Source organism: Canis lupus, chromosome 23, assembly GCF_003254725.2.
Source record: "Canis lupus dingo isolate Sandy chromosome 23, ASM325472v2, whole genome shotgun sequence".
NCBI classification, from domain to species: domain Eukaryota; kingdom Metazoa; phylum Chordata; class Mammalia; order Carnivora; family Canidae; genus Canis; species Canis lupus.
In genome coordinates this window covers 48,972,762-49,261,119 of record NC_064265.1, presented here as the reverse complement: position 1 = coordinate 49,261,119, position 288,358 = coordinate 48,972,762, and the positions used below count along the sequence as shown (strand labels likewise).

The following is a 288,358-nucleotide window of genomic DNA, read 5'->3' as shown; positions in this document are numbered from 1 at the left end:
TCACGCCACCTGGCAGGATCTCTGCCTCCTTCTCCATCACGTGCGGGCGAGGAGCGCCTCCCGGAGTAGTAGCAGTGCGCGAGGCCCGCCAAAACCAAGTGCCACGGCCCGTGCAGCTTCCGTAACAGAAAGGGATTTCCTCACCGTTCTGGAGACCAGAAGTTCAAAATCAAGGTGTCTGCAGGGTTGGTCTCTTTTGAGGCCCCTCTGTGGCTCGTAGATGGCTGTTGTCTCATGGTGTCTACACACGGTGTTGCCACGTGTGTGCGCGTGTGTCTGGGTTCCAATCCCTTCCTACAAGGACACCAGTCAGGTTGGATTAGGGTCTGCGCTGATGACTTTATTTCATCGTAATTACCTCTGTAAAGACCTTATCCCGAGATACAATTACATGCACAGATCCTGAGGTTGGCAAGGATTTTGTTTGAACAAATTCTGAGGGGACGCAGTGTAGCCCACCCTCTTTCTTTGCATGGTTTTTTGGGGAAAATTCTAAAAGCGTGCAGGCTCTCTGCGATTAAGAAGTATCCATTAACGCATTCTAAGTTCCCACCAAGTCTGCCCCAGACTTCACCAAGTACCACAGGGGACTTGAGGGCAGAAGTCGGAAGGCCCTTGGAAAGGAAGATGAAAACGGGTTGGCAGACAGAAATAACTCTAATATCGTGAGACTTAAAAAGATAGTTTTATAAACTATAAACCTGTTTAAAGTTTATAAACCTGCCCGAGTGAGTGTTGGTTGTAGAAGAGGGAGAGTCATGAGAGTTGGAGTTTTCAAGGCGGGCTTTGCGGAAGACAGAGATATTAGGCAGGAGCATGGGTAACACGCGGCCTGTCGGTCACCCGCCTTCGACCAATTCGGCCTCAGTGTCCGCATCCTGTGGTGCCTTCACCAGAGCACCGAGCCTAGGCGCTGCTGGCACCTGCTCCTTCACCAAAGTGGGAGGGAAGCCTGGGGCTCCTCTCCCTTCCTTCACTTCCTCTTCCTGGTACTGGTGTTCGTCCTTCTTTCTTTTTCCTTCTGTAGAAGAACAGCACAGTGCCCGCGAACCGAACGCTCCTGTACCTCGGGTCACGTACCCGAGCGACTGTCTCCTGGTGCACCCGCAGCTTCTGTGCATGCCTCGCGTTTATGGACAGGGGTCGTGTGTGTCTGGCTTGCGTAAAACTGGTTCTTTCTCCCCGTGTGACGACGCTTGACGTCCCCCCGTGTGACGACGCCTTACCAGGCCAATTTAGGGCTCGACGATAGAGACTACTCACATTCAAGTTAGAAATAATTGTGTTCTAAAAGTTGGGCCTCCCGTATTAGCTGTAAAATTGCACTAGGCTTGGGGATGCCCGGGGGGCTCCGGCAGTGACGCGTCTGCCCTCAGCTCAGGTCGTGGTCTCAGGGTCCTGGGGTCGAGTCCCCGGTCTGGCTCCCCGCTCAGAGGGGCGTCTGCTTCTCCCTCTCCTTCTCCATCTGTGCCTGCTTTCTCTCTCTCTGTCAAATAAATAAATACAATCTTAAAGAAAAGAGAGAAAAAATTGCCCTAGGCTTTGGATGGCAGCACGGAAAATATGAACAGGAACATAACCCGGAGCCTCCCGTGAGCCAGAGGAGACATAATGGAGGGGAGGGCGTCAGCAGACTTTTCTTGCACTGACCTTAAAATGCCACCTCTGTGCTTCTAGGAGTTTCCACGACCTGAGGAAAGTTTTGCAGATCTTCCAGTTTTACTGACAGGACCTGATCTGCCTCTGCCCAAGAAGCAGTTATCGGTATTAATTTTGGTTCCTGGCTTTGGGGCTCCTGTCACAGGCGACATTCCATTCCCTGAAACACAGGAATTTTCCCGTCCGGCGTCTGTCACGTTATTCCTACCAACCAGGCCTCTAGCGCAGACGGACAAAGGAAGCAAAGGACATAATTCATGAGACACAGAGAGAGAGAGAGAGAGAGAGGAGCAGAGGCACAGGCGGAGGGAGAAGCAGGCTCCCTGCGGGGACCCGACGGGGGACTCCATCCCGGGACCTGGGGTCACGCCCTGGGCCGGAGGCATATGCTCAACAGCTGAGCCACGCAGGGGCCCCGAAAGGACACAATTTCTGCCTAGAGAAAACCACCCCAGGCAAATGCTTGCGGAGCCCCCGCTGTGCGCAGGCACTGCAGGCAGCGAAACCGGGACTAAGACGGAAACTGCAGGACCGGCTCCTCAGGAGGCCAGCTCTGCTGCGAGGGGCTCCACGCCGCGTTCCAGGGGTGCAGACGCTCAGGCCGCAGGAGCTGACCTCGGGGCTTCCCCCGGAACCGCGGCCCCGGCCAGGCCCGACCCCTGGGACCCCACGGGCCGGGAGCCCAGCAGCCGAGGCCACGCCTCACACGGGAGCCGCGCGGGGCCCGGGGCTGAGCGTCCGCCTTGGACGCCCTCACGCACCGCCCTCCCCCACCACCCCACTCACCTCCCCTCACCCACCGCCCTCACCCACCGCCCCCACCCACCGCCCCTCCCCCACCCACCGCCCCTCCCCCACCTCCCCCACTCACCTCCCCTCCCCCACCGCCCTCACCCACCGCCCCCACCCACCGCCCCTCCCCCACCGCCCCCACTCACCTCCCCTCCCCCACCTCCCTCACCCACCGCCCCCACCCACCTCCCCTCCCCCACCCACCGCCCCTCCCCCACCTCCCCCACTCACCTCCCCTCACCCACCGCCCTCACCCACCGCCCCCACCCACCGCCCCTCCCCCACCTCCCCCACTCACCTCTCCTCCCCCACCTCCCCCACCCACCGCCCCCCCCCATTCCCCCCCCCCCCCCCCCCCCCCCCCCCCCCCCCCCCCCCCACCCCCCCCCCCCCCCCCCCCCCCCCCCCCCCCCCCCCCCCCCCCACCCCCCCCCCCCCCCCCCCCCCCCCCCCCCCCCCTCCCCCCCCCCCCCCACCCCCCCCCCCCCCCCCCCCCCCCCCCCCCCCCCCCCCCCCCCCCCCACCCCCCCCCCCCCCCCCCCCCCCCACCCCCCCCCCCCCCCCCCCCCCCCCCCCCCCCCCCCCCCCCCCCCCCCCCCCCCCCCCCCCCCCCCCCCCCCCCACCCCCCCCCCCCACCCCACCCCCCCCCCCCCCCCCCCACCCCCCCACCTCCCCCCTCCCCACCTCCCCCACCTCCCTCACCCACCGCCCTCACCCACCGCCCCCACCCACCGCCCCTCCCCCACCTCCCCACTCACCTCCCCTCCCCCACCCACCGCCCCTCACCCACCGCCCCCACCCACCTCCCCTCCCCCACCTCCCCCACTCACCTCCCCTCACCCACCTCCCTCACCCACCGCCCCCACCCACCTCCCCTCACCCACCTCCCCCACCCACCGCCCCTCACCCACCGCCCCATCACCCACAGCTCCCTCACCCACCGCCCCTCACCTACCTCCCCCTGAGCCACCTGCCCTCACCCACCGGTCCTCACCCACTTCCGTCACTCGCCTCCTCACCCGCCTCGCCCTCACCCACCGCCCCTCTGCCACTCCTCCCGGCCGCCCCTCCCCCATCTCCCCTCCCCCACCGCCCCTCTCACTCACCCCTTGTCACCTCCCTCCTGTCACCCCCCTCCCCCCCGTCACCCACTTCCGGCCCCCGAGTCGGCTGTGGCCCCGCAGCTCTGAGGCGACCGTGCTGTCAGCCCCCGGGTCCCCTCCCCGGCGGCTGCGGCGGGCCTGACGCTCTGTCCCGGCTTCGAGCCGCGGCCGCCCCCCCGGAGAGCGAGCGTCGCCACCCGAGGGCCGAGGGCCGGGCCGCCGCGGAGCTGGGGGTGGGGGTGGGGGTGGGGGCCCCTGACGCCCTGACGCCCTGACGCCCTGACGCCACTTGCCACGCGCCGTCCCCGGAGCCCGACTGCCTTCCCGTCCACCTGGAAGCACGCGGCTGACCCGGCGACCCCGCTGACCCCAGTGACCCCGGCGACCCCGGTGACCCCGCAGGCTGTACCGGCCGCGCCCCCCAAGCGTCCGTCGCGGGGCCCTGCGCTCGCGCTCCTGCCCGGTAACCGGGGCCTGTGTGGGGAGGAGCGCGGAGCCCGCGTGCACGTGTGTGCGGGTGAAAGGGCCACTGCGTGACCTGGTGTCCGCCCCCGCGGCGGCGCAGAGCTGAGTGCGCGTGTGATCGTGAGCGTGTGAGGCCGCGCAAGCCCACGTAATAGGAGTAAGGGCGTGTGCGTGTGTGTGCGCGTGGCCCGGCGCTGCCCTCCCCGCTCGGCCCCCTTTGCCCCCTGCCTGGAGGTGTCTGGGGTGAGAGGCGGGCCCAGGGGTCCCTGGCGGGGGTGAGCCCGTGGGACTCCGCCTCTTGGTGGTACCCAGACGAGGAGACTGACGCCAGGGTCCCCTCCCCGCAGGCGCTTCCAGACGCTTCCAGAGATGCTCTTCCAACTCCCTCTCTTTGGTTCCAGAGTGAAGGGAACCAAAGCCTCCTCTCCGGGCCTCTTGGCTTCGAGGACTTCCCTCTGGGTTTCCATGATCTTCCTTAGGTAGGACGCAGAGGTGAGTGAAGGCCTGGGGGCTGACCTGCGTATCTTCCAGAAATCCTGGTAGAGCGGGCGCTGCAGCTGTTCTTTAGGGCTCAAGGACATCCTCGCTACCTGCTCTCGGCACTGGTACTGGAATCCTGAGACAAGAAGACAAATGCCAGGCAGCGTCCTGTCGCGAGTCTCAAGACCAAAGGCACCCACCGAACACATGAGTCGTGAAAATATTCTTAACCGACAAGTCCTCGGTGCACAACGTTTCATAAACGACTAGCACGCCCACCCGGAGAGAACACCTTCAGAAGTACTTTTGTTGAGAGAGAAACAGGAGTCGCAAATTCAAGTAGTTCCCGCAGATACTATGAGTGGGGTGTAATGGGATGCGTGGGGGACGATAGAGAATAGCGGGGATTGTGGCAAACCAGAGCACAGGAGCTGCCGACGAAGGTCAGCTGCTACCCCAGTCGCAGAGAGTTAGTTTTATGAAGAAACGTGGACCTAAAATTAGATCCAATTCTTTTTTTTTTAACTTTTTATTTATTTATGATAGTCACACACAGAGAGAGAGAGAGAGGCGAGACACAGGCAGAGGGAGAAGCAGGCTCCATGCACCGGGAGCCCGATGTGGGATTCGATCCCGGGTCTCCAGGATCGCACCTGGGCCAAAGGCAGGCGCCAAACTGCTGCGCCACCCAGGGATCCCTAGATCCAATTATTTCTTAAGAGACACTGGAAACCCATTTTTCTTTTTTTAAATGTGAAGTGCCCCCAGTTTTAACAATGGCAGCGAATTCAATCAAAAAACCTACTGAATGGGCTCAGCAGAAGCCTGACAACCGGCCAGATTTGGTATTTAGACCGGCCTCTGAGAAACTGCCAGGTAACAACTAAATGTCACGATGATGGAAAAGACGGATGGCGGTCAACCTTCTCTAAACATTTTCTGAAATGAGACTGGGCATCTCAGGGCACTAACACATGGCAACTCCATGCCGCTGTCCCGAAGCTCAGCATCGCTGCCAGGTGGGCGTTGCTGGAAGGCAGGCTCTGCGCGTCTGAGGTGGGGACGTTTAATTCCTGGGATGGTTGTCCCCTGGGGTCCCCGTGACGGGCCCGGCATCCCCGCATCAGAGGGTGGCAGGAGCTAGCCCGCTCCCTTTCCGTGCACCCTCGCGGTCCTTCCTCTTCCACTCGGGTGGTGGGAGGGGTCAGGGCCCAGGATGCCTGTGAATGACCGGGTCCCAAACGGAATCTTCCTGCAAAAATGAATGAACTGGGTGCCCCGCCGTGGTCGTATTCAAATCCACTTATTTTTATCCAGTGATTTTAAAATCCGGTCGGCCTCGTTCATGTTCAGTTCAGCGAGCCGCATGCTATGGAAATGATTTTTGTAAACATCTCTCAGGCCAAGAGGCTTTTGTTTAGGCTTCACGAAGAATCAGCAGTGCGAGGCTCTGAGAAGTTTCGCCCTCCAAGTCAGCTGATGTGACAACGCTGGAATCATTGCTCGTGCGACGGGCAGAGAAAGACATTGGAGGCGGTGGTTCCAGACCAGGGCTTTTTGTAAAATGCAAGCATCCAGCCTGTCGGCCAGCGGCTGCTACGGCTGCTTTCTGAGGCTCTTCCTTTGTCATCCTGCAATTTGACCCACTGGTGGTGGAGGCAGACTTTTCCTGAATGCATCTGCTTGCTTGCTTTTCTTTTGTTTGTTTTAAGATTTTATTTATTATTTATTCATGAGAGACACACAGAGAGAGGCAGAGACACAGCAGAGGGAGAAGCAGGCTCCCTGAGGGGAGCCCGGCGTGGGACTCAATCCCGGGACCCCAGGGTCATGCCTGGGCCAGAGGCCGACGCTCACCTGCTGAGCCCCCAGGGGCCCCTGCACCTGCTTTAGTATCCACTTCTCTAAGTGGCAAAGCGGTGGGAGGCTGTTTCTTGGGGTTTCCCTCCTCATTCCTTCTCCTCACCTACTTTTCTACTCCCCCCTTTTTTTTTCTGCTCCCCTTTCTGAACTGCTCTCTCTCTCTCTCTCTCTCACACACACACACACACGCATGCACGCACGCACACACACCCGAGCATCCACAGATTCTCAGCCTCTCATTTTACCTCCATGGTGCTGCCGAGTGAGCATCCTCTTGGGTGATGTGGGCAGTGGCCTAGGGAAGGGGACAAAAGGAGGAAGGAAAAACATCTTCTCACCAAAAACCACATTCTCCTCAGGGTGGAAGTTCATCTTTTAGAATCATTCTATTTTACTTAAAAATAACTTTCCACAGGGAGCAATGCCGTTGGCTGTGGTTCCGACTCTAGAAGAGTCTAGACGGGCTTTTCGTCCTGGCCGGCTTGTTCCCTCGGTCAGTTAACACCTCCCGACACTCTTCTACGCACCAGGCAGGGAAGTTACAGCCATTTCGGTTTATCACAATCTTATTTTAGTATTTGACTTAGTTTCATTTATTTTTATTTTTTTATTAAAAGATTTTATTTATGAGAGAGAGAAAGAGAGGCGGAGACACAGGCAGAGGGAGACGCAGGACTCGATCCCAGGACCCCGGGATCACGCCCTGAGCCGAAGTTTCATTCATTTTTAAATTTCAGATTTCGTAAAGCTCTTTTCCTCCCCGTGCAGGTCACACCTGTCTGTTCGTCCAGCCTGTGTGAGTGTGTGTGAGTGCGTGTGTGCACAGGCCCGCTGCTTGGGGCAGGGGACATGGGTGTTTCTTGGTACCTGCCCCTCCTCCTCCGAAGCCAGGCTCCGTGGTGCTTGGGGACAGAGGGGGGAGCAGTGCGGGGCAGGGACACCCGTCCCGGCCTCCCCGCTGGGTGTTCCTCCCTTGGGCGCTGCTGCTGAGGCTGACCCCTGACCCCCGCCCGTGGAGCTCCCCCCAGGGCCTCTGGGCCTCCTCCACCGCGGCCTTCGGCCTCTCGGTAGGCTGCCCACCCCCACGGGCGCCTCTGCTGGGCTCCCGACAGCCGGGGACACTGGGGTGAGGAGCTGGCGAGACCGTGGGGGCTCAGCTCCCGTGGGAGAGGCCCGCCCCAGCCGTGGGAGGCCTGGCATGCTTGCTGCGGCCTCCCCGGAAGCGAGGGCCCCCCCAGCCCTGACCTCAGTCCCCTTGCCGCTGCTGGGAGCAGATCCGCAGCCAGACACTAAGCCCACGAGTCCCCCCTTCCCTCCTTGGAGACGCCCGTCCCGGGGGAGCTCCCTTGGGGTCCCCGCACCTGACTGGAGACAGCAAGCGCTGCCTGTCCCCCCACAGCGAAGGCCCCGCTTCCCTCCATCACTGCCCTCCGTCAAGTGACAGGCTCCCCCCTTCTTCATGTTTAAGTTGGGGCGAGGGGGTGGGCTGCCTGGGAGGCCTGGCGGGTTCCGGGGCCCAGGGTGAGCCCCCAGGCCCCCGCGGCCCACTCCAGCTCTGTGAACTGAGAATCGGCTCGTGCTGCCTTGGTTCTCGGCTTCGGGCCTTGGCCACGGTTCCGAGACACCAGGAAAAAACTCGTTCTGGACTTTCCGTGTCGCACGCAGCCAGCGTGCTGTGTTCTCGCCAGAGAGTCCGAATCAGGGGCCCCCGGTGTTTCAAGGCGACAGGTGCAATTCGGAATCCCACCGATGGCTAGCGGAGGTCAGAGGTACAGATTTTAGTTTTTAATTAGCGAGTATGTCCAGTTCCCTCTACACTTTCTACTCCTATATAAAGAGCTACATTTTTATTTAATGAATCGCTTTCCTATTTTTAATTCCAAAGAGGAATTTCCAGAAAATGCGATTTTTCATGTAAGTCTCACTAGTTGTGTTTTTTTTTTTTTTTTATTGGAGTTCAATTTGAAGTCTCACTAGTTTGTGAGTAGCGGTACATGGTAAACTGATAATGTTCATTTGATTATTTTAATTCATTATGCAAAACTTCTGTAGCAGGGAAACACGTGGCCAAGGTCATCCAGCTGGGTTAGTCAGTGGCCGAGGAGGCAGGGCTCCCACCACCAGGGACTTCCCTCCACCCCACCGGGGCTCGCAGACCCCCCTACTGCCCACCCCACAGTCTGCACAAACCATCCTGACCCTCAACGCCTGAATTTGTCGGTTGAACTGCACAGTGAGTGTACCCGACGCCGTGCTTGAGAGTAAGAGACGCCTTGTTAAATGTTAAGTCACACGGCGGCCTTCTTTAAATGTTTGTGTAGTGGTGGGTCAATTATTTCAACGCAGGCATCCACCTGGGACACCTAAGCCAATTGTCAAAATATCCCTTTTGTCCAAGGGGTTTCCACAGAAAATATCCTTGCTTTTAGTAGTGGTTAAAAAGCAAAGCACGGTCACTGCTCGGAGACACAGGAGAGCATTTCCGAACTCGTACACACGGGGGGGGGGGGGGGGGGCGGTTGGGGGTTGAACCACAGCATCATTTTCTATGTGTACGTGGTTGGGGAGCTTGCAGGGATAAACACCAGCTCGTATATGTGATGTCCAGTTTTTAGAAGTGTCTTAATACCAAGGTAATGGTTTTATTAACTTGTAGCAGATGTATAAATTCATTCTTTTTTGGATTAAGCCAGGGGTGGGGGGTGGGGAGAGTCAAAACAATGGACTGGGGGGTGGGCAACAGTTTTCCTAATTGCATCTTTGTGGAGTTGAAGCGAGAATTTAGTTAAAGGATTTTTTTTTTTTTTTTCTGCAAAAAGAAAAAGACAGAAGGAGTTTAGGCATGTAGTAGACCTGCCGGGGATCAAGAGATGTCTGGTTTCGTGGTGGCTATAATTTCCCAAATCTTCAAAGGGAAGCCTGCAGAGAGCCTCTCGGCCATGGAGGTAAGAGAGTTGACCCTGAAAGAGGAGCAGGCTGGTCCAGGTCAGCCAGCCAATGGGTGAAGAACAAGAAAGAACCTAGACAGACACTTTGAAGCCAATCATTTAGGGACAGTGTGACTGGCCATCTTGATGTTTCTGAGCTCCAAAACGACTTGAATCCCTGCTTTCAATGCCCTGCTTTGTGAGGTCCCTAAATAATTCTTCCCCAGAGGGAGATGTGGCCTTATGGATGAACTGGGTAGGCTTGCTTCCAGGATCGCCTCCCTTGTTTTGCTAGGCTGATAACTCAGGAGCACAGTCATAGATTCATTCTTTGACCTAGTGTGTCCTCTTCAGCCCCCACACTGTGTGTCCTCTACTTACTGGTGGCAGGGCCTGGGCCTTCAGGACACCTGTCTTAATCTTCTCAGCCGCGCTACTAAAATACCACAGGTTGGGTGGCTTAAACAACAGCCTTTCTTTTCCGGATGTTAGAAGTCAGCCCCATACTGAACGTCTGTGTCCTCCCAAAATTCGTCCGTGGAAACCCTAATCCCAGTGTAACGACGTTTGAGGTGGGGGCCTTTGGAGCTCATTAGGTTATTAGGATGCGGCCCTCATGCATAGGATTAGTGCCCTTATAAGAAGACCCGAGAGGGGAAGCTAGCTCTCTCTCCACCATGGGAGGGTGTAAGGAGGGGTCAGCAACCAGCCCAGAGGAGGGCCCTCCCCCAACCTTGCCGGCAGCCTGATCTCAGGCCTCCAGCCTCCAGAGAGAGGTTTCTGTTACTTAACAGCCACCTAGCCTCCGGCACTGTGTTCTAACAGCCCAAACTGACTAAGATAAAGTCCAGAGTGCCAGCAAATTTGATTCCTGGTAAGAGCTCCCTTTCTGGCTTGCAGATAGATGCCTTCTTGCTGTGCGCTCTTCACATGGCCCATCCTCTGTGCATTCAGGCAGGGAAGGGCAGAAAGAAGGGGAAAAGGGAGAGAGTCCACAAGGACTCTGGTGTCTCTCTTTTTATAAGGACGGTGGTTTTATTGGATCAGGGCTCCACCCGTATGGCCTCATTTAACCTTAATCACGTCCCTATAAAAGTCCTATCTCCAAATACCATCACGCTGGGGGTTAGGGCCTCACCATATGAATATGAATAGGATCCACACCGCAGTCCCTAAGAGGACCCACGTCGAGGGTCCAAATGAACTGAGTCCCTTGTGGGCTCCAGCATTGATGTCTTCATGTCTCACCTGACTTAATCCACTCTGAGATTCATCTCCTGGACTTCTACAGTCGGTTCTAGCCACAAATCCACTTCAGCCCCTTCCCTCTCTCCATCTTACACGCGTTCTTCAGTAACCCCTCTTGGTTCCTGCCTCTGTGTCAGAGTTTCCTGCCATGGGCGTCTTGCTGCAGAGGAGGGTGCACTCATCCATATCAGTCATTTCTTCTTCTACCATATATGAGACACATCATCGGGATCTACATCAGACTCAACCTTGGAAGAAAACTCCATACAGAAATCCCCAGGGCCTGGAAATTAGCTTTGCCATTCGATAGCTATTACTGTGTGAGGCGCTCTGCTAGGACTGAGGAAGATGCAGTCTCTTTCTCACGATGGTTGGGATCCCTTTAAATACACGATGACCTGTCAATCTAACAAGAAACCCCCAGACGTAGGGATGCCTGGGTGGCTCAAAGGTTGAACATCTGCCTTTGGCTCAGGTTGTGATTCTGGGTCCTGGGATCGAGTCCCACATACTCTCTGCAGGGAGCCTGCTTCTCCCTCTGCCTGTGTCTCCATGTCTCTTGTGAATGAGTGAATAAAATCTTAAAAAAGAAAGAAAGAAAGAAAGAAAGAAAGAAAGAAAGAAAGAAAGAAAGAAAGAAAGAAAGAAACCTCTAGAGTGATTTAGTAAAAGGTAGACCTTGACAGCAAAATATTTGTGAACAAGCGTCACCCCTTTTGGAAACTACATACCGGCTCCTGCTTGTGATGATGTGTTTATCCATCCCTGTGTTCAAATTCAGCAGTCACATCTATTCATCACAGAGGGAGTGTGAGGTGCCAGTGGAGGACAGGGTAGGAGGACAGGACCAGAGCGGTAGACAGGATTTAGGTTATGAAGGCTTCGTGTCCCACACTAAAGACTGCTCTGCAGGTAATAGGAGAGGCAGAGGCTGAGAGGTTGGGTTCCTGTGACTCTGAAATTGTTGAGCCCACAGGACATGGACCATGGGGCAAGGGAGTGGTCCCTGGCTTCTGCTGGTGAGCTCGGGGGGCTTTTTTTGAGAAAGGGAATGCAGAAGTCAGGGTGGGCTTCTGATAGGGGTGATGGTTTTGCTCGTGGAGCAGGAAAGTTGGAGATGCCAAGGGGGCATCTAGGTGGGGGCTCTGAGAGTCTGTGTCTCCACTGAGCCAGGGTGCTCTGGAAAGAGACTTTTCTTCTCACTCTCTGCTTCTTTGGTACCAACTTCTTTGTTTAAAATATTTTATTTATTCATGAGACACACACACACACACACACACACACACACACACACACAGAGGCAGAGAGGAGAAGCAGGCTCCATGCAGGGAACCTGACGTAGGATTCGATTCCAGGACTCCAGGATCAGGCCCTGGGCTGAAGGCGGCGCTAAACCGCTGAGCCACCCAGGCTGCCCTGGTACCAACTTCTGTCTGAAAGCCATGCTTCCGGCTGGCTCTTTCTCAGGACATCTCTGAACTCCTTCCACTGAGTGTGTTGGACGGCTCGCCCCCTGGAATATCACTTTATCCACCAGGTCCACGTCTGGCTTTAGCCGCTGTGATTATTTTGTCACATCTATTGTCCTGCCCAAACCCGGCCTTGGCCTTCCCTTTCTGTATGGTCTGGCAAGACTCAGCTTGCCCGTCCCCAGCTGGTTCTGCTTCAGGTTGGACAGCCAGCTGCACCTCATCACTCCCTAATTACCCCTTTACTAAACCGCTGTGGAGTCCTTAGCTCTTCCAGGGACAGACCCTTCGTGGGGACATTTAGAACTTGAGGAAGCAGAGGAAAACATCAGGACATTGCCGTCACAGAGCCTTTTTGGAAAGTAGACCCAATAATATAAATACATGCATGATAAAAAAAATATCAAAACATAAGAGTTCCAGGGACACCTGGGTGGCTCAGTGGTTAAAGTGCCTGCTTTTAGCTTGGGGTGTCCCAGGATCGAGTCCCCCATCGGGCTCCCTGCATTGAACCTGCTTCTGCCTCTGCCTGTGTCTCTGCCTCTCTCTGTCTCTGTCTCTCATGAATAAATAAATAAAATCTTAAAAAAAAAAAAACAGGAAAAAAAAAAACATAAGAGCTCCAGGGTCCTTCCCTGGAGGGGAGACAGTATAGAAACAAGCTGGGTCTTGCGGGAAATGCATTTCATCCCTTCCTCATTTTGTCAAACTCAGACCCAAGAACCTCTTATTTGATGTTCTGATGGAAATACGTTCCTGAACTGCAGGAATAACCACGGTAGTCACAGCTCGTGTTTGTGCCGGGCACGGAGGGCCTCACATGTGTTATTACCTCATTCAGTCCTCACCATGATGCTATGAAGCTCTTCTCCTCCTCCTCCTCCTCCTCCTCCTCCTCCTCCTCCTCCTCCTCCTCCTCCTCCTTCTTCTTCTTCTTCCTCTTTACAAGATGAAGACATGGAGCTCAAGCAGGTTGCATGACTTGTGCATGGATCTCACAGCTTGGCAGTGGTGAACCTGGCTCAAACCCGGCTACCCATCATTGGTGTTGCCGTGTGTACCCTGGACTCAATAGCGTCTCCCCAAAACTCAGGTCTGCTGTGCGCCTCGGCACGTTGACCTTCTTAGGAAATAATGTTGCGGGTATGATTAGTTAAGATGAGGCCCGTACTGGGCCAGGGTGAGCTCTTGACTCCGTGACTGGTGTCCTAAGGGAAGGCCGTGTGAGGAAAGACACGCAGAGGAGAAGGCCAGGGGAAGAAGGCTGAGACCAGGACGGGAGGGATGTGTCCTCCAGCCGAGGAAGGCCAGGGACTGCTAGGAAAGGATCTGGGGACGGAATCTCCCTCGGAGCCCCGAGAAGGAACCAGCCCTGCTGCCTGTTGCTCTCGGCCATCTGGCCTCCACAGCGTGAACTGTGGTTCTGTGGTTTTAGGTCACTCGCCTGTGGAACGTTGTTGCAACACCTCCAGGGAACTGATAGACTCCCCTGTGGCTGAACCCATGTTTCAGATCATGTCCTAATAGTCAAATTGACAATGGTTTCCCAGGTCCTCTCTATTGGTCTCCATTTCATTTTTTTTTCAGATAAATTAGATTTTATTTTTATTCCATTTTTTAAATTGGAGTTCAATTTGCCAACATATAGCATGACACCCAGTGCTCATCCCATCAAGTGCCCCTCTCAGTGCCCGTCACCCAGTCACCCCCACCCCCTGCCCACTTCCCTTTCCACCACTCCTAGTTCGTTTTCCAGAGTTAGGAGTCTTTCATGTTCTGTCTCCCTTTCTGATATTTCCCACTCATTTTTTTTCTCCTTTCCCCTTTATTACCTTTCACTATTTTTTATATTCTCCAAATGAATGAGACCATATAATGTTTATCCTTCTCTGATTGACTTATTTCACTCAGCATCATACCCTCCAGTTCCATCCACGTCGAAGCAAATGGTGGGTATTGGTCTCCATTTCAAATGTCATAGATGTGTTCATTCTCCACAAAGCGTCTTGTAACCCAGATTCCTTTCCTCCTTTAAACCAATTTCCTGGTTTGGTTGGGTATCGTGTGCCATCTGGTGGCGTGGGGTGAGCAAGTGCATGTTGTTTTTAGAAACCGGCTCACTCTGATCTTCCTGTCTGGCCTGCTTGCTCCCTGAAGAATGTCAGAAAGAAAATCCTGCAGTAAATATGTGTCTGAGGGGCATGAGATCATTCAGATAATTTTACAAAATCATATCTAAGTTGTAAAAGACGGGTAACGTTAAAACATTCATTTTTAAGCCCGACTTAAGGCAAAACTGAACTTTTCCTTGGCAGTATCGTTACATGTCAGAGATTATGAGGAAGTTTGTGTTAAAAATATATGAATCCTTACAGAGGATCATAGGGGAAGAGAGGAAAAAAAAATCAGATGAAATCAGAGAGGGAGACAAACCCCAAAGAGACTCTTCATCCTAAGGAATACACTGAGGGTCGCTGGAGGGGAGCGCGGTGGGGGGACGGGGTCACTGGGTGATGGACATTAAGGAGGGCACGTGGTGTATGAGCACTGGGTGTCAGGTAAGACTGATGACTCACTGACTTCTACCTCTGAAGTTAATAATATGTTAATTAATTGAATTTAAGTGAAAAAATCTCTTAAAATATATGAATCTTGTGGGAATACTTCTAGTCTGATTGTGAATTAAACTAATTTTAGCAATTGAATCAGCTTTGTCTCTATCCACAGATCTATCCATCTACTCTCTCTCTATATGCCTGTTTTCTAAGATTTGATGTTCTTATAGGGTGGTCATGGCACGCACAGGATTAACAGGTTTGGCTGCAACCTAAGCAAATAGGATAATTTTGCCAACCAGAGACAGAATGACAGCAGATAGCATTACCTTCAACGCTGCCTTTTTGTAATGATGCATGGAGTAGTTGTCAAAATGATCTGTGGGCCAGTCCTCCTGCCAGCTCCCCCGTCACCTCACACCCGAACCCCCCAATTCTCACCGTGCTCTCCTCCACCTCGCAGAGCGCAGAGCGCTGCTCTCCTAAGCCTTGCAAGACTCCGCCTGCTTTCTCCCGCTGTGCTACTGGATCTGTTTTTTCTATTTCCTTTCCAAGTGTTCTCCAATAGGGCCCTGGACTAAGGGGATGATGGTGCCACCAGCCCTCATCTCTCATCTTAGATCGTTCAAAATAAGGCATCCCTTCTCCCTAAAAAGACATAGATTACATCTCCATAGAAATGCAAATAGCCCCTTCTTAGGATTTCGGTTTGCAAAATTCTCGATCCGCTTGGCAGAGTTCAAGAGGTCTCTGTAGTGGGGCCTCTGCTTTTGCTCAAGCCCTAGGCAAATAATTTGCTTCTTAGATCATGCACCCTCGCTGCCAAGTCGATTTTCTTCAGTACCTCATTCACAACCCTCTTCCTCCCTGCTCTCCTCCCCACTCAGCCTCATCCCACCCTGACCAGTATTCCTTCTGGTCTCCATGACAAACTTGTGTTTGACTCTCGCCTGACATGGTACCACTTCTCTCCCATGAGCTGAAAAACCAGCAGTTTTCTAAAGCCCACACCAAATCATGCCTCCTCCGAGGGCAGGACCGTTGTTTTACCCCCTGCCAGGATCTACCTGTGTTCTGTTCTTCTTCATCAATAGCTGAAACTTTGGAAAACCTAGGTGGCTTTGCGTTACATCAAGATCTCTTTCTAGATAGTTCCTTTTAGACATCTTGTGATCTGAAAGTCATAATCATTGGAAACATTGCTTGGCAGAAACCCAATACAAAAATCCAGAAAGATTTTCTTTTACAACTCTCCCTAGACGGTGAACGGCTTGATTGAGCAATATTTTTTAGGTTGCTAGCACTTGGCAGAGCTTTCTGTGAGGAGTATTGTTGACTCATGTAACAATGAATAATTTTTATATTGAAATTCACTTCTAACTTACCTGATGTTTCTATTTGCCTCGAGACGTTAGCAAACATAAAAATGAAAAAAAATATTGGCATATAACAAGGGAATATTTTTAATCTAGCGTTTTTACTAGAAACACGTTATTGCTTTTTTTAAAATGGAAACACCAATTATTTTATGTTCGCAACAGAATCATTCAAATCATAAAGCATCAAGAAAAAAAAAAGCATTTAAGAGAATAAGAATGATTGACTCATAGGACTCTGACTGCCCTGACACTATACATTCCAGCTTGGGAATTTTCTGATTTTGTAGAAAGGCCATTTTTTTCTTTCATTACTTCTTTCCACAGACCTAGGACATTTTTGGTGGGGAGAGGACGGTTACTGATGCTTAGGAAATTTTGATGTGATATTCCTGCCCTTCTAGTAATGACTGGATTTTCAGTTTCTGCCATGGGCATGTTACGGGATGCCAGGAATTCATCATTAGTTGTTGCCGTGAAAAGGGAGAGAAAGGAAACAATAATAAATATATAACCTATCTATGTATTATATTTAATAATAAATATTTAGTACATAAAAAATACAATGAGCTCTTGTTGTTGGTGCTTGTTATAGTGAAAATGGTAGGCCCTGAACCATTTGACACTGGACGTGCCAGTTAACTCATTGCCGTGTGCTACAAAAATCTCTAGTCTAATGTAGCTTCTGCAGACAATGTGAAAACAGCATGTCCTATTACCTCCAGCTTTAAATCTATGGACAGAGATGTGTCCACAGCACGGGGTAATCAGCCACTAGAAAGGGAAGCCGCGTACCCAACATGACCACCGTAAGCTTTATCATTTGTGTCTTGATCAAATCCAGGCGATGGTAATTAGACATTCAATTGGAATTAAAGGTCAGGGCTGTGTTATGGCCAAACGAGGGAGCTGTTGGGTACCTAATGCATGTGAGAACCGGGCTCTCCCTTGTAAGCAATGGGAGGCAGTCGACGGCGTTTAAGGATCGGCTGAACCTGTTGCATGAGCAAGATTTAAAAACCGGAGGACGCCTGCAGTCTCTGTCCTTAGGGGAGGTGGCAACTGCTCAATCCCTAAGGGTCCTGCATCCCACTGGGGAGAGAGGATTCAGCTTACTTGGTGATGCCTAAAAATCTAACATAATGTTGCCTCTTTTGTGCTCGTGTGTCTGCCTCAAGTGACCTTGTCAGGAAACCTTAAAGGGATCCAGGGAGCTGGACCTCTCTGAGCTTACACATAGTTTATAAGGGCTGTCTTTGCTGCTTGCTAATGAATGTTTGGTCAACACCTACCTGCATGCATGTTACCCTGGCTTTTGTTATAACCTGATAGCAAGAGTGTGGGGCTGCAGCTCATGCTCCTCTAGAGGGTGCTCTATAGGCTACCGCTATGATCACGCCAGCTGAGGTTAGTGAGCCACAGTACGTAGACTTGTCCTTGTCAAATGCCTTCGCTGAGGGAACACATGCCAACATCTCATCCGTCAGCACTGCTGGTTTGTTAGACTGGATTGCACTTTGGCAGAACCAAACTATATAGCATGCTAGAGGATGCAAGTCTGATGGGGGCAAAAAAAAAAAAAAAAAAAAAAAAAAAAAAAAGAAAAGAAAAAATAGAGCAAGATAAGAAGAAGCAGTGTGGGGGCAGGCAGTTGGGTCCTCTGGGGTCTTGGCCATTTTAAGCACCTTGAGTTTTCCTCTGAGAGAACTAGGGAGTCGTTGGAGGGTTCTGAGCAGGGGACTGACATAATTCTGACTGTTGGACTGAGAGAGGCGTTGGGGAGCTGGGTTGGAAGCTGGTTTTACTACTTAGGATGCTTCTCCGGGGAATCCAGGAGATGACAGGTCCTCGGGCGTCAAATACTGGAACTCCCTCCCCCCACAAAATGTAAAATTCACCATATCCAGCATCTAATCCAGATCACCAGGGGTATCTGTTTCCTGGGGCTGCTATAGCCACGGCGCGCCAACTGGGTGGCTCGAAACAACAGAAATGGGCCCCGTCACCATTCTGGGGGGCAGAGCAATGAAGGTGAGGTGTCCTTTCCCTCGGAGACTCTGGGTGGCCGCCTCCCTGCCTCACCTTGGCTTCCAGGGGCGACTGTCGGTCCCGGGGCCCCTGGGCCGTAGCCGAGTCACGCTAGCTTCTGCTCCTGTCATTGCGTGGCTTTCCCCCGTGTGCCTCTGTCCTTCCCTCTTCGTGTGACACCGGTCGTCCTGGGCGGAGGGTCTACCGCTCCGGGGCGACCTTATGCACGGCAACAACCCTGATCACGCCCGCCTGTCCCTGCAACACCAGCATCTCTCACTGAGGCAGCAGGGGAAGGACGTGGACCGGACTTGGCGGGTGTGGGCCGGGCGAGGGCACTCAGCCCCGGAGACCCGGCATGCGGGAGGCAAGAGACGGCGTCTGTAACCCGGCGACCAGTCGAGCGGTAGAAGCCGAGGACAATCTAGTGACACATGGAAGTCACTGCCGCGGATGCTGCTGCCACTACGGTCAGGATTCTCCATAGGCTCCACTTTGGATAGTTTTCTTTTTCATTTTCTTTTTTAATCACTATGTGTTCTTCTGGATTAGTTATCTTTACATAATTCCACTTCATCCCACAGTAGCCGAGGGGACACAGGTAAGAACTGGAGCTCATAACGTGTCCCCTAAAAAATCCTTGGTGAGTGGGAGTCGTGGGGATTTTCAGAACTCCTTCCTCACCCCTCGACTTGGAATAATAATACGTCACACACAAGTTGTGATGAGCAAATGACATTTTTATAAACCACCTGGCATAGCACGGACCCTTAAGAAAGGGTAGCAAGGGGGATCCCTGGTGGGGGGAGCTCAGTGGCGGAGCCCCTGCCTTCGGCCCAGGGTGTGACCCTGGGGTCCCAGGATCGAGTCCCACGTCGGGCTCCCTGCATGGAGCCTGCTTCTCCCTTGGCCTATGTCTCTGCCTCTCTCTCTCTCTCTCTCCTGAATAAATAAATAACATCTTAAAAAAAAAAAAAAAAGAGTAGCAAGGATTCCTGTGGATCACGGCGGAGGCGAGGAGCGAGGGCCTCACCGGTGGGTGACGAGGGAGCTGGCCGCACTCAGGGGATCCGATGGTTGGGACCTACTGCCCTTGGTGCGAACTCCCCGATGGCAGACACGTGGGGGGGCCCAAGTCAGGCTTGAGTGAGCAGTTCTCATCACAGGAGGTCTTTGAAGAAACGGTTTTTGATGACCGTCCGCTCCCTGCAGTAATTAGACCCGGGTCAGCCCCGCGTGTGTCCTCGGGGCCTGGCGTCAGCGGTCGCGTACCGTGACCTCCCGGCAGCATGACAAGGCTCTCCGTTGTCCTAGACACTGTCTTTGCACAGGCCTTTGTTTCCTTCAGCAACAGCAGAAGTCCCACTGGGGTGACGTGACCCGCAGCGACCGCGTGACGGTTTCTTCTAGAGCCAGGCACCTGCCACAGGGCACCTGCCGGGGTTAGGGCGCCGGCCAGCACCTGCCCTCTGGGGAGCCCTCCCGGGAGCTCGCCTCTGGGCACCGTCCTTCCCGTTGTCCCTCCACCTGTGTTGGTGGCTGCTTCCTGCCATTAGAAACTTCCAGATAATTTCAGCCTGCAATTTTTTTTCCTCTTTCAGTGCTTCAACAGCCATATAAGTAAGTCCTGAATTAAATCCCTTCTGTTTTGGGGGCACCCGGAGGGGTTTAGTGAGCCCAGGGCGTGACCCTGGGGTCCCGGGATCGAGTCCCACATCGGGCTCCCTGCAGGGAGCCTGCTTCTCCCTCTGCCTGTGTCTCTGCCCCTCTCTCTCTCTCTGTCTCTCCCATGAATAAATAAATAAAATCTTAAAAAAAAATCCCTCTGTTTTAAATACCCAGGGTAACTATTGTCTTGACTAGACCCCAGCGGAGAGCATGTACCAGGGCAAACAGCTGGAGCCAACCAGAGAGATGACAACAGTGGAGCGGAGGGTGGGTAACAGGAAAAGTACAGAGCTAAAAAAATAAATAAATAAAAAGATTAAAAAAAAAAAAAAAAAAAGAGCAGGGCCGGGGGTGCCGGGGGCGCAGTATCCAGGAGGAGGACTTCTGGGGCAATCCCGCCCGACCAGCCACCGAGGGGACTCCCTTCAGGCCCGGCGGCCTTGCCCAGGTGGCACCCCTGCTCCCCGCCCGGCTCCCAGTTTGCAGGCCGTGAGGACGAGCGCAGGGGGCCCCTGAGCCTCTCTCCATGTGTGGCTTCCCCTTGAGCGGTTCACAGGTTTGCCCAGGGCCAGCTTGGGGGGACTGACCACGCAGAGGAGGAAGGTGGGGGGGCCGGGAAGATTCTGTGCACCTGCTCAGGTGGGCCCGGTGGCCAGCGGGGGTCAGCCCAGGAGGGTGGCAGCCACATGACGTGGCGAGCAGAGCCGAGCGCGGCCGGGCCGGGGTGTAGGTGTCACGGGGGTCACCCAGCCAGGGTGCGGTGTCACAGGGGTCACCCAGCCACCGCACCAGCCCTGGGGGGAAGGGCCCCGTCTTTCCCTAGTGAGCTTTACCAGAACGGGTCCAGTCTGTTTACCACGTTTTAAAGAACCGGACCTCTTTTCATGTGTCGCCTACTGTCGCGAGGTCGCCTGGATCTGCACACGGTCAGCGTGGGCCCATGAAGCTCCCAGGGAAGTGCACGTGCATCCTCGGCTTTCGGGCAAAACCTGCTTCGTATCGTGATGCCAAGTGAGTGGATGGCAGCGCCTTGTACCCTGGGCAGGTGGCCACGACCACCACGACACGGGAAACTGAAGAGACCTTTCGCAAGTAGTTTGAGGGTGACTCGGCTGCCTGGCCTTCGGGTTCAGCCAACATGAGAAAGTACCAGCTGGGCACGGAACACCTGGACAGGGATAGGATCCTGGGGACTGATCATCGGATAAATCAATCATTTCAGTGTGGCTCAGAGGCCGCCGGTGTCTGTCGTCCTTGGGCCGCACCGTGCATGGTCCCCACGTAAGCGCAGGCAGGCCTGGAACCCTTCTGTGTGGCCGCAGGAAGGCGGGGGCAACAGGCGCCGTCCGCTTTCAGCTGTGGTGTGGCCTGTGCAGCTGACCCTCCCCAGACCACAATTGGCCGCCCGGAGAAGGGTCCCCCGCACCCGGCTGGGACTCTGAGCTGAAGGAATGAGCTTGCTCCTGCTCGACCCCGGACACACTCTTTCCATCTTGTGACGAATTGCTGCGGGGCCCACGGACACTGGGACCGGGCGGGTCCGACGGGCCCAAGCTCATGCTGAACAGTCGTGGACGCGGGACAGCTGGGTGGCCCCATGACCAAGCCCTCGGTCTCACACGGAGCTCAGGAGCAATTGGGAAGGTGTTTTGCAAAAGGTGTGTAATTCCTTCCTGCGCAGGGCATGGCCTCGTCCCGACCCCAGGGCCCGCGTTGCCGTCCTCCACGGCGCTCACACTGCCCGCAGCGTCTCTTCCCCGCACCAGGATCTCTAACACTGCGGGGTCCGCGGGCCCAGAGACCCAGGCGGCCGGGCCCCTCGAGCTGCTGTGGTCAGACCTGCTGCAGACCTCTCCTTCCCCAGGCCCCTGTCAAGCCTGGTGGTCCTTGTGTCACCTGTACGGACACTGAGGGGCACGCCCAGGTGTGACGTAAGCTGCCTTTAGAAGCTCGATGCATTGAGCAAACTTTTTCAAGGGAGAAGGTGTGAGATACAATAATTTGTCTTTATCTTTAGACGGGATCTACCGGCAAGCCTCTTGCCATTGGACCCTAGTTTTTTTTTTTTTTTTTTTTATGTTTTAACGTAGTCCCTTGAATCTTTGTAAGGCTCATCTTCCACGTTCCAGAGAACATGGGTCTCCCCAGGCCTTCAGCACGCCAGACCTCTCCCTTCTCCAGCCCAGGCAGCATAATGCCACACAAGGAACGAATCCGTGTGATTCTCTGTGGGCCTATCCAGATGGTCCACATGTCGGATTAGCAGGGGGAGGAGAGTTGACCTGGCTCTGGGGCAAATGATGACCGTGTAGTCCGGCCTGTTCCACACGAATGCAAACTGTTTTGGATCTTCTTTTCTGGCCACCTCCCCCATGGCCTCTGAGCCCCCAGCCCCCAGCCGGGACTTAGCTCTGACAGGCAGTAGCAGAAAATTAGCAAACGCTCAGAAGAGGAGCGATTGGTGTGGAGGAGAGCGGGGTGGGAATGGGCAGGAAGATTCTGAGTGGGTCATGGTTTCAGCTCAAGTGCCGCCTCCCCCCTGAAGTCCTCCGTGATGACAGCGCCACTCCCTCCTCACAACCCTCCCTCATTTGCACCTTTCACAGGAGCCACTTGTCACGTCCTGCTCCCTTGTCACATCCTGCCCACACGCAGATGACGAGGACTCCTCTAACAATCTAGGCGCAGCGAGGGGGCTGGGTGGTGGATTTCCAATTTTCAAAAAAAAAAAAAAGAATTCATCTTTGTTTCCCACCCCTCACAAAGGGCACCGTGGGACCTGCTTCTAGTAGGGTCACAGCAGATGCGAGCCCAGCCAACAGAAGCAGGAGGTGAGAGCTGGGTTTCAGCCTGGGGCTTGTAGCTCACAAAGATCAAATCCCAGTTTTCAGGAAATGAGAGTGTGTAGACGCGCTGGTTGGGACCTTCCTGGGTGGTGAAGGGACTTATCCTGTGGATGTGCCCAGAAAGGTCTCCATCAGCAGTAAAGCCCCCGTCGGAGAGCAGTGGGTTAAACATTTAGGAAGCGAGTGGGGTGCAAATTACCAATCAGGGCACACATTTAGACGCTCATTGATCTATCTGATGCATCCGATGAGGGTTTTCACAATAAACCGAAAGCCTTGGTGTCGGTGCAACAGGAGGCAGCCCGAAATGGCATAAAAGACCGACATCATCCAGTTTCTGAATAAATACCAGCTCTCGGGAGCTGGTCATGGGCCTTGCCGAGCCCCCGGCCTCCGGAACCGGCTGCAAGCGAGCTCTTGCTGCGGACCCAGGGGCAGGAGGTGCCCGAGGCAGGTGGGCCCCGCAGCCACCGCAGCCACCGCAGCCACCCCGCTGTCCCTGGGGCTGTGATGAGTCTGCAACTCCCGCCCAGTTGCCCGTGAGAGCGGGGCCGGGGAAGCCACGGATACACGTGGCCTGGCTTGGCCTGGACGGAAAGCGGCGGCGGGGCTCGGTCAGGGCCGCTGCTGGGCCCGGGGGACCCTCTGCCTGTAGGTGCGGCTGCACGCGGGAGCCACGCTTTGCCGGCTGCTCACTAGAGGGTGGTAGACGCTCAGAGCTGCCTGCGTGAGGCCCGAGCTCCGTGCAAGCTCCGTGCAAGCTCCATGCAAGCTCCGTGCAAACTCCGTGCAAGCTCTGTGCAAGCTCTGTGCAAGCTCAAGTGTGTCCCCGGACTGGGAGGCTGGAGGCCAGGCGTCCTGGGGCAGAACATCTCACCGGTTTTAAGGAAGAATTCTTTACCCGTGTAGTGAGTGAATGGATCAGAATAGCCTTCCGACTGGTTTTCTGATGTTACCACACGTGTCCACCGGCGGACGACGGAAGAGTGAGGGAGACACCCGAAGAGAGGAGGACGTTTTAATTACAAGGTCCACGTGGAGAACCAAACCCGGCGAACAACAGGTTCAAGGCACAGGCTTGCTGGGAGCTAAAGGTTCTTAAGCAACACAAGCCGCAGTTTCATATGGTTTAACTCCGTGTTTTGGGGTCGCCTTTGTGCGTGTGTGTGTGTTTCCCTGGGGACATAAGGTGTTACTAATTTGTTTTTTCACTTGATATTATGCAGAGACAGTTAACGTTCACGTGTGAATAGAGATTCCGTACAGCTTGAGCGCAGGCTTCGCATCCTGTGCGGATCAGAGACGGTTCGCTAAGTTTTGAAAGAGAATTTTTAAGGAACTGAATTATCGGTCCGAATTTTATCTGAAATCACTGTTTCCCTTAACTGTGTTTTTTTTTTTTTTTTTTTTTTTTTTTAGCTACTCAAGAGCAATAAGAAAGGCAAGAGGGAGGGGCAGCCCAGGTGGCTCAGCGGTTTAGCGCCTGCCTTCAGCCCAGGTCGTGACCCCGGGTCCCGGGATCGAGTCCCACCCACGTCGGGCTCCCTGCATGGGGCCTGCTTTCCCTCTGAGGCCTGTGTCTCTGCGCCCCCCCGCTGTGTCTCTCGTGAATAAATAAATAAAATCCTTAAAAAAGAAGAAAGGCAACAGGGAATCGGTGTCAACAGCACTGGTGCTTGATTAATGCCAAGGACGTGTAATCTAGTTGTGGAAATGACACTGATGGTGGCGCAGGGATGGAAGACAATGGGACAAGCATGCCGGCGCCAGTCCAATATTCCTATAGCGCTGAGGTATAGACCCTAACTGCTAAAGAAGCTCAGAGAAGGAATCAGGCTTAGGTGAAGGTTTCTAAGAGGCCTAAAGAGGGAGCATAATTTGGAATACAGGGGGTTTGTTTGTTTAGTTTTTTTTTTTTTTAATGTCTCTTCCTTTTCTTCTTATTTATTTATTTATTTATTTTTTAATTTTTTAATTTTTTTCTTTTCTTCTTATTTAAATTCGATTTGCCAGCATAGAACACCCAGTGCTCATCCCATCATGTCCCCTCCTCAGAGCTTGTCACCCAGTACCCCCGTCCCCCCACCCACCTCCCCTTCAGCGACCTTCCGACCTTCCGTATGTTTCCCAGGGTCAAGAGCCTCCCATGGTTTGTTTTCCTCTCTAATTTGTCCCCATTCATTTTCCCCTCCTTCCTGGAATAGTTTTGAGAAGGTAAGGACTGTGCCTAACTTCTCAGGACTGCATCCCCAGGGCCCTGGGGTGAGGCCTGGAATGCAGTTTTTTTTTTTTTTTTTTTTTTTAAATGTCAACACCTCTGCTCTTTTTTTTTTTTTTTTTTTAATTTTTATTTATTTATGATAGTTACAGAGAGAGAGAGAGAGGCAGAGACACAGGCAGAGGGAGAAGCAGGCTCCATGCACCGGGAGCCCGACGTGGGATTCGATCCCGGGTCTCCAGGATCGCGCCCTGGGCCAAAGGCAGGCGCCAAACCGCTGCGCCACCCAGGGATCCCTCACCTCTGCTCTTTTTATGTAAAAATGGTGATATTGGCCTCCAGGGGAGGATGTATCATTGACGATATTTTCCAGGAGTGTGAGGAGGCCATCCACGCATGCATGGATCGGGTTTTCCTAATATCTTTTATTAGAGAAGTAGGTAGGTTCTGGAATCCTGTCTAGGTCCACAAGTCAGAGAGCAGGTCATTAGCTCTTGTTGCAAGGGAACTTTCAACCTTGGCTTCATAGGCCTGGAATGAGCTAATTAAACTGCCACAGGTGATATGTAAAATACGCTCAGCAAAAATATATCGTTTTTCTTTTCTTGAACGATCCAGAATAAAAGTGAAAAGCAGTAAGAGAAGTTTTAGGGTTTGGGAAGATGTGTGGTTATGGGGTTTTTTTTTTCTTCCCTTTTTCTCCCCCCTCTAGTCTCTTTAAAAATTCTAACACGAAATCCTGTTCTGAATAAATACGCAGGCTAGGACGAAAATGGCAATGCGGGGTTAGCCAGACGTGCAAAATGCCTTACAGATTTTGAGACTATATTCTGGTTTTAATTTTTTCATGCTATATGATCCATGCTGGCTTCAGGCCATGCGTCCATCCTCTTAGGTTGGAAACCTCTTGCCAGGCGGAATGTGGCTGGAAGCTATTAGAGACGCCAGTTCCATCCACTCTGCTACTTTGCACGGGCCTAGGGCCTCGGTTAAAGAACTTAGAGTAGATGCATTTGAATTTTGTGAGTCACTAAACGCATTTCCCCCTTTAAGGGCCATACAACAGCCATAACCAGGTTTATTCAAGGTACAAAATGTGGCTGCAGTTTCCTGTATTGTGCACAAAATGCTAACATAGCTTAAACATTTAAACATTGGGGTTACCTACAGGATAGGGAACCACAATCTCCTCACTAGATTAAATGTTAATGAATTGCAGTGAGGGTAGAAAATGAGAACACGCGGAAACTTCCTGAAATGTTAGTGGAGCTATTCCTGCAGGAGGGACACTGCTCTGAGACTGGGGTTCCCTGGCGTCGCTGGCTACTAATTAGCCGTGTGTCCTTTGGGGAGTGTCTTCCCAATTCTGGCCTCACTGTCCATATCTGTAAAGTGGCTAGCCGGAACCAGACAACCTAAGGTCCCTCCTTGCTCTGCGGCTGTACGCTTCACGTATAATAAATAGCTCACTCGATGTATTTTAGGTGTCGAACTGATTCCAGAACGATTTGCATGTATTCACCTTGAAAAAGGGATGGGCTTCTGGGTGAGAAAAAATGCAAGACAGACTTCATCAGTACTTCCATCCCCAAATTGTGCCGCTAACACCAGGGCCAATTTTTGATATGCTGTACCTTCAGCTTAAAAATAATTAAAAATCGTCAACGATTTCCTGCTTTTCAGGGTGGTTTTCGTGTTTGTAACGGAGAGCCTCGCGTGTACTTGCCTGAATTATACTCTGTTATAAATGGAAAAGAATTACAGTGAATTTGGTGGGGAGGTTCGTATGAGCCTTTTAATTTTGAGATGCGGTGAAGACAGAGAAATAGAAAATCGGGGGTTGACATTTTGCGTTTTATTGGGATTAGATGTCTGGAACCAGAACTGGGTCCGCAGCCAAAGCCCTGCCATAGGGGAAGTAAGTGTCCCTGCTAAGTCAGTGTCCCCGTGCGCTCGTGGGCCTATGTGCGAGCACCTGCTTGAGCTCTGGTGTGCGTTTGCCGCATGCTCCCCTCTACGGCCGCTCATCAGGGTGATGTCAGGCGGCTCTGACCAGGGGCTATCGCTAGACGGAAGGTTCCTGACTCCAGGATCGTGGTGCATCTGGCACATGCATGTGCGTGAGGGGGAGAGGATCGAAATACCCAGGATCCAACTTCAGCCGATGTCCCTCATCTCAGAAATCTCAGAAGTGCATCTTTTTTTTTTTTTTTAAGATTTTATTTATTTATTCATGAGAAACACAGAAAGAGAGAGAGAGGCAGAGACAGGCAGAGGGAGAAACAGGCCCCATGCAGGGAGACTGATGGGGGACTCGATCCCAGGACCCCGGGGGTCACAACCTGAGCCGAAGGTGGCACTAAACTGCTGAGCCACCCAGGCTGCCCTCAGAAGTGCATCTTATCTATTTCTGTTCTTACCAAACTTACACTCTAGCTTTTATTATTTTATTTTATTTTATTATTTTATTTTTTATTTTATTTCATTTATTTTATTTTATTTTATTTCATTTCATTTCATTTCATTTCATTTCATTTTATTTTATTTTATTTTATTTTATTATTTTTTATTTATTTTATTTCATTTATTTTATTTTATTTCATTTCATTTATTTCATTTAATTTTTATTTTATTTTATTTTATTTTATTTTATTTTATTTTATTTTATTTTATTTTATTTTATTTTATTTTTTGTCCCGGTGCCTTTTCTTCTTTGGATTTTCCCTGAGTAGACAAGCATGAAATGAATTTCTCATTGCATTTTACTAATGTCAGGAATTCCTGGAGCTCAATATGCCCCATTGGTAATGGTCGGCAGCCCGGGGATGGGGAGTGGCTGCTTTGTGTGATGCCTGGGACCCCCTCATCCCACCAGCTGCCCCCAGTGTTGCAGCCAGGCCCCTCCCCAGGCATTGCTCTTGGCCGAAGGAGGTGACCTTGCCCTGCTGCCATCTCGTCCCTGGGGTGCCCACATCCCCAAACTGGCCCGTGTGGAGGTCCTGAGGGAGTCCCCATGCTCAATCCTAGGAAGATAAACCCTTCTGGAAAAGTTAATAGGGCCTGTCTGGAATCTTAACACGTTGAAGTCAGTGCTTGTGTTGTTCACTTTAGTGTCCAGCATAAAATTTAAATTAAGTAAAATAAATGGATGCAATTTTATGATTCGGGAGTAAAAAAGACTCCTTTTTTTTACTGCAAATATTCTTAAAACTTCATTCCCTCTTTGGATATATTGGAGCATTTTTTTAAAAAATTGCCAGATACTGCTCAGTATGGTAATCATTATGTCTCTTACTGGTGTCTTTATAAGATTTATCCGCTAGCCTTTTTCATCTTCATTAGAATGAAAAATTAAAATGCTTCATGTTATTCATGAGAAATACTTAGTGGAGCTGAACACATATATAACTGGATTTTTTTTTCTTACGATTAATTATTTATTTCTTCACTGTTATGACTCAAATCACAAACATAAATGACAATGAAAATCTCAAAGAAACAGCCTAATCTGTTTTGCACCAGTTTATAGGTCCATGCCCTGTACTTTGTATGCAACATCTATTTTAATTTAATTTTAATTTTTAATTTTTAAAAAGATTTTATTTATTTATTTAGGAGACACACACACACACACACAGAGAGAGAGAGAGAGAGGGAGGGAGAGACACAGGCAGAGGGAGAAGCAGGCTCCCTGCAGGGAGCCTGATGTGGGATTTGATCCCAGAACCCTGGGATCGCAACCTGAGCCAAAGGCAGATGCTTGACCACCGAGCCACCCAGCTGCTCCTATTTTTATAAATATATAGGTTTTTTGGGAGGGGGAGTCATGACTGAACTTTGTAACTTTTGTCCACCTTTTAACCATGCCATATGAGATATTTAACGGAAATTGTTGGTATTTGCCTGTTAAAGAAAATGTTGGGCTTTTATTATGATGATCTCTTGCTAGATTTAGAAATGAACAGATGAAACAAAGTGCACTCTATATCAAAATGGCACGTAGAAATTTCAATTGCTCTGTGTATCAAGAATATGGATAAACAGCATATAGAAATTTTATTTTTCTAGTAAATGGAGGAATTTATAACTTTGTAGTATCTTTTGTGAAACAAAATCAGGCCCTTCGGTAGTAAAATCAAGGTGCATTTAAAAATTTATCCTAGGCTGAAGCTCCCAAATATTTTGTGCGTGGAATGCAATATTGGGCATTTTTCAGCTTTGTTTAGTCCAAGCCCAAGGTGTTCATAGCCCAATACGGTTTACCTAATGGATGCTTTCCCTTATCAAATGACAGCTGTATGTATGGTTTGATATTATGAAAGTCATGGAGTTGTTCAGGCTGGGGCAGGGAATCTTGTATCGTTAGCATTCACTATGCAGGTTACATAAAGCATTTCCAGTTAAAGCCTGAAGCTGCCATCATGGAGCTAGCAGAGGCGTCAAGGCCATGGGCGTGGGGAACACGGCCTAATGTTCAAATAGCCTGTGAAAACACATGCTATTTACGGCGTTGAGAGAACAGTCTGGTAAAAGAATCACACTGGGCTTCCATAGCCTGGCTTGGAAGCCTGTTCTAATCCATCCATGTCTCTTCTTGGGTGTCAAAGAGAACTCTGGGTAGAAGTTTCAGAAAATAATTTCTATTTCTTATTTTAACTGGGTTGTTCAACCCTTTTCTCAGGTGCTATTTTTGGCTCTTCCAAATTTCACTTGTGTCTCCCAAAGCCAGTGGGGGGCGGGGGGAAACAAATATAAAAACAAATTGCACAGATGCTGATATTTGAGGGAATAAAATGCCCTTTGAAAGATCTGGATAGGAATTAAATATGTAAATGGAGACTCATGTGTTTGTCAGACTTATGAGGCATAACAAATTCATTATTAGTATTTGGGGCAAGGGATGTGGCCTATGTCTCCCGTCCTGATAAAATCTGCTGTTTCCAAATTGTGTTGGTCATCGTTGTTTTGGCATCTTTTACCTTCTTTGCTTTGGGAAAGGCCACAAAAAAGGTGGTGATTGCTTACAGCTAAATTAATTTGGGAAATTCTTGGTTAAATCGATTTTTTAATTTCTTGGAGGCTTTTACATGAAAACATACTGAGTCTTTAGGAAAGGGTTATCATAGTGGCATTTAGCTACTTATTTGATGGCAAAATCTTTTTTTTATGTGTGCACCATTCATTAATAGAGTATGTGTTAGAAATTCTGGGATTTCTGGATCAGTTTTGGAAATGCCGACCTTGCTTATAATATTGTAGGAAGTTTTTTTCTTAGCTTTGAAAGCTTTAGGTTTTCTCTCCCAACGCTTTCAAAGTCACTACAAAAATGCAATGATTGTTCATCTTTTAATTTCTTCTTGTGTAAGATGGGCCAGACAACAGAAGTCATCCCACATTTGAAGATCCATGAGAATTATTTTTTGAGCAGGACAACTTTATTTTTCTCTTTTTTGTTAAAACATAACTTTCTTAAGCAACATAACTTTTTTCTGTGTTGGACTTCTTAACCAGCAAATGAGCAACTGAAGGAATGAGAAGAGATGAAGATTAATGATGGTGTGAATAGCTTGGACTTTTTGGACCCTCCCTTGTTCCTCATGAAGGCATGCTGAACTTTAGCGGTCTGAGCAGTGCATGTGAGGACGGGCATCTGTGAGGTTGGATTCTTCAGCTGACTGCCTGATATCACCTCTTCTGCTGGGGAAGTGTGGGTGTGTGTCTATCAGTTCTCAGGGACTTGTATTAAAAACATGCATTTCTATTTCATTTAAAGCATGTTACTCAGACCCATCTTCTGGATCCCAGATTAAAAAAGTAATTTAGTACCACTTTGCACCACCGAGGAATCTAACATTTACAAAATATTTTATAGATAACCTAGTTTTTAATTTTTTTTTTTTTTTTTACTGTGCTGTTGTACCTACTCAAGTTTTAATAAAACAGGCTTGGCTGTGGTTTTACTACAATGTGGTTATTGATCTATGTTTTTTCCTACTTTGGGGTAAGTTTTGAAAACCCAATGCAGTTGAAATACATTTAGTCAAAATACGCCTGCTCAGAGTGCTACATCAGCAAACCCATTTTTCATGTTTCTGTAAATGTGCTACTTGACCAGAAACACAGTGTATCCCATCAGCCAATTCCCAAATACCGATTTCCTCATTCCTTGATCTTTCTAAATGAGGTCAGATACGCAGCGCCAGCCAGTCGTGCCCCGCTGCCCCGTTGCCATTTCTCATGATCTACAGCATTCCCTCTTGCCCAAAATCCCTCAGAAAGACTGTTCCGTTGCGTGTGAGACATTGTACTCCCCCAATCCGTGGATTGTTTTCCCTTGAAAAAAGAACATCAAGCTTGTTACTAACTTGTTTTGGTTTTGTCACTTGACCTTGCTTTGCAAAAAGTATGTATTTCACCATTTTTAAAAAATCCTACTTCTCAGCAGATCATGAGCAACAGATGTCATGTGTTTTCCATCTCTATCAACCCCGTGTCACTAGCACAGCGTTACGCAAGGTAGATATTCACAAAATGTGGTGAGATCATGTCTGCAGATCAGTGTTGTCATTCTTTATAGTAGTATCCTACACGTGTTTGTGTGAGATCCCCGTGTAATGAGAAATGTATATTTGGTCTTCACTGGTTCCTGGCACAGAGCTCCTAAAAATCCTTGGAATTTCCTGAATGATAGGGATGAAGGGAGCATCTTTTGTTACTCATAACAAGCCTCTTTTGACTAAACCAGAGTTGGTGCTAATGGAGGAAGGGGGCTGGTTGCCAGAGGAACCAACCGTGTGATTAGAGGTTTGGAACTTTCAGCTCTACCCTCTGATCTCCAGGAGGGGAGAGGGGCTGAAGATGGAGTTAGTCACCAACGGCCAATGCTTTAATCCATCATTCCTGCATAATGAAGTAATAAAGGCTCCATAAGAATCCTAAACAACCGAGTTCAGAGAGCTTCTGGGTTGGTGAATTCATGAATATGCTGAGAGAATGGCACATCCAGAGAGGCTTGGAAGCCCTCCGCGTTTCCTACATTTGGCTGTTCCTGGATTATATGCTTTAGAATAAACCAGTCATAGTAAGTAAACTATTTTCCTGAATTTTGTGAGCCATTCTAGAAAATGATTAAACCTGAGGAGGGGGTCATGCGAACCCTCCATTTATAGCCAGCAGGTCAGAAGTACAGGAAGGAAGCCTGGACCTGAAACTGATGTGTGAAAAGTGGGGCCAGTTTTGTGAGACTAAAACTCTTAACTCCGGGTGGACACTAATTTCGAGTAGTGTCAGACATGAATTGTAGGACATGAGGGTTGGAGAATGGGTTGGTGGTGTGGGATATCACCTCCCCCCCCACATAGTTAGTGTCAAAGGTATTCTGTGAGTTGAAACAGATCAGAGTGTTAGCTACTAATATCATTTATGGACTGTCAGATATTTTGCTAATGCTCACCATATATTTTTTCTGATTCAAACGATCTTTTAAGATAATATTCTTGGCACCATTTTGCCAGTGAGAAAACCAAGAGAATTACTCAGCCAAGTTTATATTTTGAATAAACTGAGTTTTCAGTTTTTCTCAACTGCCAACCCCCACCTACCCCCACCCCATACATGCCTCTATAACCATATAAAATTGACCAAACCCAATTTATTCAATGAATATATACTGAGTGCCTCCTGTGGGCCCAATATTCTGCAGGATGCTTTGTGTGAGAACATACAGAAGGAAAATAATAATAGGAGGAGAAAACACGTATTTAATTCTCAAAAAATAGATATTTTTCTTGTCTTCCTCTGTGAGATGCAGTGAGGCACAGGATTGCTACGTAATTTGTCCAAGGTCACACAGCTAAGTATCAGAGCCATTACTGAAACACAGGACATCTGACCCCAAAGCCTAAATGCCTCTTCTAAATATACCAACCCTTATATCAATATGTTTTTAGCCTAATTTGAAAACAAAACAGATATACATGGTACAGCTATAGAACTATGATTTCATAGTGTCCATACAAATTTGTTTAGTACATGCACTGCCGAAGCGAGCACGTGTCCGTACAAATTTGAAAGAACATGCTATAACCTTCAGTTCAAGATAGAAAAATACTTTCATGGATCTCACATGCAATTTTCATGAGCTGCTATATGATTCAATAATAGAGATCAGTTCAATTACTTGGTTTAATTACGAATTTTTGTTCGGTAAACTTTTTATGTAATCTTTTGACTGAAATTCTCTAAAAGAATCTCCCACCATGACTATTTCTGCCATTACTATTCTCAAAAAGACAAAGACCAAGAAGATCACATTTAAGCCTCTGAATAGAATATAATATCTTTGGTGAAATGCAGTTGGCTCATTTAGACATAGTTCTGCTCAAAATAACCTAGATGGGCTGGATGGAATTTATTGCATTACTAATGTTCTAAAGGCAGATTTCCCAGCAATAACTCACCCATAAAACTCCACTTTAACAAAAGGCTACTTGATAGCATAGAATAAACTGGAATGCTTTTTATAGCCAGGGATTTCCAAACCATAAATATTCCCAACCCTGTAAGCAAATGGGTCAGAAATATTTATGAGGCACCTTGCATTTTTATCACCCCTGCAATGGAATACAGCGAAATTTCATCATGACCACATTCTATCTTACTCTAGTCTGGTGATGGACTCCTTGGCATATCATAAGCAATCCATTAGTGAGAGGAACTTTGGCATTCAGAAAGGAATGAAGGGAAAAATAGAGAAGTTGTTGAAACTGGTTATTTTCGAGCAATATGCTATCAATTGCTAAACTAAGTCTAATAGTTAATTTCAGAACAATGTCAATGTAATTAAGCACACATGAACCAAGTATTTTGTTAGGCACAAAGATAAATAAGACAGGATGGTAGAGACTAGGTAGGTACTTGGACACACAACTAGACCACAGTTCTTAGCCTGCTTTTGTATTAGACTGTGACTGAATTCTGGCCAGTGGAACGTGGGTAGGTTGACACACACCTTCAAGGAGAGCTTAAAAGATCTCCCATGCATTTCTATAAAGGCCTTTAGTTTTTTGCCTCTCATAAAGATCTAGTGGAAGATTTTGAAGCCATAGGGGCTAATGGGTCCACTAGTTCCCTGAAAACCTAGAAGGAGCAGAGCCCTCTACCTCCAACCCACACTGGATTATGACAGGGGCCAGTAAACCTTTGGTGTGTTAAATCACACAGACGGTAGAGTTGTTGGTGTTTTACAGCTCTTTTCCTACCCTAATCCAAGGTTTCTTAATCTTGCACTATTGATTTATTGGGCTAGATAAACCTTTGTTGTGGAGGCTGTGCATTGTATTATATTTAGCAGCACACCTAGTCTCTACTCACTGCATGCCAGTGGCACCCCCCCTCCCCCAATCATGACAATCAAAAATGTCTTCAGACCTAACAAATGTCCCCTTGGAGGCAAAACTGCTCCTGATTGACGGCCACTGGCCTCATATAGTAATATTTCTTGTTTTTTAAAAGTTTTACAGAGTCCCCTCCTTTTTTATATGTTTCTGAACCATTTGTTTGAAGTCAAATGTCTGAAAGGTGAACAACACCTTTACAGGTTACGAAGAGCTTTGTTATACAAGATAACTAAAAAGAAGATTAGAATCGTAAATGACCATTGCATTTAGGAGCACGTTATAAAGACGTTGCAGCAATTTTTACATGTTTTTCAACTATGTAGTTTTCCTTCACAATCGAACCCACCCTCACCCGGCTTAAATCCAGTGAACCGTAGATGGACACTAAAGAGTTATCACTTGAGGCCCATAGGATGTCTTTCATCTGTGTAACAATTTTATAAGATCTGGGCTTTTTATTTCTATAAATAAGGTACAGGGCAGTTTTCTACTTTCCTCTCATTTTTATGAAATAGGAAAAATTGTTCAAATCGTTGAAAAATACCTCTGTCTGTATAGACAAAGATGGCAACATAGTCAAAATGGAACTGGTGACATCGAAGAGGCTTCACCATGGGAATTGAATGAGATCTATGGTTGTGTGGGAATGTACAAAAGTCTGATTTTACTTTGACACTTTTCAGTCTTAACCCACTTTCCCTATGCCTAGTTTCTCCCCTGCCCTGTCCATTCCCACTTTCCCATCTCCACCTCTGGACTGGGCATAATGGGGTTTGGACTATTTATCTGGCTTCAACCTTGCTATCTTCAGGGCTCTGTACCCAGCCTCTGATCTTTCACACCAGCCAGCCCAGATGTGTAGGGCAGTTTGGTCTCACTCTCCGTCCCAGGAGAACATTTGCCTGGTACCCCTCCCTTGGCCCCTGCTTGTTACAGAGGAACATTACAGACAGCTGGATGCTTGGTAATAAAAAGGATAAAGAAGATAGAGTCCTTGCTCTCTTAGGAGCTTATAATCCAGCAGCAGAGGCAGAGGTAGACGCAAACAATACTTAGAAGGATTCCGTGGAAAGAAGGAGACACTGGAGTGACCCTAAGTTCAAAGTCAAAATACTGGGGTTGGAATGTTCTAATCCTAGTGCATTCCGGTGAGGATAGTTAAAAGAATATCTTGACCCGAGCCAGCAGCGTGTACCTGATGGAAGTCGTCTTTTAAAATTCAACTGTAGGGACGCCTGGGTGGCTCAGCAGTTTTAGTGCCTGCCTTCAGCTCAGGGCGTGATGCTGGAGTCCCGGGATCGAGTCCCACATCGGGCTCCCTGCATGGAGCCTGCTTCTCCCTTGCCTGCGTCTCTGCCTCTCTCTCTTTCTGTGTCTCTCATGAATAAATGAATAAAATCTTTAAAAAAAATCCAACTGTGGGCATGGTCCCCCTTCATCATTCCTGCAACTGGGGCACAGGAGAATGTTGCAATTAAAATCTATTTGTCCTAACTGGTGGGAATGGTTAGTTTGCTGAATTGGTGGATGCAATAGCTTGTCTGTTAAATCACCTTCTGGTGTTTGTAGAGCAGAGTGATTAAAAACCAAAGACTATTGGGTCAGAACACCTGTGTTAGGATTCCAGCTGTACCACATACCCCATTGTGACTTTCACCATCTAACTTAACCTCCTTTGTGTCAGTTTTTTTATCTGTAAAAATGGAGTAAGAAACTGTTTGATAGTGTGTTGTGAGAATTAAATGAGTTAATACATATATCTATACCAATATCTGGCACCTAGTAAAGTTCTCTATAATTGTTATTTTTATTAATATTTATTTGTTATACCTTATAGAATTAATTTATTCAAGTAATGTACTATAGGCCTCAATGATTTTATCTTTATAAAAATTACTTTTTTAAAAAATATTTTATTTATTTATTCATGAGGAGGGGTGGGCAGAAGGAGAAGCAGGCTCCATGCAGGGAGCCTGATGTGGGACTCAATCCTGGGACTCCAGGATCACGCCCCAGGTCTAAGGCAGGTACTAAACCACTGAGCCACCCAGGTATCCCCCAAATTACTTTTCTAATTACAGTATTTTCTTTTGCACAGTAACTTGATCCCAACGAATCCCTCCATTTTTTTGTTCTGTAGTAAACATGTGACTAGATTTCTGCCATTATTCTACGATTTCTAGAGATGCCTGATATCATTCTGGAGCTCTGAAAAGGGAAGAGATTTGGTTGGATTATCTTTCTTTCCTTTACTAAAACAAAATTTACTCTGTTATTATAGACTCTAAGGGTTTATTTTATTTCCTTTCCATGCTATTAAATACATTTTCCTGATTTCTAAAAATAAAAATAAGTGCACTTCACACAAATCACTATAAAACTCAAATTTTTCTGCTGCTTACATACGTTTTTCATATTTTCCTTAGTCATTTGCAATTTTGATTTTCCTCAGCACCTCTGACGTGTGGGAGATAAGATGGCAAATGTCTTGCATTTTAGGACCTGGATTACAAAGCCTCAGGAGGCGTGAACAGACTTGTCGACACCATAAAACAACTGTATTTCAAAACAACTGTATTGACCCTCACCACCTCACTATGCAGTAGCTCCTGAGTGGTCAACACAACTTAACAACTTTATATGGGCCACACAAACATCGTCCTTCTCTGGCAAAAAAAATAACCGCTTTTTTAGAAAAATATTTTTGCAAAAAAAGTAGGATTTAGAGATTAGGATTATTAGTAATCATCTGGAGGATGATTACTATGGAAGGCCTCAAGTTCATGAGGAGTTACTATGTAGAGAAAAGGGACCAGGTGTTCTCTATCTCTAAAGAATCCTAAAGAAATAGCTAACCCTCAGCATGAAGTAGTTAGGTCGGGAATGAGAAGGGTTGCCCATGGTGAGGGTGAAACATTGAAAGGCACCTCTTTGAGGAACACCTTAAAATCGGAAAGAACTCCAAAAGCAGAATAATTATCCTGGAGCACTCTCAACATTTGAAATCTAGAAAAGCTTTATACTTTCACAAAATGTGCAATTATTTATCTACGTTCCTCAATAGGCATCCCTAACATCCTCAGTGATTGCATGTTTATGGTCATGTGTTTGGTATATATTTCCTATAGATGGTAAATAATTTGTATTTTGTTTCCTCACATGGTCCTAGTGTGCAGTCCAGAGAGGTAGACTTGGGTCGGCTGTGGAATCAGCCAGACCTGGGCAGGTGTCCTGCTCTATTTTTTGGATTCCAAGATCTACTGGTGTTTGACAAATTGCTTAATCTCCCTGAGACTTCGTTTTCTATAGTAAAAGCAGAAAATTAAGGCATAAATCAATGTATTTGGGTCACAAATACAATGCTAACAGTTAAATATGCAGAGTAGTTAAAGATGTATTTAAGGACACATACTGTATATACATATGCGTACCTTAAATATGAGTATTTTGTAGAAAAATGTCCAACCTATAGGAAACAAAACTCTCTGAACAGATGCATAAATACCTAATATCTTATATTAAAATCTTTGTCCTACAAAAAGTGTCACTCAAATGATTCATTTCAAAAGCAAAATATTGCTTGGAAATTTAAAAATTCAATTCCTCGGTCAAAGAGAAAAAGTAAAACGTCAGAATATCTAGAAAATATTACTGGTTAAAACATGACACATTTGAACCCATGGGATACAGTTAAAATTATGCTCAGAGGAAAAATACACAACCTTACGTGTTTCTGCAGATGAGCAACAATCAATGATTTCAGCATCATATTTTAAAAATTCAAGAGAAAAATTAAATCTGCTGGAATAATAAAAATAATTCTGAAAATAAGAACAATGAAGGGGGACAAGACATGCAGATTTTATTTTTTTTAATTTTTAAATTTTTTAAAAAAATTTTTTGACATGTAGATTTTAAAACATACTTTCAAGCTAGGATATTTAAAACTGATTGTTACTCGTATGTGAGTACACAGGTCATTGATAAAGCAGGTCAAGAACCAGACTCAGATCGGCATCTTGATAAGAGTGTGGGTTGCAGACGTGTATGCATTTGTCAAATACTGAATGTACAGTTAAGATCTGTACATTTCACTGTATGTAAAGTTTATTTATTTATTTTTTTGTAGATTTTTTGTTTTTTTTTATATAAATTTATTTTTTATTGGTGTTCAATTTGCCAACATATAGAATAACACCCAGTGCTCATCCCATCAAGTGCCCCCCTCAGTGCCCGTCACCCAGTCACCCCCACCCCCTGCCCACCTCCGTTTCCCCCACCCCTAGTTCGTTTCCCAGAGTTAGGAGTCTCTCATGTGCTGTCTCCCTCCCTGATACTTCCCACTCATTATGTAAAGTTTATTTTGAAAGAAAACTCTGCAAACATATATTGGACTCTTGTTCAATGACTTGCATACTAAAACATTCGGAGGGAAGTGAGCTGCTATCTGCCATTTATTTTGAAAAAAAAATCAGAAAATCAGATGGACTGCTGACAGAGGGTTGCATATTTGAGAAATTTGGTAATTACGTGAAACTGTCTCAAACAATTGCCATACGCTTTAAAATGTCATAAGAAAGTGTTGGAGCATAGATTTAAATGTTTAGAGATTTAGAATACAATACAGATGGAAGTGCGAATCTTCCGGTGATGACTTTAATTATAGAACGAAAGTCACAATTAAAGAAAGTTATGGAACGAAAGTTCTATAATTCAAGTCTCCTGCTGTAATAGTTTTAGGAACTGGACTGCTGGCTGGTGAGGAGGGCTGGGTCTGGGGAACAGTTGCTCCTGGGGTGACTCTCCCAGATCCTGTAGAGTTCCCTGGTGTCCTGGCGGGGGAGGCTGTGTGGAAGCTGGCACCACTTCCCACGAGGGGGGTCTGTGGGGCACAGGCTTTCCTGCTGGGAGCCCCGAGGCTAGTGAGGGGGACACCGGGTCCTTGGGGCCAGCAGCAGTCTTGCAAAGAGCTTGGAGGAAAATGCAGTCACTGCTCCAGAGCCAATGTGCAGGCCAAGGGCGGCTCTTTTCTTCAAGCTTGAGGATCATTCACTCCTTTGAGTTTTGTGCTAAGTTGCTCTTTGAGAGCTAAAAAAGCCTCAGGATTTAGAACAATTCATTCAGGAGTTCAGGGCAGTTCATAAAGTGCGGTTATCTGTCTCCTGTGGTTTTGTGCAGCTCAACCCTGTATTTACGGTTCTCAAGCCCGTGCAGGATGGGTGTTGGGAGACGAGCCCCCAGCACGGGTAACGTTGCCACCGCGTGGAGACAACCAGCCAGGCCTCTTCACCCTTAAAGATGCCCTTTGACTCTGATGGGTCCTTTCACTTGAGGCGTGGGTGTGGGAGAGGGTGTACATGTTTTGGTGGTAAAAGGAAACTATCAGAAAGTTGATTCCATAGTTTTCGGAGTCCTCAGGGAGGGGAGAGTGTTAAGGAAACAGTTTACAGAACATGTTTGCAACCGAATAGGCTTCCTCAGCAGATCCTTCACTGACCATGCCATCCTGATGCCACCCTTTTTTGGCCTTGAAGAATTTCCATTTGAAATATGGAAGGGCCAGTGCATAGTTTCTGAGAAAAACCTTCTTTGTCTTTTGGTTTAAATCGACTTGGTTGACACTATCTGGGCTTTGAAAACCCCACACCTGCCCGGGCGCTGTTGGAAACGAGCACTGGAAAGCTTTCAGTGATGAAGGTCACCCAGCTCTCACACAGAGTTCCCACTGGACAGTGTTTCCATGAGGTATGAAGTATATAATTAGCAAAGGGACAGCAAATAAGATTTTCAGGAATGTGATTATAGAAGCAGAAAATCATTTCAGGCAAGAATGTAAAATGTTTAGGAAAGGACCAGAAGCTGACCAGTGATGACCTGGTCCGCTTCCCCAGTTGCAGCTGCTTTATGTTCTCTTCACAAACTCACGTGCAACGCTCCAGTCGGTGCTAAGTGCCTCGTGTACCTTGCAACTTAGTTCTCATGATAACAAGAGGCATAAAGCAGGTCTGATTATCTCTGTTTTACAGATAACGAAACTGAGGCCAAGAGAGTAAAGTCAGGGTAAAGCACACTTTTCAAAAAGATACAATCAGAACTCTCAGACAAATACAGAAAGGACCTGTATATCAAATATTTCATTGAATTTATTCACTAAGGACGGGAAGAGCTGTTTTGATCATTTCAAGGAGCATTAAGAGTGTCTTTATCGGCAACCTAACAAAGAAATGCTAGGATGAGATTGCCGAGCTAGATAGAGAACCAGTGAAGGTCCAGCAGCCCGCCGAGATTTGGGGTTATCTGCTCCACTGGACAGAAATCATTTGCATCTCTCTGCTGGACAAAAATTTATACGTTAGCAAGTAAATTCCCTAAGGGTGGGAGCTTTAATCAATGGTAAAAATGAGACGAACAATGCAGAGGTCTCGGCCTTTGTCCCTGAGTGATACTGAAAGGATCTACCCCCACCTGTCTACCTCACTTCCAGGCCCGGAGAATATTTCGGACAGTCACCTGCTCCCAGGTCCCACAGACTATTCGTGGAGCAGAGAGTCAAAGCCCTAGCACCGTGACGGCACCGTCTGTGTATTCAACCCTTTGGCATGACCCAGCAATGAGGTTTTTTATTTTTATTTATTTTTATTTTTTAAGAATGTTGGACCCCATCGCATCTGTGCAGATAATTCCCTCTTACAGCCAATACATCTTTGAAACACGAAGATCCCTTGGGTGGTGACACTCTCCAACGTGGCCAAGGATAGCACCTTTTGTTCCTGTGTTAGTAGATATTGCTGAGGCCACAGACCCCAGGAACAGGAGTACGATTGTAAGAAGGACTCTGAAACAGCATTTTATTTTTACCTCTGTCTTTATCTATATCAAAACGTTCAAGAAATAGAAAGATCCAGGCTGAAAGCCTATTCCATACACTGCGTTGCAAGATGGAGGTACTGGTGGCAATGGCTTGAAGTTCAGGGAATATGTCTTGGAATAAGAAATGTACTCACATTTGGGTCTCCTTCGATCCCCCTTTTCCTTTAACTTCTTTTCCACTTTAAAGTAGGCCGATCGGGGGCTCTCATCTATGATCACTGAACACTCCATGTCAAGAATCATATAAAATCGCCAAACAGGTCATATCACCATGATGAGGCCATGGATACCGGGAAAGCAGCAGAGAGGTAAGAGGTTGGGAGTCAGAAGGCTGCCTCTATAGTTAGAAAAGTCTCTCCACCTTTCCATGCATGTCTGCAGCCCTCACGACCTCCATCCTGCGTAGCTCTCAGCCTGGCAGGAGACCTGGACCATTACGATGCGCACACACTGTCTCCAGTATCGCCTCTGCTCTTGTGCACACTCCATTGTCCTATCAACTCTGGTGAAACCCAAGTTCAAAGATAAAACCAGGCTTACTCGGTGGGGCGGGGGGCGGGTATGGGGATCATGATTCAAGGGTTCTGGGATAGAGCCCCATATCCCGCTCCCTGCTCAGCGGGGAGCCAGCTTCTCCCTCTCCTCCCTGCTGGTGCTTATTTCTCTCTCTCTCTCTCTCTCTCTCTCCCAAATAATTTAATGAAATAAATCTTTAAAAATGATAAAATGATTAAGAATTTCAAGACACCGACATCAGAGCATTAAATCAAGCATGGGGGCCTTCTTAGCAAGGAGTCCTCAATGACTGTGCAGGTTGCGTGCCAAGAAGCTGACCCTGGAAAGAAATCTCAGGGCTCTGGAAATGCACATGACTTAGTGATTTCACTTACTTGCTCTCTCCAAATCGTCTTCTCATATCGTGAAAGTTCTGTTCTGATATATTTACCGAGGAACAAATATTTAATGTTTAGGTAGATGAGGGTAAACCTACGAGACTAAGAATAAACCATTAAAAATGGGAAAAGTCAGGGGTGCCTGGATGACTTAGTGGGTTAAGTGACCCACTTTTGATTTCGGCTGATCTCAGGGTGGAGAGTTCAAGCTCTGGGCTAGCCATGGAGCCTACTTTAAAAATAAAAAATAATTTTTTTTTTTTACATGGGAAAAGTCAAAAGACTCTGATGCCTTGGAAGGCAAGAGAAGAGAGACTTTCAAGAAGGATAAAGTCACCAATTGGAGTCAAGTGACACCAAGAGATCATCAGCAAGTAAGATTAGGACTGAAAAATTTCTATTGACTTCAGCAACATGGGATTCACATGACATTAGATCGTAGGAACAAGTTGTTTTAATGGAAAAATGCAGGCAGAAATGAAGTCAGAAGTGCACTGCAGAATGAACGGGGGCTGACAAATGGTGTCCTGCAACCCCACTTACATCGTGGCCCGAGGATTAGGATTGTGGCTGTATGTGGGCACACGTACCAGGGCACATCTAGTCCTTTCTCTCCCTCAGTCTCTCTCTCTCTCTCTCTTTTTTAAAGGTTTATTTATTTATTTGGGAGAGAGAGTACGAGATTGGGGAGGGTCAGAGAGAGAAGCAGACTTCCCACTGAGCGGGGAGACCGATGCGGGACTTGATCTCGGGACTCCGGGATCATGACCTGAGCCACCCAGGCTCCCGGACGTCTAGTTCTTTGTACATGTTGCTTCTCCTTCCTCTTTATCTCTGCTTATTGGGGTTTAATGATAGCAAATACCAGGTACTGGGGACCTACTACGTGTTAGGCTGATGCTAAGCACACGTACCTCTAAGTCTGCAATAGCCTCGCATTTTCCAAATGAAGAAATAGCCTCAGAGTACATGTGACTTGTTGGAGTTGACACAGCGATGACCAGGGCCGGCGCTCACACCGGATCCCAAGCCCCTCCGTCTCCACTCTCGTGGTGACCTTTCTGTGACATGCAAGGAGGCTCAGGGGAGAAGGTGATCTGTAATCCTTTGTTGCCTCTTAGTCATTAATCTCCATAGATTTTCCTATTTTGGAGGCCTCCGCTTGGATAAATCTTGCTCACTACATTCTATTGCAATTTGCTGAGCCTTTTGATTGGACTTTGAACACACACAATTGGGTGGGCCCAAGTATGGGGAAGTCCCGGCCAACCTCTCGAAGCCACATTAGACCTGCTGTAAATGCACCACCTCGAGGAGTTCTTCACACCACTCTGGTCTGAGGCTCTGTCATTTCTTGTCTTCTCTGCGGCTACCCTTGCTCCCATCCCAGCAGCCAGAATGATCCTTCAAAAAATATACGTCGGATCATGTAGTTTTTCTCTTCAAAACCTTCCATGGGTTCCCTCTTTCACTCAGGGGGAGAAAACAGCATTCTAGCATAGCTGGTGAGGCCTCCTTCCCACCTGGCTGAACTCTCCCCTTCCTGCTGTCCCCTTGCTCCCTGTGCTGAAGCCACACTACCTCCCCCCGGTTCCTTCAGTCCCGTCAGGAAAAGCCAGGCTCACGATCAGCCTAATTATTGAGCTTAGTCAGCCTTACGTTTTCTTTTTTCACAGCGCTTACTGCCTTTCTGAATGTAACCCCCGTAGGGCAGGGACTGTGTTCCTTGGTGTATCCCATGTGCCTAGAAGGTTGTCCGGTACATAGTAGGTGTTCAGCAAATACTTCTTTTAAAAATGAAAAATTTCCACTTTGTTACTATTTTGCCACGTGTTTCTCCCAACCCTATTTCACTTCTCTCCTTCTTCTTCTTCTTCTTCTTCTTCTTCTTCTTCTTCTTCTTCTTCTTCTTCTTCTTCTTCTTCTTCTTCTTCTTTTCTTCTTCTTCCCCTTCTCCTTCTTTCCTTCTTCTTCCTTCTTCTTCCTTCTTCTTCCTTCTTCTTCCTTCTTCTCCTTCTTCTCCTTCTTCTTCTCCTTCTCCTCCTTCTCCTCCTTCTCCTTCTTCTCCTTCTCCTCCTTCTCTTTCTTCTTCTCCTTCTCCTCCTTTCTCCTTCTCCTTTTTCGTCTTCATCTCCTCCTCCTTCTTTTTTTTTTTTTTTGTGTTGGGGAGGTCTGAGGTTCTTGTCTAAAACTTTCTTGTTTTAAGAACTAATTTGAACTTTGAAAAAACTGAAGTATATTAATTCATGTGCCATAAAATTCCCTCTTTGAAAGTGTGCGATTCAGTGGTTTGAACATATTCACAAAGTTGTGCAACCAGTACGACTATGTAATTCCAGGACAAGAAAGTCCATGCCCTTTAGCAGTCACTCCCCATTCGATCTTCCCCCCAGGCCCGAGCAACCACTAATCTACTTTCTGTCTCTATGGTCTTGCCTGTGGTGGACACTTCATACAATTGAATCATACAATACAGTACGACTTTTTACACAGCATGATATTTTCAAGGTTCAACCATGTTGTAGGATGTACCAAAACATTTTTTTAAATGGTTGAATAATATTACACTGTGTGGCTGTATCACATTTAGTTGATCTATTTATCAGTTTATGGGCATTTGGTTTGTTTCTACTTTTTGACTCTCATGAATTACTAATGCTGCTGTGAACAGCATTGTTTTAAAACCTGTTTTCAGTTCTGTTCAGCGTATACCAAGGAATGGAATTGCTAGATCATAAGGGAGTTCTGTATTTAACATTTTGAGGAATTACAAAGCTATTTTTCAAAGCGGCCAAAACACTTTACATTTCCACCAACACTGTACAAGGATTCTAATTTCTCCACATCTTTGTCAACACTTGTTATTGTCTAGCTTTTTTATTTTAGTCATCTTAGTCAGGGTGAAGTGTTTTTTTTTTTTTTAAAGATTTTATTTATTCATGAGAGACACACACACAAACAGAGGCAGAGACACAGGCAGAGGGAGAAGTAGGCTCCCTGCAGAGAGCCCAATGGGGGACTTGATCCCAGGACCCCGGATCACCACCTGAGCCGAAGGCAGATGCTCAACTGCTGAGTCACCCAGGCGTTCCTGTCATTGTGGTTTTGATTTGCATTTCTCTAATAATTAATGATTGAGTATATTTTCATGTGCTTATTGGCTATTTGTTTATTTCCTTTGGATAAAAATTTATTCAAAGCCATTGCCCATTTTTTAAAAATTGAGTTGTCTTTTTATTGTTGATTTGTAAAGTTTTTTTTTTTAATATATTTTGGATAACCAACCATTTTCAGATATATGATTTGCAAATATTTTTCCATTCCACAGATTATCTTTCCCTTTCTTGATGGTATTCTTTGATGTACAAAAGTTTTAAATTTTGAAGAAGGACACATCATCTATATTTTTGAATGCTTGTACTTTATGTGTTATATCTGTGAAAGTCGCCTGGTTTACCTCTATGATTTCTTCTGATTTATAGTTTTAGCTCTTACATTTAACCTTTGATTCATTTTGACTTAATTTCATATATGGTATGAGGTAGGGGTTCGCTTTCATTCTTTTGCAGGTGGAAAGCTAGTTGTCCCAGAACCATTTGTTGAAAAGACTCTTCTTTGGCACTCCTATTGCAAATCAATTGACCATTAGTGTGTGGATTTATTTCTGGATGCTCAATTCTATTCCATTCATCTGTGTGTTTGTCTTTATGCCTGTACCATATATTCTTGATTACTGTAGCTCTGTTGTATGTTTTGAAACCAGTAAGTATAAGTCCCTTGTATTTCCTCTTTGAGATTGTTTTGATTATTCAGGATCCCTTGCAATGCCATATGAATTTTAAGATTAGATTTTCCATTTCTGCAAAAAATGCCACTGTTATTTTCATAGGAATACTCTGGACCTGTAGATTGTTTTGAGTAGTATTGCCATCTTTAACAATATTGTTTCACTTTGTGAACACAGAATGTCTTTCCATTTATCCAGATCTTCTTTAATTTCCTTCAGCAATATTTTGTTAGTCTTTGTTAGTCAAGTTACAAGGCTTGTACATCTTTGATTAAATTTATCCCTAAGTATTTTATTCTTTTAATGCTGTTGTAAATGTCATTTTTTCTTAATTTATTTTTCAAACTGTTCATTGCTCCTGTGTAGAAATACAACTGATTTTTCCATGTTAATCATGTATCTTGCAACCTGGCTAAATTTGATTATTTGTTCTAGCAGGGTTTTTTTGTTTTGTTTTGTTTTTGCATGTGGAGGGGGTTCCTTAGGATTTTTTTATATATATAAGATCATGTCATATTGCAAATAAAGATAGCTTAATTCTTCTTTCCTAATATGGATGACTTTTATGTTATCTTCTTTCCATTCTCCTGGCTACAACCTCCAGTACAATACTGAACCAAAGTATAAGAGTAAATGTTCTATTTTTTTCATGATGTTGTGGGGGAAACATTCACTCTTTTACCATTGAGTATGATGCTAGCTGTGAGTTTTTTTGGAGATAAGCTTTATGAAATTGAGGGAGTTCCCTTTTATTCCCAATTTGTTGAGTGTTTTGTCTTGAATCAGTGTTGGATTTTGTCACATGCTTTTTCTGCACCCACTGAGGCGATCATGGGGTGTTTGGTTTTTAAAAATTTTATTGATATGGTGTGTTACATTGGTTGGTGTTTGAACAGTGTGCTGACATTTCATTCCTGGGTTAAATCAACTTGGTCGTGGTATGTAATTTTTGGTGTATATTGCTGGATTTGGTTTGTTAGTTTATTGTTGAGACTTTTTGCACCTATATTTATTAGAGAGATTGGTCTATAGTTTCTTTCTTATCATATCTTCGGTTTTGGTTTTGAGGTAATACTGGGCTCATAGAATGAGTTGGGAAGTCTTCCCTCCTCTTCTCTTTGTGGGAAGAGTTTTTGGAGTATTGGTGTTAACTCAAAATGTTCAGTAGAATTCGCCAGTGAAGCTACCTGTTCCAAAGCTTTCCTTTGTGAAACATTTTTGATTATGACTTCAACTGCTTTACTTGCTATAAGCATATTCAAATTTTCTATTTCTTTTTGAGTCAGTTAGGGTAAGTTTATATCTTAAGAGGAATTTGTCCATTTAATCTATTGTGTACAGGTTTATCTACTATAATTCCAGACACTAATAGTTAAAAAAAAGAAAAATGAAGAATGCTGGTTTATGTTGAATAAAGAGCCAAATATTTGACTTTTTTAGTTTAAGTACCCTAAAAGAATCTAACATTGCTTTGATAATAAGGGATTTGAGAACTAACTCTTGAAGTAAGTATGCAAAGTAGAAGTATAAAATGTTCCTAAATGATATGCCCTAAAAGGAAAATTAACAATGCTGAAATATAAACCCTTGCATTTGTGAGTTCAAAGTGGATTCGTCTGTTAACGAATAAAGCATTTTTTCCTGAATAAATATCATATATATACATATATATATACATATATACATATATATATACATACACATATATATTTAATTTACTGAAGAGATACCAAAGAGATATTTTAGATTGAAGACTTTTCTAAGATCTAGGAATTCATATTCAATGAATTAATTTTTCTCCTTTTTTTCTCTTACTTTCTGTAGAAAACAAAGAAAAATAAATAATTTGTAAAGTAATTCCTCCTCAAAATTCAAATTGATAACAATTTATTGATCATTGATAACAATGATTTTAATAATAATCAATTTTATATAAAAATAAAGCTTAATATTGTAATATAGAGATGTTTTATACATTCTATTTTCACCCACTTTAGGCAATTGTTTTACACTAGTTTGTTCTTTAGAGGGTAGAACTGCTTCTGCCTTTTTTGTTTTTTTTTTCACTGCTTCTTTTTAATATCTTTTTTGTTTGTGTTTCTAAGATAGGGTATTCATTTGTATCTATTTAGTTAAAAAAAATCAGTATTTAAGTGAGATCAATCAGTCATCATTTTTTCCCACTCTGTCTCTGTTTATCTTGCCTCAGTTAAACTTTTTTATAATGTATAATTATTTAGTATTGAAAAAATACTGGACTTTAGCAATAATTTTGTTACACAGATAGAACATAGTCTCTCTTCTTATCTGGAACTGCCAGGCATTTAAAAAATATTAAATTGTATATATATAGAGAGATGGCAACTTGGTTTAAATGACATAACATAAACATATTGCATGATCATGCAGTAAACTTAGCAGAGGGTTGACCGCACAATCTAATCCGTAGGTATATGACTTGAGGTAGAAAATCACATGCTCTCCTTGCGCACGTGGGTAGTGGCATCCTAATTCATATGCCGCAAGGGATTCAGTGTGGCTGAGGCATCACTGCAAATGGGAAAGTAGAAAGATGAGGCGTTTTAGGTTTCTTAATGAGGAGTTCAGATTTTTATTTTCTAGGAAATGGAGAACCATTAGCGGATTCTAATCAGTGATGAGATGTGGACATTTGCAGGGAAACATCCCTCCTGGAGCTCTGTGGAGATGGATTTGATCAGGAAAGTCTTGTCTTTTAGAGGAGGACACCTTTAATGTTGTGATGGACTTTTGGGGTAGTTGGTCACAGGGTCATTTTGCAAAAACTTTTCCATTCAGACCCCAAAATTAAAGTTATTCTAGTGAGAACTTAGAGCACAGTCTAGGTCATGTTATATAAACCAGGTTGGACTTTGAAAAATGGAATGTCCTATTTTTATACATTGCTAATAAAAACAAGCTTATGACTGCTCTCTGAAAATTCTAGGCAATACCCCAGCCTTTTGTTGTTTTAGTTTCTAGTACATCTGTGTTAAAATGTTCTGTTTTTAGAATGGTTCAGAGCAAGGGGCACCACTTAATTTATTTTATCTTTTGCATCCTGTAATGTAATAAACATCTGTATTTCACACAGCCTTTTTATTTCATCTTTATGACACCTCTACTGGAAATAGAGCTCATTATCCTCATTTTAAAGTTAAAGAGGCTGATGCCCAGGTTAAGCAACTTGGCCTTCATTACAGAAATAGCAGAGTTGGAATTTGAAGCCAGTCTCTCCAACTCCAAAATGTTTTTTTCCCCCAATAGATCACCCTCACTCTTGGATAGAACTTGTCTCATTGCAATGCCATTTTTCCTACCTTAAACATTTTCTCCATGTTGTCTGAAGGCATTGGGTAAATTCAAAATCTGCCCATCTCAGCTTTAGGATAGCTCAGCTTTTTCAATTGTTTAGCTTTATCTTCCATAATAGCAGGCTAAAGAAGAGCCAGAGGAGTTCTGTTCTCCAACGCCTTACATCACTCTGCAGACAATTGGCAGTCAGGAGAGGGGCAGCTGCCACACTCTTCAGATATCTCTCTATTTAAAGTTCAAAGAGACACTGGATGACAACAACAAAGAGGTGAGCGTGGCCCTGACCAACCCACCCAGCAACAGGAAGAATGGCTGAAAAAGGTAAGAGTTAAGGCATCAGACCCTCTTGGCAAAAAAAAAAAAAAAAAAAAGGTCCAAGCTCCCTGGTGTATTTTACGTTCCCCAGTATTTAGTATTTCTGTTATTCTGAAGAATGTGGTATCACTGCTAAAGGGGCATAAACCATATATGTTAGCATGGCTACAAAAAATGCATTTGATGTACAATTTATGGTCCATGTCTGTATGCTATGTATACTTTTACAAGGATCAAACAAAAGTGCTTAATTTGTTCATCATGCTTTTTTCAAAAGATGAGTTAGAAGCCAGTTATTCTCCAGTGTCGTACCAGGTTGGAGGTATTGTGGTGTGCTGGACCAGAATGAAGGACATTTGATTTCTTTGTCAGGTCTGCTACTAAACAGCTGTGTGAGTCGGGGGAAGTCCCTCTACCCCTCTGGACCTGTTTTCTGACTCTAAAATGAAAATAAATAAAATGGGCTTAGTCATCTCTAATATGCTTCATGTCTGAATTTCTTTTTTTTTCCTGGTTTTTAAATGTGTATTATAATGGACAATAATCCCATGAGACATACAGTTTTATTGTCATCATTTCCGTTTCACAGATAAGGAAACTGAGGCATAGCCAAGTATAGTCACTTGCCTGTGATCACATACCAGAAAGTGGTGGTGCCATGTTCTGAACACAGACACTCCTGTTTCAGAGCACAGTGCCCTTAAGGATACTTCTAGGTATAACCATTTGGGCATGCTCAGGATTAGAAAGAGAGAAGCATTTTGAATTCACTCTTCATATTTTAAAAGGAGTTTTGTGCTTGTTTGCACTATAATGTAAGTGCCCTATACAAAATGTGTTGTGTTCTTACATATTCTTGTTTCTGTTTTTTTAAAGATTTTTTATTTAAAATAAAAATATTTTATTTTATTTATTTGATATGTTAAAATAAATGTTTTATTTTATTTTATTTATTTGAGAGAAAGAGAGACAGCTAGCAAGGGGGGAGTGCAGAGAGGCCAGGAGAAGGAGAGGAAGGAATCTCAAGCAGACTCCACACTGGGGATGGAGCCCAAAGTGGGGTTCAATCTCACGACCTTGAGATCATGACCTGAGAGGACACCAAGAGTTGGATACTTAACCAACTGAGCCACTCAGGCACCCCATATATATCCATTTCAAAATGATGCTACAGATTCTGATAAAACTTAAAATATTTGTGTTGAAAGAACACAGATGCAGGTATACTTTGAGTGTTAAAATACACAGTCAATTGGGACACCTGGGTTGCTCAGTGGGTTAAGCATCAGACTCTTGATTTTAGCTCAGGTCATGGTCTCAGGATCATGATTTCAGAATCATGAGATTGAGTCTCAGGGGGAGCCCCTAGTTGAGACCTGAGTCCTATTCCACCCTGGGTGTGGACTCTGCTTAGGATTGTCTCTCTCCGTCTCCCTCTGCTCCCCTCCCTGGTCTCTCTCTCTCTCTTAAAAAAAGAAAAAAAAATGCCTAATCAATTGTATTGTTTTACAAAGAGTAATAAATAAAGAGGTGTATACTTTTAGGGCTTTATTATATATTAATTTTAGAATTGTATTAAAATATGCTTGTATAAGATATTTATAAAGCTCCATTAAAATATTGGTACTGATTTTTAGGTTTTTTGAAATTGGGAAAAATACTAAATTGTGTATATATGAATAGTTAAAAAAATTAATGCTATGTACTTCCACTATAATGGCACCTTAATTCATTAAAAGTCTTTCATCCAAATGAGAGTAAAGGGCATTTCATAATGTTCATGTTATCTTTAAAGCAATACCACATGGCAGGTAAGGAGAAAGGTTTTTTCCATTTAGTGGTTAAAGCTTTGTGCAAGGTCACAGTGAGATGGAGAAGCAAAGAAAACCCATTGAATTTGCAAGAGTTAAGAGAGATTCCAACATTTTTGGAAACATAGATTTAAACCATTCAAATTCATTTTACCTGCACAAAGTTTGCTTTTATAAGAGTGTCTCCTAATTTTAGCAGTGTCTCTTTTCCTGATAGTTTTGTTTTAACAGCACTTAAAAAAAAAAACTTCACATTTTAAAGTGATGGAAATTGTAATAGGCATGCAATTGCTAAGAATACGCGTTCTCTTTGTGAGCTGATGGCATACAATCTAATTGTGCTTTTCAATTAAGAATATATCTGAGCCCTTAACACGGAGACCTTCATGCTATATGATGTCTTTCTGTGCACTTTAAAAATCTTTTTGCATGATGTGTGTGTGTGTGCAATGAATATTTTAAAAATGATAATTTTATGAATTGCTTTTCTCAGATACGGGTACAAATAGAAGACGCAGGAGGAACCGTTGTTCTAATGTCTTTTGTGTGTGTTGGATCAGTGTTGGTTGTTCTACTGAACATATTAACAAAATAGAATCTCTTTTCTCTAGTTGAGAATGGTCATATAAGGTATAATGCTTTTCTCTTCCTATGATGCTGAGGGTTAAAGTCAACTATCAAGAGTAAAAACATTTTTCTACACCTTTCCCTACGTTATGATTACTTAGTTCGGGAACACTTGCCTCAAGAGTCATTTTTGATTGTTTCTATGTAAACAGCCGCTCTCTGTGTTGTTGAACAAATGTAGGAGTGTGTTCTGTATATGCTAAACACACACACACACAGTTTAGTTTATAAAGCCCTTGCACACACGCAATATCATTTGATCCTCACCAACAGCTCAAGAAGGTCGATATCACAAGTTTCATTAGCTCTACAAATAGGGAAGACCAAGCTCAGAATTGCCCAAGGTCACATAACTGTAAAAGGAAGACCTACGGTTTGAACATAGGTCTTCCATTTCAAATAGCCAGCTGAGCCCCAAGTACCCTTTGTAGAACAGAAGATAATAATCATGTCGGGGAATGACGTGAGAGTGTATTTTTTTCTCTTGGTATTATCAGTTTCCTTTTATTCTCTTGATTCAAAAAAATATGATGCCAAAATGACCTACCTAATCTGGGGTGTTTTTTTCTTTTGTTGTTTATTTTTAAGCTGCTTTATCAAACCTTCTGGTCCCTATTCTTCTCTTGATTGCCTGGATTGTGGGCTGTATCATAATGGTTTATGTTGTCTTCTCCTAGAAAGGTAAAGTTTTTCAATAATTGAATATATTTATTCAGAAAGACCATACATTACTCCAGAAATAATCTTTTCTGTTTTACTAATGGAACATTTTATCATGCAGGCAAGAAGACTTCAGACTGACATCATTTAGAAGAACTAAGAAAAGCATGAACGTGACAGATTATTAAACGTTTCTCATGTAAATAACTGCAATGTTTGACATCACTTTGTAAGCCTTTATAAACTTGGATTTGTAAACTGGTATTTTAGTGTGCAGTAGACTCTCTTTCAGACTTTTAAAGATTCCATCTACAAATAAGAACTATAATGAACCTGGGAGGTAGGAAGAAAGTTCCAAATTATGACTAAAAATGCATAACCAATAGGGAAAAATTGGTAAATTAAATTACATTAAACAATTTTCAGGTGGGGCACTTGGGTGGCTCAGTGGTTGAGCATCTGCCTTTGGCTCAGGGCATGACCCCGGGGTCCTGGGATCGAGTCCCACGTCAGGCTTCCTGCATGGAGCCTGCTTCTCCCTCTGCCTGTGTCTCTGCCTCTCTCCCTGTCTCATGAATAAATAAATAAAATCTTTAAAAAATAATAAAAAAATTTTAGGCTACCCCCCAAAAAATAAACAAAAAAGGAGCTAGAGTTAAGAAGAGATAGTTCATAGAAAACAAGATGAAATATAAACTTGCCCTTCACCTCTTGCTCATAAGAGAAGAACTGTAATTAAAACTGCCCTAGAGAACCATTGCTCACCTCTCAGCTGGGAAAAAAGAAAGATATTTGGTTATATATATATATATATATATACATATATATATACATGTATATACATACATGTATATACATACATATATATATATGTAAGCTGTGGGGAATAAAGCACGCTCATATACTGTCTTTAGAAATTAAAAAATGGTACAACCTTTTTAGGGGTGTTTGACAGTCAGTATCTATCAGAATTAAATATGTATTTGACTTGTGACCCAGCTATCCCTCCTCTAAGAATATTGCAATTTCCACAAATACGCACTAGTAAAAGTGCAAAATGGCACATGCGCAGGCCTACTCATTAAGGCGTAATGTATTATAGCAAAAGCCTGGAAACAAGCCAAGTGTCCATTAACAAGAGACTGATTGAATAAACTGAGTTCTAGCTACATAATGTGCTACTTGGGCAGCTCTGAAAAGAAAGGAAGGGGGTCTCTATATACTGATGTGATGTCATCTCTTGGTCGAAGTGTTGAGTGAGAAAAGCCAGGTACAGAACTGCGCGTGCTACCTTTGTGTAAGATGGAAGGCCTATATCAATATGTACTTTCTCGTTTCAAGGCAATATTCTTTTCTCCAGCACTTTGAAACAGAAGGTAATGTTTTTAAGCAGCAATAGAAATGAATTTTTCTGTAATAAGTATTTTATTTCCATGTTTCCGCAACCAACCCGGTCATTTTCTCAGAGAACAAAGAAAGCTTAGTGCAGTAAAGAGAACACAGTTTTTGGAAGTCAGATGGTTTTATCCTAACTTGGGGAGTCCTTTAAATAGTTAATCTCTATAACCTTAGTTTGTTCAACTGGAAGAGAGGGATAATAATACTCTCATGGGATTGTTGTGAGGACCGCAGTGTTTTCTAAAGCTGCTTGCTCTGAATCGATGGAGTCATTTATTAAAAATACAGATTCTTAAGCTCCTCCTCTAAGAGCTTATTTTGATAGGTCTGGAGAAAACCCATTAAAAAGAATCAATTCTCCAGGTTGTTTTTATGATCACAGAAGTTTGGAAAACACACTTATAACATATGTGTATGTAGGCATTGCTCCCTGATACATATAGACACTGACCCATAATAGCTTATACCGGTAAGTTCCAACCACTTTTCTGTTTATTGCTGCAGCAAAAAATTAGCACTTTATTATATAATATTACATTGTATTTTTAGTTACATGAAGTATAATGATACCTAATATTATTTGTACACTAGTGTTTTCATATATGTGAATTTTATTTTATCAGATTTAAGCCCTTTCTAGGTAAATCCAGTTCCTATCTTTCTGACTTACAGATTGTAGTTCAAAATAGACAACTAATAAATATGCATCAAATGGCTAATTAATTATTTTCCCCCTACAATATCCATGAATACACAATGTCGATGTTCTAAGTTGGAACTTTAAAGATGTTGCTGAAGCAATTGAAGCTGGATTGGAGTTCTCAAAGATGTGACTAGTGATCTGCGAGTAATAGGTTGAAGTAGGTGATTGCATGTAGATTTTACAAGGCATGGGATCTTATATGTTTCTAAATTTCCAAAGTCTTCTGTTTACAGTCTATCAAAGTGCAAATATAATTCTTTGAGAAGAAGAGCATAAGGAGTTAACTGTTCCTTAACATTGTTGATGGCATGAAAGCTCGGCCACATCCACACTCTATGCTTCCCCGACCCCAAGACCTATACTGATGTCAGAGCGAAGAAATACTGCTTTCCTAATACCTAGTAGGACATAAGATATAAAAACCTTTAATGAAAGCTGTTTATTACCCTCTGTGTCTGGGAAGAGTGATAAATTCCATTGAGTTTTGAAATGTCTAAGGAGACTCCTCCTGAGCTACCAAGCCTGGTAGGGCTGAGAATACTCCGAGGATAAATCCTAGAGGAGAGATGTCTGTGCTCAAACCGATATAACGTTTTCAAGTAATAGCCATCTATGAATCTTGTAATAAAATAAACTTTAATCTCTTTTTTTTGAGGAAATTATGTCCTAGTTTAATTATTTATTATATTTATTTATTTGCTTTATTTAATATCCTTCATTTTTGCCTATTGCAGTTTCTCGGACATCCCCTTCCACCTTTTCTTTCTTTCCTCTTCTTTTTTGGACAGGCAGGATAAGTCTCTTAAAACATAAATATACATTTGCCTAAGAGTCCCTTGGAGGAAAGAAATGAACACCAAAAACAGAAGAATAATATTTTGAGTTGGTAATTTCCCAGAGAATGAGATGGATGGATGTTTTACCTTTATTCCATTCTTCTTTGAAAGTGCTTTCTTGTTTTGCGCAGTGAGATGGGTATGCAATTTCTTATAAATCATCTGGACAAAACACGCATGGGTACAGAGTGGTGGTTTTTTGGGAAGGACAGAAATATTCTAGGGCTTTGGATTCTGGCCATTACCCGAGATTTAAGGCATTTTCAGTAATTTCCTTGGGCTGGGCATACATGCCCTTATAAATTCAAAATTTCAAGTGACACAAATATATATCTGATAAAGTTATTTTTAGAGCTTATGCCTATGAATGTTAAAGGAAATAGGATATTGATTAGAATCTTGATGCTGAATGAAATGGGGTCATGGAGAAATTGTTTTGAGTTATAGGTTATCTGCTCTGTAAAATTGGTCCAGAAATGGAGAATAAATGGAAACAGGCTTTTAAGTGGTTTGCATATTGATGTGCTCAAAGCCTCTAAACCGGTGCCTTATTTGCTTTCTCCCACTCTGCCGTGTGAGGTAGACTCAGGATGGGATGCATTCAGATTTAGTAAATTCAGGCGAATTACCCATTAGGTGAATAAACATGGTGATCTCATCAGATGTTACAGACATTAAGCATATTCCTTAATTTTGCTAAAGCTAGAAACTCGAGTTGGAGCCCGTTGGCAATAGATGGAGGGATTGCTCTGGAGTCAGAGTACGATCACCTCCTCACACATATGGCCACATTCATCCAATTTTGTTTTCCCGCTTGCTTTCTGCTCTCCCTCCCTTCCTATTCCCCCGCTGTATGTAACCAGCACCTCTTTCCTGGTCTCAGTAGCCTGTGCGCAGCAATGAGGTCACTTTAACATCACTAATTCCAACTCCTGGGATCCCTGGGTGGCGCAGCGGTTTGGCGCCTGCCTTTGGCCCAGGGCGCGATCCTGGAGACCCGGGATCGAATCCCACATCGGGCTCTCGGTGCATGGAGCCTGCTTCTCCCTCTGCCTATGTCTCTGCCTCTCTCTCTTTCTCTCTCTGTGACTATCATAAATAAATAAAAAAAAATTAAAAAAAAAAAAAAAACTAATTCCAACTCCTTTGGCTCTTGCATCCTTCTGATGAGGAGGCTGGAGGGTCTCACGTGGGCTTATACATATGTCTGCCCTGCTAGTCATCACTTCTCCTCTGCAGGATCTAGCAGTTTCTCGCAGGCACTATGGGTGGTTTCCCATTCCCTCCATCTCTCCCATGGCAGCCCTCACTGGACCTGTATGTTGGTCTGTGGGCGAGTTGCTGTTTGTGGAGCCCTCAAGCAGTGCTGTCTATGTCACAACCTGCCTCGGAGCCTAATTAATTCATTCTTTTTCATTTTTATTTTCAACCTATCCTCTCACTTCCTAGGACCCCGGCATAGATCCAGGGCAGGGCCAGACAGACTCAAGTGGCACCTGCCACGCTGAATTCACAATCACTGTGTCAAGTTCCTTAAGTCTGGATTCTTCTTCGATAAAGAAGAGTTCTCCCAGGAGTCTCCTTAGGTTATGCAAGCAGGCCCTAGTTTATTTGCCACATCATGATGCCAAATGTGCCGAGAGCTGTTTGGCTCTCACAGACACTCAAGCAACGTGTCTGGATTCTCAGTCTTCTGACACAAATGAGTAGGGTCAGTGATAATTTAAAACAAAATACTGGTCTCAACTCACCAAACTGATTTTAAAACCAGTGGATTGAGCAACAGTGTGAAGAGCACTACTTTAGAATTGAGTGTTTTTAGACATTATCATCTTGGTAAGAATTTATTGGACCACCTATACCTCCAAACACACACACACACACACACACACACACGCACATAGGGTTCTTTGTTCTTACTGACACCTTTTTCCCTTTGCATCCCCTACTAAGTGGTAAGCTCTCTCTCTTTTTTTTTTTTTTAAATTGATGTATAGTTGGCGTATAGTATTATATTAGGTTCAGGTGTACAACAAGGCGATTCAACATCTATATTGGTTATGAAATGTTCACCATAGGTGTAATAAACTCTTTCAATGTAGGATGTGTGACAATGTAGGATTCACTACATATGACAGGAGGATGTCCAATGGATGTATATCAAGTGAATAAATGAATAAATGAATGAATGCCAAACAACCTCATGAGATATATCAAGAGTGTGAAGCTCTTAGCACAGTGCCCGACACTTACTACATACTCAGCTAATGTAAGAAATTATTTTAGTCATTATTAATATCAAAATTTTCTTCATTACCTTTTACATACGCTCTTATTTATTACACTTGAGGATTCTGTGAAGTAGAAACTACCGTCAACTCCGTGCTGAAGATAAGCAAACTGGGGTACAGAGATGTTGAGACTCATTCATGATTATATAGCCAGTGACTGGTACAAACCTGAACCTGTATCTTCTCATTTCCAGTTATAAATTATTTTCAGCTCTACTATATGATCACTAAATCACTAGATTCCTTTTGAACTGTACTGTAAGATGTACCAAATTTCAGAGGAAAGAAATCTCTAACCTATGTTTAAAGAATTGACAACTACATTTGTCTTTTCTGGGTAACATTTTATTTTCATGTCTCTTGGTTCCCACATTTAAGTCCCGTGGCCTGACCTCTGTCATCTCCTTCAGTTTTCTATTATTTCAGTCCTTTTCTATGTAATGTCGTCAGGTTCTTAGATTTCTGTTGTCAGACCCTTGACATAAAGGGATCTTTGTACCGTAGAACTTAAGGTCCTTAGCCAGATAGATCTGGGCTGCCTACTTTCACTTCTAGCTCTAAGCCAACTTTGCATACTCTGTTCTGGAAAGGAACTGCTCTTGGCCCTAGCATACTCCACCCCCTTTCTCAACACCTAAATTTATGTAACCACCTTCTTCTAGACTTTAAATTTTGGCTCAATGTGAGCCTCCTCCAAGAACCAAAAGTACACGGAACTTTAAAGCTTTCTCTATACCTACAGATGGAGAGAGTGACTTGAGGGTTTTCAGGTTGCACGTGCTGTAGCAAATATCACATAAGCACTTGTAAATAAACCTGTAATCCCTTGATGTCAAGGGTTTTTGATATTTGCCAGTTCTAGTAACAGTGACACATGAAGAAGACTATTATGAAAAGAGACATCTATGATAAATGACCTCTTCTTCCCCCAAACCTCAGACAACACAGAAGAAAGTAAAAAGCTCACTCAGATTCCCTTCACCTACCTTCAGTGCTGCCTCCCTTCCTCAGAGGTAACTGCTATTAGCAATTTAATGGATATCCATCCAAAATCATTTCAATGTGTTCACAAAATGGTTTACACGATATGGTTGTAGGAGTGCTTTCTTATACATTGTTTCACTTGATTCTCATGAAAGGGAGGTATCCAGATGTATGAAATGAGACAGATGAAGGCAAATCTGTTCACAGTTGCACAGCTGGTCACCAACTCAAGCAGAACTCGATCCAAGGCTGTTGTATAGTCTTTCTGCCGTAACAGATGCCAACTCACAGTATGGATTGACAGAAAGGGAGAGAGCATTGGCCTCCTACAGTAAATGACTCTGTCTTATTTAAGGTGTGGCATGTATGTATATTGTTTATATTTTTATATCCCATTAGCCTATATCTTCATGTAGTTAAAGCACTGAGCAGCTGTGCTTGTTGTGAGGTGCTCAAAAGTCTCTCCATCTCTTCCTTCTTCTTCACTAAGGCTGAGGCTGATGTATTCATTTTCCTACCAACCTTGGTGGTATACAGTGAAGGCGATGTAGAGTGAAGATGATGTGGGAGCTCTGAAAGTCCAATTATCTGGTCGTCTGGTGCATGTCTCTAGATTTAAAAATTTTCAAGTTTATAGACTTTGCTTCATAGTCCTGGGACTTAGATATGATACAGAATACCCACAAAAGTAATCCTTCATGCACAAAAATTAATAAAATACCTAGGAAAAAAACGTGACTAAAAAAGTGAAAAAGGCAACTCTGAAATATTGATGGAAGAAATTGGTGCAGCCACTGTGGAAAACAGTATGCAGTTTCTTCAGAAAGTTAAAAATAAAACTAACATATGATCCAGCAATCGCACTACTGGCTATTTGCCCAAAGAATGTAAAAACACTAAAACAAAGGGATACGTGCACCTCAATGTCGTTAGTAGCATTATCTACAATAGCCCAATTATGGAAGCAGCCCAAGTGTCCACTGATAGATGAATGGATAAAGAAGAGGTAGCGTATATGTACCATGGAGTATTATTCAGCCATAAAAAGCTAAGATCTTGCCATTTGCAATGTTGTGGATGGAGCTAGAGAGTATTATGCTAAGTGAAATAAGTCAGAGAAAGACAAATACCGTATGATTTCACTCATATGTGGAATCTAAAAAACAAAACAAATTAGCAAAGGAAAAAAGAGGCAAACTAAGAAACAGTTTCTTAACTACAGAGAGCAAATTGATGGTTACCGGAGGGGAGGTGGGTGGCAGGAAGGATGGATAGGTGATGAGGATTAAGGAGTGTACTTGTGATGAGCACTGAGTGTTGTATGGAAATGCTAAATCACTATATTTACACTTGAAATTAATAGAACTTTGTTAACTATACTGAAATTAAAATAAAAAAATTAATAAAAAAGTAGTCCTTTAGAAGACTTTTTAAAAATATCTACGCTTACATAAATTCAATTTAGAGAAAAGAGAAAAAATAAATCGATGGCATTCTGGTGATGACTCCCATCGAGGAATCCAAAGAGTTTTAAAGACCAGCATCAACAGCTCATTACTCTTAGTACCTTATCTGTAGATCGTGACAAGGAAAACTTCTGAGAAGAAAAGGGTTTTGGTGTACAAACATGTCAGGTAAGAGAAGCCAAGTGGAGTCCAAGCAGAAAGTGAGGCTTTACGACACATTAGCTCGAGGAAAGCAGACCAGGGTCAAGCGTGGAGCAGAATGCAGTGTTATGTTTTCAAACCATGTCTGACTTCTCTTTGACGTCACATTAAACATTTAGCCACCAAGAAACATTTGAAATCCATTGCCTGAAATCATTTCGCCTAACAGTTGTTTTTTTTAGGAAAAGGTCCTATTCCAGGGAGTGAAAGCATTGTGCCCTTCTGATTACTCATCTTAGTCTAAGAAAACAGTGAAGAGAAAGTCCAACTGAATACTGAGCCCTGGAAAGACTTGGAATTCCTCTGCCCTTGAGATCGATGGTGCATGCATTGGTGACTGTAGAAGAACTTGAAGAACAATGAAACCTTAAAGGCTCAGTAATCATCAATCATATTGCAATTAATTGGACGGATTTCCAACAAGACTACTTGATGTTGTGCTTTTTTTCTTTTTTTAATGTCTGGCCCATCCATTGTTTGATAAAAGATCATAACAGAGATTTGGTTTATTTTCTAGTAGATTAATACTTTTTTTTAAACTACCAGACCAAAGACCCGTAGGGTATGAATCATCTTGGCAAATAAGTGTCCAGAACCACATTGTCCTTCAGTGTTGTTGAGATAGAGATTTGTTTCTCTCAAGTCAACGTACACTGTATTTATAAAGTACACTCCTTCAAACTAGCTTTCCAACCCTTCTTACATCCTTCCAAAAATTATTTATTGCTTTCCAATAATTCACTACTATCATTATTAATCCCACTAAGTTCTATCTGAAGGAATTTTAACTATTTAGTAAAGAAAAATTTCTACGCCTACATAAATTCAATTTATTCAAGTCTATGTGGATATAGGTGTATGTGTAACCTGAAAATTAAATTTGATAAAGAAGTTTCCTTCCTCTAAAAACTATTTCAACTCTTTGGGTGTTTCTTATCCGGTAGTTCTCAAAATTTTGTCCTTGGACAAGTAACATCACCTGGAAACATGTTAGTAATGCACATACTTGGACTCCAGGGCTGTTCGATCAGGAACATTGGGAGTGGGGCCCAGCCATGGTGTTTTAAGTCCTCTAGCTGATTCTGATGCACACCTGCTCATGCTGGAAAACTGTCTGCAAGCTGTCTCTCTAACTTCTCCTAAAACATCATCTTAGCTTGGGCTTGTAACAACCTGACACAGTCTTTTTCTTGAAATGTATGAATTTCTTTTTAAAATAAATGTTACAGGGGTGCTTGGCTGGCTCTGACAGTAGAGCATGTGACTTTCAATCTCAGAGTCATGAGTTCAAGCCTCACATTAGGCATGGAGCCTACTTAAGAAAAATAAGTAAAGGGACGCCTGGGTGGCTCAGAGATTGGGAGCCTGCCTTTGGCCCAGGGCGTCATGATCCTGGAGACCCGGGATCGAGTCCCACATCGGGCTTCCTGCATGGAGCCTGCTTCTCCCTCTGCCTGTGTGTCTCTGTCTCTGTCTCTCTCTCTGTCATAAATAAATAAAATCTTAAAAAAAAAAGAGAGAGAGAGAAAATAAAAATAAGTAAAAGTTACAGAACAGAGTTTTTGCTCTGTTACTGAATCTGGCTCTGGGTTTACTTGCAGTGAATATTACATTAGTCTATTCATAGGTAATTCAGGGGTTACAAACTCACACGCTTTGGGGGACAGCAAGATAGCATAGATGAGAGACAAAAGTAATGCAAAATAGAGAATAGTGACAGCTGTGTGAGTGAATGGAGCATTCACTCCTTTCTGCTCACATCCACTGAAATTCGTATTTAAAATAATACTATCTGATAAAACAGACGACATCGTAGTCGGTAAGACTTTAAAAATCTGTTTTAAGTATATTGTCAAGAAAAGACACAAATAGTGGTTTTCATTCCAATTGCTGTTGAAATTATGTATATTTAGATATATATGAACCCCAGAGTAAACAAAAGAAAATAACAGTGTATAGTACAGGGAGATTCTCTGCTCTGTGTCAGGCTTTAGGAAATCAAAGTAGAGTCTACAAGTAGGCTTAAGGACTTGTGCAGACTTTGAGATCTTTTCACAATGACTTGATTTTATTTCCTCATCTGATTTCACTTAGCATTAAGTTAAGAAATATATGCAAGAGCAAATTCAAGACAGCTGCCACTTGAAAAGAAATCAAAGCATGGAGAAGCAGAGAAACTAACATAAAATATACTTTTTTGATCTAAGATCACTACTATACAGGACTCTCAGGCTTTTGGATAAAAAGTTAATGTAAGTGAAGCAAGTGTTACTGATTTCCTTTCATCTAATGAAGTTTTGGAAAAGGAAATGACATTTCTGTTTTTCCTCCCTTCCAAGAGAAGATATTAGCTTTCTAGTTAGCATATACTTCAACTCAAAACTTGAAGAATAGGTATTTATTCCCTTTTGGCATAATGAACGTATTTGTTTTGTTGGGCTTCTGGAAACTATATGATAAAAAGGAAATAAAATTTAAATACAGCCTTTCTTTCATTGTTTTCCTCCAAACAAGATCATCTCTGTGTTTTAAAACTCATTTTATGTCCTTTAAAAAAAACACTCATGTTTATGTTCTATTGACAGTGAGATTCTTTATATCCTGGTATTCCAAATATGAAGCAGAGAAAATTCTGAAAGTTTACTAAGAAATTGGCCACTTGTAGAGTTGAAATTTGAATCACTCGTTTCTGAAGCATGTGTTCTTTCTGCTGTTCCCCCTTTCAACAAAAGCATGGGTTGTAAACTGGAACTTCCGCAGGGACCAGGTGAAGGAAAGAGTCAAGTGAAGATTATGATGATTTGGAAACAAATGCCCCATCTGAAACACAAAGCTGCTACTAAACCAGAACAGGTTTTTTGGCAACTAAGAACTTAGGAAATTACCAGATCTTCCCATTTTTCACAAGAAGCTAAAAATATCTACTTTTTAAATGTGACATCTCTGTATTTAAAATACTGTCTATTATTAGTTTTTTTTTAAATAGCATTTGGGTCAGACACAATGCTCTATAGTTATGTCCTCAGAGCCAACATTTAATCACTCCTTTCTCTAGTGGCTACACAGATGATGGGTGCAGGATGGGGCCTTTCTCTGAAGGATTGGTCCATGATATAGAGTTCCTAGGGATATTTTTTTTTTTCTGGATTTACTGTCTAGATGCCCACTGTCAGAGGCTCTTGCACAGAAGACCTGGCTATTAATGGAAATATAAGCTGGTGCAGTCACCATAGAAAATGGTATGGAGCTCCCTCAAAACATTAGAAATAGAACTACCATATGATCTAGCAATCCCGCTTCTGGCTATTTATCCAAAGGAAATGAAATCACTATCCCCAAGAGATATCTGCACTCCCATAGCTAGCATCACAATAGCCAAGACACAGAAGCAACCTATATATCCAAGGACAGATGAATGGATAAAGAAGACGTGGAGTACACATACACTTGAGTATTATCCAGTCCTTAAAAAGAAGGAAATCTAGCCACTCATGACAGCACGGATGAACTAAAGGACATTATGCTGAAAGAAATGTCAGACATAGGACAAATACTATATAGAACACTTGGATGAAGAATCTAAAATAAACTCATAGAAGCAGAGAGTAGGATGATATTTGCCAGGGGCCAAGGGAAGGGGGAAACAGGGAAGTATTAATTTGGTCAAAGGGCACAAAGTTTCAGTTATGCAAGATGAATAAGTCCTAGAAACACACTGTATCACACATTTCCTATAGTTAACAAAACTTTATTGCCTACTTAAAAATTTGCTAAGAGGGTACATCTTATGTTAAATGTTTTTATCACTCAGTAGTGATAATAAAGAGGACAGAAGAAGCAATGGATGTCCTTACGGCATAGATTGTGGCAAAGGTTTTATGGGTGTACGCTTATCACCAAACTCATCAAATTGTGTATGTTAAATATGTGCAGTTTTTTGGACGTCAACCATACCTCAAAAAAGCCGTTTAAAAATCATTGGAATTGAGTTATAATTATTAGTAGTAAGCAGCTGATAAAAAATCCTAGAATTATTAACTTAAATTACATGAAGTTGAAATGTTTGCTTATTTGACCTAGAAAAACGGCCATTTAATATGGTAACATATTATAAATTTTGAAAATAATTCTTAAACCTAAATCATAAAGTTTTATTTAATATATATACATTGACTTGAACAGAAAAAAAATTATATGAAAGCTTCTAGGGATGCTGACACCATTTGAAGATCGATCCATACTCTAGAGATCTGAATACATCATGTAGAATTCCATTTAACAGCAATTTATTGTGCCTCTACCATGTGCCAGATATTGTTCTAGGTACTTGGGATGCATCAGTGGATAAAATGTCTTTTTTTACTTTAAGATTCCTGCTGTCATGGAGGACAACTTATATTGTGATAGGGAGAAACAAACTGTTTGGATTTTATGGGTTTTTCTACTAGTATCTTTTTTTTCTGCTCCAGAATCCAATCCAGGAAACCACATGGAAACCAGCTGTCATGTCTCCTTGGTCTTCTCCGATCTGTGCTTTGTCTTTCATGACCTTGCCACTTTTGAGGAAGAGTGGTTGGGTAATTTTGTAGATTCTGTCTCAATTTGAGTTCATCTCTTTTCCGGAAACTGTGCTAAGAGTGTAGGTTTGGGGGACGACCAACACAGAGATGATGGCCTTTCTTGTTTTATCCCACCAGGGTACGTGATCTCAGAATGATTTATTACCCGTGATGTGACTGTGATCACTTGGGCGAGGGGAATATCTTCCAGGTTTCTTCTATCCCCTAGAAGTGAGACACTAGGTCCAGCCTACACTCCAGGGGTGGGAATTAAGCTTCCCCTCCTAGAAGGAGAAATATAAAATCACTATAGTCATTGATATATTTCGGGGGAGATACTTTGAGGCTATGCACATATTCTATTTTTTTTTTTTAAGTTTAGCATTAATCATTGGATCTCGCCTGCAGATATTACTGCTGTGGAGTTCTGATGGTGATTTTCTGTTTCCCTCATTCCTTCCACATTCATTAATTGCAATTATTGTGAGGAGGATTTGTCTCTTCTCACCAATGTGTTTATATTTTATTATTTATCTATATTACCACGGATTATTTCTCCTTTGAGTTATAGTCCAATACTACTATTATTTTCTTGCTCAAATTGCTCCAACATTGGCCATTGGGAAGTCTTTCAGTTTTGTTCCTCTTTGAAGTATCCCCATTTTCTACAGAGCTTCCTTACTTTCTGGGTGCTATAAATTGCTCCAAACTTATCTTGCATTTTCTCTATCCCAGCCCTACAATCAGTCATTTCTCCAAGGAGCCTTGGTACCCTATGCTGGAGAATGATATTTAGAAACCAGGCTCTGGGCACTTGATGGACTCATTATTCCCGGAATGCCATTGCTCTTGACCCTCCTTGCAGATAGAGTTAGGAAATAGATATATATTACTAACCTAAGTTTCCTGTGCTGCTGTAACAAATTACTGCAAACTCAGTGACTTGAACAACACCATTTCATCCTATACTTCTGGAGGTCAAAGTCTAAAATTGATTTCAGTAGGCTAAAATCAAGACGTCGGCAGGCTCATGTTACTTCTGGAGGCAACAGGAGAGACCTTGTTCCCTCACCTTTTCCATCTTCTAACCCATCACCTTTCCATCTTCCAACAGGAGAGACCTTGTTCCCTCACCTTTTCCATCTTCTAAACCCATCTGCAGGAATGGGTTTCCTGCATTCCTTGGCTCATGGCCCTTTCTTCCATCTTCGAAGTCAGCATCATAGCATCTTCAAATCCACATTGCATCATTGTGACACTCTACTTTTGTTGTCACATCTCCTCTGACTCTTGTAAGGACTGTTGTGACTACACTGGACCCATCCAGGTAATCCAAAGTTACTCCCCCATCTCAGGATTCCAAATGTAATCACATCTGCGAATTCCCTTTTGCCATGGAAGGTAGCACAGTCACAGGTTCCAAGGATTAGGATGTGGATATCTTTGCAGAGGGATCGTTCTTCTACCTACCACCTCATATACTAATAGGACTAGATGTATGTATGTATTTACCTGTCTGTACATATACAAAAATAAACATAAGTTCATACTGATGAACTGGATCTATTTTGATAATAGCAACAACTTGATTTCCAGTTAGGTTGATGTGAGGTATGAAAGAAAGAGAGGAGGGAGTCCAGGGTGACTTACTTAAGCTTTTGACCTGAGCAACAGGAAGAACAAAGCTGCTATCAACCACGAAAAGAAAGGCTATGGGCAGAGCAGCTTTCGCAGGAAAGATCAAAAGTTTAGTTTTGGGAAGGATGTATTTTAGATTTTATTAAAAATGCAAGTGGAGCAGTTTGGATATAAGAGTTTAGAATTTTGGAGGAAGGTTTGAGCTGGAGAAAAAAATTTTGGAGCCATCAGGATATCGACTGCATTTCATGCATGGATGAGATCACCAAAGAAGTGAGTGTAGATAGAGAGAAGGCCCGAGGACTGAGCCTTGACATTTCCCAACAGTAGGAGATTGTGGGGAAGGTAAAATAAAAGAGAGGGTAAGTTTAAAAAGGTAGATTTTAGCTGCCTTGGTAATAGGATAAACCAGAATAGTTCTGGCTTGGAAAGATTGTTTTATGATGGATATGTAATTTTAAAATACCGGTAGGAAGGATACTGGGTATTAAAAAAATATAGGGATAGCATCTTAAAATTGTTAGATCCAATAACATATTTTTCTCAATCTCAACAGAGATCAGTACTTCTATACTTGCCTCTTGTAGGAGAAAATTGAGTGAAAACGTCTCCCCAGACTTGTATTCATCATTTAGCCAGATAGCCAACCTCCTGGTTCTGCTGAGCTTCATCCTAATCCATTAGAACCGAAAGCATGAGTTATTGCTGAAGCACTAGACTTCGACCTGGCCTTAGCGTCACACATCATCTCGCTCTTTTGTTCGACTTTCTGGGTTGCAAGGAGCCTTAGAAAAACTAAGATACAAGGCAGCCAGTTCTTCAATTTACTAGACCTATAAAGCAATCAACGTTGATTTCGGCTATTGTATGAGGCAGATAGTTAGGGAGAAATCACTCTTCAAAGACAATTGCTTCAAGTTCTATAAATTCTTTGAAACTCAGCACATTTTCTGCGCAACTGTAGAGATCTTAGTCCTTATTAACAATCTTATTATCCTCGGATTCTCACAGCGCCAATTATGCGTATGGAAACATACGAAAAAAGTATTAAGGGCAAGATTACAACAAATAATCCTTTCCACTCCAGACTAAAAATATCCATTCCAGGGTGGAGATCAGCAAAGTCAAAAGAATTGCTGATTACAAAATGAGTCATAACATCGGTCCATTGATTGGAGATGTGGATGCAATTGCCTCTTAAACTACCGCCGGATTGCAATCTAGCAGTACTCGATTATGACAATTGGGTGAGTTTACGTGAGTTTCTGTTTAGTTTAGCAGCTATTTCCAGAGGTACGGACTATGGGGAATCCACATAAATACAGATTGCAGCAGAGGAAGCTACGGTGGACTCTTGCAGGTAAGGCTCCTAAAATTACTAATTCAGATGCTGTTTGGCGGGTATATTTCAAGGCCAAGGCGATGTCAAATGCCTTCCAGGCCTTGGTGAGATGGGGCACGTGCCTGCGTGTGCATGTGTGTGCCTGCGTGTGCACGTAGTGTTTGCCTCTGTGTGTGAAACATGCTCATCCTAAGGGAACTCAGATGATTCCTTAATGTTGGCTGGTGTAGACGTGATTCGACCAGAGATTATTCCACCACGAGGGATGAAATGAGTGGCATCAGCGCACCTAACAGAGGTGCCACGCTCGGCAAAAGTGAATGCCGCCTTTCCAGGTCTCCAGGTCTTTTGGCCTTGAGCCAGAAGATTATATAAATACTTAAGATCATAAGGCTTTCTGTACCGCCTGACAGCGTAATAGTTCCAATTCACATCAGTGACACGACAAGGCTACAGGGATGGATGAGTAGGGTTTAAAATAAGATGAAGCTTTTATAAAGCTCTGTAAGGTATTAAGCTGCCTTTCCTTTCATTTAAAGACAGATTTGGGATCCCTGGGTGGCTCAGCAGTTTAGCGTCTGCCTTCGGCCCAGGGCCTGATCCTGGAGTCCCGGGATCGAGTCCCACGTCGGGCTCCCCGCATGGAGCCTGCTTCTCCCTCTGCCTGGGTCTCTGCCTCTCTCTCTCTCTCTGTCTCTTGTGAATAAATAAATAAAATATTTAAAAAAAAACAGATAAGACAAAGATTCGTGGCTTAAGCGACACGTACTCTTAACGAGCCATTAAAGGTCCACAGACATAGCTTTGCTGTGTGGGACACCAACTCTTTGTTTCATACCAAAAAATGCCTGTAAGTAAGTGCTGAAAACAGTTCTCTTCAAGGCAGTCCTTATACATGCAATGCTATGGCTATCAGCCTCTGGAAAAAGTAGGCCGATGCTGTATTAGTTTGCAAATGTCTGAAAATGCAGAGGCCATGGTTGGTTCTGTGCCCTGCAGCACATCTGCCCAGAGGTAACCGGGGGATTTCATTGCTACTTTGAGGAACTGGTTGAGGGAGTGAAACTGTGGGAGTTTTATTTAAGCACCTATTTTTATTTGTTGTCTATATTTCTAGCTTGAATCAACTAGAATAAAACACTGAACTAGTAGACAAAATAGAATAATTACAGGTCCAAATGAGGCTCTTATACAGAACTCCCATAATTTAGTTTCATGGATGTTAGTAATTGTTGCATGGCAAAAAAAAGAAAAAAAAAAAAGGCTTCATGGTCAAATAAGTTTGGGAAAAGCTGAGCTTAGTAAAGTAGAATAGATTTCTTTACTGAAAGACTATGATATTTTATATGATAATGTACATTTTGAATCTCTAAGAAAGGGATGTATAACATATACCTATCTTTATCTACATACATAGATTTTTATAGATATGTGTGTGTTTTTAGACATATATTTATATCAATATATACATGCAAATAAATATACACAATACACACAAATAGATAAATTTTATATATAGTTTATATTATATAAAATCTATATATTTATGTATGTATATATGTGTATATATATATATTTTATATATATATAAACTGTAGAGATATTAGTCCTTATTATCAATCTTATGGCGCTTGAATTCTCATAGCGCCAATTATGCGTATGGAAACATACGATAAAAGTATTAAGGGCAAGATTACAACAAATGATCCTTTTTAAAAAATAGCACCTGAAGAAAGCTGTGCACCCCACATCTGGCACTAAGTCATCAGCTGGCTGTGTGATTTTATTTGAGTCACTCAGCCTCTCTGGACCTTATTTTCTTCCTCTTTAGATTAAGAGAGTGAACGAGATGACCTTTCAGGTCTTTGGAAGCTCTAAGAGCTACGCCTCCGTTTTGGGGAAAGCTATCATTAACCGTGTCGATGTCAACCACAAAATCTATACTCAACATCATCAGCTTTTCTTGATGGTACATCATGGAGCCATGTATTTTTCTAAACCCTTCATTTAGCTGTGAATCAGCATTTTAAAATAACAGATGCTTACTAAGCTGACTTCTTCCACTCCTTGGCTCAAAACAATTGGTATGTGTGAACTGGCATTTCCTACTTCTTATTTCCAGCGTTTGGGGGAAGCCTGTGTCAAGAACCCCACTTTGTTTTCAGCTGCCCCCGCAAAGCAGCCCTCTTCTAATATTGGAGCACCAGAGGGTGGGGGGGCTATCTTCGATTATCTGGAAGTCAGTTCTCTGCGGTCCTCAGGAGCACTCAGCACCCAGAGCCATTTCCCAAAGTAGGCGGACATCCTTGGTGGGTGTCTCCAAATTACCTTCCCAGGCATATCTGCTTCTAGGGCACAGACCACACAGTGTCATCTCTTCTGGGGCCCCAGGACAGCTTGGCACTGGATTCAGGTAGGTTTGGGCGGTGTGGACCAGTGGCTCCCATGACAACGGGAAGCTCCCTGTTTGGACGCAGACAGAGCCATGGGATCTCTCCTTCAAGCAGGAGCCTGTGTCAAGGGCCCACACAGCAGTTAAAGGTTCTGCAGGAACCGCCTAGTGTTGCGGACCCGCTTCTGCTGACCGTCTAGACCTGAAGACGAGCAGAACCAGAGGAGGTAGGCCGGGTTCCCAAGGCCTATTAAATATTTTATTTGATTTATTTGGTTTTATTATTTTTTCTTCCTAAGAAGAGGTTTTTATTGCCCTTGGTCCATAGTGGACCCTGCACATTATCTCTTGGTCCCAGGGCTCCAGGATGGGGGCCAGTCCCAGGGAGGCCTCCGGGTGGGGACCTGAGCAGGACTTGGCCACCAAGGGGACACGGACAGGCAGGTGGGGGTGGGCAGCTGCCTCACCTGCTCAGAACTCTCTTGCCTGCCTGGGCCTCAGTTTCTCCACGACCCCTGGGGGGAGTCCCAGGTGGCAGCCTGAGGGAGCCAGGACATTGCCTTCCTCACCCGACCTCGGACACTTGGGACTGCGGCCAGCGTCTCCCAGGGGACCCCTCCTTCCTCCCCAGCATCCCCTTCCACCCCCCCCTCACTGCCTTGAAAACCAATTTTTTTTTTTTCATTCAAACTGCCTGAAACGTGTGTGGGTACAGAAAGCCCACCTGGTCGGCAGGGCGAAGGGTGGAGGAGGGGAGGCAGCGGAAACTATTCAGGGCTGCCCCCCCCCACCCCGCCCCGGGTCCTCCCCCCACCCCGGCCCTGGATCCTTCCCTCGCCCTGCCCCACCCCTCTCCTTCCCCGGCCACCCCGCCCCAGGTCTTAACCCCTCTCCCCACCCCTTGCCCGGGGTCCTCCACCCACCCCTCCCCCCCTGCCCCAGGTCCTTTTCCCACCCCTCTCACCCCCACCCCACCCCGGGTCATTCCCCCTGCCCCACCCCCACCCTGGGTCATTCCCCCTCCCCTCCCCGCCATGGCCCGGGTCCTTCCCCCTCCCCTCCCCACCCCCAGTGCCCTGGATCCTTCACCCACAGCTCTCACCCCCACCCCACCCTCTTGCCCCAGGTCCTTACCCCCGTCCCCCCACCCCGGGCCCTCCCCCCCCCACCCCCCCGCCGTGCCCCTGGTCCTTCCTCCACCGCTCTCACCCCCTCCCCACCCCAGGTCTTTCCCCCTCCCTCCCCCCCGTGCCCCGGGTCCTTCCCCCACCCCTCTCACCCCCACCCCTACCCCGACCCCCTTGCCCCAGGTCCTTCCCCCGCCCCCCCACCCCAGGTCCTTCCCCCACCCCCACCACATCCCCACCCCACCCCCTTGCCCTGGGTCCTTCCCCCTCCCCCCCCCAGCCCCGGGCCTTTCCCCCACCCCTCTCACCCCCACCCCACCCCGGGCCCTTCCCCCTCCTCCCCCCCCCCCGTGCCCCCTCCCACGGCCCTAACAGGAGCCCTTGGGGACCCGCCTGGGGCTCACGGCTGGCTGGGGGGGCTCCTAGATCCCTTTAAAAGGGGGCATTTTTGCAGCAAGCGGTGCGACTCCTCAGGCCCGAGCGCCTGCCCCAGGACAGAGCCCGCCTCCCCCGCGGTTGGAGCTCAGCGTGCGGAGCCTCTGCGTCTGCGCGGGGCGGGGCGCGTGCTGCGGGATGGAGAGCAGGTGGCGGCGGTTCAAGGCTCCCGGGCAGCGAGGGCCCCTGGAGCTCCGGGTTTAGGGGCTTTACGAGCTCTTTTGAGGAACCATCTTAAGCGGTGGGGGGGCAAGTCCTTCCAATCAGAGCTGGGCGGGATGATCCCCAGGGCTCTGGGTGCAGGCCCAGTCGGGGCTGTGGTCCGGTACCTGCCCACCTCAGCTCAAGGTCCACGGCTGATGTTCTTTTCTGCTGACATCTGGGAGCTTAGGTCCTACCCGCCGCTTGCCCGTGATGCTGGCACATGCTCTGTGGTCATTTGCCTTGTTTCAGGGCGTCTGGCGGGAGTCATTTCTGCAGAGGCTACAGAGCAGCAAGCTTAGGCTGTCCTGACTCCGCGTGTTCTTGTTGGGGACCCCGGCCCTGACCACCTACCTGTGCAACTCAGTCCCAACCATGAGCCGTAGGTGCCCAGAGCTGACCCGAACCAGACCCAGGCCTTATCCCAACTGGGCGCCCACAGGCCGACTTCAAGTTGGGTTCGTTCACCTCCTACACCCTTGGGTCATCTTGCTTGTTGTGCGTTTGTCTTCTGTCCTGCTCTGTGCGCAGTGTCAGGAGCCAAGTTTAGTCACAGGGTGAGATGTCATGGATCTGGAATCCTGAACCTGCCTTATAATGGTGATTAACTTCATTTTGTGACCAGATACAGCTGACAACGTGCAAAGTCACAACTTGTGCAAAGACACAACTTGTGTGTGCGCCTTCACAGCGACAGCTCCCTTCTGGGGGCAGAAATGTGTGTTTTGTCGTTCTTCCATCAGTGCAGCCACCAGATGGCATTCTTTTTGTACGTTTCCCCCTTTTGCTTCCCCATTTCCTGGGACGGGAGTATCTTTGAGGTACTCTCCGGTCTTCACAGTTTCTGGAAACAACAAATCTAGATGAAACAGATGGATATTTCTTTGCCAATATCAAGTAAAATGGATGAGCTGTTTTAGTTGGGGGAACATTTATCCACAAAGCATAATGTTTTCATTTATTTACAGAAATTTCCTCAAAAACAAAGCTCAGAAGACTCTCGCAGTAAAAACCTCAGCTTCTCGAAGCAGAAAGAATAGGCAAGAGTTGAAAACGATTCTCCAAACTATTGTGTGTCTGGGGAAGCTTCACATTTTCAAGGAAACTGGCATGAATAAAACAATGGTATTGATTCACCTCTTTTGGAAAAACATGCGTATATTTAGGATTTGAAGAGTGCCAGTTTGTGGGAGACCAAGGAGCATGGATGTTTAGCAGATGACTGTGATATTGATCCAAACATTCTGCTTCCTTCAAAGTGAGAGCCAAGAATATGGTCTAGTTTACAACTTCTGGTCCTTTTTAAAAAACTATTCACCCCCACCCATCCCCAAGGAGCACAACAATACGTATAATCAAAAGAAAAAATATTTCTTCTTCTGTTCTTTGTTGGGCCAAGCCATGATGATGAGAAGAGAATTGCCAGTGGTATTCTTACAAAAAGAAAATTATGTTAATAAAATGCTTTCTTCCAGCATTGCCCGCACACTGATTAAATTGCCTGGGCCAATTTGTGGGGTAATCATGACTTTCTAGGGTTCTCAGAATAGCCCACGAATGTTCCCTTTTGTCCCAGAACAGTATCCTAATCTGCTGGCAGGCTGGCTTGCGATTTCATCAAGAAGGCATGCCTGGCTTTTTTTATAGGATTGACCACAACGATCCCCTTCCTGGGAGTAATGACCCCCAAATGCGTGCTGAACTGAATGGCGGGGCGTTTCTTGGAACCAATCCATCATTCTTTGTCCCTATATCATGTTCAGTCATCTGTGGTCTCCTGGTTTACTCCTCTCCCTGGATCTCCCCTGATTTGTCTGAGAGACGGCCATCCGGCCATCCGGGGTCTTCTGACCCGAGTGGAATGGAAGGAGTAGGTTTGTATGGAAGGAAACAAGCTGCAAGAGAGCCCGGGGGCAAAGCGGATTTGGGGCAAAGCTATTTAGCTGAATGCGGGAAGAGGAGGAGGACAGCAGAAGGGGTTTTTAAAATTCTTTTCTAGAATTTCCTGCTGCCACTTCCTCCAACTTGCAAGAAACACACACACACACACACACACACACACACACACACACACACCAAACCCACTCCATTGCTTGCTCTCTTTTTGCCTCTCGGTGCTCTCTCCTGAATCTTCTTTTTTATCCTCTACGATCAATCCTTTTTAAGGTTTTATTGTTTTCCCTGTGACACCTACTGTGGACAACAGCAGTCGGTCAGAATGCTTCCCCTCAGTGTTATCTGCATCTTCTGCAGAACTAAATATCGGAAGTCTTAAGAACTCTGCAGAAGCCGAGGAAAAGGAGGTTAGTAGAATTATCAGTATCGGTGTCAGGGTTTGTGATGAGAGGCCCAGACTGGGTTAATAGGTCACTATTAAAAGTAAATCATTGTATACTGAAGTGGCCATCAAACAAACTTGCTGCGACGAATTTTATCTCGCATTTTCTATCAATATTGCTTTTTGACCTGGAAATAGTGGGCGAATAATTTTATTAGGCAATGACCTAAATAGAAATGTCCACTTTCCTATCCTCTAATACTATATACATGCAAATACTTTCCTTTTTTAAAGATTTTATTTATTTATTCACAAGAGAGAGACACACACACACAGAGGCAGAGACACAGGCAGAGGGAGAAGCAGGCTCCATGCAGGGAGCCCGATGTGGGACTCGATCCCAGGACCCTGGGATCATGACCTGAGCCGAAGGCAGGCGCCCCACCACTGAGCCACCCAGGCGCCCCGTGGGGATGCTTTTTGCTTTGAAAATTCCTTTGGGGAATATCAGACTGCCTTCAAAATCAGCATCTTATTTTGGGGGCATCTAAAGATTTTATTTATTTGAGAGAGAAAGAGAGAGCACGTGGGGAGGGGGAGAGGGAGAAGGACAAGCAGACCCCCAGCTGAGCAGGGACTCGATCAGGGCTCGATCCCAGGACCCTGAGATGGTGACCTGGGCCTAAGGCTTCACCGACTGAGCCACGCGGGCACCACTGAGGGCATTTAGCTGAGGGGTGTGAAGAGTCCAAATCTGCGGTATTGAGAGACCAGTTGTGACTTTTCGGACTCTTAATTGCCTTCTAAGAACCATGGCTTAGATGGTCTTAGATGGCTCAGACCTTTGCCTCATTGGCTAAGACTTGATGTTCCGTGAGGCCGAACGAGCTCTTTCCTTACCCCAAACCTGTTGATAGGCCCGGTTCCCACAGGGCGGGGGCTGCGGCACCCTCTGCGGCACCCTCTGTCATTGCCGTGTGCCGGGCGCAGGAACAGCCAGTGCCTCAGTCCAGAGGACACTGTGCCTGTCTCCACAGAGAGGCTGGAAAGGGCCCAGGGAGAGGCAAACGCAAGATCAGGGCTTCGGGAGACTTTCATGGAAGGTGGAAGGTGGGCTAAGCATGAGGTCTGGAATGACCGAACTCCAGGGCATTGGAAGGAGCCTGTAGAGGTCGCCAGGGCCAGAGAAGTTAGTGTATCGAATCCCTGAATGGAGGGAGGCCAGGGGGGCTGGACCTTGAAAAATTAAGGAAGTCACGTCCAGCTAAGTTAAAGAGAGAGAATGAGCCTTCATCCTCACTCGATCTGCCGCTGATCCCCTCGGAGTCCGGGGAGCGTCCGGAACACCTTGTGGCTGTCCTCCTTCGGAGCCGGTCGCCTTACGTTAAAAGTAGACACCAGGAGAGTGATTTAAGGCTGTGTGGCCTAAGAAAAGAATTCAGACCCCCGCAGTGAAGACTCCACGCTGGTTCCAGGGAGGAATATTAGTTTTCTAGTTGAGAAACATGGCCTTTTGGCAGCCGAAGCCAGTGCTCATGAGCTGATAAAAATGACCCCAGTGCATGCTCGGTCGCCTCCCCAGGTGACATGAACAGCTGTTGCAAAATCCCAGACCCTGATTCCTGCCAGACCACAGGCTCCTGAGCCCAGAAAACAAAACCATGACTCATGGTGAACATTCCCGGGCCCTGAGGTGGACGTGGTCACACACACGCACAGCCCAGGCTCACGCACGCACACGCACGGTGCCAGGGGAACTTGGACTCCGTTACCTGGCCGTCATGTCCTGGTAAGGACTCCAGCTTTCTCTGTTCTTGACGGAATCCAAAGACCTTTCGGGAGCCCCTCCCTCCTCCCGACACCGGGACAAGGAGGATGCGTCGTCTCATAAAGAAAGCACACGCTCTGAGGGGACCTGTTTTAGCCTCCTTTGGTTTTCTCTTTCCTCAGGGCTCCTGGGACTCCCCGTCTGGGGGAAGAGACATGGTAGGGGTCTGGTTCTTTCCCCGAGAGCAAGGCAGGCAGTCTCGGGGCTCTTTCTGTCCCTGGGGTTGTGTGGCAGCCTTCAGGATGCGGTGGCCGTTCGTTGTCAGAAAAGTACGTCCGCCCCAGCTCCAGGGGTCTCTGCTCCAGGACCTGGGCAGAGAAAGGTGCCATTTTTGGATCTAATACTAGTATCCTGAGATTTAAAAAAAAGAAAATTGGAAGTTAGTGTCACATGTTGGAAAATGACACAAATGGTTCCATGTCAGCTGGAGCTGGAGACATAGGTTCAAATACTCGCCAGGCCCAGGCGGTCACCGTGGACAAGAGAAGCAGGCCACAGCCCGGCTGGCGGGGCGGATGGGAAGTGGGGAGGACCAGGGCAGGCCGTGGGGACGGGGGCAGGCCATGGGGATGGGGCAGGCCATGGGGATGGGGCAGGCCATGGGGATGGGGGCAGGCCATGGGGACAGGGCAGGCCGTGGGGACTGGGGCAGGCCGTGGGGACTGTGGCAGGCCATCGGGACCAGGGCAGGCTGTAAGGATGGGGCAGGCCGTGGGGATGGGACAGACCGTGGGGACAGGGGCAGGCCATGGGGACGGAGCAGGCCGTGGGGGTGAGGGCAGGCCGTAGGGATGAGGCAGGCCGTGGGGACGGGACAGGCTGTGGGGACAGGGACAGGCCATGGGGACAGGGGCAGGCCTTGGGGACGGGGTAGGCCGTGGGGGTGAGGGCAGGCCATAGGGATGAGGCAGGCCGTGGGGACGGGGCAGGCCATGGGAATGAGGGCAGGCCGTGGGGACGGGGCAGGCCAGGGGGACAGGGCAGGCCGTCGGGACCAGGGCAGGCTGTAGGGATGGGGCAGGCCGTGGGGACGGGACAGACCGTGGGGACAGGGGCACGCTGTGGGGACGGGGCAGGCCGTGGGGACGGGGCAGGCCGTGGGGACGGAGCAGGCCGTGGGGACGGGGCAGGCCATGGGAATGAGGACAGGCTATGGGGACGGGGCAGGCCATGGGGACGGGTCCTGTCTGAGGCCGGGGAAGCTGAAGCTCCGTGTGGCTGACCGCTTGCTCTCAGGTGCTTTCAGGAGAAGCCCGCGGTCCCACGTACTCCGTGACGCCCCTGAGACTGAAACATCAGCTGCCAATTCAAGCTGTAAAAAACCCCAAATTGCTTTGCTGTTCAGATACGACAAATGCAGATTAGTTATGAGCCATCAATTTTTGACTGTGGTTGCAGGAAGACTTTACCATATGAACATTTTTATTAACGTTTTCGGTAGGATTTTCTGAAACTCTGAGCTCCTACCAACCGGGAAGAGGGAGCACCTACACCCTCCTCTGGGGCCCTGGGGCTCTGGACCGATGCCAGGGCCAGCGTGAATAGTCTTTGAGGGAATCATTCTTTTTTCCTTAAAAACCCAGGCTAATTGCGCGTTTTTCCCCGTAATACATTTGCGTTGACCTTAATCCACGATTTTGGTTTTAATTGCTTACCTTGGCGCCTAGACTCTAGTCTTCAATAAATATCTGTAACGTGAGTGGCTGGAGTCCAGTTGGGAGTTCTAGTAGCTACCGCCTGTTGGTTCTGTTGCTTCCTGCACTCCTGTGTGAGCGACGCGTCCTAGGATAGGAAGTGACGGGGTTACTCAGTTGGTAGGTGACAGAGTCGGTGGCATTGCGTCTTCAGGCAGCGTTACACGACTTGGAACTCTTCACCAAATTCAGCCCCTGAAAGATTTTAGTGGGGTCCTGAGGTTCGAGCTCCCATCATTTGGGCTCGTTTCCCAGACTCCGCATCCCCCCACTCCCTTTCCCCGCCACACCCCCCCCACTTTGATGAAGCACCTACTACTATCTTCTAGATAGGGAGGTGGAAAAATAAATAGACACGTTATAATTCAACATAGAAAGTGAAATCAGAGGTGCAGGGGTGGAATCCGAGGCCCTGGACATGCGAAGGGATGCGTCTGACTTACATATTCCTTCTTTTTCCCTTTTCACAGATTCCTGTAGATGTTACCCTTGTGTTGCTCATCTATCGGTCATAGACTCTTTTTTTTTTTAAAGATTTTATTTTTAAGTAAGCTCTACATCCAACGTGGGGCTCGAACCTGCAACTCCAAGATCGGGAGTCACTTGCTCCACCGACTGAGCCAGCCGGGCGCCCCTATTGGTATATAGTGAACAATAACCATAACCTGTTATTATTATGTCTCTTGATTCTGGGAGCCGACCAGCCACGGTGGCTCGAGGGCTCTGCTCTTGCGGTCGGACAGTGCGTGGGTCTAGGCTTCTCTCTCCGTTTTCCTCTCCCTGATGACTCCTTCTAGAGGACTTTAAGTTCTTCTGGCCTTCTGACTCTCCCACCAAGCAAACGTTTTGGTGCCATTCCAGGGGAAGTCCTCTCCCGCACGCTAAAATCAGAGAGTGCCCTGAAAACCCAAACTACTTCCCCTGCCAGTCTTACTTGTCCTGATCACAAGGAAGCATGTGAAAAAGTCGCTAGTATTTTTAAAATCTCAGACTCCTGGCTTTTAGTTAGAAATCTTCACTCTGGATTTCAAGAGAGTTATCTCAGAGGCTTCCCCAGCGATGCCCGTGGTGTAGACATCTCAAAGCCCGTCTCACGTAGGTGTCTGGCAATGGACAGCGGCTGTGGCAAGAGTCTTAGTGGAGGCTGTTGGCCTGAATATCTACAGGCTTGGGCTTCCTCACACCCTGGAGCTGGGGTGCTGAGGTCAGACATCCTGGGAGGGAGGGAGCAGGTTTCTATCTGCCTCTTTGCCTTTTCCTACTTGACCTCAGAAGCCCAATGGTTTCACCTCCTCTGCCTTCCTAGCCAATGCGGGGTGGCCACAAAGGTCTTGTTTCAAGGCAACAGGACATGGAATCCGCCTCTTGATGGGAGGACTGTCAAGAAGTTTACAGATATGCTTTAAAATCACTGAAACTGAAAAAAAAAATCACTGAAACTTCAGTTCTTCCTCTGTGTGGCTCTCAAGGGTCATCCAAAGGGAAGGCAGCTGCCTCTTGATCGCATAGTTAAGCTCTCAGCAGGGTTGACATTGCCCTCCTCCTAGCTCAGGTCTCAGGCGACAGACGATGAGGACAGAGGAGCTATGGTGACTGCCTTAGAACTGGGTGTCCGGAGGCATCCTGGACCTAGTCCCACAAGTGGGCTACATGTGTTATGTGAATCATTGGAATCATGGACTACTTGAAGCCAAAGTAAAAATGGCAGAACTTCCTGGAGCATCCAGGAACTCAACCACTTGAGAAGAAAAAAAAAAAATAATAATTTCATTCACAGGACTTGTAAAAGAATCAGCTTTATATTAAAGCCAACCACCTGAATTTTAAATAATGAAAACGACACTCAAGGAAGCGTTCCCTCGCATGGGGTCCCCTGTGAAGTCCTCAGTGGGCACGTTCACTCTCCTCTTCTGTAGCGTTCGGCATTCTTTCTGGAAGAGTTGAGGAAGCACCACGAGCTCTCTCACCTTCCTGTTGAAAGCCCAGGTGAGACTGTCGGTTCTCAGCAGAGGATTGGAGCTGAGGTCTCACTGATTCTAAGATGTGCTTTATTCTTCTTAATTCTGTCTTCCAGGACATTGGAGCAGGAACACCCTACCTGTTGCTGCTGCGGAGTCTTGATTATCGGGGCCCGAAGTCGAGTCCTACACATCCTGGGCTCCGCAGGCTCCTTCTCCCTGCCCACCTCTCAGCATTTCCACGGGTGCAAATGGTGGCGGCTGCTGTTTACCGTGTTGTTTGCTTGTTAACTGGATTTTTCAAGCCTTCTTTTCTATGTCCTCATATCGCAAAGGAATTTTCCTTTGGGGGCAGTATTGCCGGCTTTCGTGTGCTCTTGGCTGTGCCATCAGGCACGCGCCCACCTCCTGGCCCTCGCTCGGTCAACTCCGACCCCTTCCTTGACCACAGACCCAAACATGTCAACTAAACGGACCCAAATCAGGAGACCACTTGCATCAATTTCTTTCACTGCTGTAACAAATTAGCACAAACCCAGTGGCTTAAAACAACAGAAATGCATTCTCACAGTCCAAAACTGGCATTGGCACAGCTGGTTCCATCTGGAGGCTCCAGGGGACAATCTGCTTCTCGCCTTTTCCAGCTTCTGTAGACCACCTGTGTCCCTTGTCCGGGGCTCCTTCCATCTTCAAATCACATCCATCCACTCTCTGCTTCCAGAATCGCAGTGCCTTCTCTCGGACTCTGATTCTTTCTGCCTCCTTCTTCTGCGTGTCCTTGTGATGACATTGGGACCCCCTGGGTAATCCAGGGTAACCTCCCCCGGGGCAGGGCCCTTAATTTAATCACATTTACAACATCCTTCTGCCTCATAAAGTAACATATTCACAGGCCACAGAGTTTAGAATGTGGAAATCTTTTGGGAGGGGCATTTTTTTATTATTTTTTAAATTTTTTTTGCTTTTTTTTTTTTTTTTTTTGCATACTACACTGCTCTTCTGGGAAAGCAATCCGTTCAAAGGTGGACATATAACTGAAACAGGAAAATTAAATCTTTCCCTGGGATTATTATTAGGATGGGAGGAGAAGTTATTTTTCCTGGGAGTGGCCAATCTTGAAGACAATTATGGTGGGGCTGCTGGAAACTCTCTTTCCAGTTACTGGATGAAGCTCATCTGCAGGAGGGAATGAAGCCAAGTGATTGAGAATTGTAGCCAAGGGCAGTGATGATAATATTTGAGCACCTGTATCCAGCTATACGTGACACCAGACCTACCCATGATTTCCTAGGCTTAGGAACCAATACATTCTTTTGGCTTTGAACTGAATTTCTATACTAATAAATCTATATTTTTCTCAAACAATGAGAAGGAAAAGGAGGTGAGAGTCAATTCAATTATTTTTCTGTTCTTTTTCAGGGATATGATAACTGTGGTTGAATATAAATGAAGTTGAAGCTGTCAAAATAAGTCTTTATAAACATCATTGGGTTTTGTTTTCTTAGGTCTTTCCCAAACTACAACAGAGAATTAGAAGCCAACTCTATTAAAAAATATGGATGTGACTGCAACTGGTAAGTTATTGGTATAATAAATTTCTTGACTTTTTGCCGCTTCCTCATTTCCAAAAGGAAAGAATGTCTCTCTTTAACAAGAAGCTAATTCTTATAGGTTCCCTTGTCTAGAGGGAGGCAGGTGGATAGTGTTAGCAACTTGTCATCTTTCAGGCCTGGGAATGTTTGTTCTGAACAGTTTTGTCCACTAAGAAATTATTCTTGGCCTGTTCCAACAGGATATAGTCGCAGAAGCTGATGTGTGAAGAAAGAGTGGCCCATCCTCAAAGGGAGGGCATGGAATGGTGGGCTACTCTTGCCACATTCCGTCAGGAGGTGAAGGTTCTTTCCCTTCCCTTGAAGCTGGGCTGGACTTCCGGCTTGTGTTGACCACCAGAATGTGGAGGAAGTGATGCCTTGCTAGCGTCAGTGCCAGCTCCTTAGAGGTCAGCTTCTCCTTACTCCTTCTTGAAATACTGCCTCTTAGGATCCAGACACCAGGGAATAAGCGTGGACTAGACCACTAAGTGATAAGAGGCCACAAGGAAAGACCCTGGGGGGAGAGAGAGGACCGGTTTGGACCTTCCACTGCCAGTAGTGCTCACAGATGAAAGCAGTTGCATGGGGTGTCTAGGTGGCTCAGTGGGTTAAGCACCTGCCTTCGGATCAGGTCAGGATCCCATGGTTCTGCGATTGAGCCCTGCTCAGCAGGGAGTCTGCTTCTCCTTCTCCCTCTGCCCCTCCCTCACTTGTGTGCCCGTGCTCTCTCTCTCTCTAACAAATAAATAAAATCTTTAAGGAAAAAAAGAAAAAAAGCAATTGCATGAATGTTCCCAGCCAATACTGCTTGGAACAAAGATGAGATTTTCTCAAGTCTACCCAAATTGAAGGATCATGGGTTATATCTGATTGTATTTCAAGCTATTAAGCTTTGGGGTTATTTGTTATGCTGCCTAAGGTCACTGAAGTGGGTGGACTGCCTAAGATTGGCAATAAGGGGTTGCAGTGGGTGACATGGTAGCGGAGACTTTCGTGTTGTTTCGTGTACATCATGCATTTTGCTTTAATGCATCCTGTAAGTGTAGAACCTCATACTGGAGAAGGGTTATTAGGAAACTGAGTGCCAGGGGTCAGTTGGCAGGAACCACTGAGGTTTCCACGGCCACACTTGGCTCAGACGGTGGAGGATTCCAACAGGTTGGACCTTTGGGAAAGGTTTTTAACAGGATGTGTTTCTTCACCTTTGCTCCTTCCTGCTTTTCTGGCAGATGTCATGAGTAGAACCCTAGGGGTCACCTGGGACCATGAGACAATTTGTGCATGAAAATCCTGCACTAAAAATGGCAGAGCAGAAAATTGGAAGGATCTAAGAATTAGACGATTTGGTGGGGTTGCCGGGTCTGGAGTCCTTACTTCCAGATTTCTTTCGCTTGATGAAATAACTGTCATTTCTTTAGGCCACTTTAAATCTCAGTTACATTCAGCCGAAGGCGTTTCCTGATGGATACACTCAGCAAAACGACCAAAGCTGTGGGTCATTAAGTGGGCTATGAAATGAATCATATTTAACATGATTTACAAAAGTAAAGAAATATGTTTCCCCAACCTTTGTTGCAGAACTTGTAGTAACAGGTCTTTGGAAAATAGTAGCATAAGAACATTATCACCAACGAGGTTTCTCTCACACACTGAAGATGTGGGAACAGCTTGAGATTTAAGTGGATGTAAATCTGGGTTTGAATTCTAGTTCCTTCTCTTCCGAGAGGTGACTTAATCTCCTTGAACTTCATATTCCTTATGTAAAAAATGGAGGTAAGAAGACATCCTACTGAGTTTCTGGGATAATTTAATAAAGTACCTCATTAAATACAAATTATACTCTCGGGCCCATAGGGAGCCCTCAGTAAATGACAGTGGTATAGGTTGTGCATGGTGGGGAAAAGGGGTAATTCTATGGAAAAGAACAAAGTGAGGGCAGAGAGACACGAGTTGATGCAAAGAGGAGAAGGCTCCGATGTTATGATCATGATTTTCAAAGCTCTCCCTTCTGCAGACCTTCATCTCCTCAAGGAGCAGAGACACCTTTTAGAGGAAGGAGATACTACAGTTAGTGGGTTGTAAAGCCAGATATTAAACCAAACACCCAGCTACATGCTCAGAATTGGAAAACAGAATGAAACCTCAAACCTGGGCAGTTATGAAGAAAAGAAGCCAGTTATGAATGAAAAACTCACTTCTGGTTTTTTCTTTAGCAAATATTGACTACTTCCAGGGTTTCTTGCGCTGAGGATAGTGGAGAACAGGACAGGCCAAGTCCCTGCTCTGGGGGAGCTTTTGTTCTGTACCAAGGGGAGGCTATGGGTACGTAGACGGGAGCATGCCCTGTCAGGACCCGTGGAATTTGTTGAGGAAAGATCAAGCAGGTGAAGAGGCAGAGAGGGATGAGGTGTAAGGGATGCTTTTGAGACTAGGCTTCTTGGGCCCAAAATAATATCCAAAGAACATAAATTAAGTATATAAAGATCAAAATGGCTTGGTTACTTTATCTTCAGATCATCATGGGTTTTGTCTGAGGGTCCTAGAGAGAGATGCTGGTCCATCATTTTTTTCTCTCCAGAAAGATTTCACAATGCAGCTCCCGAATACACTTTCTGAGTATCCTTAATCTGCTGATATAATTTCCCCAAGCCTCAGTTTTCTTAACAGTCATATTAGATTCGTAATACCCGCTTCACAGGGTTTATGGGAAGCCAAGGGAAAGGTTAAGGTTTGCGAAGTGCCTGGCACGCTTTCAGAGCCCCTGGAATATTCATTCCTTTCTCTTTTCCTGGAGTAGGATTTAACAAAAGGAAAATGCTCCAAACTAAAGCCAGAGACATTATTTGTGGAAAGACAAGAATTCTTGATTGTTGGGGTGATGACTTTGAACTTGAGCTTCTGATGGAGTTTGTGGATTACTGAGACATTGGAGAGATGAGGCCCATGTGTATCCTTTAATTAGAATGAAGACAATGGGTTGGATCCAATCATGCCTTCCCATTTTTTTTCCAGCTCTGTGGTTTCTGACCTTGGTTTCTGCCCTTTCTTTTTCAGGCTAGAAGTCGAAATTTCCTAGATGCAAATTCACGGACGTATGCGGGTCTGCCTACATTACAATAATCTGAGAAAGTGTTGTAAAAATAGATGCCCTCATCCCAGTCTGCACTTTTTATTTTTTTCACCCCCAGCTCTAGAGATTTTGATTCAGCATGTCAAGAGTGGGGTCTGGAAATGTTACTGAGACAGAATTGTATCAAATTCCATTTTAGGTTGTTCATTCAGTTATAATAAAAATGGTTATTCTCCTTTGAGCCTCGTGTAATCTTTGCTAGTCATTTGCCTTAAATTTATAAAATAATAATTAAAAACTACAGCAATATTTCCTTAACATAACTTAATATTTTCCTTATACAACTGTCTACGTCCATTTCAATCTAGTTACTATTGATTCAAAGACAGAATCTCAAAAACAAATTAAATTTTCACTTCCATCTTTAGGTGGATTTTGCACAAACTAGTGATTACTTTCCTAAACCCCTTTTCTCTTATGAATTTTAGCTTAAAAAATAATGAAACTACTACATTCAGCCAGATATCTAAAATCCAAATTTAAAGACTCTTAAAAAAATGAACTTTTCAGTAACTGCCATTGGTACGATTGGGTTAATAACTGAAAAAAAAAAAAAAAAAGTTGAATCTCTACCTCACGCTGTAAACTGGTATGAATTCCGAATCAAATATTTTAATGTAAAAACATAAAACCATACAACTAGAAAAGAATACATGGATAAATTTCTTTTTTTAAAAAAAGATTATTTATTTATTTATTGGAGAGAGATGGCGCGAGAGAGCACAAGCGAGGGGGGAGCGGGGGGCAGAGGGAGAGGAGGAAGCAGACTTCCCATTGAGCAGGGAGTCCTGTGTGGAGCTTGATCCCAGACCCCCAAGATCACCACCTGAGCTGAAAGCAGATGCTTAACCGATTGTGCCACCCAGGTGCCCCTGCATGGATAAATTTCTTTAAGATTTGAGTAATGAAGGTCTTCCTATGACTCAAATTTCAGGTGCCATAAAAGATTAGGTAAAGACCCAAAATTCTGCATGGCAAAAAAACCCCCCAAAAACAAAAAAACAAAAACAAACAAACAAACAAACAAAACCCAGCCCCACCGGAACTATGTGAAAAGACAATAAGCTGGGGGGAAAAAATCTTCAGCTCATATAAATAAGAATTAATATTCCTAATATATATAGAATGTCTTTTTCTCTTTTTTTTTTGAATGTCTTTTTCTTTAAAGAAAAAAATGTCTTTAAAGGAAAGGTTTGTATAATTTTTGAAAGTTGGCAAGGCATAGGAGCAGACACAGAAAAGAGAATGTGAATGGTCTCTAAAATTTATGAAGCGATGTTCCAAATTCCTCATAATAAGAGCGTAAAGCTATATCGAGACACCATTTCTCAGCTAGCGGATTGGTAACATCTCACTCTGCGGGAATGCAGATTGGCCCAGCTCCTGCAGAGCGTGAGCTGACGCTAACTATCAAAGTTACAACTGCACTTACCCATTGAGACAAGCCCACTGCTGGGGGGGGGGTGCTCCTACAGACACCCCTTTCCTGGTGCACGAGGAAGTGAGCTTGAGGATTTTTTCATCCCAGCTCTGTTTGTCCAAATAGTCCTAGTGTCCAACGAGGGAGGATTAGCTAAATAGCTCATGGACATTCAAACAGCGGAATACTTGGCCACTGTAAACACCTGGATACCATTCACAGCTATTGACGGCCCCCGAGATACGTGGTGCCACAAAGATTAATCCATCTAGAGCAACCTGTCAGGTAACTTTTGTGCAGGAAGGGCAGGAGAAGGGTGCATGGCTATATTGTTTTGTATTTGAACTAAGACTCTTTGTTACAGATAAACTAACAAGGTAGTTGAGGATGAAGGAAGCAAAGTGGATTCAAGGACAAGCAGGCACTTCTTTTGCTTTGCAATTACCATGTGGCTAATATTTTTATTTGAAAGAAAAATGACAATAGTTTTTCGCATGGGTTTTACGGATGAGGCAGGAGACATTTCATTGTATCCCTTTTTATGCTGTTCTGTTTTACACACCAGAACATGGTGTCACCTAACTAAGATAGAAAATTTAAAGTCTTCTGTGATTGGGGCACCTGAGTGGCTCAGTCGGTTAAGCAACCTGGCTCTTGGTTTTGGCTCAGATCTTGGTGATCTCAGGGTCGTGGACAAGTGGAGCCCTGTGTCAGGCTCTGCGCTCACCTCGGAGTCTGCTTGAGACTCTCTTTCCCTCTCCCTCTGCCCTCCTCATCCCCTGTATGTCCTCTGTTTCTCTCTCTCTCTCTCTCAAATAAATAAAGAAATCTTAAAATAAGTAAATAAATAAAGGCCTCTGTGGAAAAGCAAGAATGAGCAGATCTCACATGGATAATTGTGTTTTTTTTTTTATAATTGTGTTTTAAATAAAAATATCATTTTGGTCAGAGGAAAGTGAAGGATAGACCATCCCACGCCAACCACAAGAGGAAACCTCCCTAAGAACACGGTGTGAAAAAACAGACTGCAGGGGCCTTCGGATAATTTTTCCCAAGTGCGAATGGACTGGCCATGAACCATGTGTGTTTAAAGATTTTTGTTTTCCATGAAAGAGAAATCCATCCAGTAAAATGTTATTTTAAATAACCTAAAAACCACGAAGAAAAAAATGCGTTATTAGTCCTCAACTGTGTATTTTGGCTGCAAGTAACAAAGGAACCTTTTCACAGTGCCAAAATCAGGAGAAAGTGGGCCTCTGACATGGGTTCGGAGACTTAATAATGTCACAAAATTGCTTCGAAAGCCCCAGACATAAGCATGTGTGTTCAAGGAGGATGAAAGGAAGGAATTGCTTTTATAAGAAAAAAAGAAAAAAAACCAGTAACTTTGCCTAAATCCCCTAGCACACTTTTCTCCCGCCTCTCATTGGCCCGACTGTGTCACATGGCCATTCTTAAATGCAAGGGGCAGGGTTGCAAAAGTGCGTATTTAGTCTTGCCAGTTTCTGTGGCGGGAGCCGAAGTGGGAGAGTGTGAGGGGGTGAGCCCACGATGTCTGCCCTGCTGCAAGTGCCAGGGGGCACACCCACCCACCACCTCTGCAGGTGCCTCTGCTCAGTACGATCCCAGGGTGGGTAATCCGATCCCCAACTGGAGGCTTATTCGAGGCTGATTTCCCCAGTGTTAAAGGAGGATGGAATAAGAGGTTTCTTTCAACTTACTAGGCCTCTGCCCTTTTGGAACTGCCCACCTGTTCTCTGGAGCTGTGAAAGTGTAGTGCCCTTGAAAATAACACTAGTCAACCCCTATGCTCACGTTAATTGTTATTATATCTTTTAGCCTTAAGAATTATTATTATTAAATTAATTTAATAATAATTAAATTATTATTAACAAGCACTTAAATGACTTTAGAGAAAAATCTATTCACTGCATATTCTAATGGTCAGAGTGGCTCTTTCTTTAAGAAACCCCATGACTGTAAGTCTGTCTGGCTTGAGTTACTTAGATTATCTCAGCACTTGGGATAGAAGCTTTGGGAGCTTAGAAGGCCGTTCCCAACACTTGATCATTAAAGATCTGCATGACCTTTCAGCCCAATCAAATTAGTGCTAGGCCAAGTCTTGTAAAATGAAAGTAAATACTCTTAATTGGGAAATACAATTTTAGTGAGTGTTTGTCTGCCGTTACACTAGAACGTGTCTTCTCTTCAACAGGTTTATATTGCACTACAGAACGATTTAAATATTTCTGTTATTAAAACCCAATGTTAATTTTTTGATGGTCCCCTTTTTCAAGAAATACACTGTGCTTGACATTGCACAGCCATTCAGCAAATTGGTGTTTTTAAAATAATCTGGTGAAGGTGGCATTTTAATGTCACTAATTGCTGTGAGAGACTCTTATGCTTGAGGATTTCTTGCTAAAGTTCCTTCCAGCTCCATCTCAAGTTCTGTGATTCTGTGGTTGTTCATATTTAAATATAAGCCATGGTTTACCGAAATTCTGAACTTGCTATTTCTTTGGATCTTAAATTCAGGTCTATAAGTTTGATTTCAGGGTGAGAAAGTGATGCCCCCGCCCCCATCCCCCCCAAATATTTATTCCACCCGATGCTCCATATTTCCTCGAGAGGGAACAGATTTTTTAATGCCATCATTAGAGAATCTTTTGAATATAGATTCCCCTGGAGGAGGTAATACCTAACCTTGATTGGAAATAGCCTTGCTCACATTATTAGCAGTAGCCCAAATATGCAAAGAGCCCAGATGCCCATCGACTGATGAATGGGCATGGGAATGGATATGCATACAATGGAATATTACTCAGCCACCAAAAAGAATGAAATCTTACCATGGGAAACAACATGGATGGAGCTGAAGTGTATTATGCTAAGTGAAGTAAGTCAGTCAAGGAAGACAGATACCATTTGATTTCACTCATATGTGGAATTGAAGAAACAAAACAGATGAAAATATGAGAAGGGGGGAAAAGAGAGGGAAATAAACCATAGGGGACTCTTAATGAGAGAGAACAAACTGAGGGGTGATGGAGGTAGGTAGGTGGGGGATGAGCTGGATGGGTGATGGGTATTAAGGAGGACACTTCTGATGAGCACTGAGTGTTGTATGTAAGTGATGAATCACTGAATTCTACTCCTGAAACCAATACTGCACGGTATGTTAACTAACTAGAATTTAAATAAAAATTAAAAAAAAGAAATAGTTTTAATAATACATTTTAAAAAAAAAGAGATAGCCTCACTCATCCTGGTGGTGGAGTAGAAGTTAGGTCCGTAACGGAGATTAACAAAACGGTGGACAGTGGTCTTGCTCGAGGTGGGTATTCTTCACTCACTCAAACATGCATGTCTTATGGGAAGAACAATCATCCATCCTAGAATTCACACCATCTGTCTACTCATTTACTCACTTGACAAATGTTTATTGAGCAAATGCTGTATGAAAGACATTGATACAAAAAGAAGGGTCTATGTCGGGGATGAAAATATAGAAAAAGTTGAGAGGCAATGGTTTTTACAATGTTTTTAGAGCCAAGGAAGCCCATAATTTAGTATCATTTACGGAGATCCCTCATACCTAAGGTAGATATAGGCGGAACTGAGCATGTGTGGTGAACTCACATCCATGAGCCCCGCTGCTTTGCTCTCTCCCTGAAGTCTCCCCAGGGGGTAACATGAGCATTTTTTAAAAAGTATTTACTTTTTAATTAATTAATTTATTTACAAACAGACAGAGGGTGTGTATGGAGGGAGGAGCAGAGAGAGAGGGAGAGAGAGAATCCCTAGCAGACTCCTCACTGAACGCAGAGGTAATGTGAACGGTTTTGCTCAACGGATGACAGGAGCCCCCTCAGGAACGGCATCCTTCTGAAGAGCTGCCACCTATACCTATATCAAGTCCTCCAATGCTCACCTAGTAGCCTGATCATGGATGTGGACCTGCCACCTCCAGGATTCTGGCAGTGGCCATGATGCCCCATAGAGGTGGACGGGACAGGGTGGGAGACATACTGTCTGGCACCAGGGCTGCCAACCGAAATGTTCACTAGAGCAACGCTGGCCAAGTGCTTATGTGAACTGACACAGCGGGGCCCAGGGGCGCAGCGCTGCACATGCCCCACTGAGAGGAGACCAGGGGGCTGCAGGTCCGGCCCACCGCCACCCAGCTGTCTGCATTTAAAAAAGAAGCCAGCTCTCTCTATTTTTATGATATTAACAAATTCAAAGCTTTAATACGTGGGGAACCAAACAAAACACGTCAGTGTGCTGCTGGCTGTCAGTTTGAAATTTCTGATCCAGTGCTCTGATTTTAGACCTTCCCTAGTATCTTATTCATTGACCAAGGTTATTATTTTTTTTTTTTTTACATTCATTCCATAGAACTGAGAGCCATAGGTGCAACAGAGAAGTTGAGAGATAAATAATAAGGGAATCCAAACAAACACCACCTTATACATATAAGATGCACTAGTTATCATAATAGTAGCATTAAAAATATACATGATGTTACATCCATTTGTTTTTTTTTTGTTGTTTTTTTTGTTTTTTTTTTGTTGTTTTTTTTTTTTGTTTTTTTGTTTGTTTTTTTTTAAAGGGACTTGACTAAGTCCCTTTAAAAAAGATTTTTTTTAAGATTTTTATTTATTTACTCATTAGAGACAGAGAGAGAGAGAGGCAGAGACACAGGCAGAGGGAGAAGCAGGCTCCATGCAGGGAGCCCGACGTGGGACTCGATCCCGGGAGCCAAGGGTCACACCCTGGGCTGAAGGCAATGCTCAACCTCTGAGCCACCCAGGCGTCCCATTACATTCATCTATGATGAGGTCAGTCACTCACTATATCACCTCTCATAAGTGACTTACACTCTGTTTCAGTTTCCTCATAGGTCAAATGGAGATATGTTAGTATTTACCTCAAAAAGTTGTTGCGAAGACTAAATTAGATCATGTGATATAATTACTTGCAGAATTCATGCTGTGAGAGGTTATGAGGGGGAGCCAAAACAACACCCCAATGAAATTTGTTATATTACAATATAATAAAGTTATTCCACAGAGAATGAAATATCACCATTATCAATGGTAAGGGTGCAAGTCACATTAGTTTGACCAATGAAATGGGCTTGTTGACTACCTACCTCACATGGTTGACCTTGAGACAATCTACCAGAGAGAAATTTTGCTTTCAGAGGAACACACTCTTCACCCAGGGTACTAGCTGAAGTACTTTACTAACCAGAAGAGAATTAGTGCCTTTGTTGGCTCCCACCTCTGGCGCATTAGTTCTATCTAACTGGGAAACATTGACCAAAGGCCGTCAGTTAATGAGAGTGCTCCCCGTCCAAGTAGAGGGGTGGGACGAGAAGCCTGGGACATTGATCGGAAATCCTCTCCAAGGACACAAAGGTAAGGAATAAGGAAGAAGCGCTTTCCCTAAGATTTAGTAAGTGTTTGATAAGTGGCACCTACTATAATTTTCATTAATATTCAGCGTGGCTAGTCTTTAGGTGACTTGCAAGGTGCGCCCTGCCCAAATGTAATCAATGTATCCCCAAACTGGAATTCTGCAAACTGTGTTCTGTAGGATCTAAAAGAAAAGCTGGGGGAAATGGACTCCAGGCTTAAATAATTTTGAGAAAATGCAGATTACAGAATAGATTTCTACTGCAAAATAGATTTCTCTACCACAGGACATCCTAGAGTTTTTTATATGCTAATTTGCACTTGACATGGTGATAAATATGTATAATATGTATAAAGAATGCCTCTATTTCAAACTCATTTGTGCCAGGACACTTTTTTCCTAGCATGTTTATCAACATTCCAGCAAAATGTTCTGTGCATGATGGCTAGGGAAATGCTAATTTAGATTAATTTTAAATCAACCAATTTATCCCAACACTTAGGAAAAATGTTAACTACTGCATGTTGTATGTGTCAATTTACTACAGACTCTCATGAGGAAAAAAACAAACACCGAAAGCAAAGTTAAGTGCACTTATTAAATGCTCCTGCCATTAAAAACATTGTAGGTTTTTTGTGTGTGTGTGTGTTTTGACCCAGACAGACAAAAATAAAAGTGGTTGAACTAATTCTCTTAGGTGAAGATTTAGTCTTTTGTTCAGTTTGGGTTGTCAGCGGCTTTGTCATTACGAGCTAGGCCCTCTTTACTGCAGATGAGCTGGTTTCTGCATATGGGGCATCAATGATGTACATTGTTCGGAAGGAGGGAGGATTCGAATTTGGGGGGCTCATCAAATTTAGATTTCTAATTAAAGCAAAAGATTCTTTAAGAAAACACACACACGCACACACACACAAACCCTAGTTTTGACATGGCAATTCATTGCTTTCCTCCTAAAGTTTTCTTTATAATAATTTTTAAAAATGGAAGCCATATGCTTCCAATCCCTTTATAATTCTTGTTCCAAATGCTGCATTAAAAATTATTTGTTCAAACATTAACTTCTGAATGTTTTTGGCTTTATTCAGTCAGTTTATCCCAACTTTGCACTTGGCAGTAGAGAGGTCTAACCAGTTTCTAAAACTATGGATAACTGTTCTTTGCAATTTCCTTGCAAGACACTATGTTTCAACCTGGGTGTTCTGGTTAATTAGAAATATAGCAACTGGGAGCCTGGGTGGCTCTTTCGGTTAAGCATCTGCTTTCTGTTCAGGTCATGACCCCAGGGTCCTGAGATCGAGTCCTGCATTGGGCTCCCTGCAGGGAGTCTGCTTCTCCCTCTGCCTGTGTCTCTGCCTCTCCCTCTGTGTCTCTCATGAATAAAAAAATAAAGGAGAGAAAAAGAAATACAGCAACTAATATTTGCAGAGTGTACGCCAAGCACATTATTTCATTGTATGTTCACAAACATCTTCTGAAATAGATGTGATTATTTTTCCCATCTCACAGATGGGGATTGGGGCTTCTAGAGAGGCCAAGTAATTCCTGAGGCTACCTAGCTTGTACAAAGCAGTGGTTTGATGGGAACTCAGGCTGTCTGCACCACATTCTGTCCCTGAATCACATGTCCAGTCCAAGAGTACTTGGAGACACTGTTCTTAAAACCCATCTGGTTCTTCAAGATCTTTGCAGAGTCATAAATTTGTATGAATCCAAACATACTTTGTTTACTGTTCACATGAATGGATCTATATTTGGTAACTCCCGGGGCACTCTCAATAATTTAAAAACCACAATGTTCAAACCGTCCTGGGAGGAAAGGATTAATAGGAACAAAGAGTTAGCTGATGCTGTTTAATTGGGCAACATGAGAGGCTGAATGAAAAGAGAAAGACTAGCTCAGTTATGGACAGGAGTGCAGATTGTACGCTCGAAACTTTAAGTGGAAACGGATGGGACGCATGCCATGTAGGAACATCAAGGACACTTCACAACTGAGGCCGTCATGAAATAAAAGCAGCAGAAATACGAAAGCCTCAGATATCTGAAAACCATTTTCGAAGTATTTGCCACAAACTGAGACTTACTGTACACGGGGAACTTTGCAGATGTGCCAGGATTTATGCTTTATCTGACTGGAATTCTGAAAGGGCCCATGATCACAAATGAGGATAAGTTACCTAGTTAAATGCAGAGAGGTTCCTTCTTTCATTTAGATACGTTGGGGTTTTGTTTTCCTTTCTTTCTGTTGTTACAGTTTGAGAAATGTTCTATCATGTGAAACAGATTATGCTCTGTGAAGTCATCTGAAAGAATATTAAAGCCACATTGCAGCTTTGCATGGCATGTTACTTAATTTGGGGGTGTGAGAGGGAATTATAGTTCATGATCTTAATAATCAAATACGCAGGGGTGAGTATCAAATTTGATCTTTCAGGCAGAAGATCAAATGATGCTCTCCTGTTCTTTCTTCCTTTCCACCCTTGCCCCATTGAGAATAAAGGTCTTTAAGTAACCTTTCCTTGGACCTTTATCAAAGCTACTATGTGAGATACCAACGTGCCTGAAATGGAGTTCCTGCCTCCACAGACACACAGTCGCGTGGAGTATCCGCACACCCATCAAGTAGCTAACAGGTGAAAGAGGACTATAGCCAAAGCTCCAATGGAGAAATGAAGCTTGGTAGAACCCAGAGTAGGCAAAGCTTAAGTTGACCTGAGGGTATTAGAGAAGATGTCATAGAGGAAGGGACATCTGAGTTTGTGTTAAAGGATAAGCAAGATTTTGACTAGTAGAGAAAAGTAGTAGGTAGGAATTTCAAGTTTAAAAGAAGCTTCACTCAACAAGGAGTAGTGGGATTTGCAGGTGATTAAAGGTTATATCTCCAGCTGAAGGATGCAAATCTAATTGAAAGGCAAAACAAAACACAAACACATTTGTTTCAGATTCAGCCTATGCGTTGCTAGTTTTCAACCCTTAGGTTACAGATCAAAGGGCATGAGCCCATGGTCAACAAATCCCGGCTTCAACTCAGGTTTTTCTCTTAAAAGGTGAACAGATAATTAGGTTACCTGAGGAAACAGCATAAAAGACAAAGGCTAAAAAACACACAAAAAATAGACAACTTGAGGAAACCAAAACCATGCAGAAACATGAGAACATTGAAAGGAAAACTATCGTTAGTAGCCTTAGCGAGATTAGAAAAGACATCTATCCCGTATTTGAAGCATGAGCAAGATGCTATTATAAATGGAACATTAAAAATCCTAACTCTTAGAAATTAAAAAGATACTCTTAGAAATTAAAAAAATATATAGCAGATATAAGATAATTTTAAGATTAATGTGGTAGAGTGGAGAAAAGCTCCTAGAAAGCAGACTTCGTTTGCCAGGGCTGCCATAGCAAGTACCACAGTCTGGGTGGCTTTAACAACCGAAATTTATTTTCCCACACTTCAGGTGTCCCAAGGTTGAAGATCAAGGTGTCAGTGGGATTGGTTTCTTCTGTGGCCTCTTTCCTCAGCTTGTAGATAACCACTTCATCTTCACATAGCATTCTCCCTCTGGGTGTGTCTGTATCCACATTTCCTTTTCTCATAAATACTAGTCACACTGGATTAAATCCCACCCTAATGACCTCATTTTAACTGACTTATCTCTTTAAAGACTCTATCTTCACATACAGTCACATCCTGAGGTGCCAGCCAGGAGGACTTCAACGTATGAATATCTGGGGACCACAATCAGCCCATCACATAGACCAAAAAGCCTTAGAAATGGAAAACTGGAGAGAGAAGTAAAGAATAGTAGAGAACTAGGAGAGAAGATCCAATATCTGAAAAATATGAGCTCCAGAATAAGAGAACAGAATAATAATAATAATAATAATAATAAGTCATTAATGAAGAAATTTAGGAAACATTTTAAGACCCAAGTTGCAAGATTAAAAGGTGTTTTATAGCAAGACAATGGATGAAAATAGACTCACACCGAAGCAATTACCAACAAATTTTAGAATACCAAAGGCAAAGGGAAGACCCCATACAAATGTAGAGGGAAAAGCACAGATCATATATGAAAGACTGGGAATCAAAACCCTTTCAGATTTCTCAAAAGCAACACCGAGAGCTAGAAAATAGTGAAGCAATGAAGCAGCACCTTCAAAAATTTGGAGAAAAAAAATATTTCCTAGTATGAATTCTACATAGGCAAGTTATAATTTGAACAAGCAGAATATAAGCACGTTTAGATAAGTGAAGTCTCAACTTTTTATCTTTTAAGTACTCTTGCCCAGAGCTTCTGGAGGATTTGTGCCACCAAAATTGGAAGGCAAACAGAAAACTACAGTTGGAGCAATTGTTCTCATTCTTGACTGGAATTAAGTGGAACGCTTGATTGGTTTTTGTGTTCCACCTCCAAAAGTTCTGAATTAATTGGCCTTAGACAGGCCCCAGGCATCAGGATTTCCTAAAGTTCTCCAGACAATTTTTATGTACACTCAAGGTAGACATAGAAGAAACAAGAGACAGGAAGGGAATCCCCATGGTAAGAAATCAAGATTTAATGGTTAAAAAAAATTTAACCATTTTAGCCATACAAGTGTGCTATTTAGAAAGCCAAAATTTTGACAGCGTTTGCTTCTGGGGAATGGGAAGTAGGTTGGGAGGGTGGAGGATGGTTGTTTCTCATAACAAGTTTCATAAAAATATTTGACTCAGAAGCCATGTACATTTTTTTGCCGTGTACATTTTTGACTTTTATTAATATAAAAATGAAAATCTACACACACCAGAAGGACAAGAAAAGGACAAAGTAAACTACTGAGAGATGACAGAGACAAACATGAGAACAGACAGAAACTCAATCCTGCCTTGATTTAAACATTGGTAGTGGAGAGATCAACTAGATCTTTCTACAGAGAGCTCTTTGAGTTGAGATACCAATATGAAGGACTTATTTCATTATTTTAGGATGAAAGAACTGGAACTTCTTTCAGGGAATAGATCTGTTCCAGATTTCCTTTAAGGTCAGGGAATTTTATCAGAGAGTAGAGCTATCTATGACTTTTTATTTCGATTTTACATATAAGCGAAACCATGGAGTATTTTTCTTTCTCTGGCTTATTTCACTTAAGTATAACACCCTCAAGGTCCATCTGCATTGTTGGAAGCTACAGGATTTCCTTCTTTCTCACGGCTAAATAATATTCAATTGTGTATGTGTATCACATCTTTATTCATTCATCCACTGATGGGCACTTAGGTTGTTTTTATATCATCTGTACTTTACCCAGAGAGAAACAGGGAGACATTAAGAATTGTATACAGAACTGCTATGTATGGAATGGATTAGAAAGGACAAGGATGGATCAAGAAAGGTTTTTGGAACAGTCATGTAACAGAGGCTTCAACTAGGGAAGAGGGAGAGAAATGGTGAGTTGTAGATGGCTATAGGACATATTGGAAGGAAAAAATCCATGGGACTTAGGACTTCATGAGTGATTGGATGTGGGCAGTAAGGGAAAAGGAGGGGGGGGGTAAACGTGGTACAGTGTGGGTACAGCAAGCTGAATGGCAGCACCATTCTCAAAGATATGAAGAGGAACAGATTCCAAGGAAAAATTTTAGTTCCATTTTGGGCGCATTGAGTTCCCTGTGAAAGTATAATAGCCAAGTGAAAATGTATGCTCAAAACATTTTTAAACCTTTTTAAAAAGATTTTATTTATTTATTCATGAGGGAGAGAGAGAGAGAGAGAGAGAGGCAGAGACACAGGCAGAGGGAGGAGCAGGCTCCATGCAGGGAGCCCGACGTGGGACTCGATCCTGGGTCTCCAGGATCACGCCCTGGGCTGAAGGCGGCGCTAAACCGCTGCACCACCCCGGCTGCCCTGTATGCTCAAATTTATGTGATTAGACCTCTAGAGAGAGAAGTGTATAGGTGACATAAAACTGAGAGTCTTAGATGATAGTTGGAAGCATAAATGTCAAAAAGGTTGTGAAAGGAAGGTATAGAGAGTAAGAAGAAAAGGCACTTAGAACCATGAGGATCACCACTTAAGAAATAGAAAATTAGGTGGCTGGAAAAAGAAATGGAAAGAAGTAGCCCAATAGACAGGAAGAAAACTAGAAGTATTAAGGAAGGACCCAATTAAGAGGGACAGAGAAAATATAGAAGAGTGGGAATGATTAATAGAACAATGTACTTGAGGAAATGAGAAGTGGGCTTCAGATAGAGGAGGAGGCATGCTAGCTCCTCCAATTCAATACGAGAGAAGAAGAAAAGGGTAGATGCAAATACGTATAAGCTTTTGTTTAAGATGGCAGTAAGTAGACTTGAGTCCGAATCCGGTCCTTTCTTGTCTTTAAGTAGGAACCTGGTCATCTGCTGAGAGTGAAAGAACATAGTAGGTTTGGAGGTCTGAGGAAAAGAGAGAAAGTTTGAAATTCCCTTGGTGGAAAATGAGAAATAAAGCTTATTAAGAAAATGTCAAAGGATTCCAGATACCTTTGAGGGCTCTGGTGCTATTGGAAACTTGGCAGTCTGTGCTACATGATTTTCTCCAGCGGCCTAAATCTAGCATTTGAATCTACCAGGCTTTAAAAAGAAAGAAAGAAAGAAAGAAAGAAAGAAAGAAAGAAAGAAAGAAAGAAAGAAAGAAAGAAAGAGAAAAAAAAGGAAAGAAGAAGAAGAAAAAGAGAAAAAAATATATAAATAAATATATAAATCTACCAGGCCTCACAACATGCTGCCTTTAATTTCCTTGTCATTCTCAATCCACACTGTCACTTCCAAAGCATGCGCCATTTCTATCCATTGCTTTACTACAAAAAGTCCTGCCCCCTTCTATAGCCAGGGCTGGGGCGGAGGTGGGTGTTTACTCTGGATTTGCCTGAGGGATTTCTTCTTGTAGATGGAAAGGGAGGCTCTGGTAACTAGAAATAGTCGGTGGCTAAATTTTATTCTAAATGACACATATACATAAAGTTTAGAAAGTTGGGAATGATAACTCAGACCTCCTATGACAACAAGACTATCAAAACCTAAGTCAACACGATTTTATTGTTTGTTCCAGAAAAACTTTGTCTTGCAAAGATAAACCAATATTTAACTTTACTATTTGTTTCAGAAAATTCCTACAAATTAATTAAGTGGAGACAGTCCTGTCTGCTCAGCTGGGCAACTCTTACTTACAAGCAACTGTTTATGTATTAAGGCTTACTTCAAGACCGTTGCCTCATAGGGCTCACCGATTCTAAATTACTGTGTTATAAACTTTGTTGAATTTCAATCTTTTCCCTATCTTGAAAGATCTTCCTTAAACCACTTGACCTCAGACCCCAAAGCCTTATAAGTATCCCACTTCTGACTTTCCCATTGCTAAGATTCTGTTCATATTTGGAGGTGTTTAACTAGGGAAAACGTAGAGATATAGCAGAAGACAAATCATGGAAATTTAGAACTTCTCAGCACTTCTTAGTCATAAAATATGTCCTCTAAGGACCAGGTTAAACTACTTGCCATTCTCCAAACTCATATCTACTCCTCTTTGATGGAAGCTTGTTATAGAAGTTTCTCCCATCTAAACAATCTTCCTGCCAAATTCATTGTTCTCTATCTTCACCTCCCACAAAAACTTGATTACAAACATCTGTTAGTTTTACCTCATAAATTGCTCCCAAGTTCATGTGCTGTTCACCATCACCACAGCCACACTCTCATTCAGCTACCCTGGGCCTCTGCGACTGTGTCCTGATCCTCTGTCAGGGTTTCCCACTATTGCCACAGAATGGGACCCACAGTACACTGATATCAAGGGAGAAGGTGCTTATGGCTGGAGACAGTTGAACAGATATTCTGGTTATCCTAGTTTCCTCCTAGTTGCTCCCAAGGCTGAAGAGATCAATATTTTGATTTGAACAGAATAATTATGAGCAATGAAATTGAATAAGTAATCAATAGGCTCCCCAAAAACCAAAAAATTTAGGATGCGATGGCTTCACAGGTGATTTCTACCAAACGTTTAAAGAAGAGGTAATACTTATTCTTCTCAAACTATTCCAAAAAATAGAAAAGAAGGAAAGCTTTCAAATTCATGCTATGAGGCCAGCATTACCCTGATACCAAACCCAGAGAAGTACACTACAAAAAAGAGAACTATAGGTCAATATCTCTGAACATAAATGCGAAAATCGTCAACAAAATATTAGCAAACTGAATTCAACAATACATTGAAAAAAATCATTTGACCATAATCCAATGGGATATATTTTCAGGATGCAAGGGTGGCACAATATTTGCAAATCAATTGAGATGATGAATCACATTTTCAAGAGAAAAGATTAAAAGTATATGGCCAAAAAAAAAAAAAAAGTATATGGCCATTTCAATGGATACAGAAAAAGCATTTGACAAAATACAGTGTCCATTCATGATCACAACTCTCAACAAAGTAGGTTTAGAAGGAACATAATAAAGGCTATGTATTAAAAACCCACAGCTAACATCATCCTCAATGGGGAAAAACTGACAACTTTTTCTCAGAAACGAGACAAGCATGTCTACTCTCACCACTTTTATTCAGCATAGTACTGGAAGCCCTAGCCACAGTAATCAGATAAGAGAAAGGAATAAGAGGCATCCAAATTTGTAAGGAAGAGGTAAAACTTTCACTATTTGCAGATGACATGATACTGCATATAGAAAACACTAAAGAGGGATGCCTGGGTGGCTCAGTGGTTGAGTGCTTGCCTTTGGCCCAGTGCGTGATCCTGGAGTCCCAGGATCGAGTCCGGCATTGGGCTCCCTGCATGGAGCCTGCTTCTCCCTTTGCCTATGTCTCTGCCTCTCTCTCTGTGTGTCTTTCATGAACAAATAAACAAAATCTTAAAAAAAAGAAAACCCTAAAGACTCCACCAAAAAACTATTATAAACGACAAATGAATTCAGTAAGGTCTCAGGAGACAAAATCAATATGCAGAAATCTATAGCACTTCTATACACTAATAATGAAGTAGCAGAAAGAGAAATTGAGGCAACAATCCCATTTACAATTGCACCAAAAATAAGAAGATACTTGGAAATAAATTTAACCAAGGAGGTGAAAGACCTGTATTCTGAAGACTATAAAACACTGATGAAAGAGACTGAAAATGACACAAATGAAAAGATATTCCATACTCATGGATTGGAAGAATTAATATTGTTAATAATATCCATACCACCCAAAGCCATCTACAGCTTTAATGCAATCCCTAACCAAATACCCAGAGCATTTTTAAAAGAACTAGGATGAATAATCCTAAAATTTGTATGGAACCACAAAAGACCCCAAATGACCCCACTGTTTTTTGAAAAAACAAAACAAAACAAAACAAAAACAAGATTGGAGGTATCACGACCCCAGATTTCAAGATATACTACAAAGCTGTAGTAATCAAACCAGTATGGTACTGGCACAAAAGCTGACACATAGATCAATAGAACAGAGTAGAGAGCCCAGAAATAAACCCACGATTATACGGTTAATTAATTTTTGACAAAAAGGAAAGAAAATGCAATGGAAAATGGTGTTCAGAAAACTGGATAGGTACAAGCAAAAGACAGAAACCGGTCCACTTTCTTACCTGTAAACAAAAATAAATTCAAAATGGATTAAGGACCTAAATGTGAGACCTGAAGCCATAAAACTCCTAGGAGAGAGCACAGGCAATAATTTCTCTGACATTGGCTGGAGCAACATTTTTCTAGATATGCCTTCTAAGGCAAAGGAAATAAAAGCAAAAATAAACTATTGGGACTACATCAAAATATAAAGCTTCTGCGCAACAAAGGAAACAGTCAACAAAAGTAAAAGACAAAAAAACAAAAACAAAAACAAAACAAAAGTAAAAGACAAACTACTGAATGGGAGAAGATATTTGCAAAAAGCATATCCAGCAAAGGGTTAGTATCCAAAATATATAAAGAATTTATACAGCTCAATACCAACCTGCCCCCCACCCAATAATCCAATTAAAGATAGGGGGAAGATATGAACAGATATTTCTCCAAAGAAACCATCCAGATGGCTAACAGACATGTGAAAAGATGCTTAATAACATCACTTGCCATCAGGGACACGCAAGTGAAAAGTGCAATGAGATGTTATCTCTCACCTGTCAGAATGGCTAAAGTAAGAAACAGAGAAAACAAGTGCTGACAAGCATGTGGAGAATAAAGGAGCCCTGGTGCACTGTTGGTGGGAATGCAAACTGATGCAGCCACTGTAATAAATAGTATGGAAGTTCCTTAAAAAATTAAAAATAGTACTTCCACATGATCAGTAATTATACTATTGGGAGTTAAAATATGCAAAAACACTACCTGAAAAGGATACACGCGCCCCTATATTTATTGCAGCATTACTTACAATAGCCGGATTATGGAAGTAGCTCAAATGTCCATCAATAGGTGAATATATATATATATATATATATAACTTTTTATATTTTATATTTATACTTATAAATATTTACTTTTACTAAAATATATATTATATATATGTTTTGTATATATATATATAAAATATTACTCAGCCATAGAAAAGAATGAAATCTCACCATTTGCAACAATATGGAGCTAGAGAGTATAATGCAAAGTGACATAAGCCAGTCAGGAAAAGATGAATTCCACTCACATGTGGAATTTAAGAGACAAAAACAAAGGGAAAAAAAAGACAAACCAAAAAATAGAGGGTGCTGGGTGGGGAGATGGGCAAAATAGGTGAACTCACCATGATGAGCGCCGGGTAACGTATAGAACTGTTGAATCACCACATTGTACACCTGACACTGAGACAACGCTGTCTGTTAATTACACCGGAATTAAAATTTTAAAAAAGAGATCAGTGTTCTGATGCATTACGGATGCAAATAACGTGTCTGTCCTGAAACAGCACATGGGAAGCTCTGCCCTAAACTCTTTGCAGTATATGAGCACCGTAAGCATTTATTCATCTTGTGTCGCCGATTCTTGGGCATGTGTCTGTCGCATACTGGGTACCTAATAAATGGTGCTGAATTGGTACCAACTCATTTCTCGAGCACAGATTACTCACGTCCCACAGATCACTCATGTCAAAGGGCAAAGGCTTCTGGGGAGCCATCATGAAGCCTTACTTCCATGGACCGTCTTTCAAGATCCCCTCTCTCCCTCACAAGGCCCCTTTTCAATCTGACCAGGAATTCTGCTTGTAGATACCCGGGAGCCTGCCCTCCTACCTGTGTCTAGCCTTTCTGCGGTGATATCCTCAACGCAGGATGTCCGTCATCTCATTTTTGGCCTGAGAACACTTCCTGATCCTTTAAAACCCAACTAAATATTCCCTTATCACTGAAGTCTTCTCTAAATGACTTGTCTCCTTTCTATGTTTTTTTCCTAAGTACTCCATTTTTAGTCTGCAGTGGAGATTTAAAAATATCCTGTTAACACTTGACAGTATTCTTCTTAGGGAAGAGATTGCTTTTGTTTGGATAAGGTCTTCAAAATCCCCCCGAAACAAATAAAAGGAGAGCCAAAGACCTAGCGATAAAATAAGTTGCCCAACTGCTGAGTGTGAGACATGAACAGGAGCAGGTGAGTGCAGTGGGTTGGTGGGTGAGATTGGGGCCAAGCAACACGGCCGAGTATCCTAATGGGTTAGGAGAGGGACTTCAATATTTCATTTTAGGATGTTATATCATTATGGTATTTTAAAAAATTCCAGTGAAGTATGCCACACATTCAAAAGCCTCATGGAGGTAGGCTTTAGTTCACTTGTTTTGAGTGTGTCTTACACTCATAAGGCAGAGTGAAAAAATAAGCCAGTAGAGCTGAACACGGGGTCTGGGGGTGCTATGAGGACAAGGGGATTTAAGTCGAACTTCTCTAGATCTCCAGGGACAGCAGCAAAGCCTTGGCTGCTCTCTGGTTTCAAGTCAATGACGGTATCATCATAACCCATTGTAGATGATAGATGATCGTAGGTGATGCGTGTAGGCCTTGGGGCTGGATCCCATTGAAGCGGCGGCCTCTGCTACAGTCACGGATCTGAGACAATTCACTGAGGGGGGGTCTAGGCAGAGAAGCAACGTGTGCTGTGACAAGCAATAGGTTTCCTCTTACAACTCGGCAGGAATTGTCAATGTCCCCCGCTGGACTGTTAATCCCGTGTCGTACGTTGTATTGCTCTGAGAGATCTTACATACAGATCTGGCCGTCACAATACACTATAAACTTCTTGTGGGAATATTACACTTCTACGCACTCTCTTTGCACCAATGCAAGTTTACAAACAAGCTCAAGGGTGGGCTTCCTGAGGACCGACATTGTACCTGTTCTGTGAACCACTGTAGCCAAGGATAGTGCCTGGCTTGCTCTACAAAGAAAATAAATACCTGTTAAAATAATGAAAAAAAAAAAATAAAACAAGAGTTGCTCGATCAAATTTTTAACTAGTTTCTTGAATGATGCACATTCGAATGAGCTGGAACTGGAAGAAATGTGATTGGCCGCCGACGAGAAATAAGGCACAGGAAAATACAGAACGTGATGATGTATATAACATATTTTTAAAGTTGCTTTTCCCTCTCTTGGTGCCAACTGACCTCACTTGATCCACGATGAAAGCGTGGTTATCTTAAATCCGTGTTTGATGATTTCCCAATTAGTTCGTAAATGAATTTCGACGTTTGCTAACAAATTGAATTGGGCCCACTAAAACACAAACTTATTTCCCGTGCTATTTGACTTCTATTTCCTCTGTGCTTCAAAGCAAACTAGAAATGCATGTGAAAGTACGGCCTGAGGTGGGGGGTCGTCAGAGGCCACTCCTAACTGTCGGAGGGAGGGAAAGGTACCTACGAAGCGCGTCGTTGCCTGTTACTGTTCGTTCCATAGGTTTTCAAAATCCTAACCCGCCTGCACTTAGCTGAAACTGTGACTGAGTTTCAGTAGTTAAATACCTTCCAGGGAACCCTGGGTGGCGCAGCGGTTTGGCGCCTGCCTTTGGCCCAGGGCGCGATCCTGGAGACCCGGGATCGAATCCCACGTCAGGCTCCCGGTGCATGGAGCCTGCTTCTCCCTCTGCCTGTGTCTCTGCCTCTCTCTCTCTCTCTCTGTGTGTGACTATCATAAATAAATAAAAATTAAAAAAAAAAAAAAAAGATAAATACCTTCCAGTTTCCGGGCGGTATCACTTTTCTCTTGAAAACTCAGTGGTCAATTTTACAGGCACGAATCTTGGAGAAGACGGTTCTAGAAGACATTAAAATTACCTGCCAGACGAGAAGCTTTTATTTTGGGAGCAATTAAAGTGCTTGGTTACCCCTGAGGGCCTCATTTCCTGAAAACTGTGATGACCGGAGACCGGAGTAGAATAAATACATATGGATCAAATATTGCATTATTTTTACCCTCTGAGTTTTTATTTGATTTCTCGGAATAATTTTGTGTTGTATAACTTGCAGCTGCTCTCTTGTTGCCCTATATATTATTAGTGGTTACTGTTTTCGCTTCCAAGGACATCCATGACAAAGTACCACTAAGGTTAGAGGCTTCTGGGGGGGGGGAGGGCAGGAGAATCTGCTCCATGCCTCTGTCCTGGTGGGTCGCTGACAAATGTTGGTGTTCCCGGCTCATAAGTGAGTCCCTCCAACTCCACCTGCACCTTCATGTGTCGTCCTCCCTGTGTGTGTGTTTGTCTTGGTGTCCAAATTTCCCCTTCTTCTAAGGACTCCAGTCATGTTGGATTAGGGCCCATCCTAATGAACTCAACTTGATCATCCACAAAGGCCCTCTTTCCAAATAAGGTCACGTTCATAGGTACCGTGGGTTAGCACTTCAGCATCTTTTGGGCGGACACAATCCGGCCCCTTACGGTGGCACAGCATTGTCAGAGACTGGTATAAGGCAAGGTAAGAAGTAGAAATTTCTTTGAAGCTCTGAGCTGGGCCCTTTTGGGACAAAGTACGAGGCCTGGGGGGAGGGAGACGGAATGCTTCACAAGCCGTGGGAATAGATTTACTGGGATTCCTTTGATTGCTGTCTAACACCTGAACCAGACACAAGCGAAAGGTTTTTCTGAGAGAGATAAGTAGAAAAAAAAAAAAAAAAGAGCTGGATTTCACTCCGACTCTGCTGTTTTTTTCAGCCAAGTAACCTAGTATAAGGAAATTGAATTCTGCAAGCTTCTCTCTCTCCTTGTCTGTAAATGGAAGATCTAATAGCTTCTATTAAATGAAATACTTTATGCAAAGTACCCAGAGCCACACCTATAATTTAGCAGAACTCCAGAATAGTCTTCCTGGGGTGCCTGGGTGGCTCCGTGGGTTAAGTGTCAGAGTCTTGATTTTGGCTCAGGTCATGATCTCAGGGGCATTAGATTGAGCCTCACGTAGGGCTCCTCGCTGGGCCTGGAGCCTAAGATTCTCTCTCTTCCTCTGCCTCTCTCCTCCTCCCTGCACACACTCATGCTCTCTCTTAAAAAAATAAGTAAATAATAAAAAGATAGGTATTCTCTACCCCTTTCCTCCCATGAGAAGGGGTGTCTACACAGTTCTATATATGAGAGCTGGTTGAAGCCAGAGGGAGGGTACTGAGGCAAGTCATGGGTGACACGGGTAGGGCTCCAAGAGCATCACTTATGCCTTCGAACATTCCTGATAGAGGGGGAAAAAAGGAACTAGACACAAGGCTAGACACAGGAAACAATGTGCTATCAAGGAAATGAAGAGAAAACTGTGAATCTAGGTCCAAGAGGCCTCAATCAATGGTCAGAAAGGAAGAGAGCCTGGCTTCCCTTGGGCTGTTTCTTAGGGTTCACAGTGACACACCGTTCCTCTTAGTCACGCTGAGACTTCTCAGCTCAGTGAAATACGATGTGAGGCTTTAGACATCGTCTACCCAGCTCCCTCCATTTAGAAAAGAAATCGAAGCATGTAGAGACCAGGCAGCTTGCCCAAGGTCACAGCCTCCTTCGTGACAGGTTCCCTGCCCTCCACTCCTATTTTCTTTCCTTTTGGGGTTGTTAACAAGAAAGGGCAAAAAGATCATTTTAATTTTCTGATCATCAATTTCTCTGTATATATGTTTAAGTGGGGCTTGATTTTCTGCTTTCTTTTCCCTGCTTCTACCAAAATTGAGTTGTTTGTTGGTGATGAGATGCTCTGTGATTTAAGCTTGGATTATCTGAAATAGAATTCATTACCTCGGGAAGCTTGAATTTTTTTCCCCTTCTCCTTGCAGGGATCCTTCTTTTTTCTGTAAATAGTCATCTTGACATGGTTTATTACTATGTATTCCAACCATTCCTCTAGCTATTTCTTACCGTTTGCTTTTGATTTTCATTAACTACCAGGTGTTAGGCAGCTGCTCTGCTCATTTTGGGTTCATCCTAATTTTTGAGTTCCTTCTTTATTAGCCTGGACTGTTTTGTATAGGCTATCTTTAATGGCTTGGCCCAATTTCAAATTACAAAATAGGTTTTAATTAGTTAGATGCTTGCCAAATCCAGTTGAGTTCGGAATGAACCATGGTTTTAAAATATTTTTCACTATTTTTTATTACTGGCCTTATATGATGACTTTATTTGTAATGTTGGATTTAAAAAGAAGTTATCTCATAATGATCTAGACTAGGAATGCCAGATAATTCTAAATTTGTTTTTCATGGTGCATAAGACACAGGCATTCAAACAAAGGAATTATTATGTTAGTTTTATATTTCCTAATGAAGCTGGTATCTTACAGGAATTTATTACATACATACCCAGTTTTATTAGTTTCCAGAAAGCAATAGCCTCTGTCTTCTCTCAGTAGAACCAAGTCATAAATAACCTTATTAGTTACCAGGTCAACTTATGATAGACATTTTGGAAGTCTGTGTTGCCACAAATGTTTTATTTTGACGGTTGCATAGCATGTTGGTAAGTCTATTAAAGATTTCTTGGATGGACAAAGTCTTCACTAGCCCAGTTTATCTGTATTGATCTCTACATGACTTATCAAGGAAGACCTGGAGTCCTAAAAAGTGGGCAGTGTAGGTTGGTACTTGCCTGGCTAGACTGAGTCTGAGTTAAGGGGCCATGCATTTTCCTGCTCTTTCCTCAGGGTCACAGGATTCCTGAGCATAAAGTCCTTTGGAAGAAGTGCTGTTCCTTTCACAAATCCCTCAGTAGTGTCGACAGCTGGATTGCCCTTCTGGGTAATAGAGCAGATATATCTACTTTAGCAACAATTCTGTGTGGGGAGCTCATGAAAGATAGTGTGACATATTGACTGAGCAAACTCCTTCACCCTTTTGTAGGAAGGGTTCAACCTTCCTACAAATTTCTTTGGATCGGAGACCAGTTAGTCTGATAACCCATGTAATTTTTAAGATGTCTACTTCCCATTTTCTTGTACCTCAACTAGTGTAAACAATGTTTCCACATAAAACTAAGTCCCTTTTCAAACCTCTAGACCCATTTAAATATGCCTAACTTGCTCCCACGATCACATTCAGAGAACACTCAAGAACCATCAAGGTTGCTGACCCACATTGCTTGAATAGCTCTTGGCTTCCTCATCATGGCAGGCTACCTTTTCTACCAATCCTATTCTAGCTTCTTTGGTTTCCCAAGTGAGTGTAGTGACTTGTATATTCACTATTTTTAAAGAGTAGAGTATTTTAATATACACTCCATTCTATAGGAGCTCTGCATGATGGAGCCCACAGAACCATACTGGAATTTCTTTTGTGAGAATCTGGAGAATGAGTCTTTTTTTTTTTTTTTTTGGGAATGATTCTTTGAAGGACTGATACTCTATTGATACAGCGTTGAGGTCAATAAACTATTTTAGGCTTGAAAAATGGTTTTGGCTCCAAAATATGAAAGTCATACATAAATTATATTTCATGTGGGATCTAAGTATATTTCGATATGTTTGATATATGAAGTAGAGTGGGGTGTCTGAAAGTAAGAATATTCAAAGTCCAGGAAGCTTTTAAAATGCCTCAGTTTTGCCCCTGCATGGCTCCCACAGCCCAGCCAAAGCTGATGGACCAGCATCTCACTGCTGTGCCATTTCCATAGTCCCGCCAAAGCTAGTGAGTGCAGGCGGCTTGCACAGGGGATGCTCCTTGGGTGCCTGGCTGTGGTGGCTGGTGGGGTAAGTGTCTCTGGGTCCCATGTGTCTGAAACAATCAAGAGACAGTTCCGGGCAGGCTGCCATAGGCAGGGCACTGCACAGACAGCAGACTGAAACACACCTCAGCCTTCTTCAGCCTGAGGGGTGGACTCACATCTAGAAGCTATGGAGTTTGCCTCACATCTAGAAGTTATGGAGATGCTCTTAGGGAACAGAGGCCACGAGATGCCATCTTTGCACTGTCCTTTGGCCTCAGTAGAGTTTGTCAGCGCCTCACAGAAAGGAATTCATACCTTCATTCCAAACCCCAATTTGTTTTGTATTGAGTTTTTATTTAAATTCTAGTTAGTTAACATATAGCGTAATAATGGTTTCAGGAGTAGAACTTAGTGATTCATCACTTACATACAACACCCAGGTGATGCTCATCAAAGTGCCCTACTCAATGCCCATCCACATTTAACCCGTCCCCCCCAATCCCCACCCCCACCAATACTCAGTTTATTCTCTATAGTTAAGAGTCTCTTATGGTTTGCCTCCCTTTCTCTTTTTTTTGTTTTCTCCCTTCCTCTGTGTTCATCTGTTTTGTTTCTTAAATTCCTCATATGAATGAAATCATATGGTATTTGTCTTTCTCTGACTGACTTATTTTGCTCAGCATAATACTCTCTGGCTCCATCCACGTTGTTGCAAATTGCAAGATTTCATTCTCTTTTATGGCTGAGCAATATTCCATTGTATACTATGTCACCTCTTCTTTACTTATTCATCAGTCCATGGACACTTGGGCGGTTTCCACAATTTGGCTATTGCTGTTAATGCTGCTATAAACATCAGGGTGCATGTGCCACTTTGAATCAGTAATATTGTATCCTTTGGGTAAATACCCAGTAGTCCAATTGCTGGGCTATAGGGCACTTCTTTTTTTAACTTTCTGAGGTATCTCCATATTGTTTTCCAGAGTGGCTGCACCAATTTGCATTTCCACCAACAGTGTAAGAGGGTTCCCCTTTCTCTGCATCCTCGCCAACATCTGTTGTTTCCCGTCTTGTTAATTTTAGCCATTATATTTTTGATTTTGATTTTGGTTTTGATTTATATTTCCCTGTTGTTTCCATCTGTTGTTTCCCGTCTTGTTAATTTTAGCCATTATATTTTTGATTTTGATTTTGGTTTTTATTTATATTTCCCTGATGATGAATGATATGGAGCAATTTTTTACCCCAAGTTTTGCAACTGTCTCTAAGAGACCACCCCCAGATTACCTGGTCTGGAAGCTAGCAGGGTTTATGACCAATTAGTGTGATATCCTACATTAACAAAATGAAAGATTGAAATCATATAATCATTTCAATTGATGTAGAAAAATTATTTGACAAAATTCAACACCTATTTATAGTGAAAAAACTCTCAACAAAGTGGGTATTGATGGTAAGTACCTCAACATAATACAAAAGCGGTATATGTTAAGCCTATAGCTAACAGAACATTGAAAAGCTGAAAGTTTTCCCTTTATGATCAGGAGCAAGGCAAGGATGCCCACTCTTTCCACTTCTTTGTGTGGAAGTCCTGGCCACAGAAATTAAGCAGAAAAAAAAGAAATAAAAACCATCCAAACTGGAAAGGAAGAAGTAAAACTGTCATTGTTTGCAGATGACATGATTTTATATTTAGAAAACTCAGAGGATCTGAATAGACATTTTTTCAGAAAAGATATACAGATGGCCAACAAGCACATGAAAAGACACTCAACATCACACCTCATCAGGGAAATGCAAATCAAAAGCATAATGAGATATCACCTCACACCTGTCAGAATGGCTATTATCAAAAGAAGAAGAAATAACACCTGTTGATGCAAATGTGGAGAAAAGGAAGCCCTCATGTGTCATTGGTGAGATTGTAAATCTGTGCAGCCACCGTAGAAAATATGGAGGTTCCTTGAAAAAGTTAAAAAGGGAACTACCATGTGCTCTAGCAACTCTACTTCTGGGTATTTATCTACACTCCTCCGCCCACCAGTGAAAATGCTAATTCAAAAAAATATATATGCTCCCCTATATTTATTGTGGCCTTATTTACAATAGCCAAGATATGGAAACAACCAAAGTGTCCATCAATGGATGAATGGATAAAGAAGATCTGCCGCGTGTGTATGCAACAGAATACTAGGATGAAATCTTGCTATTTGAGACAACATGGATAGAACTTGACGGTGTTATGCTAAGTTACACAGAGAAAGGCAAATACCATCTGATTTCACTTAAATGTGGAATCTAACAAACAAATAAAAAAATAAGCAAAATAAAACTCGTAGATACAGAGACCTGGTGGTTGCCAGAGGGGAGTGCGGTAGACGGGTGGGCAAGATGGGTGAAGGCAATCAAGAGAAAACAGATTTTAATCTCTTAACTTTCTTAAAATTAGGGCCAGTGTTGTAGAATGAGGGCTAGTCTGAGCCCTTCCTATCTGGCATATGTTACAGTGTATACTTCACAGCGTATTTCACAGAATTGCTGGGCACTGGGAGCTTCAGGAGACAACAGATTCTTACTGATATGCTAAGGGCTGTTGCCTTCCAGAGCATTCAAAATGACTGCCGTGGAAGAGACAGTGAATACTCATGAATATCAATGAGCTCTCTACATTTTTCAGCTTGGGACTAGCTCTGGTCAATAAAATGTGAGTGACAATTTTGGGTCTCACTCCTAGCCTAGGTGTCCTGTGTGATTTCCCGGGGATTTCTCTCTATGTCACTCCCAATCCATCTGGTGGGACGCAAAGACTCGCAAGATGAAGAGTAAAAATGCTAGAAGGAGCCCAGATAACAGTTATGAGTCAAAGAAGAACACCGGGGAAATGGCCAGCTGAGCTGGTTATCAGGTGAAGGAGAACAAAACTTCTATTGTGCTTTCCAGTTTGGGGGAATGTTTGTTACAGTAGTTAGCGTTGGTTACCAGGACATACCCACCTGTCCTTTAAATTTTATCTATTTATTCTTTTGACTGTGAGGGCCTGGGGGTTCATGTGATGGCTACAAAGGACACCAGAAAATCTCTTTATTTTGCTATACCTCTCTTTTGTCATATTCAATCCCGAATGGGATTGATTTCCATACCGTTGTATGGTTTGTGGTGTCCAACATCTGACATTTAAGCCCACGGTTTTTCTTCTCAATAGTCTCACAGTGGCTGCATGATCCCTGAGGTTGTATCACATAGTTTTTCTGGTCATTCATATACAAATATTCAAACTTTTGTTTCTTCCCAGGACTGATGACTTTGTCATGAGTCCTTGTATGTGTTAGCACACAGGTCGAGCTGCTGTAAAAGCTGACTCTGGTCCCCCTAATAAAACAAACTCAGACCTAAACCAGATCGAAGTGTCTATCTGTCTTAACTCCGCCTGCCCAGACTGAAACTAGCTCATCAACACCACATTTGTATGTTCCAGGATGTACTACGGAGGGCAAGCAATCTCCTTAAATAATATGGTCCAGAAGTTGTATATTCGGCTTCTGTTCACATTCTACTTGCTGAAACATAATTACATGTCCAACCACCTCTGACTGGAAAATATAGTCTCTAACTCAGTAGCCATGTGCTCACAAAACTCAGAAATTCTGTTATAAAAAGGAAAAACAAGGAGAATGGGCCCTGGGCCACAGCAGTTTTTGCCTGACCAATCACAATGGGACATCAGGCCACATGTCAGTCTCCAGAGGGACCTGTTTGTCATATTCTGTACTACTATAGTAACTATCCTTGCAGAGGAAAAGCACTGACATCCCTTGAAATAATCATCAATACATTTACTATCATACGGCAACTTTATATTTTTCTCATTAAAGAACTGATGCACAGAAAATGCATTTTCCTGCAATATGTTTAAAGTGCCATTTTGTGAGCCTCCACTCTATTTGGGGAATAGGATTTGGGGAATCCAAAATAATTTCACCCAACCAATTCGAATGGGTGCCAGCTGTAAGCACGTGGCACACTCATCACTCATATAGGCGCCTACCAGCTGAGGAGCAGCCCTGCCTAGGCGTGGGGCATGGCCATCAGGAGTTTGTTTAGAGTGAAGTGAGGAACCTAACAAAAGGTAATCATCCTAAGGGATGTGAGGGTTGGATTTTAAAGTTCGGTTTAGCAAAAACAAAACAAAACAAATTAAAAAAGGGAAGAAAAGAAAGAGACAAACCCTGAAGCAGTCTCTTAGCTGTAGAGAGCACGCGGATGGTCACCAGAGGAGAGGTGGGGCGGGTTGGGTGATATAGTTGAGGGGGATAAAGGAGGACACTTGTGATGAACACTAGGGATTGTACAGAGCTGTTGAATCACTTTGTGGTACACGAAATTAATGTAACACTGTGTGTTAACCATGCTGGAATTTAACAACAACAAAAAAATTTAAAAGTTTGGTTTTAGAGAAAGGAGATACTGAGCTCAGTACATTATCACTGAGAATGCTGCCTCTAGTTCTAATCTGAGTCTTCCTTTAAGAGGTCTGCAATGACAAGGGAAATAAACACCATATATGTGTATATTCTATGCCATATAGCACCATATATTCTTTTTTTGATAGCACAGTATATTCTATAATTAAAGCATGTATATATAATATATATTTAATACATGCTTTAATTATACATATTATATATAATAATTATAATTATATGTAATTATATATATAATACATGCTTTAATTATAGAATATACGGTGCTATCAAAAATATATGTATATATTCCCCCTATAAAAATAAAAATCATTTGGGATGTGGGAAGAACATAAGGTGTCAATAACATAGTAGTTGATGCAATGGAAAGAGTCTACGCTGGAATCTTTGGCAGTAATAAGAGACAGAGCTCACAGGTCGGATGACAGTGCCCTCGGTGTCTGGCACCAGCACTCTGGGAGCTGTAGCACGGGGAACCGGTCGTGACATCTGTCCCATGGGGAACAGCAGGGGTAGCCCCCTTTGTGAGCACTGGAGCACAATTCTTGCTTTGGGAATTGGCATGAATAGGAAAAGTTTCTGCAGACGACGGGCCGGAGAGGAGGGAATCCTTCAGTGGTCAAGCACACTGGCCTTGGTTTGACATGGAACATGTGTGTGGTCCTCACAGGACCCTCAGAAATATTTGGAAGGAAGTTGAGAAGATCAGAAATTTGTTCCTATCTAACGAATGGAAGTTAAAGCAGAGGGAAAAGGTTTGGGGACATGGACTGTGACACTTTCCCCACCACCAGTCCCCGCTTTATAGAGTGAATGCTCTTCACCCACTGCATCTAGTGCTTGTGGCCTTAAGGGATCCAGCTCCAAGCCTTGCTGCCTCACTGCTCTTGGACTTTGTCATGGATTTGCCCTAATTCCCAGAAGAGGGAGGGGCTCCAGCACAGCACACTTTCTATTCAGGGAACAGGTAATCCCGAGGCTGAAATTAAATGAGCCTCCTCACTAAAATATCCTCCCCCGCCCTCATTCTTTTCAACTCTACTGTTTCTTTTGTGCTGCCTTGACCTCCCTTGGAGGGTACTATTTGCTGCCTCTGATTCAAGGCTCCACAGCAGAATGAGAGCCACACTAATAAGCAAGTGTCCCTTGTTCTAGTCTTTGGTCACCATTTTCTATTCTAATTATGTTTGCTTATCGTTAGTCTTGACTCTTACCTTTAACTTGTTAATTTTAATCTGGCAAAATGTTTTACCAGAGGAAAGGATATACAAGTCACTTTACAAAATAACTCAAAATATGGCTTTGAAATTGGTTTAGCTGGAATATATTGGAAATATTTTGACAGGTGTGCTTGGTGGTAGAAGGACTAAGTACAATGACATAAACTCAGCTCATGGTCTCCAAACAGAAAAGAATTTGAGTGCTACAATGTACTGGATGCTGTGCCAAGCCCAAACGGTACGGTGGTGAAGAGGTGGTGAAGAAAACAGACCTGAACTCTCGTGTTGTTCACTGTTACATCAGCACAATCCCTTTTCTTTCTTTCTTTCTTTCTTTCTTTCTTTCTTTCTTTCTTTCTTTCTTTCTTTCTTTCTTTCTTTCTTTCTTTTTTTTTTTTTTAAAGATTTTTAATTTATTTATTCCTGAGAGACACAGAGAGAGAGAAAGAGAGAGGCAGAGACACAGGCAGAGGGAGAAGCAGGCTCCATCCAGGGAGCCCGATGTGGGATTTGATCCTGGGTCTCCAGGATCACACCTTGGGCCGAAGGCGGCGCTAAACCACTGAGGCACCCGGGCTGCCCACAATCCCCTTTCCTGACAGAGAATCAGGCTTTACATTTCAAATGCACTTACAACATGTAAACTTCTTAGCCTGGAAGTCTAGATCCCCACAATTTGGCCTCAAACTACTTTGAGAAGTGAATTTTCTTCTGGTTAATTTTAGACAACCCAACTGGCTCTTTGAGGAACTGTCCCATTTATCCACTTTGACCCAAGTTGTTTTTCTCTTAGAATTCTTGTCTTGCTATTTTCCCTTTAAAAATCTGTCCATCTTGGGGCATCCGGGTGGCTCAGAAGGTGAAGGGTTTGCTTTCAGTTTCAGTGTTTGCCTTCAGCTCAGGTCCTGATCTCCAGGTCCTGGGAAGGGCTCTCTGCTCAGCGGGGAGTCTGCTTCACCCTCTCCCTCCCTCTCTCTTCGGTCCCCTCCCTCATTCATGCTCTCTCTCTTTCTCTCTCTCCCTCTCTCAAATGAATAAATAAAATCTTCAAGGGCACCTGGGTGGCTCAGTGGTTGAGCATCTGCCTTTGGCACAGGTCATGATCCTGGGGTCCTGGGATCGAGTACCACATCAGGTTCCCTGCATGGAGCCTGCTTCTCCCTCTGCCTGTGTCTCTGCCTCTCTGGGTCTCTCATGAATAGATAAATAAAATATTTTTTAAAAATCTGTCCATCTTTAAAACCTAGCTTAATGATGTATCTTACTGAAGCCTTAGCTAATGATTACAAGGGGATGTAGCCTCCCCATTTGAACTTCTTTATCATTTCCATCATGACCAAATCCTGTATCATAGTTATTCTGACTTCAGTTAACCCTCTCAGGTTAGCATTAGCCCACATGTTGCTGTTGTGTGAACTGGAGGAAGGCGCCCCTTTCTCAAAACACCTTATGTTCATCTATTGGAAAATTGTGACATGTCAGAATAAGAAAGCTACAGCCGTCCGTGAGCAAAGTTACAAATACATAAATCTATTATATCTCAGACATATAAGAAGTCCCCTAGATTGTGTTCCTTCAGGTGGCCACCCTGGTTTCACTTACCGGATTTCGAGTTGCCTTTGGCCATGGCCAGTGTTGTGCTGGTAAATGATGGAACACCTGGCTCTCTGGGAAAAACAAAATCAATCAACCAACCAATCAATCAACCAGCCAACCCTGATTTGCAGTGTTGGCTGATCTCAAGCTTCCAAAATGATATCAACAGGCTCTCAGAATTCATAAAAATTTAAAAATCAGCTCTCATGAACTGGTCATAGCTGGCTCTAGCATAGCACAGGCTGGGCTTTGTTCATTTACTTTTCTATCTATAAAACTCAGCAAGAATGAGGAAGCCCTGAACAATGTACATATGGAACTTAACAGGTGTACATTGAAAAATCGGGAACATTCTTGGTATTGCTACCAAGGACAGCACACGCTTGCCAATGTGACTATCTCCTCTTTATTTTTAATGTTTGAGCACTGGGGCAATATGTCTTTTTTTATGACACACTCCTGAGGCTGAAGTACAGAAGTTCCTGAGAACACAGCAATTCATTAGCTTTGCCCTAAGGTAAAAATAATACCTATAAATAACCTTTCAGGAAAATGCAATATGCCAAGTGCAGTAAAATCTCAAGGCTGCTTTATGATTAGTATTTCCATGGTCCCGGGTTTCTATTTCCTCAAAGCTTTGCCTAAACAATCTCTATTTTAGTTACTTTAGTGGATAAAGCTATAAATATTTTCCTGACATATTCGTGCTTATGCAGGGAGGCCCTGTTGGTAGTTAATTGGTTTGCATGCTAAGATGCAAGGTGGGTGACAGGCAGGGCTTGTTAGGTGTCAAATGCCTACACTCTATAAGGTGAATTATATTTATTTTATAAAGGCCAATGTTTTAGTGTTGTGAGTGAATCAGTTATGACTTCCGATTAGTGGAGAATAATGAAAATTCCTATCCATTTATTTCAAATGGATGTCATACCATCGCAGATGATAGTAATCATTCTTTGGTTTTATATAGTCACGTACATTTTGCCGTTAAAAGATAATGTCTGAGCTTAGCCTAATTTTCAAAATATTTGAATATTTCTGAAGTATTATGTAATGAATATTTATTTATCTCATGTATTTCCTATGGCTCCTGTAACAAATCACCACAAATGGTTTGTGGTTGAAAACAACACAAATCTATCATTTTACAGTTTGGTACGTCAGAAATCTGATAGGGGTCTCCTTGGTTCAAAAAAAAGGTGTCAACAGCGCTGTGTTCCTTCCAAAGGCTCTAGAGGACAATCTAGTGTCCCTTGTTTCTTCCACCTTCTAGAAGCTGACTGCATCCCTTCCTTGTGACACTCTCCCTCCACCTTCAGATCAGCCACAGCTGGTGGGTCTCAGTCTGGCCTTTGCTGCCTGTTTTCATTTTTAAGAACCCTTGGGATGGCGTTGGGCCTGCCTGGATAACCCAGGATAGTGTCAGGATAGTCGCAGGTCAGGTGAGCGGCAACCTTTCATTCCCCTTGCTCTGTACCCTAACATAGTCACAGGTTTTGGGAATTAGGATGTGACCTTCTTTGGAGGACAAAGGCACATTTACATTTTTACTCTTAACTTCACAGCAGATAAAGTTTCAAGAGAGTTAAATATCTTCCCCAAGATCTCTGGGCCAATGCCTTTTTCTGAGCAAGCTATCTGAAGAGAACTTGACTAAAATTGTTTTCCCCCAAATGATCGTCTCACTCAAATCCTCAATTTTGTTCTGAGTGTGTCCTTGCTTTTGCTCTTTACTTTTGAAGAAATCCTCTGCTGTTTAAAATTTGCACGTTTTGCGCCTTTTCTGTTTCAACAACGTCTAGTGAGGAAAATGATTTCAAAGGGATCAAGTGAACGACTCACTCAGAGCAACATGAAAGGCAACAAAGTAAAAAGAAAAAACCAACCCCCCCAAAAAAACAAAAAAAAAAAAACAAAAAGAAAAAAACCAAATACTAGCCTTTTAGCTAAAAACCTCATGTTTTTAAAGACCTGCGGGCTTAGTTAGTGTCAAGGAAAAGTCAGAGGTGCCCCGACTTTAATACCTCAAGGTATTAATACCTTTAATTTAATACCTCAAAGTATCACATCTCAGTGCGGCCCTTGCTGGGGCCGGTATGGTGTTCATCCCTGGGAGGTGCATGTGATGATGAGGAAATTGAGGCAGAGAGGAGCCCAACGCTTGCCGTGTAGACATTTGGCTGGTCTTTGCTTTGACCTTGTGTGTCCCTGGGGCTATCTGGCTCTCTCTGGATTCAGATTTTTCCATAACACTGTGCCCTCGTTCCTCTGCACGATGACATCTTTTCACCATCCCGAAGGAGTTTGGTTTGCAAAATACCCCATCTGCCTGCCTTCTGGTTTTGAAAAGGCTTTGATCTTGATTCTGATTTTTAACTCTTAGACCATGGAAATGCAGAGAAAGAGTTATTTGCTAAATGTAGTGATTTAGCACCAGGACTGGAATGAGAGGGGAATTCCCAATTTCCAGGAGTAGGAGCAATATCCTCAGCACACGACTGCTAGCAGGTGCAAGAAATGCACGGGACTTCTTTCAGAGCGGAGTGATAATGAGTCAACTCTGGAAATAGCATAAGACACCTGAATAAATAAGGGAGGCTTCTCTTTCAAGAAATGCTCACAAGACCCGTCAAAAAGCCAACGGTGAGCAATGGGTAGCTGTGTCAACAGTCTCAGAGCACATATTCCCCACAGCTGTGTCTGTCATCCCTCCATTGTGGAATTGTGGACTTCTTCCTCTTGTTGACTGATTTTATTTTATTTTATTTATTTATTTTTGACTGATTTTATATTTGAGATACACTTAGCCAATATATTTTCTTGCCTCCTTCCCCAAGTGTCCAAATCCCATCCATATTATCACGTGCAACTTCAATGTTACTCCTTCCAGCAATGCCTGGGCAAGGCCAGGAAAGAAAATTTTTCTGAATTCTCGAATTTTGTTTTCTTATGTCTCTTGGCACATCACACATTCAGCTGCATTTATTTGTGTACATTTTGGATGTCTCTACTATATTTAAAGGCCAGTTGTCTTCATTTATTTTTATCTTCTAGTGGGCCCAGCAAAAGATAATCTAATAAGCCTTTGTATGTGTGATATGGTGCATCACACATAAAAAAAGTGCCTGATGTTTCATCAATGTATGAGTGAAAGGATGAAGGGAACAAGTGTAGTTGCCAGCCAGAGACTATTACTTTGTCTTGTTCTTCTTTTCTAATTATTTTTATTTTTGCTTCTAATATAGTGTCTTGAACACAGCAGATATTTTAGAAGTGTCTACTGATATAACTTCAAAATACTTAATGTTCTTTTAAAAATCAAAATGGCTTCTGTAAAGTCCTAAGAGAAATTGGAAAATACATTATTTTTCATTAATTTTTCTTAAAGGATGTGTTTTGGGAATTATTAGCCACAAATGAGTTTATTTTGATAAGCTGAAATGCATTTTATAGTGATACAGAGAGCTTTGAGAGTAAATTTATGTAATTTTGTTTCAACATACCCTGGTTTGGTCCCTGGCCTTATCATTTACTACCTGTGTAAATTTGGGCAAATTAGTTAACCTCTGCGAAACTCAAATTCACCATCTCTAAAACCAACAGTACCTCAAAGGTTAGTTATATTAAGTGGAAACTGTACAAACAACCTACACTATGTGCCTTACGATAAATACTAAGTATTATTTCTCTTCCTTTCCACCTTCTTTTATTCTTGACTTTCAATTTTCTTAAATACTAATTCTAACTAAAATGAGTGCCCTCATTTTGATTCCACAGAATTAAAGTTGACACTTCTTTAAAATTTAATAAGCACAATGTAATCCAAAGTGAGATGTCTTGCAATGCATTAGGAAGCATCTAGTATTACTAGTGTTTTGGGCATCGTTTTGGCTTTCTCTCTTAGGAATATAAGATTTTTCTTCTTTTGGGGAGCTACCTTTCTCTGAGGACAGGGTAAGGGGATCAAAGATCATAATTTCCTCAACCTCACCCCTTCCCCATGCCCTATCCACTGAGGAAGACAGGTTTCCAAAAAGGGCTTTTTCTCTAGGATTTTCACTGGGTTTTCTGTAGGATATGAAGTGTGGATTGTAATGAGATCCTGTCCTTCACCTGTGAAGGAAGCAGAGACTCATGGTTGACCATCATGGCTTTCTTTTGGAGAAAGGAAGTCTGCAACAATAAGGTAGACCCATGGAAAGAAGGCCCAATTACTCACACATGCCCCACATTTGGTACTGTGGATCAAAAGTCTCCAACTTTGGCTAAACTAGCATTGAGTACGATCTTCACATTCACGACCAAAGTCAAAAATAACCACATGTAAGCAGGGAGTTACCTGAGATTCATTGTATCCTGCTGCCTCCTCCCTGTTCAACCTCTTTAGTTTCTGACCCCAGGTAAATCATGGTGCCTACCAAGTGGAGCATTTGGGTCCAGTCACTGTATAGCTTACTGGCTACTGTTTCAGTCATAGGCTGTAACCGTAACCTTGGCCAGGATTTGGTCAATGCTAGGATTTTGTATGGGGTGGGGGGGAGACCAGGTGGGAGAGAGTGGCAAGATTAGCATTTTCGGTGGGGTTGAACAAAAGACCTCTGAAGCATATGTTTTGTTCTCAGTGAACCACTTGGAGCACAGTCAGTAGAAGGTCCGTTAAATTCCTCTGCTCTGTGTGAACAGTGTTTGTCAAAGCCACCTTGGGAAACAGTCCATGCTGTGGTGAAAGGGGTTCCTGACCAAAATCAACTTTACTGGATTCCTTGGGTCTAAATTGCCTGAGCTACCAAAACCGAATAGCTTCTTAAATAAACACACCTTAAATTCAAAGGAATCAGGTTTCCTTTTTTGAAGGTCAATTTTCCCTTCATTCTTCTCCATTTCATCTTCTCTCTCTTACTTCCTCCTTTCTTCCAAATACCATTTTCTTTTTTTTTTTATTTATTTTTTATTTATTTATTTATTTATTTTTTTCAAATACCATTTTCAAGATGACTTTTAAGGTTAACGTTTTCACCTCACAGAAATATTTTTTTTCTCTTAGAAATATTTAAAATGCACGAGAAAAAAGGAAATAAGAATCACTACCCTAATCGTTCCTTATTAATTTTGGGCACATAGTCTTCCAACTCTTTCTCTAGACAACAATATTTTAACACAATTGAAATCATAATGCATATCTAACTTGCCTCCTCTTCATATTTTCTTTGGACAAATCTAAGCATTTTCTCCTATTTCGTTTCTTCCTTCCCAATGCTTTGATATTAAACGTAAAGGTGCCTTGAACATCTTAGCATCACATCTTTGATGCCATATTTCAGGAGACACAGAGCATGTCAGCATGTGTGTTGAAAGATTTACACCAAGGTGATCAGATAACTCAGATACTACACTTGACCCCATTTTTGTCTTCCTGCATATAGAATAAATAAACTTTGAGGATGCATTATACTTTGATATGATCAGATCAGAGATGACATCAAGTGCATTTACAGGAGTCGAATCAGATGTTAAGAGGTCTGATACCTGAAAAAAAATTATCGTTAGTTTCAGGGTAAAAAGGAAATCCATAAATAGAAAACTTAGTTGCAATTGCTAGACTTCCAGCCTTTTTGCACTGTTCAGGCTGAGGGCCCATCATTAATTCTGGCAAGAGTCAATGATCATTTTTCTGCCAGGCTTCTCTTGCACAACCTAGAGGATCTGCTTTGTCAAAAATAAAATAGAAGCACAGTAATTTGGCTATAAGGTTGACAATAACAGTAGTATTTCTCACTGTTTTAGAAGAAATGTAAAATACAAAGCAGTTAAAATTAAGACAACCTTGTTAAGGAAGAGATTAGAATGCAATATATATGTGGCACTTTGACAACAGTCGTTCGCAGGCTCCTCTCTTCACCTGACTAACCAAAAGTCACATCCGTTAGCCCAGGGATGATGTGCAAAGGCAATTTTAGTTTCTGCCTAAGTCATCTGGTTATGCCTGTGACTCCTTATAACATTTGGCAACCTTTTCACTGAACTTTTGCAAAGAAATCAGATCAGAAAGCTGGTATCTTTGGAAGAATGGGGATAAATAAGAAAATATTGGTGTAATAGTTTATATCATTCACATTTAAAAGACCTGATTTGAAGCCAGCAGCAAGTGTGAGATTGCAGAAATGAAAGCTCTGTTTGGTCTTAACATTTTTTGAGACATAAATGCTGTGGAGGTTGACATGGGAGACAGGGGAGGCTGGATTAGGCATAAGTAATACTATCAAAAAGTTTGTTTTTATTTTGTATTTTTGAGACTGGAACTGATAAAACTTTCTGAATTTCCATCTTTGACAGGGTGGAGTTTCATTTCCAAACTAACAGTTATCTTTTACTTGGATAACTCCATCTGTGACAACGGGAATAAAAGGACTTTCGAGAAAACCAGTAAGAGCAGCATTGACCCTAACAAGATACAACTTCAGTCCCTGTCCTTTGGACTACAATGTGGTCTAATTGGACTCAGGCATTTACATGAGGGTTTGGAAATTATCTTACCCAACAGTTCTTAACTGGGGAACAGATTACAAGCAAAGTCTCTTTCTCTCACTGAGAACTACTGATAGAATCGAATTTTCTTTTATTTCAGGTGGGAAAAGAATGACCCAAGAGAATGGATCAATGCCCAAGGTCACTTCGTCATTAATGGCAGGATAGGACTAGAATAGAAGACTCTTCTTCCAATATAGCAGCCTGTCCACCTTATACCCAGAATTCAGATGGACATTGATTGCAGCATAGAGGCTGACTCCTTAGCTTTGGTGTTGAGAACGTCTTTCTATCCTCATCCCTTGAGGATATTGGCTCCCAGCCCTTAGTGTCTCAGTTTCTAAACTCTTTCCTTGACCAGAATTCAGCCACAGTGAAATTGGGTTTATGTGTGAGATTACAAGTGGGCCTTACCTGATGGAACAATACCGAATGATTGAGAGTGGTTGGGAGAGACCAGTACAACTCAGCAACCATGCCATATGCAGTTAATAATGTCCTCGTGTGCGAGAGGGGGAGTATCGGTCTTTTCACTTTGGGGTATTCCTTAGTCCCAGGAAGTTTGGTATTTCTAGACCTAGGAGAGCCAGGCATTAGAAAGGTTTTTTGTTTTCCAGAAAATTTCACTCAAGTCCTTCCGTAAGAATGGGATGTCTGACATTTTAAAGAGTAAGGAATCTAGTGTCTTTTTATAATTTGTACTAGTTGCCCTTCTGCTGCTCTGATAGGATAGAAATGACATGATTAAAAGATAGTTGTTCCCTTCAGAACTGGACGCCCCTATTGCTCCAGCCACCAATATTACTTACAAGTGTTTTCAGTTTATTTAAGGAAATATGCCCAGAAGTATACTTCGAATTATCCCTAATAATGGTGGTAGTGAGATAAGAAGAACAAGATAAGGATATCCATGGCTAGTTTTAAAACTATATTTTCAATATTTATAATAACTTTATGAAATATTTATAGAAATGAGCTCATTAAAATCTCAAAGTAAAAAAAGATGGTATTATGCAAGTTTGGATGCTCATAACTGCACCATTTGTAACAGCCCCAAACTGGAAATTTCTCAAGTGCCTACCAACAATGGAATGGATGAACTGTGGTGTAATCACAATAGAATATTATAGAGTAATGACAAGAAAAGATCCACAATCAAATGCAACAATATAGATGAGTCTCAAAATGTAACACTGAGTGAAAGAAGCCAGACGCAAAAGAAAACATGCTAATTGATTAAAACTGATGTATGCTACCAGGAGTCAGGGCTGTACTCGTCCATGGAGGAGAGAAGGGGTGGTTGGAAAAAAGGACTTCTAAGGCACCGGCAGTGTTTTGATTCTTAAAGGTGCTGGTTACAGGGCTGTGTTCAGCTAGAGAGAGTTCACTTTCTGAGCTGTATACTTACGTTTAATGGAACTTTTGTGTATATACTTTAATGACTTTTTCAACAAAGGTAAATGGGCCTTTTTCAAGAAGAAAACCCGCACTCATATTTGGAATAGAAATTCCTAATTTTCATTTTTGTTAGGAAATACAAGGATTTTGGAAGCACGCCCCTTTTGTAAAATGCCAATCCAGTAATGAAATTAGCCAAACCAGCCAAAAGGATGGGGAAAGAGAAGACAAAAGTCTCAAGAAATGAGTTCCTATCAGGGATGAGACAGTCCCCTCCCAGAACTCTATGTGAGTTAGGATTTTAGAAGCAGGTCTGTCCGGGGAGGGGAGGCCTCTCATCTATCTTCAGAAATGCACTTTCCAAAGCTAGACAGCTGGCACAACAGGCTTGGTGAGTAATGAGCTCACAATTTCAATTTATTATCAAAAAATTTCCATCAGATGACAAACCTGAAAAGATACGGAGATGCAGAGCTACAGAGATGCAATATTGTCCTTTTATCCTAGCCACCTCAGGGACAGGGTTTATTTTGAAAGTCCTGCCTGTAAACCACAGGTCTCATATCTTTAGACAACTGTCCAATGGCAAGTTTTAACCCAGACTTTGTGCTTAAAGCTTTTTATCAATATGATTTATAAGTTGAAAAAGTCTCAAATCTTCATCTGTACATCATTTTACAGATCTTGGTTCGTAACTATTTATCTCTGTCGGAAATGTCAATATTCAATGATTACCTATAATAATAATTACTTAGTCATAAATGTAGTTAATAATTAAATATAAAAATTATTATTTATACATTACTACAAATCTCTTAAAAAGGTCAAGTTTTGAGAGAGAGCGAGAACAAGAAATTGCTTAGAAAATTGCAGGGAGCCTCAAGAACTTCAGTATCCGTGAAAGCAGGTACAATGAAAAACAGTTTCAAGACATTCATTTTAGCCCTAAGAGTAGCTTAAAATAAAATGATCTCATAATGAATAACTGGTGATCGGCAAAATTGGTTTAAAATTACATTAAGTCCCAAGGCCCCAACATGTATAAGAATTCTTTGGAAGAGTTCTGTAGGAGCGGAAATGTTGCAAATAAACGTAAAAAATAAGTAGTTAGGCTACGTGTTTTCAACCCTCATGCCACTGCTGTGTTTGGAGCCAACCGTATGCTTCAATCTCTTTAATCTCCCTTTGATTAGCAATCCCAGTCTACATCAAGTGGTTAACACTGTTTTCAAGAGACGACATCAAATTGGCAGATCATATGAGAAACAGAAATGAATGGTAATATCTTTAGAGATCAAGCATTATTTACACAGTGAGAAGTGATTGGATAGACGCCAGACCCCCCCCCCCCCACACACCTTTTCCAGAATAACCTAACTTCATTTCTAATATGATGCTCTCTCATCTCTGTGCACTACCCCCATGTAATTACAGTGACTTCTGTGTCCCATTTTCTCTTCCTCAGGGTCCCCCATTTCTGTGGTGTTGGCAAGTCTAGCCAAGGGCTACATTGCTTTTTCTGAAGATCACCAAACTCGGCATTTCTTTTCTGGATTCATGTATGAATTCTTGCGGCAATGGAAGGCCTCTGAAAACTCAGGGGAGTTCTGCAAAGTCCCAATAATCCTGTGAAAGAAACAAAAGTCACTGTCAGTGTTCGATCCTTCTGCCCATACGACGTAGGAGCTCTACAGAGTTCCTCTATGTGAGCCTATTGAGGGAATTTGGAAGTCACAGCTTGAGAGGAAAAAAAAAAAAAGTTCTACTCATTAACAGGATTTTTAATGGACAGGTAACAAAGGACAGGAGTTCAGAGCACAGGTTTTGAAGACCGTCTGGCTTGAATCCTGGTTATGAGTTGTATTTATCTAGCGTTTCGGTGCTTCAGGTTCCTTTTCTGTAAAATGCATATAATAATCGTGCCTGCATCTTACGGTTGTCACGGGGAGTTAACTCATAAACACCCTCTGCATGTTGTAAAATAAATAATTCACATTCCGAATTGCAGTTGTTATAAGAAGGGTTTGGTCAAAGATAAAATCCTGATTTTTCATTAGATCTTGGAAGGGCTCAGACAGTAACTTAAACATAATAGACTTTAAATAGATACGTGTTGATTTGATCTAATAAGGAAGATCATTATTTTCTTTCTTTTTTTCCAAAAGAAACTTCACAGATATCAGAAACTGGATTCAGCCGGAGTAACTGGAAAGGACTGGCAAAAAGTCAATTTCTTCTTATCTCTGACCCCAATGGGCAAAAACAACACTGTCCAACCCACTGTCGGCACCGAGCAGTATTTGTGGGGAGACCTAGGTCAGGACAGTGATGCGGAGCTGATATTTTCACATCCACCCCAAACCAGCTCCTTCCCTTCTCTCCACCACACCCACCTTCGGTTGGGAGGGAGGGCAGGGAGGCAAACAGACTAGGGAGGTGGGAAGCCCTCAAGCAACTGGCAGGAGAGTATGTTCCAATTACTGAGATCTCTGTACGTGGCAGGTGTGCTAGGTATAAATATTTGCCCTCTTATCTTCTCTAACCCATTCTCCACACGGCTGAATGATCTTTAAAATTTAAATCAAGTCCCCTAATCCCCTTGTTTGATGGGGCTTGAATGAAATTCACCCTCCTTTCCATGGTCTCCAACATTCTGATGTCTCCGGCCTACCCTCCCGGCCTCCTCATTGTACGTTTCTCTTCGTGTTTCTCATTAGGCTCAAACGACACAGACCTACGTTCCATTCATCCAACCAGCCGATTTCTTTCCCTCTTCAGGGCCTACTGCTCCTATAGACCCCACTCCCTGGAAAGATATTGCCCGGTGATGACATGATTTACTCCTCCTCAGCCTTCGTGCTTCTACTTAAATACTCCTCTTCAGAGGCTTTCTTCAAATAATGTCCCAACTAGGTCCTCCCACCTGTAGTAGTCCTATCAGCTTGCAATGATTTGTTTTTCTTTACTTCCTGATATTCACCACGCTGTAACCTGAGGGCACAGCTCTGTGCATCTCTTGTTCCCTGCTGCCCCCGCCCCCCACTCAAGTCCAGCACAGTGCTTTGTATATTGTAGGGCTTGGGATATACCTACTGAATAAATGAGCCTGTCGCTGGTCATGGTGATCACAAGTATAGGAGGGATGGGGCATTATAAAGAAAAATACTGGTTAGCATTTTTGTGTTTATTTGCTACTATGGACCAACTATGAGAAAAGAAAGCAAGCATTTCTTTTCCTCACCCCCATTCCAGGAAAGACCGATCCATATCTAATTTCTCAAAGGCTGACTTCCTAACGTGTCAACAATTACCACATCAACTATCTCTCAATCCTCAATATCACAACTTCCGTATCGTATCCTTCGGGGAGAATGTAAACTTTGTGTGTGTGTGTGTGTGTTTTAGTATTCCTAGAGGAGTCCTAAAGATTAAGAGATATCTTCTTGGTATGGGAGTGTTGAAGTGGGGTGGGGGCTAGCGCTGGGGAATTTACACCTATTAGTCCACCTGAGATGGAGAAAGCTGGCCTCCCCAGTGCTGAGGAGGGGCCCGGTATTGGTGGGTTGTGTGAGTGACCAAGACGTGCCTCCCACACTGAGCAGGGCCCTGAGAGGACCTCTGAAAGGATGGGATGTAATGTGGGGGAGCCTAAGCATCAGGAGCAGTGGTTCCTGAGGCCCTTACCCACAACCACCAGAAGGAAATGGAGCCACCTGATTTCAGATAGAGCCCTTGAACTGCAGGCATAGCAGGAGTGGCCACGGCAGACAGGAGATGAAGGCTAATTCCCTAATTTCTGGGTCTTGGGATTCCTGTATGACTCTAAAATGGAGTATACTTAAACTACTAAAATTAAACTTCTTACCTCTCTGCTTAGGGTGGGAACTTGGAATTGAATTAATTTTCTAAAATAATAATAATAATAATAATAATAATGTCTTTTCTTAAATCTGAAGGTTCAAGAACAAATTCACTTGATACTTGGTCAAAAATGGTCATATATGTGGGAATAAAAATATTTTATTTTTAGTCATCTCTATACCCAACATGGGGCTCTAATTCACAACCAACCCCAAGATCAAGAGTCCCATGCTCTACTGACTGAGCCAGTCAGGCGCCCCAAAGAATAAAAAGATTTTAGGCATCAGGTGTTTGTATTAGTCTTTAAGTTCCTAGGCTCATAGACTCTGAGACAGAAGCTTTGATTTATTTAATTTAATCCCCTTTCCACTTGAGGAAGCCTTATGTCCTGGCTTAGTGACAGTCATCATGGTGGCCTGATGGTTCCTCAAATTGAGCAGGAAGCTCCCTGATGGACAGGGAAGGCATCTGAGAGCCACTGACTGGAAGAGCTGCACTTTTTTGTTTTCGTTTCAATAAACTTTTCTTTTTTTTTTGAAGAAATGTATCCTAGATGTAATCATATGGAGACAAGTACTTCAGTAAAATGTCCAGACCCATGACTTAATTCTATAGTTGTCATAAAAACATTAGGGAAATGAAAAAAACCCAGACGCCTCAAAGAAGGGAAGTCTTCACAGAGCACCAATGGCAGTTAGCGACATCGCGACACTCAACCTAATGCGCACTCAGCTCTCCATTTCCATTTCAGCTCTTCTCTTTCCATCCAAAGGCTTCACTCAGATAATTTGGTTCTGGATAATTAGGTCAACGTTATACCAGGATTTCGCTTACCTTCCCAGCACTCTAATTAATGTCTTATAGTTCACATCAAATCTTTGGATGGATGATGTAAATAATCTATTTCAGAAAGCGGTTACATTATTTAATCAAATGAATCCCTCCTCTTAAGAGTGGGGCTATATTTCACTAATATTATATAAGCGACTTACTTGAATTCCATGGTATATGAAAACTGTGCAGTATTTTATTATAACTGAAGATAAATGGCTTTTGTTGATTATTTCTTAAAGTGATTTACTTGAAATTTTACTTTATTATATAAAATATTTTATTGTACTGTTGTTGTCTATTCCTCTGGCAAATAACCACTTGTTTTAAAAACATCTGAGCGATATGGGGTTGAACATCAGGTGACCGAGAAGACTACTCCTGCCTGCGCTTAACTGGATTTTTTAATTACTAAATGAGCTTTTTGCAATTAATAGGTCTTCTGACAACCCTTTGTTCCTTCTTTTCAATGAATGACTTGGTTACAAGGTTAACAAGCTTCATTCATAAATAAACTATCTAATCTTTACCGTTAACTGTTGTTCATGATTTTGTTAATTAATGTAAGGTCACATTGATCAGCATATGTCCCACTATAAATTCACAAAGAAATAAATGTCTGAATAGATTCCCAGATATGAAGATGAACAAGTGCTACAAGGTCCACCAAGATCCAAACTGACATTTACAAAATATCAGAAACCGAAGCTAATATTTAAGGGAAAGAGAGGAGACATTAGTATTTCAGAGGATTTAGCATGCACATACTAAATCATGGAATAGTAGGGAACAAAATCACCATAATGCTTGAAAATGTCTACATAACACACTAGAAAAAATATCTTACAAAAAGGACTAGGAATTAAGCTCTGGGAAAAAATGCCTTGCTTTATTAGTGGTGTTAGTTCTATAGAGCGTCCTTTTATTCTGACTGGAAGATGACGTTGAGCAAATTAAGCACCTAAATTAGCACCTTTTCTGTTTAGGTAGCATACACACTGATATCACTTTGTCCCTTTGGACTAGCTTTAAAAAAATTATCAGGTATATATTGTTTAGAAGTATGACATCTGAATAACTTTAAAGACGCATTTGCAGATTATATGGTAAATTTTAGCAGAACGGCCATTCCAAGCGACTGTGGATGGTTAACAGAAGCTGAATTTCCAAAAAAGAAGCCATTTAAATTGTGAGTTCAACTTCTAAAACATCAAGGGGAAATGTTTTTATTTTAAATACTAAAGTTTTAGAAATTTATCTAAAGTACATAAGACTTCAGATAGGAGGAATAAAACAATTACAACTCAGACCCAACAAGGTTTATGGATTCAGCTTTATATCAAGTATATTTTGCCTTCTATTTTAATACTGTGGTATTTAAGTATAATGTTACGAAACCTCCCTCTATTTCAGAAATGTTTCTACAGAAACCACTATGCACAATTTCTCAATAGCAATTCAATGTCTATCAGTTTTTAAGGCTCTTTATAAAAAATGTTTTACTTTGTACAGCCAGGAAGCAGCCTGTTTCCAAAACTAAATGTAACCTCAACCTTTTGCCAAGGAAATCCCTTTACCTCCAGAGAAAATAATAATTTCCTTGACAAAGGGTTGGCATTCCATTTACCCTTTTTAAAAAACAACACATACTTTTCTTACTATAAATGAAAAATAGTCAAAGAGGCATCTTTCACACCACAATAAAGTTGCGAATAATTTTACGTATTTTATAATAAAATAATGTGTATTTTTACAGATAGCAAATTTTACATATTTATAATAAAATTGTTTTCAGTTTAAAAGTGAGAGTAGAAAACAGTTATGTATTTACCCACATATCATTTAACCAGTGATCAGTTACTGACATTCTGATTTATCCAGACATAAGACATAAGCAACAAAACACCCTTGCCTCTCAGGTAATAAAAATTGTTGCAAAGTCCAAGTATTTACTCATGAGGATTCTTATTCTGTTCATACTTATCTAAAAATAATCCTAGTACTAATTTTCAAACACATATATGTAATAGGCACTTCTTCTATGTTAACATTAATCCTCTTAACAACTCTCATGATAATTTAATCCTAATTTAAAATATCTAGAAACTGAGGGGATCCCTCAGTCCGGGGATCGAGTCCCGCATAGGGCTCCCGGCATGGAGCCTGCTTCTCCCTCCTCCTGTGTCTCTGCCTCTCTCTCTCTGTCTATAATAAATAAATAAATAAATAAACAAACAAACAAATAAATAAATAAATCTTTAAAAAAATTTTTAAAAATAAAATATCTAGAAACTGAGATACAGATGTTAAGTAACAGCTTATAAATGGCAAAACCATGGGTGGAACTCAAGTGTTTCTTACTTCAAAGCTTGAATTCATTTATTTTTTTATTTTTTAACCATGCAAGTCTAAGGATGTGCTTTCTGAGCTAATCAGAATGACGATATGGGATGGCAAAAGGCAAGCGATGTATTAACAGAAAACAGAACTAGGGAAGAAACAAACCAACAGGAAAACCCTACTAGAGGCCCTACTTCTAGAAGAAGCCAAAATGAAAAGTCGAAAAAGCATCACCATATCCTCATTGGTGGCTCTGTAGTGTAGGAATAAATAGCTACTCATACTGTAGCTTTTGAGGATTTCACTAAACTAATAAATGCTAAAATGTCAACCAATAGTCATAACAATAGTCTGTGTCATTTAAAAAACAAGGCTAGGTTTTGTTCAGGATATTGTGTTAATAAGGCAGTAAGGTAGAAAATGTGTTTTAAACAGAGAAATTTTAATCCAGTATTTAAGATAAAAATGTTAATGCCCGAGGGACAAATTTTAGCTATCAAAAACATTCAATTTGCAAGCTCCATTTTCTGAGAATATGCCAGGTGTACCAGGTATTATAATAATATTACTTAAATTCATTAGATTTTTATGCACACACACTTTAGTTCATGGGGATATGGAGGGTAGAGCTTTGACCTATTGGATTGTTATCATGGTTTATGTGAACTTATAATAATTGCCCTCTGTTGTCTTCAGAATTACATTCCTGTGTTTTCACTTCTGAAGACTTCAGGAAGGAAAAAGACAACTTCTAAAAACGAAAACAGAAAGTTTCTTGGATAAACTACCATGGGAATTGATCCAGTGACTTTTCCTGCTCATTATCTAAAAAGAAGTTAATTTGACTAGTCTAGCTAGACTGAATTTACCTTGGATTACAAACGTAATGGGCATACGATAAACAGTTGTTGAGTGAATGAATTTTGAAAGAACTGTTAAAGCAAATACTAAATGATGGTGATTCCCATGATGATGAACAAGCTGAGTAAACCCTTTAATTTGTAAATGTGCTATTTTTTGTTTCATAATTGAATTTTTTTTCCCCAGGCAGTATGATCCAGGCAGTATATTTATGTCTATTTTAGGAAGGGATTTTAAAACTCAACCCATTGATTCTCTTTTGTTCTCAAACTTTTCCAACCAAGTTTCAAAATTTTAACTTTGTTTTTCAGAGTTCCTGCCTGAGAAGTGTTGATCAGTAATGAAGTGTTACTGTATGTGGGAAGGGAGCACTAATAATTCAGTGCTAAACTGGATATATAGGGATCCAGGATTTATCATTTAAATGCTAGTTAGAGTGATTCTCTTCCAGTACAATGCTCTCTTAGATTTTCTGATCTCAGGACTTTGGACTTCTCTCAACCTTCCACTCTACAGAGCATTTTTCTCCAGCATCCGGTTTGCTCTCCGACCTCCGCTTCAAGGTACTCTCCCCTGTAGATCTGGGGATAACTTTATGCTGGAAAGCCTCTAATTACCTCTAATTAAACCACATTTCTCTTTATGTTGAATGCAAATCTTTCTTTGGAATGGCTACTCATTGGTGCTAGGCCTAAACTTTTCATAGCCTCTTAAAAACGTCTTTGTGCTACCTTTAAATAGGGCCACTATTCTCTGGCATCATCTTGGAATCCATCAAGCACTAAGCATAGGTCACATGCATTCTGAGGATAAGCGCAGTCAAGGCTATGATCATGTAAACAGGACAGTTATCCTGCTGTGTTCTGTTGATCCTATCCATGACGCTCAAAAAAAAAAACAACACCTGGATTTTCACATTTTATAGTCAGAGTTAGAAAAAGCCATTTCCAAATGTGGAAATAATGGAGTCAATATTGGAGCACCTTGACTGCTGTTCAAACCCACGCACCTGAAATTCCCTGGACTGTGAACATCTGTTTTAATGGAGTTGACGGCATACTCTGGCCTGTAGGTCCCACACCACACCTAGGGATAGGAACAGAAAAAGGAAAGTAGTGTGCTTAGGTTCAAAGATTATTTGTATGGGCAGGCCAGCTTCCTACTGCAAAAATTAAATTGGAATTCTGCATTTCTCAATAATTTACTCTTCAAATAATGTTCAGTGATAGGCAACCAGGGACATAATTACCATTAATATGAGCTGATAGTCTGTTACAAACAATGAAAATCAGTCAAGTCAAATGCTCTGCCACAACTGATTAAAACAAGAAAACTCAGCATGCAGTATCTAACTAACTATGAAATTATAACTCAAAATGATTTTCATATCTATCAATCAAGAAAGGTACAATACCTGGGCAAAGTTGAGGAAGAACAGCTGTTTGTGATTTAGGTCAAGTCCAGGAAGTAGTTTTTCTTCACCGTTCTTTTTAACATAATTTTGATAGGCCTAGGCAGTTAATGAAATAGAAACATGATGTTTATCATTTCTAAATTTATGTATAAACCTGAGCAAAAGACCATGCAGTCCAGTAATTAACCTTTTATATCAGGATCACCATAATAATGTATTTACACACGGCAACCTACAACTATTACATGGATTAGAAAGAAAGCCAGAATTTATTTTACAAATGCTCTGAAAATGTCAATGGTCAATAAATGTCAGTTGAATGGATGGATGACTTAAATAAATTATTAAAAAAATTATCTAAATGTTGTTTTGTAGGTAGACAGGTAAGTCTAGCCAGTTGGAAGAATGGGTTGCCAAGGGAGTTAGTCTGGAATTGCCATATTTAGTTCAGTTACTACTCTTAGCAAAAAAGATTCATACCAGACTTTCAATGATTCATGCCAAAAGTGAAAGGATTCCTTAAGAGCCCTTAAAAATTAGTATCCTATGATTCTAAGAATAAAGATGAGCAATTATTGTGGCACCCTGGAAGACAGGGCAAAATAGACTGAACCTCAGTTACATTAGGAATTTAGGTTACCTGAAGGTCAGAGAAGGGTCTTAATTCTTAAGGCTTTATGAATACTATTGAACAATAGTTTTCCTCTACTAAAAATATTTAAGGAATTTATGACAAACTTTCTGACATGTGTTACTTCCAATTTAATACAAATGAAAGTGATCAATTAGATAAGCAGAAGATATATTTCATTTCCTCCTCCTTGCCATTAACATAGATTTATTGAGTCTCTATTATGTAAAATGTTAGGAACATGGGGAAGACCTGAGCCTGCTCCTTTCCAGAAAGCTTACAATCTAGCAAGGGGACAGGGTATTAGATGTTATGATTTCATTATAATAAAATATTTGCACACTTGTAATTTGCTTTATTATTACAAGTCTAAACTTGTCTCAGGTGAAGCTCTTCATGGAAGTACCATCATCCCAGATTTTGGCTGCATTTTCACATCAATGATTTTTAATCTGTCTGAATATTAGAATAATCATGGGAGTATTGAGAATGCCAATGTCTTCTACATCCAGGCAAGATGGAGTGAGAGGGATTGGAGTTATCTTCCTACTGAAACAATCAAATGATGGACAAAATATCTGAAACAATGGTGTGCATGGCACTGGAAATCAGGCAAAAAAAAAAAAAAAAGAGTGATTGCTCTGACATGGTAAACAAATAAAGTATTATTACCATAATTGCCCCAGCTTATTGCCTTAAGCTTTTCCAGGGTACAATCTAAAGAAGAGAAATTTAGTTGGAGCCTAAGGGACTGTCTGAGTTGAGGAGAAGGAGCTGAGAGTTCAAGGACACAAAGAACAGGGTCCTAAGGAGGAGAAAGCTACATAGAAGAGGATCTCTAGAGATCAGATGGGCCCCTCAAGTATCCAGCTGAGTATGTAGGATGCATATGAGCACAACACCAAACACTAGGGAAGGAATTATGAGAAAACATTAGAGATAAAAATACCCAGTACTCACACAGGACAAAAATAGAAGACCTCAAGATTCACAGAGTAGGATCTTGCCTCAGCATTGGAGAATAATTGTCCCTAGACTGAGCATTACCCAGTCCCACCTAACAAGTTGTAAAACCAAGGTCCAAAAGGATCAAACCATTTCTGAGGAATCTCGTTGTGTCCAAGTATAAAGCTCAAGTACCTTTGTAGGAAAACAAAAATATCTAGCACCCAAAGAGGTAAAATGCACATTGCCTGGCATCTAGACAAGTATTGCCACGCATTCAAAGAAGCAGCAATATATGACTTTGCTGGGACTCATTCTTTTGGAAAATTTTCAGGCAGTTTAATTTCCCAAGCCTCACACTTTGATCCTTGGTCACTGCCAAGTCACAGACCCTACCAGTCATCTCTCCCACCCTGCTCTGAAACTTCCCCTTTCCGGCCCAACCACTGAGGCCCTCCTTCTTCCTTCTAACCCATACATTTCTTTTTTTTTTTTTTTTAATATTTTATTTATGTATTTGAGACAGAAAGAGACAAAGATAGCAAAGGAGAGCACAAGCAGGAGGAGAGGGAGAAGCAGGCTCCCCACTAAGCAGGGAGCCCGATGAGGGGCTCCATCCTAGGACCCTGGGATTATGACCTGAGCTAAAGGTAGATGCATAATCGACTGAGCCACCCAGGTGCCCCTAATACATGCATTTCTATGGTGGACAAATAATCCTACATTCTCATCCATTGCATACAACATTCCATTCATCTTTGTCTTAAAGAAGCCTGGTTCTATCCTGGGACACTTTGTCCCCTGTACCTTCTCAAGTAGATGCTGCTCATTGTCCCACATGTGAGCTACCTCAGGGTTGGGAGAAACACTCAAAATACTCTCATTCCTTCTTGTTGCTTCCAAGACCAGTACTCCTCTACTCTTGTGAAAAATCCCTACTTTTTCTTGTGTACATGGCATCAACTAGACCATCCTTTAATACCTGCTCTAATCATCAGATAATGACATATTTTATGGAGGATTCACACTGTATCTCTAGCTCTGAGAATAGTACCAAAAACACAGTAAAGTCCCCACCAAGTATTTGTTGAATGCAAGAACGAATGGAAGGCTAAATGAGATTCTAAGGGATGTTCCATCAATATGCTCCTCTGGGCATAATAGTCTAGATGACTATAAGGCCATGTGCTAGAGCTGTATCACTTCAGTCCCTCACTGAATCATTGTAACTGTTATGCTGATTATGGTTCCCAAATATTGCTTCACCTGCTGTGAAACAGCAGGGTCCTGAGGGTCTTGTTTACTACACCAATCAATGACTGAAATAATGCTTTCGACGAGACATCTTTTCTAAAACATTTACTTCAGAGCTTATTTCTTAAAAAAAAGTTGCTTCCTCTGTGGAACTTGCATGTCTCCTCATTTCTGCTGATATGGTTTCCTCTTCTCAGCTTCTCAGAAGCCTAGATTGTTCAGCTCAACCATAACCATGTTGCCCTTTCTAGTTAACATACCTACAATTCCCTTTACCCCCATGTATTTTCTACTTTCTATTTATTGTTCATTGCCTACGTTATATGTGCCTTTTGCAAAAGGCTTTAAATGAATAATTAAATATGAAAAATAAACGTTCCAACCACTAAAATGGGAAAAAATATTATTACTCACTCTGTATGCTTGGCCAATACCTCCATTATCAGCGATATTTTCTCCCAGTGTATTAATCCCATTGAGCTGTTAAAAAACAAAAGATGCGTAAAGGTCCTTACTTACATTTGGATTGTTAAGAAGGATCAACAATGCACTTAAGAGTGGATATATCTATTCTTCAGAAAATTAAAAATAGAAATATTATATGATCCAGTAATTTCACTACTGAATATGAAAACACTAACTTGAAAAGATATATTTATTTACTGCTGCATTACAACAGCCAAGACATGGAAGCAACTTAAGTGTCTATGGCGAGACGAATGGATAAAGAAGAAGGGAAATGTGCACACATACGCACAATGGAATATTACTCAGCCATAAAAAGGATGGAATCGTGCCATTCGAGGCAAAATGGATGGACCTAGAGGGTATTATGCAAGTGAAATAAGTCAGACTGAGCAAGACAAACACTGTACAGCTCCACACATAAATGGAATGAAGAAAATGAATAAACAGAAAGCAGAATCAGAACTATAAATTACAAAGAACAAACTGATGGCTGCCAGAGGGGAAGGATCCAGGGGGATAGAGAACCTGGGTGAAGAAGAGAGGGAGATATGGGCTTCCAGTCATGGAATGCATAAGTCACGGTAATAAAAGCGGAGCATAAGGAACACGGTCAATGACATTGTAATAGTGACGTAATGGGATAGATGGCAGCTGTATTTGCAGTGAACACAGCACAATGTATATACTTGTCAGATCACTAGGTTGTATACCTGGAACTAGCATAACATTATGTGTCATCTATACTCAAATAAAATAGAGCAGCAGCAGCCATAGCGACAACAACAACAAAGAGTAAATATATCTAAAACGTTCTAGCACATACATGCTGTCCACCTGCTAGGTCCCAGGAGAAGTTTCCATACTGGTACACCATGCATTGGGATTGGTCTTTAAAATTATTTGCCGACTGTTGAGTCCACCAGTCAACGAGGTCTCCATCCTTGTTAAAATTTCTGCCTGAAATATAACGATTTAAGTAAAAGGGGAACTCATTACATCAAGAATTACACTACGGTATCTTTAATTCAAAAGGCAAGGACTGAACTATGAGTGTGTGAGAGAACACTCGACTGGACAGGTAATGGGAGGATCCGCCCCCCCTTTCTCATCCTGCATTGACAAAACCTGGACTGTGAGGGTCTGCTGTGCTGATGCACCTTAATCTGGATCCCGGCATCATACCCACGTGCTTCCCGGTAGCTCAGCCAAGGCCACCTGCTCAACCACTCCTGAAACCATGCCTTGTTTCTCTTGGATGGTTTTCATATGGACCAAGTCTATTTAATTTGGTATTTTGAGATTGAAAAACACTATTTTTATTCTGAATTCATTTCATATCTCACCCCCCTCATGAGGTACTGTAGACTCATAGTTTCTCTCTACTTCGAGCACAAAGAATTACCATTCCTCCTGGAGCTTTCCTGCTCACCCTAAATACCTTGATCTTTCCTTTTTTTGAGCTACAGTGGTATTTGTTATATGCTATGTTTTAACACTTCAGTTTATCATCCTTTTAAATAGTTGCTTATGATGTGGTGAATGAGAAAAGGACTACAAAGACAAACTCCTTGAACTCACACCCCGATTCCACTAATTCCTAGCTTTGTAACTTCGAGTAAGTCATGTGCCTCTACTTTTTTCCATTAAAAAAATTGGAAGTGGTCTTAGTACCTACCTACTTGTGAAAATTATTATATACTTGAATTGAGTTCATAGACACGTAGTAAGTCCTTTTCAAGATTGCATCTTTCCTGTCAACTTTTCTTTATATGGCTCTAAAGTTTAGTCTAGTGAAGGCTTAATTATTTTCTATTATTTTCTTCCTATCTTCTCTCCACTTGCAAACCAATTTTTGTCATCGCTTCAGCTATCACTTCTCTATGTATCTCGTATCTTTACTTCTATGCCTCTCAAACTTCACTGCAACTCTAAATCTCTTTTTGCCATTTGAGGCAGTGTACAAGCATTTAAGTGCCCACTATTTGCAAGGCCCTGAACTAGGTAAAGGGTGCAAAAAAAAAAAAAAAATTCTGTCCATAAGCAGTTTAAAAGTCTTATAGGTACCTTAATTTTTGATCTTACATCTGATTTTTAGACATGGACCCTGTGCTCTAGAAGTCTAGATAGATAAGACATAAGCAACCATGAAATAAGACCACACATTATCACTGGTGCTAACAAACATCACAGTGTTTTCTCAGTGTGAATATTTGTGTCATTCTGTCAGAGTGCAAAGCACACATTGCTGAACCCCACCGCTAGAAATTTCTGGTCTTCCTGAGCAACAATTTAAAACGAACACTAAGAGTCGGATTATTAGCCAACGATCCCCTGATGACTAAATGTGTTCATGCAATAATCAAGTATAATAACTCCATTCAGGTCTACTAGGATGTGTCTCAGCCGAAGGAAGTGTCCACTGCACTTTACCATTGTCATCGAAGCCATGGGTGATTTCGTGTCCTATGACCATGCCGATACCCCCGTAGTTCAAGGAGTTAGACTGCTGGGCACTGAAGAAGGGGGGCTGCAGAATGCCAGCTGGGAAGACTACAAAGAAAGAAGATGGTTAAAGATGAAGTATGGCATTCTTCAGTGATGGCAGGCCTGGGCTGGGCTTTCTGCCTGCTAAGCTATTTTCCAGTATGTCAGTTTCACTTAATTGTACACAAAAATCATCTGGGTGATGAAACAAATGCAGGTCTTTTATGATTGATGACAACAGGAGTTCATCCCAAAGCGGCACCATGATCTATGATTTATAATCACAATTCACTTTACAAACTCGGCTAAGATTATTTTTTGCTGTAAGGAGTTTAGAAGGAGGAGAAATCATCATCTTCATTCGGAAGGACTTTTCCCCACTGCAAATACTTGGGAGAAATGGTTATTTAATAACACAAGTATTCCTTTAAAAAAATAACACAAGTGTTCCTTTTAATGTCATCTCTAACATTTTATCCATCTACAATAGTTTGTTAAACAAACAGAACTACTCGATCAAAGGCATCTCTCAATCACATTGCCGTATGTTATTTTCAACAAGGCATCTATGTCTATTTATTTCCTTGTTTTTGATTGTTGTCCTTTTTCTTTTCTTATCACCCTTATCTGCTCCAGTGCATCAAATATCAGACGTTTTGGAGCAGGGATTTGTGTGTCCATACATACATTTGTTTGTTTATTTGTTGAGTCCATTTTTTTTTTTAATTATCTCAAGCACCTAAAACTAGAATGGTGCCTGGAACAGAATAGTGCTTAGGAAATATGTTGAATAGGTGAATAATCTATTGATTATTATGAATTATTATGAATGAGTGAGCAAATGAATTTACTATGGTGTCCCAGAGACTTTACTAAATAAATACAATTATTTTTAGGACTACCTTGACATCTGGATTAACTTGCTAGCTTTCTACACTTGAATGTCACACAGACTTTAAAGTTCATGTGTCAGACATCAAAGTCATCATTTTCCCTTCTAAGCCATCACTCTCTTGACTTTATTTCTCCTAATGGCATTTGAAGGGTCTCAATCACCTGACATGAACATTTCATTTATCTTAGATAGCTTTTTAAAAATTTTTTAAATATTCATTTATTTGTTTGCTTTTTACAAAGTCTTACACAGTCTACTTAGGAAAAGACCAGGTCATGTACCTTCCTTCCAGGAGCATCTCTTCCGATTATCTCCTATGGTCTTACTGCCATCATACCACTTCATATTACCATTCCTTGTCTTAAGAGTTACTTAATTTCCTACATGATCTTTCTACTTCCTGTCTCGCCCAACTATAACCCATCCTAAACCTAATCCATCCTCCAGCCTGAATTAAAGTACAACTCTGGTCATTATCACTCCCCTGCTCAAAAGCTTTCCAAAGGGTGGTTTTGATGCTTTCTAACTAAATACAGCATCTCCTTCCCAGCCTTTGACTCCATGGTCCTCTCCTCCTCTCATAATGCTCATAACTTAACAATTTCATCTTTCATGTTTTAAAATTCTAGTACCTACTGAATTATGTTCTGTAATTTAAAAAATCTTTAGTATCAACACCTATTGCAATGTAAAACCCTTAAGGAATTGCTAAGTGGGATTCCAGGAATACAAGAGAAGGGCCTTGACCTTACGAAATCTAAGATCTAGTTTACAGAGTAGCAAATGTTGTTTTTGTTTTTTGTTTTTTTAGGTGGGGCGAATGTGGCAGATCCTTGCATGGATTTCAAAGATAAATATTAGATGTTTACGGAGGAGACTTTAAAAAGATGCCGGACAACTTAAGTGCCCTCCAGAGCTTTAAAAAAATCTGGAAAGTTGCCATAGCATCCAAAATGACAAAATAATTAGAACATAAATACTTCTGTCCTTGGAGAATTTTGATGAAAGTTACACCTCACATGTAGCTGCCTGAGTTATCAACAGTGCCAAGAAATTATTTTTAGCTTAAGGTATTAAAATTATGTGCAGTACTTTATTAACTTAAAGTGAATACTATCTCCCACACTATGTACTTTGATTAAAATCCACCCTTTATATAAAATGCTCTTATGAAACGTGCTATCAAGACTAAACATTAACTGTAAAGATCCTACCACTTTAATTATACCCTGATATGTCATTCTTCAGGCAAGTGATAAGATTTTTATGGCTCATATTAAATACTAGTCTTCAAATTCAGCTTTGCAATTTATGATTTCTCCTTTTACACTGTCAGCCAAATCTCAATGATGAGGATTTTCCCATTAGCTTATTGCGGTTACTAGTAGACTTCACAACTGTCAATAACAACCAACTACTTAGTTGTACTTTTTTTACATTCATGATTGTCAACAAGTCAGTTAATTAAATAAGTCATTGATCCATGAAACAAAAAAAAAAAATGTGTTTCTCCCTACTCCCATGCCCTCCCTTCCCTGGTTTAGTTTTTTAAGGCTGCATGCAAGCAATTCAATTTCAGAAACTTTGATATAAAGTTCGATGACAGGTAAAATCAATTTGGGGTGGAAAAAGTTCAATATTATTATTTTTTACATTAAATGGAATATCAATAGGTTTGGAAACATTTACTCTTGATTTTTAAGTCTGAAAATAAGATTCCTAAGAACACGGAGGGTAACGTTAGAAAATTTAATTATTTCAAGGTAGCTATACACCACTCAGGCTGAATATATTAAATAATCCTTGGAAACTTTCTGGAACTCCATAGAGCAAATGTATGGGGAAAAGGAGACAGTGAATTAAATACTTTTGGATGCCTTCCTCTCCAGGAAGTTGATTTTTTTTTTTTAATTGACATAAAGTGGCAGGGGTGCATAAAACTTAGAATAGTCTGCCTATATGAGTTAATAACAAAAGGTTGCTGCAATTGAATTAAAAAAAAGAAATTATTAATATGAATAACTCCCTATATGATAATAAAACAACTCTTTTGCCATAACATAGAAAGGCCAATCCCAGGAAAAATTGTACATAATCTAATTTAAGATAGTTGTGTGAGGAAGGGAGGATCATTTATGAGACACATGTTATTCTATACCAATTCTAATTCTGTAATGCATGGTACGAAAATCAAAAGTTGTATATCTATGTATGTATACAGACAGGCACACGTGCAAGCACACATACACACAAACACACCCACACACTCACTTCTATCAAGAAGAAGGATGGAGGTCTGGATCTCCAACTATTTTTAGTTAAGACTATCTCCACTTTGAAGATTTAAATGAATTGTCAAAGAGAAAATGTACACATGTCAAAGATTTCTCCTCTTGCATGACACTTTCCCTTCCTCTGAACTGCTGTTATTAGCAGACAAGCATATGAAAAGACATGAACAATTTTTCAGATTTTGAATTTCTATCTGATGAATTTACCTTGGGAGTCTTTAAAAGGCCTTTCTTATTAAAAATGCTTACTGTAGCCAATTTTTGATTATTTGGAAGATAACTATTTTGTGAAAAGTTAGGCCCTTTTTTACCTTCTTTTTCCTTTTGCTGTGTGCTTCTTTGGTTTGAGGATATTAAGTTCAAATTGAGAACATTCTTTGGTCTTCTCTGATCAGGGAATCTCCAAGGTGAATCAATTTAGAGCCCACTTAAGGGTTATGGAGAAATTCAGAGCCAAACAAGGTACTGTCTTGACCTAAACTCTGTGGATCTGCTCTAGAGAGGGGCTGAAGGGATGAACATGCCAAAGTGGTCCTACAGAGGGTCCATATGGGTCTTCTTGTTGGAATGAATCAGCACCAGATCTGATAGGATCCAGGGTCCTTCCTGAGCTGGTTTAAAATGAAGCTATATCCCTTAGAGTCTACCCGAATACAGAACAAAGGCCAGGCTGTCTCTATTTGCCTTGGAATTCCATTAAAAGGTCATTATCCTATTTAAGTTCACATCTAGAATGAGTTAGATCTTACACGGACAGAACTACTAAATATCAAAAACAGGTCTTCAAAGTTGGGGTTCCTGGGTTGGGGTGGTTGATTAAGTATTAGACTCATGATTTTGGCTCAGGTCATGATCTCAGGGTCATGAGACTGAGCCCCACCATGCTGAGTGTGGAGCCTGCTTAAGATTCTCTCTGTCCCTACCCCTACCCCACACCTACATGATCATGTGTGCAGGCTCTTTCTTAAACAACAACAAACCCAAAAAACAAAGTGAAGGCTCTCCAGAGAAAGGCACTTCTAAGGGTCTGAATGGTTTCTAGGAATGCATTGCATTCTGAGTTGATCATTAAACAGACTCTGGTCTGAGCTTAGGTAATCATTGCACTAGTTAGGAAATGTATTAGCTTAGACTTCGAGCAAATTGATTTTAACAGGTACACATGCCTTACTTATTGTTTACATGTTATGTAAAGAAACTTTTCTGATTACTTTATATAATGTATTTTCATGTCACATACCAAAATCAATTCCAGATGGATTAAAGATTTACTCCAAAAATAAAGACCATAAAAATACTAGAAGAAAATGCAGATAATTTCTTACTTCGGCTCTTCCTGTATTTAAAAGCAATTGGGGAAACCTATAATCAAATTTTAAAATAAGGGTTATAATTTCTTTTAAAGTTTGTTTTTTAGCTAATGATAAAAATCTTGCAGTATTTTTCATCATTTTTAATCTAATTACTAACAGAATTCAAGGAAAATGAGGTTTAGGGCGGACTTTGAGAGGTTTACTTTAGAATAATGCTGAAATCATCTTCCCTTTTGATCCTTGACTACACTTAGAAATGAAGGGCTGGACTAGGTGCACCTGGAGAAGCTGATTGTACTGTTTGTTTAGTATGTCTCTGGTAGTACTGAATCTGTTGGGTGCCTTTCTACACATTTAAGATCCTTGGGGGGGGGAAATCGGTCTACTTATGTAATACTTAAGAAAGAATTTAAAGATCTCAAGGTCTTCTCAGGAGGAGAATCAATATATTTTTGTTATATTAGGCCATTTAGTTATTCATTATATCCTTCACTCATATATTTATTTCTACACATATTCCTAAAATATTACTAATAGTGAACATATTAATTTTTTTCTCTTTTGATTAAAAGTAGTTAAGTAAATGCAATTCCACATGGTTCAACCAAATATAACTGACTTTTCAACTTTCTAGACCATTGGAGTTGTCTAGAAAAATAGGTGATACAGATCAGGACCATCCCCACTAGAGTCAGCATACAGAATTGCCTGGAGAACTGGATATCTGCAAAGCTGGTTCTTGGAACCTTAAACCTCTTTAAGTTGCTGATGCTTAGAGAGTCTTAAAGTCAATATAACTTTATGAAGCTGTAAGAGATGTTTAAAAAGTATTTAGAAATAAAATAAAAGCACTTAGACATAAATAAGATAAACCACTTAGCCACGAATGAGAACATTGCAAAAGAAAGAAAACCACTTAGTGTAATTTGTACTAACTTAAAATTTGCTATTATAGTGAAAAGAGGTACATGGATGCATTTACTTTCAAGGAGTATATTCAATAAATCAATAACTCAGCCTCAGCTGTGCTTTTATGGGAACACTATAAATTGGTCATGCAATTCACTGTAAGCTGGTAACAACAGAGAAATATTCAAGAATTATTTAGGAATAGGCCTTACCTATCTGATTTCTGCCTGAAGAATAAAATGCATTGACTACAGCTGCTCCGCTTATCCACCTATGGAAAACATAAGAACTCGTTACAAATTATACTCTTATTATTTGATTCAATCTGCTCACCACAATAAAAACAGTATTAGTATTCCAGGGTGAATATTAACTTTCTGTTTGAAATATGATAAACAAATTAAAATTAGCTCACTATGTGAGACATCTCACTTGAAAGTATTTCTACTTCTTGAAGAATCAGAATATATCCAGGTCTGCAATCCGTTACTTCGCTTGTACAAAACCCATTCAGATGTATCTTTCTGGAATTGCAATGGATTAATATTATATTGAAATATGTTTACCTTTGTGTTCCTAATACTACTAACTATACCAACAATTTTGGAGCAGGTGACAATACTGAAGTACAAGTTGTCAAAGCTTTAGATTCATGTATATTTAAATTTTAAAAAAATTTCCTAGTTTATTTTAACACTGAGATACCCTTTGTCAGGTAGTTTCAGGTAATCTGCCTCTGATTACTGTCATCTAAAACTATTTAAATGCAGCAGCATTCCAGCTTAAGTGATCAAAGGTATGCTTTCTTATGACCACTACAAAATGAAATCCAGGTGGTTCTTTAAGTAGATTTGTCTGTCTGTCTGTGGCATACCATGACTTAGTCTCTGTATAGAATTTGGAGATTCCATAAATACAATTCCTGACTTCAGAAGACTAATTTAGTTAAAGATGAAAAAGCATAAATACTATAAGCATAAATACTATAAGATGAGAAAATGGGGAAAAAATGGCTCCCAGGCAATAGTTTGAGGGTAGTAGTAAGCTAAAGAATAGGTGCCAACATTCCCATATCTTTCTGCTCAGATGTTATGATGACAGCATAACAATAATCATTGTTGGAATATTAGTCAGCTTTAAAAAAGAATGAGGTCATGATAGAGAGAATTATGCTAAGTGAAAGATGCCAGGCAAAGAAAGACAAATATGAAATATGATTTCACTTTTATGTGAAATCTAAAAAACGAAACAAATGAACAAATGAAAAGCAAAAACATACTCATAAATACAAAGAATGAACTAATGATTGCTAGAGAGGAGGGGTGCAATGGGTGAAGCAGAGTGGGAGTTACAGACCAGTTATGGAATGAATAAGTCACAAGGGTGAAAAGTACAGCATAGGGAAGATAGTCAATGGTATTATAATAGGATTGTATGGTGACAGATGGCGGCTGCGCTTGTGGTGAGCACAGCATAATGTAGAGAGTTGTGAAATCACTCTGTTGTCCACCTGAAGCTGAATTAACACTGTATGTCAACTATACTTCAATAAAATAAAAAAAAATCATGGTTAAGCACTTTTTTTGCAACAAGAGTAATATCCCCCCAATCTTAATAGACCATTACATAAACCTTTATACAGTCATTGATAAATGGACAATGCTTGACTTCAGATAACCTTTCAAACATCAGCACACATGCATACACTTGAGAGCATCCTATATTATTAGCTAATGGCCTCACTGTAGTTATACCACTTTCAGGGCAACAATTAGTGGGCAATTATTATCCTACTCATGGAAGGAGTTTACTGTAATTAGTACAATGAGGTTAAATCAGAACTGTTTCCAGACCCTGCTTTGCAAGGTAAGCAGTACAAAATCAGCTGCCCAAATCAGCATTTTAGCTACAATTTCAGTAACTATTGTGGGATGTCAGATGGGAGTCCTATTTTGATCTCTTAAAAGGAACTGAGAGAGGACCATATATAAAAACTGTCTGATAAATTCTAATTAAGTATGGGTTTTATCTCCAATAACATGACTAAGACATTCATATAAAAAATTGGGGAATTAAAAAAAAATCTAGAAAACATCTCCGTAACTTTTTCTTTAGAAAGAAATTCAGTTTGAAGACATGAGGGAGATTTAGTTTGGTGTCATTGTCATTTTAAGCAGAGAAAAGCATTTTAAAACAAGATGGTGTGACTGATATATCAGTTTGTCCTAAGTTCATCACCGCCCGAGTCATCAGTATTTTAATTTCTTGCAGGTTGAGGATTAGAAGCACAATAGTTGTATTTATTTTAACTCCGCTCCACTTGATTCCCACATGATTTGTGACAACTCACAAAAAGAACACACAAACCCAGGGGTATTAAGACTAAAATCAAGAGATCGGGAACTATATAAAACAAGTAGATTTTGTCTGCATGGCCAAAAAGTATTACAAAAGGAAATACTTACATAAGTAAAAATCATGATCAGGAAAAATGATTTATCAGGACCATGTTTACATATATTCACATAGCTATTACGACTTAGGGTTTAAATATGGTTCTAAGGTGTCTGGCAGGAGGGGTAAAGTGGAAAATGTGCTCACACTCCCCCTGAGGAGAAACACCATTCCTTACAGTGACTCTTTAGGAAAGCGTTCCTGTTGTGTCATCAACATTTTGACAGCAAATATGGCAGGAGATTTCATGTATAAATAGCTTAATATGATTAATTTTCATTGTCATAAAATTGATTTGCTTCCAGGTCTCTGTTGTTTTAAGGTTCACTTTCTCAGTTATGAACTGATTTAGTGACAGCATACGCTGCATGGACTTTTACAGGTAATCACAAATAATATATAAATTGTTTGGTTCTGAACTCAGGCACATGCCACAAACGAAAGACAAAATGTGCCTGCCCATCCAAAACGTTTTCTTAAAACAAGTATAGTACAGAGGGGAGGAGTTAGATACACGACACTAATGTTTCAGGTGGCAACAAAACTTGAAAGCAGGGCATAGATGAAGTTGATAAACCCTTCTCATGTTTATTCCTTTTGTAAAAATAAATGTCATACCTTTGTTCAGTGCTTTTCTGCTCTTCTGTTATATTACTTTGAGGTGCTTCAGATTGCTTTTGATTCATGTTTATAACTCCAGGAGGGAGTGTTTTACATATTAAAATGTCCACAGTGAATTACACTTTCAAGAAAAATAGATAGCTATTTATGACCACAGAACTCTCAAATAATACTGGAATTATGGTGGTTAGTTTCACAGAGCACTAGTACACTGTAGTGTTTGCCGTTTCTTCCTTGAGAACTTTCACGATGCATCATTAGACCCCCCTGGGGTGATTACTCAGATTCAAAAGCACAGGGCATACTGTTCCTGGGAATGACAGGAACTTGAAGTACTATGATTGAATCATTTTTTTTTTTAAAGATGTATTTATTTGAGAGAGAGTATGTGTGCACCTGGGGGAGGGCGGGGCAGAGAGAGAAGGAGATAGAGAATCCTTAAGCAGACTTCCCGCTGAGTGGGGAGCCCGATGCAGGGCTCGATCCAGGGTTTGATTGCAGGACCCTGAGATCCCGACCTGAGCCAAAACCAAGAGTTGGCCACTTAACTGAGTGATCCATTCAGGCACTCTTGGATCATTACATCTTAAATAAAATGATGATAACAGCTCCAGGTTCAATGGTCAGTTATGAACTATCTCACTATGTTAACGTAAAGTTAGGGCAAAGAAAATATTTTTCAAGTCAAATGGTGACGTAACGAAACCTATGTATTGTTTTGATTTGGATGCAGCCTCAAAGTTTCAGGAAAAGCTTCCATTTATGGAACACAGTAAATTTGATGCTGAAGAGCAACACAGAAAAGAGAAAAAGCACAACAGAAGAGAAAAAACCAAATGGTGGTGATTCTTGCCCTAAAATAATGGATAGTGCAGGTTACCTGAAAATACCTTTCAAGTCCAGCTGGAGGCCAGACACTAGCAGCCACCTGGAGCAGGTGTCGGCCCTGAGAGATGAAGTAGTATCCTGCTCTTTGATTTTTCTTCCAGCCTCCAATGGTCTCTGTGTGTAAGAGTTCGTGTGTGTGTGTGTGTGTGTGTGTGTGTGAGTGTGTGTGTGTGGTATTCAGTGAAGAGTAGGAAAGCAAGAAAGAGGATTTTTTTTTTTTTTTTTTTAATTTTGGAGTCATCATTTTCTCAAGTAAACTTATTCTTGTTTGGGGTCATTCAACAGAACAAAAGAAGGGCCACTCTAAGCAGCGCGGCCCTCGAAGCTGAACTAGCAGGGTGGATGGGAAAGATGACTGAGACGCCCTTGAGAGGGGCACCAGGTGTTTCTCCTCTATCTCTTATTACCCTGAAGAACCCAGGCAGTGCACAAAGACATCATTTTTATAGCAGGGAAGAAAGGCAGAAGTCAACAGCCTGATCCTGCTGCCTTTTGGGATGTAATAAATCCACTGGATTGCAAAAGCACCTGGAGTGAAACTCCTCTTTCACCCACTCATGTGTAACTTTCAAACTTAAAACAACAAAATTGTTAACACCTCCTTCCCTGAAAGTGTTGTTTCCCGGCATCTTGTGGTCCCAGAGCAACTCCTTTAAAGCCAGTAGTACAAAACAGTGATTTTCTCTACCTGTCTCAAGTACTCAAGGAAAGGAGAATTCTCATTTTGCAACTGCAGTAACCACCAGAACCCTTTACATTTATTAACATTCTCTCACCAAGACTTCTGAGTTTCCTATATGCCTTCATTCCTCTTTCAAACCAGTCATATAAGAGAGATGACATCTCCAGTTTGCGGGTGTAGAAACGAGGCAGACTTTTCTGACCTTTTCCTGATAGTCTTAAAAACTAAGCGACACAACTCAGAAAGGAAAATGTGAATGAAGGAGAAAGAGGGGCCTCTCCTCTTCCATTCCAATCCCCCACCCCTGAGCTGTTGATCTGTACGGTATATAAAATTTCAGTTATTACGACGAATACCATTTCCTTGCCAAACTCTAAAAATGCAAGCGCTCATTTTTATTTACTTATCTTCAACACACAAAACTCACTTTTACTCATATATACTAGCAATGAACAATCCAAGAATGAATTAAGAAAACAACGCCATCTACAATCCTACCAGAAGAAGAAAACATTTAGGCATCAATTTAACGGAAGAAGCACAGGATGTGTATGCTGGAAACAACAAAATGCGATTGAAAGGAATTAAGTAAGACTTAAAAACATGGAAAAGATATACCACTTTCATGGATCAGAAAACTTAATTTTTTGAGATATAATTCACATATAACATTAGATTAGTTTCAGGTATGTAATACAATGCTTCGATATTTGTATACACTGCAAAATGACCATCACAATAAATCGAATTGCCATCTGTCAGCATACAAAGTTATGAAAAAAATTGTTTTTCATCTATTTTTGATGACTTTTATTCTCTCAGCAACTTTCATACATGCACAACACATGACTGACTATAATCAGCATGCTGTGCATTACATCCCCATGACTATTTTAAAACTAGATGTTTGTACCTCTTGATCCCCTTTACCTCTATCACATATTTAATTGGATTGTATATATATATATATATACACATATATATGAACAATTTATATATATAAACAATTATATACACATGTGTATATATATATACACACATACACATATATATACATGTGTATATAAGTGTTTATATATCTCAAATATATTCTCCCATTTAGTAGGGGACTTTTTTTTGTGTTTATGGTTTCCTTTGCTCCTTCCTTGGCAGAAGGCTTTTAGTTTGATGTAGTCCCACTTGTTTATTTTTGCTTTTGTTGTCTTTGCTTTTGGAGTCAGATCCAAGGAAATCATTCCCAAGACCAATGTCAAGGAGCTTACTCTCTAAGTTTTCTTCTAGGGATTTTATGTTTTCAGGTCTTATATTCATGTCTTTCATCTATTTTGAGGCAATTTTTGTGTATGGTGTATTTCTCTAGTTTCATTCCTTTGCATGTGGTCATTGAGTTTTCCCAACACAATTTATTGAAGAGATTGTCCTTTTGTAGTATGTTCTTGCCTCTTCGGTCATAAATTAACTACCGTATTATATGTGTGGAGTTATTTCTGGGCTCCCTGTGTGTACCATTGATCTATATATCTGTTCTTAAGCTAATACTATACATTTTTTTTTATTACTATTGCTTTGTAATACAGTTTGATATTAGGGAGCACGATGCCTCCAGCTTTTATCTTCTCTCTCAAGATTGTTTTGGCTATGTGGGATCTCTTGTGTTTTCCACACAAATTTTAGGATTGTTCGTTCTGTTTCTGTGAAAAATACCTTTGGAATTTTGATAGGGATTGCACTGAACTGGTGGATTGCCTTGGTAATATGGACATCTTAGCACTATTAATTCTTCCAATCCAGGAGCATAGAATATCTTTCCATTTATTTTTGTCTTCCTCAATTTCTGTCATCCATGTCTTTTCAGTGTGCAGGTCTTTCACTTTTATTTTTCTCCTGAGGTTGTTTGAACATCTTAACAACAATTACTTTTAACTAGAGATAAATTACTAATCTCCGTTTCACTAAGATTTTTTTCCCTGAGGTTTTAACTTGTTCTTTCACTTAGAACATATTCCTCTGATTTCTCTTTTTGTTTGTTTCTATGAAAAGAGTGGACTTGTGGAAGAGAGGAGTCTTATCTTTCAAATTTGTCCTAGGTCTCTGTTGTCTCTCAACCTTTGTAATTGTCAAAGCAACATGATTTATTCTTTGTAGGTCCCAGTTGTTGAGGGTGCGCCAAGACTCGTCAGTACTTCAAAAGGAGGAATCTCATTTAGTACCCAGGTTCAGGTTGATTGGAAGACCCTCAGGCAGCAAATTCTAAAGTGTGTAAGTAAATGTAATTTTGAGGGACTACAATTGTAAACCCTACTGGCCTCTAAACCAAGCGATCGGCAGGTGTCTCTGGGTTATAGCTATGAAAACTGGGACTTCAGAAGAGTGTATAAGCTCCTTTTTGGTAAGTACTGGAGAGATGTAGTAAGGCTGTGGGAGAGCACAAGGATAGTGTCCCCCAGCCTGCATTCTCTGAAAGCACCTCCAAAGCCTCTAGATTTGTGGTAAACCTGAAGTCTGCCCCTCAGACTGAAGCTCTAGGACAAGCAAATGGGTCTTTCTCACAGAAATACTGGAGGTGATTTTCAATCTGCTGCGTAGTGCCCTGAGGGTGGCTGCCTGCCAAAACCCATCTTTCAAATTGTTACAGCCTATGGAATCCAGGAACACAAGCCCCTTGACCACCAGAGCCAGGAAATTAAGCAAAACCCCACATGTATACTGCATGTGCTCATTGATTTCAGCAAGGCACCAGAATAGCACAGCTGAGGCACTTTTGCGTACGTTCTCAAGGTAGAGAGAGCGCAAAATTGGCACCCACCCACCCCTCCATCCCTGCAGAGTCCCAACAGGCTCATGCCCTCTGACAGATGCATTAAGATCAGCAAATGAATTTCCTTCACATATAGTCCAGGCCCTTTTCAAACTGTTCCTTTTGTGCTGGTCCCTGGAGTGAACTGAGTCTGCAAACAAGCCCGTTAAGAGAATTATCCTGGTTCCCTCCGGCCCTTTGGGTCTCTTAGATTTAAATCATATTAGTTTTCACAGCCAACATCTCTCCATTACAGGTCCTACAGGTTGGGGCGCCTAATGTGGGGAACAAACTCCTCACTCCTCAGGAAGAAGCTCTGGATTTATGAAATCTCTACTGATGGTGGGTCACTGTACCAGGAATAGGGTTTTTGGCAACACCACCTATCTGTCTCTCCCACCCATCTCCATTTGGCCATTTTACTGTTTGTCATGAGGAAACTGCCCAGCTGTTTTTCAGGTCTTTATCAAAGGGAATTGTTCCCTATGTAGCTGTAGATTCAATGTGTCCATGGAAAGAGGTGGGTTCAAGATCTTCCGGGGCCACCACTGGCCCTTTGAAAGTGCTCCATCTAAAATTGCTTCACGCTCAGGTTTCCCCCTTACCCTAACACAATTGAGGATGCTGACTTTGCCACTACATGAAGTCATTCTAGAAGAGCCATCATGACCAGACTATAACAACAGCTGCTATTTGATGAGCACCTGAGTTCTAAGACAGGCACATTATACAAAAATACAACCCCACAAGGCAAAAATAGATGCTATTTTCCTCAGTTTATAAAGGAACCACTGAAGCTCAGAGATATGCAGGTTGTCTAAGTTTATACAGTAAATGGCAGAGCAGGAATCTTAACCCGGGGCCGCCCACTCTGTCTAACTCCCACTTTCCACCATCCACCCATCCCTTCTGATTGCAAAGCACAAGCTCTTTCCACTGTTCCACTAAGTGCAAAATTTTTACCCAAAGGTAAAAAAAGCACAGTAGGACCAAAGAGCCCCTTTAAACTATTCATTGTGGTTGCATAAGAGTTGTTAACAAACGGAAGTACTGAGTGGCTCATCCGATTACCTGAGAGATAAGAGAGCCAGGACTCCTATTCTGACGTGAAATTGGGAAAATCCACTTCTCTTTCAACCAAAAGCAATAGAAATCACTAACCTGTGTGATATATCAAATTCAGAGAAATTCCCAAACTGGGAATATATAGGTGGGTGGATCGTTTCTGTCAGAATTTTCTTTTGGTGACTTTTTTCCTGATTTAGAATAATCTTGGGATCTTTCAGGAAAAAACAGAAACTTCTTCCATCCCATAGAACCCTTAGCAATGACATAACTTGACAGGATTGTCTGTCTAGCTCATTAGACAGTAGCTCCAGGAAAGCAGTGATGTTCTTTTTTTTTTTTTAATTGTAGTAAGAGCACTTATCAGAAGATCTATCTTTTTAACACATTTTACCACACTGAAGTATACATTATTGTAAACTATGGGTATGATGCTGTACAGAAGATCTCTAAAGGTTATCGATCTTGCTTAACTTAAACTCTACACCTGCTGATTAATAATTGCTTAAGAACCCCTCGCCTCCAGTCCCTGCTAATCATAATTCCATTCTTTGATTTTATGAATTTGACTATTTCAGATACTTCATATAAAGTAGAATCATGCAGCGTTTTTCTCTTTCTGGCTTATTTCACTTAGCATTTCACTTAGCATAACCTCTTCACATTCATTCATCCAGGTTGGTGTATATTGCAAGATGTCCTCCTCTTTAAACGTTAAATGGTATTTCATTGCTTGTGTACATCACCTTTTCTTTATTCATCCATCTGTCAGTGGAAACAGGTTGTTTCCACATCTTAGCTGTTGAGAATGGTGCTGCAATGAACATGGGAGTGCAAATATCTTTTAGGGATCCTGATTTCAATTCTTTTGGATATTGGCTATTGGATTTATATTCTAAATATAAATGTATATTTAGAAGTGGGCTTGCTGGATCACATGGTAGTTCTATTTCGAATTTTTTGAGGAACCTCCATACTGTTTTCCGTAGCAGCTGCACCATTTTGTATTCCTTCCAATGGTGTGCGGGGTCTCCAATTTCTCTACATCCTTTACCAATACTCGCTGTCTTGTCTTGTTTGTTTGATAATAACCATCCTGACAGCACTGATGTGTTAGCTTATTGTGGTTTTGATCTGCATTTCCCTGATGATTAGTGATGCTGAGCATCATTTCATGTGTCTGTTGGCCATTTGTATGTCTTCTTTGGAGAAATGTCTATTCAAACCCTTAGCTCATTTTTTTTTTAAAGATCTTATTTATTATTCATGAGAGACACACACGGGGGTGGGGGGGGGCGGGGAGAAGAGACAGGCAGAGGGAGAAGCAGGCTCCATGCAGGGAGCCCAACGTGGGACTTGATCCCGGGTCACTGGGCTCACGCCCTGGGCTGAAGGCGGCGCTCAACCGCTGAGCCACTGGGGCTGCCCCCTTAGCTCATTTTTAAATTGGCTTATTACTTTTGTTGTTGTTGCTATTGAGTTTTAGAAATTCCTTATATATTTTGACGATTAACCCCTTATCAGAAATATGATTTAGCAATATTTTCTCCCACTTCATAGGTTGCTTTTTCATTCTGTTGATTATTTCCTTTGTCCTTTGCTGTGCAGGAACTTTTTAGTTTGATATAGTGTCACTTGTTTATTTCCTGCTTTGTTCTCAATTGTATCTCTAGGATTTAGAACAGTGTTGGGGGATCCCTGGGTGGCGCAGCAGTTTAGCGCCTGCCTTTGGCCCAGGGCGTGATCCTGGAGACCCGGGATCGAATCCCACATCGGGCTCCCGGTGCATGGAGCCTGCATCTCCCTCTGCCTGTGTCTCTGCCTCTCTCTCTCTCTCTCTCTCTGTGACTATCATAAATAAATAAAAATTAAAAAAAAAAAAGAACAGTGTTGGGAACATGATAGGCACTCAGTACATATCAATGGGTCCTCTAAGCTCCAAGAGACATGACCGTTTCATCCTGGGACTCTGGAGTGGGGAAAGGCACTAGACTTTGGTAAGGCACTGCTACTATGCAGGCTGTAGAGAGCCAGGCCACCAAGAACCATGCACCAACTGAATGCCATCCCCTCAAGTGTGTACACTAGCGTGAAAGTTCCAGAATTCTTTTGCAAAATTCTCCTAGTTTAAAACTTCAACCTTTAGGGGATTCCTGGGCTGCTCAGCAATTTAGCACCTGCCTTCCACCCAGGGGTGATCCCGGGGTCCCAGGATCGATTCCCACGTTGGGCTCCCTGCATCGAGCCTGCTTCTCCCTCTGCCTGTGTCTCTGCCTCACTCTCTCTGTGTCTCTCATGAATACGTAAACAAAACCTTAAAAAAAAAAAACAAAAAACCAAAAACTTCAACCTTTAAATTATTTAACTCTCCTATTTCCCCTTCCTCTCTAAAAATAAAACAAAACAAAAATAAAATCTTCCTTGGATGCTAATTAAAAAGCAAAAATGCTTTTACCCTTATCATGAGGAGCACTAACTACTGTATAGAATTGTTGAATCACTATATTATGTGGCCTGAAACTAATATAACACTGTATATGTTAACTACACTGGAATTAAGATTAAAATTTTTAATTTAAAAAAAATAAAATAAAATTTTTAATTAAAAAAAAAGCAGAACTGTTTTTTTACTGATAAAATGTATTTTGCTCACAGCCCCAAAACACACTGGAAAAACACAAAGCCTGTTGGTTTAATGGGGGCATAAAAGATGGAAAGCTAACATTTTCATCTATTATAGCATGTGTAGAACATGAGTGTTCCAAAGCAGATACCACCATGGGGAACTAGAATGATCTGTCCAAGTCTGGTCTCTGTTGTTCTGTCTTTCTGGGTCAGTAATACTTGATAAGCCAAATAATCATTTTTTGTAAACCTTCCCCCTATACCTATGCTTCTGGAGACTCATTGTGTGTCAAGTCTCCAGCCCTCTGCACCTCTCAAGTGTCCACCCTGGACAGTTCTTGTCAACTGACCTCTGTGCCACCCTATTTCCCCAACCATATAGAATAGGATAGCCCTGCATACTATTTTTCTTTTGATAATCGAGCTCACTGATGCAGGACCTCATGAGAAAGAAGACTGGCTCTAGAGATATCAGTGAAGGGGAAGAAACATCCGAAGGGATATTTTAGAAAGAAGTGAGGTGCTTCCTTACCTCTGAATAGTATGTTCTTTTTCTCTTGAGTCACTGGATGTACAGAAGCCAAGGAGGAAAACTTGGCTTTTAGCAAAACTTCCCAGTTAGGGCGTAGAATTTTAATGCTGGAAAGAACCTAAGGGATGTTACAGAGTCTAAATCAACCTGCTCATTCTATAAGAAAAGAAGCTACTTGCCTTTTAAAAGGCCATGGGTAGCAAATGACAGCATTGAGACCCCGAGAGAGGTGATTCACTGCAGTGGCAAAACTACGGTGTCACTTCACGGGGTACCCATTCATTGGCTTATTACTTTTGTTGTTGTTGTTATTGAGTTTTAGAACTTCCTTATACAGTTTGAAGACTAACCCCTTAGCAGAAATATGATTTGCTCCCTGCGATTTTTGGTGGTGTTGGCTTCTCAGGAAAAACCCCCAGAGCCTCAGCTGTCAGGCTGTGGGCCTCAGGACTCCGCTGTTTCAGGTATCGCCACCACCCAATTAGCTCAGATCAGGAACCAACAGTGGGCTTGAAGGAATAAAGGAGAAGACAAGTGAACCAACCGTTTTGTTGTGTTTTGATTCTAGTGACTCCTCTGATCACATCAATATTAATTTAAATGCTGACTTGTTGTTTCCGGAGAACATTTCACTAAGAAGTAAAGGTCTAATTGTCGTTTTAAAAAAGTGCCATCTTTGTCATAGCACCAACCACACTCTGCCTTTTATCAGATTTAATTGTTACTCACTTGCTCCTTTCCACCAGATTGTGAGCTCCTGGAGGCGGGGCCACATGTTATTCATCTGTACACTCTACAGTGTTTAGCACTGTGCTCTGCACGTGGCAGCCGCTCAATAAAAATGCTTATTGAACTGGTTCCTGTCAATGTCTCTGTGTTTTAATTTTGATGCATAACAGCGGGAAAAATAACAGCAATGAAATAAGTCTTTGTAGTTTCTGGTAAGTAACTCCGCGGCTCAGCGGTCATGATCTACAAATACTCCCCATCACAATCATATCACAGAAAGTTCTGTCCCGAGAAGCTAACAGAATAACATCAAGTATAAAAAAACAAGAAAGGGGATCCTTTTTTTGTTGTTCTTGTACATTTTTTTCTTTTTTGAGTTTTTGTGTTGTATTGACTCTAAGCGAATAATCATGTTACTGGAAGTAAATTACTATAGATCATATCTAAGTAATTTTGCCAATGGATATTACATCCTCAATTCAGCACTACTATTATCTGATAACATGACATATTTGAAATTCTTTACAGACGGGCACCAAAAGCCCAGAGAACATAATGTTTGAGCTAATTCTGGGAACACTACGCACTCAGAAACCACATGAACCAAGCTTTTTAAATTTAAATCGCTGCCCTTTGCAGTCGTCAGCTGCTCAACTGGGCAGAAGGCCCTTTGAGTGAAATGATTACATCAGGTGTATCACATACAGACTTTCTGACTTTCTCAATTTCTTGAATCTGTTCAACAGGAAGAGCAGCAGGTGCATAACTGGTGAAGGTGCATAACTTTACCAACCATGATGGTGAAATGGTTGGATGTGATGGTTTTTACCTTGGCAACTTAGTTAACCTCATCAGCATGGTCACAAACTAGCTATTGTCTCCTTTATGGACCCCATAAACACTGAGGAAGGGTCTACATTCCGTTCATCATGATTCAAGCTCTGGTGACACAAGCACTTGGTTTCTGCTTCCAACAAGAGCTAGTGCAGGCACGAGGTGAAGAGAAAAATGCAAAGGGGGTGTTATGATTAAGAAGTGACATCCCAATTGAGCCCAACAATCTGTAGATTTCCTTTAAATGGACAAGGGCAGAAAGGGTGGTCCAAGGTAAGGGACAAGGAGGAAGAAAAGATGGAGCAGTGACTTAAAGTACTTCCTGTGGCCAGAGCTCTGGGCAACACTGCGGGGTAGGATGAATCTAAAGGAATTCTGGAGAGCTAGGGGGAGGAATGCGGAGCCCTGTACCTGTTTCATGAGACAGGTAACAGGGATATACTGAAAGGTTTTCATCAGGAAATAATAAGACTCAATCTGTGTCTTTAAAAAAATTTCTAGGGCCACAGTATGGAGACTAAGCTGAAGGAAAGTAAGATGTTCGGTGATAAGATTAGGAAAAAAATTTGTAATAACTCTGGTGAACAATGAGACATGTTTGAATTTAGTCAGTGACAGTGGAGACGGTAAGACGGAGAGCCTCTCACAATACCTATATAATATTTAATTAGCAGGTGGTGGATATAAAGGTCTTTTTTTTTTTTTTGAATGGGGATTTGAAGTAGGTATCACTATAGATGTCAGAGATGAGAGAAAGGGCTCAGTCTAGGATGATGAGTTTCCTGATTTATGTCTTGATAGATATAAGGTGAAAGTTGCTGAAAGATATGGGGAAATAGGAGGATATGGGGAGAAAGATGAACAATTTTTTTGCCCAAAATGACAAATGCTGTGTTTGTAGGGTCAATGGACCACTTACACAGAAGTGTTCCATTTGTGTTTGAACATAGACATTTGTGTTTGAAGCTCAGCAAACGAATCTGGGCCAGGTACAAATAGTCTGTGGTCATGATGGTAGAAGGTGTCAAGAAGCATACACGTTTGCCCAGTGAGGGAAAAAAAAAAAAAAAAAGGTCCAGAAGTTAATTATTTGGTTAATTGACTAAACTAATTTAAAGTAATTGCTGCTTTGAAATCTTAATGCATCATTTTTCTACAGTACCCTACAATATAAACTTTACATAATCAATAGTTTTTCTAATCTTTGTCCCATCATTTGTGGGTATGGACACCTATTTCTCCTGCAAGACCATGAGGGCGAGGACCTGAGCATCTGAAAATATAATTCTCTGAGAGGTAACTACAAATTATGAGAACAAAGTACAAGCGGTGGATGTTATCTGCCTGGACAAGACACAGTGAGGATTTAAACTCGGTTCTACAGAAAAAAGTAAGGAAAACATAGTGGCTTCATCGCTGTTAGCCAGGTCCCAAACGGGCCCAAAGCCGTCGCTACAAGAAACCTCAAAAAATACAAGAAAACTGTACAGTCCTGAGGATTTGATGAGATCACTGTCAAAAGTGCTTCCAACAGTTTAGGAAAACAAAAACTAAATTTTAAACCTAAATTGTCAAATTAAAGCATCACCCTTTAAAAAACAAAAGGTCACAAGATTAAAAACGAACAGTATCATTAACAAAAAGGAGCGAACACCAACTCGGGCTTTCACTTGAAGTTGGGGGGGTGGTAATGAAAGAGGATACCAGCACCGGGGTCCCCACCCACGGGAAGTCCATCACAGGCAGGGGTGGTGAAGTTGAGGCCTCGGTACTATTTCTAGTGCTCCCCGGGCGACTGGAATGTGCAGCCAGAGTTTAGAACTCTTGTGCTCAACCCACAGGGAGAAGAAGGGGAAGGAAGAGAAACTAGCCTGGCATGGCTGGGAAGGCCAACAAGCCATATTGCACTTGTGATTGACTATCAAGAAGCTCATGAGAAGGCCTCAAAAAGTTCTACTGAGCTTTGCATGCTACTGATGAAATGTTCATTAAAATGCTGTAGGGGTGCCCGGGAGGCTCACTCACGCAAGCGTCTGCCTTCAGCTCAGGTCATGATCTCAGGGATCTGGGATCGCGCCCCACGTCGGGCTCCCCGCTCAGCGGGGCGTCTGCTTCTCCCTCTGCCGCTCCCCCCTGCTTGTGCTCTCTATCGCTCTATCTCACACACACATATCTTGAAAAAAAAAAAAAAAGTCGTACACAGCGCTCACTTGTGATCATGGTAAGGGAAGAGGACGCAGGAGAAAATCAACACATATGATGAAAGGGAATGAAAAACGCACAGTATATTATAAAATGATTCTAGAACTTGGGACTACATTAACTTCAAAAGAAAACATCAAGTAATAATTCAAGCACTATTTTTAAAATTACGAAACATTCGTCTGGTGTCACATGGGTGCAGGTGATCTTAGCTGTTTTCAGAGACACTGTCTGACAATATTTCTCCGTAGATATTTCACACAGTACAGAGAATTATTAAATGTAAGCATATGCATTTTTAAAGAGATGAAAATATTCAAACTTGTAAGAAACTTCTCAGATTGTAAACTTACCCACTGAATATTTCTTTTTTTTAAAGATTTTATTTTATTATTTATTCATGAGAAACACACAGAGAGAGAGAGAGAGAGGCAGAGACACAGGCAGAAGGAGAAGCAGGCTCCATGCAGGGAGCCTGACGTGGGACTCGATCCTGGGACCCCAGGGTCACGCCCTGGGCTGAAGGCGATGCTAAACCCGCTGGGCCACCCAGGGACCCTCCTGAATATTCTTTTTGATGACTTTTTGCGGGTTTCTAGACATAGGATTTCACAACTGATTCTAACACAAACCTACGCACCCATTGGCCTCCCTCCTTTGCTAGCTAGGACACTGCACATTCTCTGGCACTGGCAGCCCTGTTTTCAGAACCAGATAATGTGACATTTGCCACAGTACAGACCCTCAGGTCAGCCAAAGAAATCAGCCTCTCTTTCAGGGCACCTGACGTGTTCAAAATGCTCTGTAGGGATTGAAACGTATTCGCATTGTCATTTAGGAGTTTTGTCCAACCTGTACTTGGTTTCTCCGAGAACAGAACAGCCTGTCACCAAGCAGTCCCACATCACTTTGAGCCTTTCCTGGCACATTTCCTTCCTGGTGGTAGAGTGTACTATAGCGCGTCTTTCTTACCCTCTGCTGTTGTAATGTGATATAATCAAAGCTCACCCTCAATTCTCCTAGTTCCCAATGACCACTGGACTTAGTATTCTAAAATATTAATTTAATAAATGAATAAATGAAAGAATAAATGATTGCATGAATAACCTAAGCACCTCACTGTCCTGTTACTTTGTCCGTTACCACACAAATCAAGTTAGTACATTTATTTTTCATTTGCTCACTCATTCATTAATTCACTTTTAACTACAAACCTTCTTTTTTTTTTTAATTGCCAACATATAGCATAACACCCAGTGCTCATCCCATCAGGTGCCCCCCTCAGTGCCCATTACCCAGTCACCCCCACCCCGCCCACCTCCCTTTCCACCACTCCTTGTTTGTTTCCCAGAGTTAGGAGTCTCTCATGCTCTGTCTCCCTCTCTGTTATTTCCCACTCATTTTTTCTCCTTTCCCCTTTATTCCCTTTCACTATTTTTTATATTCCCCAAATGAATGAGACCATATAATAACTATAAACCTTCTATCTGTTCAGCACTGCGCTGAACAGTCAAAAAAAAAAAAAAAATAGCCCCTGTTCTCTAGGAGCTAAGAGCCTAGCAAGAAAAAAGTCAACATAAGCAGTTCTAGGGATCTAAGTGCACAAACACACATCGATAAATATGTTAGCCGCACCCACTTAGTTGAAAACTGAAGACTGAATGGATGTTAAGGTTAAGATGAAGCACTAATGCCACTAATAAGCAGCGATTCAGAGCACGTGAAGGTGACCCTCATTATCTCCTATTTGGTTGCCACAAGGTTAAGGGAAGTGTTACGGGGCAGTCTAGGAAGAGGATGGAGCTCTGGGATGACTGGCCCACAGAAAACAGGTGACGCTGAGGGCACAAGGCCATTCTGAGTGTCACAAATGTGGCCCCAGAGAAGGCTTGCAGGAGCCCTGGGTTACTTAGGCCAAGGTGCTCTTGAAAAACTTGTCCACAAACAGAGTAGAGGAAATCAGTAGTCACTGAGAGCAAACCAAAGAAATGAGGTAGCCTGAGGACACCTTAATTTAAAAAAAATGTTAAATTTTGGTTAAATCTTTGACCCATCTCTAGTATTATTGTTTTACATGCTCTTGGAGGTACTCACTCCACTGAAGGACATGGTAATTTTTTCTAACATTATTCCAATTTTACTTCTTTTCCCTAACCCAACAACGAGAACGAACATATACGAAACAAATATACGTACTCATCCTTGTCCACTTTTTCTCGGAGCTTCTTGAGCTGTTTATTTTGGCTGAACTTCAAGTTTTGAATTATGTTTTCAAAGTATTCATCTTCCCTGTAGTTCAACTATATTGCATAAAATATTTTGAGAAAATTAGTCAAAATTTTGGCTGAAAATGTAGGGGATACGTTCTTGAATTCTATCAGTTAATAAAGTTAACAGAGAGCATTAAAACTTATCAAAGAAGGATTTAACTTTAATTAGCCTCGTTCTATAGTACAGGTCACTGCTGCTCTAACTGAATCACTACTTTAGTCTATTTTTCTGTGACTAATCAAATGAAACCAGGTGTCAGACAAGCTTCCTACATGGTATTAACCCTTACATGACCGGTGAGACTGGAGCCCATTCTTACTTAGCACTTATTATGTACCAGGCACTGTCCTCAGCACTTTATGTATTACATGTTTTTAATCCTTATAATCTTACGAAGATGGGCTGTTATCATCATTTTAAGGCTGAAGAAACGAAGGCAGACAATTAAGTCACTTGCCCAAGTTAGTGAGTGGTGGAGCTGGGGTTTGAACCCAAGTAGTTGTGTGTGAGTCTTTACTCTTCTAGATACCTGACACAAAGGCCCCCAGGACTCACATGCCGCAGGCAGTTCATTTACAAGAAACAGTCAAGCTTTCTACAAATGGAAAGAGAGAGGACACTGTGGCTTGCAAACCCCCATGGTAGGCCAGTAATCAATAGATTAGGAATCACCATCATCCCCAGTTGTAGGTGAGGATCATCTTGTTGTCACCAGGGTTTCAAAGTCATTGTGGGATCCATAAGGTTGGCAACAGGACCCTCAACTGAGTCTGAAATCAATAGTGTAGCGACTTGCATCAATTCTGTTCTCTTTTCATCGTTTACATGACCAGGGGGAATAAAATCGCTTCCGGTTTTCAAATAGTGGGTTTTTGTTTTGTTTTGTTTTTAAATACAGAGACATGACCTGGTTTTTAGCCAGGGGAGGAATAACTGGAAAGTGAAGGAACACTGGAGACATGACTTTTCAGGCCTGTACAGATGTGATAAGGAGACTGAGAGCTGCCTGGTGCTCGTCACTCTGATGTCGACCCCTTGATGCACTTTAAAGGACACCAGATTTTTCCACTACTTTTCTTTCCTTTTTTTAAAAAAAGACCTTATCCACTACTCTTCAATGGAATATATGGAAACCAAAATAACAAAAACCAAATATGAAGCAGGCCAGTAGACAAAAGGCTAGAACTAAAACATAGTTTCAGTTTCAGTGTAAAAGGCTTTATATAACAAGACCTTTGGCTTTAGGCTACTTCACATAATTTTTGGCACCCCATAGCTAGAAATGACATTACCACCAGCCCCAGGTATGATTAGTGCAGTCTTCATAGAGACTTACCTCCAGGTATTCATTATCCAGTTTACTATCATTTGAAATGATGTCATCAGGATAGCCAATTCTTTCTTTAATTGCTAAGGCCTATGAAAGTTAAAACATTGAATGTAAGGGCAATTATATAACTTTCGAATGCAAACCTTATAATTGGTCCATGACTAGCAGTTGAATAACTTGATCCGTATTGCTTACAAAAATAGCATTTGACAACACTTAAATAGAGATCTTTGGAATGACTTCTCCCTGGGGTTCAAAATAAACAAAAAAAACAGCTCTGAAATCTAGTTTCTAATACCCTATTCTCGTAGACTCCAGCTTTCCCAAAATGAAAACTGACAAGTCCTTGTTCCACATATATTGTACTTCTATGAACTTTTTCCCTGAATGGCTTTTTTTTTTCCAATTTTATAGGAGGAGCAATATTTAGAACTTCCATTCAAGGAGCTTATTATTATCTTTCCACTTCACTGAGTTGGCTGAGAAAACAGATATGGGCTTATAGGTTTAGTGCTAATATTCTTTCTGAATATCGAGTCCTGGGGTTTGTATGTTCTCTTTTGGTCTCCGAGGCCAGTGTCCCTATCTTTCCACAGCTAAATGGATGGTATTATTTAAATAAGTAGAGAGCAGGATTTTCCTTGTTATACCAGCCCACGGTTTCCACTTGCTTACTATCATTCCTAATTTTTACTTTTATTATTTTAGATGTGTTTACTTTTATGATTTCATTATTACTGCTTGTTTCCTATAATGATTTCTATTTGTATTTTTCTATTTCTCTCATTTTCCTCAAAGATATTTGAGTTTTGATTCTATCATATTACATTACATAATTATGTTACGAATCTGTTTCATAAGCACAGTATTTCGGCAGCGGATCAGACAGGGTGTGTATCAATAAATCAATTAGGTCAAGCTCGTTTTCTTGTAGATTTCCACACCATTGCCCATTACAATCAGCCTCCTCTCGAAGGTTCCTTATTTTCTAGAAGACATTTCTCCGAAGAATATTTTAAGGGACACAAACTCTACAGAAATAAGTCTACATAAAAAAGGATTTATTGTCAAATACTTTGAGTAAATACTGTGACAAAAGCACCAAGCAGGCTTCTTTACTGCAGTCTAAAATGTAATGAGTATTATTAAATACGATGTCTTGAAATCATTCCCTAGGAGCATGTAATCTAGTCTAGGATGGGACCAGGGTAGCCTTCCTACAGGAACTGTTTCTTAAATTCTTGGAGGGTGGGACTCTTTTTCATGGAACTACTTGTGGGTCACTGGCTTATGATACCACCTTGGGAAATGATGGAGCGCAATCCAGTTGGCTACATCAAATAGAACCATGTCACACATAGCTAGAACATTAGAGGAACATATGCAGCCTGAACTTCTGAAGACCTAGTCAGTGATGGAAAGATAAGTATACTTCAATGTCTAAATTCTAGATCTGACTCAGCCAAAGCTTTGGGATAGCCGAAAAAGACAGCCGTTCCATGTGATTTAATCCCAGAAAAGAACTAGACTGCGGCTTGGTTTTCCTTTTGTTGTTGTTGTTGTTGTTTTCGTATTATAATAGTTTCAGAAAATCTTTCTGTATCAGTTTGAAGAATGGTGTGTTCTTCTTGCCACCTCAACTGTGGAGGAATTATCAGGTTGCAAGTGAATATTGCTTCCAAAGCATATACAGTTTCCACTGAATATGTTCCTTCTAGTTTTATATAGTTATCAAGACAAATGATCGTAGTAAGTTTAAACCTAAGATTTCCTTAAACATCTGACACCTTTGTTCTTATGCAAGGTAGTAGAAGTCCCAACAACAGGTGCACAATGGGGGTAGATAGGAATAATTATAAAAAGGCTCCCTCAACATCTGTTTAATTGTAGATCACCATGTAATACTCAAGTAATGCATCACTTTACCTTTTCTTGACAGAAATTTATTATGTTTCTCCTTGGGTCATATAAAAATCTAAATAAGGCATGTTTTTAAAAACTGAGCTGGAAATCTGTGGTAAAAATTGAAAGGATATTTTTAGGCTTTGGTAGAATCCTTTTGGCTTTATAAAAAGAGGAAAAATATGAACCACTGGTAGTATCTTTCAGTTCTTTACTTGTTCATAAAAGATTTTCCTCTTGTTATCTAAAGACACCTTTTAAAAAAAGGAAAATCAAGGATCTTTCAAAGTTTTGAACTAAACATGGAGAGTAGGAGCTTTTTTTTATAGAAATAAATGTTTATCCATAAAAACTATTCTTGGAAACATGACATCTTGAAGGAGACTGCTTTCATTTTACGCAATCCTTGAATTTTTTTTTTCTGAATTTCCTTAAAAGTTCACCTTTTCTTATAAAGAAACTGTTTAATAGTTAGCTTCACCTATTCACTTATTTCTTTTACCTTTTCCTCAGCTTTCTTTTTCGTTTCAGCATCCATCCAAGTGAGGTCATCTAAAGTCTGAATAAAAACTGCACGGATCTGTGTAATCAAATCCTCAACCTGAAACCAAAAGAACAGAAAAGAAATTTAGCCATGAATTAATTTTTTGTAACACAGATTTTTAAAAAAATTGGGCTATAAGCTGTCTTTGTAGGACTCAATAATATGTTAATATGTGCAAATTTATAGACAAACTATGATCTAAACAAATGGATATATGTGGATAATTATAATTTTAAAGGAATCTTGCCACTATCAACATTAATGATTAAATAGGTCTTACCTATGCATTAATTAAAAAATCATCTTTAGAATGCAGTGGTTTCCATGATCACAAAAAGAATTTACATAAAATAGTAATGTCATCACTGTTAGTAATTCAATTAAGCATGAAGTAGCATTTTAATAGTTTTTTTTCACTTTAAGTTCCATTTCAATAACAATGAAAATGAAGTACATTTTTTTTTTAATATTTCAAATAAACGCTAGTTTACTTTGAAAGTTTTTCAGAAAACACTGATTCTTGGTCAATCTTGCTAATAGAAGAAACTACAAATGTCCCAATCAACAGAACACATGAGTGGGTATTCTGAACACACTGCTTCTGGAAAATGGACAATTGGTTTTGCACTAGACAATATTAAAGAAAGAAACAAAACCAGACCCCTGGGGGAGTGAGGAGGAGGAAATTCACCAAGAACTAACAACAAGTTATGATTCTGAGAATTTCTGCCAATTAATAAAATTTAGCCAAATTATGAACTCTTGTAATTGCACACTGATGCAAACAACTAACTGTTAGAGAACCGTGCTGAAAATATTACCACATGTTTACTCTCTCCAGCAAATGCTGCTTCCACGTACAGCCTTCCCACAGCATTTTCCATATTCCCATTGACATAGTTCGCACAACGTCTCCATGTTGCTGTTTCTGATGTTGTGCCATAAAGGGCCTAGAGGTAAGAAAAAGGAAATGGCATCTGACCACAGGTAGATGGCCACAGTAGGGGAGAACATACATTCCACAGGACTCTGTTCCTTATGACCTCTTAACTTCTTGCAAATGTTCATTGCTTCTCCTCACAAGGCATGTTGTCTATGCCTATGACAAAATGCAATCCAATTGGATTGTTTACTTATAAACAATCCAAAAACAAGGTATATTTTCGGTAGCATATCCCAGTAGAACTTTTGGCTATTACAGGTGAATATCCTTCCAGACAGCTTTAGAAGACAACAACAACAAAATGCCCCCACCCCCCCCGCCACCACCAAAACCAAACAAAAAAATAATAGTTCCAACTGCATAAACATAAATGTGAAGTAATGTTCAACTTATGTAACAGGGGAGAAATCTGGTATACAAGAAAACACATTCCTGTTTTTTTTTAATGTTTTAGCTGAACTTAGAAGAACTGTATGTGTGCAAATAAAAGTACTAACGAAGGGATTAGCTGAAGTACGGGAAATTGAGCAAAACATCATTTTTATATTGTGTAATTTTAAAAATTTGTCTACATTTTCTTTCAAAGGGTAAATGCTAAAAATTTCAAATAAATAGTTATTTCCTTCCTATAACACCAACCAGTACATTCGTCAAAATTACTTCTTCAATCCCTCTTGCCTTCTCCCCTCACCACAGGACTAATAGGATGACTGTTTAAATAATGAAGTTGCACCCTAATAAAAGCGCTTAAGGTTGTCCCCAGGTAGGTGTAGTCTCAGTGGGTTGTCTACATCAGTATAGTCCATCTGTCTGTATATCTAGCGTGCTACAAGCACCTGAAAGTCAAATGAATTGAGAGAGATACCCTGGCAATCACTTTCAACACAACAAACAACCAAGCCAGTATTCTCTCAAGAACTGCTCCAATGACCAACTGCATCTCCTCGCAGGGCAATTCAATCGTGGTGCCAGAGGTTGGCAAAGCCCATGAGAGCTGGCTTTCCTAGGCAACATGTCCTAAATACAGGCAAGTTAACCAAAATTTGGCATGTTGACTCTTGGCAAAGTTCACCACATTCTAGGAGTGGACATGGCAAGCCTTCATAACCATGTATCTCTTTACGCTCTAAGTCTTAAGAAAAGAGATTTTTTCTTCACCTTGCGGAAAGCATTTCGGGACTCCTTGTAGTTTCGGCTGAGGCTGCTTACAAGATCCATTATGAACCGCCAGGACATTAAATTTTGAAGATCTCTGTATAAAAAAACCCACCACCCAGCAACAGAAAAGATGAGGCTGCAAAGCTTCTAAAGAGTGATATTAAATGCAAATTTTGAGGACATAGGCACTCTGACATACCCACCTGGAGGAATATTTGGTAAGAATGAGCTTAAGTTTGGTTAAATATTCTGGAGCATAAACGACCACTTCTTCCTCATTTGGAATATTAATATTCACAGTTGACATGATTTCATTTGTGAAATTTGACCAGCTGAATGGCTGAAAAAAAGCAGGCACAAAACATTCAGTAATTTTGGATTTCTCTTCTTGGTTCTAAGACTCAGTTATGGTTACGGAGTCAGACATGGGTAGGGTGTCAGGTGAACCACCATATAATTATCACAATGGTCAGTTTGAGATCCATTTTCAATTAAATCCAACTATTTAAGAGCAAAAGCAAAGCCTCCAAGCATAGACAATATACAGCTAGGAATCAAGCTCAATAGCATCTCTCTGGGTCTAACTCACATAAAAGAAAAAGAAATTTAGCTTTAAAATAAAGCTTCCAAAATAAATAAATAAATAAATAAATAAATAGATAAATAAATAAATAAAATAAAGCTTCCTTTGTTTATGCAAAAATTTAAATGAGTAAAAAGTGTTTATCTTTTAAATGTGGATATAACAGGCAACCCATTCAAACATAGTAATACACCTCAGTGGTGATCCTGCTCTACATGAAAGCATACTGTTGTCATAGGAGAGGGACAGGAATGCTATAGACACAACACAAACGGTCCAAGGAAGCCAAACAACACATGTGAAACTATCAATATTGAGTCTGTAGGAATGCAGTTTTTGGACTTTGGAGGAGCTGCTAAAACATGATATCTTATCTTTTATTCTCTAAATGGGAATTATGGTTATTCAACTGCCCGTGGATATAAGAAAAAAAAAAAAAAAAGGCACAGAATGAGATTATGCAAATCTTGCTGAAATGCCACATTTCAGCATTTGAGAAGTTTTTACACTTGTTAGTATATAAATATACTGATCACTTATTAAGTGCTGTATACTTCTCTTGATTTCCCTTCCTGGTTTGGACCATTCTTTCAAAACATATTTAATGAAGCCCTTGTTATATTAGACAGCTCTATGTGACAAATTCCTAACAATAGGACATGCCTTTAAAAAGTGCCCCCCCCTTCTTTTACTATAATTAGTGCCAAAGAGAATTCTATCACTGAATGTGATAGTTTGTAGATCTTCCCATGGATCTGGCCTTATTTCCTAATACACAAGGATATATGCATAGTCCCCCAAAGAGACTATTACATCCTAGCTAATGAATTACTACTGTTTATAAATAGAATTTGTGAGACGGATCTTTCTTCTTATTTCTTGTGTACTATTTCTCCATCATTGCTTTCGACATCTTGATAGATGGCCTTGATGAAAATATGGCAAGTTCTATAAACAAATTATCCTTTTTAGGAGTTAAAAAGAAATCTAGTAATTTTATTATTTGACTGTCCAAGTCCAATGCCTTTATAATCATCTCTCAGGAGGATTTTCCATTTTAATGTTTTCCAAACCCTTTGCTACAAGAGTTTCTAGTATCATTGTATAGCTGCCTTGAAAGGAATTTTACCTTTGAAATTCACTCTAACTTTATATAATACAATGATTTCAAGTATTTTTTTTCACGTATTTTTTTCTGGTTTTGTCATGAAGTCAAATGGCTGGTGTCATCTAAAATCATTTTGAAGTTCAATTTATTTCAATAAATAAGTAATCCCTGAATTTTAACAAACTGTATTTCAATGTTGTAAGTTTAGAAATGGCACAATAACAGAGTACGTGGAACTTGCTACTTACCTTCCCATCAATCTCTAGTGTAAAGTTATTTTGGATCTGGGCTAATGTCATTTTGTTATAAAGAAGCATGGGATCATTTCGATCTTCAGGTTTAGTTGTAGCCTATGGATTTAATTTTCAATAATTATTTTAGGACTAAGAATACTTTAGAGAAATCTAACTCTACATGAAGGAAAAAGGAATATGGAATAAGTATAATTTAAGTGCTATTTTGCATACTGTTTTTATGATTAAAATAAATACATATCAAAAAGAAAAGTGAAATTTAAGAGATTTTAAGTATATTCAGTAATAATCATTAAGATCTGGCTGCTGTGTCAAGTATAAGATTCTTCAAAAATCTTTTTATACTTTCACAATTGCTGAACCACATAAGCAGTGTCCACAGGCCTCTTTCCTTCTAAGGCTTATGGCTCAGTTGTTTCTGCGATTGTTTTCTAAGATAACTTTCTAAAATACTGTCATCTGCAATGTGTCTCTCAAATACTGTCTCCCACGTGCTCATCGCCCCCATTCAGTATCCCAGTTAAGATCCAGACAAGAAAAACAGAAAAACCTAAAAAGCCACAATGGTTTCTGCAAGAATTTAAATAAAGCAAGTAAGAGAAAAAAATTCCTAGTACACATCATAATTATCTGAGGAGAGTGCTAGCACTCCTGCTTCTGTGACTGTCCTCCTATCCTGCTGCCTCACCAGTTTAGTATACTCTTACTCAACAGCATCCAGTTTTAATTACTTGCTTATTTTTTCACTGAATCAAAAAAAAAAAAAAAAGAAATGCAATGGCAATTCCCTATCTAGGGGTGGAAATAGGAAAAGGCAAATTTAAGTCAAGAGAGACGAAAGGCGGAAGTTCAATATGGGAATTATTTCTCAGTGACGATGGCTGCAATCTCCTCTTTAGGTCACTTATTTATTCACTGCTTAAAAAATTATTCATGAACATGTGAATGGAATAATAAGCTGGATAATGCCAAAGATACACAGGTGATTCAAAGAAGACTAAGACCTCACCCCCACCTAAGTCTAAGAGAGGAGGAAAAACACAGACACAAATGATTTTGAGGTAAGATACAACTGTCAGAGAGCTATGGCTGATCAAAGGAGAACATGGTCTAGGAAGGTGCAACTGGTAGAAACCCAGGCCAGCAAACAGTTATCCTCTAATAATTCTGTTTCTGGCACACAACCACATGGAACCCATCCAGCTGCCATTCATCCAGCTGCAGCTCCAAGCAAAGTCTGGTTCCGATTGGAGATTTTTGGTTTCACGTAGCTCCAGGAAAGCTCAAATGGCCCTCTAGGGTCTTTAGTCTTCAGGACTCTGATGGCAGTGGCAAGCGCACGGGGCTGTAGGAGCACAGACCGTCTGCAATGTCAGAGGGAGCCCTGCAGATCGTAGACAGAAACTGACCACGGGTTGAATCAGTAACCTTGATGCTGCTTAGACAGAGTTCACTCCTTGAGACTCTAGACTGTCGGGGGAACAGCAGACAAGAAAGTGCCAACTCAGACTCCAGGTTCACATGAAACTAGAGGGAACTCAGGAAAACACACTATGGGCTTTGCTGCGAACAACCCTTCCTGCCGGGTCCTTTGAGCCAGCCTGACAGTCGGACCTCGGTGACATCGCGTTGCCATGTGGCTATGTTCAGGGACCAATATTTCTAAGCAGAGGGATGCTCAATCTTCGTGATCACCCTAAACTTTAAAATAAAACAAAGTAACACTATACACATCAAAACTAAAACAGCGTTGCTGAACACTTAGCAATCACACGCGCCCTGAGTCTCGAGGACATCTCAACAACGGTTCGACTACAAGTAGTTGGGCTTTTGGTATAATCCACTTATCATAGGTAATTAAGCGTATCTTGTTTAATATTTGTCAAACTTAGCTATGTCTCCAGGATGTCAGAAACCTAGCTCACTACAAAACTCTACAGTTTCAAAGGTCCTCTTCATGTCAATGATTCATTACTGAGCTATGCATTTCTACAGGTTGGTTAAAAAGTTGCACCTTTGACCTTTACAGTATGATAGAGAGGAAAAAGAAAGAAGAGAGTGGCAACACCATGCAATGTATTAGAGGAATTGTGTTTTACACTGGCAATTTCTTTTTCCAATTCCATAACTCTGTTCATTTCCAAAGAAAGCTGGTTTTCATCGATGAGCAGTCCTTTCTCCTTACGAATCAATCTGGCCACAGAAATCATAAAATCTTTATACGCTGTGCAAGCCTGCAAGAAATAAATAGCAATGAATTGCTGGAGAACATTCTAAGTGTTTAATCATGTTAATTTAACTTAAATTTCGTTTACTAATTTTCAGTAACACATGAAACACAGTAAAGTAGGAGTCCTTTTCTAAATCCTAAAAGAAACGACCTGTACAAATTCTTAAAAAGTCATCATGGGTTTGAGTTAGAGCAGAACAAACGAGTATCACTTTGGAAATACTAAGCAATTTATAACCATTTGGTTTGGCAATTCTGTAATTTTCTATTTTTAGTCATCATTTTAAATTGCCTTACTCAGAATGCAGTTACAAAAAACACTTGATAAACAATAACCTAGCATTTTTTCTTAAATAATAGTAAGCTCCTTTCCTGAATTCCATTTCTCAAGTTTTCTCTGCTTCCATCTATCTTTTTAAACTGTTCATGAAGAGATGGCCACAAACTCACATAATATTATCAGGACATCTTTGTATCTTTTTTGGCCAAGCAGTTGTTTTTTGTTTGTTGGTGTGTGTATGTAAATGAGACTGTGTTCTCATGAGGTCCACCAACCTGGAGATTTTAATTAATTCTATAGCTGGCTCATGTTAATATAAAATTTCTAGATTTGGATATCGGCTCTTTTCTAAGAACTTAAGTTTTTCTTGTTTTACCTCCACATGCATTTTAGCTATGTGAGGTAAGCCATAAGCTGGTTATGTTATCAACCTTTTATGGAATATAGAAATGCCTTATTCAAATTCAGAATGGCGTCAACACCAGGAAACTGAATACCACCTCCGTAAGTCTCAACCCATCTAATAATAGATTATTATTAATTAATAATAATAATAACAAATTAATTAATAGAAATAATTTGACCATTATTATCCATCAGCAATTAAAATAAATTATGCTCTCACCTTGTTAAAATTTACTAAAAATTCAACTTTCTAGCACCAGCTTAATGACAGACAACCACAACTGGGGTAGTCATGCCACACAAGTGCGGGATTAATGGATTAATGGGCACTTCTAGGTTTCTAACACCATTTCCAGGATAAATGTGAAGGAAGGTTATACAGTGCTTCACACTTTGTAGTTTTGAGAGGGTTTTATACCCCCTACTCATCAATTATCACTGAGAGGGGCAACGCTATATTCACTGTGAGCACAAAGGGCACATCTGAATTTACAGTGACTCATCAAGGGATCAAACATAAAACTTACAGGGAAATAATTATTTTATCAAGCGAGGTGTATAGGTATTCTCAATCTGAAAATCGAGAGGACAACTGGAGGTAAGGTTTAGATACGGGCATTCCATAACTTTCAATAAATGGTAAATAAACAGTTCCCCAGGAAGAAGGTTTCCCTTTCCACAGATACCCTGTAATGCTGGGGTATCTCACTAGCATTTCTATGCATGGATCTGCTACTCAACTGAGCAAACTATTTTCAGCTGCGAGTCTGTATTAAGAACCTAATCACTAAGGTAACAGGGAGAAAAGGATGTTTTTATGTATATTCTCATCCAGTCCATTCTTTTCCCATTAAAAGGTAATCAGAATTCTTGTTTCACTTGGAAGTAAACAACATGTCTGAGCTCATACCTCATGGGACCAACTATTCCAAAGTATAAGCATGCGGTGTTTTGAATTAACTATATTTCAAATAATATAAATTCATCTGCATTCAGTGGGGAATTACTACCGGCTATGAAGGAAACGGCAATTTGAATTTTCCAATATCAGTCTGCTGAGATTTTTGTTTTTTTATTCTGTGGGATGCTTTTTTGTTAATGAGGTGAGAAAGCAATAACAGGAATGCTCTCCTGCACTTCACGGACTCTGCAAACTGGTTCTACTCCTACTCCTGTATCTTTATCTTTACAGGTACATTTAAGGACTATAGAACTTGGTAGAAGGCAAGCACAAGAACTTTGGATGGTGCTCCTAGTCACTGAGTAGGAAAAATTTCTCAGAAAACCAGAAGCCTGGGTTATCACCAGCTTCTGGGATGCCTGAATATTTAATACAGCTACGTGGAATGCACCACTTCTTTTAATGAGCTCCATTACTTGGCAACTATTCCAATGTGACTGATTAAAACATGTGTCTTCGTATCTTGATTATCTCTCCTGGCTTCTAAATTTATCTAGTACCTGTCAGAACCCAGGCTTCCTCCTGCTGTGAAATCCTTTCTTTTTACAAGATAGGATCCTACCCTAAGGTTTTCATTTTCTTCCTTGAGGTACTTTGTAGATATGTAATATGCCAAATGATAGTAATTGTCATGATTTGGGGAGAACGTAATCAACATGTTTTAACATTTAAATAGTACATCGGGTAGGATATTTTTAAGATTGAAATTCAATTTTCCTCTTTTGTCACCGAGAGGGCAATTAGTTACTAGGACAAGGGTCAGAGTCGACCATCTTGACAGTCATAAGGTAGCCTGGTTGAAGCCTTCGTGCGGTGATCCTTTATGTGAAAAGGAATCTACTGAAATATCTACGTAGCCCTTCTTTTAAAAAATAAAACATTGTAAATCCCAACTCCTATAACAGCAGGTTCAAAGATGATCATTGGTTTTACATGGTTTTATGGTAAAATCCATAAGAGCAATTTTGTGAGTTTGTGAATTCTGTGCTTTCAGTGAGATGATATTTACTAACACTTAAGACCACGAATTGTCACTCTAAGTAGAACCGTCTTCATTTTGCAGGACCAACCATTGGCATTTATAAATTGACTGTCTTCGGAAACTGGGCTTCTCCTACTTGGAAAAAAGCTGGTATTTGTTGGTTGCCAGAGGGAAAGACAGCAATGACATGTGACTATTGTCCTTTAAACTTTAGTATCTTTGGGATCCCTGGGTGGCTCAGCGGTTTAGCACCTGCCTTTGGCCCAGGGCCTGATCCTTAAGACCCGGGATTGAGTCCCACATCGGGCTCCCTGCGTGGACCCTGCTTCTCCCTCTGCCTGTGTGCCTCATGAATAAATAGATAAAATCTTTAAAAAAAAAAAAAAACCAACAACTTTAGTATCTTTGTTTATGAATGACAGCAAGACCCAGCGATGAACAGATAGCTTTCCAGTTAGACTGGCTGATATTTTGCTACTTCAGTGTGACAACCACCTAAGGGAGGATCAGGAGTTTCACTTCCAAAGATTCTTTTCCAGGACACCCAGCTCCTACCAACTTTCTGCCTTCCCTTTTCTAGGGGAGGCATGTGGAGCATGATGTAACTGAAAAGCCCAAGAACCGTGCTATCCTCAGCCACGGATGTCCGGGGATTTTTAATAAAGTTACAAAGAAAGTTCCCTGAAGGAACCCACAGGGGACACCAAGCAGGAAAGATAGGTTTCTCATCAAAAAGATTCGTTCCAAAAAAAAAAAAAAAAAAGATTCGTTCCTCCTCCCCCTTCCCCATTTAAGCATCATTGTCAGGGAGCGTGCAGCTGCCAGCAGGCAATGACTGGCTCCCCCAAAGAGGGAGTGCAGATACACAGAATCACACAGCCCCTCCTGGGGACCAGAATAGGGAAAGGGCATCCGATCTGAGCAGGAGAAACACAGGACACAAGAGGATCCACTGTGGACCCGCATGGGGATTCCTTGGGGCTTTCATCAGATTATTAATGAGGAGAGCCTGGGAACTGTGAGCACTTGTTGTGTAACTTCTAAGGCCTACCGCACACGTATGAGAAGATGCATATAGTTCTTTTTATAAACCAGGGTCAATCCGTCTCAAAAAAATCCTCTTGTCAACGCCATACAACCAAGATGAGTCTTGTCATACTCGCTAAGTCTCAAGTTTCAAAGCTCCTTTGTGTTTTGTTAAATACAGGTACCTGGACTGGGTAAAACATCCTGACTGCTAGTCACCTGGTGCCCAGAGGGGACAAAATGAGGTCAGCAGTTTCCCTCGTAGGATCTGTTTTATCAAGTCAGCCCAGCAGCAGCCAGAGTGATCTTTTTAAAAACCAAAATCAAATTACATCTAAATGATCCACCTACCCCGTCCCCAGTCACTCACTTTGTACCACAGTACCTTGTTTTGTTTCCTTTCTAACACTACTGTCTGCATTCATCTTATTTCCTTAAAGTATTTACTGGTTTCTTTGTTGTCTATCTCTTTCCATTAGAACGGGAGTTCCAGGTGAACAAAGATCTTTTCTGCCTTGTTTCCTGATATCTCTATGGCTTAGAAGAGTAACTGTCACATAGTAGAAGCTCAATAATTATCTATGGTTTAAAAAAAAAATGAATTTAAAATTTCAGTATATTAAGTAAATTTCCCTCACTTTCTAGAAGTCATCAGACTTCTATTCTCAGCCCAAGTCTGGAACAGTTTCTCTCAGCTTGTATTTTGGATAAGTGGGCAAACAAAACTCTCTCTAGGTTTAACTCAGTCTCAGCTTGCACCTGCTCATCTAAAGGACTGCAAACCTCAGCTTGTGCTCTTTCCTTCTTTTCTGGTCTGCATTTTCTCTTATTCAGGCAAGCAGATCCTGGATCATCTCTTTCTGGCTTCCAACCATCCTTGGCCAGGTTCCAAGTCCTCTATCCTCAACCCTCAAACATCTCCATTATTTATAAACTCCCGGTTTTTCTAAAAGGATTAAATTCTTCATGACTCTGAACTCCTTCTTCCCACCATGCCTCAGAGCACTATGTCCTACAGTTCTAACTTCCAGTTCCTGCCTCACCTCCCCTGGCTCTCATCTGCTACCCCAGAGGTTTTCTCACTTTTCTTTTTGCCCTGAAATGCTTTGTGCAAATAAATATTTTGTTGATGTACAAGCGCGTAAAATAAATCATGCTGGATTGTCTTGAAGTATGCAGACACGAGTGTGTGGCCCCACAGACCCTCTTCTGACACCCACGAAGAGGTCGTAGGTTTGGAAACCACCACTCTGGCTGATGCTAACATCTCAGGTGAACATAGAGCATAACCATAACTATAACCCAGGGACGCTCAAATATTTAGGGTTGCTAACCTACAGAGTTCTTTACAAAAGAGGATACGGTAACAATTAGCCTTGATAATCTACAGAGGTAAAGAAAGGGAAGCCTTGAAAACAATTCCAGTTTATGCTCAAATACAGAGTTCAGAGACTCTTCTGAAGGTGAGCGATTTCTTAAGAAAATTCAGGCCGTCATTCCATTTAGTCCGTCAGTCAATATACAAGAGCTTCCTCACATAAAGCTGGTTCCATTGAAAAATCCCAAGAATGAGATGATTACCTTTTTTGGGTAATGTCTATCTCTCCTATTGTTTTCCTTGAATAGAAATTTATACCCTTGGAAGGGCTAGAATTCTTTCAAATCTCACTACTCCTGTCCTTTGAGGTAGGGGTGTGTCATTCAAGTTAATCAGAGTAGGTTTCCATTGCTTCCAACTAATGTTCTTAACTGACACATGGATCTTTTAATCTGTGAGTTTAAGCAAGCCATTTAACTTCTTTGGTTCTCTTTCCTCATTTGTAAGATAAGGGTTAATGGTTTGGACCAAACTCTAATGTCCCATTTAGCTCTTCAAGTCTGCCTATGTGCAACCTTAATTATTAGGAAAATATGATCCTGGGGCACCTGGGTGTTGCAGCTTGTTAAGCATCTGACTCTTGATTTTCGCTCAGGTCTGATCTCAGGGTCATGAAATCAAGCCCTGAGTCGGGCTCTGCATTCACCTCAGAGTCTGCTTGAGTTCCTCTCCCTGTCTGCCTCTGCCTCGCTCCCCAGCTCTCCTATAGTTCTAACTTCCAGTTCCTGCCTCACCTTAAAAATAATAAATTAAAAAAAATAAATAAATCCTTTTTTAAAAAAAATAAATAAATCACTTTAAAAATTAAATCTTTTTTTAAAAAGAAGATATATGATCCTGTCATGTAAAAAAAAAAAAAAATATATATATATATATATATATATATATATATATATATATATATATGTTTCTGGTTTTTATTGCCTTAGGGTATGTTCCCTCTATGTGAGAGGGAAAACAGAGTAAACAAAAAGGAATGGAGGTATTTAAATTTAGAATAACCAGATGAATACAATATGCATTTCTCAAAATATAACATTTAAAATTGCCAGAATAAAAGCACATAATAAGTTGGAGAGGCAAGAAGGTCTTTTAACAAGAGAAAGAGGTTTTTCTCTTGGAGGAAGAAGGTAAGAAATAGATCTTGAAAAAAAATGCCTCATCTATTTTCATTACTTACTGGTGTAACAGCATAAGGCATTTTACTATTTTGAATGCCTTCACAACACAAAAATTCCATTTGGAGGGTATCAAAAGCAAAAAGCCCCACAAAAAAAACAAAACAAAATAAAGTAAAAAAAAAAAAGAAAAAAAAAAAGGAAAAAAAAAACAAGCTTCCACGAAGCAGAAGCAGCAAAAGCTTTCTTAGTAATTGTGCTGTTAAAAAAATAATAATAATAATTGTGCTGTTTGCATTGTTCATAAGAAGTTTGGTTTAGGATTGATTATCTGAATGAGCTGGATATCCCCAAAAGGGGGGTCAAGGAGGACCTAGAGAAATGGGCTTAGGTATTGATTTGATCAAGACCTATGATGAGGGTCCTTCTGATCAAAGAGGGGGTGTGACCCTCCCTCATCCCCAGCCCCTGAAGCATAATCTGCAAAACCAGATTCCACGGTCTAGTTTGAAAATCACTGGCTAGAGTGCCAGACAAAGAAGCCAGACTTCCCTAGTCAAAGATGGAGCACACGTCTTGGTAAAAAGTTGGTGACCTCATGTTGTACCTCAAAACTTTTCTTATTTATTTCCAATAAAATAATGTGGGACCCACAAGTCGAGGACCCACCGAATGCGTGAATATATCTCAGGCAAACTGAATATAGCAGAGGAAGAACTGGAGATTAAAAAGAGGAAAAGTGATACACGGTTTGTAAGATGTTTATAAGATGCTTGGGCAATAGAGTCCATCAGCTACTGATGTTCTAGAGCTCACGTCTGCCCCAAAGTCAAGGTTAGGAACTAGGACGGACCTCTAAGAAATGGGATGTTTCTGCCTTCCTTTTCTTTCCTCTCTTCTCTACCATCTGTCCCCTCAACCACTGATTCATCCTCTGATTCATTCATTCAGGATTCCTTTGATCATGAGTAAGAGTCAGAATCCAGGCTGGATACTGGAAATAAAACAACAAAATCAGTGAGACATGCCACTGTTCCCACTAATTTTACAGTTTCCTACGAGGGGTTGTGGGGAGGGGAAATGACTTAAAATAAAAAAGTATCCAGAAAGCCATGTGCTATGGGAACAAAAAGGTATCTTCATCTAGTTAAAAGTTCCAGGGAAGGCCTTCATGAGGAAGTACTATCTATCATCTATCTATCTATCTATTCATTCATTCATTCATGAGAGAAACAGAGAGAGAGAGGCAGAGACACAGGCTCCATGCAGGGAGCCCGATGCGGGACTCGATCCCAGGAACCCGGTTGAGGCAGACTCAACCGCTGAGCCACCCAGGTGTCCCAAAGAAATAAAATTTAATAGTTAATTTTAAAAGGTAAAGGAGACGAGCACCTGGGTGGTTCAGTTGGTTAAATGTCTGCCTTTGGCTCAGGTCATGATCCTGGGGTCCTACGATGGAGCGAGCCCCCAAGTCGAGACTGCTTCTCCCTCTCCTTCTGCCCCTCCCCGAGTTTGTGCGAGCTCTCTCTCTCTTTCTCTCTCTCAAATAAATAAATAAAAATCTTCTTTTAAAAAAATGAAAGGTAAGGAGAAAGGAAGGGGGATGGGCAGATCCAGGTGTGTGTGGAATGTTCCAGGCAAAGGGAACAGCATATATAAAGGGAGCAAATCAATGCAGACCAGTGATTCACTGATATAATCATATCAAGACTTCTTCCAGCTTTATGACTTCCACTGGATGTCGTTTCGTTAGCCTATCCTTTTCATCATTTTTTTTTTTTTTCATGAAGCAATACCACACTGAGGAAAAAGTATTTAAGGGGGTTAACTTTTTTCAGAGACAGCAAGGCAGTGGGAAAACTAGAATCAACTTTTACCTGATAGCTGGCTAGGGATGCAGAATAGAAAATAAGTGTGGGATTACAGGTGGAAGTGACTGGGAGACGGGAGCAAATATCATGGGGGCAATAAGGAAAAAATTGGAATTTCTCCTGTAGCCACATACACTCCTCTAAGGGTCCCCCCTCCCCAAATAATGGATTTTAAAAGAGGAAGAGGGTCCTGAAGTATTCTAGTAATTACCCGTTTCCAGGATGACGAATGTCATCCCACATGCCAACTCCTTTCCACTGGCTGCTGGGAGCTAGAGCGCCGACCTGAGAAGCACCCCAGGGACCGAGGTTAGCAGGAAGGGGTACAGGGACCAGTAGCCCTCTCTACGGAAGCGGGGCAAGGCAGCAAGCATGCTGTGTGTCTGTGACTCAAATCCAGATCATCGAAGGGCACCTTATTTGAACCAATGACTTCTGGGCTGCAAATGCCAGTGCTGGGTTTTCTCTACCACTCGCTCATTCAAAGAACCCTCCTGGTAAAAAGTCCTACTCTCCGCAGTTCGGAATGAATGATCTGATGGGAGGAGCAACAGACAGGGACGAAAGTTCTAGCTCTGGTTCTACGGTTGCTTTGCTGATTGTTCCAGGGCAAACCTGTGAGCCTCAGATTCCTCTCCCATATTACTCATTCTAGATTTGATCACCGATGTGTAGTTTGGGTATAAATACCGTATTTCCCAGACCAGAGGATGCAAACTGTGGCAGGACTGCTAAATGCCTTTGGGGTCCAAGATTCCCTTTTCCTAATGAGTTTTTAGCAGAACTTTTCTTCCCCATCAACCAGATTCTAAAGAGGCACCTACCCCCATGGCCACCCACATTACGGCTACGTTCCCCAGCCTCCTCGATAGTTAGCAGTAGTCACACGACAATGTGCTAACCAATGGCCTGCACGCAACTTCCTCTGCATCCCTTATATAAAGAGGAATCTTTTCTTTTCCCTGTGGCATGAAATGTGAACAAAGCATTGGGGAACCAACTCTGACCAAATAGACTCACACAAAACACGACAAGAGGTTGATGTTAGCAGGAAGGTGGTCAAAGAAGCTGTGGTTCTTTGGATTTGGAAGCTGTAGGATAACAGGAGACAGAAATACTCTGTTGGAGCTTCACTATTTTTAGGTCTCTCCGTTACCACAGCTTAGCGAGGACCCAACTAACTTACAAACTCAAGCACACACAGGGACCAGGAAGTCCATATAAATCCATCATCATCTAAATAAAGACTGTTCGAACCTGGAGAACAAATGAAGCAAACACAACAACAGCCACGTCCAACCACTGCCGCTTGGGAATATAGGCCTAGAGTTTCCAGTCCTATGAAGTTATCGAGAGATCTGGATTCTCAAGTAAAATCTTACAATTTTTAAAATTACAGGCAACTGATCCAGACTTTAAAACCACAACACAACTACAGGTTAAACAAAAATGCCTTGATATGGACTCAAGCCTATGATGGGCCAGTTTGTGACTTGTTCTAGACTACGAGAGAGCACCGAGTATAAAATGCACAAAAATACACCATCATCTTAATGCTGCTTTTTGAGGGGAAAAAAAAAAAAAAACTTTATCACATTAAACGTATACACTGACTGCCAGGTAATCCTTGATATCAGAGACATTAAAGGACAAAAAAAAATGCACGTATTTTTAGGATTGGAAAAACCTGATGTCTTTAGGGCACAATCTTAAATATGAAAAACATTCCAGTTGATGATGCTGACAATGAAATATAATGAGTCAAAATTCCTCAATCACCCTCAACTCTGCAATAGGAAGTAGCTCGAAAACCCTATAATAGCTGCAGCCCACACAGTAACTAGGTTTATAATGAACTCAAATACCCCACCTCCATCTGACTGTCTGTGCTCCTAATTGTGGCCTTTTTTTTTTTTTTATGACACATCTTTCCCTTCATTTCAATGCAGTGGAGCCCCTCAAAAAGATAATACAGTGAAGTTAGTCCCTGTCACTGGAACTTAATAACTATGCAAAATGGGTTTTGGCATAAAGGAATTAAGCTAACAATTTTAGCTGAGTGGGAAGTTCAGCCATCCTGCTCCACTGTCCCCCATGAGGACCATCACCTTAACTTCTGAGTTACAGAGTCGTCATGAGGACGGCACTGAGAGAACGAACACCTCTCCCAGACACCTGATACACCTCACAGGGCCGCGTGCATCCTGTGTTGTGTTTGACACCAATCAGCCCAGGCAGATGGACATCGTGTGAGGGCAGCAGGGCTCTGGGATACCACGCAGCCCTGCAGGACGTCCCGCAGTCCTGGGCGGAGGATGCCCCTTGGCCCACTGACCCGTGTTGGAGGCAGAGGCTTGCCTGAACCCAAAGTTTCCACCTCGGTAGTTCCCTGAACGTCACATCCATGAGCTCTGAAAGTGCACCGTGGGCCACGATGCGTCTCCCGGATCCTCGTGGCACCACCCGACACCATGATTCATTCATCTGCTCGCTTTTTCCAAGTGATGCCATTTATAGAGGAAATGCAACACTTAACATTCACTTTTCCAAGTGGGTCATGGGACTTAATGGACTTAAATGGTTAAGCACTGAGACCCGCACATAAGGAATTTCAAGCTTCCTTATTTCTCAAGAGCATTCCATTCATTCTTTTTTTTTTTTTTTTTTTTTTCATTCCATTCATTCTGTTGAGACTATCCATTCAGCCAACGGAAGCTCAACGTGATGTCTTGGTTGGGAGTGAAGGACACAGACAGCTACGTTTAGGTCTGCCTTCATCTTTTTCATTATTTCTAAGTTCACACCAATTGCTCCTGTAGCTTTGTGGTTTTGTTTGTTTACCTCTTCATATATTCCAGTGCAGACATAGTAGTCTCTGGACGGGAGGCCAAGTCGAGGCTGGTCAATCTATAAAAAAAAAATATGCAAAGAGGAAAAGAAACGGTTCAGTTGATGTGGGACAGTTGGACCAAATACAAGCCCGGCTGTCTGTGTGCGAGCAAGATCCTAGTGTCCTTGCTGTTTATAGGGGTGACGATCAGACCATGAGTGAATGAATCCAGATGGGGCAATGGTTTCCCCACTACTTGGAAGGGTTCCACTGATGGGTAATTAGGTAATCTGGAAGATTCTGCTGCAGGTATTGGAGGAAAACCAGAGAAAACTTAAATGAAAATGCACTGGGAAGGATTTTTTTAATGCAAAACAGAAGGGACAGGTGGACAAAAACATGTTAGAATCTAACATCGGGAGTTTCTAAATGACACATTTACAGGACATTTGGCTCCCTGAGATTCTAATATGCCCTCCTGGGGGACGATCTCTTCGACTCCCACCCTTAACTGGGATGGAAAACAAAACAAAACCAAACCACCCCAAAAGTGGAAACGTCTATGGTAACTCTAGAACTGTCTGGCTGGTGGAAATCTTGCCAAAGATTTTTTTTTTTTTAACATCCCCTACTGTAGGGGGATAAAGGAGACTCCTTGGTTCTCGCCTGCTCTGCTCAAATCCTGGCAGCTGAGCGAGTGAAGGAGGAAATGAGGCTCTGCTCCCGCGGCTCTGAGAGTCCCCGGGCCTCCAGTGAGAGCCACCTGGGCACACGCACAGCTCTGTGGGATAGCTTCCTGCACACTGCAGGGCTAGACGGGTATGGGGCACCCTAGAGCACGAGCGGGTTAGCCTGAGAAAGCCGGCAGCTATAGAGTCCAGGACAATATGAAAGAAATAGAATCCAGAGGATGGGGATGGAAAGAGCCAGAAGGTGTCACCACAGGTAGGGCTCCGTCCATTCCTCTTCCAACCTCCCAACTCTCCCTTGGACATCTCTTTATGGTGATCGTGGAGGATGCTGGCACTTAAGAGCCAAAGAAGTGAATTCTTTGGAAGAAAGGGAGAAAGAGATCTGCTGTAGAAGAGAGCTGGGTTCGATCCCTTTTATGCTTTTCATAAAAATGGTCCTGAAGATTCATACAGTTGTGACATAAATATGAATCTGTGGCTAGCAACTTTTGGGGTACTTTCTTTTACAGGAAACCAAATAAAAGCTCTGTAAATTTCATTCCAAACATACTCACTAAGTATTCATCTCATCTTAGGTAGCATCTGCAGTAAACCTAAATGAATGGCTTATATGAAAAAAAAATCTAATAAGTCCATTTTAAAAGATTATTTTACTTACTTTCACTGGAAAAAAAAAGTTCAGACATTCCTAAGTAACAACCAAAATTGTATTAAAAAAATCCCTCTTCTACGTTCTTTTTGGAAGCAATTAGAAATATCTGGTTTCTAGACTTGCATTACTTATGTAAACTAAACTATGCTCCTTTCATGAACATACAGAGAAATCAAGTGCTATTTCTACATTGGAGGCCATTTCTTTACTTTATGACATGAAGGTGCAGCATCTAGACCTATGGTAGTAGAAAGGAGAGATAAATGTCTAAAGCACAACATAAGAAAATACTTCTGGGGTGCCTGGGAGGCTCACTCAGTCAAGCATCTGCCGTTGGCTCAGATCCTGGGGTCCTGGCATCGAGCCACGCATCAGGCTCCCTGCTGGAGGGGGGAGCCCGCTTTTCTCCCTCTCTCCCTCTGCCTCTGCCCCCATGCTCTCTCTCTCTTTCTCTCTCAAATAAATAAATAAAATCCTTAAAAAAAAAAAAAGGAAAGTACTTTCAAAATTGGGAATCCAGGTATCGGGGACAGAGCATGAATTTATGGCTCTACTGCTCATGCAATTCAAATGAGAATATGCATTATTTCTAAACATCAATTACAACAATGTGTGTAGACATTTTATTAAAATTTAAAGACGGCCTTGGCCGTCGGCCACACAAACTTACATGAATTATATGGTTCACAGAGTTCTTATCATCCGTGCCAACAAAAAAATTAAGAATGACTTTTTTCCCATATTTAGAATTCAGTTGTGCAATAGACTTCTCAGCTGTCCAAGAAGTACCTAAAGCAACAGAAGGTGAAATATGCTTTTAGAAGCTGTAGGGCATTAATATGATACTATCACAACACAGGTTTCACGCGGAAATTATTCTTTAAAAAAGAAGGAAAATTGCCTTACCATATGTTTGCTCCCAATTATCCGTTGCTACTGGCCAGTCATAGATATCTGGTAACAGACTGAGCAGAGGTTGTCCGCCTCTGCTATCAATAGCAGCTTTTGAAAACAATAGAAATAGAATTCATTATGAAGTCTTCACATATTTTGGCACACAGTTAATGAAATAAAATGGAGAGCACTTACATTCATTTATACAAGATCTGTACAACGTTTTTGCTTTCTGCACTGCTACTATATCCTCAGTTTTGGGTTCCTGAAGAACATCTGAAACCGAGCATTTAATAAAATACATCAATGGAACTGCTCATTTGCAGCTATAATTAACATTTTCAAAGTAGTTCCAGGAAAAAAGCTTGCCTTTGTGTGTGTGCGTTCAGTCCCTCCCTCACCCTAAAACCCTACAGGATAAACACCGCTCACCAGACCGCGATTCCTATATTCCTAGCGCAGAACTGGGAGTTGATTTCGTGAGCCAAGTTAGATGAAAGTCTTTTGGACAAGATTATCATTATTATTTATTTATTTTTGCGAACAGTGATGCGTACTGCTCTGTCATACATAAGTTACTTTTTTTTGAAATCGAGAGTAAAAAGAAATAATGCAGAGGAATATGGACTTTAATACGATAGTCTTCTTGATGGCTGGAAATAATGATCTTCGTGTGACTGTACTGCTCATGCTCCAAATACGTCGACCAAACTCTTCTACTTGTTTGGATGTTTGAAAAGTAGCAAAAAATTGTTTTTCTACAAAGTAACTGCTAGAAGAGGGGAACACAAGGTGAAGGATGGCGGACAAGACTTCCTCAACTTCCCCAGGGAGAATGTCTTAGCTGGGTTAGAATAAATATACCTATTCCGGGATGCAAATGTGAGTAACGTCTTCAACACGGTACCGACCTGATATTGACTTCACCCCAGAGCCAGGGTTGGAAAGACACTGGAGGTGGCATTTAGTGGCAATCATTAATTTCTTATTAATGTGAAATGGCACACAGAGGCCACCCCACCTCTAGGGATGACAGAGGTTTATCATGGGGGCATCGTACGTGCCCCCCCAAGTGAAAGGGGAAATGCTGAGATGCCAACATACCCACTTCAGCGTTACCACCCTCAGAGTGACTTGGTGGCGAGCCACAAAACCTGGAGGGGTTATCGCCTTTAATCTCCTGTGACATTCTCTGTAATGGCTTAAGAGTTGCAGCTTTAAAAAACTGGGTATGTTAAGAGAGAAATCTTTGATGCATAGACACAAACTCCACTAACCTTTCAAAACGACTTCAAGTTCATCTCTTAAAATGTCAAAGTTACTGTAACGGGAGCTAGTCTCAGGAATGACGTTGCGTTTCAACCAGCCTCCACAGGCGTATTTAAAAAAGTCTGTACAGGGCTCAGCCGTGGCATCCATGTTCTGGATCAGTCGAGCAGCTGAAAGACCAGAGAAAGAAGATAAAATGAAGGGGGGGGGGGTGTTGAAGTAGTTTGGAAGGGGGAACAAGTGCTCTGTTGTTTCTCCTTTATGATCAAGTCAACTGGCCTGACACTCCCTTTCCTTACTTAATACAACCATCAATTGAAGAAAAATGATGACTATGCGGGTAAAGTCCTCCTTCCCTTTATCATACTTGGTTGGGTGTATTCCTGAGAGGTCTCGGCCCTCCCATGGTACACCTCACCCCCACCTTCAGATAGATGAGGTTCTTGCTAGTTCATAGTTCAAAATAAATAAACAAATAAAAGAATCCCAGGCCGCCTAAGCTAGCCCGAGCTTAGGGCTGACACAAGGTGACTCTTCGCCCGAATAACTTCAGCTGCTGACTCTACTCGTCAAGGTGCTGTGACTTTGGAATGTCTCTGAGACTCTCAGGGATGTGGGATTGTTTTTTGAGTCTTTGGTTTTTTGTAAGTAATCTCTACACCCAACATGGGGCTCGAACTCACAACCCTGAGACCAAGAGTCGAATGCTCCACCGACTGAGCCCACCAGGCCCCCCTGTGGGACTGTTCATGGATTTTGTCATTGTGGGAAAGATCTGAAGCTGCCATTATTACTTCTTGGACCTTGCTTACAATATTTTCTGCAATTCAAATTTGACATCCGATTTGCATTTGTTTATGTAGAGTCTGTCCTTACAAAATTGGCTGTAAGCTCGTTAGCTTTTCTTATGTCCACTCTTTTATCTTTGCAAAGTACGATGAAAATGCAAATGAGCCCACACTGAGTATTTCCACTGTGCGCAACTCTGATGTGTCCTAGGTGCTGCAATCGGTAGAAGGATGTATAAAATATGAATTGCTGCCATTGAGGAGGATATTATGGAGGCCCAACGCCCACAGTTTCTACACCTGGAAGAGTGAGAAAACCTTCCCACTGTCCTCCCTCCTGTTTTTTTTTTTTTTCTCACACAAGTAGAACTGTTTCACAGGAAAAACAAAAGAGCAATTGAGAATTCATCTGTATCAAGAGAGTAGAAGATCTCAAACGAGCTTTTGAAAACACTTCGCTTTCTGAATAAATAAATTCAATTAATTAAAAACTTCAAAATGTTGCTGAGATGTGTGGATTTTTTTTTTTTTTTTTCCAACTGGAAATGGTTAAGTCTATTTTCTGGTCAAATCGCAAGCCCCTACTTCTCACCACCTCCTGGAGGTGTTTTTGGCTGCCACCTCTGGCTCCGTGTCTTTGACGCTAAGCTATGGGTGGTCTCCAGACCACTCCCCTCCTTGTGGCCTCCCAGGTTTGAACCTTGGGTAAAACTCTGTATTTCCCTCTTCCCTTTAGGCTTTTGGGTAACTCTTCAACTTCTTTTCCATACTCTTGTCATGATCGTTTTATATTCTCACTCCCTTTTAACTACAAGTCACCCAACTCTGCATCTTGCTAGTACCATCTCCCTACTTGTCTATTCCAGACACCTTTCACAGATTAAACTTCCCCAAATGCACTTTTACTAGCTACTCTCTTACCGGAAGAATGGCAGTGGCTTGACATTGCCCAGGTTAAATTACAAAACTCTATGATTTGGCCTCTAGATCTTTCCTAGACTAATCAAAAGTCTCTTTCTACCTTCTCTCTCTCCACCCCCACCCCTGTTTCTTGTTTGTTTTAAAGATTTTATTTATTTATTCATGAGACACAGGCAGAGGGAGAAGCAGTGTCCCTGCAGAGAGCCCGATGTGGGACTCGATCCCAGGACCCCGGGGTCACGACTTGAGCCAAAGACAGACGCTCAGGCACTGAGCCACCCAAGTGCCCCCTCTCTGCTGTGTTTTTACACAAACTCTCTGCTCCAACCAGATGGGCTTGCTCCATGTGCCACAAACTCTCCTGTGTTTCTCTACCAGGTGCTGTTGCTTCTCTCTCCCTCACCTTACCCTTCTAAGACCTCCTCCCTTTCTTCCCAAACGCTACCCACTGTGCAAGGATTGGCATATGTCCCATCTCTTCCCTGAAGTTCCCATGACTCTAAACTTCAGGGAGTATTTCTTTCTCTGACCTCCTGGGAGCTCACGACCATACACAGTACTTAATGCTCAGATGAGGTGGACACCTACTCTGTCCTCCTAACCATGCTGCTGATGAACTTAGCCTCTTTGTATTCCCATCACCTCATAAAAGGCATGCACAAGTGGTTATATGTGATGACCGTACTGAGTCACCTGTGAGTCCTTACTCCCTCCTCCTACACATCCCCCCTCCCCTGCTCCTGCAGGTCAGACCAGTTCTCATTCATGGCCTCCAGTCCATCCCATCCTTGCAATGCCCACTGTTTCTGCTCTGTTTCGGGCCTTCCTTCTCTTAGGCTCTATCCATGCCCTTTTGCCCAAGTTATGGCCCCAGATCTCTCCCCGCTCCAATCCATCCTGTGTGCCAGTCCAATTAGTGTCGCCATAACATTTCAGTATGCCATTTCCACTCCAAGGTTTTCAGTATGCTCCGTCTGCATTTATAATAAAGTCCAGAAAATACATAAACATATACAAATATATAATAAAATCCACACCGGAAACTAGCATAACACTGTATGTTAATTATACACGAATAAAAAGAAAACAAGTAAAATCATAGATGGAATAAATGACTCTGGGAGAAATTAAGGAAAAAAAAGAAAGAAAATATCCACATGCCACAACATATTCTCACTCTGATATATCTAGTGAAGCTTCTCTCTCCCTACTTCTTCACATGTGCCTGTCTGCCCCCACTTAAATGACTGTGTTCAGTTTCTGCTGTGAACACTTTATAACTTTCTGCTCTTGTGACTTGATGATGGTGTGTTGACCCCTATTAAAAATACCCTTTTTAATCTGTTCATGTTTAGAGATTTCAGGCATTTTCAAGGCTCAGTTCAAATCCTCCTTCACGAAGGACTGTCCTTACAAAATCTGTACCAGCTGCCATCATATTCATTTTTGTTGTTTTTGGAAAAACCATTATCCCCTCATCTAGACTCTGTGGTTCTGGAAAAGAAGGGAATGCGCTTTCTAGGCCTCTTACAGAGCTTAATGCTGTACTCCATCAAGATTTGTCAGTAAAAAAAAACTCTAACTTGAAACATCAGGTAGAGATTAGGGAATTGACTTTAAAAAGACAGAAAAAGTAATTCCCTTAAACGTTGTAGGAAATGAAGATATGATGACAGGGGAAGTGAAAATAAAGACCTTTAAACACTTGGAGAATTACCATGTAAAGTGAAAAACCAGAAAATTGGAGCCTGAAAGAAGTGCTAACCAAAGACGTTCTAAGCATACATTTTTAGTAATTTTATGTAACTCTTGTCTTGTAAAATACTTTTAAGTATTTAAACTGAATGTTGTAGAGGCAACTGCCATTTTGGGAGCACTTCCATTTTCTTTCTCTCCCTGGGGAAATGGATGGTTTATGTCCTAACACTACGTGAAGCAATAAGCTCTGAGGAGGGAAGAACAGTGAACAAGTAATGAGTAAGTAGAACGAACAAGGACAGTAACGAACAAGCCTCACTGTCAATTTGGAAATATTGCTGCTCTTTCAAACACCTTCAACGAAAAGGAGGAGCAGTGGAGCGGCTCTATGCTCACGAGCACAAATCCACTGCCATGTGCATGCCTCTACACTCTTCACATCTCCCACAAAGGGAAAAAATGATCCTTCCCCTCTTAGGTTGAGTTTGTACTTGACACCCAGTTAAACTACATGTGTCTGGAAAACAAACCAAAGAAGTGGTATTGAAACAATCTGTGAGGACTATGCGGGCCAGAGATAGGGAGAGGCAACCGTGCAAACTCCTTCCTGCGCCACTTTCTAAATTTCCCTTTGACCAGAGAGCTCATCTGAGCATGGGCGCTTCCAATCACTTCAAAGAGAGCTCGCTGTTCTGGTGAATATTTTGGGGCCATGGGCCAAGGCAAGTCATGGGCTAGCACTTTTATGCCGGGTCTTTGATCAGGCTTCCTTTAATCTCTTATCGTGGGTTTGATTCTCATTTTGCACCTTATCCTCCGGACCTCCTCTGTGCTGACTTTTCTTTGAAGTCAGCGGTAGACTTGTGGGTAGAAGGGCTGTAGGAAACAGACACACAACTGTCAAACTGGTTGTAATTGTTTTTGTATTTTGCACTTTGTTTTGAATTACTCAACCTCTCCACATAACCACACCTGGGCTCTTCAGATGTTTCCTTATCTGTGATTCTGACTTCTGAGTAAACAAATGTGGTTTAAAAACAAATAAAATTATTCACCTTAATAAGCAGACATAGTAAAAAAAAAAAAAAAAAAAAAGAAACGACGTAGTAAAGGCAAATGTATTGACACAGAATGTTGTTGACTAGATGTTTGTGGAGTGAAAGAAACAGTATTTATGCCTTCTAAAAATCTACATAAAAGCACAGAAAGTCTAAAAGACATTTGTAGCAGTTCTATCTGGGTTGGTGGATTATGAGTGTGTTTAATTTTGTATTAGTTGCTTATCTTTATTTTCCAATTTGTATTAGATGAGCATGCATTGCTTTTGCAATAAGAAAAAAAAAAGCATTTTTAATTTAAGAAAATAGTCACATAAAGACAAGAAAAGTAATCTTCTATTAATAATGAGCTTATTTCTTATGAATGACAATTCCAAATGTTCTAGGCTGATAATATATGACACACCATTTTTTTCCCAACTAATCTTCTTGTAACATTCTCCCAACTTACTTGACTATCGGAATTTTAAAACAAGCTCAACTACCATCTGGGAAGTTATTAATTACTGTATTCATTACCAAGGGTCCGTTGTGTGGGTATGGATTAGAAGATGCTGTATAAGCTGGGAAAATGTTTGGGATCCTTAAATCGGGCAGTCCTGTTCTGAATCCTTGGGCTTCACCACTTTTCAGTTGTACAAGATTAAGTAATTTCCCCGAGATCAAGCAGCTAGTAAGTGATGGAGCCCCAGGCCTTGCACTTAGGTTCCCCTGGCTCCCAGTTCACCACTCTCTTCCCTCCATATTTTGGATAGACCAGGTGGAGCTTTGTGAGAAGCAGTGATTTGCATTCTCCCTTTCTTCTTTCTCACTCTTTATTTTCCTCTTGCCCTCCACTTCCTCCCCTCCCAGCCACTCTGTAAGCACAGCTTTTCTCCTTCCCCAATGGCAATCGTATGACCAGCAAGTAGCTCTGGGTCAAAGGTAGGAGAAACATCAAGCCTAGGAGGGTCTGTAGTACCCAGGAAGAAGAAAGAGGTTAAAACAACAACAACAACAACAACAACAACAACAACAACGGATGAATTCTTCACAGCAGGGCAAGCAGACAGGCAAGAGGCATGGAGCCCATTTGCACTCAAAGGCACCCCCAGAAGCACATCTTCCTGAAGTGGGCATGTAGCAGGATTCCAGCCTAACTCATCTTTGGGGGTGATCCACTGGATCACGGAGAGCGAAACTTCTCAGGGACGCGTTTCAGAGCAGTACTTTTCAACTCCGGCTAACCATGTGAATGACCTCAGAAGCCTTTTAGGTATCCAGATGCCCAAAATTCACCCCTGATCAATTAAACCAGAATTTTTGAGGTGGTCCAGGCACTTTTTAAGGCTTCTTAAGTGGTTCTCATAAGCAGCCAAGGGAAAAATCATCAGATTAGAAAAAAGAGAAACATGGAAAGTGAGGACAAGAGAATCCAATATCAGAACATAAACACAGTCTCCCACTTAGATGAATCGGGCATTTTCTTCCTGCCTTTCCAGGCTGTGTGAATGGGCTCCCATCATGACAACAAATATTTCTAAGTGCACTTCGGGCCCTTATAAGGCCCCAGCACAGTATTGCAGGAAGTCACACGTGTGTCTCCTGTGTACAAGCGCACTCTCCCCAGGCCTCCACAACCTCTCACCCCAGCCCCCTCCATGAGCCAGTTCCTGGTGTAGGAACTGTGTGAAACTGCCTTTCTTTCATCTGCTATTGTCTTGGAGGCATCCCAAGGAGACTCCTGGTGCCTTCAGGTAAATAGCTGACTTATATTTTACCTCTATGCATCCCTCTCCCCAAAACCCCAACGACTAATAGGCCTGGTTCTGGGGAGACTATCATAGCAAAACTTGCCCTCTATTCAGAATTACTTCTCTGATGGGCAAGGCTTTGTTCAAGGGACATTTGTGCTGCGCTTGACTTTCTGTTCCTCAAAGATGAGCTCCCTCTAATCTCCAGAGCCTCCTAGGCCTCTCAGGCAACAGTCCAGAGGCACAGCTCCTCCACCAGTTGCCAGACATGATGAGACATGATGAAACTCCAGTTACATTGGAACTCCTCTACATGTCTCCTCAAGAAGAAGCGATCCTTGATCTGCCTTTGAATGCCAATGGCTTCTGTGCCACAAGATCCCTCTTTCCTACCTATGTGCCCTGTTTCTATTTTTTTTTTAAGATTTTTATTTATTTATTTATTTACTTGAGACAGTGAGAGAGCATGAGCATGAGCAGGGGTGGGTGATGGGTGGGGAGGGGCAGAGGCAGAGGGACATGCAGCTTCTCCACTGAGCAGGAAGCCTGATGCAGGGCCCGATCCCATAATCCTGGGACCATGACCTGTGCCAAAGGCAGACACTTAAGTGACTGAGCCACTCAGGTGTCCCTGTACTCTGTTTTCCAAAAACATCAATAGTTTGCTAACTGAAAATAAGATTTTTGGCACTAAGCACAAGAAATATTTCAGTGTTTATACATATACATTCCCTAGAGGCTAGTGCTCTGTTCGTGTGTGTGTGTGTGTGTGTGTGTTAAAGAAATTTCTTCATGTGTCAAGTGTTCCTGGGAAATTGTCAGTAAAATAAGAGAAATCTGAAATAAATATGATTGCTACAAGTAGCAAGTAAATAAACTGGATATCATAAAGCTCTGTGCTGTGCCATTCTACTGTGAACTTAACATCTTTTTTTTTTCTTAACATCGTTTAATAGTGGTTCCTATTTAGTATATCGTTGGTGCTTCTCCATGAGAACGAATACATGGGAATTATGAATATGGTCAATTCTTTTCATTTGATGGAGTTTGTTCTAAAGTCATAACTAACACTGAATAAGCAAGTACAGAGTCATTGACCCTTGGGGAAATACAGGGTTAGGGTCTTATGAGCCTCTGATTACACAGCATTTTCATCAACCAATCAATACATAATCTTGCTTTATGTGTGTTTCTATTTAACCAAAAGACATTTTGGTTTATATATATATATATTTGACTCATTAATACTGAACTCACAGCCGATAACACTAGAACTCATGACTGAACAAAACTCATCTAACACAGGGTTTTTTTCTTCGTAAGGCACAACACAGCTTTCTGGTGCTCAGAAACACTAACAGCACTTTAGCAGTGTGTCTGGGAGCCATTTTAAAGTGGGAAATCACCAACAAAAAGCACACAAAAAATGAAGACTATGGCACTAACTAGACCGAGAAAAGGATTCTTATTTACAGTCCTTGTTGGACTGAAGCCGGGGGACACACATGTAGGGCAACTCCCCTCTTTCACCAATCTGCTCAGGTCTACAGATGACCTCAGAAACACTGTGGGGTTGATTCGGGGGTTACAAAAATATTTTAGCCCGTAGGGGAGTTAGCAAATAGGGAATTCGCAAATAACTAGGATCGACAATACTTTTGTCTGTTTTTCCTTTGAGATTTTTAAACTACCCAGAAAATGTACAAAATAGGCAACAAAATTAGGTGGGAAAGGATTCAAATGATTTCATCCTCAATTACTAAAATTCTATTTTAGTGTCAAACATTTTAGATAGGTTAGTTATCTATTTACAACCTAAGTGCCACACGCCCTACTCTACGAAAAAATGTCTGTCCTGACCCTCTTACTCTGCATAGAGCTAAAGTTTAGGGAATGGTACGTGACAAGACCGTTTCCAGCTTGTTCTCTCCAAATCAGTCTAAGCCCTTGGCTTTTCTGACCCCAACCATGCAACATTTTCATTTCGTTACCTTAAAATCACTATAATCAGCCTGACTTATGACTGTTCTGGGCGTGGCCAGAAGAGGTCAGAGAAATGTTGGGGTGCCCAGGAACAAATGCTCTTGTAAAGACCTTAGGACACCCGTTTCTGACCCAACCTCCTGTCCTAAATGTTTGTTTTATTAATAGACACTAAGCCTGATATTACTTATGAGGCAAATTTGACAAGTTAGAAATCTCTTTTGACAACATTCAGAAAGTATTGCTGACCTCATTCCCCTGCTGCTACCCTCCTCCCACCATCCCCCAGCCAAAATTAAGGCAAAGTCAGAACGTTTTGAAAGAACACAAGGAAAATGCAATGTAATCACAATGGGTCACAAAGGACTCCATTCAAAAGGCAGTAATGTGGAAACTAGAATCTAGGGGACCATTCCTGAAGGGAAAATGATTGAAAATTAGCAAGCACACAGACTAATGCTAATAAAAACCAAATGGTTTTTGTTACAAACATTCCGGATTCTTCCACGGTCCACTCCTCACTTTTAAATGAAATCCTTGACTCCAAATTGCTTTTTTGATACCTTGGTTACAGAAAGTTTGGGGGTGAATGTAATCTAGATTGCTGGTTTATCATTTAATCAGCCACTCCCTGTCAACCACTCTTTAAGTTCCAGCTAAACCACGGTCAAATCTTATACTAGTCTGATCAGCACTAAGAAAAGCCATCACTACACATTTGTTCAGAAACTGTGGATTTATACAAGTAGATCTGAGGGAAGCACAGTGAATTTACTCTAGAGCTGCAATGCTCAAGAAAGGAGACCAACTGCAGTGCCTGGCTGGCTCAGTTGATGGAGCATGCAACTCTTGATCTCAGGGTTGTGAGTTCAAGCCTCATGTTGGGTGTAGAGATTACTTAAAAAATAAAAAGTAAAAAAAGAGAGAGAGAAAGGAGACCTATTATTTTGTGTTTAAGCTTGAGGAATAGTTAGTTTCTAACTATTTTATATGTGCATGTGACCAATTTACCTTAAATATATAGACAAAAACACACACGTGAGCATGCACATACTTATAAATGTTAACCTGGAATCCATTTGCTATCAGATTTACAGAAAAACTCTCTATCAGATTCACATGTAGAGTGTAAACTACAGGATCTTCAGTTGGGTTCAATCAGAGATGCTCATGTACTACTAGTACTACTACTACTACTAGTCAATGGTTGACACGTGTCAGGCACCAAGCACTTATGGCTCGAGAGGCATTTTTCTAAATTCTTTAAAAGTTGTTTTCATTAAACTGTATATAGCAACTCTGTTTTTGGCCCCATTTTAGGACTGTAGAAATTAAGGATGGTTGTTGAGCAACAAAACCAAGGTTTGACCTCAAGCAGTGGCGGCCAGAGTCTGAGCTCTTCCGTGATGTTAAATTGCCTCTCTGGATTTAATTTCTTTTCCTTATTAATTGCTCTACACAGTGAGACACATCTCCTCTATTTTAAGGAGATCTAGGCACAGAATGACTACGTGTCCAAGATCGCCAATATGACTTTAGATATGGCATAGATCTAATTTTAAGTTGATGTTTTTAATTCAGTAATATTCACAACCAAATAACATTAAGGAATTTCAGAAGCTACACAGACAGGAGGAGATAATCCAAATTAAATTACACAGCAACCAGTTGGTGGGGGCTTTTTGATGCCCAATTAAGGTTCTAATTGCTCTATAACATGAGTATAGCTATGTGAATTTTTTCACTTCATTTGGCCCTGACTTTTAGAATTTGTTGAGATAATCACAGAAATCTCAAGTCTTATGGACCCCCAATAATAATCCTTATTTGGCTCTCCCCAAATTAGTGAAATTCTTCAGCCTTGTCTTATAGCCCATTTAAATGAATGGCTCACAGCCAAGAGCGGACAGTCAATACTTTTCCAACAGGGATTCCTCCAAAACTCACAACCCAAAACATTCTGTTAACTGAAAGCCCTGAAACTGTGTTACAGTTAAAGTGCCATAGGTCTAAAAATAATTTTCCTTTTCCAGGTCCAATTTGCATTTTGAATCCTAAAAGATTCTTTGCTAGCAAAAAGCTATTAGACAATCTACTGCAATTTAAATACAATATATCGCTTAAAAATAAGTTATCAGGGCTGCATGTTGATCATAATGTTAATGAATAAAAATGATCCTTTGTGGGGAAAGAGATTGTAGGTGATGAAAAAGCCTCCATTGTGCCCTCAGAACCACCCCCCCGCCCCCGGAAGCAATGAACTGACCTACCCATGCTTCTCCCACTTAAACTTTTTGTTATTTCAAATCATGTTACTGTACAAAAATGATCAGAGCAACTTCAATAATAGGTAACTACTGAGAATAACTCAAAACATTTTACCTTTGCATCATGTTTAGTTAGAGAGTGGTACGAAAAGATCACAGCAGGGAGATAAGCTGGGTTATCAGTGCTTTTAGAATACCGAAGTCAAAATCGGTAAGACAGCTCTTCTCTAGTGAGCGCTCTTCCGTTCAGTAGGTATAACGAAATAAGCATTTAGTTGACACGGGGTCAGGTTTGCCTCCACATGTTTATATTTTTTAAGGAATAAATAGCTCTTTTATATTACAAGACACAGAGGATTATGCTAAGTCATTGGCTTTCTCCAAAAAAAAAAAAAAAAGAAGAAGAAAAGAAAAGAAAGAAAGAAAGAAAGAAAGAAAGAAAGAAAGAAAGAAAGAAAGAAAGAAAGAAAGAAATTTCTTCTTGTGGAGCATGGAGACTCCAACACTTCTTTTTGTTTCATTTTAACAAATATTTTCGAGTACCCTTACATATCGGACACTGTTCGGAACTGAATACACAGGTGAATACACAGGTGAATACTCCCTGCCCTCACCGAGCCTGCAGGTTTTCCTCTGAAACAAGACTGTTTCTTGCATAACGTAAGCGAACTCCCCTAATGTAACTGTCATCTAGACACGCTAGCTTCTCGTTTTTGAATTGCTAAACTTAGCCAGTATCCCGGGGACGAGGAAACCTCCAATTTTGTGGGTAACCTCAGCCAAGGAGTCCCGTGCAGCGTTTCCGTGTGCCTGTGCTTGCACGGGTGAGCTGGCCAGGAAAGGAATGAGCACGCTGTGAATGAAGCAACCAGGACTAGGGAGCCTGAAGACATGGCAGGTGAAAAACAGCAAAGCTTAAGCTAATGCGGGTCGCCCCAGAGAACAACTGCACTGGGGCGTCATTGGAGAGGGGAAATGGGTTATGGAGAGGGATGGAGCTCCCAGAGAGCCAGAGGCGGACAGAAAGCGCCCCAGTAGTGGTAATGTAGGTCCTCGAGAGCTGGAAATGCTTACCTGGGTAGGAAATGATTTGACCATTCTCCCTGAGACAGGAAAAGAGCAGGAGAGAGAAATACCTCCAGAAACTGTTTCCTTGCTGACCTGATTCTAAGCTTAGGAGGGTAGAATTAACGTAAACGAAACAACTGGGAACCAAGTAACTGCCTCTGCTGCCAGCAGAGGAGACAGATGAGACAAAGAAGAGCTGAACTTAGGACCCTCCCTAGACAGACACAGAGATGAGAAATCTCACTTCCGTAAGCAGGACAAAGCCACCATGAGGACACTTCTTTGCTGCCATATTTGTGTATCAGGCGCCCTAACAAACCACTCGGCCTAGACTAAGCAGTGGTTTCGTGAACCTCGAGACAAGGAACACGAGAGTAAATCTAAGAGAATAAATAATTTATTTATTCAACCCACATGTATGGACAACTTACTATGTGCCCTGCACCACACTAGCTGCTATAAACAATGATAACTAAGACAAAAAGAGTCAGAGCTTTTATTATATGGGGCAAGACTAGACACGAGGCGACTAACCACAGGTGATATGAGAGTTATGGGTGTAGAGGGAGTGCTGGGAGGGAAGGAAGAATTAGCTAGGCAAAGGTGGAGAGAAGAGCATTTCATTCATTCCTTCATTGGCCATTCAACAAATATCTGAGTCAGGTACCAGGCTGTGTTCCCGGTTGAGAAGGTGAGCGACGGCCTTGACAAAAGAGGGCAGGACTGTAAGAGGCTGTGGGTAGGTAGGTCAACCTCTGAAGGCAGGATGCTGAATGGATAAAGGATGAAGAGCTACATTCCCAAAGCTTCAGCACCCCAGGAGGAGCCCTGCCTGTCTTTGATGGAAGCAGACGGGTGAGAACGACTTGGCAGGGGCTTAGCCTTTGTCACCTTGGCCGGTGAAGGGTAGGGATATGATCATGGGAAAGAGGATTTACTCTTGCTGAGGCTGCAGGAAACAGCCAGCCTAGTCCTGTAAGTCCTCATCACTGGGTGTCACGGAGACAGCTTTCCTTTATTTTCTATCTCTATGGCTGGTCACCAAGTCCTACAGCATAGCATCTCTTGGACACACGTCCTGCCAAACTGGCTTATGCTTCAAGAGCTCTAGCTTGGATGGATCTTCTCCATGAATCCAGAGACCTTGTGGACCAAAGAAGTTCAGCTGCTGGCTGACCTCCTCCATGTTCCATACATCACATCACTTCAGATGATTGTACAGTTAGGGGAGAGGTGGATCGGATCACCGACAATGACTAGAGTTAGAGGTAGGAGACGTGCAATTCCTGAGAAATAACTCAAAGTACATTCCACAGATTATAAAAGCAGTAATAATTGTAGGTACGCTCCCCCACCCAGAGCAAGGGATCTAATCCCAACTCTTTGCACGATGAGTCAATGACGGACATTCCAATAACGGACATCCTTCTCAATTAAGTAAGCCTTCTCATAGTAAATTATCACCATCTGTTATTTAAAAGCTTTGAAAAGCACACATGTACTCTATCAGCATCCTAAAACATTTTGATGTCGGCTTCTTTTTTCTGTTACTAAACTTGAAATAAAAAAAAAAAAAAAAAAAAAAAGCAAACTTCTAGTGTTCATTGAAAGCCAGGTAGGCAAGATCTGAAAAAAAAAATCTTTTTTTTAATTTTTTACACATAAATTAGATTTCCTCGTATTAAATAAAACAAGACAAACACCTGATTCCTCCCTCTAAGTTTTTAAAATCAATAGGTGTGGTAATTGACGGGTGATGGAAATGGCGGATCCTTGGCTTCCTGTGTTGACGTACAAAATGAGTGAGCCATCGCCCCCTTGGTAAATGAAGAAACATCTTTCTTCCATGTAAAATGTTTGTCATGTACATAACCTGGGCTCAGGTAGAAGCAGCCTGAGCCGGTCCAGTGGGACTGGATGCTATTTTAGAGAGACTATAAGGGTCAGCAACGGGGAAGTTTCCAGCTAAGAGCAACGGAGGGATGAAACCCCACAGCAGGTGTGTGACAAAGGAGCTCTAACCAGCAGCGTGCTGATCCAAGAAAGTTCTGCAAGTTCTGGCAAAAGGTAATGAAGTCAAGAGCTAGGCCACATTTCAGTCCCAGAAGACAGGAAAAGAGAAGCAGGAACTCCGTTTCCAGAAGCAGGAAATGAGCTGAGAGTGAGGTTCCACCCCCCCAACACATACACACGTTAGGAGCTCACAGGACATGAGACTTGGAGCCAGAGCCACTGACCGTGGCCTTCATGAGGGCCTGGGCCTGCATGGAACCCAAACAGCTTGTCACCTTTGCAAATCTTTTCACCTCTTGGTGTTAATTTTGACAACCGTAGTTAAGATAGATCATGTCAAGTTTCATGGCATCTATTTCAACTATCTTATATTCCTTTTTTTTTTAAAGATTAATATTGGGACGCCTGGTAGCTCAGCGGCTGAGCATCTGCCTTCGGCTCAGGGCGTGACCCTGGGACCCGGGATGGAGTCCCACATCGGGCTCCCCGCAGGGAACCCGCTTCTCCCTCTGCCTGTGTCTCTGCCTCTCTCTGTGTCTCTCATGAATAAATAAATAAAATCTTTAAAAAATATAAAAAGCAAAAAATATATATAAAAGATTCGTATTTGCATGGATATGAGTTTATGGGGTCTTTCAAGGTATCACTTGTGCCATTTCTTCTTGACATAGTGTTATATCCTTGCTACGGGACAGTATAGATAGTGCTTTGAGAAATTTTCCATTCAGTTAATGACTTTTGCTATATTACTTCCTTTACTTGATCCACTCAAATATAATCACATTATGTCTCTGAACAAATACAATTATTAATATTTTGCTTCTTGGCTTCTAAGTTAGTGAAATCATTAATTGCTACATACATATGTTTAGGGATAATGAATTCATCTGGCTTCAGATGAGCAGACGTATCCAAACGTCCTAATTTCACTCAGGTAATTTCATCACACAAGAAAATTAAGCCCATGGATTTAACAAAAGCTTCCTTTTCTGGAAGTATTTTTAAGTAACTATTGCATCCTTGAGCACATCTTATTATAAGTCTTTAATGATTTGGGAGTTCTTTAAATAAGAATTTCTTTGAAGTTCAGGAAAGCCTTGATTAACAAAAGAAACTATTTAAATATAGGGTTTGGGGCATATCCATCATTTTATAGTTGGTTTGCTTGTTTCTGCTTTAAGCATCAAGCGCAGAGAAACAGATGCACGGCTGCTAATTGATTTTGATTTGACTTCTCAATGATCTGGTCTGTGCTGCGGACTGAATCCCCCCTTTTTTTATTTTTTAGCTTCCCAGCTAAGGTCCCACTACAGTTAGATTCCTCTGGACTGAAGTTTTTAAGAAAGGTGTTTTGGGGTGCCTGACCAGCTCATTCGGTAGAGAAGGCGACTCTTGATCTCACGGTTGTAAGTTTGATCCCCAAGTCAGGTGTAGGGATTACTTACCTATGACATCTTTAGATAAATAAATAAAAGTTTATAAAGAGATTTTGATATTTAAAATGTGACAGTTCTGGGTTTTTTTTTTTCTTTAATTTTGAAGGAAGATCGCGCCTCTAAGAGATGTTTAAACAAATATTTTGTTTTAAGGTAAGAAGTCACCGATTCACTCTGAGTGAAAAGCTAAGTAAAAACGAATTCATTAGTAATTCTATCAAATGGAGCTGGACAACACCATGCCAGACCATTTCCTCTTGCTGGTTGCTACTTACTCACCTGAATTATACGATTACATATGACAACACGTGAGCCAGAAGCCCTCGCCGGTGTGAACTAGTTTCTAGGTTAGGCGGCCCCTCCCAAGACTCTAGAATCTTACTCTTGTCAGCAAACATTTACCTGTATTCAGAAGGATATCTCCTGCAGACTTTTCTCTGGACTAGGAAAGGTATGGGTCTGGGATGTGAGATGAAACAGGGTTTCTTAACTTCTGGGGCACCTGGATGGCTCAGTGGTTGAGCATCTGTCTTTGGCTCGGGTCATGATCTCAAGATCTCAAGATCGAGTCCCGCATCGGGCTCCCCACAGAGAGAGCCTGCTTCTCTCTCTGCCTCTCTGACTCTCATGAATAAATAAATTAAAATCTTAAAAAAAAAAAAAAAAAGAATTCCCTAACCTTCTGAACTATCATGACCTTCAGCTCCACTCTCCATCAGTCCATGCATTTTATAGTAACATCCTGATGTTACCATCACCCAGAACAGTTCTACCTTTGAAATCTTCAACTTGAGTAACCTATGCTCTGACCTTCTGATCCTTACAAGTGTTTTCCTTTCTTTATTCCCTCTATCCCTGCCCTTGAACTTCCCTGAGAAGTCTCACCCCACGCCTACGCTATTTTCCCTTTGTCTTTTTTCTCTATCCAGCCTACACTGGATAGTGCCATCATTTAAACCATCGTCTCATCGAAGTATTTCATTCCCTTGCCCCCTGCAAATATATCTATGCTGAGTCGATCCAGCTGCCCTCCTTTCTCCTCTAACTCTAGGCTAAGATACTTAATAATGTATTTTATATATTGATTGATTGACTGTCTCCTTTTTAATTGACCGTCTCCATTTTTTATCTTGTGAGCAGGGACTTTGTGTCACTCACTTCTACATCCTCAGCGACTAGAGTAGCACTCAACAAGTATCTGCTGAAGAAGTTATTGGCGATGCTGGGAAAATCCCATAACTGCCTGGTTTAACACCATTTCAAATAACGGCCTTCAGTTTCAGCAGAGCGATGAGCCCTGTGCACAACCTCGCCACACACATGGCCCCGGTGAGCCTTCTTCCCCTCTACACACCGCCCGTTTCCAGCCTTCGACATTCCTGCTTTCTCCACCAGCTCAGCCCCAACGGCAGATTTTGCTTTTTACTTTACAGTGAAAAGTGAAGTAACTGGGTGATGAGCAGCACACCTCCCTGTCCTTCCCAGCCTCCACATGTATTTGCATCCAGACCATTGTTGCCTCCTTCCCCCGGGTGAGAGAAGAAGAGGGGCCCTCCTCTGTCTAAGAGGAGTCCTGCCATCTTTCCCCTGGATATATCCTCTTGTGTGTCCTCAGAAACAAGACTTACCAATTTTTCCACCTTCTACCTGAAACTTCAACTTCTCTCTGCTTTCATTTCTTATCTTATCAACCACTCAGCTGCACTTAACTCCAGCAATCTAATTTTTAACATACTCTCTTCCTTTTCCTTTGGTGATTTTACACTGCACTGGTTTTCCTTTCTACCTCCCTGACTCTGACTCCTCCTCCGACTCCTCCTCCATCTCTTTTGGAAATCTTCATCTCCTTCCTGGTAAAGCTCAACCACATCGTCCATATGATGATTCCTGAATCCTTATATCCAACCCTAATTTTGCCACATGGGAGACTCATGAGTATCTTAAAATCTACACCGTCTCAAAGGGGACTTTTTTATTGCATGTGAAAATCTATTCATTCTCTCCACTTTGTGATCATTCACACCCAGGCAACCATTAGTTCTCATCCAGATGAGTGGGCAGGGGCCTAATTTCCTGCCCACAGTCATTCTTTAGTTATAGCCAGTGATCCTTCCCAATGGTTCTGATCAAGTCATGCTTCATTTAAAACCCTTCTTTCTGTAACTTCTTGGTGCTATTAAGTAGAAGGTCCAAACACTTTAACATGCACTACAAGATCTGACTCCTGCTTATCTCTGTGCCAACGCTCAACACTTCCCCTTCCCAACCTTGCTTTCACTTCCCCACGCACACCCTCTATGGCTTAGCCCTACAGCTATTCCCTAAGTTCCTCAGTCTTGCCAGGCTCCCCCCACAACATACGCACACATTTGGGACATGGAAATATTATTCCCTCGTATGGGTAAGTCTTTGCCTCCACTTTACCAGGTGTGAGCTGGATAGCAGGAAAGCTTGAGAACGCTACACTTCTGCTTCAAATCCTTCAGATTCTCCCTGTAATGTATCTATTTATTTCCTGTAGACTTCAGGAGAAATTACAACCCATATAGTACATGACCCAGCCCCCATTTGCTTTTCCATGTATCATGACTTACTAGCCAGGTGCATCCTCCGGCCAGTCACGAACCACGTGCAGGTCCTAAGCTCACCAAGCCCTCACTGGCATGTTCCATCTAGCCCATGTACATGCTACTCTCTGCTCCACTGGTCTGGCAATCTCTGACCATCCCTTCAGAATGTAGTGGGTGATGTTTCCCCTTGAGAATGCTTTCCTGGCCCATTACCATCATTCTACCTGCCCACTCCCATGACTGGTCTGGCTCAGGTGCTCCTTTCTCAGACAGCCTATGGCACATTCTGTCCGTCTCTGTCATAGCACTTACCCAATCCATACAGTAACTTTGTTTCTTGGTCTTTCATGCTGACTGGCTTACCACTTTCCTAAGGACAAGGGGATACCTGGGTGTCTAGACAAGTGTCTAACAGTTAGAAGGTGCTCACTCAATGTTTTGGGGGAAAAAAATCAATAAATGAATGGAGAGATGAATGAGTAAATGAAGGACTGGATGAGGAAAGAAGTGGCCCTGAAGTCTCTATGAAAACATTCATGCCCACATTATTCCTGGGAAATTCAGGAGGGCATTCCAGGTTCAGCTTCTCCATTATGAGCAGACAAACAGACCCGTGGCTCACCCACTCTTACTTAGTTTTTACTGGGTGGCACAGCCTTACATTGTACCTGTTAAAGCAATTCGTTGGTTAACATACACCTTCTTTTAAAAAAATGCAAACATCCATGTCATTCTCATGGACCTAACGTCAACTGATTTACTTAACATGTTTTTCTTCCTGACACCTCACAGAGACCACTCCACTGAAGGAACAGGAACTTTTGTGTGTCAGGGAGGAGAGATGGTTTGGCATGGGTATATTTTAAAAATCTTCCCAAATTATCCTAATAAGCAGCCACAGTTGAGAATCACTACTCTTCAGCACTTCTCAGACTTTATTGTGCACACTATTCTCCTGGGGACTCTACTAACATTGCAGCTGCAGATTCAGTAGATCTGAGGTGGGGTCTGAGAATGTGCACTTGATTTTCAAGTTTCCCAGCTGACGCTGATGCTGATGCTGTTGGTCTTAGACCAGACTTTGGGCAGCAAGGGTCTAGTTATTGTCCTATTGCCGCAGGTCTCTGGCTTATTTACTTTTAGGGGTCGAACAGCGGTGAGGGAAAGGCTAAGGGTGAGGATGTGCAAGGGCAAGCATAGCGTAACCATGTATTCAAATCAGCGTACCTGCGGCTAGGTTTTGCTTTATAGCAAACATGGGTCTAAGTGCCCATTTCTGATTGTGCTCATTTTAACTTCTTCACAGGCTGACCTGTCATCCCCCGTGCTAAGATAGAGCACAGAAGTCAAGGAAAATGTTAATAAGGGGTGACAAATTTTACCTGAGGATACACAGCATGTGCTACTCTCTTGCCGTGTCTCCTTTCCCCCTCCTTCTCTCTTCTGACCCACACTTTCATCTCTAAAAATATATTGACTGCTTTTTGATTCTCAATAAGTAGCTTTAAACAGTGCATCTGTAAGTTGCAGGAGAAAACACATTAAATGGAATATATCTGTGCATTATACCTACGGGGCATCTCCCTGAAGGATGTGTCATGTGAAATGGGCTGTCATTAGTCTTTGCTGTTTCTCTGTAAAATGAGACGCTATAATTCCAATTTTGTAGATAAGGAAAATAAAATGCAGGAAGCTAAACTGACTTAATTAAGATCACACGCTAACAACACAGGATGTGGCCAAACCTTGCAGCCTAGCTCCCCCATGCTATGTTGGCTTGGTGGAAAAAGAAGCAGTACTCTTTCAAAAGATTGGGCCTTAATTATTCATAACACTTGTATCTCTTTGAAATAAAGCTTACTACTTAACAAGCCTTTCTTCTACACGTATCTACTGCTGGAATTTGTCTATATTCTATTCATGCAATTACTAACCTATTGAAATGAATTCAAAGTGGCCTTATAAGGCCACATAAATTAACTCTTATACATTGAATGAGAAAGAAAGAAAAAGGACAATAGGAATAATGCTAATGGGCCAAACGGCATACAAAGAGGTCCTATAATTACAGGGTAAAAACAAATTTGACTCTCACTAGCAGTCAAGGTGAAAGAGGAAACATTTCACAGAACCCATACATGAAACCAACACTCTTCCAAAAGCAGGACTGTCCATGCCAACTGCTCTGCGGGAGAGACCTCAGTCTGACTTTCTTTCGATAATGGCTGGTCCACCGAGCCCTACGATACCACATGCATCTCTGCCTCCCTCTGACAGTGGTGAAACCCCAGCACCTGCAAACAACGCTTCCAACGTCCGATTCCCAAGTAATTTTAACTTCCTACTTGATTTTCTGTTTCCAAAGACTTTCATCAACATCACCCTCAGAAAATCCAAGAATAGACACTTGCTCAAATGGAGAAGCTTGAGTTATTCAGTGAAGATTGGGCAGGACTGAAAATGACACATAATTATTTCGAATTGCAGAAATGGGACTCAGCATTTAATAGCAATCAGAAGATCAAAATATAATGACTTCTAGGTGGACACTGGGGAGATGAAAAAAAAGGGACGGGGGGCGGGGTTGTTCCGCTTTGTTTTTCAACAGTTGTATAGGATTCCAATTTGCATACCATAAAATTCAACCGAGACTTTTTAATAAATGTATATGTTTGTACAAAACCACCACCACAATCCAACTTGAGAAAACTTGCACCACCCAAAAGGCTCCCTTGTATCCACTTGCAATCCCTGCCCTACTCCCAGCGCCAGGCAATAGCTATTTTTCCTTCTGCCTCTGTAATGTTGCCTTCTCTGGAAATTTCCTATAAACTGAATTGTATATAATATGCTGGTTCCTGCATCTGACTTCTTCTCCTTAACATAATGTCTTTGCGGTCATGCATACCGTTGCACGTGGCCACTTTTTTACTGTTGCGTGGTATTCCCGTTTATGGCTATACCATATTTTGTTTATTTATCTGTCGATAGACATTTGTGTTCTTTCCATGTTTGGGCTATTACGAATAATGCCGTAGTGAATAATCACGTAAAAGTTCTTACGAGGACACGTGTCTTCATTTCTCTTCGGGAAATACCTAGGTATTTCCTAGGTGTGGAATTGCTCAGGTCGTACACAGAGAGTGTGCTTAACTTTTTATGAAAATGGCCAAATGTCTTCCAAAGTGATTCTTCAATAGTCACCTGCGATGTACTGAGGTATTTTCCATTCACACCAACAGTGTATGATGGCTCCAGGCCCCACACCCTCCCTGACACTTAGTACTATTATTACTGTTATTACTTTATCACAGCCTCTCTAGTAGGTAGGAGGTGAGGGCGTTTGAAGTAGAGAGAATATATTCCAGTTTTCAGATAGTCAAAAGTGGGGTCAAAAGCAGTCTCCCCCACTCCATCACTACACTGTATCTCCTTTTCTAAATGATCGGAGAGAATGAAATCTTTCAGGATTGAAGGGTTTGAGAATTTTCCCCTTATGATTTTTTAATTCTCTATTTTTAAATTTCCCTTAAAATAATTAATCAATATTATCAACTTGATCTTCATATTCTATCAAAGGGTTGCCAGAAAGCCCCTTGCTGGCCCACGGATTTGGTGATGACCAGAACTCTATGTGGCCGAGTATGGTGCTAGGGTCCTCATCCCAGCCTCGGCTACTACTTATACCCACTCACCTTCACTTCTAGGTAATTTTCACAGCTGCAAAACAGACTTTAGGATTCCAAATGAGCTTACCCTGCTTTGCTATTTTTTTTTCCCCTTTGATCATTTCATTCAATTTACCTATGCTTTCCATGCCTTGAGAAATGACGGCGCACTCCTGCTTAACTTCTACCCAGCAGGTAAGAAAAATATGTTACATATGCTTGTATTTATCACCTAATTGATTCCCTTCTTGGAAAGGATTTGATTGACAGATGCTAAGTTTAACCGGAGAATTTTTAAAGCAAGTATAGCCAGGCAACTGTCGGAGAATGGTGTTGGGAAAGCTGCCCAAAGCCAACTGTCACAGGCCACATTTACATGAACAAAGGTGTGGTTCAGCCGACTTGCCACTAAGACACCTGCTGCGTCCTTATTGCCCCAAGGATTTTTTTCAATCTTAATTACATAATGAAATAGCCCCATCTCCCCCTCTGAAGGGCTGCTGCGCACCTGGTGGCCCCCCAGAGCCGGTCTGCAGTCTGCCCTGTGCTGAGCCAGTGGTGCCATTTTTCTTCATGGGGACTATCTGGGCGGGTGACAGGCAAGAAAGGAGAGACCACGGACAATAGTGAGCACCCAGCAAAAGGCCAGCAGGTGCCAAGAGACTTCACCTAGGGCGTTACCAGAATCTGACCCTCGCAAACATGATCAGGAATGTGAAGGTTCATATTCAGAATATGAATACGTTATCTCACTCTGCTGAATAGATCTTCCAAGTGAACGGAATGTCTCTTTTTCTTTTTTCTATGAATAATTAAATACCCACCAAAAGTTTGCCTCGTAGGAGAAAGAAAAAGGTTTACCTGGTGAGTAGAGAATTAAAGGGGAAAGGAAATAAACAGCTCTGAGAGGTTCCACGAACCAGTCTCTCGGGGCTACCATAATTATGCAGTATACAACCTGCACAACTGTACAGACGGTCTTTCTCTTGTGCATTGTATTGCTCGTGTATCTTAACTTGGCTTCTCTATCCCCTGGGGCATCTAAGCCAACACTGTTAGTATTTGCTTCTCTAGACCCCTTAATTCCAGGCTGTATTTGGTGTACTAAAATCACAGATGAAGATGCTCAATGTTCTCAGTAAAATAGCCGGTTTCTGGATGGATGAGAGATTTCATCTCCTCCGTCTCAGTGTGGATGTAATTATTTCAACTCTGACAGTCATCTAATGCCTCTAGCATTAGGTTCTAGCAAGAGGGGAGGCCATCTGCTTTCATCCGTACGGACACAGGGTATTAAAAATTTCATAGAGTCCTAGTCTCCCCCAGGCAACATGGAGAAGTCATGAATGTAAGTTCCAGAACCAGGCTGCCTGGGTTGGAATCCTAGCCCAAGTTTGTTCATCTGTAAAAATAACATAGAATGAGGGGCACTGGGTGGCTCAGTAGTCGAGCATCTGCTTTAGGCTCAGGTTGTGACCCCAGGGTTCTGGGATCGAGTCCCACATCAGGCTCCCTACATGGAGCCTGCTTCTCCCTCTGCCTGGGTCTCTGCCTTCTCTCTCTCTATCTTCCATGAATGAATAAATAAAATCTTAAAAAAAAATGATATAACGGATAGTACCTACCTCACGGGGTCATTATGAGAATCAAATGTGTTAATACATATAAACTGCTCACAACAGTGCTAGACACATATATATTCAATATTAACTATCATTATTTTATTATATTATATTCCACTATTTTTCTCCTGTATTCTATTATTATAATCCTCTAAAAATCTGTATAACGTTCCTTCCTGATACCTCCATATGACACACCTCAATGTAGTAATAAAGTAGCAGCTTCATTTATTTACTTATTTATTTATTTACTTATTTATTTATTTACTTATTCATTCACTTATTTATTTACTTATATACTCACTTATTTGCGTGTGTATGCGTGTGCATGTTTTAATTCTTCAGAGATAGCCTTAAAATAGGGAACTATGGAGGGTGTATTAGTTCCCTCTCACTGCTCTAACAAACTGCCCCAAAGCCAATGGTTTAACATGCCAAGGCTCACTGTCTTACAGTTCTAGAGGGGTTGGCAGGGCTGCATTCCTCCTGGATGCTATGAGGGCCACCCACTGCCTCCCCCTCCCGGCTTCTCAAGGCTGCTCCCATCCCTTGGCTTGCAGCTGCTTCACTCCAACCTCTGCTTCCCACGCTTCTGTGGCCACATCCCCTTCTCTTTCTAACCCTCCCTGCTCCCTTCCCGTTAAAAGAACGCTAGAGGTTACATAAGTCCACCCAATTAATTCAGCATAATCTCCCCCTTTCGAGATCAAATTTGCAAAGTCTCTCTTTTTTCCACATAAGGTAACACACTCACTGGATCCCAGGATAGGAAGTGGGTACCTTCAGGGAGGCATTGTTCCACCTACCACAAAGGGAAAAGCCCTGGATGATCTCTTGAGATCATTCAGGCCAGTGGCCACCTCATTAAAGATGATTTTACTGTCCCAAGGGGGCCATGGCAATATGTGGAGACATTTTTTGGTTGCCTCAAGTTGGGAGGGGAACGGTTCTAGACATCTAGTGGCTAAAAGGCCAGGGCTGCCACTAAACATCCTAAAATGTGTGACACAACCACTTCCCCCAACAAAGAATTATCCAGGCCAAAATGTCAACATGATGAAGCTGAGAAGCCCTGATTTATACCATGTGATTCCTTGAAATCCTCCAAGTGGGGAAGGTTATGATGCAATGGAAGCCAGTTTGAGGATTTAGATTTACACGGAGAAGTCTGAGAAATCAGAAGCAAGCTCTATAACTCCGTGTTTTTGATGATCTTATATGGTAAATAAGAGATGAATAATATTACTCATATTACTCAATATACTCATTACCCTATCCCTTAATAGTAGGGTTTTGAACACCACCTTAACTGGCTATTTGTTAAGTAGTGTTTGTTTTATTTTAGGTTTGGTGTAATCTTTCATGCTGCTGCGTCTCCTATACATGCAAATTATCCTTAAGCATATGTTATAAACATCACTTATGTATATTATAAATATTTAAATGTACAGATGCTCAGATTTTAACGTACCTAACACCAGATACATTTCAAGACGATCCACGGCCTTCTGCAGTATTTCATTTTTGGCTTAGTATGACTTGACTTTGACTTCAAAGGATCAAAGAGTTTGTTTTGGTTTTTTTCCTGGCTTATAATTTATTTATTTATTTTTTTTAGGTTGACTCTACGCCCATTGTGGAGCTCGAACCCTAAGATCAAGAGCCGCATGCCCCACCAAGTGAGCCAGCCAGGGACTCCCTGGTTTGTAATTTAAACAAATCTGGTAATCCTTCTGAGTGGCCCAGAGAGCAACAGGCAGGTAGACTGTGTGTGAGCTATTGCAGCGATTTCCCATCAGGTCACTCATATTCAGTTTACAGGGCTGGTTAGGCTGCTAGGAATCTTGTGAGTAAGGTAGCAGGCTCTTTTTCCCAGAGCTTTATTGGCTCCATAAAGTCAGCCATAAAGATGTCTGGCTATATGTGAGTCTAAGCATGTTTCTCTCAAATGTGACATTTCAGCCCAAGCCTGGGTGTCATAACCAATGTTTCCAGTCGTGTCCACGGCGGCCCTCTGAGGCAGCTGGGACTCTAGGAGCCGTGCAGCTTATTGATCACGAGCCACGGCCTCCTCATCCACCAGGAGAAAGATTTAAGTCAGAACCAGCCTTCACAGGAACGTGAGCACCTTGTCTATCAATACCTGCTTTTCCAATCCTCAAAAACGTCCTGTGCTTGGGTTGGAATTTTCTCCCAGTCTTCTTAACATTATCTAGAATTGTCGGTAGGAGACTTGCATCCTTTTCAACATCCTTTTTTCCCCCCATCTTTCTTTTCCTTTCCAGCCATTTACTCTGTCCTTCTTCCCTTTCTTTAATACTTTGTCCTGTCCAAGAATTCCCCTAGAATTTTGTTAATTTGGAACAACTTCTGAGAACAGTAGTTTTATCTTCTATGGCAGAAAAGGTTTACGACTCAGCAGGGGACTGTGGGTGTGTGAGCCTGCATGGGTGTGCATGGGTGTGAATACTGTATCCCTAAGAGTGAGTTTCATCTTCATTTTGTTCTCCCAGGAAGAACAGTAACTATAAATAATCAAAGGAGTCTACCAGCTTGTAAACAAACAGAGCTGAATAAAAGAAAACAAGATAAAAAAAAAAAACAGAGTTCTTCAGCAACTTTGTGTACCAGCCACACTATTTCTAGCCTATCCATTTCTCTGCTGAGAGAAACAGTGTTGGAAGGAGGTGTTTTACATTTGGTGTGATTTCTGACCTACGATGAAAGGATACACGTTAAATACGCCTTAATGAATTGAGATTTGCCAGACACTACTTACAAAAGCCAAAGCCCTACCCCTAAGCGGTAAGTCCCATATGAGATTCCAGATTCCAGATATCACACTGCTCTTGGGGGTCGGTGCCACTCGAGGAACCTGCCCAGATCTCTATGCCTACCCAGCCAAAGGATTCCATTTCCTCAAAAAAATAAGAAAAAAGAAAAAGAGAAAAACACAGTGAGAAGGAGAGAAAGAATGAAAGAGAAACTATAGAGTAAGAGACTTAGAAGACACATCAAGCGTATTTAGGACAGAGAAACTTGAAGACAAGTAGAGGTCCATACATACCAACTGGGAGTTTCTGGAAACAGGACAGGGAATGAGTGCATAAGGGTAGCTGGTAAAGAGAAAAGTGGGGCAGGGTTTGGGGGAGGAGCAGATGGTAACTCTGACGGCCTGGGCACATTCGAACTCTGGCGCAGGGACCCAGGCCATCTCCTAGGCAGGCTATCTGTGTACATTTCCTGGGGGAATACAGCAACTTCTTTTGTTTCTGGGAAGGCCCGTGGATGGGCAAGTCCCTGCTAGTACGCCAAGCAGCCATTGGCCCATGTCCCAATCAGGCCTCCCTCCAGCACCCCCCCCTTAATGTCTCAGGTGTCCTGCCAGGGCACATGAGATCCAGAATGACTACAGCAATAAAAATATCAAAGAGCAATACAGAAAAAGCAAAAGGCAAAACATTTGGAACATTAGACTTTATCACCTAAAATCCCAAGATATTTTCTCATCGTTATTTTGCAAAGGTCAATGAATAGCAAAAAACCCAGATAAAGCCATCTAATAGCAAGTGGTTCAAAATCATTAGGGACAGGTTATTTCTTGCAAGAAATGTAAACATTATAAAGGGGGCTTACAATCTCCTGCCGAGGGAGACAAGAGGTAGATACCTCGTCCGTATCCCAGGGTGCTGCTCAGCGACCACCTTTCTTCTCCTGGTCACAATGCTCTTCTTTTTCACACCACACGCTAACTGATGTGACATCTTACAACTCCACACGCTGTCTTGGTTCCCTTCCCTGGCTTTTCCTTTCCTTGCACTCTAATTCTCAACATCTTCTTAAGTTTGGCCCTTAAAAGCTCATCTCCGTCTGGGGAGCTCAAACACTCCTACGACTTCCCGTATCTCCCCCGGACAGATCCTAAATGCACCGCATGACAGATCTTCGTACACTCCCTGTCTGTCTTTCTGCTGTCTATCCCCACTGGCGTGTAACCCCGGGCTCAGACCCAACATGCCCTAATCCATATTAATCACATCTCTCCCTAAAACAAACCTACCTCCTAACTTCTCTATTTCTGTGCGCGTTGCCACCATTCTCCTGAGTCCCTTAGGTTTTAAAATTCGGCCTCATTTCCAAATCATTCATGTCCTTCATTTAGCATGTGCGTTCCACCGAGCCATCCAGTTCCCTCTTCACGTTGTCACCTAAGCTCTCTCACCCCACCACGGGCTGGCTCCTCGATGCACACCTGCGTTACAGCAGCAGCCCCCACCTGCCCACACTCTCCGGATCATCACTTCTTACTCAACCCACCCAACCCGGCATTTCTGGAATCACCTTTCAGCTTTTGCCTTATCGAACGATCTGTTCTGGAAAATATCCATTGCTCCTTCATTAGGACATCAAGGCTAACGTGGATTTTCAAAGGTCTCCGTAATGGGTCCCTATCTATCAAGCCTACCTGTTCTCTGCTTCTCAACAACAGGATTTACTCCTATTGCTCTTTCACCCTGTATGGAATTCCCTCTTCTGTACCTCTACTTCCAAACCCCAGCCCTGTTTCGAGGGCTCCCCCAAATCTCCACTTCTCCTCCTAGCTTTACAGACTACATTTCACTCCCTTCTTAGTTCTTACCCCCCCGATGACCTGCATTGAGAAAATAACATAATGACAGGATGCTCATTATTTCAATGGGTTGATTTTCTTTCTCCAACTACACAGCAAGCTCCCTACGCTGGAGATATAGTTCTCTATCACCCTACCATACACTCCAGGTATGAAAAGAGTGAATTCTTTTTTAGGATAAACTAGCTAATTAATCTACTACTTAAATATTCTTAGATTTTCCTTGGCTATAAATAATGAGGTATAATGAATAGAAGTATAAACAAAGAAAAATGTAGAGATAGTTGCCTTTCAGCATCTGATTTACCAACGTTATACATTACTTGTAAAACTATTAAATTTAAAAACCATCTTCTTACCTGATTTTATGCAGTCTGATGACTTGCAAATACCATCTAGAAAAAGAAGGGTATATACATAAATATTTGCAATCTGGTTTTCTAATTTCTCCCTATCTTTTGTTCTTTTAAAAACTGCCAACAAAATAATCAATTCCTTAAAGCAAGAGCTAAAACCTGAGTATTATATATCATTGTCAATAGCCAGAAAAAACATAGAGAAATAAAATCGGCAAATTCTAAATTTAAATTTTTTTATTATGAAGAAAACAATGCATTTACTTTATCGTCTCTACCCACTAAGACCAAGGTCTATTAAATTGAAATAATCAGTCGTTTTAGTCTGGTAATCTTTTTTTTCTCCTATTAAAGAACCAATCTTTTCTAATCCTTATTGTGAAAAACTTCTAAGACTCAAATTAGACCTCTTGGATTCCTGTGAAGCCCTTTAGAATTTCAATGACACAACAAATTTCACTAATTGAAGTTGGCCATAAAATTGTGTACATTTGAATCAAATAAAATTTTACCTTAGAATTCTTACAGAATAAGCATGAGCGTGCTAAATATACTCGTCAATTAATATTAATAACTTAGCTGAAACATAAAAGACATTGTACTTTAGTCAGAGTTAATTGTTTCAATATATTGATGTTCCATTTTATTTTTTTAATTTATTTTTACTTTTTAAAGATTATTTATTTATGTATCTGTAAGAGACACGGAGAGAGAGGCAGAGACACAGGCAGAGGGAGAAGCAGGCTCCCCGCAAAGAGCCTGATGTGGGGCTCGATCCCAGGACCCCGGGATCACACCCTGAGCCGAAGGCAGACGCTCAACCACTGAGCCCCCCATGTGTCCCAAAGTTCCATCTTATAAAGGAATCTTTATACCACCATCTTTAAGCATTGCTCTCCTTCCCACATTCTTTTGATAGATGAAAAAAGGGTAAGATGAAGATTCTACTCTCTTGTGCATGTCTGTGTGCACAGGTATGGGAGTAACTCACCATCATAGGTTGCATAGAGTGCGATCATTGTCACGGCGATGATGGTAAGGAGCAGGACAAGGACGGAGAGACTGATCTCCAGGGAGGTCCATCGTTGTTTCTTTGGCCTTGGAGTGCTGATATCAGTTATATCCATCTGACTTTCTGATCTGCCCATCACCTAAAACCTGTAAAAAAAAAAAAAATATTTAGATAACTAATAATAACAAATTAATAAATAGATAAAAATAGGAGAAAAGAAAATGTATGTACAATTTTCTAAATGCTCAATGTAGCTAAATTTAAAAAAAGGTTAATTCTTTTTAGATAGAAATAGATTTTTGTTGTTGTTGAAAGTCAGAATTTTGATTCTGAAAACATAGAGGATAGACCCGATGAATCTGACACGACAAGCCATAATCATTTTTTTTTCGCATATATCACTGAAGATACAAACTAAATTAGAGAGGAAGACTCGGCTAAATACTCACATAAGATTCCTTCAGCAGTTCATTAGCAAATAATTGCTGTTCCATCATAAAGCAAAGTTTTAAACTCACTCTTCTGAACTTTGGACAACGTCAAAGGTGAATTTTATATCTTGGCCAGTGACTTGCTTTACAAGCATAGAAATCAATGACTAATACTTTGAGGTTTTGACTAAGCAATAATTTGAAACATCGATACAGATAAAAACAAAAAGGAACAAATACTTGTGATAGTTTATTTTTAGTCCTAAAAACAACTTTTATCGTTACAGTTCAAAATTACAGCCACTGCCGATGTGGGTATCTATTAACTGGTTAGACAACATTCTGAAAATGGTCACTCACTAAACCAAAAGTCAGTGGTTTACACCCAGGGATGAAAGATATTAACCTTAATCGATGTTGTGTGTGTGTGTGTGTGTGTGTGTGTATGTAATTGAAGAAAAAAAAAAAATACATGATTTAAAAAAATCCTACACTGCAGGTCAGGGTAGTGATGGTTAAGACAGGTATTTAATTTGTATTTAAATTAATATTAGTACTTCTACTAATAGCTGACATTTATTGAGTACTTCCCACATGTCAGTCACTAGTTCTTAGTGCTTTACATGTACTAATTGATTTAATCTTTGTAAGGTGGGTATAAATATTCTGATTCTATACCTCAGGAAACTGGGGCACAGAAAATTCAGGTAATTCGCCCAACTACACAACTAGTAAGTGTCCTTTACAAAGAACACACTTGGTCACTGTTTGAAATATATCATCACACAATAAAAGCTATTCTAGATCTTACTGCAGAAGTTTTGGGGAGGGTAGGGAAATCGAGGGTGTATAAGCCTAAATATTAAATTTCATTATGTTTCTCGTAGAGGCCTTGTGATTCTTTATTGACCGTCCACCAAAGCTCAGACTTCAGTTTTTCTGCATTTGACTGTAGAAAAGAGCATCATAAACTAACAGATTTGCTGTTTACAGCTCGATACAAAGTAAGCGTATAATTTAGTCCCTAGATGAAGTGACCGCTCAGAAATACTCTTATAGTTAAAGGTCTTTGTTAAATACCCACAATTCCCTGAGTCTGTTTTGTGGAAACTGAGGCACGGGACAAAGTAGGAATCGGGTCTATATTTAAAGTACGGCCTGGGAGATCCTGCTGATAACTAGGAATTTAATCTCCCCAGTGAGTTATTAATAAGTGAACCACAACTGGACTTTAGAGTTCTGGATACAAAGTCTTAAGCATGCTGTTCTCTTGATTACATGAGGCTATAACCAAGGACAGACTATCAAATAAAAATATTTTATTAGACCATGAAAACTGTGTCTGCTCAATAAAAGCGGAATGTAATGTACCTGAATGTTAAAATGTCTTACTTAATGGTTATGTAACTCATGTTGGCTTAGTCTCACAGCCCCTGGGGTTATGATATGGAATTGCATTGATCGTGGTCCTTGGAGTTTTAATAGGGATGGTGATTGGGGAAAGAAAAGATGGGACCAAATTTAGGACTTGGACACCACACGGAGAGATTAATAATAAAAAGAATAATTTTCCCAGTTTCCCCAGAAGAATTCAAAAGTGACCTAAAGAGCATCTTGAATATTAATCACCCCGTTCCCTTTCTGGAGCATTTGTCCTCCTGCTCTGATATTTCAGAAGACAACCTAGAGAAAAGTATTTCTGAAAGAATACAATTCACTTCTCCTTTTAGTTCTTAGAAATAACAATCGGTTCCTCTAGAGCTGGGAACCAGGGCAGCCACAGGGTTAAATTTAAGTGCTCTTTGGCACCACCAGGCTTCCAACTAGCAAGAAAACTAGTAGGCAGGCGTGCTTTCTCCTTGCTGGGTGACTCTTTCCTTCCTTCTCCTCCTTACCCTTGGGATTGGGGTACGGAGGCAGCTGGGCTCTCGATGGTTGTGCACCTAATCCCTGCAGAAATTGTTACGGGGGGGGGGGGGGGGGGAAGGCAGTGACTAAAGCTGTTAGTCCTTTCACTGGCACCAACAGACTATCCTCTGAATCACCTGCACACTCTCCACCTGCCTCTCTTGCAAACGCTCTGCAAAATTTTAGTCTTCTGCTCCTAAGCAGCGCTTCTGAACGGCACCGATCGAAAACAGAAATGATGCAAGTGAAACTTCCTAGTAAACTTTGTCCCTCATGTCCAGATACCTCTGCTGGATTCTCTATGTTCTTGTAAGAAAACGGGGCTCAGAATCTCGAGCAGCAGGATGGAACCTATCACCAAGCCCCAGACACTGGAATATCCACCTCGACTACACACAACCCCATTTTAGAGAAGGGAGGGGAGGGGGTCATTATACAAAAGAATACAAAAACATTATAAAGTTGATACTTACAGCTCCGTATAAAAGTAGGATGTGCCAAAAAAAAAACACCTACACGTTTATAAACCGCATCTCAATCTAGAGACAGGGTCGGAAAGCTCACCCCAAAAAGCAGACGCTTCCACAGGAGAGGAGAGGACAGAGGATTAAGAGATCTGACCCAACAAGCAATCTGTGAACTTCAGCTGGACGACATCACCAAAAGAACACACGATTCCTTTTGCTTAGGTAGAAACTGCGTTTCAAAGCAACAGAAAGCAGCAATTCTTAACACCGGTTGAGCACAGGCATCACTTTCTGATAGAGTCAAATCAGAGCACCTACAGCACCACAGTTCTGTTCAAGGGAAGTCTAGAAACCAAAGCAATTTCCATCTTCAGGGCGCTTCAGCGCTTTGGCATTCCCGCAAGTCTCCGGAGGTGCCCTAGTAACACAGTGCGTGTGATGGAAACTGAGGCACAGGAAGCAGGAGAGGCGGGTTCGCATGGAGGCTGTGGCTGCAGAAGCAGAGAAGCCAGGTACTCAGGAGAAATCACCTCCTTCTTTTTTTTGGGGGGGGGGGGTGGAGGACATTAATCTGCAGGTGTCCCCGGGGTGGGGGGCCTGGGATGTGGGGGTGTGGGCCCGAGGGCAGCCGGTCAAGGAAAGTCACAGCAGCAAGTTCAAGGAGGAACCGGGGAGATGTCGGTTTGCACGAGGACCCAGAGCCACGGCAGGGGGAGGCGGGGAGGACCCGCAGCCTCCGGCACCTGCTGCCCCTACAAGTCAGGTCCCACCTGCATCACCTGGAGGGGTGGGGGTGGGGGGGGCGGGGGAAACGCCGGGTTGCCCGCACCCTGCTTGCCGGGAGGGGACGCAGGGGGTCGGGGAACTTTCATCCCCGTAGGCCCCCCGCGACCGAAGCCCCCCGCGTAGAGGGCATCCCCGCGGGGCACGGAGGTGGGCGCCCCAGGAAGACCTGGGGTCATGCGCCGCGCTTGCGGCTCGGGAGAGTCAAAGTGGCTAGAGAGTTCGGAACCGGGAGGAGATCCGACAGGGACCGAATGGAAACAGACCTTGCATTTAAAAAAAAAAAAAAAAAAAAAGGAAACCCCCCCCAGATCGGCGTGCGCGCTGCGGCTGGCGATCCCCAGCGCCCCCCGCGCCCCCCAGGTCGGCGCCCCCGCGGTTGCAGCGCGGACCTCCCCGGGGCAGGGGCTGCCCCCTGCGCGCCCCCCCCCGCGTCCCTCCCCCCGAGCCCCAGGGCGCCCCCTGCACCCCCTGCGCCCCAGGACGCCCCTCGCACCCTCCAAGTCGGCGCCCCCGCGGTTGCAGCGCGGACCTCCCCAGGGCAATGCCCCCTGCGCGCCCCCCCCTGCGCCCCCCGCGCCCCCCAGGTTGGCACCCCGCTGTTGCAGCCCAGACCTCCCCAGGGCAGGGGCTGCCCCTGCGCGCCTCCCCTGCGCCCCCCCGCGCCCCAGGGCGCCCCCTGCACTCCCCGCGCCCCCCAGGTCGGCGCCCCCGCGGTTGCAGCGCGGACCTCCCCGGGGCAGGGGCTGCCCCCTGCGCGCCCCCCCTGCGCCCCCCCGCGCCCCAGGGCGCCCCCCGCGCCCCCCGCCCGCCCGGGACTCACCGCGGGGTCCGGGACAAGTTGCGGGCTCCGACCGAGGAGCCCCCCGGGCGCCGGGCGGCGGGTGCGTGCGCCCCCAGGGCACCCCGGGGTGCAGGCGGCGGGCGGGGGCGGGGTGGGGGCGCCCCGGGAGCCGCCCCCGGGCACTCACCGCGGCCTCTCGGCAGCTCCCGCGCGGGGACTCGCGGCTGCTCCCGCTGCGCCCGGGCGAGCTCGGCCGCGCACATCCCCGCGCCCCGCGCCCCGCGGCCCCCCCGCCCGGCGCCGCAGGACCGGCCGGCGAGCAGTTCCCCGCGCGACCTGCAGGGCTCGGCCGGCCTCGGCGCCCCGGCACCCCCGGCCCTCCCCGAGGGCTCGGCCAGAGCCCCCCGGACGCGGGCTCGGGGCGCCCAGCACGCAAAGCCCGGCCTCCCGCGCCTGGTCAACCCTGGGGCGCCCCGGGTCAACCTGGGCTGCAAACGATGCTCTCCGTCCGCACGGGCTCCTCCAGCTCCTCCTCGCTCCTTCCTCCCTCCGGCCAAGCTCCCTGGCTCTCTCTCTGGTTTTTTTCCCTTATGTTTTCTCGCTCCCTGCCCCCCCCCCTTTTTTTGGGTTATTTTCTTGCTTTCTTTCCTTTGCTTTCCTGCCTTTCATCACCCCCCCTTCTCTTGCCCTCCTTCCTGTCTTTCACCCCCTCCCCACTCTCTCTCTCTCTCTTGCCCTCCTTCCTGTCTTCCTCTCCCTCTCTCCGCTTTCCCTCTCCTCTCTTTCTTCTCCTCCTTCCTTTTTCTTGGTCAGACCGAAAGGATGGCAAGAGCCGTGCTGTGTCCTGAGACGCCCCACTCCCGCCTCCTGCCTCTTGGGCCCCGAGGGGGTGGGTGGCCTCCTGCGGGCCTGCGGGTGCGGAGGGAAAGTCGCAGAAAAATGAGCTGAGGAGCTCGACCTACTGTGGAACCCGAGTTCTAGGTGTCTGCACCCTTGTCAGTGTAATGGAGCCAAGCAGGGCCCCATATTCCTGTAAGATTTGCAATTCCTTCTCAAGGAAGTTTGCTTGTTTGTTTGTTTGTTTGTTTGTTTTTTAAAGAAAATACTTTTTTTCCAAAGGCAATTCCTTGGTCAAAGCTGCGCCTTAGCAGCTTGAAGTGTCCAGGAGCTCCGGAGAACTACCCTCCCCTCACGGGTGTTTTGACTGCACTTAGTCAATGCCGAGCACCTACCAGGAGCTCTAACACTGATCCCTTTGCTCTTTCCAATCACGCAGAGACACACGCACACCCTGGGGAGGTCCCACCGAAATACAGGTGACTCTTCTTGAACTTGCAATGATCTGCTTTTAACATCAAGTGACTGACACTTTACATGGTAGAGCCGAAAGGCAAGGAGAAAGAGTGATGCTTGCTATGAAATAGTAAATGGAATACAATGGAGACAACTTTAAAAAAAAAAAGGATAAAACAATCATTAAATAATTGGATTAATGTAGATAAAGCTAATATATAGGCTTCAAAGGTACTCTCTCCCTCTCTCTGTGCTTTGCTCTTTCTCGGTGCGTGTGTTGGATGCCACTTAATCCTCACGACAAACCTAAACTTCGATGTAATTGCCTCACAAATGAGCATAAGGAACTTGGCTAAGTTAAAACCACCGGGAACTGTTTCAGTTGGAATGTGAACCCAGTGCATTCTTTTGTTTTGTTTTACGATTTTATTTTTAAGTAATTTCTACACCCAGCGTGGGGCTCGAACAAACCCCAGATCAAGGGTCTAGTGCTCTGCCGACTAACCAGCCAGGTGCCCTTGACTCCTGATCATTTTGATTCAAATGCTGAGTTTCTGGTATCCTCATGTTACAGAGAGGACTGAAGCATATATAGGTGATTCACTAAATTTACTAAAATTCATTGTGTGAGAAATCTAGATCTTCTAACACTCTACTGCTTAATTTTTATTACTGTTCAGCTAAATCACCAAAATGTTATTTCAACCTTATGTAATCAACGTGAACTAAAAAGGAGTCAGAAAAATCCTTTTTTTTTTTTTTTTTTTTCCACGTAGCCAGTCCTCAGTTTCTTCATAGGGAGCCCCATGTATTAAAAATGTAATACTTTTCTTCTCATTAACATAATAATGAATGTTGGGGGGTGCCATGGCCAGAATAATCCCCAAATTTGCATATCAACGGGAAATGCAAGTTAAACTCATGCCTGATCTTAACAATTCTATTTAAACTTTTCAAGCTACATTTTGTTTTCCAATTTGCACAAAAATTTTAAACAGAAAAAGTTCTTTTGGAAGGTAATAGAATATCCTTGCAGTTCATGAATATCTTATTACCGGTAGGAAATAAGACAGTCTGGTTTGTATATAGTGCCTCTAAACTTATAGCTGAAAGTTGAAAATAAAGATAATCCATTTAAATTCTTTTAAACATTTAAGATGTTAATGAGAACTTTTTGGACTATTCAGTTATTAAGCATACATCATAGTTTTAGTTCTGTCTTGTTGCAAGAAGAGAAACCCTGCAGGAAGCCAATTCACCGATCCACTCTTGATAGGGGTATTTTAAAGGAAAAAAAGAATGAATATAGAGTATACAGCAAAAGAAAAATACCATGGTTAATTATTTTTAGACTCCTTTTCAGCCGATAGTCAAGTGTATTTCCCATAAGAAGTCTTAATCTCATTAAAGTTTACCAGAAGTTTAAGGGTTTTATCAAAAAAGCTAAATCCTTTCCCAGAAGGAAGTGATGCAAGTTTGAGAAGATTTCTCTTTTAAGGGATCTAATAAAGAGCCCCCAGGTAATGAAACTCAGAAAACTGAGATTTACAGAGGTTGGCCAAGGTCATGCAATTTGGTGAGTTATACGGATGGAGGAGAAAGCCAGTCCTCCTGGCCACCATGCAGAAGTTATTAAGAGTGGAATGCATTGGTTCTAGCAACTTGCAAAGTAGATCCTTAAAAGCTGCCCTTGTATGCAACACTTACCACTGCTTGATAAGTTTTTTTTTTTTTTAAACAGGTCCTTTAAATGTACCACTGAGCCAGCAAGAAGGTGAAGGAAAAGCCAAAATCAAAAAGCCAGGAATTCCTGAAGGCTTGTAAGTACTAAAGATGGCACTGTCCTGGGGGTATCTACCTATCTCTGTAGGCCTCCCCAAACCTAGAGCTGCAATTGTAACAGGGCTTAGAAGTGCCAGGGACTCCTTAGAGAGCAAGGTGAAAAGTCAGGTCAGAGACTCCTGCGTAAAGCTGAGGCCACTGAAAAGAAACATCTGTAGTGCAAAGGTGAACTGGAAAAAAGAAAAAACCAGAAGTCAAACTATTCCCACCCCCGCCCTTCCCTCCCTCGCCATGCCAAACATAAATGTTTGCTTTTGTCAGCTTGACTCAGGCAGGTATATTTATGCCAGAAAGCTTCTGCTGAAAATTCATAATCAGGCCAGACTTCAGATGGGCAGTAGGGCTAGGATTTACACTAATTATGTGGCATGAAAATTCCCAAGTTAAAAATCTATAATAAAGTGGTTCCAGCTGGACTATGCCAAACAAAAATGGAGAGAATTATTATTACTTAACTCTCACTAAAGGAACTTACTGAAAATGAACTTATAAAACAAAATGATACTGAAGTAGGAAAGCTGAAGGGACTCCATTTTAGAAAGGCTCCATCTCTGCTGCTTTCCTGCTAGGCCCCGTTTGCTCACGTTCCATATTTTGCCTCTGAATATGCCAAAGAAGTTATGTTCCCACTTCAAGGGGGAAGCAAGAAAGTTAATCGTTTTCAGAATTTTGTCCTAGGCCCCACACACCTGATAACACCTAAGTTGAGCCAGATCCCAAACACGTTCCCAGACATTATTAACCTTAAACAAATCTCAGCTAATGCTGGCATCGATACCCCTGCCTTCAATAATTCATGGAATAATACCTATTGTTCACCCAACACTCACCTTTGATTAGACCCTACCATGGATTCCTGAAGAAATACATACTCTAGATCTTTTCCAACATAAACCCCTAGCCCCGGGCCACGATGAGACCCATTCTCCTTTCCTCTCCGAGTCTTGCAGACATTCCATCTGCTATTCTCTGTCAGCCACCCTATTCAATAAACTGTTCTCACTTTCTCTGGCTCACAGTTGATTTCTAATCGAAGTGAAGCCAAGGACCTTCTTGATAAGTCCTGTGGGACCCTCCCCTGTGTTCTTGGACTCAGCCTGCCTGAGTTAATACTAGATAGATCAGATATTAAAGGAGGGATAAGCAAAGAACATAGTAACAACATAGGTAAATCTAAGCAAACACTGGCTAAAAAAAAAAAAAAGTCTGGGCGTACAGATGGCCAACAGACCCGTAAAAAGGTATCACTCATCATCAGGGAAATGCAAATCAAAACTACAATGAGATACCACCTCAGACCTGTCAGAATGGCTAAAATCAACAACACAGGAAACAACAGGTGTTGGAGAGGATGTGGAGAAAGGGGAACCCTCTTGCTCTGTTGGTGGGAATGCAGACTGTGCAGCCACTGTGGAAAACAGCATGGAGTTTCCTCAAAGCTAAAAAATAGAACTACCCTATAATCCAGTAATTGCACTACTGAGAATTTACCCAAAGAATACCAAAATACTAATTCAAAGGGATACGTGCACCCCAGTGTTTATAGCAGCATTATTAACAATAGCCAAATCATGGAAAGACGTATTGGCCCAAATACGTCCATTGACTGATAAATGGATAAGGAAGATGTGGTATATGTATACAATGGAATATTACCCAGCCATCAAAAAAAGAATGAAATCTTGCCATTTGCAATGGCATGGCTGGAGCTAGAGAGTATAATGCTAAGCAAAATAAGTCAGTCAGAGAAAGACAAATGCCATATGATCTCACTCTTATGTGGAGTTTATGACACAAAGCAAACAAGCAGAGGGAAAAAAAGAGGCAGACCAAGAAACAGACTCTCAGCTATAGAAGACAAACTGCTGGTTACCGCAAGGAAGATAGATGGAGGGGATGGATTAAATAGATTATGGCATTAAGGAGAGTACTTGTGATGACACCAGGTATATGGAAATTTGAATCACTGTACTGTACACCTGAAACTAATATTACGTTGCATGTTAATTGGAATTTATATAAAACTAAAAAAAAGGGGAGTGGGGAGTAAAAAAGATCAACTAAAATACTAGACATAATGGTGTATAACTTGAGAGCTAATTAGACTTAAAGCACTCTAAGTGCTTACTGGTGTTGTTGGTGTTGTGCCCAAGATTGCGAATCCGAGAAACCACCAAGGAGCCGACACCGATGCAAGCGCACGCACGAGGGTTTATTAGGAAGCTCGAACTTGGGTCCAGGTATACCCGACACAGTGGAGCAGGGACTTGGACCCTCAAGTGGGTAACAGCTGGTTTTTTTATGGGCTGGTCTAGGGGATTTTCAGAAGGGGTGGAGGAATTTTTCAAGTTCTGTTTACATTCTGACATGGGGCTTTCAAGGGCCTTGAGCTCTGTTCTCATTCTAATATGGGACTTTCTACCACAGGCCTGGGCTCTGTTGTCTTTGATACGGGATTCCCTGCCGAGGACATTCTGCAGTTTTTCCTATAAAGTTCAGCTTTTATTCACAGGGGCCTAAGATGTCTGTACTTGTGCTAATGCTAAACTTGAGGTGGAATGGCCTTGATTTTTCTCGGCCTCCACAGTTGGAAAGGAGGATAATGATACTGATTAATTTTAGATTTTATTAAATTGATTATACATGCAAAAATTATTAGTATTAACCACTCAAAGAGGGGAAATACAGTGCATAAGGTCAACTGTTGCAGAGAGAAGAAAACTAGAATTAATAAAGGGCAATCTAAAGGAAAATAAGAAAAGAGAAAAAAATGAAATATTAGAAAACACATACAGAAAGTACAAAAATAAGATGACAGAAATAAATCCAGATTTATCAATTACAATAAATATAATTGGACGTAATTCTCCAGTTATAGGGCAAAGATTATAGCACAATAGATAAACCAAATGCAGCTACCTTCTATTTAAGAGACAAACTTAAAACATAAGAGTATAGAATGGTTGAAAATGAAATGATGGATAATAAAGATATATCAAACAAATATTAACCAAAAGACAACTGGTGTAGCAATATTGTAATCAGACAAAATAGACTTAAATTTTACCAAAAAAAAAAAAAAAAAAGGAGAGAGAGAGTACTCATTTCAGCAGGGTAATACAATTCTAACCTTGATTACTTCTGGGAGCATACATGTTAAATAAGACAAAAAATAACAGTACAATAGGAAATTGATAATTCACCATGATAAGGATGATTTTAATATGCTTTTCCCAATATTTCACAAATCACGAGCATAAATCAGTAAGGACATAGAAGATCTGAATATCAGTACTAACAATGTGTCTAATAGAAGTGTATTGAATATTTCACCCAAGAATTGGAGAATACACACTTGTCCTTGACAAGTAATTCTTATGGAAGGTGTGGACTAGATTTTGGGCAAGGGAGCTTCTACAGGAGGTTGTATGTTAAAGCCTCCCCCCTCTCTCTTTTTTTTCTGTTGAGATTTATCTCCCTGAAGTTTGCACTTCAAGGAATGGCCTAGATAAGGTGATAAGAGTTAGTTTAGCTTGGGGGAGAAGACTTGAAAAAGAAAGAAAAAAAGAAAGAAAATCCTATCAGGTTTTGAATATCAACTTCTAGTTTGGCCAAGAATTTTTAAAAATCCTTTTAAATATCTTTCAGTTTCAGCGGGGAAGCAGTATATATTTCTGGCGGTACTAAACACCACTCTGGACTTAAGCGGCATCCAAGAATTGAGTGCAAAAGCTATTTTATTTTTCTCTCTTTAATGAGCACTACAGACAGACCTAGGAGAGCTAACTCTGGTGAGAATCTCCACTCTTAGCTGGTTTCTGACGGTCTTCCTAGGATTTTATCCACGGGCTACAAGTGGGTTTAAAGCAGAGGGTGTATCTCCAGTATGTACCAGAATTTGGCAAGGTTTTTCATTAATTTTAATTTGAGTTTGTTTCCCTTAGCTGTTTAAGGGGAAAAAACATAGCAGTTTATCAGATAATTCCTCAGAGTCTTGTCAACTCTGAGAGGGGTCCGTACGGAGGTTCTCCCTTCACGGTAAGGCCACTGACTTGGTGGACTTTCATTTACAGTCTTGTAGTCTCTTTAGAGTGGAAGGACAATTTAGAGAGAGGATAAATGATACAATGAGTGCTATAAAAGAGGAAAGTAGGAGTTGGGTCCATCTTTGGTTTTAGATACTTTTTGTGTCATTTTTGTGTGGGTGATCTTTTTTCAATGAAGCTATTTTGGAATCTTGAAGCCTTCTGAAGCCTTCTGCATACCAATTAAAATAGGTATCTCATTCTGTTTGTTTAATTTGGGAACACTATTTTTAAGTGCACTTCTTAAACGATCTTATCTAATTGGAACATTCCTCATAATGGCCATTGTAATTTCCCTCCCTGAGGGCTGGCAGCAATTTTGTTGGACCCTTAACCACAAAACAGAGTTCAATCCACATTTCCGTCCAGCCCTGTTTTGGGAACCCCGACCTGACAGTTACTAAGTTCTCAGGAGACAAAACAGTGATGTCCGATTCCAGGGTTTCAGGGTAAGATTTTGTCATTTTTGTAGATATTTGTAAGTTCCAGGAGCATAGCAATTAGACTTCAAATAAACAGGTATGCTGGAAGGTGGCACACTTAACGCCTTAGAATTTAAGGATCTCATTCTTTTTCAGCTAATCCTTTGAATCTCTTGGAGTCAAACTGATACCTAATGAAGATGTGCCACTGAGGTAGAGATCGTGCGGTGTTTTGGGGTGAACCTCATTGCACAGAGATTTTCTTAAGGTTGGCAGGTGACCTAGTGTCAATCTAACCTGTTCTGTGACCAACTTATCCTAACCTGGGAGTCTTTAGTGGCAAACATTCTAATAGCTTTTAAGTGCTCAATTCATGCCCATCAAGTTTTGTGGCTTTTTATCTTTCAAGATTCCCAGGAACACTTAGTGGACCCAGTCCAGCTTAAGCCACATCTAGTCTGATCCCAGATCCAGTCCAATTCTTACGTTGGATCCAATCTGATCTTGGACCCCGGCCAGTTTGTCAGCTGAACCCAGTCCAACTACCAGGATTTCCCAATGCGGAATCTAGGGATTGGGGAGAGAACCAATGGACCCCCAGTGAATGGGGATTGCAGACTGACTGCAAACAAATGGGGAAATACAGCTGCTGCCAGCAGTTCCCAACACGGAATCTGGGGAAGAATTCCAAACAAATGTGGAACTGCCAACTAAACTACCAGCGGTTCCCAATGTAGAATCTGGGGACAACCAAGGGCTGGGGTTCCTAATCAAATAGGGAACTGAATGGAAAGTCAATTAGTTTGGGACTTGACATAAAAAGAGTGGAGCCCAGAACTGAGAGAAACTTACCTACCGCCTTGGAAATGGCGGAAAAGGCAATTGAAGGATTCTCAGGTTACCACGCTGGTTTTTCTTGTCATCTCTGAAGCTATCAGGAGTTCGCTTCTGATGTTTGCCACTGGTGCCACCAACTCTGTTTTAAAAAATTCAGCTGAGTAAATTTGAAGATCTAATTGGCTTTATTCAATGATTCATGAATTAGGCAGCATCACAGCTAGCAAAGAAGAGAGGAGCTTCAAAGAGCTGTGCAAAATGGGAGACTTTTATAGGAAGAGGGCAGGGACAATGGAAAAGTGGGTTATGTCATCTTCCGTTGGGAACAGAAAGGGGTCTATCCGGTGGATTACTTCACTACTGCTTAAGCCAGATTGACCAGTTTAAGATTACATTCCTGGGAGGGGTTGAAATCACAATTACACTAGGCATTAAGTCTTAGTTTGCTGAAGTGGGGCTTAGCACAAGTGACTCAATTTAGGACCTATTTCTTCTTTTTTTTAGCAGCATGTATAAGAGATCGTCTTGATGACCTTGCAATAAGGAATGATTTCAAGCCCCAAAAGTTCAAAACATAAAAGAGTCTGATAAATTTAATTACAAATTAGATTCTATTTGTTTGCTAAAAAACAAAACAAAACAAACAAACAAAAAAAACCTTGTAGAGAAAATAAAAAGCAGAGCATTAAGGAAAGATCTACAACATAAAAAAATGGAAATTAATTGGAATATATAAAGGACTGCAAATAAAAGCCAGACAATTCCCCCAAATGGAATAAAGACAGACATTAAAACAAAGCCTAAATAAAAAAGACCATCGCGTATAAGAAGATACACAATCTCATTAATAGGTAAATGCCAATTAAAACTCCAATGTAGGGATCCCTGGGTGGCGCAGCGGTTTGGCGCCTGCCTTTGGCCCAGGGCGCGATCCTGGAGACCCGAGATCGAATCCCGCATTGGGCTCCTGGTGCATGGAGCCTGCTTCTCCCTCTGCCTGTGTCTCTGCCTCTCTCTCTCTCTCTGTGTGACTATCATAAATAAATAAAAATTAAAAAAAAAAAAAAAAACTCCAATGTAGACCCAAGTTTTACTCAACCTGACTTCTTACACATCACTGGGAAGATTAATAATTTGTACAATCTGCCAGAAGAAAAAGAAAAAAAGTCATCCTTGTAAAAGGCAAACAGTATTATGGGCTATCTTTTCAATGGGATTTTGAGCATCGGCTAGCACAAAAGTAGGAAAACTTGGTCTGTAAAGGGCCAGATAGTTAATATTTAAGACTTTGTCCACATACATTTGTTGCATATCTTTTTTTTTTCCTTTTAAAACTCCTTAAAAATATTTTAGTATCTTAGCTTGTGGGCTCTATAAAAGCAGGCTGCTTGACCACTACTGGATTTGGTCAGCCAGCTACAGTTTGCAAATTCCTGGCTTAGAGATCCTCCAGGATAATCTGACAGTATTGGAGCGTATACCCTGGGTGACTTTCTACTGACCATGCTATTTTGCAACTGGAAAAAGGGAGCCTTTATTGGAAACCAATAATAATGCAAATGCATTTGTTTGGGAATTTGTAGGAAAATGATAGCAACGGAAATGATTCTTGTTTAAACAATGCAAATAAATCTTTTCTGGCAAAGACACTAATGATCCCCATTGAAAAGATAACCCCAAACATAACCCCCAAAGATAATCCCTGTCTATATTGACAGGCCAGTATAGATTTGGAAAAAAACTACACTTTAGCAAACTATTTTGGAAAACATTTGCATTATCTGGAAAGTTGAAAAAGCACATGATTTATAATCCAGCAATTCTACTTTCAGATACGTATTCTAGAAAAGAGCTTGCACATGTGCACCTGGAGATATGAGCAAGACTTCATCACAGCTTCATCTGTAATTAATAATAATAATAATAATAATAATAATAAAAAAACACTAGGAACAACACAAAAGTCCATTGGTGGGAGAATGGGTAAAATATTGAAATACATTCAAAAGGTGGAATACTAGGGATCCCTGAGTGGTTCAGCGGGTTAGCGCCACCTTCAGCCCAGGGAGTGACCTCGGGTCCCGGGATCGAGTCCCACATTGGGCTCCCTGCGTGGAGCCTGCTTCTCCCTCTGCTTGTGTCTCTGCCTCTCTCGCTTTCTCTCTGTGTCTCTCATGAATAAATAAAATCTTTAAAAAAATAAAGTTTTTTAAAAAAGGTGGAATACTAGAATCCTACACAGAATGCAAAATAAGCAACTGCAGTCAAATCAGTGTGGATGATTCTGAAAAACAATGTTGAGTGAAAAAGCAAGCAAATCCTGGGCAGGATTGTATAGATACGAAGAAAAGAAAGGACATGATGATTATGTAATCAAGGAAGCCCTAGATGAGTGGGTCAGAGAAACGCAAACAAGCATTTACAATAGAACATGGTAATTTTCATAACTGAGTTATATACAAAGTTCATTTGATATGTGATAGGCGACTCTTCACCGCTGGGCCTATCCGATTACTTCATCACTTAGCACTTTTTTTTTTTTATTATTCGATTTGAGGAACTCGCTAGAGAGAGGAGAGGATAAACGCATTCATGACGGAGAGAACTTAGAGAACATTCTCTCTGTCTCGACTGGTGCAGGAGATGCAGTGTAATATTTTGATGACTTCAAATGGTTTGGGGTTGCTGGCACGGGAGGGATGGCGAGGGAGAGCCCACCGAAGAGGTCGGGCCAGATCATGCAGGACTTTGTGCCTGCTGACAATGGTTGACGCTCTGTTGCAGGCCGGAGGAAGTGGTAGCACTTGTTGAGGGGGCGGGAGGGGCCCAGCTGAGGACACCCAGGCTGCGCCAGGGCTCGAGGAAAGGTGGACGGGGAGACAACAACGCGGGCAGAGACACCTGCCAGGGGCCACGCAATGATCCCCAGGAGAGCTGCTTTTTCAAATAACCGACTGACCTCAGGCGGTGAAAGGTTTTTGAGCGGAATCCACAGCATTTGGTGGGTGTTTAAACACCGAAGGTAAAGAAGCAGCAGGAATCTAGTGACTCCCGCAGTCTGGGGCAACGAGACCAACCTGCCCCTTGCCTGAGACAGGAGACGGTTGGCGGCCAGCGGTGGGTAGGCCGTCGGGTGGCTTGCTGAAATTGTCGCATGTCTGCCACGTGATAGAATCCAACAGGGGCAGGTTTGTTGCTTCCCTCACTCCCGCAAAATGTCTAAATATGTGTTAGGGGCCGGGGACACCCGGAGGCTCAGCATTGGAGCATCTGCTTCTGGCCCAGGGCGTGACCCCAGGGTCCCGGGATCGAGTCCCGCATCGGGCTCCCCACAGGGAGCCTGCTCTTCCCCCTGCCTGCGTCTCTGCCTCTCTGTGTCTCTCATGAATAAATAAATAAAATCTTAAAAAAAATATTTGTTATGGGCCAAGTGCAATCATTAACCGTGATGATGGGACAAAGAAGGCCCTGAAATGCCATAGCTTCGCGACCCTGTCACCAGGCCAAGTTTTAGACCATAACTGACTTGACTGAAACCTGAATTTCCAAATGTGGATGGAGCCCACGCTCCGGCTGCGCTGTCCCATGTGCTCCGATAGTGCGGGGCAGGACCCCCACAGGGACATGCGGCACTTTCCCCTGCATGAGGCCGTGACTAAGCTCAGTTACAGACCTGGGTCTCACCCCCACCCCCAGGTCCCTAAGCAGCCGGAAATTCCTCTATTGACCAGGTACAGAGAAGGGGGATGCACGCTTGGCATCCACAAGCCTGGCACCCGTCCTAGCTTGGCGGGAGGGCTGTCTGTGGCAGGCACTCGGAGGGGGCCACCGCCACACGCTAAGGACATGGGCCTGTCACCCGCCCGGGACACCTCTGGGCTGCGTCTCCTGCGGACATCCGAGGCCGGCCGGGAGCTGAGCACCAACCGGGCAGCCCCAGGGGGAACCCAGACTGGGGACAGCTGTTCAGCCCTGGCACCGGGCACCTCGCCAGCTCTGCTGCTTTCTGACTCTGACCTTGAACAGGGGCGCTGAGTGCAAGCAGTCGACGGGGACAAGCAAGATAAAGAAAAGTAATGTGGCTTCTAAGCAAACTTCCAGGTGGGAACACTTGCATCTCACCTCGATCCAGTCACCTTGTCAATATAATCAATTCCCAACCCCTCTTGGATCCGTCTTTTCCAGGAAAAGTGCCAAATGAAATAGAAATATCTTGATGGTACTCTTAGGGTTTTTGCTTTATCCCGTAGCATTTCATTTGTGAAAATAAAGCTGACCTTTAACCCCACCGTTCTTAATCCTTTCCACCAGACAGTCACTCTTACCAGTTCAGATTATTGCATTTACCCATGTTCTTTAAGTCCTAGGGACGCCTGGGGGGCTCAGTGGTTGGGCGTCCGCCTTAGGCCCAGGCCGTGACCCCACATCGGGCTCCCGGCATGGAGCCTGCTTCTCCCTCTGCCTGTGTCTCTGCCTCTCTGTGTCTCTCATGAATAAATAAATAAAATCTTAAAAAAAAAAAATCCTCATGAAAAATCTTTAAAGTTCACCTTGATCCACACATGCATATGTACGCACACAGCGGCTTTCAGTGCACATTTGTATTATAATGTTTAAAATATCTGAATGCCAAATCCTAGGGAACACTCACTGCTGTAACTAATTGTTCTAAGACACGTTTTAATGTAAAACAACAACAACAACAAAATATTTTCCAGAATGGTGATGCGGGAATACTATTCCACAAGTTTGTTCAGTGTGTGTGACTACACTGCAACTTTTAAAATTAAGCCAGAAAAAAAATTAGAGGGATGAAGGTATTAATAGGATCCATTCGACCAGGGCAAAATGCATGGAACTGAAAGCTCCAAAAACGTTCAACAATGTGCTCGGTTTTGTTTTTGCTCCTATCAAACGGATCGTGTTATTATAGAAGAGTTTTTGTCTGTCCCCCAGCCCACCTGTGATATCTACGGTTATTGATGGAGGCAGCAGTTACATTCCCAAGGGAAACTAATCTCTTCCTGTTCCCCCTGGTTGTGCCCATTTCCTGCTGCCTCTCGAGCTGGGGAAGGGAGGCAAATCCCAATAAGGTATTTCTGCTGGGACTGTCTGACATCACAAAGATAAAGGATAGGTTTAGTCACATTCTTGCTAAATTGAGTCAGTATCAGGGTATTAAAATAGCTAAAGGTAATGGAGCCTATCCCTAGTCTGTTAAACTGACAGTCTTGCTTTTTACTCATTTGAAACTCAATGGGTTTCTTTCTGCTAAGGAATTCAGGGTCAGATTAATTTCCCCGGTAACTCTTTGAAGTGGGTGTTAATAAAATTAAAAAAGGTTTCTCCATAAAGTACGATTTTTCTCTTCCTCTCATATCTCCGATAAATTGCTAAGGCACAAGTTCACGCTAGCAGGGAGTGATTAATCGTACTCTAAAGTCTCAAAGAAAAAGGGTCAGGTTAGTACTCTTCCATTACAAGGATGCTTACCTTCCGTCCAAATCAGTCTCTTGGGGGCTCAGCCTGGAAAAACCTCTCTGAACTCTGAGTCCCCCCCCCCCGCCCCCCACTAATCCTCTCACCTTGCTGCGGAAAAGCCTTCCTTAATTTTCTCCATTTTTTCTAGCCCTGTGATTTTTTGGTAGAAGTCTTCAATACATATATTTCACCAACTTTCACTTCTCAGTTGCACAACACGGAGCTACCACTGGGCTCTTCCAACCTTTTTTTCCCTCCATGTGTCCACTGGACCAAGCATCTTTCTTCTCCTTTCATCTCCCTACCATTTCTTCCTTGATTGCTCTTATCCGTCCGTTTTTATAATTTCGTGAGGCTTATAGACTCATAACTAACTAACGAGCCTTCGTCAGTTCGTCCAGCCCGTTTCCTGAGCCGCAGACCTACTTTTGCTTCCATTCGCAGGACCCTTCCCAGACCCTGCTCCTGTGACCCAGCCAATTTTACAGAATCAGCATTGCCCAAGTTCATCGAGCCTTGGCACATCCAAGTGGTCTTTCATGACTTCTTCATTATAGTAAGTTCCCGCGTCCTAACATGTTTAATCTCTACAGGATCTCTTGGATTCTTTCCCTACGTTCCATTCCCAAAGCCAACATTAGCCAGCATGAATTCTTTTCTCTTATTTTTTCCTGGATTATTATATCAGTATTTTAACTATTATCCTTACAAAAAAAAAACCACCCACAATTTTCATCTTTTCCTTATCTCAATTCATTGTTTACTTTAGTCCCTGGTTGACTGCTGGATGAGGAAGGGAAGAATTATCCCCTACAAGTTTAAGAAGAGGCATGGCCTTATCAATGTCTTGCTTTTAGACTTCAAGCCTTGAGCTGTGAGACAATACATCTCTGTTGTTTTAAGGTGCCAGTTGTGGTACTTTGTTAAGACAGCCCTAGGAAACTAACACTGACATCTAAGGAGCTCATTAAATAGATTGAGGGGGGAAAAAAATCTTCCAGGTGACAGTACATTCAAAAGGGTAGAGAAGCGGAGGGGTACCTAGAGGAATCCTATCAAAGCAACTGAATTGCTTAATTTCAACAGGATCTGTGTAGTTCAATGAATAATAAACATACAAACAAACAGTGCGTGGTGTTCCATTATTTCACACAATGAATGTGTACCTCAGAATGAACAAAAGAAATGAGACACAAACCTTAGCCTCTTTTTTCTTTTTCCTGAGCCTGTCTCTTTGTGCCTCTCCTCACTGAGTATTTTGCCAATTGGAGGATGCATACTGTTGTGAAATATGCCTTTTTAAAAACCAAAAAAAACCAAAAAACAAAAATAAAAACAAAAAATCATGGCTTCTAAACATAAGCCAAACACTTTATTTGGTTTTCAACGAAAGAAACAGGTATCTCTTCCAATATGGACAAAATACTGCACATATTTTAATTACTGAGAGATCTTTTACAATTTGACACCTTCCTCATGGGCTTTCAAGGGTAATTTTGGCTCCACCTAATTTTTGCCTATCCAGATTTGAGGATCCGACTCTTTAGTAAGACTTAACTTTATTGTAAAAGGTTATCTAATGTCCAGTTTTCTGTTCCTAAGGCACCTCAAAGTTGGTCACTCATCACCAGGGAGATGCAAATGAAAACTACAATGAGATGTCACTCCACACCTGTCAGAATGGCTGGAATCAAAAACACAAGAAACAACAATGTTGGTGAGGATGTGGAGGAAAAGGAACCTTCTTGTGCTATTGTTGGGGGCACAGCCACAGTAGGACACAGTATGGAGTTTCCCAAAAAAATTAAAAATAGAATTACCCTACAACCAGTAATCGCACTACTGGATATTTACCCCCCAAAACACAAAAACAACTAATTCAGAGAGACACATGTACCCTTATGTTTACTGCAGCATTATCTACAGCAGCCCAATGATGGAAGCAGCCCAGGTGTCCATCAATAGATGGATGGATAAAGAAGAGGCGGTGTATATAAATAATGGGACATTAGTCAGCCACTAAACATAATGAAATCTTGCCATTTGCAACCACATGGATGGAGCTAGAGAGTATAATGCTAAGCGAACTGAAGTCTGTCAGAGGAAGACAAATACTATGTGATTTAACTCATATGTGGAATTTAAGAAACAAAACAAATGAGCAAAAGGGGAAAAAAGAGAGAGATGGAGAAAGAGACCAACCAGACTCTTAACTACAGGGAACAAACTGATGGTCACCAAAGGGGAAATGGAGGGGAAGGGTGAAGCCAGCGGTGGGGATTAGGAGGGCACTTGCAATGAGCACTGGGTGTTGTATGGAATTAAAAAAAAAAAAAAAGACCTCAAAGTTGGAGGGTAGAGTGTAGGTCATCAACAGACCAGCAATTTTTATTTTCTTTACCAGGCCAGGGAAATTCTGAGACAGCTTAACAGAGGTTTTGTTTTTTTTTGTTTTTAGTTTTTTTTTCAGAGCTTATTCACATATGACACTTTTAAGTATAAAAAAGAACTGCCCCATATATTAAATAGCTACATATATCATCCACATCAAACAACATGTGTATGGGTGTGTGTGCATGTGCATGTGTGTGCACCTACAGTGGGGAAACTGAGATGACGAGACATCGAGGAATTCTCTGAAGTCATAGAACTAATCATGGGAAAACTAGGATATGAATTCATATAGTCTAACTTTGAATTTAGCATTTTTCCAACTTGAGTATGATGATTGTTCTCTCTCTCTCTCTCTCTCTCTCTCTCTCTATATATATATATATATATATATATATATATATATATATATATATGATTTTCCAGCATGGAGTTTCTCCACAGGGAAAATTTTGCTTTCCGGGCTACATTTGGCAATGTTAGAAGACATTTTATTTTGAAGGGGTGCTGGTGGCATCCGGTGGATAGAGGCTAATATCTGAACGTCTTACAATATATAGGACATCCCCTCAGAAAAAAAGAGTTATCTAGTCCAAAATGTCAGTGAAACCGGGGTTAAAAAGATGTGATTAGGATTAATGGCTAATAATAAATATGATTATACCATATGCTAAGAAATAATTATTTCTAAGCAGCGTTTCCTTTATTCTTAAAATATCCTTGATTAAGTACCTAGTATTCTTAGGGCACCTGGGTGGCTCAATATTTGGGCATCTGCCTTTGGCTCAGGGTGTGACCCTGGGGTCCCGGGTTTGAGTCCCTCATTGGGCTCCCCGCAGGGAGCCTGCTTGTCCCTCTGCCTGTGTCTCTGCCTCTCTCTATGTGTCTCTCATGAATAAATAAATAAAATCTTTTTTTAAAAAAAGTACATAGCATTCTCATTTTACAAATAAAGAAGCTAACATGGAGAGATGAATTTGCCTCAGCAAGTGACCAGGGCTAAAACTCAAACATGGGTATATTTGTGGCTAAAGGCTTTACTTTTAACAAGACAGTCTAACTATCTCACTGACCGGAAGGTCATCATATGGTAAAATGTGATTCTAAATAACTTTTCTGTTAAGGATTATTTTATGCTTTGGTTGCCTTTGCCCGACAATAACTATTGTATCCTTTATAAGACAATGATGTGGTGTAAAATTTGCTGAGATCAATTTTAGTTGGCAGACCAAAATCAATCATATAATGAACACAGGATCATGTTATCCTGCCCGAAAAATAAATGTCCCTGCCTGATTTATACCTGGAAGAACAAGAAATGTAATTTTAAAATCCTTTTACCTCTTTTAAGATAAAATTTATAAGGTACTTCTGTGGTCACTCGGCAGCTTTTATCCACCTATATCATTGTTGAGAAATTCCTTTTTTGTTTTTAAATGACTGAGAGACCTTAAGAGTTTGAATTAAAAAAGTGGTCATCAATAATAGCAGGCCATGTAATTCAGAACAAAATTCCCACTGTGAACAGCAGAAAAACAAAGGAAGAGAATATGATAAAACAGTGAAAAGAACCATGGGGTCAAGATTCAGGAGAAAGAGGTAACCCAGAAAGTGAGTCCTCAATTTGGGGCTATTTTCCTCTAATGTCACATATTAGTTTCTTTCTTTCTTTCTCTTTCTTTCTTTCTTTCTTTCTTTCTTTCTTTCTTTCTTTCTTCTTTCTTTCTTTCTTTCTTTCTTTCTTTCTTTCTTTCTTTCTTTCTTGACTTTATTTATTTATTTATTTATTTATTTATTTAGAGAGTGTGTGTGTGCAGAGGTGGAGGGGAGGGGGAGAAGGAGAAGCAGGCTCCCCACTGAGGAGGGAGCCCATATGGGGGCTCGATCCCAGGGTCCTGGGATCATGGCCTGAGCTGAAGGCAGAAGCTTTCCCCACCGAGCCACCAGGATGCCCGTCACATTATCAACTCTTGATGAGGTCCGAGAGCCTGAGATGGGCAGGGCTTTGACGATTTTGTACAGCAAGAAGGAATCAAAGGACACCAGAGCCCACCACAAGAAGGAAACTAGTAAATCCCTCTGTGCTTTGTCTTAAAACCTCAAGAGGATATAGCCTAAGGAGTTGGGTGTACTGAAAACCATCTGCCCCTTCCAGGACACTTCATACAGCTGTTTTCACCTTGGCACATCTTTTCCACATGTTGTTTGCAGAGCCATCCTTTTCTAAGACATATCTCAGACGAAGCTGTGAAAGATTTGGAGTCTGTCTGTAGCTCTCCCCGAGTCAGGCCCCCTCCCCTCCCCACCACCATGTTGCTCCTTATTGTCACCAGGACCTTCTGACTTCCCCTCCAGTACAGACATCGGTGCTCACTCTCTGTCTGGGAAGGACCTGAGAGCTCTGGAAATGATCTTGTTCAAACCCCCTCATTTTGTAAACGAGTAAACTAAGGACCGGAGAGACCAACCTATTTGCCCTAAATGATCTGCAGGAAGGTAGAAATGCCCGTTGAAAATTAGTAAACCATCATAACCCTAAGTATTTCGTGTAACACTTTAAGAAAGCTTCTAGCAAAGGCAAAGGACCTTTAGTAATGGGATTTCAGCTTTCAGCCAGTCCAAAGGGACATTCACAGATCAAAGAGGTTGTCTCACATAAATGAAATTATGTAATTTTGCTGCAACCTCTCAGAACCTCATTTTTGTCCCCAGCCTCCCAAAGGGCAGGTATAAAGGTCTGTTTTGATTAGTTTTTAAGATTTTATTTATTTATTCATGAGAGGCAGAGAGAAGCAGAGACAGGCAGACAGAGGAGAAGCAGGATCCATGCAAGGAGCTCGATGTGGGACTTGATCCTGAAACTTCAGGATCCTGCTCTGGGCCAAAGGCTCAACCATTGAGCCACTCAGGCGTCCCTAAAGGTCTGTTTTTAAAGTCAGTAACCTACGATCTCATGGCCCTAGGTAATTTTAGGTGGCACAAAAAGTATCTGTGGCCACATTCTATCTACCCTCACTCTTGCCACTCAAGAGAGCAATCAACCAATTACTGACTCTTGTTTTGAGATTCTGGGTCTAGTCTCCAGGGGCCAAATATATTCAATGACCTTTTTTACTGAATTCTTATATTATTAATTTTTTTTCATTTTATTTTCTTGTGTTTACTAAACTAGCTGTGAATAATGAGAATTTTTGCTTCTTTCATATATATATATATATATATATACACATGATTTATTTCGTTCTTTTTAAATTGAATTGACCGCATATCAGTTTTTATTTCCCTAGAATTTAAGAATTGTATATTTTTACCCTATTGATCTATCTTTGATTTTTTAAAAATAAATCCTACATTTTATCATTTAATACACTAGTGATTTATTCCAGATAGTGGCATCTTTATTCATAAATGAGGTAAGGCCTATAGTTTCTATTCCCTGTGGGAGGCAGACAAGGTAATGGTTAATAGCTTGTCTTCTAGAACCAAGTCACTGGGTTCCATCTCAGTTCCACTATTTACTAATTGTGGGATCTTGGAGAAGTTACCTAACCTCTCTGTGAATAAGTTTTCTTATCTGTAAAAGGTGATAATAATAGTATCTATTTCATAAGCATTTTGTGAGAATTAAATGAATGTATATTCTTAGAACACTTACAATAGTGCTCATTATACAAAAAGTTCTTCATAAGCTTTAGCGATTTTCATGTCATTATGGCCAGGTTAACCTCATAAAACACACTTGGAAGGGATCCTTCTTTTTCCATGATCTGGAAACACTTAAAAGGCAGAATAATTATTTATTCCTTGAGGATCTGAAATAATTCAGTTATGAAGTCACCTGAAACCTGTATCCTTTGGCAGGGGGCCGAGGATTACTCTTGGACAAGTTCACATTTTCTTTATCTTCTTGGAGTTGTTTGAATATGGGAGGCTTGCTAGAAAATTACACGTACTATTTGCAAAATATTAAGATTTTTCAAGTGTATCAATATAGTGGTTTTGCCTTTAATCTTTTCCTAATGAGATTTAAAATGTACTTTTTCATTTGTGGCCTTTTCAAAGAGTCAGGTTATGGTTTTGTTTATCGACTTATTCTTTGCTTGTCCTTTTTTTCCCATGTAATTGTGGTGTCATTCCTTAAAATTATTTTCTCTTCTTGGGTTTTTCTAACTTACATTAAATGCTTTAATTCGGGGGTGCCTGGGTGGCTCAGTCAGTTAAGCTTTCTGCTCAGTTCATGATCCCAAAGTCCTGGGATCAAGCCCCAAAGTCCTGGCCCTATGCTCAGCAGGGGAGTTGTTTCTCCCTCCCCCTCTGCTAGCTGCACCTCCTGCTTGTGTTCTTTCTCTCTCTGTCAAGTAAACAAACAAATCAAGTAACCAAACAAAATATTTAAAAAATAATAATAAGTAAAATTTGCTCTTTGATACAATGCTGGCAAATTGCTTTATTTTACTTTATTTTTTAAAAGATTTTATTTATTTATTCATGAGAGACAGAGAGAGACAAAGACACGGGCAGAGGGAGAAGCAGGCTTCATGCAGGGAGCCTGATACAGGACTGGAGGATCACAGGATCACGCCCTGAGCCAGAGGTAGATGCTTAAGCACTGAGCCACCCGGGCATCCTGGCAAATTGCTTTAAAAGTGCAAAGAAATAGTTAAGGGATGTGTTCCTTCTCTTTTTCTAATATGAGCATACTATATTTATATGCTATTTATTATGATTATATTCTCATTAATCGGTTAATTAATTTACACATATTTATTTAGAACTAGATGTTGTCTGGGGTGGTGGCAATGGGCATAGGCAGTGAAGAATAAACAAAACAAACATTGCCTTCAGGAAGAAAAAATGTGGTTGGTTAAATGTGCTTTGAGGAGGCCGAGATGCTCTTCCTCTTTCTTGGATCTGAACTGGAGAGAATGCAGTTGCCTAACAGTTGGGGTCAATTATGATCAGGATTTTTTATTAAAAATGTAGACAATTTTAACTGGACTGAGCACATGTATTATTATTATTGTTCTTATCAATAAGGATTTATACGAGTTTGTTTTAATCAACTACCTACTGATGCATCGTAGAATATATGAAAGCTAAGTAAGCTGGTGTCCTCTTTTGTTTTGTTTTTGTTTTTTTTTTTTGGTGTCCTCTTTTGTTAAGTAAACTTGGCCTAGGCTTTCAGAAGCAAGATGTTTAAAAAAAAAAAAAAGCTATATCCTAGACCATTCCTTCTCTAAAAATCAAAAAATTAAAAAATAAGTCTAAAATAGCAGCTGCAAACAGGAATGAAAGAAAATTTTAGTACAGCAGCAGGAGTCAAGCAAATAGATAGAGAACTTAGCCAGAAAAAGAGAGGTAGAATGTAATAGGCATTGTGAGGATTCCTTCCTCCGTCCATCCTGTAAGCTGCGGGGGGAAAAGATGAATTATATCCTAAAAAATATCACTGATCTTCACCCCTTCACTCCTCCCTGCCCCTCCCACACAGTCATAATTTGAAGAAAAATGAATGAATAGAAACATCAGCTTGGGGAAAACTCTCAAATCCTTTGAGAGTACGAAATATAAACTCTGTCTACCAGCACAGCAGAGGCAGGCAAGTCCGCTAGGGATCCCCCAACGGGAGGTGAGCTGAATACAGAAATCCAAGAAATTGTAATAATCATCCAAACTACTTGGTCTTTTAAAAGTGCTTAGGGATCCAGTATAAAGGATGCCGAATGAGAAAATAAGATAAAATCATCTGAGGGAAGATGCACTTGGAGAACTGTAGGTGAAAGCCAGTCAATTTTCTTTTCTGTGATCCAGCCTTATGGTTAAAAACAAAAAAACACCTGACTGGGAAGAGATTGTGAATAAGCTAGACCTAGGAGTAGCTCCATGTTAAAAAAGAAAAAAAAAAAAAAAAAGCAACCAAAACCTAAATCCCCCAAATCTGTGGACTGACTAGAAGGAGTGAACCAAGGCCCTGAACATTTTTTTTTTAAGGCAAATGAACTTTTTGTTATATTTTTTGTACAACATACACTTAGGGAGTCATAAGTGCACATCTCGATGAATTTTCACCAAGTTAAGACATCAGCGCAATTACATTAAGAAATGGAATATTGTTAGTGCCTCTGAGGTCCCGCAGGGCCTCCTTCTAGTCACCTCCTACTTGTCCTAGAAGTACTCGGTATTCTAATTTCTGATCCCATAGATTAGTTTGGCCTGTTTTCAAATTTTATATAAATGGAGAATTCGTGCAATAGATTCTGTATTAGTCTCTTTGGGCTGCCAGGGAAAAACATAGTTGACTTCTGGCTTAAGCCACAGAAATGTACTTGCTCACAGGTCTGGAGGCTGGCAGTCCTAGATCAAGGTTCCAGCCAATTCGGTTTCTGGGGGAAGCTCTCTTCCTGGCTTGCAGGTGGCCGGCGGTCTTCTTGCTGTGCCCTCACATGGCAGAGAGAAAGCAAGTTCTCTGGTGTGTCTTCTTCTAAAGACCCTGATCCTATCAAGTTGTGGCTGCAACACTTACAACCTCTTCTAATGTTCACTGACTCCTAAAGCCCAAATGCAGTCACGTGAGGTTAGGGCTTCAACATAGGAATTTTGGGTGGACACATTTAGTCCATAACAGATTCTCTCTTCTTGCTCAACACTGTTTGTGGTTTCTGTTTGTTCTTTTTTACTACTCTATGTTATTTTATTGTGTGAGCATATCACCCCCCCCCCATTTTATAGTTGAGATATTTAAATGGTTTCCAGTTTGGAAGTGACAGTTTATGTGTCTTTTAGTGAACACATGAATACATTTGGTGAACACATGAAGATAATACCGACGTTGGGTATGTATCTAGAAGTTGAATTGCTGGGTCATGGAGTATACATATGATTCAGGTTTAGTAGATAGATACCACCAAACAATTTTGCAAGATGGTTGAACTAGTTTATATTAGCAATATATGAGATTTCTGATTATTTTCAATCCTTGCCAACTCAGTCATTTCTATTTTAGTCATATGTTTATCAGCCAAAAGATACTCATTGAAGTCTTTAGGCCATTTTCATATATAGTGAATTTCTAATGATGATATAAGAGAGTACACAGGCAAGGTCATCTATCTGTGATTGTTCATAGCTGGACTTAATTCTTCCCATTCATGCACACAATAAGGGAAATGAGGGCATTTGTACCAAAGCTCTATAGAATAAAAAATTTGGTCTCAGTAACATGGAAGGAAGACAAGAAGAACATACCAAAATTATTTAGGACCAAAAGAAGGTTTTGACAAAATTTCAAATGAATAGCAATGAAGGCAAAAAGAAATGGCATGAAAGCTACATAGTAGCACTATAATAATAATCATTAAAGAAAGAATTAGTATTAAAAATTCTAACATAACATCATGCATTAAAAAAAAAAGATCAAAGAAATAACAGTAAATTGCATTCTGCATTAGAATCCTAGGGCTGTGATAACAAATTATGACAAACTAGGTGACTTGAAACAACAGACATTTAATCTCTTGGAGTTCTGGAGGATAGTTTCTGGTGATTGCTGGCAATCCTTGGCCATCCTCTCTATCTGTGGACCTATCAAACTAGAAACCAAGTTATCTGCTTTGAAAATATAATGTAGGTCAGGCATGGGATAGACATGACCATTCCTAAGGGAGAAATTAGAAGGACAAAAGGAACCAATGGTCTCAAGCAAGTCTGAGACCCAGCAGGGCAAATTCCATTAGATTCAAGGCCTGGAAATAATCATCTAAGGCTTGATGTTCTATCTTCTGGGCCTGCAGTGGTGGCCTTACCCTCTCTGACCTCTGTCTTTGTATCTGTAGCTCTGCCCTGGAACCATTCTGTTTTCTTGAAGGTCAGCACATATTTGCAGCCAAGTAGTTTATCAGCTTTTTTTTTTCCTTGTAGAATCTCAAATGCCTGACAGCCTTCCTTCACTTTATCCCATCCCTGTTCCTTCTTAGTCAAGGCTGATAGTGTTTCTGCAGGTATAATATTCTCAGAAGCCTTGTTAGTCTCCCATGGAATTCACACCAGTCCATGCCATCATACAAGAAAGTCCTCCACAGATCTTTCCTGGCTTTGATTTGGGATGGGTGATTTGATCCATGAGTTATATACCTCATCTATTCAGCAAAAGCTCTTCTAGAATCCTTGGTACTGCCTCTAGAACATACTATCTAGGTAGGCTGAGAATTTTCCAAATCATTAAATTCTGGTTACTTTTTGTTGAATAAGAATTCCTTTCTTTTTCTTTCTTTCTTTCTTTCTTTCTTTCTTTCTTTCTTTCTTTCTTTCTTCTTTCTTTTCTTTCTTCTTTCTTTTCTTTCTTTCTTCTTTCCTTTTTTTTTTAAGTTCCTTTCTTGGTTTATCTCTTTCTTTTCACATTTGGCTATCACCTGAGCAAGGAGACACTACATTGAACCTAATACATTTGCTTAAAAATATCCTCAGCTAGGGCTGCCTGGGTGGCTCAGTCGATTAAGTGCCTTCCTTCAGCTCAGGTCATGATCCCAGGATCCTGGGATCGAGCCCTGCATCAGGGTCCCTGCTCAGTGGAGAGTCTGCTTCTCCCTCTCCCCACCCCACCCTCTGTGCTCTCTCTATCTCTCTCTCTGTCTCAAATAAGTAAAATAAAATACAAAGAAATATTCTTAGCTAAATATCCAAGTTCCTCACTTATAAACTCTGCTTTTCACCGAACTATAGAACATAAATCAGCAAAACTTTCTGGTGCTTCGTAACAAGAATCATGTTTCTTCCATTTGACAATAACATATCCCTCGTTTCCTCCTGAGACCTCACCAGAAGCAACTTTGGTGTTTGTATTTCTACCCAATATTCTGTTCATGATGACAGATGTATTCTCTAAGGCGATAGAAGCTTTGTCTACTGTGCTCTTCACTTCCATCTGAACCTTCCCTTGAATTGCCTTCAACACTCATATTTCTGCCAACTTCCTCTTCAAAGTATCTAGAATTTTCTTTTTAAATTTTTTAAAAAAATAATTTATTTATTTATTTATTTATTTATTTATTTATTTATTTAAGAAAGAGAGCAGGAGGTAGAGTGAGAGGGAATCTGAATTAAACTCCATGATGAGCACAGAGCCCAACGTGGGGTCAGTCTCATGACTGCAAGATCATGACCTGAGCCAAAAAACCAAGAGTCAGATGCTCAATTGACTGAGCCACCCAGGCATCCCAAAGCATCTAGCGTTTTCTGTGAAAATTCTTCCAGACTCTACCTATTTTCCAGTTCCAAAGCCTACATTTTTAGATATGGATATTTGTTACTATAGCAGCTCACTTTCAGTACCAAAATTGGTATTTGGGGTAGTTTCTTAGAGCTGCCATAACAAATTACCAAAAGCTGGTGGCTTAAGAAGAAGAAGAAGAAGAAGAAGAAGAAGAAGAAGAAGAAGAAGAAGCCTATTCTCTCACACTTCAGGAGTTCAAAATCAAGTGTCGACAGGACTGGTTCTTTCCAGAGTTTCCGGAAGAAACCCTCCCATGTCTGTCTCCTAGATTCTGATGGTTGCCGGCAATCCTTGGCATTCCTTAGCTCATAGAACTACTACTTCAATCTCTGCATCCATCTTTACATGGCCTTCTTCCCTGTGTCCCTCTGTCTTTTTCTGTTTTGAATAAGACAGTCTCATGGGATTCAGGGCTCCCTCTAAGCCAGCATTACTTTATCTCAATTATTGGCTTAATTATATCTTCAAACACCCTATTTCCAAATAAGGTCATATCTGAGGTTCCAGGACACATATAAATTTCCAGGACACAAGTCAACCCACTGCACACACCATAAGAGATCTGACCATAAAAGAATTAGGAAGAACCTGATTTTGGCAAAAAAAAAAAAAAAAAAAAAAAAAAAAAAAAAACGAGAGAGAGAGAGAGAGAGAGAGAGAGATACAAACTAAAATAGTGAAATAGCAGGAAGATGAAATGGGAGATTTCAGGGCTGAGGAAGCAGGGTGCTTACTACAGAAGTAATGAATAAATTAGAATTAGTAAGGATTAGAAGAGGCATGTCAAAAACAGAGTTTCTGAAATGGAGGAAAGGTTTGGGATCATCACAGCGATCTCACATAAAAGCAACAAAGATTAAAGCAATTAGAGGACAGGTCATAGATGTGGAGAACAAAAGTCAACCCCACATGAAGATCTTCAGTATCTATTAATAAGATAACTAAACACTAGGGTAGAAAAAAAGTTATTCTAAGATAGGATAATGAGTATTCTTGTAAGAAAAAGGAAGACCTGAAACTATGGAATAAAAGGCCCACAGCATTCCAGGAAAAATTAATAGGTGTTCATTAGCAAGGGATATTCTGCAGAATTTACTGAACTTTGAGAACAAAGAATTCTGCAAAAATATAGATATAAAAAGGCTATATTTGGGAAATTTCAGATTTCCTTAGATTTTACAGTAAGGCAGTCTCTACACAGCTCTGAGGAAGGCGTTAATAAAAATGTTATGCAAGCCTTGTCATGTAAGCACAAAGGCAAAGGATCTTTATTTGTTTGTCTGTTTTTAAGTAAGCTTTATACCCAATGTGGGGCTTGAATTCACAACCCTGAGATCAAGAGTCATGTGCTCCACTGACTGAGACAGCCAGGAGCTGCTAAGGCAAAGGTTATCTTTAAACAGATGCAAAAATCTCAAGAAATAATCTTACTAAAGCCCATCTCTCCCACTCATCACAGTGAAAAAATGCTGCACAACAAATGAACAAAAATGTTCTCAAGTGCTCGAGGACTCTAAAAAGAAACAAAAGCAGAGAGATGGTGAAAGAGCAAAAACAGAGTGAAGTGTGCCACATGGAGTGAGTTTCTCATTTCCTTATGAGTTTATCCTTCCTCTGTGGCCCTTCTCTAAGAGTAGTCCCCACAGAAATCAGGGGAAGGGGCTGCCACAAGCTGAGGAGTGTGAGTGAAGGGAATTCCTGGACAGGAGAGAAGTGGAGAAGGGAATTTCTGTTTGGGTACATGATTCTACACATGTCTCAGCCTAGCTCCTGGTCTCTGTGTGCACAGGTCAACCCCCACATAGCAAGGCCTTCAAGAATGAAGCTGAGCTTTGGGCCACAGGTCTCAGCCTCACCCTGGAATAATGCCTCCCTGGAACAATGTCTACACAGGAAAGACCCAAACAAAGGCTTAAAAAGATCTGATCTGAAAACAGGACTACTCAAAAAATTCTCATACTAATCTATGAATGCACAGGCCAGACCTGAAAGAGATTAGCAAAATCTCAGAATATTGAATGGAGATTGGAATTCCCACTCACAAAAATAAGACCAATCTTACTGTTTAAGTCTTTTTTTTTTTTTTTAAGATTTTATTTATTTTTTCATGAGACACAGAGAGAGAGAGAGAGAGTGAAAGGCAGAGACAGAGGCAGAGGGAGAAGCAGGCTTCCTGCAATTGATCCCCAATCCCGGTATCATGCCCTAAACCGAAGGCAGACGCTCAACTGCTGAGCCACCCAGGCGTCCCCTGTTTAAGTCTTATTAGTTTCTCCAGGGGATTTAAACAGGGCCTATAGTCTACACAACAACTTTCACAATGTCCAGGATGCAATAGAAAATTATAGTATATACACAGAACCAAGGATATGTGTCTAACTCTCAAGAAAAAAAGGATGAACAGCTGTCATCCTTGAGATGTACTGAGGTAGTGGGAGCCTCGGGGACTTTGATGCAGCATGGCGTAGAGAAAACACTTCTATAAAGAATGGAATGAAAGAAGTCTCATCAGATAAGTAGAGTCTATCAAAAGGGAATAAAAGGAAATGTTGAAATGATAACTAAAATAACTTAAAAAGTAAACTTACTGATAGATTCACATGTTGAATTGAGATGACAGAGGAACAAGTCAGTAAACTTGAGATTAGTCAATAGAAATCATCCAACCTGAAGAATAGAGAGAAAAAAAATCTTTTTTTTTTTTTTCTTTCCCCAATCGGGAGAAAAAACCCAACCAAACAAACCACTTCAGCTCTCAGGGATTCATGAGACAATATCAAAAGGTCTACAACATGAGTAGAGTCCCAGAGAGTCAGTACAAGAGATAGAGAGAGGCATGAAATAGTGGCTGAGGGAAAAAAATGGCTGAAACTTCTCAAATTTGTTGAAAGTCATAAATTTATAGATTCAAGATTAGCAAGCCCCAAACAGGATAAACTCAAAGAACATCAAGGAAAATAAGAGAAATAAGAAAATACTTTGGACTAAATTACATTTAAAAGACAACTTATCAACATTTATTTTTTTTCTTTTTTCTTATTTTTTTTGCAACTTATCAACATTTATAAGATAAAGCTGCGCTGAGGGAAACTTACACCTTTAAATGCTTGATATTAGGAAAGAAGAAATCTAAAATCAATGCTTAACATTCTGCATTAAGAAGCTAAAGAAAGAGCAAAACAGATCCAAATTCAGTAAAAGAAAAGAAAAAATAAAGAAAATTAACAAAGTTAAAAGTTGGTTCATTGAAAAGACCAAGAAAATGGACATACTCTTAGGTAAAGTAATCAAAAAAAGGTAAAAAGATGATAAATTGTCACGATCAGGAAGGAAAAAGAGATTAACACAGAGCCTACAGGTATTACAAGGATAATTAATTTGAAAAAATTTCAAACCACAACTTCCTAAAAGTTTACACTTTTTTACTAAGGAGACCTTCTGGTAAACAAAATATCAAACTAAACTTCTGTAAAACATAGCAGTGGTATACACTAAAAAATGTTCAAATAGTTTCCTAGATAATTACAACCTGATTTAAAAGTGTTTCAGTGAGAGGTACCTGGCTGGCTGAGTTGTTAGAGCATGTGACTCTTGATCTCAGGGTTGTGAGTTCAAACCCAGCATTGGGCAAGGAGCTTACTTAAGTAAAATTAAAAAAAAAAAAAATATATATATATATATATATATATATTTCAGTGAATAGTAAAAACAAAACAAAAAGCGTCCATTACTAGTTCGGGAGAAACATGATACCAAAATGTGCCCCTTGCTCCCTAAAATTATAAACTATTCTCACATATAATATTGATACAAGTATCTTTTAAAATTTTGCAAATACTATTAAGTAGTGAGCTAAGGAATACTACTTCTTGACCTGGTGAGGTTCATCCCAAGAATGCAAAGATGTTTACACATTAGAAAACTAATTAATATAATTACTCATAATATTGGCCTAAAAAGAGGAAAATAATCAGTTTTACCCTTTTCAAATGAAGATACTTGACAAACACTCAGCATAATGAGTACTTAATGGAGAACCACTATAAACATTCAAAATAAAATCGGGATGAAAGCAAGGATTCCTAAGGTTAACAATATTATTAATATTATTCAGGAAATAATAGGGAGTACAAATTAAACAAGAGAAATAAATAAGAAGCATAAACACTGGAAGGAAAAGAGAAAAGAGAAAAAAATGATCATTTGTGGGTAAGATGATTATCTACCTTGCCAGTTTAAAAGAACCACATATAAAATAAATAAATAAATAAAAAATAAAAGAACCACATATAAAACAACCTTCTTACAATTGATAAAATAAATTTTAGCAAGACGTCTGATCTCAAATTAATATACAAAGGTCAGAACCTTTTCTTTTTTTTTTTTAATTTTTTTATTTATTTATGATAGTCAGAGAGAGAGAGAGAGAGAGAGAGAGAGAGGCAGAGACACAGGCAGAGGGAGAAGCAGGCTCCATGCACCGGGAGCCTGACGTGGGATTCGATCCCGGGTCTCCAGGATCGCGCCCTGGGCCAAAGGCAGGCGCCAAACCACTGCGCCACCCAGGGATCCCCAGAACCTTTTCTAACAGTAAACAATAATATGTTGGATAAAAAGGAAGAAAAGATCCCATTCACAATGGTTATAAACAAAATAAATACTCAATAAGAAATGTATAGAATTTCTAAGACTTTTATGACTACATTTTTGAAACTATTGAGATTGATAAAGGAAATTAAACCTCATTTGTGGATAGATAAAAATGATCAAGTAATCCTAATTTAACTTACTAATTTAAGTCATTCGATCTGATGGAAATACCAAAAGGTTGGGGGGGGGGGGGAATTGGACAAAATGTTATCAGAGTAAACTTGTGAAAGTAAACATACAAATATAGAAAGGACAATCCTGGAAAAGAAAAGTAATAAAACTAGTCTACCAGGTAATAAAACATGTAATCAAATTAAAATACCTAAAAGAGTTTAATACCAGGAAGAAAAATACCTAGGAAACATAATAAAGGATCCAGTGATTGGTGCAATTATTTATAGAAAATTAGCATATTAGGAAGGTGCCATATCAAACCAGTGGGGGAAAAAGATTCATAAATAACATTAGAAAAATTTGCTAACGGTTTGGAAAAAATAACATGAATAAATTTCGAATAAATAAATAAGTATATTTGGAATAAATAATGCTTAATGTGAATATCAAAATAGTTTCTAAGTACATCAAAGATTTTTAAATAAAACTATAAAATTACTAAAAGAAAAATTGAGTAAACTTATATACAATCTTGTTATGGGGAGGCTTCCTAGGCAGGACACCAAACACCAAAGCCACAAAAGTCAAAAAATTGTACTTGCAGGAAGATTCTAAGCATAATTCTGTAAAAAAAAAAAAAAAAAAAAGTGAAAAGACTAACTTGGAAAAGTATTTGTAACAGATAAAGCTTACGAATGGCGAATTTTCTAAGTTTCCAAATGGTTTATGCAAATGGCCACATAAAAGAAAATGAATGCAGAAAAACATACAAATATATGTAGAAAAACATGCAACGGCATTAAATACTTGGTGGAAAAAATGTAAATAGCAAAAGACATGACAACATACTCACTTTCATTCCTAATTAAAGTCAACAAAAGCAAAACGTTGGTGATCTTTTTCACCTTTCAGATTAACAAAATCAAAAAGGGTTGCTATCCAGTGTTAGGGAGGGTATGGAGAACTAGACACGTGCAGACACTACTGGTAGGAAAACAAACTATATCATTTCTTTGAAAGGTATTGTGCCAACAGTTAACCAAATCGAAAAAAAATGTGAAGATTCAAATTCTCGTTGACATACAATGCAACTTGCGTAAAACATTAAACACATATATGTATATAAACGTGTGTATCTTTCTCGAAGAGACATTTTGTTTTTATCATATACAGATTTGTTTACAAATTTTTCCTTTTTTTTAAACCATTGCTCTCTTGTTTTAAAATTTTTAAATTTAATATTAATTAATTCACATATAGTGCATTATTAGTTTCTGGGGTAGAATTTAGCAATTCATCAGTTGCATTTAACACCCAGTGCTCATCCCATCAAGTGTCCTCCTTAATGTCCATCACCCAGTTACCTCATCCCCCCACCCATCTCCCCTCCAGTAACCCTCAGTTTGTCTCTATCTTAAAACAAAAAGAAATTAGCCAGGCCCCTACCCCTCACATCCTCACAAAAGATGAGCAGGCGGATGGAAGGAATTCTATTACTGAAATTCTCAGCAGCTAGTTTGCTTCCTTTTTCCTGAACTTATCTGGCAGGAGGATCTGAAAGAGCAGTTGGGAAAAGCTCTCCGTTTCTGAGTGTCTGAGCACATTATCTCCGTGAAGATGAAAGCCAGCATGGTCATTAAGACGGCCAACTCCATTTGACTAATTTCTCTAAACTCCTGAATTGAAATACTCTTTTGTTAAAATAATCTTTCGGAGCTAAGTAGAGTTCTTGTAAAATGACAAAATTCAGTTGCAAGAAGATTAAAAGAAGTGGTTCAATAAAAGTTTAGAAACATTCAGAGTGTTTATCTCTTTCCTCATCCCAGATTGAGACAGTGTGATGCTACCGACAACCTCGTTTTCTCTCTAACTCTACATGACCATACCTTTTAGTACCTTGATACACAGCCTTTGGGTCTTCATCTTTTAAGATGTGGGTCCTTGTGAACTTAATTTTTTTTTCATTTTCATGTCTCTTCACCTCTAGCTCTTTGTCTTCTATTAAAATTGAACTCCGTCTTCGTTCTTTTCATTCCTTCCTCTAACACACCACACTATGCACTTCTATTTAAATAGAGACCCTGGAGTTTGAAGACAATTTCCAAAAGGGCTTTGGGTAGCATGATATGCCTTGAATACTCTGCAAGATGGTCTGAACCACCATCTCAAACATAAAAGTGACTGCTGCTGGTCTTTTTTTTTTTTTTTTTTTTTTTTTTTTTTTTTGAGTGAATTTTTTTTTTTTTAATTTTTATTTATTTATGATAGTCACAGAGATTGAGAGAGAGAGAGAGAGGCAGAGACACAGGCAGAGGGAGAAGCAGGCTCCATGCACCGGGAGCCCGATGTGGGATTCGATCCCGGGTCTCCAGGATCGCGCCCTAGGCCAAAGGCAGGCGCCAAACCGCTGCGCCACCTAGGGATCCCCTGCTGCTGGTCTTGATTGCTTTCCCTTATTAGCTTTATTTATCTCATGGCAAAATCCTTCTTTTCTCTGAAAACTATATTTATGGATCTTTTTAAAGATACAGAAGAGTTTTGTATTATAATAAGTGCAATGTAGCCTTCTGCTACCCTTCCATGTAATCACTTCTGAAAATTCGCTGCAAGGGAAATAAATAGTCAAGACACCAAAGAAATTGTGACCTTTGTAGGTGTTTGGCTTCTGTATGATCTTTATTCTGGAACCAGGTTTAAGGACCTCGTCATCACTATATTTAATATCACCTGCCCATGCATTTTGTATCATATTGCCTACTTTTAAATTCTTCTATCACTTGTCACTGTCTGGAAATATTTTTTGGCATAATCGTATGTTATCTGTCTTGTTCATAGATTGGAGGCCAATTTCCCATGAAGTCAATGAAGTTTAAGCTTTAGAGCCCCTGTCTTGCCTGGGGCCCCTGTGAGTGCAGAGAGTTTCTGGAAGCTATGGAGTATTCAGGGTGAAGAGGTGAAAGCAGGCTGCCATCTGGACGCCTTAGCATGTAGGCCTATCTAGGAACTTGCTTACGGATATCTCAGAAGAAAGGGACCTGAACTTCTAACGCCCAGAAAGTGGTTGGAATTTTTTCCTCTTCTTCCAAATAGTGAATACTACCGTATCTGATTCTGCATCCAGAAATTGTAGGGTTTTCTTTTGCTTTTTTTAGAGAGGGTGTGCCAAATTACATTCACTGAAGGTTCTACAAATGTAAGCCCCGTGAAAAGACCGTGTCTGTTGCTTTCATTATTCTAACCACAAGACCTACAACAGTGCCTGAGCACATAAGAGATGCTCCATAAATCTTTGTTGAAAAAAAAAATTAAGATAAGGGAGATCAAGAAGAAGAGCAGCCCAAGACTGCTGATCTGGGGACAGATATGGCTTATTTAAGGAGCTGTAGGAAGTTTAGCATGGTTGGAGCATGTGGAATGACGAGAGAGAGAGAGAGAGAGATGTTGGAGGCATATGCAAAGCCCAGAATTCTAGGTGCATTGGAATATTTTAAACATTTAGACAAGACTGGCTTTATTTTTTTAATGACATGAACACCTCCCCCCCCCCCCCCCAGTTCGAGTGTAGTTAACATACAGTGCTGTATTGAGACCTGACTGACTGTAAGTAGATGGTCTTGGTTGCTGCTTAGAGAATGGGTTGGAGGGAGAAGAAATAGTGAGAGCAGGTCTACGGGGCAATGATGGTGGGGACATGGACCAGAGTGACAATCAGAGAGGGAGACTGAGATAAGAGTTTTAGGATGGATAGGGGAGACCAAAGCAACAGCATTTTCTCATGGACTAGATGTGGAAAGGGAGAGAGGAAGTCACAGTGGTTGGTGGAGTTTTGTGTTGAATAAGATGCTTTTTCTTATGTTGCACAGTGCAGGGCAGAATGCAAACAGAGAGAGGGTCTACACTTGGTGTAGCCACGTTCCTTCTGTGCAGAAATTTACATCTCAAGGGCAGATTTCCCTAATGCTTTGAAACACAGATTCAAAATAAACTAGCACTGTTTTTTTTTTTTATTTTTTAAGATTTTATTTATTTATTCATGAGACACAGAGAGAGGCAGAGACACAAGCAGTGTTTGTCAAAACAAACAAACAAACAAACAAACAAAATAAACTAGCATCGGTCTTGCCTTGACTTTTATCCTCACATACAAATTCTAAACAGTTACTTAAAATTTCTAAATCACGACTTTATAAGGCTACATGGAGGAATCAAGATAAAACAGAAAATTTTAGTAATTTTCCAAATGTATTTCATTTCAAATACAGACTTGAGAAAGGACTGGCCAGGCTTTTTCTTTTTTCCTTTTTTTTTTTTTTTTTTGGAGATAATTTTGAACTTACAGGACATTGCAAGAATACTATAAAGAAATCTCAGATATTTTTTTGCCCAGTTTCCCCCCAAATTATTAACATTTGTTATATTTGCTCTACTGTATCTCTGTCTTGCTCTTACTCTCCTTTTCTTTTTATCTCTTTCTATGTATATATGCATATATACATAATATATATCATGTATGTACACATATATGTATGTCTGTATATGTATTTAATTCTATACTTAGATATTATTCTCTTTTTGAACTACTTGAGAGTAAGTTGCAGACATGATGTCCCTTCCCCCTCAAATACCTCACTGTGGATTTTTTAAAAACAAGCAAATTCTCTTCCACAACCACTGAAAAATGATCAAAATCAGGAAATTATCTTTAATAGAATACTATAATTTAATCAATCAACTTCATAGAGATTGCTTTGGCCGTTATTTCAAAATTCAAAGACCTAGCTTAATATCTTTTCCCAACAACGTTATTGGAATAAAAATGGGCATTTAAAAAAATGAGAGGCATTTTTCAGTATCAATTGACTGAATCTTGTTTTAAATTTATGATCATTACCCTTCAAGCAGGTCCCTGGTGCTACTTCCTGGCGATTCTGCTGGATGTCCTTGATCTATTTAATTCTCACTCTCCTAATTGACATCTTTTCCATTTTTGTCACATGGCTACAACTTTCTTGCTTGTCTTTACTCTCAGCTGATGATCTAGCTTTTTATTTCACTGAAAAAAGAGCAACCATCAGAAGAGGACTTCCACAGAGTCTCATCCCAAAGCCTATCAAATAGGGACGCCTGGGTGGCTTAGTGGTTGAGCATCTGCCTTCTGCTCAGGTTGTGATCCTGGGGTCCCGGGATCGAGTCCCGCATCACGGTCCCCACAGGGAGCCTGCTTCTCCCTCTGCCTGTGTCTCTGCCTTTCTCTGTCTCTCATGAATAAATAAAATCTTAAAAAAAAAAAAAAAAAAAGAAAGCCTAGCAAACCACCTTGTACCTACACCTTCTGCCTCATTTTCCTGCCACCATGAAAGAGTTCTTTTTCCTCCTACGTACGGCTCACCTTTCTTTTGGTGCTGGGTCTGGTTCCCCTCCTCAAGTGCCTCCTCCAACATTTAGGTTCTGCGGTTTTCTCTCTCCACTTTCGAGTCATCAATATATTCTTCATTAGATCATCCCCTTGACCCTATAAACGTGACTTCATCTGTCGTTACCACCATCGCTCCCAGCCACCACCCATTCCCCTTACAATAAACACTACTGAAGAGTTTTGTACACTCACTATCTCCACTGCCTCTTCTCTCCTAGTCCCTTGGGCCCACTCCAGCGGGGCTAATTCTCCCCTACATCTCCACCCCAATTGTTCTCACCAAGATCATCAGTGACCTGTGTGGCCAGATCCAATAATCATTTCCCAAGGCTCACTTCATTGGCCCAGCAGCAGCATTTGACACAGTTGATCGTTCCCTCCTTTTCGAGACACTTTCTTCACTTGGCCTATAGGTTACTCCTTTCTTGTGGTTTCCCTCTCTTGCTCGTTGCTTCTTTTCAGTCTCCTTTGCTAGTTCTTCTTCTGAGCTTTTCTTTAGGTCTTTCCCTCACATGGAATATAAGAGAGTTAGAAATTCGTTTTGTTTCCTCTTATTTCCAGCACCGGGAATGATGCACTCAATAAATGCTTATTATTTTGCTAGTCGCGTATGACATAATTTATATTATTTAATATATGCTTAATATGTAAATATCTTAAACATTAACTATATTTATTTTAGATATAACATATAAATTATATTTTTAATATTAATAATCACACAAATATTTGTTGAATGAATGAATGAATGGATTTCTTCTTGAGGCAGTATACACACATATACATTTTATGTTCTCTCGCTTCTTTCTATGGAAGTTTTATTTTTCCTCCTGAATCATCTGTCTCCATTGTTGCTTGAATGTCCTCATCAGAGTCAGCAAATGCTTACAAGCACTGTCGCACTCCCTTTCGGAGTCTACGGTAAACATAAGTGATCCATTCTAGTTTCTTCAGCACTATTATGACCCCATGCACTTTACCATCCTGCTCAACGCAGAACTCCAGGCAGCCACCTCTAATTGATTGGATTTGGCAGGAAATGTGAAACCTGTTTGTTATCCTAGATGTAAATTCAAACTTTCTTTGGTTGTTGTTTTAGGCTTGGTTTCCAAACTGACCAAAAGACATGGACCCATGGGGTAAAATGGAAATCACATGCTCTTTAAAGTTCTTCCAGCTTTGCTGAGAAGCACCAAAGAGGCAGAGAGTGCCTTAAATAATGACTACTGCATATTTTATTAAAACTCTAGGGCTTTAGTTTAAAAATAAAACTCCCAGTTCTCCTTCATCTGTGCCTTAAAAAAAAAAAAAATCTCAATTTAATTGAATCATTCTTTCACAGCCTCCTAAAATCTAATTGATCACAGATCTCAAAGGCAAGTGCAGAAAACCCTACAAATTGTTTGCTTCCTTGTACATAATGAGAGCCTTTTATGAACCACACTCTGTACCTCTTCTGAAGTGAGAAGACTCCAGGAGGCCGGGGAAACCTTGTTTCCACCTTCTTGCTCCCAAAATCAAACTGATAACCATGGTCCTTGTTTCTAAGGAGGTTTTTGAATGTAAGGTAAGATACTTAGTATTACCAGGGGATTCCCACCAGGATAAGAAAAGTAAACCTGAAAGGAAAAATATATCCTCCGCCACGTGTCTAGAACTCAGAAATTTACTCAGATGGTTGGGGAGCATACTGGCCCAATCCTTCTTCTCTTCCTTTTTATGGTCTCTGTCACGACCCTCTGGTCCTTGCTAGACAGGCAAGGTGTTCCTGTGTTAACTCTTCTCCAAAGACCAGTTCCTCAAAACCTGAATCCGTGAAGTTGAGAGGAAGATGTTTCTCGCACAGGATTTTGAAGGTCATCTTTGTCCTCGTGGACATTCTAAAAATCTGCAGCCCGATTCTTTAAAGCAACTGGCCAAGTTTTCTAGATATGTTAACTGAGGTACTGCTCTAACGTTGGTGTCGTTATCTTCCGTTTAAGGACTTTCTTCCAATGTAGGTATAATTAAATTGCGTATCACCTCAAATTTATTCTGGCCCAAGGGAAGGAAGTTGCGTGGGATATTCATTAATTTTTTAATTAGCCTTTTGGTGGTTACTGACCTCTGATAGATTAAGTTTTTTAATAGAACAAAGATATATTTGTTCATTGTATTCACTAGAAGCTAAATCTTCTCTTTGAAGTGCTCATAGTTGCTTCATGGCAGCATTTTCTTATTTGTTTAATCTGCTATTTCAGCCTTGAATAAATAAAATTTTTTTTGGGGGGGATATATTAATTTGCAAAAAAGCTGAATATAATAGACTTAGCCTCAATGGTGGACAGCATTGTTTATTCTACATCAACAATACGTTCCGAGTGTCTGGCGTTATTTGCGCTTATCCTGTTCACACTGGGTCAGTAAGAGACAGTGAGGAGTGATAACTAAGGATCATGTTGCTTCAGCTTGACTTTTGATACTGGACTTTTCAGACAGTCACTTCATTTAGAGTGACTGTGGCTTCCACCTCCACTTTTTTCCCTTTCTATAAAATGTGGATAGCCTTCTTTCAAGGATGTAGTCAGGTATTAGGCTGAAACACGGAAAGCAGATAGAAGAGTATCTGGTCCACTGCATGGTCCCCTTGCTAAATGTGCCAGCTACACCTGCTTCCTTGCTTCTCCTGATTCCTATATTTATTTATTTATTTATTTATTTATTTATTTATTTATTTATTTTCTCATTTATCATTTATTTATTTATTTATTTATTTATTTATTTATTTATTTTTGGAATTCAATTTGCCAACATATAGCATAACACTCAGTACTCACCCCGCCAAGTGGATTCCTGTCTTTAGATTGCCCTCCTATCCCCTCTACCTCCAGATCTTTCCACAGCTGGCTCATTTTCAACATTCTCAGCTGGTGAGGAATGTAACCACCCCGTGTAACTCCCCTCTCTAATTACAATATTACATATCACCCCATTTTACGATCCTCATAGTTTTTATCAATAGTCACTATAACCTTGTTTTTCTGTTTACCTGTTTATTTTATTTCTCTCCTTTGTAGAATTGAAGTTCTTGCAGAGTAGGAATATTGTCTATTTTTCTTTTCCCCAAATCCCCAGAACCTAGAACAGGGTGTGACACATAACAGCAATCAAATGAATGAATAAAGGGTGGTTGTCCCCTCTTTCCTCTGGCTAAGTCCACTAGCATTCCAAAAGAGAAGCAGAATCATCTTTTTAGTGTGGCATTTACCTACCCATAAGTAGACTGCTAGAAATTAGTAAATAGAAGGACACCTGGCTGGCTCAGTGGTTGAATGTCTGCCGTCAGCCTGGGGTGTGATCCTGGAGACCCGGGATCGAGTCCCACATCGGACTCCTTGCAGGGAGCCTGCTTCTCCCTCTGCCTGTGTCTCTGCATCTCTCTGTGTCTCTCATGAATAAATAAATAAAATCTTAAAAAAAAAAAAGAAATTAGTAAATAAATAACAAAACAAGGCAAGGAAGTACATCTCTCTTTGTTTGATTGTGCTGATTAGGAGTAAAAATACACTGCATGTAAAAGATTCATTACATTCGTTCAGTCAGTAAACCTATTATGTGAGCCCCTATTATGTCCTAAGACTTGGGCTAGTTATTGGGGTTAAAATGCTTAAGAAGAGAGTTCATATTTAAAAAGCACCTAATATAATTGGCACAGTAAACCATTTATTCACTTAAACTTGTGACTTTTACTCTAGTTATACCTTTATGCTTTATTAAAATGCTAGGTAAGCCCAGGCCAAGGGATTCTGTGGAAGATAGCTTGAGGCAAAGAAATCTGTAGGGCAGTGACATTTGAGCTGGACCTTAGAGACAGAGTGGAGATTTCCAGGGTAGAGAAAGAAGGAAGGGTATTCAAAGAATGCAAGTAGCGTGAGCCAAAACCCAGAAGGATCCTCCTCCTCCTGTGTGCTGGGGATAGGGAGGTAGTGGGCAGGAATCAGCCAGTAGCCTAAAAGGCTGAACATGTGTGGGGCGGGGGGGCAGGGGGCACCGCTGGTGGTGGATGGCAAGACTAGAAAGGTAAATTGAAACCATGAAGAACCATAAATATCTTGCCCAGGGCTTAGACTTCAAACTGTAGGTAATGAAAGTATAAGCTGAATCAGATCTGCATTTTAGGAAGGTCATCACGACGACTGTGTTGAGGAGGAGAGGGTTTCTAGAAAAGGAAAGAGACCAGAGACAGTGAGAGATTAGAGCAGGAATCCCGTCTAGTAGTCCAGGCAGGAAGCCCTGATTCAGGGAAGTTCAGTAGTAAAGCATCAAAGAAAGAGATGAATTTGAGGGAAATTCAAAAGATCTCCGCCAAAGCAAAGAGGAGTCTGAAATAGCTGAATATATTGACAAACACCAGGAAGGCAAAGGGAAGAGCTAGGCCTCGATTTTTGGGATGTTGCTAGTGAGGTGCCTCTGAGGTGTCTAGGCTTACAGACCTGTTGAGAAGCTTAATGTTTGAATGAATGGTTGTTAAAGTTCAAATTGGGGAGGGGGTGGTCAGAGGGACGGAATAAAGTAGTGAGTCTGTCGTGAACCTGTTTCGTTTGGGGACATAAAGGAGGAAAGAGGAGGATGCGTCATCGACGTGCCTGGGCCTACGTGTTTTTATGACTTTATTTATCGAGCATCACACCCAGACACTGAGTAACTAATTAGGTTGTTACTCAAGAGGCTTATTATTATTATTATTATTATTATTATTATTTTACTGGGAAGAGCAGGAGTCTGATTCCGCTGTTGCCCTTGAGCACAGCGATGACAGGAACAGTTTGATCCTCAAATAGTGATCATTTATTAATTGCTGACTATAGGATGAGCTCTTTCCACGAATCAATTCACTTTGTGCCGTGGGTCCGATCCTTGTCCTGTCCTTTTACAGAAGAGATGAAGGCAGACAAAGAGGGACTGGCCCAAGTCATGCAGCCAAGCAGTGGTCCAAGTGGGACTTGAAACCTGGCACCCTGGCCCAGGCCAACCGTTCCCCTCTCAGGCCCATCCTGCAGCATATTGCAGCGCCCGTCAGACTCTGTGGCATGCCCTTGAACCCCGGCCCATGCTACATTCTGGAGTGACAGGGTCTTCAGTTCCTTCAGCCCCTTGATTCTTCTGACGGCTGAGCTGCAAGGGCCTCCATAAACAGACACTGGGCTGGGATCGTGCCCCTTTTGAGGGCAACAGGAAACAATCACCTCCAAACCCTAGGTGTTCAGATCTTATAGTAGCAATTTCCACCCCCCAGAGAGAAGCTCGGGGCCCGGAAGCAGTAGACCAAGTCCACGGAGGGGCCCCTAAAATTTAAGTGTCCAGGGCTGCCCTGGCCGGAGGAGCAGAATGTGCCCGTCCTCTTCACGCAGCCTCCTCTTTGGCATTGCCACTGTCTCTACAGGTTGCAAGAATCTGACACCTGGTGACTACTAATCTCTACAAACATCTGACGCCACCCGGTGTCTACGTTGCCTCTCCTTTGACCTATGCATTGCTCCCAGTTGCTGACTTACTGTGCACCTGGGGCCAAGACTCAGAAGAACCAATCACGCGCCATCACCCTTTAGCAGCTAAGCAGAGGCTTTCTGTCATGTGTCCCAGCTGTATGTGTCCTCTCTGTTGGGAGGCATGTGACGGCCAATCTTTAAACAAAACAACTGAACTACTCACAGTCAAGAGCCGGGGTAGTAGATAAGCTCCTTCAAGTTCATGGACAATATATCCTTGTATAGGCCTCGTGGTTTGCAACGGGTCACAGATCCTCCACGGCCGCCCGAATTCCTGCTGAACAAGGAAGCCCACTCCTCAAGGTCCAGCCGCCACAATCGGTGTCCCCAGTTCACGGCCAGCGTGGGGGCGGCATCATTGTTCCTCACACCACAAAGCCCGCGGCCTTTATATTCCCACCGCATTCCACGCTGACTCACTTCTAAGGAGGCCTTTGTGCTCTTATCTCAGGGGCCTGCGAAGCTGGAAAGTCAGTGCCCTGCACACTTACCCCCGTGTCCACACGCAGCTCAGCCGTCTCCGGAGCAGAGTTCTACTTTCTTGGCACGCGCCCACCTGGCCCCTGATCTCTGAGGTCTGGGGTGCCCTTGCCTGAGGCCAGCCTGGGCCTCTCCTTTGCTGCAGCCCTGCCCTCCCGTCCGGCCTTGCCCAGAACTCGGGCCTGGCCACTGACACAGGGATGCCCCACAGTACCCTTCCGTGACTCAGACCTTTGGCCCCAGGAGGCTTTACCCCCCCCCAATGCACTTCATGACGGTACTTTCACTTTTTTGATTGTTGTTTTCAGTCTGTCTTTTTTTTTTTTCCAAAACAAAATCTTTTTATTTTTAATTTTTTTAAATTTGTAAGTTTTGGTTTTATTTAAATTCAATCTGCCAGCACATAGGATCACTCCCAGTGCTCATCTCGTCATGTGCCCTCCTTAGTGCCTGTTGCCCAGTGACCCCATCCCCAAGCCCACTTCCCCTCAAAACTAAATCTTACTGAGAGATTCAAAAAGTCAAAGATATAATATTGAGGGCAGATTTGGACGCTGAGAGCTGAAGTCCTTATCTGGCTCCTCCTCTGAGCAGGAATCCTCCACCAAGGAGTGAAGACACTCTGAAGAGGGACAGCTTGGCAAACACCTGATCAAATCAACATCAATCTCCTTTCTTCCTTCCTTCCTCCTTCCTTCCCTCCCCATTCTTTTTTGTGTCCAGAAGGCTCTACTTTTCATTTAATAATCTTAAAACATCCTCTCTGGTTCATTCTGAGAACATTTTTTGGTCTCTTCTTTGTTAATGGATCCTTCAACTTTTCCATTGTCTCCAAAAATACTGATTTTCCTGAATTCACAACATTTCCCTGTGTTTCCATTCAGGACTTTTGCTTTTTTAAATACGTGTTTACCGAACACTTATTGTGTTCTCAGTCCTAGGAAAGCAAACATCCTTGCCCCCCTGGCGCTCCCGTTTGGGCGAGGCAAAATAGATGGTCAGCACGATAAGTGAGTAAATTATTTGTTAGAGATTCATAAAGAGTAGAAAGAAAAGTAAATAAGGGAGGTGAATAGGCAGCGGAGGGGAGGGTTGTCTCCGTTTAAAATCTTGCACATTGCAGGCCGTGAGCAGTGACAAAATCTTAGGGTTAGCAGCATTCCAGGTAGGGAAGTGCTCAGGCACCAAGGTCTTGGGATGGCCATACATGTGGCGTGTTGGGCAAACAGCAAAGAAGGCACAGTGGTTAGAGGCTTGTGAACAAAGCTGAAAGCAGGAGATGAGTTCAGAGGGACAGAGGCTAATCTCAGAGGGTCTCACAGGCCATTAAAAGGACCTTGGCTTTGGTCTTTGTGAGAATGGGAGTCCCTGGAAAGTTCTGATGATTATATGCCTTGGTTTATACTTTCCAAGGATCACTCGGCTGCTGGAGTTGAAGAGATTGCAGTGGGGCAAAGATAGAAACACAGAGGCCAGTTAAGAGGCTATGACTTTAGAAAGTCCTTGACTCTTCAATTTATGTCAACTAATACACCGTTGGCCCCTTACTGTATTCCAGGCACTGAGTTAGGTGCGAGGGGGACGGGAGGGAGACAGCAGTGGTTAACAAGGCTCATTAATTTCTTTGATTAGTCTCCTTCCACATCAAGACTCTTCACTAGCTTACAGATGTGTATCTTCTCCACACTCAACAACTCTATAATTCTTTCATCCTGTGCTCCCACTTCCAGGGAAGAGATGCAAGAGAGAAGTCTGCTGCGGAAGGCCTGCATGCAACCTGGTGTCCTTATGAAAAGAGGAAGCTTAAACCCACAGAGAAACACCAGGGGCATGTGTACACTGAGGAAAGACCATGCAAGGAGGCAGCAAGGTGTCTGCTATCTGTAAGCCAAGGAGAGACCCCTCAACAGAAACCAGTCCTGCCGCCATTTTGATATTGGACTTCCATTCTCCAGAACTTCGAGAAAATAGATTTCTGTTGTCAGCCACTCAGACTGTGGTAGTTTGTTACACAGTCATGGTTCAAACCATGCAAACTAATACACTATAGTAAGGCAAAACAATCACTTGGATGATAGGAAATTAAGAGGACTTTAGGAATATCGAAGGTAACAAATGGAATATACACATGTACACACACACATACACGCACGCACATATATACCCATACATCCATGTATATAAAGAGAAAATGAAATTAAAACAACGTCTTGATTACTGCATTTTAAAAACAGCTACATGGAGCAATGAAGTGTATTTAGTGTGACCCTACAATTCCACAACAAACTTTTCTCAGGAAAGGCTTCTCTGCGAGGCTCAACTTGCCACTGCAAGTTTGTTCCAATTAACATGACAGACGGCACACTCCTATTTACTGTGGAGTTGTATTAAGTGTAGGCCCATCATTTGGAATCGTTTTCCCAGAAACGGTGACAAAAGCAATGAACCCTAGCAAAGCAGTTTCACTCCGCGTGGGTGGCTTTCCGAAGGGCTTTGTCTGTTTCCACCATCCACACAGGCCAGATGATAGGAATCCTTTTCACCTTCAGAAATCTGCTTCACTCTTTGTATTAAGGGGCCTTTTTTTACTCGTGGTGGAAGCAAATGCACCTACACCTACTTTACTTATACCCTCTGCCGTCCTCCCTCACAAAGTAATGATTGTGAACTTTGAAACAATCACTTAAATATATGTGTGTGGGGGTGAAGGATTTGCAAATCAAATCACATAGTTCAGCTAAATATAGCCTTTGTCAGAAGAAGTAATTTGCGAGCAAATACAAATTAAGAACTAGAATCCACTGTGGGCCACGGCTCGGGAATAGTGTCTACCGTGTTCAGAGAGTTTTTAGATGTGCGACCCTTGTCCATGAATCCCGACTGACCCAGTGAGGGACAACTCTTGAAAGAAATCACCACTATGTCTTGAGTGGAGGTGTCATTCCATGTTACCATGTGGTTCTTGAAAAGGTGAAAACAATCAGATTGAGCTAGAATGACTTTGGGGGTACGACCAAGACACGAGAGAGTTTAATGTTTTGTGAGGGACTCATCCACACTTACCTACGAAGAAGCGACTGACATTGTCTTTCTGCTCAAGGATACGTTCCTTGTCATGCTATTGTCCGTACAGTGGAGCAGGCATGAGATACCCGGGGCGCATCCCACTTCTTCGTGACATATCAAAATTTCTGGGCAGCAGGAATCTCCACTTTGGGAATCAGCTCACTCTTTGCTATTATGCTTTTTTCTTCAGAATCCCGGGATCTTGTATGAAATTGAATCTGTTGCCCTACATTTGGAATTTCATTCAAATGCAGTTTTCCCTCAATTTTATGGGCATGTCTACATGTACTCATTCATGTGGGCATTAGAACTTTTTGATAGTTTGCTGCTGTCTCTCCGTGAGGACATCTGCATTTAATTTGACCCTGATCGGTCTTTTTTGCACTTTTTATTATCCCTTCTACATAAGAGTGGCAGATAAACACATCACCAAAACTCTGATAATCAATATTTTCCTGTTTGATAGTAAATGTGCTGTTTGTGCCGTACAGAGCATCCTAGGTCACATGTCACAAGGCTACCCTGGCTGGGTGACCACACACACTTGCCTTTCTTCTCACTAACAACAGTAACTATAGCCTCAATAATTACAGCAGACCTTTCAGTAAATACAGTATAAACTTTTAAATTCAAATGTAGGAGGTACTTCCTGCCTAAACGTAGCATTCTAAAATATCGTATTATATTCCATTGGGAGGTATTTGTTGAGCCTTCCTACTATGAATGAGAGAACTTCTGGGTACTCAATAATGAATAAAGCGTGTTTCTTTTCCTCATGGGTTTATATTTCGGTGGGGAACTAAGCAAACAACTAAGAAGGAAATCAAGATAAATAAAATAATTTCAATTTTTAATGAGCTCTATGAAGCAAAGACAAAGCATGCAGGTTCAGATTTTTATACTCCATGAAAGGCTTTTATGGTGAAGAGTAACAGGATACAATTTACACCTTAAGAAAACCCCTCACTGGTTCCCTATAGTAGTGAGAATGGCTCAGAGGCACAAGAGTGGGAGCAGGACACAGATGGAAGGTTGTGTGGTAATTTGGACCCAAGATGAAGGTGACTTGGTGCCAAGGAGATGGAAAGATGAGTGATATGGTGGCAAGGGGATGAGAGACAGGGAGACATCAAGATTGCTCCCGGGGACCTGGCCTGAGGACCCCACTGGATGGGGAAGCCATGTATGAGGTGAGAGAGTTTAGGGGGCATTGAACTTGTTGGAATCGAGGTCTCTGTGGTGCGTGATGTTGAGCTGGCAGTTTGGGCTGTGAGCAGAGTTCACAGGAAATGTCATAGTGGGAGGCACAGAGTAGCATTTGTCAGCATATTCCCGGGAACGATAACCTCAGCAACAGAGAGGAACAGGCTAGAGAGAAAGAGAGGTCAAACACTAAGAGCCGCCTGGGTGACTCAGTTGGTTAAGCAACTCCTTGCAGCTCAGGTCGTGATCCCAGGGTCCTGGGATGGAGCCCTACGCTGGCTTCCTGCTCAGCTGGGAGTCTGCTGCTCCCTCTGCTCCTCCCCTGCTCATGCTTTCTCTCTCTCAAATAAATAAATAAAATCTTTTAGAAAAAGAGAGTAAGAAGGAAACTAGCTCAGAAGCTGCTGTTTTGAGGAAGAGTGGCATCTAATGGTGCCAGGAGATGAGTGAGATGAAGACAGAGAGATATCCTTGGACCTGAGAGGTGCCTCTGATTCCTGACTTAAAATGTGGATAGCAGTCGTCCTTACCTCATGGGGGTTTTGTAAGGAATTAAGGGCTCTAGACAAACAAAGCCTTTCGAGGTGGGCCCAATAGGTTTCATTCAGCCTCTGCGCATGCACTGGGTGGCAGGCACGGAGCTAGGCATGGAGAGCTGAGAGTGGATGAACCTCCTGTCTGACCGGACAGAGAGACGAGGCAGACAACAAGCAACGATGTCATGAGGATCATAAAGAAAAATGAAGCACCGTAAGGGGGTTGAGGAGAGCACAGCGTGGGTGAATCCCTTTAAAGAGGTAGGACACTCCCAGTGTGTTCAAAGGACAGGAAGAGCCTGGGTCGGAGGGAGAGGAAATAGGATCAAAACCAGAGATTTATTATGACCATCATTGGCCTTAGCGCCAAGGACATCTGAAATGACTTGGCCTGGGTTCAGGGTGGTGGTGTGGAAGCGGACTGATGGAAGTATGAAGAAACCAAAGGAAAGAGAAAGAGAATGAGAGAGAGAGAGAGAGAGAGAGAGAGAGAGAGAAAGGAAAGAGAAAGAGAAAGAGAAAGAGAAAGAGAAAGAGGAGAAAGAGAAAGAAAGAGAAGCAACGCTGGGCTGGGAGGGAGAGGAGACGTGCGGTGGGGCCCTGGTGCTTACCAGCAACTGAGGGCCAGAGGAGGAGAGCAGGGGTGAGGAGCTTGAAACAGAGCAATGCACGGGTTTTGTGTTGCTCCCTTGAGTGAGGGATACTAGGACGCGTGCTTATGCCGATAAGAAGCTGCTGGAAGGAGAGGCTTGAAGTGAAGGAAACGTGGGGGAGGGATGGAGGGAGGGCCTGGCTTTCCCAAGAGGCTGGCCAGGCTGGGAGGAAGCCGACTTTGCGGGGGGTCTGCAGGTGAGGCCCAGGAAGGGTGAGGAGGCTTCCCCTGAGGGCTTCGGTGGAGAACCTTCGAGGCGCTAGCAGCAGCTGGGCAGAGGAGGAGGCTTCCAGAGAGACAGAATGTCTGTAATGCTTTTCTTGGGAGGCAGGAGACAACATTCTAGCAAAGCATGGAAGCAGTTGCAGCGTCCTATTGAATACCCTTCTGAGGCTTCAGATCAGGAGTTCAAAATGCAACAAGTCAATAGGGTTTGCTTTCATCTTCTTGGACCACTGCCCCCACCCCATCCAGCTTCTGGCCACAGTCGTTCATGTATCTCTTCTGAAAGAAATCATAAGGGGAGTGGGGGGGGAGGATGGAGTGTGAATCAGGATTTAGCCCATGGGAAAAATAAAAGTAGAAAAAAAAAAGGCAAAAATTCTTTTAAATTGTTGCTGTTGTTTTCATAGGAGGCAGCATGCGTCTTGCTTATCCACACCTTCCATGAGTATTAATTAAAAGGAACTTTGGTATTTAATCAGCTGCGCGCTTTGTTCTCCTGGGGTAGCTTCAGGAGCGTTACCGTATGTCTTGTGAAGATAATGACATTCTCCTTTTTTGTTTTTGTTTTTGTTTTTAATGCAAACAAAACCACAATATAGCTGTTGTTTTCTTGGTGTCCAGCAACGAGTCTTCTTGGTCAACTGATACATGCACCTCCCAGGAGCACCAGGTGGGGCGGATACTCGAGAGCTGTTGTAGGGCTTTGAGAGACTGTACAGGCCTGTTGGGATCCAGGCAAGTGCAGGGTACTTCGGGCTGGTTTTGTCCTCACTTTGTCATTTCCACATAGAGGACAGGCTCCCCGATTCTTGGATTAACCAGCACACGGACTTGCCCAGTAGCTCCGGAGAGCAAAGAGTCTCCAGCATATGTCATCAAAGCAGACGCAGGAGAGTCATGCTGGACGGGAGCAGCTCAGGATGAGGCGCGCCTCCTTCTCTGGACTGAGAAGAGAAAGGACATTGAACTCATAAATTAGCTACAATTACGCCTTTGTACCATGTCACTAGATTCCAGTAGATGCGTGTTTTTATTTGCTCACAGGCTCATTCCTCACTGCTGGCAAATTTATTAGACGTATTACTCAGAGTTACAAAGAATAGCACATTTTTTGGTTTTTGTTTTTTTGTTTTTTGGTTTTTTTGCTATGTTGAAGGGATGAAAATTCCCTTTTTTTGTTCACTGGTACCACATGGAGCAAATCCAGGTGAATCACGCAAGTTTATCCAAAGGGAGGCTTAAGCACAGTTCGGAACTGAGGAGCAGGAAGAGAGATGAGAAACTGGCCTGCGTTTCACTTATTCAGTGATTCAAAATGAGCTTTCCCGGGGTCTCCCCCAGAGATGCTGAGCACAGGCCGCTCCTGCCTTCGCTCTCGCTTGCCTTGCATCAAAGCTTCTGAGTCCTCGCCCCCCGCTCGCCCACCCTAAGTTTAGAATTAGAGGAAAAATCCAGGTAAAGCGACCAGCTCTTCGGATTCTGTATTTTGGAGCTTTGTTTTTCAGCCTGGCTGTCCGCTGGAGAGACAGGGAGGGAGCAGGAGCCCGCGTGGCCCCGGGGACGCCAGAACCTGTATGACACACATTGTTGGGGGGGCGCCTGGGCTTCTGACCGAGCCTGTCCACGATCGGGGCCACACCGCTCGGGGGTCCCCCCTGGGGGCTGGAGTCCAGTGGGGAGCCCGGGCTGTCGGGTCATTTGGATGATCCTTCCTTGGGTGCGGGGAGTGATCCAGCCCCCAGAGGGAGAGGGAAACATGGGATAGTGGCTCCCCGCCCCCGAGGGTGACAGGGGCCGACACCAGGACTCCGGGTCAGGAGAGTGGAGAAGAGCCATCCAAGCAGAGGACACGACTGGTAGTAACTCGGGGGCCCGGGGCCCCCAAAGGTTAGCTCTGTCAGGCCCAGAGGCTTGTCTGGTGGGCACAAAAAAGAAACACAGGAGGGAAAATAGGAGCCAGGGACGTTTCTAGATTATTACATGGCTCTTCTATCAAATACAAGGATTGTAAAGGGGAAATGCAAAACAATCCCTTTTGTGTCCCATCCGTGTAGCTCTGGCTGTGGTTTGATCTTGTAGAGCGACACTAACCTGTGTTAAGGACCTAACAGCGCGAAGCAGCGTGATTTGTCTAACTCCTAAGCATATTCCTTGGGTTTTACAGAAGAGGAAGCCGAGGTCCACAGAAGTTAAGAGAGTTGCCCGGCAGCAGGCCGTCCTGGGGAGTCGGGACTCGGAGCTGGGCCACGGCCCAGAGGCTTCCACCAGGCCGTGTGGACACCGGGTCTGGCCCGTCCACTTGTTTCTCGCGCCCACCGTGCCTATTAATCCAGTTCATTCGATTTGTCAGAGCGTCTGCTCTGCTGTTTGACAGTCCGTGGGCCACAGTGACAGCAAGGATGGCCTCGAGGCCGACGTGTCCTCCTGCATCTTCAGCCCGGGGAAGCCGGCACCCAGGCCCCGTGGCTGGGACCCAAGGGTTGACAGGACCCCAGCTCACTCCATCTAACCTGTTTCAAAGGACACGGAAGAGACTTCCGTCCATCTCTACTGAAGCAAGACACTGGCCACGTTGGAGATGCTTCTCGGTGATTGCATTTCATTGGACCTGTTAGCACCGAGGGTGGAAGAGAATGACTTTTGCATCCAGCGTGAAAATGTGCTGTGTGAACTCTTGAATGTGGGCGGCTTGGCTCGTGATTGAGGTTAACTGAGGTCGGTGGTTTTCCGAGTGTTGACATCAGGAATCGCAAAGAAAGCTAACCTATACGGAAACATGATTAATCCATAGATAACTCGGAGGTTTGAAGAGTGCCAGCTCTCACGAACAAATAGATGGGATCCTAATATTATTCTCCCCCCGAGTGCTTACACCGACCTTGAAATGCCATTGATGTGGATGTCGGTTTAATAAGACAATATTTAAAAGCTCACTAAATAAAAATTGTTTATTTGTGGCATTATTATTATTATTTTTGATTCCTCAAGACTGCTGCTGCCCCAGGAGGCCGCATTTCTTTTTTCTTCGAATTGGCTATTATAAAATATCTAGCTTTTAGTTTTTTCGTGCTGTATGAAGTCCACTAAACCACGATAATTTATAACTTATCTTATCCACAGCTGAGTGCAGCTTAAGGACCAAATTGTCACGAAGCCACATGACAATAATTGGACTGTTCTATGTCACACTGTGAATTTCTCAAGTATTCAACATCTTGTTTTAAACAGATGCTAACCAAAAAAAAAAAAAAAAAAATTGTTTGGAACACATCAGTCATTTCCATCTCTCTCTCTTTTTTTTCCCCCCTCTGAATAAGCTTTTAAATGTCCAAGGATTCCTACAGAAATAAAGTTTAAAAAATTCCAGCAGATCTGGGGTGCCTGGGTGGCTCAGGTAAGTGTCTGTCTGCCTTCAGCTCAGGTCATGGTCCTCGAGGCCTAGGATCGAGTCCCCATTCAATGGGGAGCCTGCTTTTCCATCTCCTCACACCCCACTTGTGCTCTCTCTTACTATCTCTCTCTCTCAAATAAACAAACAAAATGTTTTAAAGAGATTTCATCAGATCATAGTAATCACTTAAAAGCTTTATTTTATTTTTTAAAGATTTTAATTATTTATTTTTAGAGAGAGAGAAAGAGAGAGTAAGAGTGCAAGAGCAGAGCAAGGGAGAAGCAGACTCCCTGCTAATCAAGGAGACCCTCAAAAGGCAGGGTTCAATCCCAGGATGCTGGGATCATGACCTGAACCGAAGGCAGATGCTTAACCATGTGAGCCACCCAAGTGCTCTGACAAGATTTAATTTTTTCTAAATAGTCCCATTAAAAAATGGAATTAATTATAGCAATATTTTACTTAACCTGGTTTGTCAAAGATACTATCATTTCAATATATAATGAATATTTTAAAATGCCAATAAAATATTTTACTTTATTTGTATTAAATTTTTGAAATTAAGTGAATGTTTTACACTTACGGCACCTCCCTCTCAGTTTGGAGTGGCCATATTTCAGGACTAAATACCCATATATTGCTCATGGCTACTGTATTGACACTGCAGGGTGATGCTGATAGCAGAGGTAATTTGTTAAAACAAAGTGAGAAGTTATTCAGAGCTCATTCTATATTGAACAATATTTCTAATACATTTAATTTTATTTGATTCTACTCTATAACTATTTCTTGAACAACTGCTAAATTCAAGATAACATTCCAGGGCCATAGGGTCTAAATGTATCAAGGGAAATAAGCTAATTCCTGCCCCTAAGGAACCTGCTGTCCAGCGGTATGCAGAATTCCTACAAATTGTTTTAACATTGCTATGTGATGAATCCATGCCAGTAATAGTGCTGGGCAATTTGAATTTAATTCTTTCTTCATTGTGAAAAACATCACTTTTGAAGATATTTCCTTGTACATACTCTGTATAATGTAGAACCAAAAGAAAAATATTTCTGAGCCATAGCTCTGCTCATGTGTTTGGCAGGAATGATGACAAATTTTCAGTGTACTTTACAAATATCTAAAAGGTTGGGTTAGAATAATATAATAATTAATAACAAATAAATAATTTTGGGGGGCACCTAGGTGGCTCATCGGTTGAGCATCCAACTCTTTATCTCAGCTCAGGTCATGATCTCAGGGTCATAAATTTAAGCCGTGCCTTGGGCCCAACTCTGGGCATGGAGCCTACTTAAAAACAAACAAAGAAACAAATAAATAAATAAATAAATAAATAAATAAATAAATAAATAAATAAATATAAATGGGGCATCTGGGTGCTTCAGTGGGTTAAGTTCCAGACTCCTGATTTCGTCTCAGGTCATAATCTAAGAGTTGTGAGCTCAAGCTCCGAAGTGTGCATGGAGCCTGCTTAAGAGTCTCTCTCTCCCTCTGCCCCTCCTTCTCCACTCTCTGTTTCCTGTTCTCTAAAAAAAAAATTTAAAAAATAAGTTTTAAAAAGAATTAATTCTCTTAATTATTCCATATTCTGTAATTTATTTTATATATTTATTTAATATTTTAAATCTATAAATTCATTAATGTGTTTATTAGGAAATTTTAATCAAGTTGTGGCAGCCTCGCTTACGGTGGATACTGACCCAAAATCTATTGAATAAATAAATTCCTTTCTGGAATCACATTCTGTTAACTACTATGAGTGATGAAATAACTGGACCACAGATCCCATTCTCAAGATATTTACATGTTTCGTAAGACAAATGAAACATGTAAACAAGGGAATATTGCCAGGTAGGAGGGGATTGGTGTTATGAGAGAGACAGGAAGGTGCTGTACAAGTTCATTAGTGAGAAAAGGCAGATGAGAAGTAAATGTTATGTATGAATTTCAAAAAACAAAACAAAACAAAACAAAAACCCTGATATTTTATTTGAAAAAAAAATCAAGGTTTTATTTGAACCACTTCAGAGATCTACCATCCCATTTTTTCTTCCCCAGATGACCCTTTTCCTCTCCCGCTTTTCCTGCAAAGATAATGTCTAAACAAACGGGGTTCAGGGGACTTGTGCATCTGCACAGTGATGAGAAAAAGCAGGGCTGTTACGGACTGAATTGTCTCCCCATCCCCAATTCCAATGTTGAAGCCCTGCTCTGCAATGTGACTGCATTTGGAAAGAGGGTTTTTAAGGAGGTGTTTAAGGTTAGATGAGATCATCAGGGTGGAGTCCTAATCCAATAGGACTGGTGTCCTTTTAAGAAGAGCTACCAAAGAGCTCTCTCTCTCCACACGCACACAGAAGAAAGGTCATGTGAAGACATAGTGAGGAAGCAGCTGGGTACAAGGCAGGAAGAGAGTTCTCACCAGAAACCAACCCCGATGGCACCTTGACCTGGACTTCCAGCCTCTAGCGCTGCGAGAAAGTAGATCTCTGTTGTTTCAGGTGCCAGTCTGTGGTATTGTGTTACGGCAGCCCTACCAGATTAATCCAAGGGCCTGTGGAGGTAGGTGTTCCTGTTGACTAGTAGTAGGGGCTTCCATGGGTTTGCTTTTCGAGAGCGGTGGTAGGGCATGGTGATTGGAAGGGCATCAATCTTTGATTCCTGGAAACACCGATGGGCAGAGTCTGGCACACATTGTATTTAGACTTCTTTACAGATTTTCTTTCAACAGCAGCAGGCGTAGAATTTTCAGAACGGCTATCTCAGGGAGGAGAAGATAAGAAGGAAAGTGTAAGCTAGAGAAAGATAGAAGCAAAGGGAAACCTAGTAAAAGCTTAATTCTTGCTATATGGTGACGTACAAAGGTGTATGACAGCACAGATATACGGCTGCTACATATAGTAGGCATGTTAAAGGCTAAGTGACTGGAAACCTAGAGTCTTGATAAATACCAAACCAACTCAAATTACGTTTAACGGAAAGCATTTGTATTTACCAAATCTCCGTGTAATAGTGACGTTCATTGAGAACTTACTATATGCCGGCACATGGGCTCAAGACTTTACATATTTCTGTTCACTGAATCCTTATGAGATGCTGAGGAGTGAGTCACTATTAGCATTCCGTTTTGCAGATGAGGCCTAGAGATGTATAGAAATTCGCCCGGTGTCACAGAACCCACGATAGAGCTAGGACTGAAGTCCAGGCCTGTCGGAGTTGAGGTCTGAGTGTTAGGCACCGCAAAATACTTCCTTCCAGAAACAAATGAAGAACGTACTTTTAATATAAGGCTTCTCTACGTAAGGTGGCAACATTTGGCATCTTTCCTGCATAAAACTGAGTGTTTTTAATTTGTTATTTGGATGATCATCATATTCAGTGGTCGGTATTTAACTTTTCTTTTAGACGTCCATTCAAAAAAAAAAAAAACTACAATCAAAGATGAATGATAATAAAAGTTTGGTAAGTTTTGGGGTCATAAAACAAAGGAAAAAATAAACCTGAACGTAAGAAATCTTCCCCAGGGGGATGCCTGGGTGGCTCAGTGGTTGATCATCTGTCTTCGGCTTAGGGCGTGATCCTGGAGTCCCAGGATCGAGTCCCACATAGGGCTCCCTGCATGGAGCCTGCTTCTCCCTCTGCCTGTGTGTGTCTCTCTCTCATGAATAAATAAATAATCTTAAAAAATAAAAAATAAAGCCTAAACGTGATTTTTTTTTTAAAGAAATCTTCCCCTGGGATCTTCGTCAGGTTTCACTATTTATCAGATGACATGTGGAACATTATTTTAAAACTCCGAGGCAGAGTGAAATAACTTACCCACTTATCAAAAGAGTTTCCTGTTTAAATTATGTCTTTCTCAGAAATCATAGTCTGGGAGACAATGTTTCAAAATTTCCATTTTTTAAGGTTGTCTTTAATGGCTGGTCTTAAAATCTTTATTGGATCCTTTCAAATTCTTTTTTTTTTTTTTTTTTCAAAAGGGTATGCAGTTACTAAGTTTACATGTACTTTATCTGAGTTTTGTTTGAGGATTTATCTCAACAACTTTGCCAGGATTTCTTTTTCATATCCTGGTTGTCTTACCACATTAAGGGAGAGCATGGCCTGCCTCTTGATTACCCAGAAAGGAAACGTTTAGGTTGGTTTCAGTCCATTTACAGTATGTTGTTAGAGGGAAAGAGGAAGCTGGTTATTAAGACCGTTTGAGTGCAGTGCTATAAATTCTTTAGACCTTCAGAGGTGGCTTATGAAATTGGAGAAATTCCTACCCACAAACACCCTCTACCAATGATCTCTGTATCCCTAAGTCTTACCACTACACTTACATATCAGCTCAAACCTAATCATAATGCCAGGGGACAAAGGTAAATTGACAAAGAAAGTAATTACCTTCAACTCAGCCTGAACCATTACTTCAGGGGGCAGATAGTGAAGTATTAACCATGGGAATAAGCAAAGTAACTAACAAATAAAACTCTTGGCGCCTTACATGATCAGCATTTCCAAAAAAGTCTTCCATGGAACAGAAGAAACATTTATCTCCTTCTCAGGCTCTCCTAAATTGGAGAAATCACAACATACCTCACCTTTCCCTTGGAGATTCACAATTCGTGGTACCGAGAAGGCCTTCAGTAAGGAGACTACCTCGGTGTCACTTAACCTGAATCTTCTTGGGGGACAGAATTTTTTTAGGATCCTACTACCGGTCTCTAGAACATGTGGGAGGATATGCTACTTTAACCTTATCTTTCTGACTCTCTTTTAGGAATATTGGATCAAAATACTAAATTAATTTAACCAAGTATTTTCCTCTTCAACTTGGGTGGCTTTTAGTAAAAAAGGTGACCCATTGGAAGTAGCTGTCAGAATTTGACTCTTCCAAAGAACTATCTATGTTCAATTCCAAAATTATTAAGTCAGCAAAGGAATGTGTCCATATAAACAGTATTTTAGAAAAAAAATGAGCAGAGAGAGGAAGCTGAGCGCTCAGGGCCTTATAAATAATATGACCATTCATTCAGAGCAAGGTTCACACCCATTGTTCCTGTGTAATTATTAGTAATGTAATGTTCTCTTCCATTCTCAAAAAAGTCTTGGTACAGACGATAAGTTATATGGCCACCCTACTTACATGCCACTCTAAAAATTTGATGAGTCTGTCATATGCACAGGACTCTGACTGTCTCTCTCTGGGGAGGTACAGTGAAGCCAGGGTAAGGGTTAATCTCAAACGTTAGGGCCTCAAGTGAAAATCTGGAAGAAAATTACTGAAAACGTTCTTAGATTAAGTCCATTGTCAAAACTATAAATAGACAAATGATAATTAAAAGAATGAAGCGAAAGTTTCGTTACATTAAGAAGTCTGTTGGTTAAAGAGCTAACAAATGGGGAGAGTGGGAGGATTCCAAGCCAAGACTCTATATTTGTCAGTATAATTTGAAATATGTCCACCTAAACACAAAATTCATGAACAAATGAACTCTCACTTGTATTTGTTAACTTTTTAAAAAAAGTGAATAGTTTAACTTTCCTCTTCTGATTCCCAAAACTCAACATGCTCTGGGCATGTGACAGAGACTTTGTTCTTGGGAGTTCTGAGTTCCAGTGTCCTAGTTACTAAAGGAAAGTCATGAGATGATATCTTTGCCAAAAGTGATCACCCATGAGATTAGGTAACTGAAGCCTTTTAAAGGGTCATTTCATCCCTCGTCAACACTGTCACTTTCCTGAAAAATCAAGCTCTTCTCTAAGAGGCCTCAGCCCTGCCTTTTGGTTTAATTAAAACTACACCAAGGGTAAATAAACACAAGAGGAACTCTCACACTTTGGTTATTTTCCTTTATTGTGCCATAATCAAAGAGGGTCATTAAAATGTCTAGGGCTGTGGAAGCGTTCCAAAATTAAATTTGTGGAAGTTTTACTATGAACACATTGTACTTCCTTTTCAGCCTACGTGTGGGTCAATCAAGAGGCTTAGTGTCAGAAAGTTACAGATGATGAAGCCTGTGGCTTTAATTCTTTTTCTTTTTTGGACCATGCTTTAATTCTTCAAATAAACATAGAATGGTCCTGGAAATAACACAGATATTCCACAATGTTCCCTAGTATTTTGGGGGGCAGTGGTTATCACCTGGGAAATATGAGCTCAGCTGGTTGTCTAGATGAGTGGCTTTGTGTATCAGATTCTCAGTCACCCTCAAGGTCGTGAAGACTATGTAGATGGACCAAAATGACATCTTTTATAAAATAGAGGTGTAAAAAGCCTGCTCACAAAACTGAAAGGGGAAGGATATTTGCTTCCTTTTTTGACAGTCTGGCTGTCAAGACTGTGCCCCTACATCAGAGCTTTCATTTTCATGAATAAGAAATGCAGATAATAGAAAAACTAAAACCAAACAGACACAACAAAAATATAAAAGAGTTACTACCTCTAACACCTTCTCCCTCATCAGACCACATTTAATGCTCATCAAGAATTTCTTTAAAATGAATTTAGAGGGAGGTCTGGGTGGCTCAGCAGTCTGCCTTCGGCCCAGGGCGTGCCCCCGGGGTGCTGGGATCGAGTCCCACATTGGGTCTCCTGCATGGAGCCTGCTTCTCCCTCTGCCTGTGTCTCTGTGTCTCTCATGAATAAATAAATAAAAATCTTTTTAAAAAGTAAATAAAAATAAAATGAATTTTGATGCTTTTGAATCCCTACTGCCACTGCCACAGTTCACAGCCCATCTTTTCTTGTCTGTACTGTTAGAATAGCTCCCGGCTTTGTCACGGGACTCTACTTTTCCCCTCCTCGATAGGTCCTCTGGCAGCTCACTGGAGATATTTTTTAAAAACCAATTTTGATCATGTTACTTTCCTATTGAGCACTTAACATTGTGACTAGTACATATTTATTTATCACCAAATATATAAAAATGCTATGAGATGATTCTTTCTTGTCATTTAAACTTTTTCTTCTTATAAACTTTTTCTTTTTATACCTATAAGCTCTTTTAGATTTATTTTGTCAGGTTTCTGGATATGTCACTCCTGAAAATGCATAGGAAGGAAAACATAAGCCGCAGGTAGGCTCAATGACAATTATGTCATAATTCCTGTTGTGAGACACTATCCACTGAAAGATATAATGTAATGTCAGAATTGTCAAAAAGTGAAAAACAAACATCTTAAAATCAGTAAGATATGGTGAATGCTTACCATACGATACATCAGTTGCATTTTTTGGCATTTACTCAAAAAAGTTAAAAACTTGTGTCTGTACAAAAACCCACAAAAACCCATAATTATGGTTATTCATAATCACCAACCTTTGGAAGCAACCAAATTATCTTTCAGTAGGTGAATGGACAAAAAAACTGTGGTACATCCAGACAATGGGATATTAGTCACTGCAAAAAAAAAAAAAAAAAACCCTATCAAGACATGGAAAGACATGGAGGAAACTTAAATGTAAATCACTAAGTGAGAGAAGCCCATCTGACAAGGCTACATACTGTATGATTTCAACTACATGACGCTCTGGAAAAGGCAAAACTTTGGAGGCAGTAAAAAGATCAGTGGTTGTTGTGGGGTTGGGAAGAGATAAATAAGTGGGGCTCAAAGGATTTTTAGGGCCATGGAAACACTCTGTACGATACCATAATGATGAATACATTTTTCCAAGCCCATAGAATATACAACATCAAACGTGAACTGTAACGTAAAGTACGGGCCTGGAATGATGATGTGTCCATGTGGACTAATCAGTCGTGACAAATGCACCATTCTGTGGGGGGATATCAACCGTGGAGGAGGCTATGCATGTGTGGGGGAAGGAGTCTATGGGAAATCTCTGCACCTCCCTTTCAATTTTGCTGTGAACCTTAAATTGCTCTCTAAAAAGTTGAAGTTTAAGTAAAAAAAAGAAAAAGAAAACACCCCAAAACGGTGAATGTTAGGTTCATACATTCCTCACACCCCTCTTCCCTGTTCCCTCACCTTTGACTATAGGTAACATAAAGTCTGAATCCCTTGGCTTGAGATTCAAGGGCTTTTCATTTCATAATCTGGCCCACAACTGATTTTTAAATCTAGCTCTTTCCATCTGCCAGCGCGTCAACGGGCCTGTACTTTCCCATCCCTCTGCTCCATGCCCCTTTCCTCCCTTCCCTGAAATCCTGGATTTGATGTCTCCTTCTTTATTTTCCCTCTCCACCCTAACACTACTAGTTCCTCCCTGTGCCCCCTATGCAGCATCATCCACACACTCACAGAGACGGCGTGTTAACTCACTGCTATGTCAGTGGCCATGACTGTGGTGCTAGGGCAAGGAGAAGCTTCATGAACATATTTGGACTAAATTGTACTAAAAGTAAGAAGTTCATTCAAGGATAAAATAGCAAAATACATACGAAGCATTGCGCTGTCATCATCATCATCATCCACCAAAGCCATCTATCTCTATTACTTCTGATAAAACTAGATTAAAAATAGGCCTTGCACGTGTAGGTGACAAAGGCTGGTGTTTCATATTATCGGTTTCCTCTGGGGCAAACTTGCTGCTGGACTAGGAGTGATGCTCAAATCTCTAGATGAGCAGCACCATCAGAGGGCCCTCGGGCTGCCTGGAGGTCATGGCATCGGTTGGACAGAGGCCTTTTCCAGGAGATGAGGAACTGGGTCTTGCCTGAGCGTGAAGTCACCTCTAGGCGAAAGCCTGAGCAAGGGGTCGAATGCTCCCTCCAGTCCTCATCCCGCTAAGGTTATCGCTCTGGAATATTGACATCTGCTGTGTTGCTTGCTATCGAAGTGTTTATTGCAAGGGTTGCCTTCTTCTGCTTGTTTAATACTTTTGATTGTTTTCATGAAACAATAGACAGAGACATTTCCCACAACAGTTCACCCCTCTTCTCTCTTCGTGTAGGAGAAGGATCATACGTAGTTTACAGTCTTTGTCTTGTTTTAACCCTTGAATTTTTTTTCTCCTCTATATTTAGAAGTACATAAACCACTATCACATAGCTGAAGTTAGACACAAGTAGCATCTGATTAAAGCTGGCATGGCATTTTTTGAGAAAAATACGCTTTTTAATGAAGCCAGCTAAAATATATGCACCACAGACTCAGTTGCGTGTTTTTGTGATTTATGGAGAATTATTTGAGGTGTTTCCTGGCATTTTGTACTAATTTGTTCGTTATTTATAGTACCAGTTATTGTCTTTTCCAGATACGATTTCATTCTCAGTGGCACTGAAAACATGTTTTGAATAAATCTTGGCAAGAATAAAGGCATAAATACTTGAACTTTGTTCAGTCAAAACATAGCTGCCTGCTTCATTTGGAAACTAGTGCACTAGAGCAGCTTCGCTGTTTTTTCATACCTCTCTACCAGTTTTATAGTAGCGCTTCTTTCAAATCATGGATCTCCTTAAGTTTGAAGACTTAGCTGGCAGGTGCCTGGTTGTGTCCAAGAAGATAGAGGAGCAAGTTAAGGAAGGCTAGTCAGGCAGTGCCCCTTCCACCCTCATGATTTCTATTGCAATACAGTCCCATTTGTGTAGTCAAAGTAGAATGATCTAGGAATTAAGCATTCGTCTTGTTTTCACATACAGTTATTCGAGAAACTTCTTTCAAAATGATATTTGTATTTATTTGAGGCACACACACTGAGTCGGAATTTGTTAGGGTAAACAAACAACAACAGAAACAGGCTGGACCAGCTGCTCCAATTATGGCAAGGGTAATCAGTGACATAGCTAATTTTAGAACTCAAGTGTCTGAAACTACAGTTCACTTGATCCTGTGTTCTCCCCGGGGAACCTGTGGAGAACTGCTATCCCCATTACATTTTCAATGTGACGTTGGTGCTGCTGCCTGGTGATGAACTGGCTGGCTGCGCGCGGTGGGTCTGGGCTGAGTCCTGTCAGGGGCAGGTAATGGCACCCCATTCTGTGCCAGGAAAAGACCAAGACCGCTTCTTCAAGAAAATATAATCTTCTAATAGTTGTTTAAATAAGCGCGAGCCTTTTGAAGCACACTTTTGATTTATTTCTCATTTAGGCAATCTTAGATAGATTTCCAGTTGATCTGATATCTCAAAATAACCACTTTTCTCCCAGCTTACTATTGGTGGATTTGTTGAACGGATGTATTTCATTTACCTCTGTCGCCTCCCAAGGACCTCCTGTGGGTCCTTACATGCCCGAATGGTATATCCAGGGTGGTGGTTGAATGACATTGGGATAGGGCTCCTTCCCTCTCTTTCCCCTTTCCCCTTCCCCTTTCCCCTCCCTGTCTTTCCACAGGTCTTTTTTTCATCTCCTCACTTCTCTTTTGTAAAGTAATGAATTATTTTACCAAAGCCGTATGGCCGATGACCTGAAAATTTAGTTTCTTTTGATTTTTTCTCAGCAGCTTCTCAGTAGTACATGTCACATTGGGCAATTTTTAAGAAAATGTCATTTAGCCCCTGTAAAGCTCAGCTTTTTGCAAATCCTTATAGAAACTATGTAAATATTTACATAAATCATTATAAAAATTTTAAAGTTATGTAACACAATCATAGAAACTTTATATAAATCCTTAGGTAAAGATTTTGATTCAAGAACCTTCTGAGTGTTATTGATAGGACAGTTATCATGGCCAATTTTCAGCTCATTTGGCTACTTCACACTGTCAGCTAAGTAAACTGTTGCGTAGACAAGGCCAGCTCCATCCCTTCTCTGGCTACATATCCAGAGGTCCAGTGAGGAGAATGTAGAAAACTTTTTTTTCTTTCTTTCTTTTTTGTTTTATTTTATTTATTTATTCATGAGAGACACAGAGAGGCAGAGACACAAGCAGAGGGTGAAGCAGGTCCCAGGATCACGCCCTGAGCTGAAGGCAGACACTCAACCACTGAGCCACCCAGGCGTCCCTAGAAAACTTTTTTCTACTTAGCTCTGGGACAGGTCAGCGTAGGCATTATTTCATATTCCATAGCGCTGACTGATGACAGCATGAGGGGCTAGGATATACTCTACTCGTATTCCTGTGTAGGTTTAGAGACAGATGACTTGTGGAAATCTCAGATCGAAGAGAGATTTGTATTTGTACAAACTCATGGTCAAGATACAAGAATTCAATAAATAATTGTGAGTTGAGTGACTGACCAGGGATTTAAGAGCTTAATTTTAAAGATAGTTTAGAAGAAATATAAATGTTTTGGATTGTACTCTTAATGTTTATTGTTTGCAGCTAATTTTTTAAAAGATTTATTTATTTGAGAGAGAGAGAGAGAGAGAGAGAGTGCAAGTACAAGGGACAGGGAGAGGAAGAGATAATCTCCAGAAGACTGCACAGAGCACAGAGCCGGACGCAGGGCTCCATCTCACGACCCTGAGATCATGACCCCAAGAATATGACCTCAAGATCGTGACTCCAAGGTCATGACCAGAGCTGAAACCCACAGTCCCATGCTTACCCAACTATGCCACCCAGGCGCCCCAGTGCGTTATTTTTTCTTTTTATCAACTATGGCATCTAGGACTCTGCAGACAATAATACTTTACATGTTCACCGTGCTTTATACCTTGTATATTACATCTCCACTTATTCTTTTTCTCTAAAACCGTAAGAGGAAAGGTGCTATTTTCGCATAAAGACCACACAGACATGAGATTATATGAGATAAATGTGTTTTAGTAAAAGTTGCTAAAATTTAGTATATATATATATATATATCGTAGGCAAAGGAATTCTTATTTATCTATCATAAAAAGTTTTGTTCTTTCCAACCAGGCAGGGTGTTATAGAGGGAAAGATAGGAATCTGCTGTCCTGAATCCTGGTTCCATCACATATTAATGGTGTGATCTTGGGTTTACACACTAATCTCACAGAGTCTCATTTTCCCATTTAATAATTATAGCAATTATTCTACATAGTTACAGTTAGGATTACATGAAATAATATAGACAAGGAGCCTGGGTTGTAATAGGCATCGGTAGAATCAATTTCCTATCAGAATCTGTACCAATGCATCTAGACTATCTTTCCCGATATGTGTATTAATGAATGACACTCTTTGAGAGATAATTAGTTAACAACTCTGTCTATGGCTTTGAAAAAATGGGAAAGTAAGTGTTCATGATTTGGTCTATGCCACAATTAAACCTGGAGCTCTGACCTTGTGAGCAAACAGTAAAGAAGGCTAATCGGTTGCAGACTCGGGACGGTTCATTGTTTGACCATTGTGGGAAACCTTGGGACTCTTTCTTATGTCTCTGAGAAACTGGGGTGCAGTGAAATCCCTCTCAACATTCTGATCTAGCCCTATTCTGGCATAATTGTGCCTCAGTTCACTCACCTGGTACAAATGGAACAAATTTAAGCCATTAAACAAGTTGAACAACTATGGAACTCATTAGATTCTTTTTTTTTTAAATATTTTATTTATTTATTTGACAGAGAGTGAGCACAAGCAGGGGTAGTCGCAGGCAGAGGGAATGTGAGAAGCAGACTCCCCGCTGAGCAGGGCACCCCATGTGGGGCTTGATCCCAGGATCCTGAGATCATGACCCAAGCCAAAGGCAGACGACTAACCAACTGAGCCATCCAGGTGCCCTGGAACTCATTACATTCTACCTTGAGTATTGTCTTGTGGATTAAAAACTCTCACAGTTCTGATTGTAGAAAGAATGGACATAAAGTTTAATAGAAAATCCTCTCTTGTTTGCTATTGATGATGTGAGGAGTTATCAGTGAACGTTCAACCATCAGTGGAACTATAACGGTGGTATTACTGAGTGATTGGATTATGAGTGATTTTTCATCTTTGCTTCTTTGTGCTTCTATTTTCATAAGAAAAATGAGGTGAGAGTAGTCAATGAGTCAGTAGATTAATCAATAATACATGTGGGAAAAGGATACTGTTTTGAGAATTTGGGGAAATAGAATAAAAATACCTTCACTTAACTCCTAGGGGTTGCTTTTGTCCATTATGTTCTGAGCCTTTTCTGCTCAGAAGTTAGATTTTTCTTTTCCTGAAGCAGCTCTTTCTGCCCATCCATGGATCTCATCAGCACAATCTGTAGGATTTATACACAGCTGGCTTTCCCCGTTTTTACTTTTGAATGGGTAGATTATTTCTTTCCAGCAGTTCTGTTTTTTTTTTTTTTTTTCTGATTGACCCAAAATGGGTGCAGATGTGGTAAGCACATGCTAAAAGTTGTTGAATATTATTTTCACCCCAAAGAAAGGCCTGACATAAGCAGTTTCGGATTGTGTGAATTCTTGATTTCACAGTGGCCTTCCAACACTGGCTCTGTTGCCAGTGATAACAGAAACCAGGGAGAGACCTTGGGAGGTAAACCACAGATTTACTTAGTTTCCAAGAATTGATGACCTCATCTGTTCCATGGTGTGTGATTTTGTGAAACGCAGAGGTGTCAAATGAAGTTTTGCTTTTCAGAATTGGTGCTGGGGGCTCAATCACAATGGATGGTATTTTCCCTATATTTTTTTCCTTTATTTTTCAGGGCATACTTACAGATGCCAACTTCTCTTATTTGCTTATTTACACCAAAGATAGTCTCTTTGTGCCAATTCCAAATTCCAAATTTTTTATTTGGTTCTAATACCTTTCTGTTAGCTACATGGTATATTGAAGAAACATCAAACTAGGAGTTGAAAATCTTTTTTCTTCTTGTGTGTGAAATGAATATATATTGCAAATATGTAATTTCTGAAAAATAGGATAATGTACCTTCTACCCAACACAATCTTATTGTGTTAATCTTATTGCTCCTAAAGTGTTTTTTTAATACTTATGGAAACATGTCGTGAAATAGCATCAGTGTGACTACATATTTTTTTTCTTTTTTGGTCTGGAGACGAAAATTATACATTCCAGAGGTTCTCAGAGAGAAAGCTTTCATGTTCCCACAGATAACTTTTTTTTTTTTTTTTTTTTTACCTGAGGAAATTAATAGCTTCCTTCTTGATAGGAGATAGTCAAGGAATTGATTGAATTAGTATACTTCTTTATTGTCTAAACATCCAAGAGCCAGATTAATGCACTCATTCATTCACTTCTTTAACAAAAATGTATTGAGTACGTACCAGGTACTTTGCCAGAAATCAGGGACACAGTGACATTCAGAGAAACAGTTCCTGCAGCCTAGTGTGGAGATGGTCAAATAAGCAATTGCCATAAGACATTGGAGAAACCCCTGAACCTAGATTTGGGGGTCAGGAAAGAGATTTTGAGAGGAAAAGGGATCTAAAACACAAGGAGGTGTTATCCAGAGTTTTGCACTGTTGGGAAAGGACAAGTGACAGGGTGTGCACGTGTTTGTACGTGAAGGAAAAGGAGAAGAGAAGGGGCCGGGGAGCATTAGATAGTTAATTGCTTAAGTCTACATTTGGAATGAATTAAAATAACAATAAAAGCTGGTGGAAACTTACTCCATGATCATCATTAGGGTCTTACAAGCTTACTGGCTAGTTCCAAGGTTTGCTTTCTTGGAACGTATAAAGAGAATTTAATAAATTTCCCCTTAAGGGGAGGAGAAAGTTAATAGACCACTAAAAGGGCCTAATTTACCTCCCAGGATTAGATTACTCAGAGTTAAAATAGGGCAATTAAGATGCAGAAGCCATGTTTAAAAAGCTAGGAAGTATACTCAGTGCAACGCTAAAAGGGCCGAGTCCTTCAGAAGGCACTACAGTTTGTTCAATGTACTGAAGCTTTAATTTCTCAAGAACCTCACACCTTGGTTTCAGCTAAAAAGAAAATGAAGCAAGTCATACTGATTCTGTTTTTCATTGTCAGATGCAGTCTTCCCTGTATTAGATTGTTTGGTTTCACTATTGCAAGGATCAAATTCATGCTGTAAGAGGAAAATCAAATGATCTTTCTGAAATATGTCTTGGATTTCTTTTACCAGCTCCAAATGAATGAGTCATAATGATTCCATATGACGGAGCCACGTTCTAAGCTCAACTGCTAGCCCTGAGATAATCCCTCCTGATTATTTGGCCTATTTTCCTAACTTTTCATTTGAACCGCCATGCAATGCCATTTCTTACCCATCTGAGAGTCCAGTGGACCTCTTGGTGGAGCTGGTTCTGGATGCCACGATGCTCCTTTAACTTTTTGTAGAGAGATCCAATCCAGTTTCTAAACACACCTGGTCTGGGAGGGGTTTGAAATTCTGCAAGTTCTTTAAGATGCTTAAATTTCAATTCAAGGACTGGGGCATGCATTAATTTAAATTATTTAAAAGACAGTGGACGCTTCAAGTGGTCCTTCAAACTTGGGATTTATTCGTTCATTTAAGACCGATTCACTGAACATCTATGACACACCTAGCACTGTGGCTGAAAGTCTAGACATAGTGATTCTGAGTCAGGATTTCAGTATTAATGACACAAATTCTACTGATCTGTCAAACACGGCAGGGACCATCCTAATCCTGGCTCTGCCACTCAGTAGCTTTGTGACCTTCAACAGACCTCTTCTCTGTGAACTTCAGTTGTCACAGTCTTCAACTGTGCTCAACAACATTCACATTTACCAGTAGATTGGAAAAGACTGGAGGCGACAAGCTGAGCAGAGGAGGAGCTGCTTTGTGAGCTCTGGCTTCTCACTGTTCACCTGCCAGGTACTACCTTCCAGGACCAGCCGACCCACGGGGCCGCCACGGACAATCTCCTCAGGAGTCACTTCACGAACTCCTACTTTTACATCAGGCCTGACCTTTAACAGGACTTCCTCCAGAAGCCTTTCTTGACATCCTCTGTGGCTCTACACCCCCAGGAGGCATTTTTATGGGCCCTGCACTACCTCTGTCATAGCCCTTACCATGATTTATCATGACGGATGTTTCATCTGTCGTCTATCTCTCTGCTGGAGTCGAAGCTTTAGGAAGGCAGGTCATGTATCTGCTCTGCTTTGTGTTATAGCCTTAGTGTTTAACACAGTCCATTTATCATTGTCGAGTGAATGAATGAATGAATGAATGACTGTATCCTTCCTTACAGGCTGGCTAAAGAGGCATTTGCAAAGGAGACCAGAAGGGAGCACACTTGGTCCATATTGGTTGCCATGCGCTAGGACACCTGCAGTTTAATTGTAAGGCTTATGACCATGTTATGGGACAAGAGGTAATGGTATTTTGATCCCTGTCTTCTGCAGACAATGAGGGTCAGAGAGTCGTCACAGTGTTTGCTCTCCCAGAAAGTAGGAGGCCCAAAATTAGAACTCAGCTCAGTTTGATGCCAAGCGCTCTGTTCTTTCCATTAAATCACAGCATTTCTTAGCACTGAGAAACTCTTTTGGAACTTGCAGCAATGGTAACCGGGATGAAGGCCACCTGGAATTTGATCTTCGTGGGTGCTTTCTCATATAGTTTATTTTTCATTTCTATCTGCTGCTTTGCTCTTATCAAATAAAGATAAACAGCAGCTGCTACTGTGCTGTTGATTGGGATTTCTATTTGAAAATGAAATCTTGGGCATCTGTTCTTTCCTGTTATATTTTATTATGGAAAAAAATCTATTTTTTAAATTTTTTTTTCAAGAGGTAATGCATGTCTATGGTAAAAATGTAAGCAATACAAAAAGTCATTTCTTTTTTTTAAACACATGATAGCATACTGTGCTTATCTCTGTATACTTTGCTTTTGTCAGTGAATAATATATCTTCAAGATTATTCCATATTGGTTCATAAAAATACATACTTCACTGTTTTAATGATTGCATATAATTTCATCTTATTTGTAACACACAACTGGTAGGTGTAATAATATGATAAACACAAAAAGTACGCCAACATCAGAGGTTGTGCTATTTACCTGGTGAGCTTGAGACTGTTATTTTCGTGAACGCAGGTTAAATCAAACAATATGACTGATAAAAATAGAGTAGAAAAGTACAGTTTATTTTTATATTGAAAAAAATAAAAATACTTAAAAAATTCCATTCTTTTTATTGTTAACCATTATGGTCAAGTATCACTTAGAGTCCCAGAGTTTTAGAAACAAGAATCATATTAGGGGTGATTTAATACTGTGGTTTTAAAGAAATGAGGGTGTATGTGTGTGTGTACATTTTTCTTAAAAAGTAAGCTTATACAGAGGCAAAATCGTGATTGTTTGTTGAGCACATGCTTTGGGCCTGGAACAACATCATCATCACCATTATCTTATTGCTCACAACAATCTTAGAGAGGGGTACCATTATCATACTTATTTTATAGGTGGGAGGCAGAAATGCAAATTCTGATTCTAAATCCTATGCTTATAACAGTCACACACCATTTTGTCTACCAGCTACAAAATGACTCAATTCCAGAAATGGTCTCCATGGCTACCCACTTAGCCCCCAAATTCAACCTTGAAGTTCCCCGAAGGGGCTCCTCCAAATCTTTAAGGATTTTTCAGAACATTTTTTTCTAATACTGTTCATTATTATTTTTTTATTACTTTCAGAGGTAGAATTTAGTGATTCAGCCATTGAATATAACACTCAGTGCTGTTATATCACATGCCTTCCTTAATGGCCATCACTCAACTATCCCTTCCATCCTCCTTCCCCTTAGCAAACCTCAGTTTGTTTCCTAGAGTTCAGCATTTCTTATGGTTTGTCTCTCTCTCAATTTTCACCTTATTTTATTTTTCCTCCCCTTCAGTTATGTTCATCTGTTTTGTTTCTTAAATTCCACATATGAGTGAGAACATATGGTATTTGTCAGAACATGTATTTAAAATCCTCACAGAATCTGTGCCATAATTAATAATCAGCCGCTACTCATTGGTATGGCTGTACCAGTTTTAAAAATATTAAAATATTTTTGAATGGTCACTAAATAATCCCACAGGAACCCAGCCACTCCCTGAGACATGCTGGTTGTTATGGTCTGATTTGTGTCCTCCCCCCAAATTTATATGTTGAAGTCCCAACCCCCTATCCAGGATCTCAGAGTGTTTAACTATGTTTGGAGATAAAGTCTTTGAAGAGGTGATTAAGTTAAAATGGGGTCATTAGAGTAAGGCCCTAATCCCATCTAATG

The 288,358-nt window shown here is 41.8% G+C and overlaps 2 protein-coding genes and 3 long non-coding RNA genes across 15 annotated transcripts in view; 3 read left to right on the top strand and 2 right to left on the bottom strand.

Annotated features, from left to right (window-relative positions):
• LOC112652579 (uncharacterized) overlaps window positions 1–4,095 on the bottom strand; it is a 14,645-nt gene extending 10,550 nt beyond the window's left edge. The window contains exons 1-4 of one of the 6 annotated variants that reach the window (XR_007405204.1): window positions 3,965–4,095; window positions 1,651–1,819; window positions 721–1,486; window positions 1–290 (exon numbers count right to left, since the gene is read on the bottom strand). The exon at window positions 1–290 is cut by the window's left edge and continues 101 nt beyond it. This is a non-coding gene — a long non-coding RNA (uncharacterized LOC112652579). Of the gene's footprint in view, window positions 291–720; window positions 1,487–1,650; window positions 2,293–3,604; window positions 3,749–3,964 lie in introns of those variants that run through there. The other 5 variants (XR_007405203.1, XR_003131562.2, XR_007405202.1 and 2 more) reach the window with 5 other exon arrangements.
• A 45,027-nt stretch (window positions 4,096–49,122) lies between these two features.
• STRIT1 (small transmembrane regulator of ion transport 1) lies at window positions 49,123–52,656 on the top strand. The gene is made up of 3 exons (XM_025436192.3): window positions 49,123–49,300; window positions 52,321–52,413; window positions 52,514–52,656. Exons 1-2 carry the CDS (start codon window positions 49,288–49,290, stop codon window positions 52,407–52,409), a joined length of 102 nt encoding a protein of 33 aa, XP_025291977.1. The 5' UTR covers window positions 49,123–49,287; the 3' UTR covers window positions 52,410–52,413; window positions 52,514–52,656.
• Window positions 52,657–75,896: 23,240 nt separating this feature from the next.
• On the top strand, window positions 75,897–84,553 carry LOC112652619 (uncharacterized). Its single transcript, XR_004808618.1, has 3 exons — window positions 75,897–76,032; window positions 81,229–81,297; window positions 84,370–84,553. It is a non-coding gene; the product is annotated as an uncharacterized LOC112652619 (long non-coding RNA).
• Window positions 84,554–124,020: 39,467 nt separating this feature from the next.
• Window positions 124,021–220,071, bottom strand: MME (membrane metalloendopeptidase). 6 transcript variants are annotated; one of them, XM_025436126.3, is made up of 23 exons: window positions 219,919–220,071; window positions 215,042–215,208; window positions 214,054–214,089; window positions 186,248–186,409; window positions 185,166–185,246; window positions 184,983–185,078; window positions 184,747–184,865; window positions 182,744–182,809; window positions 171,751–171,885; window positions 169,646–169,747; window positions 167,910–168,046; window positions 167,707–167,800; window positions 166,427–166,555; window positions 165,564–165,662; window positions 163,166–163,246; window positions 161,755–161,858; window positions 144,342–144,400; window positions 138,668–138,787; window positions 137,061–137,194; window positions 136,184–136,249; window positions 132,940–133,035; window positions 132,535–132,611; window positions 124,021–125,258 (listed from the first exon to the last, which is right to left on the bottom strand). In XM_025436126.3, exons 2-23 carry the CDS (start codon window positions 215,196–215,198, stop codon window positions 125,159–125,161), a joined length of 2,250 nt encoding a protein of 749 aa, XP_025291911.1. In that variant the 5' UTR covers window positions 215,199–215,208; window positions 219,919–220,071; the 3' UTR covers window positions 124,021–125,158. The 6 variants fall into 6 exon arrangements, with proteins under 6 accessions (XP_025291911.1, XP_025291910.1, XP_025291912.1 ...); XM_025436125.3 differs by lacking the exon at window positions 219,919–220,071 and adding an exon at window positions 219,623–219,720; XM_025436127.3 differs by lacking the exon at window positions 219,919–220,071 and adding an exon at window positions 219,475–219,579.
• Window positions 220,072–222,472: 2,401 nt separating this feature from the next.
• Window positions 222,473–236,058, top strand: LOC112652595 (uncharacterized). The gene is made up of 3 exons (XR_004808620.2): window positions 222,473–222,548; window positions 233,840–233,951; window positions 234,998–236,058. It is a non-coding gene; the product is annotated as an uncharacterized LOC112652595 (long non-coding RNA).
• The last annotated feature ends 52,300 nt before the right edge of the window (window positions 236,059–288,358 follow it).

Bases quoted from the DNA above. Each gene is read 5' to 3' on its own strand.
- MME (XM_025436126.3), bottom strand. From the start codon at position 215,198: ATGGGCAGATCAGAAAGTCAGATGGATATAACTGATATCAGCACTCCA. The intron at 171,886-182,743 runs GTAAACAAACAA...TATTTCTTGCAG, and splicing joins GCACTGGAATATATGAAGAG to GCTTGCACAGCGTATAAAGA. The intron at 163,247-165,563 runs GTAAAAGAAATA...TAACTTTCATAG, and splicing joins AAAAGAAAGCTGAGGAAAAG to GCCTTAGCAATTAAAGAAAG.